General features: G+C 46.4%; 6 protein-coding genes and 3 long non-coding RNA genes across 16 annotated transcripts; 3 read left to right on the forward strand and 6 right to left on the reverse strand.

The window, feature by feature from the left end:
• Positions 1-561: 561 nt before the first annotated feature.
• On the reverse strand, positions 562-65,332 carry PLXND1 (plexin D1; the record flags this gene model as incomplete). Its single annotated transcript, XM_083869164.1, has 36 exons — positions 562-3,165; positions 3,767-3,841; positions 4,657-4,797; positions 7,776-7,923; positions 9,299-9,462; positions 10,199-10,303; positions 11,365-11,399; positions 12,226-12,289; positions 13,284-13,387; positions 13,551-13,707; positions 14,202-14,348; positions 19,861-20,059; positions 20,429-20,559; positions 21,096-21,203; positions 22,367-22,479; positions 23,118-23,225; positions 24,208-24,322; positions 26,261-26,410; positions 27,294-27,569; positions 27,708-27,798; positions 29,692-29,859; positions 30,179-30,318; positions 33,379-33,478; positions 33,579-33,730; positions 34,232-34,395; positions 36,786-36,879; positions 37,728-37,817; positions 39,574-39,681; positions 42,420-42,522; positions 42,920-43,028; positions 44,489-44,663; positions 45,138-45,267; positions 45,941-46,041; positions 47,758-47,889; positions 50,812-50,988; positions 64,013-65,332. 36 exons carry the CDS (start codon positions 65,330-65,332, stop codon positions 3,049-3,051), a joined length of 5,811 nt encoding a protein of 1,936 aa, XP_083725290.1. The 3' UTR covers positions 562-3,048.
• Positions 65,333-77,096: 11,764 nt separating this feature from the next.
• LOC310913653 lies at positions 77,097-82,898 on the forward strand. The gene is made up of 3 exons (XR_014590863.1): positions 77,097-77,185; positions 77,509-77,720; positions 82,671-82,898. It is a non-coding gene; the product is annotated as an uncharacterized lncRNA (long non-coding RNA).
• A 150-nt stretch (positions 82,899-83,048) lies between these two features.
• Positions 83,049-139,841, reverse strand: TMCC1 (transmembrane and coiled-coil domain family 1). Of its 4 annotated transcripts, none has more exons than XM_083869262.1 (7): positions 139,781-139,841; positions 137,139-137,382; positions 131,636-131,692; positions 128,243-128,951; positions 93,067-94,001; positions 86,571-86,706; positions 83,049-84,239 (listed from the first exon to the last, which is right to left on the reverse strand). In XM_083869262.1, exons 4-7 carry the CDS (start codon positions 128,783-128,785, stop codon positions 83,925-83,927), a joined length of 1,929 nt encoding a protein of 642 aa, XP_083725388.1. In that variant the 5' UTR covers positions 128,786-128,951; positions 131,636-131,692; positions 137,139-137,382; positions 139,781-139,841; the 3' UTR covers positions 83,049-83,924. The 4 variants fall into 4 exon arrangements, with proteins under 4 accessions (XP_083725388.1, XP_083725389.1, XP_083725390.1 ...); XM_083869264.1 differs by having other exon boundaries at positions 83,055-84,239; positions 128,243-128,484; XM_083869265.1 differs by lacking the exon at positions 128,243-128,951 and having other exon boundaries at positions 83,057-84,239.
• A 6,340-nt stretch (positions 139,842-146,181) lies between these two features.
• On the reverse strand, positions 146,182-147,783 carry TRH (thyrotropin releasing hormone; the record flags this gene model as incomplete). Its single annotated transcript, XM_083869843.1, has 2 exons — positions 146,182-146,756; positions 147,588-147,783. 2 exons carry the CDS (start codon positions 147,781-147,783, stop codon positions 146,182-146,184), a joined length of 771 nt encoding a protein of 256 aa, XP_083725969.1.
• An 8,674-nt stretch (positions 147,784-156,457) lies between these two features.
• LOC310913579 lies at positions 156,458-157,579 on the reverse strand. The gene is made up of 2 exons (XR_014590840.1): positions 157,440-157,579; positions 156,458-156,932 (listed from the first exon to the last, which is right to left on the reverse strand). It is a non-coding gene; the product is annotated as an uncharacterized lncRNA (long non-coding RNA).
• A 583-nt stretch (positions 157,580-158,162) lies between these two features.
• Positions 158,163-170,918, forward strand: RBSN (rabenosyn, RAB effector; the record flags this gene model as incomplete). The annotated part of the gene is made up of 11 exons (XM_083869130.1): positions 158,163-158,325; positions 159,585-159,728; positions 161,494-161,594; positions 162,222-162,267; positions 162,362-162,523; positions 163,444-163,685; positions 164,094-164,164; positions 164,903-164,989; positions 165,420-165,522; positions 165,937-166,011; positions 166,916-170,918. The coding sequence occupies 11 exons, from the start codon at positions 158,163-158,165 to the stop codon at positions 167,996-167,998; spliced, it is 2,277 nt and encodes a 758-aa protein (XP_083725256.1). The 3' UTR covers positions 167,999-170,918.
• Positions 170,919-171,001: 83 nt separating this feature from the next.
• On the reverse strand, positions 171,002-172,388 carry MRPS25 (mitochondrial ribosomal protein S25). Its single transcript, XM_083869677.1, has 4 exons — positions 172,214-172,388; positions 171,995-172,101; positions 171,630-171,717; positions 171,002-171,409 (listed from the first exon to the last, which is right to left on the reverse strand). Exons 1-4 carry the CDS (start codon positions 172,345-172,347, stop codon positions 171,223-171,225), a joined length of 516 nt encoding a protein of 171 aa, XP_083725803.1. The 5' UTR covers positions 172,348-172,388; the 3' UTR covers positions 171,002-171,222.
• A 1,664-nt stretch (positions 172,389-174,052) lies between these two features.
• On the reverse strand, positions 174,053-204,552 carry NR2C2 (nuclear receptor subfamily 2 group C member 2). 5 transcript variants are annotated; one of them, XM_083869398.1, is made up of 16 exons: positions 204,479-204,509; positions 201,303-201,368; positions 199,943-200,038; positions 196,646-196,756; positions 195,632-195,832; positions 194,353-194,455; positions 193,130-193,309; positions 191,282-191,429; positions 189,594-189,687; positions 189,047-189,180; positions 186,328-186,505; positions 185,942-186,063; positions 185,277-185,416; positions 184,531-184,668; positions 182,919-183,024; positions 174,053-180,807 (listed from the first exon to the last, which is right to left on the reverse strand). In XM_083869398.1, exons 4-16 carry the CDS (start codon positions 196,715-196,717, stop codon positions 180,633-180,635), a joined length of 1,791 nt encoding a protein of 596 aa, XP_083725524.1. In that variant the 5' UTR covers positions 196,718-196,756; positions 199,943-200,038; positions 201,303-201,368; positions 204,479-204,509; the 3' UTR covers positions 174,053-180,632. The 5 variants fall into 5 exon arrangements, with proteins under 5 accessions (XP_083725524.1, XP_083725523.1, XP_083725522.1 ...); XM_083869397.1 differs by lacking the exon at positions 199,943-200,038 and having other exon boundaries at positions 191,282-191,426; positions 204,479-204,551; XM_083869396.1 differs by lacking the exon at positions 199,943-200,038 and having other exon boundaries at positions 204,479-204,550.
• On the forward strand, positions 180,733-191,871 carry LOC310913739. Its single transcript, XR_014590899.1, has 5 exons — positions 180,733-180,840; positions 182,073-182,178; positions 183,226-183,322; positions 187,449-187,545; positions 191,767-191,871. It is a non-coding gene; the product is annotated as an uncharacterized lncRNA (long non-coding RNA).
• Positions 204,553-208,845: the final 4,293 nt, after the last annotated feature.

Below are 208,845 nucleotides of genomic sequence, written 5' to 3' on the forward strand. Positions count from 1 at the left end.
TCCCGGGGTTCTCAGATGGGGGGTGGCTCCACAGAGTGTGACAATGTCCCCAACAGCGCCAGGCAGGGGCTGTGTCCTCCCTCTCACCAACCACCAGGTGTGAAATGCAAAGCTCTCCTGCTTTGAGAGAGGCCAAATAATTTAATGGGTGGATTTAGCTTTGCAGAGACTTCCTAGTGGAAGGAGAAAATCCCTCTGGTGTCGGGAAAGCACAGCTTTTATTGGGGAGGGGGAAGATTTAGCAATGCCATGGTTACTGAGGGCCCTGGGCCCAGCTGGTGTCGGGGTGCTGAGGCTGCAGCCTCCAGTCTGGCAGTGCAGGGAGGCACCTGGCAGGTGAGGGCACCTGCCCCTGGCTGCCCCTGTGGGGTTTCTGCTCCTCCTGTGTTGGTCAGCTCAGCTGCCGCTGTCCTCACACCAACTGTCCCCTCCCGGGCCTGGGTGGGGCAGGAACTGCACTGGCTGTGGGAGGTGTGGGGGAGCCCCCAGGGGTGCAAACCTGTTCTCCCCCAGGGGTGCAAACCTGCTCTCCCCATCTGCTGGCCCCACACATGGTGTGTCCTGATGTGCCACACTTGTCTGTGCAGTGTCCTCCCCGTGTGCTCAGCAGGAACTGCACTCGGTAAGTTCAGCACCTTGTTTTATTACAAAGATAGGCTTTGCCAGGAGTCTGCCACTTCCACTACACAGCAGGTAAGGGCACTACACCCACAACACGTGCCAAAGTTTAAAAACATCTTACAAAGGGCTCAGAGGTTCAAGGAAACACTACAAACCCTCTGCTAAAGTTGTTCCTTTAAATGGTTGTAGCAACTACATTTTCTTTTTCTTTTTCTTTTTTTTATGTTTTCTCTTTTTCTTTTTTTCTTTTTTTTTGGCTTTGGAAAAAAAATTAAATAATAAAACAATAGCCCCAATACATGGCCCAGCCACAGCACCTGGAGGCAAACTCTACTTACTCTTGGCTCACCTGAATCCTTTCCATAACAAATAACATGGGGCTATAGCTCCATGGCCCTGTCCCTGCCACCAGCCAAGCTCAACATTCTCTGCTACCTTGGTCCTTCTCACCCTGGCCTTTCCTTTCCCAGGCTGGGCCTGCCTACCTCTGGCAGCTATTCACAGTTTCTAAAAGACAAAAACATCAAGAATTTTTTGTGAAATCACTTTCAAAATAAAATGTAGCCCAGCTACATTCTTAGAGTTTCTATTCTGAAGCCACATCCTCAGCAAAGACATTGAGACCTCCACAGTGTAAGTACTTTTTCTGTAGTTCTCTTTAAAAAAAACTCTTTTCTTCCCCTTTCCCTCCCCTCCCTCCCCACCTTGTAGCATACTGGATAAAGTCTACTGTTTGTTTTAAAATAGATATCTATGTACACATACACAACTCTGATGTTCCGGTTTCTGACAAATGTAGCATTACTGGAAATGGAGACAACCTGTCCATGGCAGTGAATCACCCGGGAATTCTGGTGGACAAAGTCATCCAATGCCAGGCTGCATCCCAGCCAGCTGGATGACTCACAAAGGCTTACCTTACACCCTCCTGCAGTGAGGTAGTAACTGTTTCTTCCCTATGTGGCAGTTGGAGCCGTGGTGGGTCAGCCCTGTGGGCAGGAATGCTGGCCTTGGCTGTGTCCAGCCCTTTCGGGGGCCTGTGTGACACTGGACAGCAGAGCAGCCACAGCTCCCCAGGCTGCAGGAGGGACGGCAGATCACCGAGATGGGCTGGCAGGGTGGCCCTGGGGTGGGTGGGCTTGGGCAAGCTCCATTTGTCTGCCACTAGAACCCTCTCAGTGACCACCCCAGCCTGAGCTGGGGCACTCTCTCACCTTAGTTTGCAGCTGTGGGTGCTGGAGATGCTCTGCTGGCCTGTGTCACTGCTGGGCTGACACACTTGGGTCCAGGCCCTCTGCCTTTAAGGGCTGAAAACAGGCTGGCCCTGCAGCCAAGCCCCACTCTCTGGGCTGCTCTCAGGTACCAGCCACAGGGCTGGGCCCAGTGCAAGCAGAATGAGCTGCTTTAGGACACACCCCTGCAGGGCTGGCCTGGTGTGTGGTGATGGTCACAGGGAGAGGCAGAGACAATGCTCTGGTGTCTGCCCTGTGTGTGGCTTGAGGCCACCGTCAGAGGGCTGACAGCTGTCCCTGCTGGGGCTGGGGTGGTGCAGTGCCATGGACACGGGGGGAGCCAGCCTGGCGGGGCAGGAGGGAGGGCCACACTCCTTCCCCCACCCCTGCACCGTGTCTGGGACTGTGCCTGTGCCTGCCCAGCTGGGTGGGGGAATGTTCACCTCCCCACTGTGCTCCAGCTCACCCTGCACCAGACACAAGGACCCAGGAAGGGCAGAACAGCCCTTCTGGTGCTAACACAGCCTGTGCTCCCTGCAGCTCCCAAACAGTGTCTCCATTAGGGATAAAGTGCTTTCACCATGCCTTAGCTGCTTGGGAAGCAACTGCTTTGTCTCAGCCCCGAGTTCCCTGCGTTGCCCAAGTCTCAGATGGAGGAGTGGTTATGTTTACACATACAGTACAAAAATTAAAAGGCACAAATATACACAGAATGCAGCAGATAGTGAACAGCTGATAAGAGTCCCTGGTGTTGGAAAAACAAGGATGTTGGAGGGATGGAGTGGGAGCTCGGGCTGCGATGCTCTTTGCTGTCTGTGGTCATTACTCCCTGAGGTGACCCTTCTGCTCTGTGTCTGTTGCTCCAGCCCCGTCCCAAGGAACCACGCAGAGGGATGCACGGAGTGCTGACTGCTTGGGTGCTGACCAAGGGGAAAGTGGTGAACTGAGCTTGCCTTCATTTCTGGCTGGCCACAGCAAATAAATTATGGGTGCCACAGTGCAGACCAGAGGAGTTTTAGCTGCTCGGAAAGGTGTCTTGTGGCTTCTTGTGAAGTGAGGAAAACTTTCAGCCATGGCCAGGCCCGCCCCCTCCACAAGGCTGGTTTGAGTATGACCAAGGTATGCCTGCGGCTGAAGGCAGGTTCCCTTGTGGCACTGTGCTGCAAGAAAGGTCACTTCCAGGGCTGCAGCCAGCCTAGGCTTCACTGCAGGACTCATAGATGTTGTCCTCCATAAGTGCAATCACTTGTTCAAATTTGTGCTGGAGCTGAGTGCGCTTTGTCGTGGGGTTTGCGTCCAGGGCGGCCACGATCTGTGGGAGACACAAGCAGGCAGTGCTGAGGCAGTGAGGGGTGCCCACCTGCCAGCCCAGCTCCCCACACCAGACCTACGGACCCCAAATCCCAGCCAGAGTTCCAAAGGGGAGAGCCCACCCTGTCCCAGAGCCCCTGTGCTCACACCCCTTGCACCCCTGCTCTCCTATGGTCCCTGGTCAGGGCTAGGAGTGCAGTGGTATGTGACAAAAATGCACTGCTATAATAGAGCTGAGGGCACAGCACCAGCCCACAGGGCCACTGCCTGGATGGGGCAGGGACAACAGGTGAAAGTTATTTTGGGGATAGACCTTATCTGCATGTTCTGCTCTCCTGAAAAGGTCTACACACCTGGCAGCCCTTCTTCAGCCCAATCAAATGCCATTAGGATCAGCTGTGAATAGCCAGCCTTCTCTTCCAAGAAGTCACCAGCCAAGGGACAGAGAGCAGGTGCATCTATTACATACATACTGCAATAATGCACACCCCAATAATCCCTGTTCTGTGGGACTGGATGCAGGTGTCACTGTGGGGTTACTGCAGAGACAGCTCCTCCCTCCCCAGGCAGGCCAGAGCCCCTGTGATGTAAAACCCACTCACCTGGGAACGGTATCTCTTGGCATATTTGTATATCTCAGCCATGGCAACGTTGGTGTTGAATTCATTTCGGTATTTCTTTATAAAGATAGAAAAGAGAGGAGAGAATATTAGCAGGATGGAGCACGTGAGTTCCAGCCCAGCCAGTAGGCACTGACTACAGTAAAAGCAGATTGTGCCTGACTTTACTGCCATATTGGTACAGCTGGATTTTTAAGGAAAGTGCATTTGCTTGCATCAGGGTGGGTCTTGGTCTTTTCAAAGCCAGCTGTAGATACCCATGCTGGGCATGGATATATTCCTCTGTGCCCAAAGCCATTTCACTGGAGGGGACAGCACATCAGCTGTGCTGCAGAATATCAACAGAAAAATCCTGCTTGGTGCCCAAAGCTAAAACACCCTGGGGAGAAGGTTTGATTTTGAAGAACCTGCAGTGCATCACTGGCAGGACCCTGATCTGGAGTGGCTGCCAACTCTTGTGGCTGGCACCAGGGCTGGCTGCCAGTGGCTGCCTGGGACTCAGGGCTGTCCCTGGCAGTGGTGCCTGGGAGCCAGCTGGCTGGGTGGCTGCAGGACTGCAGAAATCCATGTCCAAACTTCCTGGTTTTTGGCACTGAATTTTGCTCCCAACTCCCAGTGGTGCCAGAGCTAGTTAGGCTCAAGCAAACTCATGGGTGTTTACTGCAGCTCTGGCAGTAATTGAAGTTGCTTGGAATTAGGTCAGATGAAGTTTGTGCGTGGAAGTTTCAGGCAAAATATCCTTTCCTGTGTGCTCCTTTCAGCATCGAAGCAGTAGCTGATTGCAGCCTACACATATTCCCTGGCCCAGGGAATGCCAGGCTCCAGCAGGACACTGAGCCTGCAGACCCAACCCCATCCCCTCCAGCCCTTACCCGAGACTCCTCGGCGAGGTGGGCGTTCATCTCCTGCTCACTCAGAGGGGGCATGTCGTGGATTTGCTTGTAATATCTCTGCACTATCTTCCTGTACTCAGGGATCTCCTTGGCATACAGCAACTTGTTGGTCGGGGAATCCTAGAGCAAGGGCAGGACACCAAGGTCAGGCACGGGGTTGTTCCTGGCTGAAAACATTATCCTGTTTGCCTGAGCAAAGCACTGACACCAGACAGGGCCTCAGCTACAGCTGGGTGCAGGGAACAGCCTTGCCTTTGTCCCAGCTGTCACCAGAGAGGGGTGGACAGCACCAAGCCATGAAGCAGCTCATGGCAAAAGGGCTAAGACACATCAAGGATCTGTGGATGGGCATTGTGTGCCTGTGGAGACACAGCACCATCCTGCTGCCCTTGCATGAGCTGAACATCCATCAGCTCAGTGCTGGAGAAGGAGGTGGTGAGGTGGCAAGCAGAGGCCAAAAGCACACCCAGGGTCAGGTGGGGTGGCTTGCTGCCAGGGAATGCTCTGCAGGTGAGGCAGCACACCTGTGCCAGATCAAACACTTGGGCTCTGTACCACTGTGTGTGGAAACTGGCAACAAGGGAAGGGCTTCTGCATGTATTTGCTGGGGTTTCTTGAGCAGCCACATCGATTTAAGCTAAAGAACAAAGCTATCTTACAAGTTGAACTTTGTCAGCTGAAATGTTGCTTTTGGATTTTTCATGTAGCTTTGATTTATTTGGCACTGGCTAATCCAGCCTGCCTGGCCTAAATTGAGTGCACGTAAAGTAATTAACAGAGAATACTGAATTCTCTTGATTAATGTCAGCTTGGACACAGCAGCCTTAACCTCCCAGCCACACAACTGGTTTGTACCAGTGGAGGCACAAGTCTGCTGCCCTCCTTGCAAACACAGCATGAATAATTTTAACCTCAAGGCAATCCTGCCCTCCTGATATCATTACCCCAGGAATGAACTTGGCTGACTAGCCTCGTGTTGCATCCCCAAGGGGAACAGCCCCAGGCTTGGGGACACCAAAGGGAGTGAGATCACCGTGTCCTGCCACCCCTGCACGGTGTGGGGGACTGCTCCCCTGTGCTCTGACACGTGGAGAGGGGAGGGAGTGGCAGGTTCTGCCCACAGGCAGCTTTCTTGGCTCTGTCAGGCAGGAATAGGGGAGCCCGGGGTGACTCCAATCTGCTGCTGCAATCTGTAGCTTGGCTAATGCTGCAGGGGAAACAGGAAACGGGCACCAGATCCCACAGCAGTTTATTTTCAAATCGAGTGACAAGCATTATGAGAATATGGCCAACTTACAGAGAGCCTGCTCATGGCATTATTTTTTTTCCCTTGGAAACACAAAGGAAAACCATGCTGCCTCTTTTCTAAGTTATTTTTTAATTTGTGTCTGATGTGCCTCTATTATGAAGAGATGGGCACTGGTTTATTAACTGCTTGTGCACTGTAGATGTATGGACTGAGTCTGCTCTCACATTTGCAGTATCGAGAGCAACGTGCTGAAACTAAGGGAAGAATCCAGTCTGGAAAATGCTCAGTGATACACTTCGTGTACATGCAAGCTGATTTTTATGCTGAGGATTTATTCTTCCCACATTACTCAACAATTCATTCACTTATACTATTGTATTCCAGAAAAGTGTTTCCATCTGCTGTCTGACTCCAGCTGACCCCTCTTCCCCTCATCTGCCGCTTGACAAGGACAAATTGTAGGTGTTTCGTAACACACGCAAAAAAAAGACCAAAACCCAAACAAACAAAAAAATCAAGCACTCATTAGATCTTCCTCCAGCATTAACCTCTCCCAACAAAGGCTTCCTGCAGCTCTGGGGCCGGGGGTGCAGCGCCCACCCCCTCACTGCAGGGTGTCCCCCAAGTCACACACTGTCACCACCAGCCTCTGCTGGGGGGAACGGGGGGGTGATTTACAGCACTTCTTAATAAAACTTATTTATGTCAGGAAGTTCCAAATGTCAGCACTGTGCTCGGCCAAGGCGGTGGGAGAAAAGAGAATGTGCACATGGGATGTCTTCCTGCCGGCCAGCCCTGCGGGGCTGTGTGTGGGGTGGGAGATGGGACCTGGCCCACACAGCCTTGTGTTTGTCTGGAGCAGCCTCAGCTCCCCCAGTGCTGTGCTCAGCCCACCAGCCTCCCACCCCACGCTGGACACGGCCCCTGTGGGAGGGACACGCTGCAGGGGAGGAGATCACCAACTGTGGCAGTGTTTGCCATGTCCCTTCCACAAGCTGATGGATGGTGTCACTGGGATGGCCCTGGACAGCCTCACACCTCTAGCTGAGCCAGGCCGGCCTGTGATCCCTGGACAGGCACAGCTTGTGTTCTCAGACGACTGGCTCACCTCCTGGGCTTCTCTCCAAGGTGAGAGGCAGAAATCACCAAGAGCAATGACTGAGGCTTTGCCTGGAGCTACATCATTTTCCATCCTGTCACTAGGAGTTTATGTTGTCCCTCAGCTACTTTATGGGATCATGATGCCAATGGTGCCCCCTAAACCAGCCCTGACTGGAGGAGCTGGGCTCCCCTGTGGGGTCTGCCCATGCCCCATATTGGTGCCCTGAGCAGAAGTGGCCCCACTGTGCTCAGTGTTCCCTGTTATGCCCCTGCCTAAGACAACAGCAGAAAATATTTGTCTGCTTCAGCAGCAGCTCAGCTGGGTCAGGAAACATTTCAGACACGGTGCTGAGTCAGCAGGTGCTCTCCCATGGCTTCAGAACAGCTCATGGAGCTGATGGGTAACCCTGAGCACACAGCCCAGGGGTTGATCTCCCCCAGCCTCAGAGCCCTCCAGGCTGGGGTCCTTGCCTCGTGTCCATCCTGCCTGTGACTGCGTGTCCCCACTCCCTGGCTACTGTTTGTGACAGAGGAGGTGCAAATTTCAAGCTCAAGCCTGAACAAAGGGGTGGGGAAGAGAGGGGAAAATGCATCCCTGGAGACAACCAAAACTCAGCTGCACGAGCCCAAGCAGTGGCTCCAGGGGGCCATGGGAGGAAGGCTGGGCTGGTGGCCTCTGCCAGGTGCTGCCACCAGCCTGGCCATGCCTGTGAGTGCCTGGGCAGCAGCCCTGCCCTGGCTGAGGTACCTTGCCCAGCTGCAGGTCGGAGAGCGAGCAGGCGTCGATGAAGGCCTGGGCGATCACGGACAGACAGGCGTCGATGTGGTCGGTCTTGTCGATGTCGAACACAAACTGGGGGTTCTTCAGGATGTTCACCCAAAACCTCAGTGGTAGGCTGCAAAGGGAAGGATCCAGGGACACACACGAGATGAATTTTTGTGCACCAGAGGAAGGGGTGTGGAAATGCAGGAAAGAGGATGATACAAAGGGAGCAGTAGAGAGGAAAGCTGAGGAGGTGGGTTCTGCTACTTAATCATCCCTGGTACAAACCTCTGCCTTGAGAGAGGGGCAGGGACACACCTTCACCCTCAAGACATTTGTCCAGGCTGAAGGACGTGGCACATACAGCCTTCTCTAGGCACACACATGCCCCTGCTTCTTCAGCAGCTCCCAGCAGCTGCAGGCCCAGAGAGGCACCAACAGCTTTGCCTGTGTGGGTCTGTTGAGTCAGGCTTCTCCACTTGCTGCTGTCACCTCCTTTTCCCTCTTTCCTGACACTAACCATCATCTGGTTCTGATAGTGAGCCTGGCCCCACAAAACACATTTCATCTGTCTTCTTTTCTCTTCTCTCATCATTTTTCCCTTCAGTTATTTCACTGCTGATTTGGCTACAGCACAGCTTCAGTCTATTCCTCACCCTTCCTACCCTCCACAGCAGCCAAGAGGTGAAAGCCACTGTAAGTCTTTGCTCTACAGGTCAGTGATGCAGTAAAGGGAAGGCAAATCTGTTGCCCAGTGGTTGTATCTGCATGCCTACTCTCAGAGTAAAATTTGATTTTCACACATTGGGGTGGAAACAGTTCCTGTCTCCACAGTCTCCAAAATGCTGAGCCTGTCCTTGACACTTTCTCCAAGCTCCCTACTCTCTCCATTTAAATCCTCTGGTTTATTTCCTGCACTATTTCCCCCTTCCTGCTGCTCATGTCCCTCAGCATCACTCCATCTGGTCCCACTGCTGTGGTGCTCACCAGCAGGCCACTGTCACAGCACCTGCTCCCAGAGTCCCCTGAATACCCTGGAGACTCAGCTTGGTTACAGACGTAAGTCAGGAAAAATGCTACTAAAGGGCTGAAAAGGCAGAAAGCAAATGAAAAGGATCCAAAAATGCTGGATTTAAAATTTCCATGACGTTTTAAGACCTGACATGGTCTTGGACTCTGTCTCAGATCTCCAGTGCTTGCAGCTAACACCATTGCTGTCTCCCATCATCCTATTTCTCCTTTCATTATTTGTGTATGCCAGTTCTTTCTGCCCTTTGTCTGCCCATGGCTCCTCTTTCAGCTCACTGTTCCCCTGGGCTTCATATTTGTTCAAAGCTCTCTAATCCTGTGTTTGGCTTCATCTTTCACAGCCCTCTCTGCCACCCTCCCTGTTTCCCAAGTCCCTCTTCTACTTTTAGCAACCTAATGATTAGTCCAGAACACCAGGGTTTTGCAGCTGCTGCTCCCACGAGATGGAAGGAAGAAAAGAAGGATTTCCTTTTCCAAACCTGTTGGTCTTCCAGATGTGCAGCGTGTCAGGGTCTGTGATCCCTCTCTTCTCTGCCTGCTCCTCTAGGAAGTCAAAGAAATACTTCACAGCCACGGGTGGTTTATCGTCTCGGATGCTGAGAATGGCTTTGAACAGGTCATCCAGGAACTTCTGGAGTGTGCCCTGCAGGACAAGGACACAGTGGGCCCTGGGGAGAGCAGCAGCACCCAAGCCCAGGAGTCACAGCAGAGGGGCTGTGAGTGCTGCACACCGGGGGAAACCCTTTGCTGGCAGGTGGGTAAGTCAGAAGAGAGAGGGGATGCTGAAGCAGGGAGGGAACAGTTTGTGGATAGTGATATAATAAACTTGCATTTGGGGTTAATTTCTTTTGGCATCAAGATTTTCTTTCTTACTGCTGGGATCTCACATCTGTGCTTGCTCTGTACAAAGACGACCAGAGACTGCTGGCCATCCCTGTGATCTTTGCTTCAGTGAGGCACCATGCTGGGATTAAAGATGGGCCAGATCTGACCTCAGATCACACAGACATTTTTCTTGCTTCCACAGCTGAGCATCTCCATCTCCTGTCCCAGCAGCATCTCTTTCTGGGGAGATGGGTTCAGGTCTCAGCTATGCATCCCAAGCCCTGAGGCAGCCAGAATCCCTTTTGTCTGCACAGACCCCAGTCCATCCCAGGGAGACCATGTGGAGCATCACACAGCAACAAGGATGAGCTGGGAAGCTGGAGGGACCCCGAGGAGCCTGACAGCCTCACTAAACTGCTCCAGCCATCCAGGAGAGGAGTCCCACTGCCTTTGGGGAGCAACCAGCCCTGCAGTGCTCCTTCCCTGGAGCAGGCTCCTCCCTGCAGACCACAAACAATCCCACCTGCCAAGAATGGCGGCAGCCCAGCTCCTACCTTGGTGGAGAGTAGCCGGGTCAGGTAGATCTCTGGAAGGACCTTCTTCCTGTGGCTCTGTCTGTGGGACTTCTTATGTTCCACTGATTCGTCAGTTGGGAGAACCTGGTCCCAGATAAAGCACTTGGTCAGAGCACTCTTCCCTGGAAGTGTCACACTAAATTTTCCTTTCAGCATAGAATTTCAACCGCATATAAAATTCAATTAAAAAGCAGTTACTGTTGCTTTATAAGCACACCCTTATATGGCTTTAAAAAAGTGATCTATAATACTGAGTTTTTCTGACATTTGTTTCTCCTGTGCTCTGTATTGCCTCTCTCACTCCAGATGAAGGAAATGAACCATCCATCTCCCTTTGCATGCTGGCCTGCTTGTCCCCCTGGGCTCTCACACCCCTGTCTGGGCTGCACCTCGGGCTCCCTGCAGCAGTGCACATGGCTTCTGCAGAAACCAGCTTTGCTTGGATTTGGAAAAAGCACACTATACAGGAATGCTGGCTTTTTCAAAACAAAAATGAATATTCCACTGGTCAGGTCGGTGAGTTACTCTCTAAAATGACAAAGCAACTGACGTCCATCTTGGCATTGTTTCACATGTGAACAGTTAGTTTCCCATCCCTTCTCCCTCCTTGCTCTGCCTGTGTGTGTGTGCATGCATGCTTCTAATTGAGCATGGAAATGCTTGCAGAGAAAAAAAACCCACTCAAACCAGGCTACAAAATATAGCTGTTGTCCATAACACCTTTTTTCATGACAGCTTTTAGCAGCATTTAGCACTTGGCGCTTCCAGCACGGAGCAGCAGCAGGAACCCACGGACCTGCTCCGGGAAACGGGCAGGATGCCAGGAGCTCCCAGCAGGTGACTGAGCCGAGGTGTCACCGCAGGCTGCACTGACACTGTGCCATGCCACGCCCTCACCACGCCCCTGAGCCCTCTGTGGCTGCCAGCAATTTCTCTGCCACCCCGGTAATTCTTTATTATGTCCCTCAGCTTATCTACAGATCACCTTTCTGCACCTCTTTGAACCCTGCTGAAGAGAACTAATGAGCCTTGATGCAGCTTGTCCATCACATCTGACACTACAGCCCACAGACTTAATTTAAGGTAATATCAGCAGCCACCACATGCAGCCATCATCCCCCTGCAGCCAGGAGAGGGATACTTACCAAGTGGAAGTACTTTTCAGTGTCCAAATCCTTCACTGTGAAAAAGAGAGACACAGTAGTTCAGTCAGGGGGTCCAAACCAAAATCCACCTCCACTGGTGACTTCCGTGTCAAGAGGCATCTGAACCCCAAGAACCCCAACACCAACCACGAGTGATCTTAGTGTTTCTCCTTGTTTTGGGGTTGTTTTTTGCTTTATGGGGCTCGTGGAAAGCACCCTAGGAGGTACTTTAAGGGAGACCTGAGGTCTCCCAAGGGATGTTTTAAGAGAGACTCAAAAGGGCACAAGAGCAGGATGAGCACAGGGACACTCCTGCACTGTGACACCCTGCTGTGCCCTGCTGTGCTCCCAGGATTATTCTGAGCCTCATCATCAGCCAGCTCAGATCCAAGCAGCTCCTTGCCACAGCAGGCAAAGGACTCCTGGAAAGCCTGGAAACAGGGTTTGAAATTCCTTGTTTAATGTGGATTTTTGTCTCACTTGGTCTGTTTTCACTCTGCACAGCCTGAAACCTAGAAATGCACTGGCAAGGGACTGAATATGTGTAACTGGGAGGGAGAGGACTTTTAAAACCAAGTGGCTTCAGATTCTTCCTTTCTCTCACTCTCACAGCACAGATTGGATGCCACCCCCCAACAAGGGAGTGAGATGGAAGGTGCAAACACCTTGAGGGCTGGGAGGGCACCCTGTGCCCCATGAGGCAGAGGGAGGAGACTGGATAGCACATGTTCAGAGCCATCACTTCCACAGTGCCAGGAACGAGGGCTGGCAGCATCTTCCAGCATCCTCAGCCAGAGAGAACCCTCTGACAGTGCAAGCATTCCTGCCTGGCCATCAGCAGCAGGGAAAAGGAGCTGTTACCTCTGCTCAGCGTGGTGTCCTTCTTGTCCGTCAAACTCATGGCCAGGGATGCCCCTTCAGGGATCTGTGGAGGAAGGGAAGAACATGCATTGATGAAAGGAGCCTTATCAGTGCCTCCCTGGTGCTGGGGGATGCTGGTGCAGTCATGGTTCTGCCATAAACACCCCCTGAACCTGCCCTGCCTTGTCCTGCCCTGTCCCCCATTATGTGGAAAAGGACTTTTTTAATACAATTACAATATAGTGAGGTTCTCAAACCCAGTGAGAATTGGGCAAATACAGGTATCTAAGATCCATTTTTGGATGTGGACACCAGGTAATCTGGAAAGGAAGGAGAGTTTGGCTGTGCTGGTTTGCCATTCCCCAGATGGGAGAGGGGAGCGGTGGCAGCCGGAGCAGCAGGGCCAGTGCAGCCGCTGTGCCACGGGGACAGAGGGGACAGCAGGGACAGGGGACAGTGCCAGCACGGCTCTGGCACAGCCCTTACCCTGATAACCATGCTAATGAGTGCTCAGCTCCACTTTTGTTTTCCAGGCACGGCTACAGACCAGTGAGGATTAAGCTTCCAGGCATACCAGGGAATATGAAAATCGTTAAATAATTCTGGTTTCATTTAATTTTAAACAGAGAAACAGGCAAGAAAACAATCTGATTCACTATGTTTCCCCATATTTTTGGCCTCACTTCCTCGATGGTATCCCCAGCCCCTGCTCTCAGAGCAGGGACTGACAGTTGTAGCTGCGATTTCAGCAGGAACACGGATCAAGAGCACAGTGATACTAATCAGCCAGGCTGGTGGCCCTTGGGAATGAGAGCTTTTTCCCCTCCTCTTTCTGTTGTCAGTAATAACTTGTTTTGCATGAAGAGTGTTAATTAGTTTCTGTGTGTTGCAATATTAACGAGATTCTCGCCAGGGCAGATGTCTATTCCCTGGAAGCTCTCACGGAGCTATGGCAACCTCTCTGCTTGTTCCCGATGATCCCGTTTTTGGAGGGGAACCACAGCTCACCCTGGGGGCCAGGCAGGAGGAGGAGGGGCTCCCCTGAGGTGTAGCTTTACCTTGTAATGTGCTAATGTGTTGAGTTTCTTCCTGCCGTCCTCCACCACCGAGGTGTCATCGAGGTCCCGCAAGATGTAGCTGTCAGTGCTGGTGGCGAACCACTCTGAACACAGAGAGGGGACAAGTGAGAAGGTCTGGGACTGAATGGCTGCCCTGATGTCTGCACTGCTTCACCCACTGCTCTGACAGGCACCCACAGCTGCAGCACAACTTTAGTGCTTCACCTGTTTTTACAGACTGGCTGGTCCCATGCACCTGGTCCTTACCGAGGTCGACGTCTTCCACCCTTGGCCACTGGGAGTAGGGGACGTTCTTGCAGAAGGCCTCCAGAATTTTCTCCTTCACTTGACTGAGAGTGTCTGTGTCCATGGCTCTGACACTCAGCGAGTCCATCCCACAGCCTTGGAAGGAGACGTTGAGGTTCTGCAGGCAGAGGCTGTGTTAGGGATGACCTGCCTGGTTCTGCTGGCTCTCAAGAATTTTTGGAAGCTACAGTGTCTGCACAGCTCTGCTGGTGTGCCCTGGGCCCTGTGCTGATGGAAATCAGGCTGAACTAATGGGGCCATCGATGCTTTACAGCATGAGAAGCACTTATTTACAGCCCCAGGGGCTGAGGGCTCTGTTGACCAGGCTGGGAGAACATGGGGAGCAACACAGCAGCCTCCCCTCATGCTGTCTTGCTAATGGGGCTTGACCACCACCAGGCAGGAGGAAGGGTCAGCCCCCATTACCAGCCGTGTCCTCAGTTGCTTGGCTCTGACTGGTGACTAATGGGACCACCAAAGCTCATTGCTCAGCCTCTGCTTGATGCAACAGACCAAGCTCCACTGCCTAAACCAGCTCCTCCTCTCATCAGCTGCGCAGACCTACATACTGAGCATGGCATCTCCCTCTCACCCCAGCTCATGTGTACTCACCCTGGGCTTTGCCTCTATGTTCTCCCTCAGCAGCCACTCCTCGTTGAGGGTGTACCTGGCCTTCCCTGTAATGGCGTCGATGGAACCCTTGTTAATCTGCTGTTTGATGGCACAGATCAGCAGGAAGAAAGGCTCTCCAACTGTCTCCTGGGGAAAGGAAAGAAGACTAAGTCAGCAAACTGGACCTGGTGGTGACAGGTCCATCAGCAGTGCGGCAGGGACAGGCTCTGTGTGGACAGTGAAGGTGCCTCTCCCCCCCAGGTGCTGCAAACACCTGGCGGGGGCTGTCACCTCCCAGCTCCCACTTGCTTCTCTCTGAGGCTGCTCAGAACTTTTCAGACTTGTGGAAACATGACAGCACAGATGGGGAAGGGGACACAACAGCCAACAACAGCCGCAGGCCGTTTTTGGGGATGCTGTAACTGTCAGCATCAACACACCCCATCCAAGTTCTGCAGCAAGCACTGGAGCTGTGGAATGCCACCAGTGGGCCGTGCCAGCCTGTGCTGTCTCGGGGCAGAGCTGGGGGGCTGCTCAGAAGGAAGGGACATATGCATAGCTGTGCCAAGCGGGACATGCACACGTCAGAGTCGGCAAAATGCAAATGTGCATTAATTTCCATGTGAATTACACAGGAACAGAGAGAATCTAGCATACTGTGCTACAGAGATGCTCCCTGCAATCTGACAGGGTGCAGACTGTACAACATGCTGCACTCAGCAGGACGAGATAGGGCTGATGTGCACAAAAATCCAAAAACAGAAATATTTGGGCACCCAGCTTTCTCGTGAACGTGTCAGCTGAGCCCCTCATTGCACTGCTTGGTTTGCCACTGAACTCCATGGGAGTGAGCCCACAGCCTGGGCCTGTGGCTCTGGGAACCAGCGTTCATACTTCTCATACCACAGCAGAGCCCTCATCACAGCGAAACAGAGGATCAGGGTCAACAAGCTGTTCCCATGTGACAGCAAGCAAACACACCATTTAACTCCTTACATTCATCAAACCTAAGTTCATGGGAGAGAGGTGAACTGTGGCTCTCCTGTAGCAAGAACAAAAAAATATAACGGGGAGCATCTATTTGTGATGTGATTCAGCTACGCAGTTTAATGCCAAATTTCTGATTCACTTCTGCCTACTGCACTGATGTGCAAGGGAAACATAAACTATTTTCTTAAGGAACTCTCCAGTGTTAGAGTAGATCCCATTCTCCCTAATGTTCACGTTCAATTTCCTTCCAATGAGGCAAGTGCAAATTCTGCACATTTCTGTGTTCTGAGCCTCCCCCCGCACACAGGGCTGCCATCTGAGAGCCTGCCCAAGACAACAGATACCCAATGGTTTTGATATTTCTCAGCTAGGAGCTGCTAAATCCTGTTCAATCTGCTTCTTAATTAAAACTTGGTGATTCTTTTATTCTAATTGCCCTATAATTGCTGAAGCAATTAGTTCTGTGTCAATTTGGATGCGCTGCATTTGGTGCGGCTGATGATGGGGTGATACAGCAGGGCTGTCACTGGGCACACGCCGTCTGTGCCAGCAGGGCTCTCACTTCCTTTTCAGGGGTAACTTCATCAATACTGGGAAGCTCCCTGGGCCTGCTGCAGGGGTCTAATGGATGATTCCTGCAATGCTCCTGTGAGCAGGCAGCACAAAACGGGCTCAGAGCAGGGCTGTGGGTGCTGGAATGCAGGAAGGCATGGCTTCCAGAATGCAGAGAAAGGTGTGGAGGCAGGAAGTGGAGAAGCTGAGGATTGAGTGAAGAGTGAAGAATGTGCAGAAGACACAAAGAGTTCATTTTGGAGACAAAGGCAGAAGCAAGATATGACAAGGGGACAGTGCTGACATGGAGACCCTCCTCGGGCTGCAGTACCACTGCCCTCATACTGCAGAGCACAGGACACCACTGGCTGGCCCTGCACACGGGGTCACCAGCCTCTGACATGGGCCATGCTACCAACAGGAACCCTGTTTGTGTCAGATGTGAGCAGGGACAAACTCGAAGGTAAACTCAGGGCTGAGCTCTGGAGTCTGCCCATCCCCTCCAAGGGCAGCTCCAGCCACAGGGAGACTGCAGTGCCTCCAAAAACATGAACAAAGGGCCAGTCCTGCTGGCCTGGGAGCCTCTATGGGCTGAAATGAGCCTGGGCTGCAGGGGTCAGGGCTGGCTCTGCAGCACCTGCCTGCTCACACAGGGCTGCCCTGGCAGCAGTGGGGTGGGCACTGTGGGGTCACTGCAGGGCAGGATCTGTCCCGGGCCAGCCCACAGGGGACACAGCCACAGAGCTCCACTGAGGAGATGCTATTTCTGCTTGGCTTTTTGGCTTTCAGGCTCAGGAACTGTGGGATGTTATGGAAATCTGAAAAAGTGCTAATCAGACAGCGAATTTCAAAGCAGGGAAAGAAGGGCTGGCAGGCAGGGACTAGAGATAAAATGGCAAACTTGTGAAACCTCCAGCATTGTTCGGGAAACTCGTCTGGAAAGGAATCAAAATTGTCTTTGGACTTGGCTAGTTAGGAGAAAGGAAGTTTAACCAGAAGAGATCAGTGCTGATTCAGGACAAAAAAAAAATACTTTAAAAAAACACAGTCTGGGGCCTTTTTTTCCTCCTATTGTGAATGTATTTTAATGAGACTTCATTTTCATTTTTGACTGAACTGTTATGGGCCCTTAAAGCTACCCAGGGCACTGAAATAACTGCAGTAATGGGAAGCACAGTTCAGGCTGGCAGGACTTGAGCTGTTCCACGCACAAGGAGCGTGGGAGGGCTTCGTTTTTATATGCTTGGGAAAACAAAAAGGTTTAGAGCACAGACTGGATTCACATGTTGCTGCCCTATTAACACAACTCTCACAAGTTATTATAGATGTGCTCCCAGGATCAAACTACAGCCATTTCCAAAATGTTTTTGTGAGCCCAGGGTGGGAACATCACAGAAAACAGCTGCTTATCCCAAGTGCCCGCTAATTTTGGGACTATTATCTGATTGCATTCTGTGAAGAACCAAACCTCCATCCCAAATGCAAAACTTGGGCAAGATGGACCCAGACATAAAAGCTGAATTGCAGACCCTACATTTCTTTTAACTCTCCAAAACCCTGTTAGGAGCCAGGCTCAATGGTACCATGGTAGCTCATGGAGAAGGCTTTGTTTTAAAGCTTTTATCACCAAAACTGTAGCATAAAGTAGAGACCTGGACCATTTCATCTACGATTCTCACTCAGTTCTGCAGAAACAGAGTTCTGCATTGACTGTGCAAATGCTGCAAGTTCCCTCTGAGCCCCCGTGCCTCGCAGCAAGTCCTGCACACCCTGAGCCAGCCCCCAGCAGTGGACTCCACTGCTTCAGGTGCCCTCCACATGTGCAGGCCACGAATGCCTGTGGCCAGCAGCTCCTTCCCAGCTGAAGACAGCTCCTTCAAATCATTTTCCCCCAAAACACAAATGGACGGGCTGTTAGGCAGAGCATTAATGCGAAACAAATGTTTTGAGCATGTAGCGTTGACTTACAAGGGAAAATACAAGCACTTGGAATTTTTCCACTGCACAACGGCAGGGACTTTCACAGCAGCTGTTTCAAATAGACATTGTGATTAATGGGGATAATTCAGGAATGAAAACCAGGCCCATCATCACATGTCTGACAGAGCAGGGCTACAGGCAGGCAGGCAAGCCTTCTTTTTAACCAAGAAATGCCTCTCTGAAGGCAGCAGAGTTTGATCCTTAGGAACTCTGAGCACATGGGAGGCCTTTGGCTATCACTACTATTTAAATCACAGCCCTGAGCTGACACCAGCCGTGTGGAAGGAGGTGCTGTCTGTTCCACCACAGGAGCTCCATCCTCATTTGTGTGGCGGGGAAGACGCCAGCTCTGCTGATCTGGATCAGGCTCCTGTCCCTTTGCACAGCCAGGTTTGTGTCACCTGGGACAAATTTCCTCTCCAGACACTCCCATCTAACTAATTTTTTTCCCTTTTCATATTTCAGGAGCAGCTCAGTGTCTCCTCTGATCCCACCCTCACTGTGGGGCATGTGAGATATCAGAGTCTCCTGGAAATCAACTTCACTGCGCCTCTAGTTTGAAACCATTTGTTTTCAGAGATGGGAGAGAGGCTGCAGCAATGCTCTGCACTGCCATGGCTTCAGGCTGGACATGGCCTGCAAACCCAGTGTGCAGCCTTAGCCCCTGCCAAGAACCTGCTGCAGGTGGGAGGAAATGCACAAGAGCTCTGCAAAGGGCCCAGTCACCTCACAGTCCTGCTCCCACCACACCCCATTGTCATCCTCCTCTGTGGCCATGAGCAGGGGAAGCCAGTTCACAGCTCACAGCACTGCCTGGCCCTGGGGATGGCCACAGCCCCCAGGGATGGCCATAGCCCCCCCCAGCCCCAGAGCAGCCTGCAGGAGTGAGCAGCTCCCACCCAGTGCTGCATGTGGAGCTCCTTGCCTTTAGTGAGCCGTGTAATGTGCTCATGGCCCACGTGATAAGGCTCCACTTTCCTCTTTCTCTTTTTTCCCTGAGAAAGCCTTCTTGCACAATGTCCATTTTTAGCACAAGCTGGAGCTGGATCAGACGCCTCACATGTGGTCTCCCCTCCTCAAAAGGGAAAATCAGCACTTTTTTTTCCTCCAATGGTTAAACTACAGGAACGAAATCTGAAGATTAAAAAAATTTTACTGATTTCCTCTTTTCTGTACTTGCAGGCTGGATAGCTGGGCTACATTGGCACAGCCATCCTCATCCACTCCTGTAACTCTTATTAGACTGGCTGTGTTGGCTAAAACATAAGATTAGGAACTACAAAATGACTGGCTTTAGGACAAAAAGTGATCATCTGGGATCAGAAGACATCACAATATGTACGAAGACAATATAGAATCACGTCTGTGGATGTAGAAAACACTTTGGGAAAAGAGATTTTTTCAAAGGCTTTTTCAAGGCTCTTCCCGTGGGTATAATGGGGTATCCTCCAATTAACTGCTGTGGAATCAATTAAGTTATTGCTCAATTCTTCTGGGGAATTCCAAACAGAACTGGCAAACGTTGGAGATAAAGCACTGAGCAGATGGACTGCTGATGGCTCTGAGATGCCAAACATATTCCTGCTCATTACCAAGAGAAGACCATCAGCCTTCTGGGACAGACACTCCACCTCTCCTGCTCAGATTTGTGCAGAACCACGAGGATGCCTCTGCAGAAGAGGCCCCACACACCAAAGGGCACTGATACAGATCAGCCCTGCCCTGGTGCCCCCAGCCCTTCTGAGCATTGTGGCTCCCCAGACAGACACACTGACTGCTCAGCAGGGCTGTGCCAGCTGCTCACAGAAATAACACATAACCAGGTGGTTCCCAAAGCCTCCAGCCATTCTGGTTATTTCTCAGCTCCCCTATGGCTCTTCTCAGGCATATTGAAAACACTGATCCGTGCTCTGGCCATGAAGACTGAGCTCACCCAAGCCCTGAGCAGAAGTGGAGAAGCAACTGAACTTCAGGTTGCCCTCCTACACCTGAATCATTCAATACATCAGTTTGCCAAGTGTTAGTGACCATTTGAGGGGCACTGCTAGCAAGTGTCAGGCCCTAGGCTGTCCCTGCACCCCTCATCCCTGCTGCACACAGACCCTGCACCCACTGCAGCAGGGGCTGTTTCTCTTACTCTAAGATAGCTGTACATGCAGATGGACATCCAGTTGGTGAGCATCTTCTCCACCACAGATTCTGTTCTCCTCAGCATAAGCTTGGGGTTTTTGGAAGCTGAAGCATCTATTAGATCCACCAAGAGGTCCTTCATGATGCTGGTGTAATACTCCAGTTTCCCATGCAATGCAATAGTAAGCAGGGAGGCCAAGTTACACCTGAAACACAGAATGGTACAGGACTCAAACCCAAATCCAACGAGACTGAACAGCTGACTGGCACTAAAAGACCCAACACACAAAGGCAGACTTTCAGACAATTATCATGACCCTTCTTAATGGTTTTAGAAGCTCCAACCCTCATTCAGTGCTGCAGGATCTCAGGTCAGCTTGCACATTCTTACTGGTAAGCCAAATGAGTGAGTGCTTTTCAGGGTTTATGGTCATCCATTTCTAGCAGAAATATGTAGGCAAGTGTGACTCAACTGTCCACTGAAACACACAGCCCCAGACACTGGCTGGATTGCTTTGGGTTAGGAATGAATTGGCCTCCTCCAGCTGCCAAGTCTTTGGTTCTGAAGCTCATACCTGTCTCTGACAGCAAAGTCCTTCTGTTGCTCGAGAGCGTGGACAAACACAATGAGGAAGTGCTTGTTGTTGAGTAAGGTGGAGAACAGAGAAATTCCTTCTTCCATGTTGGGTCTGCAGTTCTCAGGGATCTGAAGAAAAATTTAGAAAGCAGACTAAGAAAACCCTGCTTGTTGTTTTCCTTCACATTTTATCCCTCTTTATGGCAGGGATGCCCCTCCTGAGCACAGAGATACTAAGCAGAAGAGATCCTCCTCCCTCTGCCTGACACAGCCAGCAGCTTTGCTGGCAAGGAACACACAGCTGGGTGACAGTGGCCACTCCACTCTGTTCAGCATTCCTGAGGATACCTGGAGCACTGTGGCTGGTTTGGGGACCCACTACGAAACAGATGGAGCAAGTGCAGCTGAGGGCTGACAAAACAATTAGTGGGTGTACAAGGAGAGGTGAAGAGGGCTGGGTTTGGTCAGCTTTCAGAAATTCTAGAGGGAGACCTTACTGTAGCCTCAGGGTTACAGAGCCCAGAAGGATCCCAGGCCAAAGCTTCTTCATGCAAGAGCAGATTCACAGATCTGCCTTCTTCACCCAGCCAAAGCTGACCTAGTGCTGGTCTGTGTTAATGGTTAGCAACACCCAAAAGCATTTGTTCTGTTAGTGGGTTACTCACCTTCCACTCCCCCACCAGGAGTGGATGTGTTTCCTGGACCTGGGAGCCCCCCTGTGAGCTGAGCTGCTGGGATGGCAGGATGTAGCACTCCTCGTAGAGAGAGGAACACTGGAACCAAGCACAGTGTTAGGGGAGGGTCCCTGTGTGCTGTCACCAGGGAAATAAGATGGGGAGGCATGTCATTGGGACTAAAGCCACCCATTCCAAAGACATGCACGGGGCTGGCTCGTGGAGCCTTGGAACACTTTGCAAGAGCCTCCTGAATGAGAAAACACCACAAGGATGGGGGGAGGCAGACGTCTGCACAGACACAAGGCTGTTAGGGCAGGGAGACTGCAAATAGAGTAATGTGACAGCTAGAAAACTCCCAGAAGAGAAAGCTTTACAGAAGACTATATCAAAATAGAGGAGTTCTGGGTGTTTCAACATATGTAACTTTTAAAACAGATGGGGAAAAAATGTTTAAATTCCAACATTCATACACCAGCCTGAATCTTAAAGCCTCTAGTGTGCAGAGATATGGAGACTGCATAGCTGAAAAACCTGAGTAATAGCTACTAATGAAACACTCTGCAGTCATAAATCATCATCTCAGTCCTCAGCAGTGACACACCAGTGCCTCGGGGGTGAAATACAGCCGGAGTGAAGGGCGCACAGCCACAGCGCGGAGCAGCCGGTGACAGCAGTGACGGCACCAGCACGTCTGCTGCAGCTCTGGGGAAGGGCTCCAGGCAGACAGATTGGGACTGGCTGCCCAAGGGACATCTCACTGGGAGCAACACACACCCAGCCTTGGGCAGGGAGGAGGGACAGAGACATCCAAAGAACTCCTGAGGACTGGCTAAGCTGCTGGGAATTCTTGGGGGCACCTGCATGGGACAAAAAGCCCTTCTCCCTCACTGCCAATTCACCCTTCGGCCTCTGCTGAATGGAGTGAGGTGACACTGGAGCCCTTGAGGAGGAGACCCCAGCACTCTGCTTTTGTGAGAGCTCTTTCAGAGGAGGTGTGCAATGGCCCCAAACAGGCAAGCCAGAGCGACTCCTGGGACAGCTGCCCCCAGCTTCTGTCATGTGTGAGCAAGCCAGATCTTGTATGACACCCCAGGAGGTGTAGCTCCACTTTTGATGATAATTAAGGCTGAAATATGTGACAAGTAAATATATAACAGTGGAATGATTTTGTGATACTGTAAAAGCCCTTTAGTAGAGCCCTAAACTGGTTGGGACATATCTGGGAGCAATGAGATGCCCGTGACACGCTGTTTCCTTACTTTGGGGAAGAATGTCCTGGTGACAAAGTGCTTGTACTCCAGGAAGGGGATCCCCTGGCTGCGGTTTAGCTCCTTGGTCAGGTCTGTCATGTCTGTCTGCAGCTCTGCAAAACCTTACACAAAGAGACCCACAGATGGTGAGAGCCCAGTCCTCCACCAGCCGAGACAGGCTGGCACTGGAAGCACAGCACGTCCCATCTCTGCCTCCTCATGCTGTGCCCTTGTAGGGGCTGAAACTGTGTTTTCTCTGAGCAGCACATTCCCATCGGGGTTTAACCACCAGACTACACCTTGCCCCAAGCACTGACAGAACATTCTCTGCCCCAGGAGCCCCAGCCCCCCAGGAAAGGACATCAGCTGATGTGAAGGGACCATGGACTGCGGGATGGTGGATCCAACACCTGGAACAGTTCTCCCATTGCTCTATGAGGAGTGTGCTGCAGTTTCTGTTGCACCCAAGAATCAAGCACACTGAAGGTTAGTGTGACCTTCAAGTAACCCTCTGACACAGCCAAGGGCCATTAACCCCAGGGCAGAGAGGCTGGTGGCACTGGAGATCAGTGGCTTGCCCAAGCCAGGCAGCAGGACTCCCAGTGACTGAGCCTCATTCTCAAACCCAGTCAAAGCTCACAGGAAATCACAGAAATTCTCCTACAAACACTTCTATACAGCACAAGGTGAATTGCTTCAAGCCTGCCAACCTGACATCCTGCTCCCAGCCGTGGTTCCTGAGGACCAGGCAGTGACTTACCTTTGCGGATCTCCTCCCGGATCTGTGACTCCATCTCCTCCATCTGGAGCAGGGTTTTCTGCCAGTAGCGCTCAGCTCTGCGGCTCTTTGTGCAGAACACAAAGAGAGCTGGAAAAGAGGAAGAGCATAAGCCCTTTGGACCTGGGCTCAGGAGCAGCTGCAGCTGGGATCAGAGCAGTTCTCTCTGACATGAGTGCAGAAAGCTAAACCCAGGGCTGGTTTCACACCTACCACCAGACCGGTATCTGCTCAGGCAGTTGTCGATTATCTGTAAATAAGTAAAACCAGCTGGAATTTAATGATCATGCTGTAACTGTCATCTTCAATTTAGGTCTGGGCTGTCTGTATTCAGCTTAACTGGATATTAATGTGTTCCAGCTGATTAATGAATACACGATTGAGGATGTTTACCACCTGCATTACAGTGTTCATATGTGACAGTCTTCCTATGCCTCCAGAAATATGTTTCTAATGATGGGTGGTGCATCTAGTAAATAGGGTGCACTAGAGCCTTTATTAAAAATAAATTAAATCCTTACTATAACACCCTTATTTGCTGTGAACTGGCAGGTTTCTTGCTGCACAGTCATTCTGGGCACGTGATGAGCAGGTACCCTAGTCTGAGAACAAAGGTGTGCAGCACGGCTTCCAGCCAGGTACACACACCAATGTGCCTGCTTCATATTTGCAGCTAAAGATGCTGCTCTGCTCTTCCTACTCAGCCAGGCACCTGCCACTGGCTTGTTTCTGATGACAGGATCTTGGCCTAAGAGCAAGACCTTGCCTGTGATCAAGATCAGTTTCTCACATCCTTCTTTATTTTGTATTATAGTAACTAATAAGTATTTGGGGGAAAAGATAAGTTTATAAATATCACAGGTTGAAGTAACAGAGTTGAGCTGTGGATTCAGCCAGGAAAAGCTCTGTGCTGCAGGGAGCTGGGGTCCTGTACTAGCTGTGTGCCACACCTGCTGCACTCAGAATAGCTTCAGGTACTGCACAACTGCAGCACTCAGAGTCACCTTCACACCTCCACACGCAGAGAAAAAAAACCTTGGACAGCCTGGAAACACATCATTCTTTCCCTTACCCACGACAGAGAGGACCAGCAGGATACTGCAGATAACGATGGAGACAATGATGGCTGTTTCTCCTCCCCCAAGGTGCAGCATGGCAATGGTGTAGTTGAACTTTCCAACCTGGATCTGAGGAAGGAGAAGGAGGGAGGAAAAGCAGGAGCTGAGCAGGGCTGGGACTCAGGGCAGCACTCAGCAGACCTTCACCCCAGGACTCACTGAGTGTGCTGGCACAAGTTCCCAGGCTCCGTGGGAGAGAGGCCGGGCTGTGCCTTTCCCTGCTGGAGCCCGGGCACTCTGTGTGTCTCCAGGGAGCCCAATTCCCTTCCTGTGCTCTGGGGGATGCCAAGGCCACACCCAGCAGGCTGTGATGCTGCAGTGGTGCCCATCCAAGGGGCCACCACAGGGCTTTGGTTGCAGAACTGCAGACCCCATGGCCCACTGTACCTGCTGCAGAAGAGACAGCCCTTGGCTCCTGTGCTGCTCTGACTAGAAAATCACTTCCACTAATCATCAGCTTCTTTATGGCTCTGAACAGCCTTTGGAGCCCTGCTGCACTCGCCTTTCTCAAAATCAGAACAGCTGCCACCCAGAAGAAGTAGGGTTAAGAAACTTTAAAGTCCTTGAAATACAAATAAACTAAGGGAATAAAAATAAATGAGACCATAGACGAGTAATGGTCTTGTGGCTAAAGCAGTGAAAGGGGTGTCAGAAGGTGCTGGCTCTGATCCCAGCCCATACTTCTTGTGACAACAAGCACAAACCACTAGAGCCCAGTCCTTGGGTCTCCTGATCTCCAGAAGGAAAGAGGCCAGCACACATCACAGGCTGTAAAGTTACTGGATGCCGATTACAAACAGCTCTTTGGGCCTTGAGATGAAAGAATTCCACAGCATCATCTGATGGGGAAAACTCATGACCACACAAGGCTTTCGCTTCTGGAAATGTGAGTTTCACTTCTCCCAAGGAACGAGAAGTGAGAGAAATTTGATTTAAAAACTTTAAATGAGATAGGGAAGAGCTCCGGCAATCTTATGGTTTTGATTAATCTTTTGATTAATCAAAATTAATCTTTGATTTCCTGCGTCATGGAACACCTCTGGGAAAGGTGCCCACTGGAGTAAAATTCCAGCAGCTCTCAGCCACTGGACCAAAGCAGGATGTTCTCACCACCTCCACCACCAGATACAGAGCTCCATCCTGAGGGAAATACAGCCCCACTCTGGGAGCAGTGGTGAGGGCATGGCTGCTGCCAGTGGAAGGCTCCAGACACTGAGAGCTCTGGTCTCTACCCTGGCACACTGTCCAAGAGCCATTGTGCTGGGCAGAGACAGGAGCCACAGCACTGCAAGAGCACCTGGGCAGGTTCACTCAGCAGCCTCACAACCACATGCCCAGCCTCAGGATCTCCACCTTTTCCCTCTGAAATGCTGCAGTGAGGCAGCTCCTCAATGTGTTCTGAGTCTTTTTTACCCCCATCAGCCTTTTGCAGAGAAAAAAAATCCCACGGCTGCTGTTTAATTCAATGTTTAAACTGTTTGGTCATGAATAAAGATGGCCCTGAAGGTCTTGTCAAGTCTCTCTTGTTTAGCTGGACATCTCTACTCAACACTCAGTGTGACCTAGGCAAGGCCCCTGCCCTGTGTCACCAAAGCCATTTCTCATGTGTGATAAGGCAGTGGCCACTCGTGGAATGGCCAGCAGGTGAGGGCCCCAACCACATCTGTAGGTTTAGTAAGGGTGCACAGGTATGAATATAAGCAGATTAATTAGCTGCACTTTCATTGCTGGTGCACTCTGAACTGCCTTTTGATATTTAGGGCTGGGTGTCACTCTCCTGCTTCCTGGGGACTTGCCCTGATTTGTTACTGTCACACCAAGACCAGCCAACTCAAAAATTCCATTTTTTCCCCACAAAGGGATTCCCCTGTTTCTCAGTTCTTACAAAAAATTTTTTTTAAAAAAATTACCCTGTTTAAAATTCATGTTAAAATGACTCAAGAAATTCCATTACTTCTGCATTTCCATATTTCCAGTTTGCAACAGAATTTCATACACCACACTCACCGTCACCGGCAGCTGCCTCTCCGAGGAGCTCAGGGACTCGTTGATGGAGCAGTGGATGACTTTGTCTGAAACAATCTGGATCTCACACGAGATCAGGCCGATTTTCACCTGGTACTCATTGCTCTCCAAGCCCAGGCTGTCAGGCTCTTTCTAAAGACAGAAATAAAATCAGGATGTCAGGCTGCAGCACAGGAGTTGGAATTGCAATCGATCTTCCTGCTTTACTTTCCATATTCCCTGCTGTTTTGCAGACCTGGGAAGACTCTTCCTCACCAAGGACTTTTTTCCAGCACTCCACAGGAAAGCCAAAACTGGGCCATTCCCCATTTTCCTGTTTCCCATTCTGCACTCAGCATGGGGCATTAGGATGAACAAGCCCCTCATGGAACCTGGAAAAATCTGCTTTTGATCGGGCCTGCTGTGCATGGAAGATAAGGATGTAAGCGCCCATCTGGGAGCGGGGAAGGATGTACAACGGAGGGGACAGCCAGGGGATGCGCCTGCAAAGCCTGAGAAAGGGGGAGCACATTTCTGGAGCACGTTGCTAACAATTAGGATATCCTGCAGCAAACAATGGCCTTTGAATTACTATTCCTCCAGGCCACTCAGCTTCTGCACCTCAACTTCCTTGTGAGCTGAGCTGAATCCAGCAGCCAAAAGAGAAAAATGAATGGTCTGTTTCTACAGGAATAAACACCTATTGTCAGGTTCTTCTGCAGCACCTGCCTGGTTTCGGGCCAGGGCATTGTAATTATTTTCCACATGTCCAGTATTTAATTTAGACCCCTCCTACAACCCCCTCCCCAGGCAGCTCTCTGGCATTATGCCTCAGAAGGCATCCCCAGATCAGGCTGCATCTCCTGGGGCGGAGAGATGCAGAAGCTGCAAGCCAAAATCACCTGCTCCTGCCTCTCCATTTCCCATCCATCCCCTTCTCTCTCCTGTGTCTGTGGACAGCCCCTGTGCTGGTATTGAGGACTGTGGAGGTGGCAGCACCCAGAGCAAAGCAGAGCTGTAACGAACACGCTCTTACGTGTATGACCAGAGTCAAGGGCTCGCCAGGATGGTGCTTGATCCACTTCTCCTTCTTGGCTGTGGAGAACTGGGGGTCGGCGTAGTATCCCAGGCTGAATTTGCTGATGTGCAGGGCCTCCTCGGGGTACATCTCCTCGTCCAGGGCCGAGCGCTCGTCGGTGTAGAGGTGCCCGTTGAGGTAGAAATCCACAGGGGCAGGTTTGCTCCCCACAGTGACGTTGGAGGCGGCTGGGGAGGGGCAGGTGATGGCGGTGTCAGTGTGAACCCTACAGCGCTGAAAGCAGGAGGGTGAGCACGTCAGAGCCCAGCACCATGAGTGCTCCCAGCCCACCCGTGGCCCAAGGCCCCAGCTCCACCCCTTTGGCTGCAGGCACACAGCCCTGCTCCATCACCAGCCCTACCAGACACCCACCGTGTGCTCTCTGCCGATGCCACGGACAGCCATGGACACGTTCTGCACCAGCCCAAAACCTCGTCCCTCCAGGGTGATGATCCTGCCCCCGCTGTCAGAAGGGAAGAAAGAGAGGGTGACTGCAGTGGACAGTGCAGCAGTGGGATGTGATGGCTGCATCTTCCTCCTGCCATTTTCTCAGAGACGTTTCCAAGCTGCCTGAGCAGAAAATGTGACCCAGCAGCCAAAGTCTTTTTCCTACTTAGAGCAGAGATCCACACAGCTACCACAATATCAGGGAAGAAAGGAAGGAGGAGTAGATGCTCTGATGGAGAGGGGGGAGCCTCTTCCAGCATCAGTGAGCTGTCCCCCTTACTCCCACTGCCCAGAAGAGCAGCCTCTGCCTGCCAGGGTGTGCAGCAGGCATTCTGGCCACTGGCCATGGCAGTGACCTGTAATGGCCAGGAGACACCCCCTGCCCCTGCCCCTGTACCCGTCCCAGACACTGCCCCTGCCCTGCAGCAACCCACAGAGAACTGTGAGACTTGGAGAGGGAAACGTCCCTCATCCTGCATCTTCCAGGAACTTCCAAGTTAGATCAAAATGTGAAAGTTGCTGTGTTCTAGATCTGCCTAAGGGGGAATGAAACACATGGGACTCTCACTGTGCAGTCAGCTAACAAGCAGCCCCAATGTGCACAAGGCAGAGCAATGGCTGGAGAACCATCACCACTCATCTGCACCCTGGGTCAACCTTCCCCCATATCACATTTGACTTGTTTGGAGTATTTCCAGGGAACAGGCAAGACTCACAAGTCCTGTTATCTGCAGAGCACTCCAGGCACAGTGACACTGGGCACGAGGCCCCAGGGCTCTCTAAAGCCTGGGGATATCATGAAGTTATGATGCAAGTTTCTAACTAGGAGCTTGTCACATCTGCAGACTAGTGTACAGCTTTTGCATTGGTTTAGATTTTGGTTATATGGATTATTTTATCAATATGGTAAGAAATCAGATCCAGCTAAATTTTTACACAAGTTACTGGTACCTCATGGTCAACAGCTCAGCAATGTGCTGAAGCACTCAGACTGCACGAGCCATGCCAGAGGCTGGAGACAGCCTGCAGTTACCATCCCTGCTCTCTGAAATTTGGGAACTGCTCTAAGTACCAAGCAAGCAGACTAAGGTGACGACTGAGAAATAGCCCAGTGGTTTCCTTTGTGACCACGGGCAGGACATTCTTCCCTTGTCTCTTTTTGGACACTGTTCTTGCCACTCAGCCGTTGGAAGCCTGCAAGGGGCTGTGCCTAGCTGAGTCACGGCTCTGCCTTCCCCCTAACATTCCCACAGCCTGCAGCCTTGGCATTGTGCTTGGGAACAGAGAGGCAGCTTTGTTCCAAGTGGATCAGACCACCAGAGCCTGCTCATGCTTGCCCCTGGGCATGCTGCTTTCAGTGATGTCCTGCCGGCACAGCCACTGGCCTTCCAGATTTCCTAGTCAGCCCTGGGTTTTTCAGACTCCAGAGGTGAGGAGGGTGGTATTTTCACCACAGTATCCAAGGAATCCACAGAGATGTGAAACTAAAAGCAACACACTTTAAAAATTAAATACTGTGACCTCAGGGAATGTTAAAATCCAAAATTACAAATCTCATCTTATCCTCCAGCAGTTTTACTGCCAAGAAAAATCCTCAGGGTCTCACAGAGCCCCCACCTGGGCCTCCCCAAAGCACTCACCAGGTGTGCACAGTATAGTTACCAAAGCTGACATTTTTCCACTCCTAAATGCATCATAACAAGCTGTTGACAGTCCTGGTGTGTGAGACTTCTTCTACTCCTGTGCTGGGGTTACCCTGTAGCACCCCAAGAGCAAGCTCAGCACCCTCTACACCCACCCAGCTCAGGGCTGGGAAGCCCCTTCTCCTGGCAGGACCCTCTCCCAACCCTCTCCCACCTGGGACTGACCCTCCCCTCCAGGGGCTGTCTCAGCTAGGGCAGGATCTTACCTGATCTGGCTCTTTTTGGGGTTGATGTCTGATATAACCGGGTTCTTCTCGTACTTGAAGGTGATGTTGTGGCTGGCACAGGACTTGTTCTCAAACTGCACACAGATGGGCACAGCGGCGGTGAGCTCCGCGGCGGGCATGGTGCAGGTGATGCTGCTGTCGCTGCGGCTGCAGGGGGGGGACACCAGGATGAGCTGTACAGAGCCACAGGCTGGGTCTGGCCTGAACACCCACTGACAGAGGACAAGGAGCTTCCAGGCACACGCCAACTACCTGTTCCTCCAGGCCTGCTAACAGGCAGTTCTCAGCTCACACCATCCCAGCTCCCGGGCCGATTCCCCGTGCAGACAGAGGATGCCAGGCCAGCATGCAGTGGTGCCCCCATCAAAACCCTCGCTCTGTCTGACTTCTTGGAAAACAATACCAACCTTCCTAATGCTTTGGCTCTCATCACTACCCCAGGGCCAGCCCCCAGCCCTGTCCCCACCTGAGGTCCGTGCACTGCTTGGAGGAGTTGATGAGGACACGGATCTCTGAGCCGACATCCAGCCTGCTGCCTCTGATGGTCACTCTTGTTCCTCCTGCCTTCGGGCCATTTGGAGGAGCTATGGACTGCACCACGGGAAGCTAAAAACAAAGGGGAAATCTGTTTTCTAGCCTGGTAAATCTGCAGCTGGATATTCCACACTGTACATGGGAATTGATTCAGAATTTTGAGGTAAGTGTCCAGCACTGTGAGGCTTGAACAGCAGCACAGTAAAAGCTTTTGCTGGCAAGGTTTCAGAACAAGAGAAGTGGTACAAACACTAAGGAGTAAGATCATGTAAAACCTCTGTGACTCTCAGTGGTCCCTAAGTACTGGCTGTAAATTAAACATGGGGCCAAATGGGAGCCCAGGATCCCACCGTTCCCTTCAGATTTCCAGCAGGAGGTCCAGAGCCAGCGACAGCACAAGGTCCTTCAATAAAAGAAAATTTTTCACTCATTCTGTCCCTCACCATCTCAGCCCTTCCAGATCCATGTCCTCCTAAATGCAAGGATAATGTTAAAGCCTTACTGGATGATGGCCTTGAGATTGGTAAAATGGCTACCTGGGTTTAGATAATTGAATATCAGACCCCTGCTAAGGAAGCTTCAAATATGCATCTCTTGAGGCAACAGGAACTGAGGGGGAAGTTACTTTGCCTCTTGCCATTTGCAGCAGAAATTAGCGTGTATGTTATCTGTGTTTGCAGCCCCTGGAAATCTTCCTGAGATTCATGAGCTGGAGGCTTTGATAACTCACGTGGCGCTGAGCCCTCTTGTCTGCTCACAGACACCCCAGGAGAGGCTGCTGGCAACATCCCTGCTCCATTTCAGCAGGACAACCAGGGCAGAGCAAACCGTGTTCTCGACACCCTTTGACAGGGCACTGGTGACTCCCTCTCAGTCCCACAGGGGCTGGCCCTGCTCACCCCCAGCCCAGCTCATCCCTCGCTCATGCAGAGCAGACCCTTGAGCAGACCCAGAGCTTGGGCTGTGGAGTGCAGGCTGAGTTCATGCCTTGCCTGGCAGCCTCTGGATTAACATCTACCCTTGCCCTTGTCCTACACTGAGATGGATTCACTCCTCTACAGCCATTTTTCCTCTGTCTGTTCTGACCATCACCCATTTCCACCGTATCTGTTTTGCTAATTTTTATTTCTCTGGGTGTCTGCAGGCAGCTGTCTCCTGCCCTTGGCCCCCAACCCACATATTCATAAGTGCAGCTACAGCATCAGCAGAGAGGATTATTCCTGTTCCCCAAAGCCCTTCCCCTCAGCCAGAGCCAGGGGCTGCTGCTCTTGGTGCACTGCCAGCACCAATCACCTCCATCCCAGCTCTGGCAAATCCAGCTCATCCACAGCCTGCTATAATGTCCTGAAGAAGCCTCTCCCTCCTCCTCAAGACAATTACAGCTGAATTCTATCTCTTCTAGGCATGTATAATGGGGACTTTGAAAGATGTAGCACACAAACAATATCTGGTATTTCATGAAGTACCTTCTTTGGAAGGGCAGTTCTAAAGTCCTTTAAACTTTTCCAGGCAAATTCTACAGTGCCCAAGCTCAGGTCTCACCAAGACCAGCCTTGCATGGTGCAGGCTACTCCATTTACATGCCATCAGATGTGAGAGGACAACCAAGAAAACCAAGTGTTGCTTGGTCTGCAAATGGTGTGAAAGCTACTTTTAGTGTGGCACACCTCCATCATGCAGTGTCCCTCCCCAGCACACGTGCACAAGGCAAGGCACTCCCTCATATCTGCTGCAAGCTTTGCTAAGACAAACAAGACAGACAAACAGAGATGGACAGAGAGACAGCAGCTTTCCACTGTGCCACCCAAGCAGGAACAGCTCCTCTCCCATCCCAGGGAGGAACCTGCTCCCTAAGCTTGCCCAGGAGCTGCCATGGACCCAGGCTGAGGTCAGGGACTGGCTTTGTTCAGCATTAGTACTTCCACAGGTGTTTCCTGAGAGGCTTTTCCTTGCATGCTAAGAGCTGGTGAAGGAGCTGCCCAGCCCTGTTCCGTTCTCGGGCCCCTCTCCCAGCACTGGGGGATGTGTCAGCTCAGCACACACATCCTGAGGATCCCCCAACCAAGGGACCAGTGACAGTCCACTGGCACCTTAATCCACTCCCAACTGCTGGATATGGGGCCCTTGGGATGTGAACCTGGACACCTGGAAACTGTGGAAATAGGATACAAAAACTGCTGCTGAGCCTGGCCTGGCAGTGCCATCACCTCACCAGCCTCTCCAGTGTCAGGCCTGGTTCTGCTGGGGTGTGTCAAGCCTGTGCTGGCTGCATGCTGTGAACTCCCTGAACTAAACACCAATCTGTCATTGGCTACAGCTGGGGCAATCATACTCCATGATCTGCCCCAAATTTCTCACAATGGCCACCAGGAATCAAAGTGTTTTCTGGGGCTCCAAGTCTCCTCCCAGGCCAGCAACTTGCAGCACAGGCTGTCCTGCCCCAGCTGAAGCTGCAGTGGAGGCAGAAAGGCTCCAAGGGCTCCACGTGCCCTCAGCACCCACCCAGCATGGCTGTCCATGAATACTGTCCAAGAACAAGGTTCATGTAGGGAAGAGAAAAAGTGCATGGATTTCTCTCAGGTTTATAGAGATGAAAGCTATCTTTGTGAGACAGCACAGCACAAAGTTAAAAAGGACTTTTCATTGCACAATGACATGAGGTTAGTTTCAGTCTAATCCCTACACATTATTTCATGCAAAAACTAACACAATCTCTGCAGCAAAAATGTCAGTTCTAAATAATGTGAGTTAATGGAATGTAACTTACACAGCTCAAAGGGGCTTCACAAGTCTCAAAAAATCCTCACAGGTTGTAACAGCACTTCAGCAAAAGAGGTAGATGAAAACTGAGCTCCTTTTTATAGCAGGAGAGTAGTCAGTAGGGCTGGGATGAGACAGACCCCTGCAGGAGCTGGGTCTGGGAGCGTGGCTGTGCTGCCAGGATCCTGCTGCAGTCCTGCCACACCCCACACAGGTAACCACAGGTGAGGGGACACTCAGCACCTCCTCAAGGACCCCAACATGTAGTTGTAGATCCTGTTTCTCAACCAGCTGGGAAGGCATGGGGAGCTGCACACTTACTCTAAGGGGCACAGGAATCACCAAAGGAACACTGAGGAGACAGGCACTCACCACGTAGGAGAACCGTTCCCTGGACCTCCCTTCCCGGCTCACGTTCACCGTCACCACATCCGAAAATTCCTCCGGAGCCTCCCCGGTCTGGCACACGACCCTGTGGGCAGATGGGGCAGGTGGCAGCAGGGCCGGGGGCAGCAGGGACAGGGAGGGACATGGTGGGGTGACAGTCCCTCCTCCCCAGGTCCCCCACTCACGTCTCAGAGACGACGTATCTGTGGGGCAGCGGGGCGCAGGGCACGGTCCCCACGCGCACGGCGCCCACCACGTCGCTGAAGCGGCGGCCCAGGTTCCTCCCGCGGATGGTCAGCAGTGTGCCCCCCTCCAGGGGCCCTCGCAGAGGCTCGATCTGCAGCACCAAGGGGCAGGTCATAAACTCAGAGCAGCACAGGATCCCAGAACGGTTTGGGTTGGAAGAGACCTCAAAGATCAATGCCCATGCCATTGGCACAGACACCTTCCACTAGACCAGGTCTGGGGAGAACCAGGAGCTTCTGGCCTTCACCCCTGAGCCAGTCCTGGTGCCTGTGAGAGGACAGGGTACTGGCCATGATTGTGCTGCTGTTGTTTTTCCCACTAACATGATGAAGACTAGATCCTGTCACTAGCAAGATGTCCTTGGCACCAGGTGACTCGACAGCATAGGAAGTCAGTGAATAATCCAGTGTGGGTCTTGATCCCATCCTGTGCCAGGGACAAGGTGCAGATCCTCCTCTGCTCCAGGCAGGACAGTGCAGCCAGTCCCAGCCCTTGGCACCACCCACCACACCACTCCACACCACCCTACATGACACCACACCAATCTACACCACGCTGTGAGCACCCCCCCCATGCTGCCTTTGGGTCTTACCTTCCGAATCTCAGGAGGTGGGCAGGCCTCAGAGACCTGTGGAGGCTCGGTCTGCAGCCTGCAGCTGGAGCTGCTCTCGCTCCAGAGGCAGCGGTGCCCCAGGTCCTCCCTCCCCAGGCACTGGGAGCAGTCGGCGCTGCCGGTCGCACAGTTGTACACCTCCACTGCACCACCAGAGACAACAGACAACATGAGCTACAGGCCCGAGGCTCTCACAGCTTTGCTTAGCCTGAGGCACTCAAACACACATGGCCCACTGCTCCCACCACCTGCCAGCTACGTCAATCCCAGAAATCCAGTGGATGAGCAGAGCAGTCTGCACGTACAGTGAGATGAGGCAGCACTTGGCTGCCATCCTGCAGTTTTCCCAGAGGGGCTGGGCACTTCTTTGCACTACAGTATAGTTTAGCACTTTCTTTTCCTTTTTCTCCCCCTTGAAAAACAAGCAACACCCAAACTTGGAATCTTTTGTCAATGTATACTAAATGTTTCCGAGTCTCAGCATCCACATAGGAAGCTGCTTGGCAAAGTTGGCTGCATCCTGCCAGGAAACCAATCACATTGCTTCCACCTTGACAAAAATGGGGTGTTTTATACAGTGCTTACAGTTCTTTCCTTCCCCCTGTGACCACAGACCCCTTTCAATGACTTCTCCCTTCAGATCTGCTCAGCTTTCATACATTTTTCTTATACTGCCTTCACATCTCCGTTAGCTGGTGCCCTGGGTTACATTTCCTCTCCAGCCTCAAGACTTCTGCCACTGGAGTGTGGATATCCACAGAGCTAGCAGTCAGAAATGCTCAGGAAACACGGCTTTCACACCCTTTTTCCCCACAGGAGACTTTGCAGGAGAACATAAAATACAGAAACTAACACATTTGGTGCTTCTGCTCACAGGAGCATCCTAAGGCACTTCATGAGCAACTAATGAGTCCCTCAGCCTCAATGCTCTGCTGTGCTAATGAAACTTCATCAGCACCAACACTCTGCCTGTACTGTGCTGACAAAACATCACTGGTATTGAGGGTCTCGCCTATTCTCCACAAAAAAAAAAAAAAACAAACCAAAAAAAAAAACCCAACAACTTATTCCATGTCCTCTGCAGTCCTCCCCAGGGAGTTACACTGGGTGGTTTTCCAACCAATAGCAGAGTATTCCTGTATTCCTTCAATGGACTGTCAAAACAGCGTGTACAATAAAAAGCTAATAAATATTGAAATTATAAACACTAACATCAGTGATTTCATTGAAGACATTATAAAAGATGCCCATGTTTGTCTGGCAGATCTCTGATGCAAGGCAGTCTCTCTGATGTGACTCACACCAGTCTGGGCGAGGAGAGGAGGAGCCAGAGCAGCCGAACAGTCCCGTGGGAACTCCAAATATTCTGGCCAGTTCCGATGGATGCAAACATGGCCTATGTAAACGAGCTCCTTCTCCATGCAGGAGGAGGGGAATTCCACCACGCTTTTTCTGCTGTGGTTCCTGCTCCCAGCACCACCCACACAGAGAACTGAGTCTTGTACACAGCCAAAACCCAATGTCCCACCCCCCTCCTCAGGGTTACCACTGTATTGCAAAATTACACCCTCTTCTTCCTGCAGAGAAACCACATCTCATGCTTGCCCATGCTGGTATTTCCAAGTATTTTCACTCTGCAAGATAATCCTCCTCCATTCATGGGGATTTGTCATGGGGAAACCTTTCTATCCTGGTCACTGGTTGCTGGTGCTCGTGTCTTTCTCCCTGTCACAGCTACTCTCCAAAGGAAAGTTCTCTTTGGGCTCTCCCTTCTCCTCTGCACCTCAGACAAATCAGCCCCTTCCACCACAGCAGCTGAGAGACAAAGGACTTGGGAATGCTCTCCAGGCAGAGCCCTTGGCAAGGGGCACCACCAAACCCCGGGCACACAGAGTGTGGCAGCTGCTGTGCCAGCCCCGCTCTGTGGCTGATCCTGCCCGGGTACCTTGTCTGAGACTGACTCATTTCCAGTCTGACTGCCTGCCTTCCTCACTTTGCTGATGTAGCAAGGGCTTTTTTGGGAATCCAGCCACTCTTTGCAGAGACAGAGAACAGGCCAGGGGTGAAATGTGCTTACACATTTTATTCCTTCTCAGCAGAGGAAGGAAAAAGAAGGACTCAATTTTCACAGCATGTGGAACCTTGATGCCATGCTCCTGTGAGAGCTGAGGGAAGAGCCCTGTCCCATCCCTTCTCTCCCTGGAGGAACTCCTCTCCAGCCCACATCCCTGCTGTGACTGAGAGCACCAGGTACCCTGTGCCATGCACCACTGGCAGGTGAGACCTGCCTGCACTTCTGGGCAGGGCTTGACTTTGGCTGGCTATAGCAGGGATGTCCTGAGTGCCACTCTGGGCTCACTTTCAGGGGGGCTGACTCTGGGTAAATATGCTTTCTGCATGTGCCTGAGAGAAGGAACTGCACTGTGCCCACTGGAGCCATGGCCTCTCTCCTGCAGCCATCAACTCTGCCCAGGTTTGAAAGCCATTGAAGCCAGCCAGATGAGAGGAGCATAAAAATATTTTCAACTCAGACCTGTCATCATCTCCGGACTGTCGATAAATCTGTCTGGTTTGTCCTTCAGCTGGAGGTTCACTGGGAAGTGATGGCTTTTTTCTGACGTGTGGAGCTGCACACAAAAAACAAACAAAAACTTACAAAATTTAGTAAAATAGGAGGTTACACACACACACACACACTACATGGAGTGACCTTTTTTATGAGGCTTTTTTGACCACTGCTCCTCCAGACAGAAGGGTCTTATCTTTAGCAGAAAAAGTGGGACAGCTGTTTTGTTTTAATCATTTTGCTGAAGTCCCAGTAAAGGGCACCAGGACACAGTGCATATCATGGTGAGCACAGAGCCCTGGGTTGCTGCTATTTTTAGCAGAAATGGACAGGAAAACGAGCAGCCTGGCCTGCCTGCACATTCTCAGTGCAGGGCTGTGATACAGGTGACGTGATGGGAAAGTGCTCTTCTCCACCCTCCACTTGAAATATTCCTACTGGTGAGAGCCCAAATGTTTGCTGCATTTTGCAGGTGATGTTTGCTCTCCAATAACCACACACTGCTTTCCAGTGACCATCACAGCATTTTCTCAGGTCAATTTATTGTTCAAAATGAAAGTTACAGAAACAGCAACCGTGAAATTTTTTACCTGAGCTGAACTCTTCCCATTGAGAAATGTAAACAAGCAGCTCTTTCCCAAGACCCAGGGGAGCAGGGGCCAAAGGCACTGCAGATCCCCACGGAGCTGGGAGCACAGAATGGTGACATGTGTGTGCCCATCCAGCATCAGCACACACAGAGAGCCCAGAGGGGCAAATGCAGGAGTGAGGGAGGGAGGGAAGACAGCAAGTGGTGTCCCACTGCCAGGTGGGAGGTTGGGGGTGAGATCCTGCCTGCCCTGGAACCTGATCCTCAGCCGGGGGAAAGCCTGGGGGAAGCAGGGCTGGCAGCCTCACCCCTCGACTCACCAGCACATGTACACACTCCACGGCAGAGGAGTTCACCCACCGGGCTTCAAATGTCCTGTCTGTCCCAAAATGGCACTCCAGAGCTGTCTCCTAGGAGAGGGAAGACAAGGGCAGAATGGCTGCAACAATCCTTTGTGCAGTTCTCTGTCTTCCAGTCAGGGTCCATGTCCCACCCTGATTCTGCCACTGGCACCTGAACTCTGTCCAAGTCAAACAGGAGATCAGTACCTGACACTAAAGGTGCAGACCAGGAGCTGTGCCTGGCCCACAGCACACACAGACCAGGAGATGTGCCTGGCTGGGCTCTTGTAACCCCAACAGCCCCTCTGGGCTCCTCTGGGGTGTGCAGAACTCGTGCTGCAGTGCAGACTGAGAGCCAATGCTGTCCCAGGCCACCCTGTCCAAACCAGCCCAAACCAGTCTGTGATTTGGGCTCAAAGTCACCTTCCTCCTCCTCCTCCTCCCAACAACTACAGAGAGCAAATCTCTAATTCAAACAAGGACCCAGCAGAGAACATGTTCAAAGACAGATTTCTGTGCTGTTTTCCTGATAACACAAGGATGATATCCTGCACCAAATTATTGCTGTGCCGGCATCCGGCAGGAAAATATCCAATCTCCAAGCAGTTGATGCTCCACCACTACTGAGGTCTAGCTACCCTTTGAAAACTGGCAGATCTGATAAAAGACATGGGAGGAAGCACCAGGCTGCTGGCAGGCAGCTGCTGGCTCAGCAAGCACACAGGCAGAATCTTGCCCTGTGCATTGCCTGTGCCCAGGCAGCTCTGGCTGTGCAGGTTACCCACAGCCCTGCCCATGCAGTGCCCCTGCTGCAGCAAAGGGGTCAGGGCACATGTCCCTGAGGCTCCCAGCACTCATCAGTTCCTCCGGAGAGGGAAGGAGAAGAAATCCTACCCAGCACCCTGGGGCAGCGAGCAGAAGGTGGTGGAAGGAAGCCAGACTGCCAGGGCCTCTCCTGCTGCCCCTTTCCTGCTGACTCCATTTCCTGTGGGTTCCATGCACTATTGCTTCCTCCTCAGCCACCTCCAGCATCCAGACAGGAAGAAGGATTTCTCACCCTGTTTTGCTGATTGCAGAGGTCACAGGCTCCTTCCTGGAGGCTGGAGCTGTGCAGGAAAAGGCCACCCTATCCAGGCACGAGGGTCTGCTCTGCCCCTGTGCCAAGGGCAAGGAGGTGTGGTGGGAGTGGTGCCTCCACAGCCTCCAGCAGCACCCTCCAGCATGCCAGAACAGCTCCACCAGCACTTCCAAAACTCTCCTCTCCTGAAGAACAAGGAGCCACATGGCTGCCCAGGATGCTGGAATCATCAGCAGGGGCAAGGCAGACCTGGCCCCATGAGCCCTGTTGATCTGAGCCAAAATTACTCTGGGCAGCTTTCTACAAACACCAGAGCTAACTCAAGCACTTTCCCAGTGCTCAGCCTCTTTGCCCCAAATTCCTCTGGTTCTTTCTGGCATGCAGCACATCTCCAAAGGCACCATTTGATGTCCCTTTTTGCTTTTCACTGTTAGAATTAGCATATCAGAAAATTTCACAAAAAAGGCTTTTTCACACCAAACAAGCCCTGCAGTAACAATTCAAAATTAAACAACGCTTCCATGCTGTACTCAAACACTATGGCTCATACAGGGCTCCCTGCCTGCCACTCAGAGCGGTGTCCTTCACTCCCCAGTGTGGGCACTGGGGCCAGGCTGGCAAGTGGGATTGGGAGAACATGACACCAGCATGCGCCGTGGTAGAGCAAACACCCACAAGGGAACAGGGAGTTTTATTTCCCCCAAACACCTGTCCTAACCTTCCCAAGGCCTTTAGGAATCCATTTACCTTAGAGAAAGTTGCATTGGCCAGTGAGATCATGATGTTCTGAGATACACCCGTGGGCATCGGCTCCAGAGGGGCGGGTACTATTCGAGGACAGTCAATTTTCTTCTGCTAGGTACAAAAATAAGGAAAAAAAGAGGTTAGCTGGGTGCATGCTGAGCATCCTCAGCAATAAGGGAAGAGGGACCGTCAAGATCCTTGATAAGATTAATTTCACTGGGAGATGGGCACTGCCACCTGCACAGTGACCGTGTACCTGCACCTCAGCTGCCACTCCGGCCGTGACAGGGCCAGAATGACTGAAAGGAGGCACTGCCACTCCAATGGCAGATCACCAGTGTGACCCTCTCCCACCCTCTGTAAGCCATGCCCCATCCATTGCACTGCTCACTCCTGCCAGCACCTGCAGAGTCTCTGTTCCAGAGTCTCCATCCTGCAGAGTGCACAGGCTGTGTGGGCATGGAGAGAGGGCAGGAGGAACTACAGGGGCTTCAGTGAAGGGGCTGCAGTAGTAGGGCAGCTGCAGTGAAAGGCTCAAATGAAGCTGAAAAATTATTTTAAAAGGTCATCTGTCTCCCTACTTTTGTTCTCGTTTTAAATTGATGCCTCAGACACTGGAGCTGACTCAGAGTTCCAGTCTATGTGACAAACCCGTCCTGTTCTCTCATGAGACGTAAATCACACTGCGAAACTACAGCAAAAATGAAGCCAGATTGTGTGTGGCCCCAGGGTACATCCAGAGTAATGCCTGTGACAGTGGAGCCATTGGGGTAAAAGACGACAAAATACTTGGTCCATTATGCAAAATCAAGATTTCCTCTCACTTGCACTAAAGGTTATCCTGGTGTGGCTCCACTGATGCCAGTGCTGCTGCTGCTCCACAGAGAGGCTGAGCCTGCCCTCCCAGTGCTGGGATGTCTGTTCAGACACATCCGTGCTGCCACACACATCCCTGGGACCAGACATGCAGCAAGGAAAGGTTTCTCTCCTGCTCTCCCCCAGACCTAGATAGGGGTCAGGGAGCTACCTGGAATGCCTGTTTGACTGTGGAAAAAATGTTTCATTTCTGTCAGGACACTCATCTAACCAAGAACAATTGGTGCTGCCTAAACAAGGAGATTAAATAACAGAGATGAACGTGATAAGGGAAGCAAAATAGCAAAGCAAACAACTGGGGAGAGATTTCAGCCCCAAGCCTCTTCCAAGGGAATAAAAAGAGTTAAAACAAAACCAGCACAGCTACAATTTCCAGCAAAACCTCCCCTGGCCTGGTGAGTCCTTGCATGTCGCCAGAGCTGGCACAGCTTCCCAGAGAAATACACTTTAGAGGACTGATTAACTTGTCATCTTGCAGCCCCTTCTCCTGCTGTTCCCCAGCCACCAGAAATAGAGCTTCCAGCTGACTATATCCTTCACATCTGGACCAGAGGAAAGGGGCAGGATGTCCAAAATGCTGGAGGTGGAGCTTTCCCTGCAGAGCCATGCTCAGGTGCAGCCGTGCCAGCCACGGTTTGTTTACCAAAAGCTCCAAAGGCACAAAGAAAGCACCGTGTTTCCAGGGCTACAGAGCACCTCTCCTGCAGCTGCTCACAAGATCAGCAGGAGGCACAGAGAGAAAACAAACATGCCCAAGCAGGTCAGCATCCAGCCCAACTGTACCTCCGGAGCAGGAGATCCAAGGAGATAAAGTTAGTCCTTTGCTAATCAAGCAGTAACCCAGGGCAGTCCCCAGGTGACCACAGCCCTGATGTCACCCAGTGTCACTGCTGAGACTGACACCCCAAGTCCCTGGCACGAGCAGCACACACAGCACAAGCACCCACTGCCCCAACAGCCAGAGTGTGCCCGACCCACTGTGGGTTTCCCCAGGCCCTGGCACAGGACAGACACCCAACAGGAGCAACCATCAGGATGGTTTTCAGCTTCCCAGCACCTATCCAGACAGCCAGAGAAAATGCCAGACACTGAAACCTGTGAAGTGGACAAAGAAGAGATGCTTCCCCAAAACACCTGGGTATGCAGAGGCAGGCACAGCTGAACCCAACACTCTGCCCTGTGCTGCTGGGAGCCGCCACCTGGCAGGGACTTTTTCATCCCCATTTCCCAAGGATTTACAAAATCTGGAGCTGTACGTGGTGGCTTTGTCCCCACCCCCATGTCCTGCACTCAGAGTCGTCCACCTCCTTCCCCTGGAGAAGAGTGGATGCCAGGGCTGGCCCTGGGCTCAGCCTGAGAGTGAGAGTGGGACATGGGGCCAAACTCCTCTCGATGATGAGCATGGGGAACACTGGAGACCTGAGTTAAGAGCAGAGCACCGCTGCAAAAGGGATATTCAATTTACAGTGTGAAAGCTTGGCTTGGATCTAGAGCAGATTGATTGCTAAAAGGCCCATTTTATTTAAATTAACTTCAATTTAAATTTCAGTAGTAGGAACACTCTGATCCCCTGGGTATTAAAGCTGTAATTTGAAAAAGGGAGATTTTCTCCTCTGGATGAGCACCCCAGTGGTGCTCATTAACATACAGCAACCTTGAGTCAAAGCTAAGGCAATGCTGGAGAATGGCTGTGTCTTCTTGTACTCAAACCCAGGTATGAGAAGTCATGGAAAGCCAGGAGATGGAGCCCACAGGAGGCACCACAACAGCTGAACCCTTGATCCAGCTGCAGCCTCCTCACAAACACCTCAGCACAGCCCAGCATGGTGGGCACAGTGCAGTCACAGCTCACCCACACATCCCCTCCTCACCAGCAGCTGAGGAGGGAGCCCCAACCCCAGCCGGGCACAAGCCATGGCCAGGGAGTGCCAGGCACTGCTGGGGGAGGCTGGGAGCAGTTTAAGGAGCCTCACCTCCATCTGCAGCACATCCTCACACTGGGAGTGGTTGGACACGCAGCTGTAGGTGGAGGGGCACCAGTGACACTTCCACCTGGCTGAGAGGCAGCTGGTGCACCTGAAACGGCAATGGCAAGGTGAAGAAAGCAGAATATAGGATGCCTCAGGCCTGCAACCCATCTTCCCACTGTTCAGCCTGTAATAGTGCCTAGAAAATCCCACAGCAGGTGCTGGATTTCCCTCTCCTCTCCCTGGGAGAGGCAGGGGATGTGGCCAGAGCCCAGCACCCCCAGGCATCCCTGCCTGGCTTCAGGCCACAGCAGACTGAGAGCCACCTCCCCCTGCTTAGCAAAAAACATTTTTCCCCAAAAAAATGCTCTTTCCTCTCATCTGTCCCTCTGAGGAGCATGGCATGCTAGACCTGACTAAGACCTCCAGCTTCAAACTGCCCCACGTTTGTCACCCAGTGCCACCCAGGCCCTGGCACCACCTGCCTGCACACTGGGGTCACTTACGCTCTCTTCGGGTAGATGTTTCCAATCCTTTTGCAATCATAGATGGTGAAATTGGCCCGGATAATGTTTTTGTTGTTGACCCGGAGAGAAGTTTCAACAACCACGTGGTCTAAGAAAATCAAGCCAAAGAACATTGGGTTGCAACAGTCCCTTGCTCACACCCACACTCAGTAGACAAGAGAGACCCTTGGGGAAAAAAGGGCTAAATCTGATTTGTTTTCTCTAGGGCTTCCTCCAAGCTGCATTTCAGAACTTGGACCAGTCATCCTTTCTCCTCTGACCTTCAGCTCTTCCCTCTTAAATCAGCACTTTACATTACTCTCACAGAAAATAACATGGTGACTTTCAGCACAAAATTCCAGCATGTTATGCAAGTGTTAATTAACAGATTTAATTATTGTCTTCGCATGCAGTTGGTGCTAAATTATAATTTTTAAAATGTGGTAATTAAAACATGTTAGTTATCACGTTTTAAAATCCCGCTCACTTTCCCTCTGCAGGTGCCAACAAACCTGCAGAGAGTGGAAATCCCTTTTTTGGGAGCTCAACACACCATACCACCTTCCCTCCCCCCAAAATTGCCTAATTTTTTTTTCCTTTGCAATTTTGCCATATAAGCACCAGGGAGAAGAAACAATGCCTCTTTCAGAATACAGACAATAAATCAGCGCACTGGATTCCAGAAATTCATTTGGACATTGCTGTAACCAACAATACAGAGTAGTTAATGATCTCCCATTCTTCGGATAGCTTTGGAGAAAAGCAATGCAGCTTTACAAATGGGCCTTGGAAAAGTGGAATTTTCAAAAGGACTAGCTACTTCTCCCCTTACTGAAGTCAGCCATCCTCAACAGCACATCCACTCCAGGCTTGAAGGATGAAAATCCAACAAGCACTCAAGTCTGGACTGAAGCACCAAACTTCTCCAAAGGCACAGAGAGGGGCTGACTCCATGGCTAAGCAGCCAGTCCAGACCTGGTGAGCTCAGCTGACTTCAGCCTCGTCTCCTCTGGAGGCAGCTCCATGGAGCCTGGAGACAGGCACCCCCTGTGGCACCCTCGGAAAACAGGGGACACTGGACACCTCTGTCTGGCTTTGGATTGCAAAATGGGGACTAAGAGTTCCTGAGCTCCTTTAGGTACCCACTCCCTCTTCTTCCAGAACTTCTCCTGAAAGGCAGCTTGTGTTTGGGAGGGAAATCAAACAAAGCAACTGAAAATACCAATATAAAATAAACTACATTATTTGCCCAGGGCTAAAACGTTTTGGGCTTAGTACATACTAAATCTAAAGCAGAAGCTCAAACCAGATAAAAATAAGTACATAAACTGGCATTTAAATTCTGAAGCTTAAAACAAAAATTGATAGATTCGAAATACTATCAATTCATGTAAAGATGGTGGAACTCCTACACTTTGGAATCACAAGCCCTGTAAAACAGAAGCAGATTTGGGCTTTTTTTCCCTGTACACATTAATTGCACATACAATTGAAAAAAAAAAAAAAGCCTATTAAAAACTATGTCCACAAAAATGGTTAGAAGGAACAAGCTTGTTTGTCTCTATATACCTTGGTCATCAGGAAACGCTGGGTATTTCTCACGTGGAAGCAAACTGCAATAAATAAATTGGTTTACGTAATCCCCAGCGACTCTGGCTACCGTGTGGATGTTGTTTCCATAGTCACATGAAATATTTGTTCCGTTCAGGTTCGGGATAGTTCCATTTATTTGTATTATCAGGACCTACATTAGACAAAAAAGTCAGCTATTATCACAGAAAATTATATTTAGAAATCGTCAACATTTTAGAATCTTTTCAAATGTAGGCGACTCCAAAACAAGCCCACATACAAGGTCTGTCTTGAAACAAACAGCATTTTGATGAAAACCTTTAAAATATAATTAAAATACTTTAATATAGCAACAACACAAAACCAGGAAATGAGCTGACTCAGCTGTCTGCAGCTGATTGTGTTTGAAATTTTGTGCCCCTCCCGTGTATGTTTGGTGCAGCAGCCCTGGTGTTTTCTGCCTGCAGGCTCAGCCCTCGGTGCTGTTTGCCTACAGACCTGGCACCCAGCTGGCTCAGGGTCCCCGAGAGCCTTGGCCTGATGCAGCAGAGCTCAGCATCCCCCTGAGCCACACCCAAGGCAGCAGGAGCCCTGGGAGCAGGCAGGGCTCTGTGGGGAATGGATTTGGAATTGGCACCAAACGCACCGGGTTCTCTTTGTCAATGTTGATCTCGGGCTCCAGGATGGTCATGGATGGGCACTGCTCCACTCCTTCGCTCACACTGGCCCAGAAGTTGGCCCCTGTGGAGTTGGTGCACTCGTGCTGCAGAGAACACCTGCAACAAACAGAGGAACAGCTCATGGTTGATGAGTTTTAAAACAGGTGATAAAAAAATGTCCAATTCCTTGTGAGGGAAGCTCCTGAGAAAATCTTGTGTCTGTATCTTTTTCCTCCATCCATGCAGGTAAGCCTTAACATTTGCTGCTATGTTTAAAGTGTCTGTTACCATGATAAAAACATGTACTCCCACAGCACCAGGGGAGCAGCAGGATTGAGGAAGGCAAGAAAAGGCCAGGCTGAACCCAAACTCTGGAGGAGAGGATGACATTTTGTCTGACATCTTCAGTTTGCAAATGCGTAATCTAATTTTGAAAATCCCCTTTTGCATGTGATTGTCTTCTACTGATAGATGAGAGCTGCAGGGGCAAAGGATGGACTTCCACAGGGTGTGGGTTCTCCCACTCCTGTGGTTTGACACCTACAAGAGATTCTTTGCACTGGCAGCTGCCTGTGGCATGACAATGCAGCTATGGTGAAATCTTGGCTCTGAAGAACATCCCAACCCTTTGTGCCCGATGCAATTGTTTCCAACAGCACGCATTTTGTAAGGAATGGGAAAAGACTGTTGGTAGTGTGACTGTGGGGAAACACAGAAGGCACCAGAATTGTTGCCCAGGCTTGAGGGCCAAAGGAGAGGCTGCAGCAGCCCCGGACACGGCGGGCCCTACCTGGTCTCCATGGTGCACCACCCGCAGTAGGCATCCGCGGCGGCCAGGCACTCCGAGCACGTCGAGTACTGGCTGCAGGCAGCCACCTTCACCCGAGTCATCTGCACAACAACAGCACAGCTGCTTCCAAATGTGTCACAGGAGCCCCACAGGAGCACCCGCCCCGCCAGGACACACCAGCACGGCCACGTTCAGCTGGAGACAAGGCACCAGCACCTCGGGCTGTGACACCCTCACCCTGAGCAAACTCACCCCACACACGACAGGAGCAGACCCTGGCATGGCTTGGGAGCTGGAGCTGTGCCATGGCCACCTGGCACGGGGATGGGCCCTAGAAGCTGCCCCACTGGGGGCCCCTGGAGCCTGTCCCAGCCAGAGGCTGTGAGCTTCAAGACAGGAAGGATGCCCCAGGGCACGGGAAACCACAGGGTTTGCAGCCAGCTGAGCCAGGCTGGGCTGAGCTGCTCCTTTTCAGCCAGAGCCAGAGCAGGAGCCATGTGATGACCAGAGTGTGACACTGCACCTTTCAGAGGTGTCAGATGGACATAGCTTCATTGCTTGTCCCTCTCTGTGAAAAGCTCTCACCCAGACCTGCAGAAAGCTCTTCTCAAGATAGAGCCCAGCACTCTCTGGCTGTTTACACAAAGATCAGAAAGCAGCACCACTATAGAAACCTTGATTTGTAAAAAAATCAAAGTACCTCTGGGGACTCACTTGGCAGGAGCAGTTGGAAGGGAAAGCATGTGTTGGTTTCTGCTCTCTCCTCCTTTGATCTCTAAACATTTGGGAAGGAAACCTGAGTGGTTTGGAACAGTGGGGACTGAAAATGTGAGGTGCCAAGAGCCCTGAGCTCCCACCAGGCAAGCACACCCCAGGCTGTGGGCTCCTTGGCCAGAGCCCCACTTCACTCACAGCACCTCACTGTTCCCCAGCCCTGTGGGGCTCAGCAACCTCACCCCAGCCCTGTCAAACTCCTGGGGAGCTTCCCAGGATGCTAACTCCATCAAAGAAAAATTAACTCATCAGATTTATTGGAGAAGAAGCAGTCAGAGGAGGCACCACAAGCACCACAGCAGTTGTTTGATCAGCCTGAGCAGAGGGCACAGCCCAGGCAGGGACTGAGAGGAGACAGCCAGAGCCAACAGCTAAAGAGGCGTCCTGGGAGGGCTCTGTGAAATGATAATGACCAATCTGCAGGGAATTAGAGCTTGAAAAACACAAATGCAACATGTAACATTTGTGGTTATGCATCTGTTTTGACAGATTAAAACGTAATTCAGGACAAACCATCAGTGCCTGAAGCACTCAGCTCTCATCTTCCTACTCTGTTAACTTGATGGAGATGGGACCGCCTGTCTGTACCTGCTGTGGCTCTCCAGGGCTCTGCAGAGCCCTCCTGCCAAGCACTGAGCAGAAACCTCCCCAGGGACCACTTCTGACAGGCAGGCTTTTTGTCTGTAGGACCTCCTGAAAGCCTTCCTAAAGACCATGTACTGTCATTTTGGGGTTTCTGTACAGGAATAACCTTTGCTTATTTCTGCATTCCCATAAGTGCAATTGGTTTCAGTATCTTACACTCTTCTTTTTACCTGACCACCACAAAGACCTGCATGGTGCTGCATGGTGTTATCACCCAGCACAGGAGAATGGACAGGCACCTCCCCAGAAAGCCCAGAGACAGCCAAAGCTCTGAACAGCTTGGCTCTCACTATTAATCTTAAAGAAAATCTTATTGCCCCTTTCTGCTCCCAGCTCTGAGCTAAATCAAATGCATGCTGTGCTCCAAGAACTGTTTTGCTGAGGACTGAAGATCTCACCTGGTAAGAGGTCATCAGGTAGAGGTAGGTGGAATCAGAAGGGTCAAATTGCATGATGGGATGGACAGGCTCCCCATAAGCCACTGAAATGGATCTCCTGCTAATAACCTCCATTGCACTGTCCAAGTTAATCTGTGGAGAGAAGAGGCCACTCACTGAGACCATTTTCAAACACTAAGGGGAGAAGATTATTTCTCCTTGGTTATAAATAAAAACCAAAGTGATATACAGTGGTGCCCCAAGTTGTCATGCACTGTGAATCTCTGCACACACAGAGCTTTCCTGGAAAGTCATCTCTGTGTCACTGGGCAGGCATGGCACAGCCCAGAAAGCCCCAGCCTTGCTCAGTGACACAGGACCCTCATCATCCCTGGTCCCTCTGAGGGGCTGCCTCTGGAAAGTGTCTGACTGGAGGCTCTGCCCCTGCACAGCTGCATCCAGCAGGCACAGCAGTGTTTGTGTTATTACCCTCATGCAAGCAGCACCAGCCTTCAGGCCTCATCACATACCCAGGCACATTCTGTACAGAGAACATTGAGTTTCCAAAACTTAATGAAAAACAGTGAAAATCAGCAACAGGGCTGTACAGCATGGCACCTCCTGCTCCCTGCATATTTGAGAAATAAGTGTTGTCACTCCCAGACAGAAGAAGCTTCTATCCCTGCTGACTCCAGGAGACCATGGCAGCTGCCATGAGAGTGCCAAGTCCTACCTTGCCTCATGAATCACCAGCCGAAGCGCCGGCAGTGATGGAGGAGGCTGCACAGCATCACCCTGCCTTTCAGTTCCATGAATGTCTTGGCATTTGACTTGAAAATTCAGTAAATTAAATGTGGCATTGCTGAGAGGAAATAACAATGGGGCTACACAATTTCTCATGACAGTCACTTTTCAGCTTAAAACAGAAAGGGAATGAGGAAAATTCTTGCCTCCTTACTAGCAAGGGAAGGCAAAAAATTTAACAACCAAGTGTGCCTCTGTTTTCTAAATGTGGATTAATTAATTAACATAGGTTAATTAATTCTTACACTAGAGCAGCACTGACACACCCCAGTATGAAAGCACAGGCTCAGGCTTCTCTCTGCTAAGAAATGTATGCAAGCACTGAGAGCTATGCAGAAAATGTAGGGAACTATCACTGTGTCCCTTTGAAAGCTGGCTAGCCAGAAGCTAAATTATTTCCCTGGGATCACCCAAGATGCCCATGAACTGAGCCCTGACATTCTCCACTGCATCCTCTCTCCCTCGCTGCTGAGATGTGCTCCCTGCATGGCTGTTTACAGACACCTGTGCCTCCTGGGCATGTTCACCCTGCACCCTCTTCACACAGGTAATTTCCTTGGATCCCAGGGGGCTGCAGGCTCTGGTGAGAGCCCCCACAGCAGCACAGAGGGGCAGTGACCACCAGCCCTGGTGCAGCAGGCTGGGGTGGGCTGGAGGACACGCACTGCCCGGGGTGCTGGGGGGAGCAGAGTGAGTGAAGTCCTGGGTAAGCCCACCATGGCACATCTGTGGCCTTCCAGATCTGGACACATTAGGGCAGCCTCCTCCCACCCTCTCTCCCACCATTACCCTTGGGGCCACTGCACCCTGGCACATCTTGCCCTGGCCATGCTGCCCAAGCACTGCTGACCCTCTCATGACTGCTACACGTGGCATTGGCCCTCACCAAATGCCCATCTGCAACCACAGAATTGCATTAATTTGCCTTACATGCCCCTGGTAGCTCTAATTGCTGCTGGCAGGAGCTGGGCAAGCACAATTTCTACCCCTCTGCTGTCCTTTCAGGCAACAAATCTGAATGATTTGCTCACGCAAAGTATCTTGCATCCCGTGCCAAAGAGCAAGGAGCCCCAAAGGTAGAAAGGCTTCTGGTTATGCAGCTGTGTTGTGGAATTAGATTACAGCTATCTGAGCAAATTATCCCAGCACTGGGTAGCCAGGAGCCTCTCCCTAATGGAGGCACTGCAGATAAGGCTGGTCTCTCGGAGATGATAATGGAGCAGAGCTGTTAATGCCGTGTGAACAGGCTGCGCTGCGTGTGGCATGTGCCCCCCAGCCTGCTGTGCCTGGCCCAGGGCCAGCTCCCTCCCACCCTCCCAAGTTACCTGCCCCTCTGGGCAAAAATCAAAGCAGGGAGCTCCTTTGTGATTGTTCCCACATTTCTGCCAGGAGCACTTAGACGCAAGGGAAGAGCCTGGGTAAGTTTTCTTCTATCTAAGTATTTTGATCCAGTATCCCGCATTATGCACCAGTCCCCCCAGGCAGAGATAAAGCAGGTATCAGCTGTCTCTGCTCCAGGCCTTTTCCCCCTCTTCTCTATGGACTTTTGATACTGGCAGGTTACCAGAGTGCTGTGGCTGCCTGGACTCAAAACTTTCTCTGGCAAACTTCAAGCACTGAGGTTACTGAGAGCTTGGCCTTGTGCCCTGGCTGCAGAGCTGGGGCACTGCATCACCCTGCATCACCTCTGGCATGTCATTTGGAACAGACTCCACCATGGGTTCACACCTGCTTTGGATTCAGCTGTGAAGAAGAATCTCTTTGTGATTCCCCTATCTACATGGAGTGTTCAAAAGCCATCACCTCAGAGGGAGAATTTAATAGAAGAGCTTTCAATAACTGTAATACCTTCAACAGTTAAAATAATAACAAAACATTGTAGTTAAAATTACATTATATTGTGTATATAATAGTATTGTTTTAAAATTATATTAATATAATTAAGAAAATAGTTTAATAAAATTAATTAATAATTCAACACTGCACAATAGCATTTTCAGCTTAGGGTTATCAAAAGCGTCCTGCTCACGTGGCAGCCCTGAGCAGTGATTAACAGCCACCAGCCATCAGGCAGCGTGTGTCTCTCTCCAGGTTATGGCAGTAGGCAATGACTCCTTCGTTGCCTGAAAGAAGCAGGTGCTCAAACCAAGCAGACAAGAGGTGTCCTCCTCTGGGCAGACCAGAGGGGCTGGAAGGGGCAGCCCCAACACCCAGCCCGTCCCCAACCCTGCTGCTCCATGCTGCCCCATGCTGCTGCTGGGCCCCACTTGCCTTCAGGAGTCCCCCGCTGGCTGTGCCCAGGAACACAACCGTGTAGTTGTTGACACTGGCCACTGCCACCGCAGTCAGGCCGCTGTAGGTGAAGATGGGGGTGGCAGTGACGGGGTTCACGATGGCCAGTGGGTGCTGCAGGTGGGCGGCTCCACAGTCCAGCTGCTCCGGCTGCAGCTGGGGAGAGACACAAACATCAACAGGCTGCACAAACATCAGGATGTTCCCTTGCCATGCCCCCTCAGGAGCAGTGGGGACAGACTTCCCAGAGCCCTGCTCTGCCTTCCTAGAGCCCCTCACTGCTGAGTCACAGAACAGGAAAATGCAACTGGACCTGGCCGATGAGGTGACCCACAAGGGCTGGCACCTGGGCACAAGGTGAGACCAGGGCTTCCAGTTGATTCACTGTCAGGTACCAAGGGGCAAAGGCTTAAGGACTTGTCACTGACCTGTATCTATGAGCAGGCATTTGATTGTTTGGCCGAAAGCAAGACAACAGACCTGCCTCTCCTGTGCTAAATTAATTAGTGCATTTGCTGCATGACAGCAGCATTTGCAAGTGGAACTGATGCCTCATATTCCTACTACCCTGCCAAGACGCCCCCAAGATTTATGACCCCTTCACTAAAAATCCTCTGAGATTCTCATGTAATTTCTGATCAGACAGCTTGGATGGATTCGACAATGCCTGAACACCACAACAGTCTCCCTGCCAACAATTCACCTGCAGTAACTCCTGCAGCAGCTTTTCTGAGCTGCAGCGGCTGCAGCCGGAGCCGTTCAAATGATGGGCACGTTTCAAGGGCCATTACCACATCATCCACAGTGCCACCCCAGGTTTAGCCTAGGGGAGGCTGTGACCACACTCTTTGGCAGGGCTGGCATTCCAGCAGCAGCAGGTATCCATAGGTTATCTGCCACAACCCAAGCCCAAATTGTGGGAAGTGCCCGTACAAAACTCCAGCAAGAGGTGTCTGGAGGGCTGCAGCCCACACCCCAAGGACAAGGCACATTTCTGCCTTTCTGAATCAGTCATAAAGCAGATAGCCTTGCCACAGAAGCTGACAGAAGTCTGAATTTAAGCAGAGTAAGTGCAGGGATTTGAGGCTGTATCTGTCAGGGATTGGGAATGCAGTTTCCACCAGGCAAAAGGCGACGGCCAGCCTGTCCAGCACAGCCCTCCCTCCTGCACCAGACACGGAGTAACAAAGCTTGATGTGAAAAACTTCCTCTGATCACAGGAGTGCCAAACGGGGCAGCACATCCAAAGCTGCAGCTCTGTTCTTACGGGATCAAGACAAAAGGATCACTTGTGGATGCAATGCTAAATGAATTTTGCAGATTTACTGCATCTCATTCTAGTAAAAAGTAAAATCACAAATTCTTAGGTGTGTTTGGCCTGTAACTGGGCCACACAACTTTTTTTATACTATACAGAGGACATGGCAAGCCATTCATGTTTCTGACTTAATGACTCCTTCCCTTCACAAAGAGATATTTAGAAATTCACTCGGGTTTATTTACTTGCATTAGAGATGATTATCTCTAGCTCCTCTTCATTACTCTTTAAGAATATCACCCCCTGAAGCTTACAAGGCTCCTTCCTGCAGAGAAACTGAGGCACAGAGGCACCTCCGGCCACCTGGGACCCCAAGGGATGCTCAGCACCTCCTCTCTCCGGCAGCTGTGCAGGAGCTGGGACCAGCATCCCTGCCTGCCAGCCTGAAAGACGTGGCCCTTTCTTCTCACAGGTGGCCAAAATGACGGGAAGTCCCTTATCTGCAGCGCCTGCCTGCTTATAAATCGTGCACTTCAGAGCTCATAGCAGTGCAAAGTGTTTTCCATAGTAAACAGGATGTAACTATTCTAGCCCAGGCCGAGCTTTATTTTGGCGGCACACATCCTTCCTCTGAAACACCTTTCTTCAAATGACATCAGATTTTCCAACAAACGGATGGACAGGAGACATAAGCTATTTCCCTCTCCCGGGTCCAAAGAAGGGATGACATGCTGTGCTGCTGCCTGCACCCCACAGCACCAAGAGGACAGCTACTTCCATCACGTTACAGTAAACAGGATACAGCTAAGCCATATCCTTCTGCAGGCAGTCACCACAGCTGGGGAATTGCACTGGATAAATGGAATAGAAGGCCATCTCCAAGAGGAAGGGGTTAAATCTCACTCCTTAAATCAAGCTGCACTATCCTGAAGTGGGAAAAGAACAAAAGTTATGTTTTCTTCCAAAACCAATCTCTTTCTATAATCTGCATTTTAAAACACCCCATGGGCATTTACTGTATTGCTTCTATTTTTCTTTGACATGCTCTGGCTACTCAGTAACTCACAGAACTGTGGGCTGATTCTAGATCCCAAACCTCCTGCCCACGAAAGGTTTGACTCTGCCACTCTGTGGCTGATGAGGAGCCTCTTGGGCACAAGCTGGGGACAGCCACAGGCAGCACCAGCTCTGCCAGCCCCTGTGCCCTGCCAGGATGAGGGGAACACGCTGCTGTGTCCCTGCACACTGCAATATGTGCTATTGCTGCAAAAATTCACAAGTGATGCAAATGAATTTAAATCAAGGGGCCACAGCTAAGAGGATGGTTACTCAGATTAACCCCTGAGTGCGATTGCAGAAACAAAGTGGGACAGAGATAAAAGATTTCCAGCCACATCAGAGCTCAAGAGTTCAGCTGTCTTCACAGTGTGAGTTCAGTTCTTTATCCCAGGCCTATAAGGAGCATAAAAAGCGATTTCCCAGAATTTCCATTACAGCTCCCCAGCCCTGGGCATGCAGGATGTCCCTTCGGGAAGGAAGTCTGTTGGAAACAGAAGGAGGAAGAGGAGTGGTGAGGCAGCTCTCAGGAAAACCATGAAATGCGCTGATTTCTGCATCCTGTGTTTGTGACCTTAAAAATAGTTCCCAAGCAAAGCTGGAGCTAATTTGTGACTCAGAAGCTGTGGAGTAGAGGAAAGCCCTGAGCCCCTGCCCTCCACCAGGCCGGGCTGGCTGTGCTGCAGCAGCTCCAGAGCTCCGCAGTGAGAAGGGGAGCCCGGCCCCTTTCAGACTTCATATCAGAGAGGATTAAAGTGTTGGCTTCCAGCATGCCTGGAGTCCTGGGAAAATGACACAGCCAGCATCGGATAATCCGCTCCAAACTTGTTGATTTGTGGGACTTAGCCATCATCTTCATAGGCTCAAAATTTGGCAGCTGCTCCCACACAACTGACATTTTCAGGCCATTAAAGGCTGTGATAAAAGGGCTCTAGTTTTATCTCTTGCCTTCCTTAACATAAACCATTAGGCTTTTATTAACATTTAGGTATGACTCAGGGAAATTTCTGACTGCAGAGAGAATATTCAGAATAATTAGGATACTGTCTCAAGAGAATAGCAGGACACAGATTCATGCTGAACAGTAGGGACAGGGTAAAAACCAGTGGTGAAATATTGCCTAGGAGAATGGACACAGGCAGTGATGCCAAGCCAGCCTGGCTGCACTATGCTGTCAGGGAGAGCACAAGCCCTGCTCTGTGTCGGGCAGAGCCCAGACCAAGCACACACCCCCAGCATTCCCCCCAGAGCTCCCCCGTCCCCCAGCAGTTTGTACACACAATCACTCGTTTATCTGCTGCAGTGCCACAACCAGACCTGTCAAAACCAGGCTTTTTGGGATGCCTGGAGGAAAATGTCATCCTCAGAAGAGGACTCCACTGTTGAGGCACTTGAGATGTAAGCAGTCTCCAGCTGCAGTGCTGCTCAAGGGCAGGCATTAGCAGAGAGCTCCTCAGACTTCCCAGCATATTTTTTAGGCAACAGGAGGCAAATCAATGTGCACTTGTGGCCAGCCAAGGCACTCAGGCTGAGAATCTCTGGCAAAGCAAATCTGGACAATTTTTTCTCAAGGATAACCAATAGCACAGGATCCACACAGCACAGCAGATATTCTTAAAAAAAAAAACAACTCAAAAAAAAACCTCAAAAAAAAAAAAACCTCAAAAAAAAAAAACCTCAAAAAAAAAAAAAAAAAAAAAAAAAAAAAGGCTTAAAGTGAAACTTGCACTCTGGCTTGCTTAGAATTCACGTTCCTCAGGTGAGGAGGCAGCAGTTTTGCTGTTTTGCCCGTTTGCACAATGCCAGCCCTGGGCTAGGGTATTTTGGGAGCCACAAATGTGACACCAGGCATGGTCTATCCCAACACCCCTCTGCCCCCTGCAGCACCTGGACCTTGTGCCTGCAGGGAGCTATCACTCTTAGAAAACTCAGTCTTCCCTCTCTCTACTCTTGACTCCAACCTTCTCTTTCCTGCCAGCTCCTAAATTTCACTCTTGGCAGTCTCCCATGGGACTGGTGGTTGGGCTAAGGAAGGGGACAGAGCAGAGAGGACTATTAAAAGGCAGGGCACAGCAAGCACAGGACGGATGGCTGGAGATAGGCACAGCTGGGGTGGGCCAAACCACAGCAGCTCAGCAGCAGCAGCAGCATGCTCACCTCCACCACAGCCACAGCCCTCAAACCACCAGAGGTGTGAGAAGTGTGAATGCTGGAACAGGCTCTCAGTGTCCCACATCATCTCAAGAGGGCAAAACCCAAGCTCCATCTGCTGCTCTGGCAGTGGCAGCCCTGGGCAGACAGCACGTGTGCCTGCTCTGTTGCTGCCTGCCAGAACCCACCTCAGCAGGAGGACACAGGGGCTGGGACAGGACCGGGGCACTGCTGAGCTGCAGGCACAGCCAGTCTGCTGCAGTGAGGCCAAAGCCTGACAACAGCTTGAACAACCACAGGTTCCTATTGCCATCCAACCATCTGCTGCTGTGAGTCCTCAGAGGCTCCAGCCTCAGCTCCAGCAGTGGCACCAAAGTCGGATGCCTGCAGCTGACAGTGTGATTCCCCTCTAAGTCTCCTCTGCTCCCTCCTCCAGCCACAACTGGCCCAGCTCGTGGCCACCATGACTCCATCAGCCCCAGTCCTTTCATGCTGACCCCAACTGGAAAAGAAAGCTGAAGACAATGCAGATGGGTGACTGGGAGGACCTGCCCAGCCCTCCCCCAGAACACCCTTCCCAGCACTGGCAGCCCCAGCATGGGCCCCCTTCCTTTCTCCACACAAGTCGGGGGTCTGGCACCCACCAGTGCTTCCCCCAGCAGGGCACTGGAACAGCAAGTGCAACAGCATGAGGACTGCTTAAAGCAGAGAAACATGAAAAAGAAGCACTTTTTAAACTAAAATTGCACATCCTTCATGCCACCAGGAAGACTGGTCAAGCTTATTATGTTAGCCTTCATCCTGCATTAAATACAATACTTCAGATTATACAATCAAATCCACTAGGAATGAGCAAGCAGAGGGATTAACAAACAGGCTCCAGAGGGGTTGTCACAGTCAGAACAGCACGTGTTTGAGCAGCAAGAGCTTGTATGTCCTTTAAATTCACCCCTCTCAGAAACTCGGCTCCTCTCCCCACTCTCTGGGGACAAGGGGCTGAGCAGATCAGCCAAGTGTGCCTCATCTCAAGGACACCCACTCCTGCTCAGAAGCCCAAGAGACACCTCCCCCATTGAAACTGCTCAGAGTAAGACACTTGGTTTATTTAGGCTGTACTTTCTTAGCTGCTCTTTCCCTGTTACCCCTCCACCACTCAACCTGTTCTCTCATTTACATTAAGCTTTGGCCTCAGTAGCCAACCTCGGGCATTCAAACCCTCTTCCACAGGGAAGAGTCCCTGATGAACCGTGAGTTCAGCTCCTCGATCTTTGGTCGTTACTATTTTATTATTGCTAGTACTAACACTTAGCACTTCACATGCTCAAAGTGCTCTGAAGGCATATCTGTGCAAGTCAGGGCTGAAAAAAGCATCCATTAAAGGAACAGCTCCTTACCTAGCACAACTGGTCTTTTGCATGTGTCAGTTCAAATCTATTTCATTTAGCAACAGTTTATAGTAAATGTTTTCCTGTATTTTCCTCATTAGTTCTGCTGAATCAATTAAGCCCCGAGATAATGAGCAGAACTCTACCCTTCTTTTATGCATCCTAAGTAAAAACTGCCTCTGAGAAGCAACGCTGAGCTGCAGTGCTGTTCCCCTCTGGGCACCCCCCATGCATCACCTGCTCCACAGCCTCAGCACCAAAAAACAAACAACCACTACTTGGTGGAGATGGCAGTGGCCACAAGCAGTTCACAGCCTGCTGTATGTTGGCAGCACACAGCAGACAGTGGATGAAAACCAAATAACCAAAGGGCTCCTGCTCCAGAAGGGAGCTGTACACAGCACCAAATACCTTAAACAGAGATGAGACAGAGATTGAAAGGCAAGTTCCAGATTTCCTTCAAATAACAGAGGTATATGTTTTCAAGATCCAGACTTTCAGGCAATTTTTTTTCTGGGTTAGAATTGAAAGATTTGTATTCCATTTCTGCTTACAATATATAACCTGCAGACGTCTTGTAATGGCAACAACCCTCCAGTGGTTCAGGCCCCAAAATAGGCAGCCTTGTTCCAGTAGCTGGCATAGCATTGGCTACGTTCCATGGCTGCAGATGCAAACACGAGCCTGCAGCTTCACTGGACACTGGGGTTTGTGCCTGGGCTCAACCACCCCACCAGAGCTCCACAGCTCCCACAGCAGCACTCTTGGGAGCACAGCAGCAAACCCAGATTGTGGCTCTGGCCACGCTGCCTTCAGAGGAAGGACACAGCCAAACAAGCCCCCTAACACAGAAAAGAGCTTGACTATATCCAAGTTAACCCCTATCATGTTGCCTGGAGAAAAAGCCCATGCTGAGGAGCCTCTTGACCCACCTTGCAAGGCTGTGCTTATCCACAGGTCTGATAAACGGGAGAGGAAGGCACAGGGATCAGCAAGAGCAGATCAGACCATGGGCCACCCCTGTTCCAGCAGGATGCCCCAGCCAGCACACCCTCACTCCCTGGAGACAGCCAAGCCCCAACTCCCACAGCCCTGTGAAGGAGCCAGCACACACACTCTGTGTTAGACAAGCCCTGCTGACCCTCAGGAGGCATCAAGGCAAGATCACTGTGGGCTTTGCCATCCACCCTGCTCCCAGCACATCCCATTTGACAAGGGCTCGGTTCAGTCTGGGCTTTCCCAGGCACAAGCCCTCCCACACCCCTGCAGACTCGCTCTGGCAGAACAGCAGAGCTGCTCTCCAGATGTTGGCAGTAAGTACTGCTCCCTCTGTTTAAAAATGTCAATAAATTCTACTGGCCTCTTCAAGTGAGAGATGCTGTAGACAGTCTGACACCTACTCCACCTGCTGCAGCCCAATTTGAAAACAACAACTTCAAATCATTTCTTTACCAACCCTGCAGGAATCAAAACAAAACAAAACAAAACAAACAAACAAACAAAAAAAAAAACCAAAACCAAACAAAAAAACCCAAAACACCATCAAAAACACCTGACCAAACCAAAAAAAGAAATAGCAAAGTGGATCCCTGCTGCAGGCACAGCCCACCCTCATTGGGAGAGGACATCAGTGTCCCAACAGTGCAACTGAACTGACACCTATTGGGATTTACAAAGCATGGTGAAGTGTTTCTACAGCATCCCTGGGCATCCATACACATCTTACTATGCCTTATTCACTTCTCCAGGTGCCCTCAGCCCCAACAATCTTGTCACTCAACCACTGTAAATGAAACTTTGAAACATCAGAAAAGAGATGGCAAATCTTCCTTTCCATCCACAGAGACCCTGTAGCTGACCCTGCATCCACTGCAGCTCCTGGGGCCTGGGTTCACATTCACACGTGGGAGGTCAAACACCTGCCCTGGAAAAACCTTGGCTTAAGCCAAAATTACCCTTTTCCTGTTTTTCACTTAAACTGTTATTTAGTTACAGGGGATTTGATGAGCTCAATGAATCAAACCCAGTCTGAGCACCCAGGCACCAGGAATGCCCAGGTCTGTACAGCCAGCTGTTGGCTGAGCTCTCCAGAAACCAGCAGCATGCCTGTGACCCCCTGCCATGCCGAGGGACTGGCAGACACTTCACCTGCCCAGCCAGCAGCACTGGGCTCCCAGAGCAGGCAGGCACCATGCCACAGTCAGGAGCCAGTTTCTGTTCCCTAAAGCAGCACAACTTCCTGTTTCCAGGCACAGAAAAATTTGCCCCTCTGACCAAATTTCCCTTTGCAATTTGGGACCTGTTTAAGCTTGAGTTGCAAAGCAGGGATGAGCCCTGGGGCCCCAGGAAAACATTCCCACCACCCACCTTCAGCTCAGGGCACCGACCTGCTCCTCAGGAGACTCCCCTGCCTGGCACAGAGCAGGAGAGCCCTGCGAGCCCTGGCAGTGGGAGAGCCCCAGGCACTGGCAGCCCACAGAGCTGAGCCTGCCTTCCCAGCAAGGATGGTGTTCACACAGCCTGCGTGCACCTTGACCGAGCAGCAGGTTGTATTTTCACATAAATTCCCAAGGAAACCTAACCAACAGTTGACCACAACTTACTAGTACCAGGTGAGACACAGAACAGGTAGACAGTGCTCTGGGCTGGCTCTAAAGCCAGGCAAAGCTCACACTGTGGCTTAAACCTCTCACTGGGCCACCCTGGCTCCTCACCCCCCAGCCCTTGCAGGGCAGCTGGAGAGTCTCTGTAGTGTCACATCCCACAGCAAAACAGATGATGGTGACAACCACGGTGTGTCTCTATAGTACCTGGGCAGTGACACCTGGGGGTGGTGCCAGCAACTCCAAACAGCCCACACTGCCAAACACAGAAACTAGCCTTGCTACAAGAACTACTGCCTCGTTTTTAATGAAGAAATTAAGTGTAAATTCCCAGTTTCCTTTCTGTGGCTAATCCTCTGGATTTGTTTGAGTAGATGTAGGGTTAGAGCACATTTAGTTTCATGTTTGGAATTTCTAAATTAGTATAAAGCAGCACTTCAAAGTAACTCAGCTCCTATAAAACCCAATCCCATGGAGCTGCCACAGTATATTTGGACAGTAAGTAGATGCTTTGTCATATTCCCACGTGTATGTGAGATTTTTTTTCTTTGGGAACATTTTCTGACTGGTTTTAAACCACATTTCCATGCCCAGGCAGAGTGTTATATACAGAGACTGTTTATATAGTCTACCCAAGGAGTTCATTTTATTTAACAATCCATTATAGTACAGCTCACTGGTGGGTATCTCATCATTACACCCCCAAACACAGTGTCCAGTGACCATGCAGGATCTGACACAAAGCCACAAGAGCCAGAAATGTGAGAATTAATGCTGAAACATTTTGTTATCCCATGCCACTGCCTACGGTTTTCAGCACAGGAAACAAACTGGATTTTCAGCCTTTTTTGAGTTGCAGACCCCAAAATATTTCCCAAGAGAGATGCAGTAGCTTTGCCAGCAAATCTAGGCCTAATGGATATGTCTGCTTTCTGTATCTCTGCAGGAGTTTTTAGGAGACCGTGGGGCTCATGTAGAAACCACAGAAGACACTGAGTTTGGCACAGCTGTGAGCATGGGATGGGGTTTCCAGTCCAGCTTTTCCTCAAATGAGCTTGCTCATCACAGCAAAGTGTGCACACAGAGGCGCCTGCCCGTGTCCCCTGCCAAAACACCCACTGAGAGGTGGTGCAGTGGCAAGAGGACACTGTGGGGGCTTTGCTGGGACGTGGCTGTGGTACAGAGTGACCAAAGGAACAGCCAGGCACACCTCTGTTCTCAGTGGGACTGAGGGGGACACTCCTGGGCTGCCCCACACGGCCACTGCTCTGGAGCCAGCTGGAAGCTGGGGATGGGCTGCTTTGATTTCATAACGGCTTCACCTCCCACAGCTGTGTCACACTCCAGCCGTGCAGCCAGCACAACCTTCAAACCCACTGGGCCATGATCCTCCCGGGGTAGAACAGCTCAAATATGAGCTACAAACCCACACAGAGTCCCAAGAATTTGATAAGCTTTGTCAGTGCACTGCTGCAAATACTGTAACAGGCAGTTTGCTCCAAAGAGCTCCTACTCCTCTTCCCTTCTGGGGGCTCGAGTCCAAATTCCGCACGGGCTTTGAGTGGGCAAAACACCGCAGTGATTCCGTGCAAGTATTCCAATTTAGCTGCATTTGACACAAAACTCATTATAAAAAACTATTTCTGTTGAGGGGAAGCAATCCTAGAGCTCACCCACTCACTGTCGGTGCAAGAAGCCAACCAGCCTAAATCCTTCCCTCACACATCCTCCTTCCCCTGAGCTGCCACTGTGAATTCATCTCCTCAGTATGTGACTTCTCAGCAACCCTCATTGAGCAGAACCAACAGCCCCCACTCCTGACCTAGACCATCCTCCTCTGCACATTTTCTCCTCGTCTCACACAAAGCTGTTAAGCACGTGCTTAATCGCAAATAAGCATTTCAATCAAAGAGGTGCCGTTTGCAGGCCCAGCTGGTGTCTCCCCTTGCCCAGCCCGGGGAATGCAGAGCACCTGGCACATCCACCTGCCTCATCCGCCCTCCACAGCCCCAGGTGTGGCCAATCCCAACGGTCACAGCGGGAACCAAACAAGTGGCTGCCACCACATCCACCTGTAGAGGGACAAAGCCCCTCGTTCTGTGCCAGCCTCGCTCAAACCTCACAGCTCTGAGTGATGAGGAGCCCTGCCCCACACCGGTCAGCTCTGAGCAGAAATGCCCTGGGGACTGACAGGGATGGCTGGTGTGAGTGCCCAAAGCCCCTCACTGATGGGCTGTGCTGGAGCTCCCTGGCTGAGTCGAAGCAAGAGCTGCTGGAGAGGAGCATTCAATTAGACTGGAGAGCACACAAGGGGTCAGTGATTTTCCTTTCACACTGCATTACACCTAACAGCCCACGGTCCAGACTTGTAACAACTGACTACTCCAGCTGAACACACACATGGAATCAATCAGGCCAATATCAGGGGGTTTTCTTCCAAAAGGAGATTAAACCCCAAGTACTTGGTCCTCAGGCAGAACTAAGGAGCCACACTTACTACTAACACCTGAACCCCTATCAGTGATGCACTTATTACTAACACCTGAACCCCTATCAGTGATGCACAGGCAATGGGAAAACTGGAAACCCACTAACAGGAGGAGAAGTGGAGCTCACGATGGGAAGACAGATACTGATCTGCTCTGCCAGACCAGCTGCTGCTTTAATACATTTTCCTGCTGCATTTCCAGGTCTGGGACACAAAACCTATTGGAGTATTTCAGTGTCTTGAAAGTGGAAATTGATGTTAGGTTTTTGCAACATAAAGAAACACACTATTACAACTCTTTTCTTGACACTGCCACTCTGGGATTTGAAAATAAAAACATCTTGTTAACTTGTTGGCAATTCTAATGATTAAGGAGAAGGAAAAAAAAAAAAAAAAAAAAAAAAAGGCTCTCCTGACTAGCAGGATGGCTTCCCAGCAGGCTCGGTCAGCAGTTTTAGAGGAATATTCTTCAAATAAGTGGGAAGTGTAGAAATATTAGGCATGAACGAATATTAATGTTATGCTTCATTTATATCCTGCTGTACTTGACATGAAAGGATCTCAAAGCAGCTTTACAAATGCAATCTGACACTACACGAGTTGGATTTCTGAATAACAATAAATATGGGAGTATGTGGGAAACTGAGGTACCTTGGGTTCAATGACTGGTTCAAAGCCAGTGACAGTGGCAGTAATGCCAGCTGATACTGGAACCCAATCTCCTCATCCATCTCATATCACCCAGTCTTACTGCTCTCTCCACATGAACAAATTTCCTTGCAGCCTGATCTCGCCACGGTTACAAACACAGAGGGTTCCCACTGATTCCCAATGGCTTGGCAGTGCTCAGGTATTTTAGCTCATTCCCCTGACCCTCACATCCCCTGCTGACCATCCCTTGGAGAACACAGCCCCCTCCTCAGCCTTTATGGCACCAGTGACAACATCAGTGACAACGGGCTCCTGGTCGCCCCTCCTGCCTGCCCAGGTGGCACTTGGAGAGGAAGGTGCCACCAGGAACACACATTGCATGGAACAGTGACAGGCCAGGGCCAAAGAGGGAGTGAAACCTCACCTGTGCCCAGTCTCCTTAAATGAATTAGCAGTCTAAATACCTTACTGGATCCAGGACTTGGTACTTTCAGCATCAGCAGACTGTGTGTTAGTCATGATTATTTTCTTTACTGAGCTAAAGTTATAAAAAACTGTATCTCCACAGCAGCCCTGGCTAAGCCTAAGGGTGATGGGGGCTCCTGCCACTGGCTTTCAGCCATGACCAGGCTGTGTGTTCAGTTCCCAAGTGCCCCCAGCAGCCCCAGCCCTGGCAGACAGTCCAGTCTGATCCCCCCGGGGCCCTGCAGGGATCCCGAGCATCAGCCACAGCCAGAGCTGCGGGTGCCTTCACAGCCTGTAAAGAGGAGCCCTGACTCCCAGCGAGCCCTCTGAGAGCCGTGACCACGCCAAGCTGCCAGGACTGAGCTCCCAGTGTTTAACACACCCAGTCTTTGTGGAATTACTCCGACTACTCGATGTGCTGGCTGTCAGGCAGCCTGTGCTTTGCCACCAGGGAAAAACTGCTCAACTTTGCTGGAGCAGGTCTATGAACCGAGTGCATTAAGACTACATATTTTACCACAGAGTGGAGATGCCACACTAAACACTCCAGTTACCATGGGAAACCTTTCTCTCCTTGCCACTGGCACTGCACAGGGAAGCCCAAACGCTCTATCTCGCCTCTGAAATCAAACAGATGTTTTCATAATCTTTGACGGAGCCGAGCTGTGCACTCGTCCCAGAGGAAGGGAAAAATGCAGCGTTAAAGCCGCCCTTTTCTCTCTCTTTTTTTCCCAAGCACCGTGTATTTTCGGTGAGCAGGGAAACAGGCGGCTCTCGCGCTGACACTTACGGCCACTCAGTAACAAATTGTGACAACGCAAACTTCTGCCTCAGCGGCGGGCAGGCCGTGTCTGTGCGCCCTCCTGGGCAGGGCTGTGCCCCGGGGACGGGACAGGGGCGGGGGATGCCCGGGACACCCGGCCGGGCAGGGCCCCCCCGGGAACCGGGCACCGCCGGGTGCGGGGAGCGGCGCTGGCCCCGGACGGGCGGGAGGGTCCCCGGGGAGAGCAGGGAGGGCGGCGGGGTCCGGGGCTGAGCCGCCCGCCCGGGGGAAGCGGGGACACCCCTCGGGAGCCGGGACACGCCGGGATGGGAACTGCCCCCGCCCCGCAGGGCTCCGTACCTGGATGTTCCTCTTCTCGCAGGCCGGGCCGGTGCCCTGCACCACGCTGTCCAGCACGGTGACCATGCCCGCGCCCGGGCTGACGAAGCAGGAGTTGCGGGCGGCCCGGATGGTCTCCTCGATCTCGGCGAAGCGGAACACGCAGAGCGCGGACTGCGGCCGCCCCCGGCCGGCCCCGGCCCGCTCGAAGACGCCGAAGAGCAGCTCCTCGGGGGGCGGCGGGCCCGGGCCCGGGCTGGCGGGGCTGCGCCAGGCCGCCCGAGCCGGGAACACGGAGACCAGGCGGGTGAAGGCGTCGGCGGCGCCGCCGCAGCGCAGCCCCAGCTGGATGTAGGACTCGGTCAGCTTCTTGGTCTCGCCGCTGCCGTTCAGGGTGGTGGCCTCGGCCGGCTCGCCCAGGCAGATGCGGGCCAGCAGGCTGTGCGCCGGGCTCTCCTTGTCGCCCGCGTTGGCCTCGCTGTTGAGCGCCAGGTAGGCGTAGGGGCGGCGGGCGGGCGGCGCGGCCCCGAGCTGCAGGAACGCGCGCACGAAGCTCAGCTTGTGCCGCGCCTTGTCGCCCTGCTTGATCTTGAGGATGTTGTCGTCGGAGGGGTTGATGTCGAAGGTGAAGAGCTTGGCCAGGTCGCCGCGGGCGTTGAGGGCGCGGATGGCGATCTCGGGCGTGTTCTCGAAGCGGTGGTCCTCCAGGCTGCGGTTGCGGGGGAAGAAGGGGCTGCCGAAGCCGGTGTAGGTGGCGGCCACCAGCAGCCGCGCCCCGCCGCCGCCGCGGCGCAGCACCAGCCCCACGGTGGAGGCGTTGGGGTGGTTGGCAGCCACGTTCAGCATGCTGGGGAACACGGCCACCGAGTCGCTGCCGCCCGGCGGGAAGCGCACGGCCACGGCAGAGATGTTGGCCATGCTGCGCAGCTGGCACAGCCCCTGGTAGATGGAGCCGCACACCACCAGGACGCCCTGCTCGGGGTCGGGCTGCAGGATCTTGTTGTAGTTGTTGGTGAGCACCCTGGGGTGCTCGCAGGAGGCCTGCGGCAGCTGCGGCGCGTGGCAGAGCGGGCTGTCCAGCACCGGCCCCACCGCCGCCTCCGCCTGCAGCGCCAGCTCGCCCCCCGACAGCTGGAACAGCCGGTTCACGGCCGCCAGGTACACGCGGGAGCCGGGCCCGTCCAGCGCGAAGTTGTTGGTGAGGGTGGGCGAGAGGAACTTGCGCTGCACCTCCAGGCCGGCGGCGCGGCCGGGCAGCAGCAGCGGCAGCAGCGGCAGCAGCAGCGGCAGCAGCGCGGGGCAGCGCGGCTCAGGGAGCGGGGCCGGGGCCGCCGGAGCCATCCCGCCGCTGCTCCGCTCGGTGCATGTGCCCGTCCCCGGGCGCGGGGCCGTTTCCTGCGCAGGCAGCGCCCGCCGCCGAGCGACGCCCGCGGGAAGTGGCGGCCGCGGCGGGGGGCGGCGGGGGCGGTGGGGCGGCGGGCCGCGCCCCCTCCCCTCCCTCCCCTCCTGCCCCCGCCCTCCGCCCGCCCCCCGCCCGCCCCCGCCCCGCTCCGCACCAGCCCCCACAGCCCCGGGCCCGGCAAGTGACCGGCGTGTCCCGCGGCCCCGGCTGGGCGGCCCCGGGGGGCTCCGGACAGGGCGGGCCCCCCGCCTGAGGGGCTCTGAGGGGCTGTCCCCCTCCTCTCCTCTGCCCCCTTCCAGCAGGACAGGCCGGGAGGGAAGGGGCGGGGGAAGAAGCGCTTTCCCAGCTGTGGAGCAGCGCGGGAGCCGGAACGGAGCCCCCCGGAGCCCACACAGCCCCCACAGCCCCCTCTGAACCCCCGGAGCCCCCCCACAGCCCCCGCAATACCCGCAGCCCCCCACACAGCCCCTCTCTCCCTCCCCGGGACCGGGCAGGGATGACGCCTCACCCCCGGAGCGGCCCGTCCAACGCGGAGCACAGACCGCCCTGCTCGTCCCCTCCGCCCTCCACCGGGTGCCGCTTTAACGAGACAGACCCCAATTAGCGCTCTGCCCAATTAGGCGCAGCAGTGATGGAGGGGCCAGCCCCTGGTGCCGTGGGATCGCTCCAGCTGCTCCCTCCCCGCCCGCGGGCGTGTCAGCCGAGTCCGGGCCTGAGGGGACTCCCCGAGGCTGGGGAGCCCCCGAGCGGGGCTGTGCCCGGAGTCAGGGCCCCATCCCGCAGCGGGTACCTGTTTGCCCGTGTGTCTCCCGTCCCTGCGGGCGTCATGAAACAGCCCTGAGCGATCACCCAGCCCGTCACCCAGCCGGGCCCCGGCACACTGTGTGACACAGGGCACGGCCATCGGTCCTCCAGGGGTTTGACTCCCTGGGGACACAGGGAGGGGACAGGGCTGTGCTGCAGCGCGTGGCGAACACCAAGGTCAGGACACGCTCGGCGCTGTGTGCACGCTGCGAGCTGAGGTATTGGCAGAGATAACAGGCGAGAGGAGCGCCGTGGGATGCGGGCACAGCATCCTCGCCCCCAGCCTGGGCTCCCACCGAGGGCACAGACCCGGCTGGAGCGCCGGGGGAAGGTCAGTGCTCGGTGTCGGGTGCGGCTGGAGCAGCACAGCGGGCAGGGCTGGGCACGGGGGCCCCTCACCAGACACTGATAGCCAGCAGCCTTCAAAACAAGGGTGGGAAATGGAGGCGGGTGTCTGGTCACAGCTGCCTGGAAATGCTGCACAGGTGGGCCCTGGGGAGCTGTTCTCCCTCTCCCCAGGCTGTGCCTTAGTCCCCCGCCAATTCCTGTAGCATGAGGCTTTAGTTACACAAAACATGTTAGAGGGGCTGATGGGGATTCTGCACAACTTCTGTTCTGGAGAGAAAAATCCTCTGTTGTTGTCTAATCTCATTTCTACACCTGCCAATTTTCCTTTTCCCTTCCTGTCTCCTCACACTCCTCAGAGCACTAATTAATACACAACTGCCTTGGCCATGCCATGTCCACTGAAAATCTGCATTGGATTAAATGCTGTGCTTTCTTGCTATCTAACTCATTGTCTCTGCTAATCATATCCCTAATTAAGAATTATTAGCTGTTTTTGAATATGGGACTCTCAGTTGTTAGTGGCTTTTTTTTTCCCTGTTAAACTACAAGTTAGCAATTTTCAAATGTGATCATGTCTTTAATTGCATAGAAATAAACCCCCATGATCCCAAACCCTTAATCTGCCTATTTTAGGATTTCTTATGGCTGCTTACCCTGATAGCAGAGCATCTTCCATGTGAAATCAGCCTTTTAAGGCATATCAAATTAGGTTCCAGATTACAGTGAATTAAAAAAAAAAAAAAATAGGCCAAAGAACGTTGAGAAATGTGTGACTTACCCAAAGGTATCCAGTACTGGCTCTGTCAGAAAAAATTCCCCAGGAACTCTGACTCCTATTGCCTATGCCAGGCATTTGTCTACACTGATACAATTAAAGACAAAATATTTGTGGTATTGAAGGATTATTTGACAAAGATTTTATTGCTATTGTTGTTGTTAGGAAACAATTTTCTGGTAAGATGCTTTGAGGGGAATATTTTCCAGAAATGATTTCCCACCCCTATTATCTGAGCTGTTATAAGCTTCAGTGAGTATTTCAGGATAATGCTCCTAATGGAGTAGTAGAGGTTTTTAAATCTCTCATACACAGATCTCACCATTATTTTTTGTTCAGAAAGAGAAAAAGGTCAAAATTAAACCACAAGCCTCTTGCCATAGAGCATCACCCCACAACAAAATCCCTTCCTCTTTGTCTCCTGTGCAGGTTTGAGGATACCAACCTCTCAGCTGGGGCAGGGGAAGAGGGACTGTGCACACAAGAACTCAAAACTGCTTTAATTATTGATAAATATATTTACACAAGAACGCTCTCCCTTTAGGGGAAACATGAGTTACTCATGCAATTACTCAGGTTATATTGACTCAACACTGTCAAACCCCTGGATTTCATCACTTTAATACAGAGAGTATAAGCATCTATTTATTTAGCAGGGTTTATCTGTGAGGTGCCCACAGGGTGCCCTGTGGATTTGGGAAGGACATCCACCCTTGCAGCCAGAATTAGCCAGGTTTGCCTGGGCAGCTCTTGGAGCACCAGCAGCCCAGGGCAGGGCAGGGCAGAGGGGCTGCTCCCCTGTCAGGCAGGCAGGAGCACTGGTACCCCCACGCCTGGTGCAGGGACCCCCACTCCCCCTTCTTCTCATTCCCTTCACTCCCTGCCCCTCAGTGTGCAATGTGGGGCATTTCTACGGGATTGCAGAGCAGGTTGGCAGCTGACAACAGGGTGAATTCACAAACACTTACAGTCACATTTTTTATCTCTTTAGCTGCTCGCTTTCCATCTCAGAAGCCTGTACTGATGGAAAATAGCCACTGGACAGCTGTATTGCATCAGAGAAAGGCTCCAGTCCCTGTCTTTTCCCCATCGTGTCAGAGGCCACGGGTGGTTATCCAACAGGAGAAGGTAAAAGGTAGGAGAAAGTGGAGTGTTCCTCTTGGTCTCACTGTCCCAGCCCAGAGATGGCCAGAACAAGGCTGTCCCCAAAGCAGCATTTCTGAACAAAGAGCCATTCACCAGGGAAACACAAGGCAGATGAGGAACTGAGAAACGCTTGGACACAGAGAAATCGTTGGCTGAACTAGAGCGGTTCCCTGATCACCACACTTAGCAGATTCTCTCCAGCCATGCCTGTTACCCTGCCCTGATGCTGTCAGTTGTTAATCTCCCGAATCATTAGGCTGGATTCATCGGCAAGTGCTCGCTCAGGCACTTCAGGGCACTCAGGAATAACAGTGGGCTTGGAAATGGACTGATGAGCAATCCTCGGTGTGTTTTTGGGTGAGCATGGACCGAGACCCCATTTAATTGTTATTAATCTATATCGCAGGCACTGCTCATGGCTGAGACCACAGTGTCATTACTGTTTTTACTAATGATTTAGCACACTGGGAGTCTGCTAGGTGCTTAGCAGAAGGACTAAGGCAAGGTCACTTTACTCTCAACACATGCTCCGGTGTGGTCCAGGCTCTGCTGCAGATAGCTGTAACAGGAACTGCAGGGGCACAGCACGCTCTGCTGCCACCATGCTGCTGGCCTCCAGCCCTGTCTGAGCAAGGGTGAGAGGGATTTATGGGCACCTCAGACACTTTCTGAGTAAAAACAGCCTTTTTTTTTTTTCCTTGAGCCTCTTTGTTTTCAAAGATGAGCCTTTCCCAGTGTAATATAGAGCCTTGCTCTCCTCAGAATGTGTAATGCAGTCATAACCTTGTCTGCAGCATGCAGCCAGCTGACGTGTTCACCATGAGGGATTTGCCTCCTGAGAGGAGCTGTGCAGACAGAGATTGTGAGCACAGAGAGGTTTATTTCTGGGTTAATGACAGATTCAGTGACGGTGAAAGTTCACACACACAATAATGCCAGGACTTTCTGGACTGGGAGGTTTATCACAAGGCAATAAAGATGTGTCTTTGGTAGCCTGTGCTGGGTTTGACCTGGGCCCTGTGGGTGGGCAAAAGCTCTTTCACCATGTGGGCTCTCACTGGATGCAAGAGCAGCAGGTTTCCCAGTTTTCCCCAGACCTCCTCGGTGACCTGTTGCTTTTATTTTCCTCGGAGGCTTAGGGAGGACTCAGCACTCACCCCAGCTTCACACTGGTCAGGGCTGGAGATGTGGCTCACGAGTTCAAATGCAGCTCCAGTTCTGATCTCTGGGAAGCTCAGCCTGTGCTGAGGGGGTGGCCAGGTGAAGCACAGGCCCTTCCACCCCAGTTACCCTGGTGGTCTCTTGTCAACATGGGCATCACAGGCAGGCACGGGTGCAGGGAAGGGCCCTGGGTCCAGCCAGCACCAGCCTTAGAGGGTTTCTCTGGGTAGCAATGGTTTTCACACCCTTTGGCCTGGCCGAGCAGGGGCTGGTTAATTCCCCCAGAGCTGTGGGGCACTGCCCACAGCATTATGGCACGACAGGGACGTCCATGTCCCATCCCTGCCAGGCCCTGCGTGTCCTGACTGCCTGCCAGCCACGTAGGATGGTGAACTTGGCTCCCAGCAAAGGAAGCTAATTCAACATAAAGCAGAGCATCCCCTCATGGGATTCCCAGCAGGGGCCATGCTGATTGCTCAAAACAAAGCTTGGCTGCCTTGGAAGGAAGCCTGACTCCTACCCCAGGGTTCAAACATGGAAGCCCCAGCTGACCCACACAGCAAAGCTCTGCAACAACAACCAGCAAGGCTGAGCCTACCAGCTCTGTTCAAACATCCTCCACCAAAGCCTGGAGGAAGTTTTCCTTATGAAGTCAGGCAGGATCGTGCTGCATACTCTGCACTGTGCTCACTTCCCCATGAGCAGTTGCCCAATACGTGTTTAAGTAGACAGGCCACCACTACTCGTTAACCAAAACAAATGGGAAAAGGGGAAAGCTTACAACACAATTGCTTTCAATTAGAGGATATATCTATTGCCAAAATATGTCAGTGGGATTTGACAGACTACATTTTTAACTGTGTACTACTGAAGAACAGGCTGCACTAAAATGCAGCCTAAACTAAACAGGAATTTAATCCCCTTCTCTTCCTTCCCACAGCATAATCATTAGGCTGTAAATATATTATTACAGCCCATAGTACCCTTGTTAATTCCAACCAATTTGACTTCCCTCTATGGCTTCAATGTTATTCTCTCCCATGTTCCCTGAGCTTATCGAGCCTTCAGTGTTGATGCTAGTTTTGTGCTTTGAAGTGAAAGGGTTAAATGTGGTTAATTATAAATGCATTGTTTGTTTTGTATGGCTTAATACAATCCTAAATATTTTGGTTAATGTTTCGCGTTGCTTTAAAAGATAAACTGTTTTGCACTGAGCTGGCTTGCATGTTTTTGGATATGTTTTATGCAGATAGTGGGATCTCCTTCTCAACATTTCCCTGGTGACTCCAACAGTTTTAAAGGCTTCTACATTGCTCAGGTACAGGAAACATGTCCATTAATCTTCGAGGTAAGTCAAAAGTCACACACAAACATATATGTGTATAAAAACCTGTGCACATGGACACATTTAAAATGTCGACAAGCCCTGCACTGGACTTGGTTGCATTTTGAATTTTGTAGCATAGAAGGAGAGTTCTCACACAGTTCCAGTTCAGCTTGCAAAGATACTGTCCCTGCACAATCCACATGTTTCTGTGCACAGATATGTATTTGTGTTTGAACTCATCACAAATTAAGAATGTAAAATTCTGCAATCTTACTGAGCTCCACACAAGTGACACTAGTTACCCAGGGTGCAGAGTGATATCTCCAGTGAATTAAATCACCCATTAGCCCTGCAAAGGCTGGACAACAGCAGCAACCCTCTGCTTCATGATGTAGGTCTGGGGAGTAATAATGAGTTCTAGTAAGCAACAAGGACTGACGAGCTGCAGGTGCTGCACTGCAGGTGCAGAATGACCGTTAAGAAGTTGATAGCCAACACTTCTGTTACGGTGCTGGGTCTTACACTCAATTGGCTTCAAATCTACAGCTCTGATCCCATGCAAGAGATGGGGAACAACAGCGTGGAAAACTGTATCAGTGTGCCACTTTACCTTCCACATGAAACTGTGCATCTGTTTCACCCTAAGATCAGATCTAATCAGACCAGCTCCTGGCTGGAGCTTTTTTTTGTTCCAGAATTGGACCAAAAAAAAAAAAAAACAAAAAAAACCACCAATGTCTACTTCCTCCCTAAGGGGCTAACTCTTCCTTCCTTTCATGTGTGCATCCTCCACACCGTCTTTGGAGGAAGGGGGGAGGAAAGCACCAGAGAAACCAACAGAAGAGGGAATGGATTCAGGAGATAACAAAGTAACGGAGGAAGTTGGTGCCAGCGCAGCTTCGGGCAGCGGTGCATCTGCACGGTGTGTGGTGAAGGTGCTGCACGGGGGCAGGTGAGCACAGCAGCCTGCAGAGCACAGCTGCAGCGCCGTGTGTGCAGTGTATGTGTGTGCGGTGTGTGCAGTGTCTGCGGTGTTTGCTGTGTTTGCTGTGTGTGCTGCAGCAGCAGCGGCCCCTCCGGGGGCCACCACACGCTGGAATTCAGCTGGATTTCAGCCTCCCATTCCCCCTGCCAGGAGGTGGGCTCCGCTTGCTCAAACAGCAGGTCTGTGTGCGGTGGGGGAGCCAGAATCTGGGGGAAGCAAAAAGTCTTTGTGGCAGCTCCACTAGCTCACTCTCACATATGTTGTTTACCAGGATTGCAGCTTGCTGCTGTGAGGAGCTGCTTGTTGCTGGGCCAGATTAACAGTTTGGTGGGCAGAGCTGAGGGACTGGCTGGCTGGATGGATGACCGGGAGGAGATGGATTTGGTTTCTCAGCCCTGGTGTTGCCAGGTGCCCCCAGAGCCACAGACCAGGGGTCACACAGTCCCTGGGCACACCCCGAGAGCAGAAGCAGCTGGGGAGGGGGGCACTGGAAAAAGGTGTTTGGATTGTACCTTTGCACCCACTGCCTCTCTCTGGGGAGCACCTGTCTCTCAAGATGTCTAATGATATTGCTCTGTTGAAGAAAACAAGTAATTCTTTAATTTCAGGAGATCTTATTTTGAGCCTTAGAACAGACAACCAAACACTTCTGATTTGAGAAGCGAAGACACCAGGGCATTCATTTTCCAGCTCCACAATGTGGGACCCTTTCCGCTCAGGGAAAACAAATCTCTGTCTCCTTATCTTTTCCTTTTCTACAGATTCATTGACTAATGATTTCTTACCAGCTGTAACATTCATCTGCACGCTTAAAAATCAACCTTGTAAAAGTCTACTTGCCCGCAGTGAGTAATTATTTTGGTGGGTGAATAATTTGTCTCCATGGAGGGGATTATGCTTGGTTTATGCTTTTACTGCTTAGGATAACACACAGTGGGAATCTACATGATAACATACAGTGGGAATCTACATGTTTTGTATAATTCTGTATTTTACCTAAGTGTTGAGGAAACTCAGTCAGGAGTGGGTAATTTCGTTTTTATTGTCCTTAGCAGCAACTGGATAAGTAAATACAAAATAAAAGAAAAATCAAATTATGATCTGAATCTTTTATTTTTCTCAGGATTACCCCAATAAAGGATGCAGGAAACAATGGGATGGCCAGGATGAGAAATTTCCATGGCAGATTTTCAGGTGCTTCCTAAAATGTTTTCCATTAACTGTCCCTAGAGGTCCAGTATTTGTGTAATTATCTGAAGAATTACATCTTGACTTCTCTTTCCTTCTTTGGTTTCCTTCATCTAATGGCTCCTTAAGGCTCTGCAACACACATTTTTCTTCACAGAACACAAGAAACAGCATCCCTTGTTTTCACACTTCAGAGAAGAGACAAAAGAGACCTTTTGGCAAAATGTCAGATTGTGTGACTGATAACACCCCCCATCATTACAGACTATGACTTGTGGCCACCTTAGACTCAGACGTGAAAACAAAACATACATTTTATATTGGCCACTTTGCTCCATCCTATTAAATCAGGACTAGTCATTAGCTGGTGGAGAGGGAAAATAATTTCCATCAAGAATCCGGGGTGGGGGGAGAAGAGGGGGGTGGCATCTGACATTCCCTCTCCTCCCTCCCCCAGTTTTCCAGCATTTTCCCTCCAGAGATGCTGGTGTGAAACCAGCTCACATGACAAATTAAAGTGATTCATAACCCAGCTGCAGTCCCCGCTGACAAGCCCCATTGCAGAGCAATCATGCAGATTTTATGCACCCAGAGCCCAGGGAAGGGCCTGGGTCATGGCACACACTACACTTCAGAGCAGTCTGACACAACTTGGCTGAATTCATCCACAGCACGTGAAGGCCAAATGGCTGTCACTTGACAGCAGTTAATAATGTGGTTTTAGAAGGGATATTTTCTCTCTAAATTAAATTTTCAAGACACCACCCTACATATTCAGCCCTTATCTTTTTTTTTTTTTTTTTTTTTTTTTTTTTTTTTTTTTTTTTTTTGGCTCTCCTGTCAGTCTTTAAACACACAAACAGAGATTACCCAGATAAGCCTGCAGTGTGGATCATTCTGGCAGCAGCTTATCAATCACAGTTAATTAACTTGAGGATCCATAAACTGGGCAATTCAGCTGTGATTCTCTTGTCACCACAATAAAGTTAGAAGCAGCTCAGGGCCCATTTCAGAGGTGCAACTACAGCCCCAGGTGGGCACCGTGGCAAGTGGAGGATGGCAGTGGAGGAAATGCCTCCCCAAACTGAGCACGGGGGAGCAGCACTGGTGGTCCTCACATGGGCAGAGCCCTCACCAGCTGCTCCAGGGCCCATCCAGGGGATGCTCTCAGGAGCAAAAGCAGCCAGGTCCATTAACCTCACGCTGCAGAGTAACAGAGACCTGGCTGTCCCACGTGGTGACCAGCAGCCAGGAGAACCACAGGGCAGAAAGTGCTGTGTCCCCTCAGGGAATGATGGTGGGAAGATTGAGGCCTGGCCCAGAGCTCCTAGTTCAAGTTTTATCCAACATGGGATACTGGGGCTTCTGCTCAGACCACAGGAAGGTCTGAAATGTGGGGAACACCGTGTGGCCCTCAATCATCCATGTCACGCTGACTGTGTGATGGTTGCTCTGGGAAGACCCCCCAGAAAGAGATATTTAGAGGTGTTTCCACTGATGCCTCTGATGAGGGAGAAAAGCTGCAGCAAAAATGCAGAGCAGGAAAATGAGGGATTTCAAAATAATGACGTAGGCTGATTTCAACGCTGAAGTAGAGGGAAGGAATGGAGTTGGGATCCGCTCCCATCAGATGGAAATAAATTGGACTGTTTCCCGGACAGATTGGCCCCAGCTGGGAAAGAGAAAGAAGGCAAAGAGGGAAGATGGTTCAAGTAGGAAAACAGAAGCTCTGATATACTGGGCATTTTCAAGAAAGTCAGATGAGATATATTATCAAATCAACAGCATTAGATTCAGCTGGCAGCATCCTGGGAGCCAAGGCACAAAGCTTGTCAAAGCTGATAGTAATTCAAGGTGGAAAAGCAACCAGACTTTGTGATTTTTTTTCTTTTTCTGACCATGAGAAAAACTGATCTGCCCCTCACAGGACAGAGAGGACACACTGGAGGATGGCAGGTGCTCCTTCTCTCTCACCTCTCCAGGAGACCTTAGGCAATGCCATTGAGACCTTGTCATTTCACCTCCCCATGCCTGGCTGGAGGAGGGCTGGCAATCCATCTACTCCACTGTCCTTATCACTCCTGCTCACTGATACCTCCGTGTGTAAAGCACGTTTAGGCAAGCCTAGCAAGGGCGATTATCTTGACCTATAAACTGTGCCTTCCGTGTGTTTCTGTATCAGGCAGGGGGAGCAGGCAGGGCTGGATTCACTGCTCCTTTGCACCACTGGCAGAGGGGAAAGCCGGGGCTGTCCCCGTGTATCAGCTCATCTCTGCTCTGCGGGCAACCCCCTGTGGGGCTGAGCTTTCCCCACAGAGGGACCTGACTCGTTTGGGGTCAGATGGGACGCACCGCCTCAGTCACCTTTTACATTCCTAGAATTCCTGCACGGGGTTCCATGAGCAGCTCCCACAACCCCATACACCAGAGGGAAACAAATTATTATCTTCGACAGCAGAACCCCCAATTTATTTCTATTGATGGGGAGAGGGGGAAGGATTTCAGCAGCTCAATTAAAACCCCTTTTCTCAGCCAGCTCTGTGCGTTTCCCAGCTCACAGTTGTGCCCTGTCCCCACTGCTCTTGCTCTGCAACATCCCCAGTTTCGGATGGGGCCACTCCTTGCCCCCGGTAATTAACGGTGCAGGTGACACCTGGAAAAAGGTGCAGCTGTTGGCAGTTCCTCGGAGGGGGATGTGGCACAGGGATGATGGGCATTTTGTTAATAGGAGAGAACATCTTCAGGCTGAACCTATGAAGGTTTATCTTGCCCGAGGGGCACAGGCAGCTCGTCCTTGCCAGCTCTGTTTGCACTACCATGTGCCTGCTGAGCTGGCCTGTCTGCACTTCCAGCCCCTATCACTGTGCAGTGCTGCCACTGCAGGGGTCCCTCCTTCCCAGCCTGTGCCAGGAAATGGGGAATTTATCAGCGTAGCCACTGTTCCTATGCGCTCTCTGTCCTGTTCTCAAAGAACCTCAGAATCTCATATGATTTTTCAATTTCTTTCTCTCTCAGGGTAGCTACCCTGAACCCAAGAAAAAGTTCCTTTGTGAGCTCTGTGGGTGGGGACAAAACTCCAATAGAGCAGGGCTGAGGCTGGTCCTTGGGGGGCCTCGATCAGAGTGGTTTCCCCTTTGTTTCTGGGACAAGCCAGAGGAGACACCAAGGCTCTGGGGGCAGAACTGCCAGCAAAGACCACAATGGGAATGGGAACAGCAGCAGGAGATGAAGCCTGAGTGCCCAGCAGAGCTGCAGTGGATGAAACAGGGAGGAGCTTATCAGAAAATCCTTGTAGACTCCAGCCCCACTTTGAGGAGAGGAGAGGGAAGGTCCAGATCAGACAAATGACTGATTTTCATTCTAATCACAGACCCAGCCATGCTGAACAACAGAAACAGAGAGTTCAGCCTTATGTGGCTGCTGGTTTGAGAGCCATCAAGCATGTCCCATGAGCAATTACCCCGTGGAATGACTCTCTCAGGGGCAGTGGGGCATTGCAGAGCTGCAGCCCGTGTCTGTGTTTTCCCTTTCCACACAGACAGAGGATCTGAGTGCAGGCCTGGCTGCTCTGCAGGCTCAGAGAGGATCTGCAAAGCCTGGGCAGGGACAGGCTCTTCCTCATCTGAGCCCACACAGCACAGGGCTGGATCCGAGCAGGAATAACCACCGAGTTACTGCTGCGGTGATGCTGAACCGTGGGGGAGACAGACGGCGGGACGGACAGCGGGACAGACGGGGGGACGGACAGACGGACAGAGGACACACAGCAGGACACACAGCAGGACGGACAGAGGACACACAGAGGACAGACGGCAGGATGGACAGAGGACACACAGCAGGACAGACACCGCGCGGGGGCGCTGCCCCGCCTGGCCGCCAGGGGTCGCCCCAGACCGCGGGCGGCGCGCATGTGCAGTGCCGGGACGGCCGGCAGGGGGCGCCAGAGCCGGGGGTCGCGCGCCCCCTCAGGGTGACCCGCGCGGAGCCGCCGCAGCCGGGAGGGGCCCTCGGTACCCCCGGGACGAAAAGGGATCCCTCAGCCCTCCAGAGCCATCCCTGTAAGTTCGCAGCAGTGCCGTGCAGGCCGTACCGCTCCCTGTCCCGGTCCCGGGTGTTCCCCGCAGCTCAGAGGGGCCGGTTCTGTCCGCACCCCCCGCGGGCCCGGGCACCCCTGGCCCGGCCTGGGCACTCGGGGTAGCGAACACTCGGCCCCGCCTGGGCCGCTCTGGCCGCTCCCGGCAACAATCGGCCTTTGCCAGCTGGGAAAGCAATGGACGGGACAGATGGAATGCCGGCTGATAGCTGTCTGTCTCCAAAGGTGAAGGGAAATGTGCCCAATGGAGATGGAGGGCTGGTCTGAAATAAGCCAACTATCTTTCAGAGAAAGAGGAGGAACATACCCCGGGTTCCCGAGTGGTGTGGGACAGGGCTGTTCTACCTGTGCCAAGGAACGTAACTGCTTCAAGATGTGTGAGACAACTATCAGGAGAGTCGAGGGGTGTTCCTTCCTTGAAGATGTTTTCTGCTGAGGAGTGCTCCGTCTGTGAAACATCACCTGCTCCTCCTGTTCTCTTCTCAGGATCCTTTGCCCAGGTAAGCAGGGTGTCAGTTTGTACAATATCCCGTGTAGTTCTCAGGGTGTGCCTGAGACCAGGATGAGCTTTCTGGTCACAGCTCCTGCCCAGGGCAAACCAAGCAGCTGCCTCCCCTCACCCTGTGTCACCATCCCCTTCAGGGACCCCAGAACTGAGGAGGAAGGGGAGCTGGCTTGGCCCAGAGCTCCTGTTCACCCTCAGGGCCGAGAGAGGCACATCAGGGATGTGTGGATGTGTCAGCAGTGCCAGAGTCAGGGGGAATTGAAGAGTGACTGACCAGATACAGCAATGTGGTGTCACACTCCTCTGCTTCCCTATCCTGGTCAGACAGGCTCTCAGGGGTCCTCCTCCCTCCAGATCACAGCTAGGATTAGGTGTAAAGGTGTTCTTCAAACAGTGAATTGGAGCCAGAGGTGTCCTCAGGCTGTCACAACAGAGGTCTGATAGGTGATGCCAATCTGAGAATGCTGTTTTGTGTGTAGTGGGGGAACTTTTGAATGCCTTCTGACCTCTTGGTTGCAAGGCAAGGAGAGTATCAGCTGAAAGCAGGCAGGGCTACAGGAACAGCTGCACTGAGGAGGAGGGCTGAAAACACACTGCATCTCCCCCTCCTGCTCTGGCTTTTCTCCTCAGGCAATATTACTTATTTTTTCCCCCTTGGCCAGGGTTGGCACAAGGCTGGTACCAAGGCAGAGAACACATATGAGGTGACTCTTATTCCTAATTTCAGAGGGGATCTGGCTGGAGTATGAGCCACTGAGCAGAGCTGGTTTGCCCTGGGATATTCTATTGCATGCTAACTCAGGCAGCAAAGAATCCTCTTCCCATTTTTAACTCCAGCCAGTGAGGGAGGATTCACCAAGGCTGATGAACCACTTACCAACACTTAAACACCAGTGGATTTGGTATTTAAGGGACAACTTGAAGATGGGTATTTTGTGGTAGGGAGCTGGCCGTTTGCAAAAATTTCCACTATTAGCACTGCAAGGTGGTGTTACTTGGCCAGGGAGAACGACTGCTCCAGTGTGGAATATCAGCCAATTCCTCCCCTTCGCTGCTGCAACCAGCATTGCCATATCCCTGTTTGCTCCCCAGACCTGGGTGGAGTTATCAAACCACTTCTCACAGACTAACCAAAAAGCTGAGTAACACCACCTAATCCCCTAAATTATCAGATTAAATCTGTTGACATGGGAGCAGAAGGGCAGTGCTCTCACCTTTGGCCACGGTGCCCCCCGCTGGTCCTGAGCCAGCAGCTCTCAGTGTTTGCCCCAGGAGAACACAGAACCCTTTACCCTCACAGCCTGTCCTATCCTCACCCTGACAGCTCTAGCAAAAGCAGCACCGTGCACTTGCTTCATCCATAAACTGCTGGAATTTGCATTCTGGTTGTGAGGAGATTACAGAGGGAAAAATCCTGCAAACAGCTGCTTTTGTTTTTTGATCTGCTTGCTGGTTTTACAGTACTTGCACCTCTGTGAAAACTGAGAGAAGGACTTGGTGCCTTTCTCCTTAAAATGTTGTTTCCATTTCCTTCTTGGTTCTTTGCTCCTGATACCACATGGGCAAAAACCAAGAGGAACAAGTATCTTCTCTACACCAGTGAGGAATCTGCTCACTTCCAGTTTGTACAAATAATAAAGGATTCCAAAATTCTTCTATGAAACACAGTAGCCAAAATACCTCTGTTTAGAGAGGTGGCTCAACCAACATTCTGCAGCCTCTTGCCCCTGCTCAGGGAGAGGGAGCTTTCTGGTAGGGAGGGCTGTCCTGCCAACTGCAGCCTTCCTCATCCACGCTGAGCCGGGCCTGGAACTGCTCCATCACAAGCTGCCTGAGACAACGGGTGATGCTGCAATTGCACTTGCCTCTAACTCTGCAGCTCACACAGAGTGGGCCCTGAAGTCCCTCAGGACAGAACAAGGGCCCTTCTCACATGGGACGGGGCAGGCCACAGACAAGTGGTGGGAGAACACAGGACCAGCTTCTGGTCCTTCCAGGACAGACACGTCCAGGTAAGTCGCCTCACCTGAGTGCAGCCACCAAGTCAGAGTGTGGCAGGCAGAGACACTGTGAGGCACAGACCCTTGTGTGCCTGCAGGGACCCTGCCACAGGCTGTCCCAGGCACAGGAGGGCTGGAAGGGCTCAGTGAGGAGGAATGAAATGCTGCTGCTCCCTTCCTCTACCTGCAGAGACCAGACTCTGACACCAGCTTATTCTCATTGTGCCCCAGTGGTGTGTGGCTGAGTGTAGGATGAGGTCTGACAATCAGAGTCTTAGGGCTCAGCAGTTTTGACACACCCCTCTTCCCCATGACAGCACCTTCCTCCCCCTGCCTCCATCCCTTTGGAAAGATCCAAACTAGACTGGTGTTAATAGCTGAGGTCTTTATTTAAAGTTTTTTTATATACAGTAAAAGTGCCACAGATAAATCTGTGACAATCAGACAAGACAAATGTAAATCTCTCTCAACAATTAGCAGCTTAAGATCTATAAACTACAGTGTTACGTTCACAAGTGTCATTTCTGTACTTTTCAACCCGTGCAAGTGAGTTTTTCTGTTTATTTTTTTACACTTTTAAAACACACTTACAGCTAAGTCAATTGCCTACGACTATACCACCTGGCATACACAACACAGACACACAGGGTTTGTAACTCTTTAGCCACTTTCAGAATTCGCTTAAAAGCTGGCAAAACTACCCAATCTTGAACCCTTTGTAGCTTGGCTTCTTTTGTTATAATGCCTTTTCTTTTCTTTCATTTAAAAAATGCCTATTTTCAAAGCTGGCAGACAGTGCTTTCCTGTCCCAGTGTAACACACACATAAGTCAACAGTTCATCTGATCCCATCTAAGCACACACGGGATTGGAATAAACCAATAGAGTAACTTGCTGGGAGCATGCTGAGTATCATTGAACTAAACTAATGAGGCTGAGAAAAAAAAAAAGAACTTTATAAAATTTTTAGAAGTAATTTTTTTGCATCAATATTTTCTTCTTCATATTGAAGGAAATGGGGGAAACAGATGAACTTCACTTGTACCCTCGAATGTTAACGAGGAGGTGCTGCTCTTGGAACTTACACAGTCCATTATATTTTTCCCTTTTTATGTGCCAAGGCAGTACGTGCTAAACACATCTAAGCAATTTCTGAATCACTGCAACTCCGAATATGAAATGTTTTGGGAAACATTCTGCAACTCAGAGATGGTCACTAGAAAGATTTTATCTACAAAGGAGGCTATTAAAGGTACTCACACGCACTCACATCCACAGCGGAAACTGTCCCCTACACGTCATCCAGAAACACTCCATCAGGAAAGCAAACACAACCATGTACAAGGAAAAGGAGCTTTAAAGCTAGAATCACATTTTCAACAACATCATTAAGCTATCAGAAATCATCACAGACTTTCAAATTGAAGAGGGAGGAAAACCCCAAAACGTTCTGCTAGTGCAAAAGGCAAAACACATGGCAGTTGTGTTAGGATATGAGAAGTGATGCAGCATCATACATGACGTTACTGCAGACAACTTTCTGGAATGGAAGAAACTGTTGAGAGAGAAAGCGACAGACACTTTGTCCAGACCCATATGTATTACAGCCTTCACCAAAGAGTTCTGAGATGTTGGTTTATATTAAGCCTGCACCTTCTGGCAAGCTAGCAAATGGTATTTACTGAATGTGGCAGAGTTGAGACAATGGATGAAACTAGGATATAAAGAAGAGGGACAAACACTTCCTTAAATATTACAGACACTGAGTGTCCAGAGCAACTGGCTTTTAACTCCTTCCTGATTTGACCACACAAAAACCTACCTTAAGCAATTCTAGTGTGAAAAAGACTGAGAAAAAGAGGTTCAAAGGCCAGGTTTCAGAAAAAAAGGCAACAAAGTATTTCAGTTATGTACCAAATCAGTTCTTTCTGTTATTCACACATTTGTTTCTGACAAAACCTACATAATGGGAAGCTGATAGCTAGCCAAGGAATGTGAGTCACTAGAGAAAAGCCTCACTGGAGCCAGGAGCAAGGGAGGGAATGGCCTCGCACCTCTGCCCTGGCTGTGGCACAAACAGTTTTGGCCTGAGTCAGCTGCAAATGGCAATCTGTCTGAATCAGGAGAGGAGCAGATTAGTGCACGTGGGGAGAGAGGTGTACGGGATCCCTGGGGAAGGGCACCTGAGTTTCCTGTGACTATGGAAGAAAAGAACCCTTGGAACAAGAAAGATGGTTGGACAGTGGAGGCCTTGCCTTTGCTGGCAATCAGAAAACACTCAAACCTTGTTTGAGGGAATTTCTCAGAACCTGGAATCTGCATCATAGCACAGTGCCCATGTATGTGTGTATATATACATTGTACAAGCCTCATACAGGCCTGTGTATGATTTTAACTGGTTTAGGTCACTTGGGCAACATCTGATTCCTAGAGGGAAGTTGATCCTGGAAGGAAAGAAAACAGTAACTAAACTAAACACCATAAATAGTTTTGACAGAATCCTGGAACTTTTTTTAGGTTTCATGAAGACAAAAGATGAATCTTGGCACTGTTATGGTGAAAGGGACAGCAGTTAAAAACCACCACAGAATCAATGCAGATTCCTTGGACTTGAGGGCTGCCTGCCTGTACCAACAGGTCATCAGCAATGGCACATTGTGAGGATTTGGGGTTACATTTGAAGCTGACATTTCCTTCAGAGATATGCAAAGGTGTCTGCACCAAGTGCTGGCCCCCGTGGCTGAAAAAGAGGATGGCACACCACGGACACAGACACACAAATAATCTTACCAGAGCCTGACAGGAGGAAAGCTTTAGTTTCACTTTTCAGGGTTGGGTTTTTTGTTGTTTTTTTTTTTAATTAGAACTATTTTTGAGATAATCATTCTGTTAGGTGGACTGTTGAATCAGTATTTCTTTCCTCAAAAGAACCTGTCTTTTCTCTAGGAAGAGATGAACAGAAATTCCTTGCTCTTATCCTGAGGCCAGGAATGAAAAATTACATGCAAACAAAAAATACAAACATACTGTCCTTCACATGTGGAGAAAGAAAAAACAGCCCTGCATGACAAAAAAGTGTGGAAAAGCTGGATGTTTTCCATGATGCTGCATCTTTATGCTCAGGAGGACAGACAAATGGCAAATGGACAGTGCTGCATTTGACAGGCTGACACTAGAAACTATTCTCTGCCCTCCTCAGAACTGCTTCAGGACAAGACGGCTCACAATTATTCACGCATTTCTTCATTTAAAAACATCACTTCTTTATTTGAAAGAAAAAAAAGTAACGACCCTCCCAAACCCTTCCAAAAAAACCCCCAATAATAATAATAATTATAATTATAATAATAATAAAAAATCCTATTAGAAACAATAAGGAAGCACTGAGAGTTTGAGTATTACACTCTTCAAGTATGCTGTTCGGATTTTTTTTAAATCTGTGAATATACATATATTAAAAAAAACCTTAAAAGTGCGACCAAGGGCTTCTGCTTAAAGATAAGTATTTCAACGACTACTTCAAAATACTGTAGCACGACTGTGCAGTTACTGTGTATGGCATGAGGCTTCCACTCCATACACTCAGCCAAGTTAGCCAGCCTTACAGAAAGTTACTGAAGTCAGGTTAGCACAAAGGGCAAACCCAGATGCTGAGCTGGGAGAGGGATCCACACGTTGTTGTTTTTCTCTTGTTAAGGAAAGAAACCACTCAACGCATACACTCGGACATGGAATGTGAGCAGACTTCACAGTAAAAGTTTAGTGTTACAGGTTTGCTGTGGTACCATCATTCAAGGCTGTGCACTAGATTGAGCTTTGCTCATCTTAAGCTAACCACGTTCTCTTCTTCCTGACAGGTTTAGTACAGTAGTTCAAGCCACAATTTAAATTGCCCATTGGTATGCTCCAAATTTCTGTATTTTATTCATTTCTTTTGTACACTTTAAAGAATCTTAAGTTTTGCATCCAAAGAGAACCATGCTACATAAAAATTATCCAGGATTCTCGCCAAAAGAGTTCTTGAATAAAATCTAAAAAATACTATTGCAATGCATCTTGCAGAGAAAAAACGTTATTCTAAATGTAAACAAATTCACTCGGACACTTTAAAACTTCAGCGGAGTAGTTGCTGACTAATCTTTGCCACACTTGCTCACCAAGAGCGCCAGGAGGAAGCGGCGCAGCCCATTCCTGCCACCATCATCTGGGGGGAGACAAGAATCGTTCCAAGTAGCCGGTGATGGCATCCCAGTGCTTCCACAAAAAGGCAATGAAAACCACTATAAATAAAGTGCTGAACGTCCTATTGCGAGTCTTCATCAGGGGCACGACGCAGTTGGCCACAGTGGAGACGAAGACGAGGAGGACAGCCATGACAGCCAGCAAGATGTTGATGAACTTCCCCAGCAGGTTCCTGGCCGTGGCATTCTCCAGCCCCTCCAACTGCACAACCTGCTGCTGCTGCTGCTGCAGCTCCATCTTGGAGATGCGCGTCTGGCAGGCTTCCAGTGCCTCCTGTGGGCAAGAGCACACACTGGTCACTCCAGGTCACAGCTGTTACCTCAGCAACCAGCCCAAGCCAGGACCACCATCCCCACACCTCACACTGCTCGTGCACCGAGCTCCTGCCCTGTGGGGGGAACAGAGGAAGCAGTGCCATTTCCCATATCCAAGGTGAGAAGCTGACTGGGCACTGCAGCCTGCAATACACCATGGCGTCTCATCCACACCCACAAGGCTTGACATGGAGATGCCAGGCTGGGAAACCCCACTGCTTCTGCCCAGAAGAGGGGATACCCAGCACCTGGTCACTTCAGCTTTGGTTCCAGGAGGCCACTCAGAGGACAAGGGTGCTGTGCCTAGCCAGAAATCTTCATCCTTTTATGGGATGTGCATTCCCTGAACCTCAACTTCCATCACCTTCCTTGCAGTCAGTTGTGCTTATCTGACCCCTTTGCAGAAAACTAGGCAACCTCACAGAAAACTATGTCAACAAAAATAACTATCAAAGGCTCAGCTGCGTTCTGCTTGCTTAGTGAGCTGTGAGCTCAGGGAAAGGTCTGAGGGGCACTAGGGCTGGGACTGCACAGCTGCCATTGCAGGAAGAAGCTCTTCTCCAGACTGCAGCCAGCAGTGGCACTGGCACAGCTCCAGCTGACTCTGTGAGGGCTGGGGAAAGACATCTAGAAGGGTAAGAAATTTATGGAATTTATGGAATTGCCTACAGGAAGAGGCAAAACAAAAGGAGGTGGAAGGAGAAGACTACCCTGCACAAATCCACCTTTCTAAAGCCCCACTGACTCAGGGGGGATTTGTCAGACCTTTTCACTGGGCTAAACCCCAACTGAACCAACCCAACCTGCACTAAAACACTGGTGACATCCAACACAGGGGGCTAGGGAGCAGGAAAGAGGTTTTCAGGCAAGTAACACCAAGAGAGACTTCTGCTCTTTAAGATACCAAATTACACTATTTCCACTAATCTTCCCTCAGAGTCAGCTTTTTCCAGACACATAGGCTAACTGCAAATATAATATACAAGTCTGCAGCAGTCCTTCCCAGACTGATCACCAAAAAAGGAACCAGGACAGTTTTTCTGCAACATCAGCTCATGCTCTTAAATAGTTTTTCATCCAACAAAACTTAACACTTCCCTTTTCCCCAGCAGTGCTGAGAAATAGGCTGTCCCAACTTTTAAGTTTACACTAAAAGCACTGAATCATAAAATGAAGATTAAAAAAAGCTGTTGAGAAATCCCCACTTCAATTAGATCTTCCTGCCATCTGAATTTAGTGAGGAGAACAAAACCTGACTGTTTTAACACTCCCCCAAGGGAGAGCCTCCTGTTTACACTGCCAGGGACCACTGAACCACTGTCCACAGACACAGATTAAATTTAACCTCAAGGTCATTGTCACCTGTTACATTTCTCATTGCATCATGTCTGTGGGGGTCAATGAAACATGAGGCTTTCTCCTTGGTTAACACCCCTGAAAGCACAGGGCAGAATTGCTCAGCTGCCCCAAACAGCAGTGACCAGGAAGAATGTTTCACAACAGGAGTTGCACTGGTGTGTGAACAGCACAGCCTGCTTAGTCTCCAGAGGAAATCACCTGGCTGAAGTACCTTAGCAGGAAAAAGGGAGAACTCTTAACCTACAATTCTCTGCTCACACTCCAAATATCTCCTATCAGCAATCAGAACTGAGATACCTGTTAAAACTACCACAGTAAGTACTTAAAATGGTCAAGAGACTCGTTTCTGAATAGGCCTTTCTCTGCAAGGGTCAGCATCAGCTTTGCTTTGTAGAAGGGCCTCCAACTTCAAAACCTCTATTTCATAGCCCTTTTTACATACTAAAAGAAGCTTTTCTTTTAGAAACATCTCCTTATTTCTTCAAAGCCAACACGAAGAATTCTTCCCTGACTCAATGCAGTGCACATACAAAGTCATTTTTCCTTAGATGTATGTGACCATTGCTGTAAAATTAGTGACACAGAACCACACCCCAGGGCCCGTGTACTGGAACATTACTGTAAAAGAAGTGTTTGGGTCATGGCCCATTGAGTGTCTAAGACAAAGGCCTGCACAAAGAGGCTCCTGCTCCACTCCAGCTGAGCAGCAGGTTCCCTGTGTGGGGCACAGCCCTGCTTTACAGAGGAGGTTACCTGGAGAGATACCCATGGGTCAGAGAGGGAATTAGGACACCTTTTGGAATGCAGCAAGTTAGCAATAAAGCTACAAGGATTAAAATCAAATACTGAAGCACAAGTGTACTTCAAAAGTGAATGAGTTTCTGAAAGAGCAGTTAGAGGGCAGGACTTGGGTCCTTGTTCTGTCACCCACCTGGATGTCCCGGGCTCGCTCGTAAGACTGATAGGCAATCTTTTCCTCCATGCTGGCCAGCTCCTGTTTTAAATTGAGGATCTCGTTCTGGTGGAGCTCAGTCAGGTCATTTAACTGCTCTTCAAGTCTTTCACATCTAGAAATGACAACAGATGGTACAATGGCTTTGATGAGAAGAGGATGGCAAAATGACACCAGTGACAACCAAGCAATGAACACCGTGGCCTGTGTACTGAAACCAGCATGGCTCCCTCAGCCAGCACACAGCACACTCCAGCACTAATGCCCTCTTGTTGGGAAATAGTTCTTTCTACCAGGTAAACCTGTGATACTGCTCCTAACCTGCAGAAAACACACAGTTACATGGTAACTGTTGAGTGATGCCAGAAATCGAGGACAGAATGAGAATAGAATGAGATATTCACCAAACTGCTGTGTAAACCAAACAGTTCCCTTCTAATACCATAAACTCTTAAGCATTTTCATCTACACTTGGAACAGTAATGGGCATAAAAATGACATGAAAATGACATGTAACTGATGCCTCAGGGAACATGCTGTTACTCTCTGATCTCTGCATGAGGTCACTTGCATCTTTGAGTTGTTTTTCCTTTATCTCCCATGAATGATGCAACTTAACAAGCAAATACCATCACATTATTTGTAAGAAGGACACATGAATCACTAACCTGCAGGCTTATTTTTCAGTTTGCTCCTGGTGAATGGACCAGGAGCAATCCTGAGCAAGAGGGTTGCTCAAAAAAACCGAGATACAACAATTCTAAGATAAAGTTTTGCTTCTCCTTAAGAGAGTTTTAAATTAACTGAAATGGTAGCTCTGATGGTAACAAAGGTATGGGCATAGCTGTGGTGGCCACTGGGCTTTTTCCACTCTGCTTTCCACTGTCTATTTATTGTAACAGATAGAAAAAGCTTACCACACAGCCCTTATCATCTGAATCTCGATACTAATAACCAAGACATTTCTAAGGAATGAAACCACAGAGATAAATTCCTTCTTAAATTCTGGTTTTCTTCTGACTCATCCTGAATTTATTTCCTAAAAAAACCCCAAACAACAACAACAACAACAACAACAACAACAACAACAACAAACCTAAACAAAAACAAAAAATCAAAACAAAACCACAAAAAACCAAACCAAAACAAAACACCACCACAAGATGAATAAGAAATATTTATCTGGAATGAAAAACTTAATTGCAAGTTCTGAAACTACAACACGAATTCTGCTTCTCATTTATTTCAAAAATTTTTTTTAATGTTTCTCAATCTGTAGTCAAAAGCTAGCCTTTAAAAACAGGGGGGTTGTTTTTAATAGACAAGTATGAAAATAATTTATGTTCCCAATGCAGTATTACTTTAAAGTAAGGAGGAGTCAGACACAGCATGACTATGACGTGCTCAACCAGCAGTGAGACCAAGACCACTGCCAGCTGACATGGCTAGCCCAGAGAGGTGCCAGAGGAGCTGTGCAATTGTGCCAGGACACACCAGAGAACTGGTTTCCCAGGACTGACAAGGGAATGGCCATGTGAAGACTGGCTAATGAAGAAGGAGCCCAGATAATTAATATTGCCCTTTGTTCCCACACAACTTAAAACCGACAACAACTTGCTAACAACCAAAAAATCACAACTAAGCCCACTCCAAGCCCCAAAGCCACCATCAATTCTTGAAATATATCCAGTTTGTTACCATATTACAAATATCACCAGTGTGTTTATTACACAAAAAGAAACTTAAGCATTTCTGAAAATAGCATGATTGTGTTTTTCAACCTCCTCTCACATAAATGCCTTTCATAAAGCAGCTGTTGCCAAGCAGCTTAAATCCTGTTCTCTAACAAGAAACAATTGAATTTTAATAACTTCAAAACTACCTCAATCTACAGGAAACATAAGGAAACCCTGCTAATCTGTATGGTTTAAGAGTTTAAACAGAACATGATTAGCAGAAGGGTTGGCTCCAGTCTTCCTGCCCTGAAGACTGCAGAACAACCAGTTCATTCCCAACCCACACTTCACTTCCTGCTCAACCCCAGAACTGCTGTAGTTTGTATCCAAGAATCACCTGCACTTCCAGAATTCACTGTGTCAGGCAACTGCTAGAACTGGGTTATTTAAAAAAACACACTCCTGTCCCCACTAACCTACCCTGGCTTATTTTTGAAATTACACATGCTCCTTTCAGCTTCTTTTCAATTCTTGTACCAGTATCTAAAATTTAGAAATTTTTTTTCCAGCTGCTTTTTATTGGTGTTTAAATTTAAAAAGCAAGGAGGGGTTTATATGACTTACAGGGCGCAGAACAAGGGTTTTCCTCTTGAAAGCTCATCTGCATTTAAGTGAGAGTATTACAGAAATAAAAGGGATAGGCTACCTATCAAGAGGGTTAGGATGAAATACATCCCTCTAACTTATGAGGTCTACTGAACAAACTAAACTTGCCTGTCAATATAGCAGTGCCCTGAATAATCAAATCCCACTTCATGTATAGAAAATGCCTCTTTGGAGTTCAAGAACTATTTTGTTACTTGTTAAAAATGTGAAATTTCTCTTTGAAAAAACAAACTCCAGCCCAGAGACTTCTCTGTGCAGCAGACCAATGCTGCCTGTCACAAGTATCACAGGGATCATCAGAGCTGTTCCCAGGGACACAGTAAATAGCTGGGCTGCTTGGCTCAAGTGTGGGATATGGGAACACTTCATTTCAAATAGCTATGTTGGATTTCCACATGTTTTCTGAGGCTTGCTGTGTGGGAATCAGGAAAGTGGTCTGGAAAAGGTTCAGAAACACAGTTATGGCTGTTGCAGTTTTTTTTTTTTAATCTTTAAGGCATTTAAAGTAATAGCTGCAAAATACACAGCTAACACAGCATATGGAAGGGAGGGATGTGATAAAAAAAGACATTGATCCTGCACTCAGTGCTATGGTGAGTAAAGAAACTCTGATCAAACTAATGCTACAAAGATGTCTGCAGTCGACTGTGAATGAAGTTTAGTACCTGTCTTCAGATGTCTCTCAAGAAGGACCTTTTAACAGCTGTGTCATACAAACCTTCATGTAATCTTTATTTGTCACTAAACTCATCTTTATGCTACTGAACACACTGCTTCCAATAGTGGAGGAAACAGCTAAACCAGTATTTATATGTAGTATGCTCCAACTCTTCTACCTAGAGGATACACAAAGGACAGAGCTTGCTCCTGACAGGGAGCATGAGCTGCTCGTGACACCTGCACACATTCCTGCACTTCCAGCTCTGAGCCTCCCTGGAAGGAGGATGGACAACTCTGCAGGGATGTTTTGGTGCTGTCCTGGCTGGGTGAGCACCAACTTGGCCCAACACTCCAACTGCCTCCACTGCCCGGCTGCACTCCAGAGGAGCCTTCCCAACCTTCCCAGATCTCAGAGGTTTAGCTCCTTTGATCTGTTTTAAAATATGTCATGAGGACAGACTGAAGTGTGGCAATTAGACTACATCAAACCCCAGACAAATGGAAGCACCAGTGACTAGCCTTTTGGCTGAAGGATTTCCTCTGACAGGAGCATGAGAGACTTAAATGCCCTTTCCAAGGCTGTCAGGCATGGGAAGAAACCCAAAACCTTAGCCTGGCCACACTCCAAATATGTGAGCTTATGATTTTGCCATGTACAAACAGGATCCTAAAGGGGCAAGCAAGATGAAAATACTCAGCAGGAACTTTATTTCAGTCTCATTAGCACAGAAAGTCCCTGCTCGTATCAGTAAACAACTGCCACCTTCCAATACTGAGATAAACCATTCCAGCGTCCGCTCCCAGCACAGAAGAAAACGATGATGGCCAAGGACCGTCAGCCCCTCGTTCCTCAGCAGAGCAGCCCCCGAGGGCAGCACGGGCTGGGCAGCACAGCCCACCCTGCCCTTGCCACGGTGCTGCCAGGCTGCACTGGGACAGCAGAACTGGAGCAACTGGACAGGTGAGGCCCTGCCTCAGAGACTAAGGTTAGCAAACCGGCAGCAACACTGAGTGATAGACAAGATTTGGGAACAGGGATAGGGGAGGGAGGAGATGAAGGAGGTCACGGAAAACCTGTGAGGCAAGCCATGGCTGATAAACAGAAAGTGCAGAAACACAAAGGGAAAAAAAAAATCAGAACCTGCAAAACAGTAAGTGATCTAAGAAAGAGGAAATGGTCAAAGACCAGGTGAGAAAATGTCATGGCATGTTCTTTGTTCCAGCTTCCAGGTACAATGCAAACACTCAGTGTCACCTGACAAAGGCTTCTCCAAAAGCTTTTTTTTTTTAAGCTCCAACTCAACTCTGTGTTTGCTTTTGAAAGCTTCTCATAAAAAGTGCAGAGTTAGGAAGTATTTACAACTTTTAACACCAGTTATGATTAATCTGAATCCCTAGCCTGCCAGCATCAAACCACAATCTCCTTTTCATTATTTTTTTTCCAAAGAGAGCTGAGGAGCAAGAGGGGTTCCACTTGGAGGAACAGGTGCCACCCCTCCCTGCCAAGGCTGCAGCACCTTCTGCTCCTGGACATTTCACGTCATTTTCCACTTCTAAGGTGACGTTGGCTTTTATCATTGTGACGGTTCAAAATACAAAAGCTATAAAAATAAGAGTCTACATTTGAACAGTCACGTCATCATCTAACCATGATTAATCCATGAGCTCTTGCTGATCATGCAGTTACCCACAGAGACAAGGGCACTGAGTGCAGTTTAACTGGTCGTCTTTAAAGGTCACACCTTTAATTAATTTGCATCAACATTCCAAATGACAGGTCTAAATTACTGTCTTATGCCTTTATAAGCCAAATGCAGATTCTCCCTGCTTTTCACTCCAGGCTGCCTTGGTTAGTGCTTGGGGTCTGGGCTGACCTCAGGGGGGTGCTACTATGGGACCTACATGTTTGCCCTTGTAAATACCCTCATTCAAATACAACTTGCTCAGAGGTGTTGGGCAGTAACCAGCTCGTTTAGCTACAGCACACATCAGTCCCCAAGGTCTGCTACTGTACTTTCAGGCCACTCCTTCAGCTGTGCATGCTTGCATTTAGCACTCCACCATGAATGGCTGCTGCTGTATGTGTGAAACAACAACCTACACAGCAACAGACAACAGCACATCTCTGCTGCAGAGCAGAAGATCCAGCTCCACGTCGCTTTGGGATGACTTGATGACACTGAGGCACCAGGAACCAAAGCTGCTGCGCTGGTTGCTGGTTTCAGTCTAACTGCTGATTGTTGCAAAGTGGGATTATAAAGTAGTGTTGGTCTGGTTTTGTTTGTCCAGGCTCTGCAAAGCACACTGAGAACCTGCTGTCTCTACCAGATCCTAGCAGGCTAGCCTTTCCCAGAGTTTTTCCAATGATTTGGCATCAGCATGTCTAAAGAGCTGTAGGGCAACTCCATGTTACACTGCACAAACCAGTGCAGCAAGTGGCACAGGGCACTTCAGCAAGCCTGTACACACCCCCAGCAGCTCTGCTGTGCCTTTCAGGTTGTGTTTCACATCCTGGCAAAGTCATGAAGGCCATAAAGAACCTCATGACAACAGCCTACTGTCCTTCACCAGAACGAGGGCTAGGGCCTTGCATTTGTTATTTAAAGTTTAGGAATCTATCTTGGATGCCTGCAGAAGGGCAGCTAGTAACTCTTCCCTTCAGAGCCTGGAGTCAAGTCCTTGCTCTCAGCATATGAGGGGGAGGATGTCAGGAATTCTGCTGGACAGCACAGGGCAGTCTGCAAAGAGCCTCTCCCACCCAGCAAGGAAAGGGAAGTATTCCCTCAGCACCTGTTCATGGGCAGTTTTCCTCGGCAGGGAGGTGGGAGAAGCCACTGTCACCTCTCCCCTGTGACTTCATCAAGGATCAGCAGTACTGCAGCAACTGCTCCACCTTTCCATTCCTTCCAGTGAGGGGAAGGCTGATGGAAACATGGGTTACCTGCTTCCAGGGCCCTATAATCATGGCAAGAGCACTGTCAGTATCTGACATTTAATTCAACTTCATTTCCCTGAGTGCTGCCACCATGGGCTGAGCAGAGAAGGGAAGGGATATCTTAGTTTTGGCACATGGGCAAGATCATGTCCACATTAGTTCCCTGTCATTTGCTTTGATCCAAACATTTTCAGGATTTTTTTCAGGGCAAAGCACTGTCTGATAACAGTAATTGCATCAATGTACTCCTGGGTTTGGGACACCTTATTAGACCTCTTCAGCTTCATTTTTTATCTTGAAAACACTTTGAAATAACCTTTTTCCTTACAATCTCTCTTTCTTGTACAGAGAGAGAGGTGAGCAGCAAGATAGCAATATTTACAAAAGGCAGAACTGGGAGGGAAAAGTCCTGAGAAGACCACAGAACTACCCATTTGAATCAGGCTGCTGGGAACAGCCTGCTGAGCACTACCATCCCCAACTCTGGTGCTTTGCAATCACAGCATTGGTTTGGCCAAAGAAGTACCACAGCACGTACCTGTACCGCTCCTCCTGCAGGGTCTGCATTATTAATGTGTAATCCCTCTGGTAGCGAACCTTAAGGTCCTCAAACGATTCTTCCAGTCTTGCCTGTGTCTCTCGAATTTCTTGAATCTCATGCAGTATTGCATCAAACCCTGAGCTCTGCATATCCAGAGTGTTTGTTTTGGAGCTGGAAGCTCCCACAGGGCCCCCTGTTGTGCTGTTGGCTCCCACTGAGCCTGACGTGGCACTGGAGCAATCCTCTTCACTGCCATATTTTGGGCTTGACTGAAAGTTCTGAATAACACCTAGAGCCTTGCCTCCTGTCCCATCTTCCTGGCCTTCTTCTAAGGAGTCCTTCAGGTTAGCAATGTTGTCTGCACTCCCAAACTTGTTCCTTATGAGGGAGGCAATCTCCCGGGGTTTGGAAACCACAGCTCCAGCTGCTGAATGCGTGGCCTGGGAGAAACTGGAAAGCCCACCTTTAACACTGTCTACCACTCCCTCACTGAAGCCAGTGACTTTTGCTCCAACGTCTTTCAAACCCTGATGCATATCCCTGAAGACATCCTTTGGCTGTCGAGGGATCCCATTCTGTTCAATCTCTCGCAGCTTTCGATGGTAATGTTCCAGTTTCTTCTGTAGCTGCAAGATGGTCTGGGCTGACTTTTGATTTTTCTTCTCAAACACTTGCTTAATGCGGGCACTCTGCTGCTTGTCTGCGTTGTTGGCCAATTTCAGGTACTCTGCCACGTTGTCATCACGGGCTGTTTGCTCAATTTTGATCTGCTCTGTCAGCTTCAGTATCTTCTGCTGCAGGTGTGTGATGGCCACTTTTGTCCGCTGCGGATCTGGGGTCCCGTCTACAGAGTCTGCATTGATGCTGCCATCAGTGCTGGAGGCCACAGCACTGGATGTCTGCGCCAAGCTGCTGACTTCCAATCGCTCAATCTAAGCACAGAGAGAGAAACATGAGTGCTAATCAGCAGCTTCACCAACAGAAAAGTTTTCCTTCTTTATGCCAATCAACTTGGCAAATGGATGTAATAATGAAAAAATGTACCTTTTTTCAGCTGCCCAGAGGACAGCATCAATCAAGAGAGCTTCACATATTTTACAGACATCCAGCAAAAGTTAAAAAAAAAAAAGCAAAACCTCTCATACTTGACTCCAAGTAATTGTCTCAAGCAATTCAAAACTCAATCACAAATGTGCATCAGGGCACCCTAGCTTGGCACACCAAGCACTCCAAGATATCAGTACAAGGGCAAGGGCTTAACTAGCTAAAGAGTGAAGAGATGGAGAAGGTAACTGAGAGCAGAAGCCACACGGTTTAACTCTACAGTACAGCACACCCGAGTCCTTCCGAGTCCTGCTTCACCTGTTTGAACAGCAGCAACAGTGAAACCTACAACCCATCTACGACAGTCAGTGCTTTTAACAGAAAAACGGAGCCTGAGAGGCACTTGGATGCCTCGCCGCAGCAAACCCCGCCAGCAGGTGTTTCCGAGTGGGAGGAAAATAGCCAGTTTCAAAGGACAGACCCCACTCATGGCCAAAGAGAAAAAAGAAAAAAGAAAAGAAAAGAAAAAAAGGAATTTAACGCTGTTTCAGTGCAAACCAACCCGCCGCGAACCCGGGAAGGACCGGGCAAGCACCCGGCCACTCCTGACCCGGGCATTCCGCCCCGGAGCCGACCAGCTCCGATCCCGGGCAGCCCCAGGCCGGGGCCACGGCGGGTCCTCCGGTGGAGGATCCCCCGCGGGGCCCCTCGCCTTGTTCGGTACCTTGTCCCGGCGGGGCAGCAGCGCCCGCTCCCCGTGCATGGCTCCGCCGCCCGCCCGCTGCCCGGCACGGCCCCGCCCGGCCCGGCCCCGCCGCCCCCTCGCGGCACGGAGGCCTCGCCGGCCCGGGAGCCGCCCGCCTTCCGCCGGGAACCTCCCTCCGTTAACGAGTTTTACACCGAACGCGCCGTTTGGGTCCCGCGGCCCCTGTCCCGGCGCGGGGCGGGTGAGCAGCCGCGAGTCCTGCCCGCACCTCCGGGGACCAGCCGGCATTCCCCGGTTGTTCCACTGAACAGCTGCCAGTGACCCATATCCGTGTTTGTGAATATGCGCTTTACGAAACAAAAACATGCCTGTTACGGTTAACTGTACCCTCTCTCTCCATTCATCATTCCATTTAATGTAAAAAACCCTGGCCGGTGCCAGAGGTCAGCCAGGCTCCTTCCCAGAACCCTGAGGTTCTCTGTTCACTATCCCATCAACGGGAAAACCAGACACCTGGAAAAGGAATTGATTCATTATCTAGAGGAGTTCAGCTGCTGGAAACCACAGAATATAATTTCTCAGTCTGTTGTGACTCGTGAAGTATCAACTGCTCACTTAAGAGGGTTTAGTTGTAGACACCCTGGAGCTCTGGATAGACCGATGGAAAATTGGTGCTAAGAATTAATATTAACCAGCAGGACCAACACTATGCATGATATCAGTACTGCAAGGAGAACATGCTGTCTCAGATGTAGGGACATGCATTTGGAAATAATACACATTTGTAAAGATACCTCTTATTGGAATTGCAAATTTCATTAATATTTTTCCAGGGCTGTCAGTGATCAGATTCCTCCCTATGGCCTGGACGAACACAAAGCCCCTGCCTGTGCAGGGCATGCCTGGCCCGGGAGCATCACCCAGCACCCAAGGCACAGCTGGTCTGTGCCTCACCCACAGAGCAGCTCTGCCAACCAGCTGCCCCTCCAAGAGCAGCACAGCACAGGGTGTCTGTGGAGCACACCAAGACAATCTTATCACTGTTAACTGCCTGTGAACCAAAGGCTTCTCAATCCATTCATAATAATCTCTATCTCCTCCAGAGCAAGGCCATTTTAGTATTTAATGGCAGATGAAGAAAATCAAAAGATCCACAGTTCTGATGCAAAACTTACAAATTAACTTATTTTTTTCCTTTTTTTTTTTGGATTTTTTTTTTGGATTTTTTTTTTCTGGGCAGCAGTAAGGGTAAGGGAGCGTGGGACTAACCAGGTATCCCAGAACCAAACAACTGCTCATCACCAGTTTTTATGCAGCCCAGAGGCTCTGAGCTGAAATCTGCACAGATCAGTGTCATAGAACTACTGGGGCTTTGACATTACTTTGCAGTAAAGAGTTTCCATCAGCTTAATTTACTCCAGGTTTGGTCTAACTAGTGTATGTGTATGGATAATTACCATAAATTATACTAATAGTACACTCTTCCTCTCATGACACAAGTTTTGCGAGAGAAAAATTTGGTATAAACCTTCTCTTCCTGCCCCCCACCTTTTAAAGTCAGTTGACTTCAGGAAATCTGCCCAGGTCATCTCCCTACACCTGTGGTAGAAAATGATCTAGAACAGCAGTAATAGAATAAATCATGTTGGGATAATTGCTTTATATTTGCCAGCTGTGTGGATATTATTCTGAAATATCAAAAAGGAAACTCAAAAGGAAAAGGCTGTGCAAAGTGCAGTTCTGGAACAGAACTAAGATAATTTAAGTACTTTGTCCATATTGACAAGGCTTTGTAAAGGGAACACTCAGCACAAACTGGGTCCCTGGGAAATGCTGATGACATATTATTGAATTTGAGATGGTCAATCTGACCAGAAAAGATGCTGGTAAATTAAATACTATAATGATCAATGCTTGTATCAGAATAGGGGTTACAATTCAATAGTCAATCTTTCTTGCAGTAAAATTTTCCATTATATTGACAGTCCAGTTAAGGGGAGCTGTGTGACCACCCACCAGGAGGAACACTGAGAACTGCTTTGGCATTATGCTACAAACCAGATGAAATCATGTGAGGGCCTTATGCTTTCTCCCTCTCAAGATCTTACCAAATTCTCAACTGTTAAAAGCTCCCAGGCTTTCCCTCCTGTACAAGCCATGTCTCTATTCTGCAGCACACAGCCCAAAAGAACACCTCATGATTCTGCATTTTGGTGCTGCTGAAGATTAAATACAGCAGTTCCTTTAAAGGTATTTTCCCCTCCTAAAACTCCTCCAGTAAAAGTATGTACTGGTCATTCACCACGAAGATGGACTGTTGCTTTTAAACATTCAGGGCAGCTGGCCTAAGCAAACAGCAGCTTTCAGAGCAAGCCTGCTGCAAGGGGGCAACTCCTGCTTCCTCCTTCCTCCCCTTGTGAAGCCTGGAGCTTCACAAGTGTTACTGAAAATTGTTGTGCTACTTAAAATAAACACACACAGGACAAAGTGAGAAAGGGGAGCTCAGAGTGAGACTGCACAGTCCTGAAAAGGAGCTAACAGCTCCTGAGGTGCCTGAGTTAATCACCTTCCCAGTGACTGCACATTAGCTAAGACTAATCATGAAAACATTCAGAAGTTGTTTTGCTTCCTTTTCCCATTGTGCTGAAGGCAATACAGTCATACAGGTAGAAAATCTGTGAGACTCATAGGAAGTCATAGGTTTTAAACTTCCTGTTTGGAAACACCACTGAACAGCACCATTAGCACGTGGCAGGTGCAGGGACGGGCACAGGGACTCGGCCAATCCCCCCACACTAGGTGGACAGATGGTCGCCAGCCTCAGGCAAGCACAGGAGCAGAGACTCAAAATCTCTCATGACAGTCACAAGAGATCTGGTTCGTTAGTAAGTAAGAGCTCTAATTAATGCCTCACGGGAAATAAAAATCACAGGGGGGAAAACCCCCACTGGTTCTTTGTGCCTGACCACATCTGCAGAGTAACAGCCCCCCCAGGCCCCACTTTGTTGGATCAGCATTAAAACACCTAAGTGCACATTTGAATAAAGACACAGAATCTCCAGCAGGTACAATGAAGAGATACCTAAACATCCCAAATTACTATGACATACCCTTAACATATTAGATTAAACACTATCAACAGCCACAAGTCCCCTTCCTGCATGCCACCTGCAGCACATGACTCCTGAAACACATGGGTCAAGGTGGCACCAGCCCCACTGCCTCACGAGCACTCAGTTCCCCTGGATCCAACGCAGTCATTGTGTATGGCACAACTTGCCACAGGTCCCAAAGGAAACAAAAAAGTGTCACAAACTCCCCTGCCTCACCCACTTGGGTGATGCAATAAGCTCTTTATTACCTACAGCTGATTGAGAACTAAGAGTCTGTTTTTCCAATGCTTTGCTTTTTAAAGGTTGTTACTGAATCACAGATCAGCTGGGGTTGGAAGGGACCTCTGGAGTTCACCTGGCTCAACCCCCTGCTCAGGCAGGGCCACCAGGAGCCTGTTGCCCAGGACCAGGTCCAGAAAGCTTTTGAGTATCTCCCAGGTATTACTTCCACATCCTACATTTGTGGTTCTGTCTGTAACAGAAAGTTGGATCTGTCTGTCTGCTGCAGCATGGCCACGCACCTGATATGACCAACTCTATGGGTCACTATTTCTAGTTGCATATTTCTATGATTGCAAATCCTGTGCAACAGTAAGGGAGAGTATTTCTGTTCATTCATCTCTCAGGTAAATACAGACAGAAGATCTAAACACTGCTGCACTGAACCATCCCTAGAGACAACTGCTCACTCACATGTGGATTCATTTACAAATCCACCTCCCACCTTCCCTCAGCAAGTGCTCAGGGTGCATACATGCTTCCACTCTACAAACCATCTACCTTGGCTTTACTGTCAAAAAAAAAAAAAAAAAAAGAACAGGTCCAAGTGTGATTCCTTGTGATACACTGCAGTTACCCTGCAAAACTGTATTGACCAATTGAATCTTCAGAACCTGCAGCAGCTTTGCTTTTTAACAGCTCCAGCTACTCACCCACAGAAACCTATGGTCATCCTTGCCAGCAACTGTTCTGAGCTGTCTCTAGCACACTCCTAAATCCAAATGAAACCTGGCTAAGGAAAGCACACAAACAGATGGACAGTTCAAGGAAGTCTTGCTGTGTGTTTTTCACAGCACAGCTCATTGTTTAGATTATAAAATGGGGTTTTCTGAAAGTTGTACAGCCTTTGCTTATGGACAATTAATTAACCCTCAAAATGGTGGGAAGATCACCACGGTTATGGGTAAAAGAAAAAACTGTGAGAAAACAAAAAATGAAAAATTACTCTGAAAAATACCCAAGAAAAAATTCCTTTGAAATGTCTTTGCCTGCCTCAGACAACAGCTTGAGCAGGGAACCAACACTGTAACATCAAGAGGAAATGGCTTTACACCTTACTCACAGTATTTAAATAGTCATGAGTGATGACTGCTGCAACAGGAATGCACTAATGGTACATCTGCCAACCCTGAGCCCCACAGACCTTGATTTGCAGAGAGGGGAGAGGGCAGGTCCCTGCCCCGGACAGAAGGGCTGTGTTGCCCACAGAGGGGCAACATCTCACACACGCTGGAGCACCGTGCATGAAATTGGGCATTCCCTTCCTTTAGGGGTGTCCAAGCCCAGCAGCTCCCTGCCTAACCGCTACTGGCACAGCCTGGGGACAGACAGGACAGCAGCTCCCTCTAGAGCCAAGGTCGGAGCTCACTGGGAACCAAGTGATAAGGTGCTTGGGGATGTTCTTACTACTTTCCCAAATGTGGTTCACCATCAGGCCCAAGACAGGGAGCAGAAACACCACGGGAGGGAAAGACGACCTGGGACTGCTTCACTTGGCACTGGTGCCAAGAGCAGCATCCCCCAAGCAATGGCCCGAGGCACACAAACAAACCCTCAGCCACAACTTGGGATTTGGTAAAGCCAGCTGCAGGGCGACTTGCCCGTGGCCTTGTACCTAATTCAATATGAAATGGAGATGTGACTTCATGTGCAACATCAAGTGCCAGAAATAGTTTAGCTGTAAAGCAGCCAGCTGTCTTTTCCTCAGAGCTGTCAGCAGCAGAAATTCTTCCCAAAGCAGACCAGTATTCAGCTGCAGCCCCCATCGGTGTTGGGAGCAACGATGAAAGATGCTGCTGTCACACGGGATCATACTCGCTGTACCAGAGGCAGCTTCTGTCACAACTAACACGACACATTCCACAGGGGAGCTCCAGTGAAGCCTTGTCAGTGCGGGCAATTGCTGGTCACAGATGCTTCCCCCACAGCACCTTGCTGTCAGCACAGGGGAGTTCAGTGGGCACCACTGTTCCCCTTGTTTGACTCCACCTGCCTCTCTGGAAGCAAATGTTTCACTTACCAACTGGCTAAGAGGTAGCTGAAGCTACAAGGCTGAGCTCCACCTTTCCCAACTGTGGTTCACGCACATGCATCCCTGACACCTACCAGCCCAGTGTGGTGGGCTGAGGCAAGGAACACTGCACAAGCTGTTCCCTCAAGCAGGACTGGAACATGTGGGACCAGGCACCAGCTTGGCCCACAAGTACTTATTGATATCCCAGAGACAGAAGGGACTGACACAATGCAGTGTAACATCCCTCCCTAAGAGGCTGTCTACGGCCCCTTTAATTCCTTTTAAAAATAGCATTGCTGACAAAGACATCACCTTCTTGACCTCAAATTTCTGAAATCTTGAGAAAAGATATTTTTGAGCACAAAAGAAGTAAGGCTTGATGGCCCAATTCAGTAATGGTTTCCTAAAGCTAGACTAGTCAAGCAGAAAATCATTGGTGTTGACTGAATAAACAGGGTAATATTGAGGGTGAGGGAAATCCAAGGGAATGGATACAACAATCTGAATAGAAAAATAGCAAAGAACTGAACTATACACAAGAGCTCCTAGGAGATGATAAAGGATGACACAGCAAAAGATACAGCCAAAATAACATCCATGGATGTTTATTCTAGCAGCTCTTGACTTCTAATCAAGGGAGGGGTGCCAATCAGGCCAGAAGTTAAAACAATAAGGATAGGAAATGAGGTAAAGCTGAACAAAAGTTAAGTACAGAAATGAGCAGGAGAGGGTGGATTAAGAAACAAGTTGATACAAGCGTTTATGACTATGTAAAATGATTTGTGTTTTTTTGTTTGGTTCTGATTTTTTTTAATCTCATCCTATTTTTCTCAGTGTTTGAGTCACATATCATTACTTGAGAGACAAAATTTTTGTTAACATTTCCCAGAGAGTAAAGCGGTTTTGGTTTTTTATGCTTCAAGCTGCTATCTGATGAATAGAGATTATTATTGTATGTTATATATTAATTTGTAAAGAACAGAGTTTAATTTTATGGTTGGAAGTTAACTTTGACTTGCAAAGCATTGGAGCAAACTGGGTCTGAAGTGTAGAAGGACAAATGCCCCTGCATGATCCTTCTGCACAGAAGAGCCCTGCAAAAGAGCAAAGATTCTCCCTTTTCTGGGGGATGCGTCTGCTGAGGTTTAACATGAAGATTTCCTCCAAGTGTTTAACCTAAAGGGCTCCAGCAACTGTACTTCTACACTTCCTTCATTTCTTTATTTTTAACTGTAGGATTTTCTGCAGGTACAACACAGAGTGTGGCCATAACCAAAACTCCTCCCTGAAGTTTATAGAATCAAGAGTTCATACAGTATTAAGTACTCCAAAGCGACAGGATTCACACCTCCTGTGAATATATTGCTTTCCAATTCCCATAGAGCATTTCTTTAAATTTCCATTTAAACCTTTGTAGTACAACATACACATAGGATCATCTCAGATCACACTTGTCACAGCTATGCAGTATAACTGCTCAAACTCCTGCTTTGTTCAAAAGCAGCTTGTTTGCTCCAAGTGCAGGTGCTCCTGCATTAGCACCAGCTAAATCTTTAAGGCCAAGTGGCAAACTCAGCTTGTCAAGGACAAGACACTGTGAGCACGGTCTGTCCCTTCAGCCCATGAACATGCCCTTCTCAGGGCCACTGGCATGTGGAACAAAAGCCTTTGGAAACCTGGAAGAGAACAGCAAGCAATGAGACATCAGAGAGGAAGACACATTCAAGGGATGACCAGCAACCAGCAGGGTGAGGCCATAGGGCACCTGTCCAGAAATCCACAGGGAACACTGAATTAGGTAAATACTGAAATCACTATGCTGCTTTCAGTATTCTTGAAAAAGCTAAGAATCCTCACTGAGAACTCCATTTAGAGACAGCCCTCAGTGCAGCATCTCCTCAACACACGGTGGAAAGCTGTTCAGGCTACCCTGATCTGGCCTAGAGAGAACAGAACACGGCATCCTGTGCTCACTACTCCTCTCTTCAGCTCTCAAGAGCTGATGCAGTAGCCAGATTTGCAAAGATGCAAACCACACAGATCCATCAACCTGGGATGTGGAACACCTGTAACCCCCTTGGCTTTCCTGCTGCCCTACCACTGCAGTCTGCACCTCTGCACATCAGTAACAGGCATTTTCCTGAGAGTCACCTGGGTGTCACTTGTATTATGAAGACTAATGAATGCAGTGAGACAAAGTACACATACAGAAGATACTATTTTCCTTTGGGAAAATCTCTGAGTTAATGGAATAAATGCATTAGACACATATGTTTCAAACACAACAGGAATACTATTCATCCTCTGAACCATGACTTCTGCAGACTGTAACAGACCCCAGGTAAACCATCAGCTATGGCAAAAACACAGTTTGGATCTCAGATTTCTTTTTTCCTCAATCACTGGACCACAGAGCATGGGAGAGCTAACTGCAACAATTCAAAGAGAAATAGCTTCTGTTTTGCGTTGCAGATCAGAGCATCAAAGACCTTACTGTCTCTTTTCAGTATTTAATAAATGAGGGAGGAGGGGAAGATACAGTTTACTGTTAACTCAGACTGCAAAAGGGTAATGCTGAGCTACGCAGCTCAATGAAACCAAAGAAAAATACTTAATCATTTCTGAAGGTCACCGGGTCTATGGGAGGCAGCACACTTACTCTTTTTTTACCTGGAGAAGATTATGGTTCTGCAGTTTGTTTACTACTTCCTGGAAATACATTTGGCACAGCTAAAAACAGCAAAACAAGAGGTCACCTTAAAAAGCTACCAGTGCAAATACTTCTCTCTGACACTGGGCTGCATCTGCAGCATCTGCATCTCCCACCTCTTTCATTATTCACTGTATCATACAAACCAAATTTCAAAACAACAAAACCAGAAAATCCCAAAAAGCAGCACCATATTCGATCTTGTTTATGGATTCCAACACTCAGACAGGAGCCTTTTTGCACTTCTCAGCTTCAAAAGCAAAGAAAAGCTATATTAAAAAAAACAACCACTGAAAATTCAACAGCAGCGCCCAGAGGAAAAATGCAGCGCTCCCAAGGCTGATGCACAAAATGAGGTCAAGTTCTACTGGAGATTTAAATAAAACAGCCAAACACGACAGCTACAACTGTTCCCACACCACCCCCTCACCTTTGTGGGCTCGCACAAGTCCCCCTCGCAGCACAGGCAGGTACAGCAGCACCACATGAACATCCCGGTGCGGCCATGGGCGGCCCCGGCGCGGGGCAGGGCCCGGGAGCTGCAGCCGGGCCCGCATGGCTCAGGGCTCAGGGCTCAGGGCTCCTGCTCCTGGCCGGGAGCTCTGCCCGCTCCGCGCTCCAGCACCGCCGGGACGCGCTGTTTAAAGCTACAGCGCTGCCCAGCCCATGTGCAGTGCCTGATGCTGTTTTTACAGCTATACCTTTGAGCCAGAAAAATAGCTCAGGACAACAGACAACCAAATCAGGAGAAGATCAATACAGTGAAAGTGACACCGTTGTTCCTCTGCAACACAACATAACAGACCTGGGAGCAAAGGCCAAGCAGAATTGACACTGGAGATTCAAAGATGCACAGATAGACATAATTCCACCAATAAACTATAAGCTGTAATTACAGCAATTCTGTGAGTAGGTCACCTGCAGTCCCCATGCCCCCACTGCTGACAGGTGTCCCCGGGCCCTGCAGTGGGGCACTGAGGGAGCAGGACCAGCACCTCTGACAGCAGTGCCCTCCCGCCCTGCTCTGTCGTGCTGAGCTGCCCCTGCCAGCGGCTCTGTGCCTCGGGAAGAGCCCAGGAGGCAGCACTGCTGTAACCGAGGCCAAAATGTGCAAAGAACACCAATGAAAACCAAACTACCACAACTGATCATAGTATCATGGATTCCAAGCTCAACATACTGCTGTGAAAATGACTGCAAACCCCAGAAACTACAGGAAATATAATTCAACTGATATTTGCATTACTATTTCTCTGTGGCTATTTTCAGGGTTAAATGGTTAAAAAGGTCTCTGAAAATATATCAACTTATGGGAGTATTAGATATTGATATTCTCTGACTATGGCTGCACTAACAAACACATTCAAGCTGTAAAAAAGGCTCTTAAACAGAAACAGTGGTATTAGTCGCTGACCTGTACCAAACGAGGATCCCAGCCCACATCTGCCCATCTCTGTAATCACCCACTCGTCCAGGCCATGCAGCAGAGTCTCACCACAAATGCATTGACCTCACTGCACAACACTGAGAGAGCCTCTGCCTTCATCCACTGCGCCCCAGAGCAACAGGGAGCAAGAACCAGGTCAGGAGGCATCCACCTGCTGCAAGAGTCTAGTGAGAAATCTCTACTGAAAAACCACTGTCCAGGCTAAATGCAGAAACTGAACCATTTCTATTCTTGTACAAGTTCAGAGCACACATTGGATTTGGAATCACAGTCTAACACAACAGCAAGAAATTTAGTGAAAAAAAAAAGTCTGTGTCTTTTTCAAGGAGCTGTTTCAAATTCATATGGCAGATTTCCCTCTCAGAAAGCAGTATTTATATCCAGAAACCTCCAGACGCTCAAGACATTTTTACTGTTAACAACAGCAGATCTGACTTACTGGAGGTGAGAGTGAAGGATAGTGAAATTGCTTGTATGGAAAGAATGCCATTAGACTTATTTAGGAAGCAGTTCATGTTGGGTCCAACCCAGTCTGATTCACATAAATTTTACCACTATTCAGACAGATCATTTCACCACATAAAGCAATAAACAAATCCACGAAAATCCATGAAAATATGCTCATTAGTCTACTTAATGTAATCAGAAAACTTTCGCAAGTTTTATTGCTACAGAGAAATAAAACCAAACCCAACCTACCAGGCTGAATTTCACCACCATTAAGAGGACCCTGTCTCACTCATCCAAAAAGAATCACCCATTTTCCTCCGTGAGTTCATGTGACAATAGAGCACCCATGTCCCATGCTGTTAAAAGGAGACTTCTGTACCCACCAAGAAATAAAAACGTCATAAAACCAACATCCACAGACACTCTTCCATGCAAACAAAACTGAAGCAGCTCTGGCACATTGCAGTCCAGGAGCAAGTCTGAGCAGGTCTCTCTGCTGCAGGAACTCCAGCAGCACTGCCACCCTCACGTCCCTTCTGTGACAGCCTGACACAGCAGGGACAGTGGCCACTGCGGCTGGAGCCGGGCGATGACACTGAGCCTCAGCTACGTGGGGGAGTACAGACATTCCAGGTGCCTCAGCCAAGAACCAAGGCTCCTAACTTGAGCCAGCACTGAAAAGGGCAGGGAAGGGATGGGACACAAAGCACCTTCCCTGCTACAAGTATTCTCAGTATGGAGATGCAGCCAGATTGTAGCTTGTTTACATTCTAGAATATTGCTTTCCTGAAGTTGCTCAGTAAAACTGGAAAGAAGACTAATTGCAGGGCTGGGGGCAAATGAGCTTTGATGGAGCTTAAAAATTTATGGAGATTAGATGCTCACATGACCCCTGTAATGTAAAATAAGGGGTCTTTCCGGGACCCCTTAAAACCAAAAGGTTTTGGGAAAAAAATATGGTAGGGGCTAAATCCACTTATAAGGAAAAATCTGAATGCTGCCAAATATTAAGTAATGCAAAACATGAAGTGAGAGAGTGAAAAACTAGCAGAAAATTCAAGTTTCAAGTTGCCTTTATTGACTAGAACATAGTAGAGACAGTGAAGACTTAATAGGCCAATGGCACTCCTGGATCAATAACCTCAGTGACACAAGGCCTCTTGCACAAGGCTTCCTGCTTAATTCTGTGGTGATCAGTAAGTTCCCGCACAGTTGTAAGACCCCAGTCACAGATCCCAGGTCTTGATCCATACTAATCCCCAAACTGAAACCCACCAGACTGATCCCACACTTAATGTGCAGGACAAGGGCTGAAGCCACCTGAACCTTCTGCTGATATATAGAAATTATGAACCTGTGTGTGATTATAAATGCTGCAATAGCCTAATCGTATGAGGTACCATTTGGGCCAGAAGCACTTTAAGCTAATACATTATTTAACATTTATCTTCTAATTTAAGATCCTAGACTTCAAAGTCACCGCACAGAGATGGAGTTTCCCTCCTCTGTACACACCCATTGGAATAAAGCCAGTTTTGACTATATTTGTCTTTTGCAGATTTCCCTCAGAGGATGCTTTGCACAGGACTTGCTTTCTTTTTACTAGTCACAGATCCTTGCCCCAGTTTTAATCACCAGCAGAAAAACCAGCCTTCCCTTTCTCTGCACCTATTTCCAGAAATACTCAAAATGTTTCCATTAGCACTTAAGAGGGATGGGGAGAGGTGTGGAAATGAGAGAGAGAAAGGTGAATTCATAAATCCCACATCTCACAGCACTGATGTGAAGTGTGGTCACACTGATAGAACTTTTTATGACCAGTTCAGCAGAAAACCACCACTGTGAGTCTGAAGGAAAGACCATGACAGGCTGAGACGATGCAGCCAAGGACTGGGAACCAACAAGGGCAGGTCACAGCCAGAGCAGGGATCACTCAGCAGATGCCCCCAGGGACCATGGAGAGAGGGAATGGCTGCATGGATGGGCAGGTCACCCTTAAGGAGGTATCAACACCAAAGACATTTTCCAAGGTCATTCTTGTGTTCACTGCTGCATCAAGTCAACTCACCCACAGTAATAATCAAAGAAATCCAGCTGCTGCCTGCCAGATTGCTGCTAGACCAGATTTGCATACATGGTTAAATGATATCTAGTTAGAAACAGATCTCTCAATATTTCTAACCTAGTCTTGCTCTAGGAGAGACTTAACAGTTTGTCTATTCCAGGTACTCATGCAATGATCCAAACCCTCGCTTTAATCTGTTAGTACTGATCAAGCTCCACTTCCAAATACAGAATGGAACTTTAAAGAATTACATCCAAAGGACATGCAAAACTGCACTGAATTCTGGTCCTGTCTCCTTTCCTTTCCATTTCTCCAGGTACAGGAAAAACTGACAACCCTAAGATAATTGCATACACCTCGGTCTGGCATAAAATATTAAGTTTATCAATAAAGCAACCTAAAAACTGCAGAGTGATGAAATGGAACATTTCCAAGAAGACTTGTCATTTCTCCATATTGCTGGCATGAACATCATCACAGTGTTTGATATGTAAGTCTAACTGATACACAATAGACACACTCCCCAAAATCACATTTTGTTTACTCTTAATGCTCTGTTTTCTCCAATGACAACTTGGGAAGGTACACAGCTGTGGTTGAAATTGCTTTAATTTTCTTCAAACGTTATTTAACTTTAAGTTTTGCTGCACATCTGCAAATCAAACTGATTACTTCTGGTTATCATGTAAGGGTCTTTGAGCTATCAAATTTACTTTCCCACATTTTCATCTTATTAAAATATTAGAAAAAAAATCACAAAAAAACAACTGAAGTTCAAACCCACAAAAAAATCTTCTCACTCTTCAGTAGCCGTCATGGTGGTTGAGTTTTGCCATTCAGTGACTAAATTTCATTGAAGTGTCAACACAAACCCACAGTGACACACAGAGCTGGCTGTGCATCAATCACTGTACCTGCAAACGTGAGTCACCCCGGGCACCACATGTGTGAGGCAGGATCTGAGACTTAAGGTTTTATTTCTACCTTGCAATGAGCCCAAAGTGTGCAGCAAGTACAAAACGTGAAGTGTTAACTGCAGCTTGGCTGACACAGGCTTGTTTGTTAATTCAATAATATACCTGAGGCCTTATGCTCACTAATGTGGCTTGGATACATTGAATTTGACAGGTCCCCTCTCAGCATAAATGAGAAACCTCTTCCCTTTAACCTGTATTTCCTTCAACTGCTGGAATATGAAGAGCAGAAAATCTGATCCTTTCTGGCTTTGATGGAGAGGTATTGAAGATCCAGATACTTACAGCTAAGACAACACAAGAAAGCTGGATTCTTAAAACCGAAGTATTGGTCATTGAAATAGAGTATGTACCATAAACCACCTGAAATCAGATTGACTAAATTTTTTTTTCCTTTTAAATAGATCTGTCAACACATATCCAGGCATCTTATCCTGACGCTGATCATGTCCCCTGTAAAAATATAAGAACCCTTCCTTGTAAGCAGTGAAAAATGCAAAAAGCTTATGGCTTTCCTTCTACTCCCAGCTCACCTTTGAATTCTTGCAGTGGCTCTACACATTGGGCTGGCTGCTTTGCAGAGCTACCAAAAGAGCACAAAAGGCTCCCAAATAAAAAGAAAATAGTTTGAATGCTTTTAGTATTTTCACATTTCTTTGTCCCAACAATGCAGCTCTGTCCTCCGGGAAGGAGTGTGCTCAGGCCGAACACAGAGTGTTATTTTCCCATCCCGTCCCCACAGAGCGGCCCTGATGACAGCCCTGCCCCGGCTCTGCAGACACCCACAGCCCACACCCTGCCCAGCCAGGACAGGGCCCAGCCCACCCTGCCAGACCCCCACAGGAGGCACAACCTGCACCCAGCAGAGCCACATGCACAGGCAACGGCAGGGGAAAAACAGGGAGTCAAACCAGCGCTGATGACAGCAGCAATCCCAGCAGGGGCTGGATTTCCTCTGCACCAAGGAGAGGGAGCTCCTGGAGGGTTCACCAGGAACTGACAAATTCTCCACATTCTGTGCTCTTTGGGACAAATTCCAGAAGACTTTGCAGAGGACTCCCATGAGGAAGCCAGACCTTAAAGCTCCCTGGAAGAAATCACCATAACTGGAGAAGTGTTAACTCTACTCCTGAAAGACATGGACCTCTGGTATCACAAACCTTTTCTAATCACTAAACAATTCAAACCACAGATTCTTTGCATTCATGGGGAGTTCTCCCAGTATGCAATTTTTACTGCCACGTCCAGAATAGATCAAGCATTTAAAACAAAACCAGCATCTCAGCTGCACAAGTGAGTTTCCTTATTTTAATGTTGAGCACAAACTGGGCCACAAACATTGCTTGCTGTGGAGCAACAGCAGCAGAAAAAACCTAAATTACTCTGATGAGAGGACAGACAGGAGACACTTGATTTCATTCCCTCGGTGTCACAACACACAGCAGCTTGCTGACTGATTTTTTAAAAGCAAACTCCAGCAGCAACAGCACAGACATGCAGAGCCTGGGTGTTCACTGGTGACCCAGGGCTCTGCCCAGCAAAGGAGACACACCCACAACCCCAGTACAGCTGACATCCAAGAAAGGAGAAAGCCCCAGGACGTACGGTTCCAGAGGCAGGCAGCGAGCTCTCCATGCTGAGTGTGCAGCGAGGGCAGCACGCCGTGTGAACCCCAGCACCCCTCCACTGGCCAAACACGCTGCACCACAGCACTGGCAGAGCCCAGACCCAGCCCTGCCGGGCTGAGCTCTGCCTGTACAAAGCAGGACCCTGTAACACGACGCTGTAGTGCCCTGGGTGTCTTGGCAGGAGCCCCAAATGCGTGTTTGAGAAAGCAACTGCAACCCTGAACAAGCGAGGCATGAATGTGCTGCAAGCAGAACCACCGAGGCTGCTAAAAATACTTCATCCCTGACCCTGTCAGGAACACATCTCGAGTGAGAGTAGTTTTCTGAAGCATAATAAAACCAAAAAGCAAAACAGTTCTGCTGGCAACTGTCTTGGAAGTTTATTTTAAAAAGCAAGCAAAACCTCAACATACTCTCAAACAGGAAAACACTTCACGTTTTATTTCAAGGGGAATACTGCTGAGTTGAAGGACATGCTTTACACCTCTTCTAGAGCTTTGGGCCAAGGTGCAACTTCAAGATCTTTTCTTCTGCAACCTGCCAGAGGAGATTGTTGAGGGTCCTGTTACAGGTTAAGGAGTCAACTGCAGACAAACCCAATCCAACCCGTGCCCTGCTGAAAGCAGCACAGACACCTTGTGCATTGAGCAGTCCCATGTGAGATAGATGAACAGTCACCTGGCTTGTATCTGGCAGTAGGTGCCCTCAACCAGTCAGGAACCAGAGAAAAACAGAATGAGCTGTCAGACTGGAAAGGCTAAAAAACACACTGCACCTGCTCCATCCCTCCAGCAAGACAGACAAAAGGCTCTCCCAGGGAGAAGGAGGAAACCACATGCAGAGCCACAAAGCACAAGGTGCTGAACAGATACCAAGCAAGATCCAGGGAAAACACTTTAAGACGAGGCTTGTATTTCATGCCTGGAGTAAGCACAACAAACAGTTGGAGTTACATAGCAAATCCCACCAAAAGCCCCATCTCTCTTTTCCAGCTGTGCAATCCTTGGCATTGTTCTCACAGAGGGAATCAGGCACAAACACAGCGGGGATGTACTGACAGGCAGCACTCACTGTCCTGACTGCCTCATGACTCTCCCCATCCCAAAACCTGGCCTCAAAGTAGGCAAAAAACTTTTCCAAAAGTACCTAGTTGTTTTCTGCTTCCTGACTGGAGTATTCCCACACATTTTTAATGACAACTGTCATTGGTTAGCTGAAAACAGCTGTTGTAAAACAACAAAAAGTACCCACAGAGGACAACACATAACCCAGAAGACAGTCCAGAGCAGTGCATGAAAATACTCCCTCATAAGCAAATCAGTCAAATAATTGCTGAAAAGTGTCTCAAGTTGTTAAAAATAGAACCAATTTCTGCACTGGCAGATGGAGTATCAGTCAAAATATCCACCGAGCCACTTGAATAATTAAGTGTTCTTTCTCTATAGCATAACAAAGTAGCTAAAGTAATTTACTGCCCTTTCTAAAAATGGGATAGAAATACTGTTTGATAATTTTTCAGCAAAGAAATGAACAACAGTAAGGTTGACAGCACTGAGCAGGAAGCCTCTAGCTGAAATGCTGCCAAGTCATCAACACCATTCTGCACATACAGAGAATTTAACCTCTCAGGTAATTACCTCCTGCAACAGAAAAGTCATTTAATCTAGAAATCAGGTTTACTCAGGAGGAAGCAGAAAGAACTCTAGACTGGGGATCTTCAGTGACCAGAAAGACAGAATTAGACAGAGGGACAGAGGGCAGCTGATGCACAGTGAGGTTTATAAAAAGTATATGTACGGTTTTTGAGCAGCCACATGTAAAATGCAGCCTTCATGATAATACGAATGCTGTATTATTGCCTAACCTGCTTGTATTTCACAGAATCAAGTTTTTCTTCTCTACTCTTCTTAGCATTTCATAGAATCACAGAATGGTTTGGGTTGAATTGGATCTTAAAGACCATCTAGTCCAAGCCCCCTGCCAGGGGCAGTTTCTTTGGGCAACGTGTGCCACATCCTCACAGTCAAGAGTTTTTTCCCTATCTCCCATCTAACCTTGTCCTCTTGTCAGTGTGTAGTCATTCCCCCTTGCCCTCACTTCATGCCCTTATCCAAAGTCCCTCTCCAGCCTGAGGCACTGGAAGGTTGCCCTTCAACAAATTTTAAGACCCTTAAACACTTTTTCTCTCTAAATCTGTAAGTTAAATAATGTCAAATTTCCCTTTACCTTGATAAAACTATTAATTGTGTAAGTTTAGAAAAATACAAGGTCATATTCCAGATGGATGAATTAACAAAAACATGGTGTAACAAACATGGTGTAAATGGAAACCTGGCCATGCTGGGCCAGGACATGAGCAGGTAAGAGGAGGATGACCATTGAGCCATGTCCAAGTGTAGTAAAAATTTTCCATGAGATGAACTGTGACAAAAATCCAGGCATGACATGTAGCAACTGCAGAACAGGCTGAGTGCACTGCAGCACGTGTGTGTTTGCTGATACTATAAAGCCACGGCACTGCAAAGCTGCACCAACTCCAAGTGCTCATTCCGTGCCACATCAGTCAGATTCCCAGGTTCTGCACAGAGCAGCAGACAAGCAGCTGAGCTGGCACTCGGGTCTCTCTCCTCCCCAGTGTCCCCCAGGCTCACTGAGCAGCCCCACCAGCAGGAGAGACAAAATCCAAGCAGTCAGGGCCCATAGGAACGAGCCTGGCAGGGAAGGCCAAGCTCCTCGGCCTCTGCTGGCACAGTCAGTCCCTGGTAACCCAACCCCATCCAGCTGTCAGCACGAATCTGACACAGCCCTGTGAGCACTCCTGCAGCACAGCCAGGTAATGGCACCCCAAAACCCCACACAGACAGACAACAGCAGCAAAGCAGCACACACAGACTGCACAGTACCTAGTGCAGGCACTTAGTAAAAAGCACAGCAGCATTAAAGTTTATCCCCTCCATTACCCTGTTTCCACCAATACAGACATTTAACTCGGATTCTGAAAGGATACAATTTCGATATCTACCAATGGTTAAACAATAAATATTTGGCTGACTGAATTCCAGCAGCTCTCCAGTGACACCTGCAGCAAGGTCCACTCTCTGCATTTCTGAGCAGTAGTAACAAGTTCCATATTTCCTAAATATTTTATCAATATTAAGCTAACATGAAACCTAGCACAGTCCTGACTTTTAAATATCTAACAAAATAATTAAGTCTAGGCTCATGTAAAAGGATCCTCTTTGAATCTTCACAGTTCTCCTGCCTCCATCAATACAGAGGGGTGATAAACCCACTGGCACAGGCTGTCAGTGAAATGCTAAAGCTGACCTACTGTCCCCCACAGCTGTCCACAGTTTTTCCCACACAATGAATGAAGGCATTCTTATGGTATTTTACATTAGAAAACTCTCAAAGACTGTGTAGAAATTAAGTAGTTAGTAAAGAACTAGAAAAGATCAACATATCTCAATGGTATTGAGAATGTTTGTAACGGAAGAACATGTGCTCCTCCAAACCAGACATCACCAACAACCACACTCTCTACATGGGAAGGATTTTCTTTTAAAGCAGATGTTAATAATTTGTTCAGTGTGAAAAACAGCTGAACAACAGCTGATGAGTTCTGAAACCAAAAACTTGCAGCAACTAGCTTTCTGGTTTCCTAACCAGCCACACTGCAGGCATTTGCTTGGAGAAACCTGTAGCACTGAGGCCACAAAGCTCTGTGGTGCCCAAATTCTGCTAGTATTCCATGGGGTGTTGTAGAAGAACACCTACCCAGGGACTCCTCATCTGGGTCTGGAAAAACAGGAGATTCAGCCACACTACGTGCACTGTGACTGAACTGCAGTGGCCAAGGAAAACTCCTTGCCCAGCAGTTTGCAACCCAGTTATTTAAATCTACAACAGCACAATGCCTTCTTTGCAGTCTGTAGCTTTTTTGCTCTCTTCTGGCATGAAAAGCAGTATTTTCTTCCTCTTTACTTTTCATCCAAACTACTAAAATCCTATATTCTTTTTGGTGGGCAGAAAAGAACCTTCAGTCCCACTCCAATACAGCAGTTCCACACACTGATTACCTTTGGGCACCAGTTCCACACCCACCAGGGCCAGACAATTGTTTTAAGTAGGTTTGACACAATCAGAGCTAATGCAGTGCGAGACACAATTGTGTCAGACAACACAAAAAACTGAGAGAGCCAGAAAAACAAATTGAAAACAGTTCTCCCATAGTAAAAAATCAGTGCAAACATTTTTTCCAAATCATCCTGCCCACAAAGATAAACAAAGATTAAAATGGAGTTATCCAAATTAGTTCATTTTAAACTATTTTGGCTGCCCTACATAAATAAAGCTTAGATACAAAGTTCATTGCTAACTAGATCAAGTCTCTTTTGAGGGGAAGATTAAACTCCAGAGTGTCTGTGGAGACTTCTACTGCTTGCAGACACAGCCTGACACAGAACAAGACAAACCCTTCAAAGATGCAAGTTTCACTTTTCCCTGAAATGGCCACATCAGTTTATTTAAGATGAGGAAATACAACAACAACAATAACAAAAAAAAAAATTACAAATTAAGTAGAAAGATACCACATTATTGAAAAGCTGTAGCGTTTTCCAAGACAGTTTACAGGATGTGAATTCTGACCTATTTTAAATGCTGATGACAGCATTTTAGAATTCTGATGACTGCATTTTAAAACCTTTACAAATACACACACTGGGGTGGGAGGGGCAGAGAAGAGGAGCTTAAATGTAAAGTGAAAATTCAGCTTGCCTTTTAAGAGTCCAATACTGTAACCCCTGCATCGAGAGTCAAGTCTGATCACTGGGAATGGTGTACAAAAGATGCACCAACAGGGCTGTGCTGGCAGCTCCAGGACTGCTCATACCTGCAGTGTCCTACACAAACTCACTTTTATTCACAGATGGATTTTTCCAAATCTTTTTCCAACTACATACACTGGATTGATTCAGTGACAAACTGCAAGGCTACATGGATTAACTATTTTCTCTCTTAAGGCACCTTCTTGAAACAAATTCGAACACTTCCAATGATTAAACCGCAAAACCCGTACACGGCCACTCCTTTGTTCTGCAGCCGGTGCCGCCGGTGCGGGCAGAGGATGCTGCCGGTGCCCGCAGGGCTGTGCCTGGGATGGCTCACAGCGATAAGGACAAAGCCCAGGTGTGAGCGCTCCCGCAGCCCCTCCCGGGCACGCCCCGGCCCCGCGCTGACCCCGCCAGCGGCACCGCCGCCCCCCGGCCGAGCCTTTGTGTCCGCGCCGAACAAAGGCGGAGGAGCGGAGGAGCCCCGGCCCGGGCGGGACCCGCGGCTCGCACCCACCTTGGAGAGCTGCCTGCGCAGGCTGAAGCGCTGCACCATCGTCCGTGCGGGCCGGGCGGGGCTCAGCGGGGGCCGCGCATCCTCGGGGCCGGCACCGGGGCCGGCACCGCCTCCTGGCCCAGCGCTGCCCCGGGGAGCCCCGGGGGGCCGGGCAGGGCCGTGCGGGAACCGATAGCACGGGACAGGCCGGGGTGGGGTAGGGCAGAGCACGGCACGGCAGGGCACGGCAGAGCGGGGCACAGCGCTCCCGCCGCCCGCCGCTGGGGGAGGGAACGGGCACACCCGGCACTGCCCGGCACCGCCCCGGCCCCGCCCCAGCACCGGCACCGGCACCGACACCGCCCCGGCACCGGCACCGCCCCGGCACCGGCACCGCCCCGGCACCGACACCGCCCCGGCCCCGCCCCAGCACCGGCACCGCCCCGGTCACCGGCACCGCCCCGGCCCCGCCCCGGCACCGGCACCGGCACCGCCCCGGCACCGCCCCGGCACCGGCACCGGCACCGCCCCGGCACCGCCCCGGCACCGGCACCGGCACCGCCCCGGCACCGGCACCGCCCCGGCCCCGCCCCGGCACCGCCCCGGCACCGGCACCGCCCCGGCACCGGCACCGCCCCGGCCCCGCCCCGGCCCCGCCCCGGCACCGACACCGCCCCGGCACCGGCACCGCCCCGGCCCCGCCCCAGCACCGACACCGCCCCGGCACCGCCCCGGTCACCGGCACCGCCCCGGCACCGACACCGCCCCGGTCACCGGCACCGCCCCGGCACCGCCCCGGCACCGCCCCGGTACCGGCACCGACACCGCCCCGGCACCGCCCCGGCACCGCCCCGGCACCGCCCCGGTACCGGCACCGACACCGCCCCGGCACCGGCACCGCCCCGGCACCGACACCGCCCCGGTCACCGGCACCGCCCCAGCACCGGCACCGCCCCGGCACCGACACCGCCCCGGTCACCGGCACCGCCCCAGCACCGGCACCGACACCGCCCCGGCACCGACACCGCCCCGACCCCGCCCCGGTACCGGCCCCGCCGCCTTCCCACACCGTGGCACGGGAATGTCCACTCTGCCCCGGAAATCAGCACACAAGACCCTGTTGCAATCACTAGAAAATAATTCAAGAAAGTATTTCTCTCTCCCTGCCGTAAATATGCAATAAAGATGTGGGGTAAAACAGGTACACTTGCAGCTCTTCAAATGCCAGGACAAGAGTGGCTTTGGGACCCTGACAGCGTTCCTCCTCTGCTCACAGCCCTGGGGGCTGAGGGACACAGGATAATCCTGCAGAACCGGGGATTGCAGGGCTCTGACCCGCTCTGCAGCAGTGCTCGGGGGCTGCACGAGTCCAGCAGCAGGACACACACGGTGCCAGCCTGGGCTGTGCAGGGGGGGCTCTCAACGCACCTGCCAGGATGTTCATACACGGAGGAGGCAAACCCAAAACCCCAAACACAGTGAGGAGCTCAAAATCTCTGGAAACAAGTCTGTTTCCAAGTAGTCCTGTCTCAGCATTTTAGGTTTGGGCTTCTTAGAATTTTATTTTCAACTCATTTTGTAATTGCCTCCTGCATGCAGTAGGAAGGCCTTCCCTTTGCACTACACTGAAATGGCCATGGCATTGATCACTCCAGTGCATGGCCTTACCTAAACAAAAAAGGAAAAGAGTTTTTCAGTAACTATCAGCAAAGCCACTGGATAAGGAACAGCCCCCATGCCAGAGCATGTCCCTGATGAGTCTGGATGCAGCAGCAGTGCTGGACTGTCCAGGACTGTGCAGCTCACTCTCCTCAGGCCTCAGCTTCACTGGGTAGCAAGTACTGGCACTTGCTGAAAGGGTCATTACCCCATTGCAACTCCAGCTATGACAAATCTGGGGCCTCAGATAGCATGCTATGTATGGTTATGGTGTGTACCTGCCTTTTAGAAGTCACTTGTGCATTAATTCCATACAAAATCCCCCCCAATGGCAGGTACTAGGTAAGTACAGGTTACTGCCATGCATGATTGCACAGTCTTGCAGAAAAAGAAAGGTGCCTTAGGCCAGAATATTTGCCTTGTTAAGGAAAATAAGTTTCTAGCCTATTTTTAAAGTTATCAGGTGATGTGGACACTAGAGATAGAGAAGACATTTGCAGTTGGGCCATGGAAGGTTTTGAGAAGGGTCAGTGTGGTTCTTTAAATAGACCTTGAAGGGAAAGTTACAGGAAGATTAAACAGAGGTGTTTATTTTATAACTGTCATCCAAAAGTAACATCATAGATGCATTTTTCAGCACTGAAATCCCAGCTGTGAAATGAGAGCAGGATTCAGGAGCATTCAGCCCAGTCAGGGGTAACTCAGGGGTATTGAACACAGACATGTTCTGTACAAGGGAAGTATTCTCTACCAGAACCTCTGACTCCTTTTCAAAATGCTCCCGATTTTTGAAATATATAGAAAGCACATTACCCAGTTTTGTGATGACCACGGAGAACTGACAGCACAGAAAACTAAAAGGACTGAGACACCAGAAACACCTCCTTGTACTGACAGAGGAGACACCAGATGCTCAGGGGATTCTGCCTCTAGCAGCTGCATCCTCCTCCTCCCTGAACTGGGTCAGTACTTCTTGTTCTGCAGTTTGGCTATATTCAGAAGCCTCATGCACACGGTTTAACTCCTACTGCAGAAAATCCATACCAGCACCTTGAGCAGCCTGTGTGCCAGGAAAGCTCATGTGCCTATTGCTGCAGAGACCAACAGGGCAAGTGTGTTGTGAGAGTGTAAGAGTGTGTGAGACTGAGAGAGAGCAAGAGTGTGAGTGTGTGCACACATGCCTCAGTCAGTCAGTGATGCAGTGTGGGAGTCCACCACAGCCCTGGAGTAAAATGCTGGAGCCTGGGCAGGCAGGACAGACAGCTGGTCCTGCCACCTCATCTGCTGCCCCCAAACCTCCCTGTTTCCTGCTGCCTGACAGCAGGTGCCAATGGCTCTGGGTAATCAGCCTCTCACTTGCTGGCCCAGGGTCCTGAGGACTGCCTGGTACAGCCCCTGTCCTGCACCTGGGACACAGAGTGCCTCATTTTCTCCACAGACACTCAGCTCTCCCTTCCCCACCAGGTTTCTGCAGCTCAGAGTCTGGGTCAGAGAGATACAGATAAGGAATGGAGCCAGCTTGGCTGGGATATAATCCACATCAGACTGAGATGGGACTGCCAGATTAGCAAAATTGATGATAGCAACATACTCCTTTGTCTCTGGAGCCAAGGCCCCACATTCAGCATTTCCAAACTGATGCTTATAATCTCCACAGTTAATTAATGGCTCCTGTTCTGAACACATGCAGCTCTTTGCCTTAGTCCAGTCTCTGTGCTATTGTAATTTTTTTCTCCCTAATATTACCTTCCTACAGCAATTAATTCCTGTGTAGTAGCTTAATTGGTGAATTCTTCCATTTTTATTCAGGAACATGATAGAGAAAATCAAGATTTCAGTAAAAGGCATCAAATTTTATTTTCAAATTTAAAATGAACTTGACATAATGAACTAGTGCCTCTGCCTGATATACTTTCATGAGTACCCAAAACACAATTAGAATTAATCTTTGGTACAAAATACCTTGTAACAAATTTTGTTTTTAAAAATGCTCAGTAAGAATAGAATTATTTAATATCCCTCTCATTAAGATCTCCTGCAGCTTTTTACTTATAAATCAAATACACAGCTTTCAGCAATTTTTAAAAAATTATCTTTTAGCACCGTGTAAAGCTAGAAGAAATATTACATCAATGGTTGACACATGTAAATGAACAGGAAGGCATCTTCCTGATAACCTCTTACAGAGGGACCTTTTGAGATAACCAACAGGAGAGACATTTTCTTACTGCAGAAGGTTTGGAAGATTAAAATTTCATGTCTTGAAACCTACCCGGTCTCAGGATCAACCCTTTCATCTTGTTTTATATATATATTTCAAAATAAAACACTCAAAGACGCCTCGGTGTTGTGGATTCATTACAGTGAGCCCCAGGTCTCTGCATCCAGCAGGGTATGGGCTGTGAGGGACACAGAGCTGGGGTTCTCTTTGAGTTCCCTTATTCCCGGTTATCGAATTCCCCCCGGTTATCAGAGTCCCCCCGGGGTTATCAGACTCCCCCCCCCCCCCGGTTCCCGGGCTGTCCCGGCGCTCTCACTCGCGGCCCCGTGGCGCCCCCTGCGGGCCGGAGCGGCGCAGTGCGGGCCGGGCCCGGGAGCTGCAGGGCAGAACCAGAACCCGCCCCGGTGCCGAACACCCAACACCGCCCCACCTGCACCTCTCCAAAAGGCCCCAGCACCCCTCCTGTCACTGACTGCCATGGCATTTCACAGACCATCTCGCTGCTGTGAGCAGGGACACCTCCCACTTGCACCACGTTGCTCCAAACAAACCTCTTGTAACCTGACCATGAACTCTTCCAGGTTTGGGGTACATCAAAGCCCCTCACATTTAAGGATCACCAGAAACTCACATAGTTAAAAGATGCCATGTCCTCTTAAGCAAATTCTCATGAAGTTCGCAAATGAAATTGAGAGGAAAAGAGAAGCCTGTGGTCCCTACTGCAGCACCTTGGCTGCTGCGGGGGCTGCACCACCACCAGCACAGCTTTGCTCCTCTCAGTCCTGAACACTGCAAACCCAGGCCCCCGTGTCTGCTTTAGTTTAGGCAGCCTTATTTTGGGAAAGACTCACCTGTCCTGCCCACATTCAGTGCTGGCAGAAAGTGGGACATGGGCATAGCACTGCTTAGAATAAAAACTACTTCCATTTTTTCAGGGACTGTATTTCTGTTCCTGGCCAGCACCAGTTTGCTGCTCAAGTACAGATTTCCATTCCTCATCAGGAAAGTCAAAGCATTTCCATAGCTGCAAAATATTTGAACATGCCCCAGTAAAATATCCTTCCTTCCTGCACACTATTTGGAACTGGGAGATTAGATAAGGTCTTTTATTCAGGACTTCCACCTGCAAACTGCACAAGGCAGATAAACACCCAGCGGTGCCACAACCTGATCTGATCCCAGAACCCTGGCAGAGTTTCAAGGTAGCACCCAATGTCTCTCCTCTCTGCCACCCACTTCCTATAAAGGCTACTGCAAAAGAAAAGCACAAGCTTTAATATTTTAACATTAATTTCCAACTAAATTACACTTAGAATTTCTACATAACTGCTTCAGAAAGCACTCATGGCAACTTTGCAAAAAGGATGACAAATAAGATATATATCACAGTCAAATCTACAATTAGAAATGACTTAAAATGTTTTTGAGTTGCCATGGGATTTGATATTAGCACAGTAACTATCACAGACAGTGTTGGTACAGTGAACAACAGGCAAACAAAGCATTATCTTTAACTGTGGCAACATCCCCACAGCTAAAGACAATGGGGATAAAGATGGTTCAGCCCCTTTCCCAATGGCTCAAAATCCTGATTTTATTGAAACTGACCCCAGTCCTAAGAGAGATCTGGCAATGATCTTGGATGGTATTCTACTGTGGAAGATGTGGACCAGTCAAAAGCATCAGTGACACACCTGCAGTGGCTCTGCAATCTGCTGCTGCACACACCTGTCTCCAGAACTTGCTCTATCACAGCTGAGCCACGTCAACAGAAGATGTAGCATGGAATTTTAATAGCAGTGCCTACAGAAGTTGCATTTTTAGCCTTATAATTGAGCACCCAAGTAACCTCCCAGTGAAGGACTCCAGTTTTTGACAACTTGAGGTGGTGACACCTCCACCCAGCCCAGAACATCACCAGCTGTAGGCCCTGAAGAATACTGGAAGGGTGAGTGTAACCTGAGGGAAGGGATTATAAAATAAGAAATGTGTGTATAACATTTTAACACCAATAATACTTTTCCTTCTGTAAAAAATTAGATCTGGATTAATAATGATGAGATCCTTCAGATTTCAATTATACTACAATTAAATTCTTGTCTCTCCTCATATAGAATGTGTTTGTGTATCCTTTAGCCACAAACAAGACTTTGAGCCTAATGCCCCTGTCTGCACAAAGGTCACTGCTCCCAGAGAGAGAAAACAGTCCCAGGTGCAGAATGGGCTTCTGGGGCAATTAAGCAACTGAAGACTAATTTCCGAGCTTGTGAAATAACCCTCACCCTGACCTATCTCAACTTGCAATTAGGCCACCCCAGTGATCTGCCAGTATCTCATATTGCTGCAAGACACAAACAGCCCAACCCTATGACCCTGCAGAGCACGAATGCTGGGCTGACTTCTCCCCTGGGAGCAGACTGGCACATTCTAAAATGTGGGCATCAACAGAATATAGATTTAAGTTGATAACCAAAATCCAAAGATATTTGAAATATTTATGAAAACTTATTGTCAAAACTGACAAGTGGATGAGGACATGAAGTTCTGTCAGGACACTGTAGGACTGAAGTGAGTGGAGCCTGGAGAAGCTGCTCTATGAGAATCTCACCACAGGACAGTAAATCCTTTCTCTCATCATTCCCGTAGCCATAAGACAAGCAAATGGGAACCTGAAAGTATCTGGGCCTACAGAGGCAAAAAGCTGCAAATCCACCAAATGGCTTCATATTAAATTAATACAAGTTGGTCTGTCTTCTCAGTGATGCCAGAGGGTGTCAGCCAAGGGCTTCCACCAAACATTCCAAACCAATTCCCAGTCCAGAACCCAGACTGAATAACCTGAGCCACTACAGCTCCAACACCAACCCTGGTGTCATGCCCAGGTGACAGGAAACTGTACAGGGACCTCAGCAGTAAAAATCACAATTAATGAGGTTCACAAGGCCAGGTGCTGGGTCCTGCATGTGGGTCACAGGCACGGATGAAAGTTCATGTGGACACAACTGCTCACCAAAGTACCAGTAATTTTGTGTCTCTCAAACATCAATATTGTTCTGGTCTTGACACATAATTAATTACCCCACAAAAAGCTCTGTAAGTATGTGAGACCCAAATGAGATCCATGCAGGCTCAATCATTTTCAAACAACCATAATCCTGATTTTCTCAGCTCAGTGGGTTGCCTCTACAAGAAAAGATCTATACAAAAATATTTAGACTACTTGAAATAAAGGCACAACTGAAGTATCTCAGTAAGATTTTAATTATTACACTTTCAGTGCTATGACAATCTCATTTCTTCGCTTCTGTACAAAGCCTAACAATACATGGCAGGATTATTACACATGCAAATATATGTAAATGAGGTATTCAGAAAAATCCGATCTGTTGTTTAGGGATAACTTTTTGCCCTTCTATTTCAACAACAAATTGAGAAAATAGAGAATGGAACAATACTGTGAGCTAAAAACATTTTGTGTGCAGAGGATTATTAAGAATTTATTCTCCTTTATGCCACAAAGTACTCAATGTCCTTCATTCCCACTGAGAGTGAAGGACCCCAGCACCACAGAATCAGGCTCATCCAAAACTCATTATTCTGCAGAATCATACAAATATGAGTTAACACAATGCCAACCTATTTACAGACAAAGTTACAACAGCACCAGTTTTCCACCTTTACCTGAAAGAGACTATCACAGCTCTTGCTAAACTCTGACAGCTGCTCCAGGCTTAACCCTGCTCTTCACATAAACCAGTGCTTAATTTAAAGCAGAGTCTTTTGTTGTCTGGTAAGAGAACCTCTAAATTCTCTGAACAGCCTGAGCAGGCAGCTCTGTTGCCTCTGCGAGCCCCAGTGCCAATGCAGTCAGTAACACTCCAGCCTGGCCCCAGCACCCAGGGTCCAGCCCTGGCCCAGGGGTTTTGAAGAGCAAACAAGAAATAAAGACTCCTGTCTACAAAACTTTCCAGCATCCACACATAAAACACGGGCAGGGGAAAAAAATACCAACACCTAACCAAACAACCCCTCACTTCAGTTAACAATACAACATTTTGAGAAGATCACCTTCCTAAGCTTTCTGGCACTGTGTTTAGTGAGGGAGGTTGTGTCTGTGTGTAAAGGGGTTATAGACATAAAAAGGAAAGTGTAGGTGTATCTGATCAGGAGACAGCTGGAAACTGACCCTGCCATATGAAATAAGCTGGCTGGGGAAAGAGGAAGCTCCTGAAATAGGAAGAGTGAGACCTAAGAAGACATCTGACATGCCGGAAACTCCGGAGCAGGAGTGAAAGACAGACATTGGCCACAGCTATTTTTAAAAATGCAACATAAATGACAAAACGCTGCCCAGTACATGAAGAAAGATGACTTCCATCTAGTTCATATAGTTGGAACAAAGACATTAGGGAAAAAAAGGGTGAAAAAACACTGATGGGATAGGAGCTTTCAGAAGTTTAAACAGTTCAATACAGAACAGAAGCAAGACAAACTAATATCAATACCGTATCTGTTTAGCAACTTTTCCTTGCACACAGCACTCTGATGTGACACAGGTAGAAGGGGACTCTGAGGAGCAGGCTGGAGAACCCAGCTCCTAGAACTTCCCTGCTCTGAGCCCTGCCCTTCCACAGTTGCCCCATGGGGCGACTGAGTTTCTTAATATATCAGGGAATGTAATTACAACATTTCCTTTTGTGCTTTTGCAATTTACCTCGTGGACATGGCCTGGCTGATAAGGGTTTTTTTTTCCTTTTCCAAACTGTTCAGATACAGCACCTACTGTTAAAAAGAAAATGTAACAGCATTGAGCAGGACCAACCCAACAAGCAAATACATCACAAGCGTTAGCCAAGCTCAACACAGCATTTATGTAGGCAGTGTAAACTCCAATCACTGTGCAGCCCCGCACAGAAGGATGAAGCTCAGGGCTTGACTCCACAAAACACGGAAGATATGGAAATAGTCTGGATGTGTTTAACAGGTCTTAAGCTTTAGTAGTAAGCACGTGGGCTCCTGCTCATCCATGCCTGACAAAACAGTTCTGCAACAGGTAATGCTCCTGCCATTCCAACAAGAAGCACTGACAACTTCACAGCAGCCCACAACAGCGTATAGAATAATGCTCTGATAAAATAAGCCTCTGATAAAACATAACTGAAGGCTAATTTCTCAGCAATCCAAGTCTGCTGACTTCCTACATCCACTCATAGCAAAACCTTCTGCAGTCACAGTCAAATCTTACAAGCAGTAAGAGTGCATGGCACACAGGGGTGTGCAGTGCCTGCAGCTCCCTGGCCGAGCCCATCGCTCCCACTCCAACATCCTGGTGAGCAGGCACAGAGCACGTGAAGCAAACAAAATGTTCACTACTCTTCCTACGTGTCACAAATCTGAATACTAGGAAAAAAAGTAAGAAAGAAAAGCAGAGCAGGAATTTCTGCCACAAGAGCAGTGCCAGCACAGCGACACTGGTGGCATCAAGGTGACATCAAGGCAAGGGCACAGCCCTGTGCAGTTCTACACCTGTTACCTGACAGGGCAGAGGAGCCCCAGAACCGCTGGCACACACCCAGCACCAAGAGGAACAAGCTGTGTCACAACAGGGGGAAGTACCAGCAAAGCAAACAATGAAGCAAGACAGGAATCAGAAAACAGTTATATTGCTTGACTACAAATCCTGTCATGTAGTTCTTATCATTATTAAATCACAACCTTTCCATTCTATGCGTTGTTTCTCTGTTCCTTGTAACTTGTATAGCCCATATGTTCACAACAGATGGATCAATGCTGTAGCTCAGTGACATTTTTCTAATTATAGATGGATTTATGAAATTCTTAAATAATTTCGAAGGAAATACTCTCTGCTGAGAGAAGGTGAGTCAGTGTAGCTTCACTGTCAGCAGCAAACACCAAAACCAAGGAAGTGAAATTGGTGTGGTTTTATCAAAAGGAAGAGGTCGAAAATTTACTTAAAAGATAATACCACAAAAAGCTGAGGGAGCCAAAGAGGCAAAGTGTTGAGAAAGTAAGCACAAAACAACAACAAAAAATTTAGTGAAAGTTAGATGTAGAGACAACCCACACAGGCTTGGTATAACTGGGGGTCTGGAGGGCTCTCAACACTGATGAGTGAGCGTTACCTGCCAGACACCTTAAAAAAAGATTTCTATTTCTTAAGCTTCATTATGTAATTTAATATCAGTGAGGTTAAATAAGATAGGAGAATTTAGGGTTAAAGTAACTGTGTGAAACAGCTTCAGATATCTCATAACTTAAAGACAGTGTTTAAAGTTTGAATTTACATCAAACTTTAAGTTTGCTCTAATGATGTCAGATTTTTCCTGGCTCTTTACTGATTTTCATTTTAAGTGTGTTATAACTAATTTTCCAATACAAATTGTTGAATGAAGAGTTAGTTTTTGCAACTTAAAAAACTCATTAATTTATAGTCATAAATTCCGGCAGTGTGGCAGCCTGAATGCTAAGCTGGCTTCTTCAGTGGAAACAACACTGACATCTGTTATAAGGGTGATTTACCAAACCACTGCATTATGCTTTATCAATTTCACCAAATCACAAACCAAGAAGCTCTGCTAACAATCATATCAGTGATTCAAAATTTACATGGAGCTGATTTACAAACGCATGACATCTCTATACTGAAAATTCAGTAAAAGCTCCTATATATTATTTAAAGCTGTACAATCATCTGCATTTAACCTGCAAGTTGTCTCCCATTAATTTGTAACTTTGAGTGGCATCAACATACTTTAATCCTAGTATGCACAGACACATGCCATGGCTAAGACAGTACATCTCAGACTGAAATAACAGCAAGATATTATTCTAATATTATGCTAATATTAAAGACACACAGCACATTTCATGGAATATCAGACAGCATTCTGAGGCTCTCTGTGAAAAAACACCAACATTTGTATTTTCCAATTTTTACTTTGTGTTTCCTGTGCAAATTAAGTCAAGAGTAGTTCATATGATTTTACAGCTCCTAACATTATGCATATTGCATAGTAATATTGCAGTAGTTTTAACCTTTCTGGCTCTTGGAGGCGTGAGGGGACAGGAATCCCCATTTCTGGAAGGTGGCATTAAACTACTGAATAACTCTTCCAATCTTGTGCCACACTGTGAGGTAGTGCTGTTACCTGCTCTTGGGAGAGAAAATGCAGTACACCACACAGACCTGCCAAAATTTTCCAGGAAAAGAAAGAATCCAACTCTTCTGCCCATCTTTCTCGCCTCTGCTACAGACTACCCACTGAAAGACAAAAGCCAATAACAGAAAACAGGCACACACAACCTGATTTCTGTACAAGGGATTGGAACTCACATCGCTCTCTCATTTCAGGTCTCCTTCTCCAAAGCAGTATCTCCTTGGCCAGGTCACTTTAGACCTACAGTGTACACTGTTATTGTTTGTCACATGATGGTGCAAATATTAAAAAGCAGCTGGAAATTCACTAAGCTCTACCAAGGGTCGACTGGTCACAGAAGTCTCTGATGGTTTAGTCCCCAAAGGTGGCCTTTTCCTTCCTCATTTTGTTTTCTTCTTTCAGACTCCAGTCCTCCTCTCTTCTCTCCAACACGGAGGGGAGAAAGCCCGTGCACCCCTCTCCCTCAGGGCTCCGAGGGCACAGCCAGCAGCCCCGAGGATGGTTCCCCCCTGGGGTGACAGCCTGACCAGGCCAGGGACCCCCATTCCCGGGCCGCACGCTGCTCCAGAGGAGGAACGGCAGCTGCAGGGTCAAAGTGGCTGCTTCACCTAATCACAGGCCCTTATAGGCCAAAAACTAGCTCCTAAATTTGTTCTCACAGCTGCAAGATGCTGTAGCAGAATGCTATCAAATTAACAGTCCTCGTTTTTCCTGTCACTCCTGCCAAGTGATCCCAGTGGCTTCCAAACTTTGCACACTGAAGCAGTACAAAATTCTTGAGCATGGACTCCCAATATATGTATGTTTATTTATAAACTATATATATGTACTACTCAACTAACACAATATGGTTATTTTAAAACATACACAGAAACACAAGCTATAAAGGAAAAGAAAGATAAAACAAGCCAAAAAGTATTTCCTTCCTACATTCCAGTGGACTGTCCTACTCACACTCCACTCTGGAAACCACCAATCTGTAAAACCATTTCATCAGACAAGCTGCATATTTGGGAGAAAAGACACATCACTCCAGGCCTTTCCCCATATTCCTGTATCATTTACCTAATATGCTGAGGCCTGTTCAATCTCCCTGCTCATACATAAAGGGACTACTGTTTTAAACCAACAAACCAGACTTTGCTTTATAAACTTCTGTTGTTGTATTTGGGTACAAACTCAAAAAAACTAACAATTTTCCCTAAAATTCTCCTGAAACAAAGATTGTGAGTTCAGTCACAATTAGGAGAGACACAGTACACAAATGCACCTGAAGCTATTATGAGTTCTCTTTCTGAGGACTCTCAATGGCTTGACCAACTGCAAAGTCAACCAGCCCAGGGGAGTGCATGTTTTCACAACTACTTTATTACTGTCTCTGCTGTTTCAAGAGTTGGCAAGAAGCAAAAGCTTCAGATACCCCTCCAGGCAGACTCCATCAATGTTTCTTGCAAGAGGAAACAACTTTTTAAAGTATATCCAACCTCCATAGACACCTTTGTTATTAAGGGCTGTTTTTCAGAAGACTCTCTGTACCAGTGTCCTGAACAAGCTAAAATTAGCCAATCAGAAAGCTAGTCTTTCAAAAAGCAAACAAAAAAAAACATCAGACTCCAAGAATGCTTCAATTAAATTTATCTGGGAAAGGGGAAAAATGGTAAGACAAACGCTGCTTCTTGATATCATCAATGAGCTGATATGCACAACTTTGCAAGAACGTCTCACAGAATGGAGACTATTCATTTCACTGAATGTTTTTCCCACACAGGCAGGACAAACTGCGGGAGACAGCAGCGATCCCTCATCAGCAGAGCAGCCAGGCTGATCTAAATCACACACAGGCAACCCAGCACTGAGGGGCTGGACAGCTGCACAGGCTGCAGCCCGTGTTCCCAGAGTCTCCACAGCCTAAAAGACCAACAGCACCATCCACCTAAACTGGAATCCTTTGCTTTTATAAAGTACAGAAGAAAATGAGAGAGGAATTAAAAAAACCATCTAGGTAAATGGGAGGTTTTGTTGCAGGAACTAGCTAACAGTTGCTAAGGAGGGCTACTCTGGCCGCTGCTCGGCCCATCACTCGTTTGATTGTGGTGTGCCATCAAAAACAACCTAATGTGCTTCAAAAGTAGCTCTCATTTCACTGATCAAATACATATAAAATCAGCCACCTGCCATGTGAGAAAATGACTAATGCTTGCATCTTTTAAGCTCTTTGCTTCACCACTGAAGAAGCTTTTGAACACAGCACCATTTGAATTTGCCGAAAGAAACCTGTTTTTCAAAACAAGATTTCAAAGGGCTTAAGAAAACATAAAGGAGATGATAAAGATCAAAGGTAAATCTGAGTAACTTACTGCTGCTGCGGCCTCCTCTCCACCTACATAGATAGAAGAAGCAATCTCCATCACAGACAAGTTTGTGGGAGCATCTGTAGTGGATGATGATCTGGGCCGACCCGACTGAATATCCTGAGCAGACCTTCTGTTGATCTGCGGGCTTCCTTTTGGGGCATCTCCCTTGCCCCACCTGCTGTGCAGGCTGGTCCCTCTCTTCATTTTGGGTGGCACTCTGATCTGCTGAAGCACCCGGTTCAGAGCTGTGGGGTGGGTGGAGACACCATCAATTTCAGCACAGACGGTTTGGCTTTCCAAATCCAGGTCAGGCTCCAGCTCAGCCTGAGCTTGCTGGACATCGTGTGGAGAGACAGACGACCTCCTGCGCTGGTGCTGGAACAGGTGCTTCAAGCCTTGACCAATGACATTAATGTTCTCCAAGGCATTATGCGTTATTTTGGATAATTTTTGCTCTGATTCATGCTGTTTTTTGGTCTCTTGATCTTGGGATTTGCCTCCAGGATCAGGGTCATCAGACAACTGTTCAGTGCCAGACGGCTCCATTGATGAGACCCAACAAGTTTATTTGACTATTCATACATAAATAAGTCCCCTTTCTTTAAAAGGCTTGTGTTTATTTTGAAAATGCCAAGATTGCCAGCCAATTAGGTGTGTAATTGCTTCAAGAGTGACTGCACATGCAGCTGTGCCTCGGTGATCTCATGCTTATCTAATGTTAAACAAAAGAGTAGTCATTATTATACATCCATGCAGCAGGTGTGGGTTAAAAATCCAATGCGCAAAACATGCTGTTAACAAAATAAAATGTATCAGTCCTTGGAGCACCCCTCCACATGGTATTAGTTGCAATTAGGCCGTATGCAGAAGGCGAAGCTTTGTGTGAGACAAGTCACTCATTGCCTGAGGGGAGAAGCCCAGCACAGGGGGCACAGGAAAGCAAGAAAAGTAAAAAAGCTGTTCAAAAGGGGGAGAAGCAAGAAGAAACCAGTAGAGTTTTGTTTATTAAGAACAAGCCCATAATAACATCTAAAGAACATGAGGTTAAACTTCTGAAGAGTATGTTAGTCACTTTGGCAGAATTAATTTTGCTCTTTGACAAAGATCTGATACTAAGACCCTAACTTAACAGTATCTAATACATGCAAAAACCCAGAACATTTCCAAATGTTCACTCAATTCATTTCCAAATAGTGAGAAATGGCTTATTACAGCCAGCATCCACTGATGGCACCGGAAACTTCATGTGAAAATGTGTCTTCAAGCAGGAACAGGCAAGTGAAATGCTTTCAATTGGCATACTCTTGTCCACAGCTCCCAGAGCAAACAAGAATGCCTTTTGAAAAGTAGATTAAGCAACCAATCTGCAAGGGATCAGCACCAGGTATGTGCAGTTCAGCCTCTGGCACAGGAACTGCACAGCTGTTCTTGGAGAGCTCAACCCGAGTCATTCCCTGGACTCAGGCAGGACTGGATTATACAACAGTGCAGATCAGCACTTGTATAGCAACAACTACGGGAGAAGGTCAGCAAAGATATGGGGAAGGAAGGGAGGAAGGAAGGAAGGAAGGAAGGACAGCAACTGAAAGAGTTTTACATCACCACCATGAGATCACATGCTTAGAAGCTGACCACTGTTTTTTGCAGAAGAAAACTTTGCTTAGGCTTCTATAAATACAGAAACAAGCTCACAGAGGTCTACCTCAATCTTGGCAGAAAGCACTTTGTGCTTTAGAAAAGAATTATTTGAAACTCAGCATATTTGGGATTTGAGAGTGTTCACCTCTATGCTAAAACAGCTGCAGAAACATAATGCATTGAGTTTACAATTGGAGTGCTCCCAATCTTGTGCATTTGAAGCCTAACACAATGGGTTAAACAGATATTCCAAAATGCTCTCCAAACTGCCATCCAAAAATATCAGAAGACCTGCGTCTCTCTCTCTCCTTTTTTCAAGTGTCACTGCTATCAGTTGGAGGCAAGAAGAAACTCAGTACTTACAGAAAGCAGAACACAGGATTTTATCTCAGTACTTTGAAGATGCTATAAGCATTGGGTCTAAATATACTGGCCAGTTTAATCAGTAACACATTAAATGCAAAGGAATAAATTACATCCAAAAAAAATATATTTACCTACATTCATGCAGCAATTGTGTGGCAGAAGAAAATAAGACGTGCCAACGACATACTTATATACTTAACACTTTCTTAAATGAATTCAAATGCCTTTATGTCTAGTGGTATGTTTTCACTTTTGAGCTTGCTTTTTCCTAATCTTTTTTTTCCCCCTGAGGTAACAAGTTTTGCAGAAAGTTAGATTACAGATCTCCACTCAATTTATGTTTTGGGACAAAAAAAAATTGCAAAACTAGATGCTCATTTTTAACCAACAGATCAAATGGTTCAGTGAACAAAACTCGCCATCTAAAAAAGCAAGAGTCCCAAAATTATTTGGCGTATAAAATACAAACCTGACAGCTGACCCATAACTGCCTTTTTCATTTTAGCTAATTCACTCAACATTGATTTTTCAGTCAGGAAAGTCAGATAAGAACTGCAGTTCTTAAATAAGATGACCAGTATGCTCTCCAGCCAGGATCTCTTTGATCTCCTGCATACTCTCCATCCACATTATCACCGGTAATGCTGTTGATCCTAAAGAACACCACTTGAGTCTAACTGGAGTTCCATGCATTATCTGCTAGAAAAAATTACCCTGCTTAAATTAACCCTATGGCAATTTACAAACCAACCTGAAACAAACCAGCCCACAGTGAGCTTACAAAAAAGGCATGGCCACCCTGTGTATTCTGGGACAGATTTCTGAAATTATATGGCCTCTGAGAGGCTCCTAATGGGAGCTTTTAGTAATCTCCTATTTCTATTTTCATTGGATGAGTCTGTTGTGAGTCTGAAATGAGTTTTGCAAATTACACATCTGGTATGAAGATCCTTACAACTACTTACTTGTTCTATTATCTACTTTTTTGGGAAAAAAAATAAAAATACTCCTAAGTGTGAAGAACGGTGAATCTTCACAATTAATCAGCACACTTATTTGCATTAAGATTCAACTTTTGTGCTCACCTTTGTTTTCTCTACTAATGACCACCTTTATATTCTGTTAGTGGGAGGAAACAATACTTTATAGCATAAAGTTCAAAAACATACATTTCTTATTTGTACAAGAATATACTACATCACAAACAAAACTCACAATTCCATATACAGCCACCTGAGCAGATATTATAACATTATTACATCCCAGAACATTCTAATACAGTCCTTCATTGGTGCAATTATTTCCCAAGAGCTCTGGGAAACAAAACAGTTCAAAAGGAAAAACTGGCAAAACCAACATTAGATAACAGTGAAAAGATAAACTTGTACTTGCCTCCATCATTTGCCCTTTAGCATGGCTGACGCACAGCAGTCCCTCCACTGAACAAAACTGCAAAAGAAATTGGGTATGAGATACAATTCTGGAAATGGGAGAAAAGATATATACATATATAAACAACAGGGAGAGCATGATTCCAACTGGGGTTTTTTTAGTAATTTTTTTTTCCATTGAAATGCAAGTGCCCCTCGAAGCTGTCCTATTTTAAACTCTTTCAAATAACTGAAGGGATACAAATATGACTGAAGTTAAAACTGAATCTTATAGAGTTAATCAAGAAGTTCTTGTGAAGGAGTATTTTCTCTTGGAGTTTATGGCCACCACCACAAGCTGAAAGCAAAGGAAGATGCCAGGGCTCCAGCCTGCACCATACAGATTTTATTTTCTTCTCCTTTTTAGCCATTCAAGGCTCCCAGCACAGGCCAAACAGCTGGCTCTTGTTTACCTGGTGTCACCTCGCAGGAGGCAAGAGCTGTGAGCACTCAGACACAGCTGTCCCCAGCAGCTCCTGCCTGTGCACTCTGCAGAGTGTGTGCCCAAACCCAAAGGGCAGGTGCCTGCTGGACAGCTGGGAGCAGACACAGGGACTGTCTTGCTCCGGGCAGCCTCACAGACTATTCTGAAACACAGCCAGATCACCCACACTTTCCAAAGACAATAATTAATTCAACCAGTTCTTGAAAACAGGGAGGACACTATGCTCCAGAGGAACACTACAATAACTCTGCAAAACTGGAGTATTTTGACTGTTTTATTCCACATCAGATTCTCACCTCCAAGACAGCAAGAGATGAAGAAAGGGTTACTCAGATCCACTGAAGTGGGATGCTAGAATATGAAGAAAATGATGGCAGCAAATATTAAGAAACTTAGAAAAAATGAGTGAAGATGTTTTTGAAAAAGATCTTCATATAGAAGATATTCCATTTCTATACTAGCATGAGTGGAGAACTAAGCATAATGTGTGAAGTATTGGTCACACGAGGTGTCACTAACAGAAATTTCAGTCACTCCACGTGTCATTTTTTAAAAAAATATTTTAATGTTATTTTTATTTATAGTAACTGTAAGAGCTTTTGTCAGCAAGGTCTTCAGAGATATGAAGGATGACCTACAGATCAGCAGCTGCTTTTGGCTCAAATTTTTTCACAGCTGCCATAGTTCAGAGCCTGTGTCCCAGAGTGCCCACAGGTGGGCACTGAGAGACATTATTTTGTTACTGGTGTAACACTTTGGGATAAGGTTTAATGGAGGAAGTGGACAGAAAAGATACACAATTACACCAATACGGTGTTACCAAAAACCTCCTGTGTGATGCTATGACAGCAACAGCTGCAAAAACAGGAACTCAGTGAGCTTCAGCAAGGATTCATCAGAATACAAAGTGATTTCACTTCCACAATTCAAATACTGCATTTTGCAAACAGAGAAACTACCTCCCCTAAAGCAAAAGACTGAAGAAGTGTTAAGCGAATATTCAAAACAATGGGTCTTCCACCAAGAAAATAATGGATTTCATTTCTTGGAGCAACTCAAATATTTTTGTAGTCAGTTGCACTCCTACTATTGACTTTTCCTATTAACATTCATATTATCTGGATCTGATTCTTTAGCCTCTGGAAAGAGACTGGGCCATGGTGAGAATTTCAGCAGGATCTTTTCAGGAAAGGAAGGGGTGAAGGATAGAGATCAAAGCTGCTCTTATTTCCCCATTGCCTGTCTGCCAAGAGACACTGCCACTTTCTGTGTGTCAAAGCTGACTCAAATGTCAGGAACAAGAGAACCACAAAGTGGAAATACAGGTATTTTCGTGCCACTTCCAAGGGAAGACAAAAGGTTATACTACAGCTATTTCTGGCATTAAAGAGAGACTTCTAAGCATGTTAGTAATTCAAAGAAAAGAAGAGATGGCCTCTCATTTTAACTCCTAGCAGAATTATCTGTGATAATGCCAGCAGAGAAGCTGGCAAGATTTAGCAACTCTGGTTCTAAAAGAAAGGTTTATTCCAGGCTTGCAGTTGTAAGGAGGTTAAAACAAGTTAAATTAGCAGGCTTGTAAAGAAAGATATCATCTACCACCAACCCACACCCCACACTATGTGTGATTTTAACATGTGCTTTTAGCCCTGAATTTTGGAAAGTATCGTATTTAAATGACTCGTCAAAGAAGAAAGTAGAACTAACCTTGCACAGTGGTAAAATACTCCCCCTGATGACTCAAAAACAGCTCTTTCTACCAGTATTGTTTAAAACGTGACACAACTCTGGCAAGACAGAAATTCCAACCAGAAGTCGACAGTCATTGCTAATGCTGCGGCCGTTTATGCTCAACCACCGACAGCTTCATCTTGCCTTTCAGAAGAAAAGTTTCCCTCCTGACCCTTCTTCAAAACTGCCAGTCTAGGGAGCTTTTACTTAAGTGCAACTCTTAAAAACTTGTATTAGTATAAGAACAGACGCTTTAATCTGGGCCTGGTTTGTTTACATGGCCTTTTCTAAGCAAGCATTAGCACATTCCTCCCTGCAGGACTACAAACAAGCCGTTCAGGCTGCTCATCAAACACTGCTTGAAGTCCTGCACTCAGCACTTGCTGGGGGCTGAGAGGACCTACCAGTAAAAGACTTCACCCATCCACACCTCCTTACCTGCTCTCAGCGTTAAACACCTGCCATCAGCTACCAAAAGAAATAGGAGACATGCATAAGGTGCTCTGCTCAGTTTTTGGACTTCTGCAATAAAAATACTGGTGCACATCTCCTTTTATTTTTTTTTTTTAATTTCCTTTTCTTCTGTTAGATCTTTTTATGCATTTTAGAGACACACACACAAACTGCACAAACACAGCACAGCAAAGCAGCCACTCTCAAATGTGCTGCTCTTCAATATCCACCTCCACATCCAGCTGCACAGAGACAGTAATTTGGTATTAAGAAATTTGGCTTGACTACTTTGTTGCCAATGGGAATCAAGTAGTCATGCATTTAAAACCTCAGCCAAAATCAGAATGTTTCCTCCCACATCCACGGCAGAGTCCACATTAAAAAAAATCCACAAATCTTTACCCAAAGCAGCACAAAAAGGGAGCAGTCTTATTTGAAATAAGGCTGAATTTCAGCTACCACTCAGAAGGTGCAGCAGTTCCAGTGATCCCAGAAAGACCACAGTCCTTTTGCTAAAACTAGTATAACTGGGAAACATGAAAAAGACATTTATTTGCCCTCAGGATAATTGCCATGGCAACTGGCTTCCAGGAAAATAATAGTCAACAGCTTTAGTACAAAGGCCGCTATGGGAATTGATAAGGACACCATCAGCTCTCACAAACCCAAAATACACTGAAATTTGCCAAATTTATGCCTGAAGAAACTCTAAGTAGGTATCTGCAAACTTCCTCTCATAACCCATCCCACCAGCTGAATCAAAGGCAGTACCATTCATCTCAACATGCAGGGTCTTTTAATGTTCTTTGAACTTTTTAGACTCTGTATAACAGTTTAATGCAATGTTCTCTAATGTACACAATTTCACCTTTCAGACCACTTCTTTATATCAAAAGAAAACTTTATCTTATACTCAATCTCCTTGTCACTCTACACTCTAGTATTCACTTTTAGCTACATGAGTTTGAATAATTAATATTAATATTATTGAATAATTAATAATTAATTACTAATATCTAGTAATTATTAATTATATTCATATTATTAATTATTCATTTTTCATGAAACTGAATGTTCTACAAAGGTAGGTCAACATCATCTTACAGTTAAGGAAATTAATACTCTGTTTAGGGATACACACTAAGGGAGACATGCAATCTATGTATTCTTACAGGTATTCAGAGATACTGTGGAAATTGTTCTATTTTCACAAAACAGCAGCTTTTTTGGGAAATGTGCACCATTAGGTGATAGAATTACAGCGATCAAAACTTATTTATATACAACAAAAAAAATGCACCAAGTCGGGTTACAGAATCCCTGGTACACTGCAGAAAGCACCACTGAGATGGCAATGGGCAGCTCAGCAGCCCACTTCACTCCTGGTGTGCTCCTACAGTTTCCATGAAGGCAGCTTACAGGAAACCATCTCCTCCTTTCTGCCCAATGCTACTTCTGCACACTGCCACAGCCAAACAACACTGCCCAGGCAGACTGAGAAACACATTTACAGTGTGCTGCACCAACTCCTGCCTGCTCCTAACAGAGAATCTCACCAAGATGCCAATCCCCGGCCCCAGGAATTCCCTCAGTGTATATAAGGGGTCCCCCTCCCAACCCCAGCACTTTGCATCACGTTTCACACCAGCACTGCAACACGGCCCTCTCTGCCCTCCTGGGACAGGAACACCACCAGGCTGCTTTAAGTTGGACAGAGAGGTAGGTCAGATCTGTGTCCCTCCAGTATCATCTCAGCCTGAATCTCTGGAGCTTATCAACAAAAGGGTGTGTGCTGCCTGCCAAATACATCCTGTACAGCAATGTGGCCTGATGAATGATTCAGTCAGGTAGCTACTTTCAGCACAATTAGATCTCCTTTTCAAACAAAACCTACTAATGAATGTCTCTTCTCAAAGCCAGAGAGGTGTGTGTTTGGCTGCCTTTCACTATAACCCACCATTAGCTGACAGGACCACCACTGCCCCGGAACGTTGGCATCTTCATCACAGAAGAGATAACCGTGTCCAAGTAGTTTACAGAAGGAACAGATGTTATCAGTGCACACTGGCCTCCTCTAAGCCCATAGAGGCAGTTTGTCAGCTTCCTCATTCCAGGTTTGGAATATGTACAGACCGTGTATAGCTAAAAGCCTCCAGGAAAATAGAACTGTGCATGCTGGTGACTTTCTATACTGCAGAAACAGCCAAGGTTCTCCATCTCTTGTTACCTGGGTGGAACTAAGCTGCACAGCAACAAGGCAAATCCCACCCAGCTCTGCTACTCTTGTACATCACAGGCATTTGTCTAATGAGACTGCACCTTTCTGGGGGCAGAGACACTGTGCCAGCACCTTTGCACAGGAAGGAAAGAAAATTATCTTTCTTCCCTAACCTTCATTCCAGATGCCTCCCAATTCAAGGCAAGTACTCTGTAACTTTATGTGAGTGCTTTATCTAAGCAAATAGAGCAACCACCATGGCCTCCCAGGCACATTTCAATTACTGCTGCATGTCTGTCACACACTTTGAAGAAGAAAATTTCTGCAGACCAGGGTGGTATTTAGGAACTGAATGGGTGAGCAGTGAGTACAGCTTTTCTCAGGACAGTCTTTTGAGTCCTCCCACAGCAGGGTCAGCCAAGGTCGCCCTCCATACAATGCCAGCTGGGCATTCTGGTGTTCCTACAGCCTCACTGCATACATGTATATCCTACTGCTAAAACCAGGCAAAATGGTGCACATCAGCCTAAATCTAGAATATGTACATTAGAGCTCTCTTTGCCCGTATCAGATAGCCTTTCTTTTCCATATGTTCTAAGTCATGGCAGGCATACATACCTCAAAAGTGCTCAGGGTAGCACGTCTCTTTGCATAGATACGCTCACAGTTGTAATCCAAATGTCATCAACAGACATATAATTTGAAAAAAATTTAGAAATATAAATTCCACATGAAATGGGAAAGTCAGGAGAAGGAAGAAGATATGATTTATCCGCTTCTACATTTGCAGACATCTGCAGTCAGTATTGTAGGTCATTTTCAGAGATCTTGGCAACAAAGCTTCTTTGTAGAGGAGAAAGACCTGCCAAAATTAAGAAGCATAATAAGAAACACCATTAATATGTGATAAACATTAAAACAGCACACATATTCAGACTCCCCTTCAGAGAGAAGAATTAACTCATTTGAAATACTAGATTTCTGCTAGCTTTGACGTATTTAAAATCAGAAGCAGCCTTGAAGTTACCTCATATTCTGACTACTTAAACCTAATAAATTATTTCAAGGAGGGAAATCCTCTAAGCATTCAAATAATGCTCAATCACATCAGAGCATGCAACACTATACCACATCACAGATTGCCCTGATTCAGATAAACCCTCCCAGCTCACCAAATGCCTTGATGTTCACTGGGTATTTTCCCACAGGAGTGCCTGTGTGACCAGTGTCAGACTAAAGAATTAAGCCACTGTCCAAAATGACAACCAACACAGTGCATGATGGAAGCCCAACACAGTATGCACATAAAGTATATATTTGGGGGGTACCTGCATGGCAAAAATGTTCAGGAGTGTTGGTAAACTTCTGAACTTCTCAGGTCTGGATTTATAAATGAAATTATTTGGATAATAAAACAAACTTTTTTGGGGCAGAGGCCTTCTGTTCTGTGTTTGCATTTCACATGGTATGTCAGATCTAGCTTCCAAATCAAAGTTTTCAATCTTACTTTGACAGAAGTGGTTTGTATTTTTGGTACACGAGTAGGATTCTTCTCTATAATTAAAAAGGGTCAACTAGATCTGCATTACCAAAAAATGCATCTGAAAGTATAAGGACATTACATTTTGGAAAAACATATTTAACTCCACACAATTGCTTGTTGCCTTCTTTCCTTTTTCCTTGGCACACTTGGCTGGAAGAACAGTTTTGAGAATTTGGAGCTTAAATTCAGGCCCAAAGAATCAGCTCATTGTGCTGTGACAATATCCAGGGTCTCAACTGCCATGGGGAGTTAAGTATTTAATCACAGCAGAACGCTGAGTTTCTAGAAGTGCACACAACGCACGTCCAGCCTGCCACCTTCACGTTCCATTTCATTCCGCCACCTTCACTCTTCCCAGAGACACCAGTTTATCCTCTAGAAACCTTCATCCTCTTTGTTTATCCTCTGGAAACACTGTGCCAAGTTCACAGATTTGCTGACCTCGGAAGGGACCTGTGGACGTCACCTGGGCCACCAGGGCTCACTGCCCACAAACCACTTTGACCAAGTCTCACTATTGAGACACCACCGTGTTCCTGGCCCCAGAGGGGTAACACAGGTCCCCGTGAGCTCCAGCCCTCACAGAGCTGTGCTGAGCAGCTTCAGCCTGCCACAGCAACCAGCCTTCCCCAGACCTCAGGGGACAGGCACAGCGAACATCCCTCCTGTATTTCAGGGGTGAGGAGACTCCAGGCCTATCCAGAAGCAGCCAACCAGCCAGATCACCTGAGAAACACCTTGTGCTTGGTGAATCCAGGTGCCAAAGCCCAGCTCTCAGGGCAGACAGCCACAGAACCACCTGAGAACGTGCCACACCAGTTCGTGTGCCACACCAGTACATGTGCCACACCAGTAAACGTGCCACACCAGTTCGTGTGCCACACCAGTAAACGTGCCACACCAGTTCGTGTGCTGGGGAAGCCAGCAGAGAGGGAAGACTCCTCCCCCAGAGCTCTAAACAAAAATTCCTAGAAACCAAGCCCAAGATATTATCACACCGAGTCTTTTTGAATGGTTCAAAAATAATTCTCAGAAAGACCAGAGGAAACACTAACTCTTTACATTAAAGTTCTTTTACATTAAAGGCCGTCACTGACAACCTGCTTTTAAGGCGACAAATTCTGAGCTCGCCATGGAATAATTCTTGTCTCAATGATCTCATCACGGACAGTGAAGGCGAGCTGGGATCGGTGAAGCGAACACGCGCCTCGGCCACCCCTGAACGGGCGTGAGGGCCGCGGCGGGGCTGGGGAACGCGCATCGCCGGCCACACGGGCCCGGGCCGCCACGGAGGGGCCGGAGGGTGCGGGGACAGAGGCGATCCCGGGGCACGGCAGGGCCGGGAGGGGCAGGGGCCGGGGGACAGGGGCGATCCCGGGGCACATCAGGGGCCGCGGGCGCCGCTCGCAGCGCCGGGCCGGACACAGCCCCGCGCGGCCCGGGCCCCGCGGCCCGCACACCGGCCCGGATCGCGGCGAACAGGCCGGCGGGGCCGCAGCCGGGCCAGAGGGTCCAAACCGGCCCGGGCGCGGGGGCGGCGGGAGAGCGCGGCCGAGCGGCGGCTCCGGGGGCGGGTGAGGCGCTCGCGATGGGCGCCCCCGAGGCCGGGCCGGGCCGGCGGGGTCCCGGGGCCCCGTTCCGCGGTTCCAGGCGCTCCCCCGGCTCATTCACGCCCCGTTCCCGCCCCGATCCCGGTCCCGATCCCCGGGTCACCCACCGGCCGAGCGGCGGCCGCTCCATCCCCGCGCGCCGCCACCGCCCGGCACGGCCTCCTGACGTCACGCGAGGGGCGGGGCCGGGCGCGCGCCGCTGCGTCACCGCCGGGGGCGGAGCCTGATGGAGGCCACGCCCTGCGTACCGAGACCCCGCCTCCATCGCGTGCGGGTGAGCGGGGCGGTGCGCCCCCGGCCCGGTCCGGTTTCCCCCCGGGGCCGCGCGGATGGTTCCCGGTCTGTGCGTTCCGGTGTGGGGGTTCCCCTCATTTCCTCCAGATATGGCTTTTCTCTACTCCCCTATTCCCTCTGCCCTCCCCGCGGGGCTCGGCCCCTTCGGCAGCCACGAGTGGGGCCCTTTGGTGGCTCCTCGCCCTGAGACCCCGCACAGTGGGACCCCCACGGTGAGTCATGGCCCTGCCTAAAGCACGGCCTTCCCAAGAGAGGGAAAACCTCCTCCCACTGCCAAACATCCCTGGCCCTGACCTCTGTGCCAAAGGAGCGGGAAAGGACAGGCCTGCCGGGGTTGGCTCTGAATAATTACTGTGGTTGAAATGTCCTTAAAAGGTAAAATCCGTGCATTTCCACTCCAGCCTGAGATATCTCGGAACAATAGCGTTTTCCCAGCTGGGTATTAAAGGTACTGTCATTTGATTTTCTGTGATTAAATTGCCGTTGCTTTGCTCTCATGGTCCAGAAATCCTAGAGAGCCTTCAATGAAATTACAGCTCATTATAACTGGGAGGATGCATTTTACTCTCCAGATGATGGTGTAATGCAATACTATAACGAAAAATTCACTTCCATTTGCAAGATGCTCTCTCTCTGGTAACTGCTCCAATGCAGCCAAAGAAGGTAATAAACGAAAAGCAATTAATGCAAATAGTAATAAAAAAATTAGTCTTTTTCATGTGGCATTTCAAATAAAGTCAACCTCATATCATTGCTCTTGAGCTAGGTAAATATAATAGGTGTAAAATATAAATTCGTGTATAAAATTGTTGTATTGAAAAGTATGGACTATTAAAAAAACTACCAGGGACGTCCCCAAAGTTCCCAGACCGATTTGGCAACTGTAAAATACCTCATTTGCAACAGAAACAGCAGGGCCTGGCTGGAGATGGCCCAGACATCCAGAAGGAATGTCCACTTTACATCTACTTAAGAGCCTGATGTCAATCTCGAAGGACACCTGCACCCTGAGAAAGAACTCAGGGAGACCCTCTGCACTCACAGGAAACCAAAATTCAGAACCACAGGAATAATTCGGATTTTCATCTACCCCCCAAAAGAAGGAGTCCGGGAAACTTTTAGGACTTACAGAAAATCCTTTCAAACCAAGCCCAGGAATAGAAGAAATACATGAATATTCGGACTTTCTCAATAATCATAACCTCCGGACAAAAAAAAAACTGTATAAAACTGTCCATGAGAATCCCAGCATTGGTGGGCACGGTCAGATTAGCACCGTTGTTGCTCTCAGCCTGTCCACCCGACATTCGATCGATGTTGTTTTTTATTGTGGCTTTGCAATCCAGTCTTAAATAAATATTTTTTAAAGATTTAATCTTTTTAAGATTTTGATTATTTTTCTGTTAAATAAATTCTTTTATTTTGAATTGGCTCTTAATAATTTACAACACTCCCAGTCAAATGGAAACAAGAGGAGTGTGTAACCACACTTGGGCTTCTTGTGTTAAGGTTACAGGCTCTTGGAAGCAGAGGTTTTCTTACGTGGCAGTGATATTTACACTTGTGCTGTCCATTAAAGGTGGGCTTTCTCTCATCATGCCCTGCTCTTCTGCCTTCCAGCTTAAGTCCTTTAAAACCTTTTCAGCTCGTGGTGGGATGGGGAGGAGGAGAACCAGCCTGGGGTTCAGTGTCTCAGAGGGTTCACCTGCTGAGGTGTCACCCTGCCGGGCTTTGCTGGCGGTTCCTGGCGGTGAGCCGTGCCCGTGCCACCAGCCTTTGCTGTTCTTGCCCCTTTTGTCCCGTTATAACTCACTGCACAGTGAAATAACGCTACAGCCACACACGTGTCTCTGAAAGAGCTGCAGGGTCCCTGTAGGTGCAGAGCTCCTGGGGAGGTTTCTGTTGGTGTTTCAGTTTCCAGGGTCCTCTTTCATGTGTGTGATTTGTCACAAGTGCAGGGACCGGGCAGAAGAAGGAGTGGATGAGGTTTGGGAGCGGTGGCGGTCACTAGATGGCACAGCAGGCACGTCTGAGAGCAGCCGAGGGCTGTGGGTTTCACAGGCATTTGCTGTGAAGGTTTTTCTCCTCCCTGTGAGCTGTGAGCCCTTGACCCGGGCAGTCCATCCCCTCTTGCCGTTCCCAGGTAGAAGAATCAGGTGTGTGAGGACAAGCGGGACTGTACAGAACAGCAGGCTCCTTCCTCAGCCCTGTCTCTCCACAGCTTCACTGGCTGCTCGTTTTCTAAAAATAAAGTCTTAAAAACTAATTATAGTGGTAAATACAACAGTTGAAGTCTGGTAGCCTCCTGTTGGGATACAAACCATGCAGTGAGGGCTGCCTGCAGTGAGTTGTGAGAAGGATGTGTATATATATATAGATGTATATATAGATGTATATATAGATGTATATACACTCTGTAAACACAGTGTAAGCAGAGTGAAAAATCAGACTGTTCTTGGAAAAAGCAGAATGTTCTTTGTAAATATTCCCTAAACAAAATGGGCACTTAATTTAACTTAATACTGTTTTTAAAATTTGCCTAAATTCAATTTTATAATTTAATGATAGATTTTTTTTAAAATTAATTTAAAAATTCCTAACATTGAAATGGGTAGCACAAAACTCATCTTACAACATTAATGATCTTTGATTTTAATTTAGCAGAGAAGATGGTTGGTTTGTTTAGGTGGATCTTACTCAAAATTTCCTGTATTTTTCATTTTGTTCAGAGAACTAAAATATTTTCATGTTGCTGATAATTTTACCAAAGCTCATTTATTCGATGTACTCAAGTTGCTTATACTAAACATTTTTGATACATAACAAATCTGTTTAATTAGTCTGTGTAGACAGGATAGAAGCTACATTTCCATGCCAAACCCATGATTTTTACTGTGTTTGCAGTCTTGTCAATCCAAACTGACAGCCTCATGGTTTGTAAGAGCGGCAGCTGACTACTTGTTGAGCCCCTTTTATCTGATTTGTTGGTTAACTGCTTTGGTACCTGCAAGCCAGCCATCATCTCAAGTTTGTTTGGTCCCTTGACACGCTGAATAATCTGTCATAATAGTCCTGAGTGCCAGGGAGTGGCAGCGCTTGTATAAAGTAGGTGAATTATAAAGAGGAGAGATGGGAAGATTCAGAATTCCTTTGCATTACAATGAGCCTTTATAAGTAGTAATAAAGGTGTTTGTTGGGGCCACACGTCCCTTGGAAACACTCAGCCCATGCTAATTACAGTGGGTCAGCAAAGAGGTCAAGGCTCATAAGTGTGTGGGAGGGGGCACAGAACAGTAATGGTGAGAGGTGTTGAAAATAGTTGCAGGAAATGTTAATTATACGGCTGGTTCACATGAACTTTCTCCTCCCATTAAAAACAAAGCTCATTTTGAAGCTTTGTAAAATCTGTGCTTTAGGAATCGAGCTCCCTTATGTCTCAGTAACTGGTAATACTCAGATATATGAAACTGCAATGGAATCAACAAAGAACTCATCTGTGCGAGGTTGTTTTAGTCTCAGTTGAGGCTGGAAATAAGATTTTGCATGACTGTGCTGCCACATTAGGGCCATTGCAAAACTTTGTTCTGTGGATTTAATTCAGATTCTGCAGAGGAGATTTTTCCACTGACTTCCATGACCTTTGGACCAAGTCTGCTGCTGGTTTGTTCTCATTCCTGAAGAGCCCCATCCTGTCTGTCAGTTCTCTGCACTTCCTCAGAGAACTGTGCTGCTGCAAGGGCTGGTTCTGCAGTTGTCATAGTGTGAGTGACAGAGCAAAGCTAGTTAATTGTGGATGTTTGCTTGACTATTAAATTCTCTTCCAAGTTCTAATAAAAAGTGACACTGAAAGGAAGGTATACAATAAAAACAATATGATAAGAGAGATGTGCAATTAACTAATTCTTGCCTTATAACTAAACAGTATATATATATATCTGTGTTTTTCATATTGCTAAGAGATTGCACTATATTTACTATTCAAAGAAGCATAGCATTAAAGGATAAAAGCTAGCTCTTTTCTGCTTAGTTCCTTAGCCAAACTCCAGAGCCAAAAAGCTTTTAAGGTGTAGATAAATCTGAAAAATACTTAACTTTGAACTTGTGCTCGTGTGTTCTTCATAGTCACGAGAGTGTGAAATCCCCAGTGGCAGTCAGTGCTCTGAGAATAGTGTCTGCAGGAGAAAGAGTGTACTTGCCTGTTAGTGTGTCTGCAACACTGCAGATACCAGGAAGAAATTAATAAATAGAGATTAAACTTTCTTGCAGATATGGGGAGAAAATGTCCTTTTGATTCAAACAAGAATCTGGACAATTTGAAATACTGGAGCGAGTTAAAAAAAGAAAAAAAAAAGAACTTTTAAAATATGTAATCCTCGCTGTCACCCATGTTTACCCAATTGGTAATCTTTCTTTTGTGTTTTTCACTTATTTTGAAGATTTCACAGCAAGTAGTGTTCCCCAAGGTTTAAGAAGCATTCCTTCACTGCCAAAAATGGTATTCTTCAGAGAAATCAGTTTTTCCCTGATAAAATGCGAATTAAACATTTTAAAAAGCATCATATATAGTAAGTGTGCTGAAGTTGAAGTATATGAAATGTCCCCACCCATATTCTCTCAGGATTTCTCCAGCACTTGTTTATTGGAAACCCCCTGTTAATAGAAGATGTCTGTCCATTGTCCCATACTGAACAGCATTTTACCTCCAAAGTTAGAAATTGTTTGATAGACCATGTTAAGTGTTGATCGGCCTGTGGGCATCTAACTTCAGTGAAACTTGAGATGATTAATGATTTTTCTTCAGGGTAACTAAACTGACTTCTGCAAAGCTGACTTCTATAACTGAGGAGGAGTTCCAAGTCAGCTAATGTGTCTCAATGGTATTGAGGATGAATGTTAATGGAAAATATACTAATTTGTTTATTAAAATAGCATTCTAGAAAAATATTGATGTGCTGCAACCTCTCTGAATGTACAAGAAGTGATATGAGTAACCCAGTGTGCTCAGTAACTGCGTATCAGTTGCAAAAATCAGTAAATCTATTGTTTAGACCCATAAACAGGAAATCAGCTTCTCATCAAGTTCCCTGTGAAGTGGGTGGCACGACTGATGTGAGTTTAGCCCAGATGCAAAATTCTGTGGGTCATAGAGGTGGAAGATTTTTAGAGGGAGTCTGTCATCCCTCCACTTTGGTAGTTAAACAGTTTTTAAGTACAAGCAGATGCTGACAACCAGCATGCAAGGAGATTGTCCATAGAAAAATACCCTTTGATGTTATTTTATTTAGCTTGAGTTGGTTGTATGTTTTTCATGCTATTGCAGTGTGTTTGCACAACGAATAAGGACACCAGAGTTGACTATTCATGTTTATTGAATTATTCATATCAAATAAACACTTTTGGAAGTCTGACCACAGAAAGTAAAAGCATTCCTTTGAGAGGAGAGAAATCAGAAATCCTCACTGGAAGGAAAGGATCTCTTCTTGCTTTATTATTAAATGTCTGAGGAGAAGGCATGATTTCAAGTGGCATGACCGAAGTGTGGACACACCAGGGTGGGCTGTACACAGTCAGGGAGGTGACAATGTGTGCTTGAGATGCTCAGGGATGCATTAACCGTTTGTGCTCTGTAGCCTCCCAGGTGAAAAGGGTTTTCCTGGGCCAGTTCCAAGTCAAACTATGAAGTCACTCATTTATTTTGTTCCAGTTGAAACTGTTCTTGTCTCTCTATAGCGCTTACTGTCTGGATAGATTGTAGGGTACAAGGACTCAGGTGTCCAGAATGTTGTCATTTAGGACTGAAAACCTGCTGTATTTAATTTTGAAACGATTGGCATATGTTCTTTTTTCTCCCTCACTATTTACTGATTTCAGTGATGCGAGAGGAAACCACATAATTATTTTACGGTCAGAACAGAAATTTAAGAGCCTGTTTTAGTCATTTAGGAACACACGATTGGATTATTCTGGGGTCCGGGCTCCTAAGAAAATAAGCATTCTTCCCAAAGTGGGGGAATTGAAGATTCTCAGTACTTGCCTGTTCCATTCAGATGGGTCCTTCAGTTCCTTTGCTAAGTGTGTGACAAAGCCATTAACTTGGATGGGAACATTAACACACTGAAAGGTAGGCGCAGAGGTCAGCAACAGGAAGCCAAAAAGGAGTGAAGGGAATGTTCTGGTGATGTGGCAGTTTACTTCATCAAATTCAATTATTCTCTCATTCCTCTGCTTCACTCTCCCGTGCTGATCTCTTTCCTGGGTGCTGACGCTTTTCTTCCACCCTGTCTCTGCCAACATCTACTAAATCAAGCAACAAGCTGCCTTTGTGGCAGGTGAATGACTCCTGAATCTTGCAGGGGCCTGTGTCATCTGAGCTGTCAGAACTCCAGTGTCTTTTTCCAGGATGCTGGCGTTTCTCACCGTACAGCTTTACCTCATAATTCCAGCCTCTTTTGCTAGGACGCTGGTGCTTGTACATCAGATATCTTCTGCCTGGCTGTTCTCTTTTGGATAACTCATTCACGTAGGTTGGCTGTGCCCTAGGGCTGTTAGCAAACTGATCCAACAGTGACTTTCTGCCGGGAGGCTGTTGCCTTTTCAGCTCCAGATAGACGTCAAGGTCATCTTCCATCTCTCTTTTTCCTGGATGCTGCCTCTTCTGAATGTCTCCATAAGATGTCTCTTCCTGAACATCTCTTTTTCCAGGATGCTGTCTCTTCTCCAGGTTACTCAGGTACTTTTTCCCAGGGTGTTGTCTTTTGGAAAGCCATTGTAGCAGAGGGGCATTTGATTCTGACCAAGGAAAAGAGTAACATTAGTAAGACCCCATAATCCTCCCTAAGGAAGTTGTAATACGAATTTGTGGAGCAGGATCATAATCTGTTGCTCTTTGAAAGCCAACTCAGTATTTCCAGCTACCAGTCATAACACTATCAGTATCCCTTATGCATTCTAAAGCTTTTAATGTTTCAGGTGTTGGATCAACACAACCAATTCTCAGCATTTGATGTGAAGAGGGAGGATGGCTTTTCCTGTGGGCACTCGGGGTCAGCTTGTCTTCCATCTGGAAGGGCCCTGTGCCCCTGTTTGCTGGCAGGCACCTCTGTGCTGTTTCTTGCAGCCCCTGAGTCTGCTCTTCCTCTGCCGTGTCTACTGGTAGCAGAGCATCTGCAAGGTGAGAGGTGCAGACACTGGAGCAGCCTCTGGCATTCACAGCCATGGAAACAGCCTGTCTCTCTTGGGGGTAGGAACCAGTGGATTAAGGCAGTAGGAGAATGCCAGCACCCCCACCTCAAACTTACATGAGGTACAGGGCCCATAACTATGGAATGTCCTTCGTGGGTCCTCTTAGAGCTTCCCTAGGGAAGGACAAGCAGGTTTTCTGTGACAGGCTTATACCTTTTTATTATGCAGCAGCTGCTAAGTGATACAGCCCTTCCTGAGCAAAGAGATCTTAGAGAAGAAAGCATCTATGAAGAGCTGTCTGCCAGTGTATTGCAGCAGCCCTCTCATCCTTCCAGTGCTAAGAATGAACATTATGATCTGGAAATCATACCTTGGATCTAATGATCTCAGCCAAGTGCTATCCCATCACCACATGGGTGTCCCCAGTGACAGATATACCTTTATGAATCTCGTCTTCCTTTTCAGCTTTCTTGAGGGCAGACTGAAGAATGAGGCTTTCAGATCTCTGAAGGATGTCATTCAGAGGACTTTTTCCCATGTTCTCACTCTCCTCTGGAAGGAGATGTCCACCGTTGAAGCAAACAGCACATGAGGTCAAACAGAGGAGCAGCAGTGGCAGCTGGATCAATGACATTGTGGGACAGGGGTTCCTGCAGCTGCCATTGGACACAGAACAACAGGGGAAGAGGATGGAGCAAGCAAACCCAGCAATAACAGCAATATTTCCAGACAATGAAGGGCAAATACGGCACTGCTGCAGAGATTGAAGTCTCTTGGGGTCTTCCCTTATTTCTATTACTAACCTCTCAGTTTGTTTTTTGTCCTCCAAAGCATCTAAATTCTTCATAATTAAAACCAGGTAGTTGTTAATTTTTCTGACAGAATAAATAAGATGTGAACTTCCTGAGGCACAGGTGATTCTGAAAAACAGTGATTTTACTCTGCCTTCTGCCAAGAGGCAAACATAGTCTCCCCCTTGAACTCTGTACACACAAGGTGCAGGCATCTATACCTTTCCTAAGGTTCATTATAATTTTAAAATGATACTGAAATTAGCAGGACTTCCATTCTACCTTTAGTTAAAGCCAAATTTAAATAATCCACTAGCGTTTTGCTATCTTTTTCTATGCATTTAAAGTAGCCATGTGCCTGGATATTTCTCAGGCTAAGAAGACAGCTATGCTCTGTGAGGCAAGGAGATTTCTTGCATGGAAAGAAATTAAGGAAGTACTTTATATTTTTTTCAGAGATAATTATAATTGTATCCTCTATTACCTCTTGCCCAGATACCAAGTATTTTTCTGTCTTCTAGCTAGCACTGAATTCCTAACACATTTAGGGATTTATTTTACAGTAAACAGAGTTCCTTCAGTAGAATGGAATACATCTTTAATACTACTATAGCTGTCATTTAGCTTAATTATATCATCAGAATGTAAAAGAAATGCACAGTTTTATGAAGTCACACAAATTTTCCAGATAGAAGATGGGTTCATTACCTTTGTTATTAGCAGGTTTTTTTTCACTTCTGACAAAATCCTTGAGTAACAGCCCTAAGAACATCACACAGGCAATTTGACTCAGAGCAATCTTTAGACAGAAAGGTAGAATCTGCTAAAAAGGAAATTATTTGATAAATTACCTGATCTGTAGTTTCAGATTTTTGCTTGATGCATCTGCCAAGTCCTTTAAAGCTGTTTGTGCCTCTGAGCTTCAGAGTTGCCCTTTTGCTGCTGCAGGCACACAGAGTGTCCAACAGAAGCGTTGCCGTGTGCTCTCTGCAGAGCTCACATCTCTGTACTTATACTGTACTGCCTCTGGACCCCTTATGCAAACAGCCCTGAGGTAATTTAGGGGATATGATGTCTTTTTTTTTTTTTTTTTTTTTTTCTGCTCTCAGAGAACTGCATTTTAAATGCATTTAAGATCCACAGTTATCTGCTGGCCTCCATATATCCATGCTTGACTCCCAGAAACTGTTATTTTCCCAGTTTCCAAATAGATTATGTTGAATTTTATGTAACTCGGTATAAAGAAAAGGAGATTTTCTTTGCTTAACAAAACTAAGCTTGTTTGTCTTCTACTAAGCAAGTGTTTTGGAGTAAAAGCAGAGAAGTAGGTAATTAATTAGGTTAGGGAAGAAAGACAATGGCAAAAATGTAATGGATTGTATTTAAATAAGTGTATATCATGGATTCTTATTCTAAATGACACTATGCTGCTTCTGGCTCACATTTCCATATTTTTTGGCATAGGCTTCCACAAAAAGTATTTTAGAATATGGGGTGCATAGCATTAAATATTAAAACATATTTATGTTGCTAATATGTGCTTCAAAGACTTCCAGTCTGGCCAGCTTTGCCTCTTTGCTCAGACTTACTTTATCTTATTTTGGACTCATTTAGTAGAGTTTTAATGCTTTGTTTAAAGGAAGAAAGTTAAAATTAAGCACCTCAAAGAGTCGGGCATTTTTCATGAAAAATGTCCTTTTTCTATTTCACAGCTGGAAAACTGTCTGGTTTTAATAAGATATCTTTCCTTTTAAAGTTCTATTTTTTTTCCAGCTACATTCTTTACAGTTTCATTTTAGCCACAGGTGATTTTTCTATTTAAAAGATTTCTGGAGATTTATTTTATAAATGTCAGTGTTCTTTTCTCCCCCTCACTGCACAATTACTCATGGCACTGAGATGAATTCATGGGTACGAGGGAGAGTTTGTTTTCTTGTCACAAATGCACTGACATCCCAGACTTGCCCAGAGCTTGTGTCAGCACAGGGTTTGGCTCCCAATCCACATCTAAGTCTGTGGTAGGTTCTAGAACTGCACAGAGATGTTGAACTACCACATTTCACACCAAGATACAGCATGTCAGCACCACTGTGATCCTCAGCCCCTTTGCCCAACTGCTGTATTTTATCACAGGTGCATCAAGCCCCTCAATCTTTTGTATCAGCTCAGTTGAGGAAGTTCTTGATTTTTCTTATAAACATTCTCAAGGGCACCCCAGCTCCTCAAGGGGCTTCTAAATGAAGAAACCGTGAGGCAGACAAGTCCTCCAAAAGCAGAGTCAACCCTGTAGATGTGATCTGTGGGGACTGAGCTCTGTGTTGCTCCCCACTCCAGCCCGCATGTCACTTGTGTTGGTGACTGCAGTCACTGACCACACGTCCCCAGGAGCCTGGTGTCCCTCCACTGGTGCCGAGCACTTGTCCAGCTCAGTGTTGATGTTCACAGCAATGGGGCCATAGCACTGGGGCTGTCACTGGGCATGAAGTTGGTCCCTAAAAAGAGCTCAGAGGTGAAAAATGAGAAAGTCTCCTGCTAACCCTAGTCTCATCTCTGTTTTAAAGAATATAGACACTCATGATTTGTGCAGTTAGTCAGCTATGGCATCATGAAGTGAGGCAGAAAGTTCTCCTTGGCAGATTTTTGAATTTTTACATCTTACTTTGCCTTGTTCTTGTCACTGTTGGAGATAAGTAACTGAAGTACATCACTCATTTTTAGTATGTCCATCCCTCCAGGAATCCTAAAATATAGATGTTGTTATGGGAACTGCTTTTCTTTACCTATAGGAATAAAAAAAGTACCCTTTTTGGAATTAATGGCTCATTGCATTTGTTACCAGTTTCACTAGGAATTTTAAGTGGTTTGCCTTTTGTCACCGATCTGTAGTTTTAGAGTTAGGAAGTGAGACCACAATCTGTTCACTTAGCATTCCTTTATTGAAAACAGGTTTGGTTTCTGGTAGAACCTCACAAGACACACATCTTTCTCAGTTAAAAGGTTACCTACATGACATTATTTCTGTGTGCAAGAATGAGAGAAATACCTCCACTGACTACTTAAGGCATCCCATTAATTTTTATTAACAGTACACTGTCATTAGGACTGTAGTTTCAATATTCTCATCTCTTTAAAAAACTTTATCCTCTTGGATATTTCCTGAATTGTATTTCTTGCAATGACTGCAAATCTAAGCTGTTCTGTCTGAACTTCCTCTTGTTAACAGTGCTGTGGATTAGGAATGACTTGTTTGCTATGAGAAATGAGAGGCAAATCAGCTCTTTTGTTTTCTCTGGAAAATGTAAAAGCACAGTTTGCTTATATCATTCCTCCTAGTTTTTTCCTTGATTGAACTACTCAGGCAGAAAATTAGGGAGATGGATATCAGTAATAGGTGGACAACTCTCTCTTTCCATGTGATCTTAACATGATCCTTCTTGCATAAGAACAAGTAAACAGTTTGCCCTGGAGGAGGATGTATTGTGTTTTTGTGAGAGATATAATTCCAGCTTTTCTTCATTTTGATTTTAATGACAGCAGAGTGCCAGAGTCTGTACAGCCACAATGATCTTTAGATGGTTTATTATTAGGCCCATAGTACAGTTTTACAGGGGAGGCAAGCCTTCAGTAGTACAAACCTTTCCGAGGCCTGAGGAAATGCATTCATATCTGAAAGTTTGTCTCACTTCTTAGCACTAAAAAAGGACTTATGTTCCCCCAGAACTGTCAGCTTTTCATGGCAATAGATGTCACTACAAAAGAAGATATTATACCCAATCTACAAACCTTGTATTAAATATTAATCATTACTGGAGGCAGGGTTCCAAGCAACTTCTATCTGCTGGTCCCCAAAATTCATTTGCTAAGTAAATGGACCTAGACAGTACTGACTGGATGTAATGACATGTGAAGAAGGTTTTTGAAATGCAGCCTACTGTGGTCACCACCAGTGTTAGCAAAAGTGATTCCTTTGTGTAGACACACCCAGCCAGGGGGGCTTCACTGTGGGCAGCAGAACAGCTTATCACAGCCCAGCTGGTTTTGCTACAAGTCATCACAAAATCAAAACCCTTGAGGAATAATAAGGACATCTTTCCCATTCATTTTCGTTAGCTGTGAATATAAAATCTAGGAAGGGAAATAAAGGTAACTCATCTACCACGTTCCGTTTCTTGCAGTCCTGAGCCCACACCATGATACTTCTCTTGTTGCTTAGTGCAGGAGTCTGTAGTGGTAAATAAACACTTGTTTGTGATGTGAGCTCTGGGGCCTTTTGGGGGAAAGCTTTAGTTCGAGCAGGTGAGGGAATTGACCTGGAGAATCTGGTGACATTATTAGCTCTGCTGGGTGATGCTGAATGGCACTTGAAGCATGACCTAAACATGGTAAGGACATGTAAAGGATCCCTTTTTAAAGCTGTGTAACTTTCAATTGACATCTCTTTCTCAAAAATTCCAGAAATGGCAAAACCCTCTGCTCTAACTGTAAGCCCCAGAGTTTCATAGTTTTGCAAACATAAAAGTGTTGAAGCTTAATTTTCTTGAATTCATTGAAACTAATAGAAAACCCTTTGAGGAAACTTAATATATGGAGAGATTAGGTCTTCTGTTTTAAATAATGAGTAGGATGAGTATTGAAGGAGATTGAGAACATTTATTTCTTTGTGAGGAAGCCCTTAATAGAATTACTGAGTAAATTCCACATGGAACACATACACAGCTCCCCTCATCAATTTCAATCCAAAAAGGGAACTATTATATTGGAAGGAAAGGGCAATATCCCACATAGCATTAAAACTGTTGCCAAAAGGTGTATAAATAACATGTTACTTGTCTTGGCTAAATAGTTTTATTGTTCCATGAGGAAGCAAACCCAAAGCATTTTGACATTAATGCCACATACTGGTTTACTGACAGATTTTTCAATATTAAACAGCATATTATGGAGCCAAAACTTGACAGGCTTAATTGTATACTTAAGAGTCAGACTAACTCACAGTTTGTTCCTTCTGGGATGGTGGCAGTTTGGAATTAAGGATCTCAATAGATTCATTGTAGTGGTTCTTTATTTTGTAATTATCTCCACAATGTTTATGCAGGGTCATTTCTATAGTTTTCTAGTCATGAGAACCCTGTGATTTGGGAAGAAATTTGCCATCGTCAGAAAAAAATATTTCTGTGCCCTTGTTTCAGGCACTGTCCAGGATCTTTCAAACCAAATAATGTCACTTAATGAAACAAGCATGACTCTATGCCTCCAAGCACCAAAAAACCTCCAGCTGCCCAGCCTGGGTTTTTTTCACAGCTGCTAATTACAGGACTCAAGATCTTGTTCTTTTCCAACAGGGATTTAGTCATCGGATGAAGCAAATTCACCTTCCCAAAATACTATGTTTGAAGTGGGGCGTTTCATCATGTGGCAAGAATAGGTTTGGGGAAGTTTGATTTGGGATGATAGAAAACATTCAGCTTACTTTTCAGAAGCTTGTCTGATTCACACTGTCAGGTAAATTGCAAAGTCAGTTGGATGGTTGTAGATAGAAGATCACTACTTCCATAGAAATTAAAGAAGTGACACCGTTATATGCTGGTTCTGTGTCTGTCCCTTACACTCACTGCTAACACAAACTAATTATGATGGAGAAGCCCCAATTGGGTGTGAAGAGGCAGAAATCTGTGAGGTCGAGTTGCACAGCTACAGTAAAGATCAGAATCTTGTTGTGGTAAGTCCTGTTGTGGAAGTAAAATGTGAAACTGTCTCCATAAGAGAGTTAGAATGAAATCTAGGTATGTATGCATACACCTACATGTGCACCCACACCTATCATACATCTACACGTGTACCTGAAGGTGTATGAAATGATGGAGGGTGAAATAATCCTGTCAGTTGTGTTGGCCATAAATATGGTATTTCAAGAGTTTGGGTAACTGTAAATTTAATGTTTATCTATTTCACAAAATATATTAATGCCCAAGCCAGGTAAGGAGACCTGGTGTGACTGTGTGAGAGGAGGGGTAGCAGCTGTGAAGGGGTCTTGGTCCCAGCTCAGGTGGTGCAAGTGTGAATGCCAGAGTGGCTCCTGGATGGTCAGACAGGAGAGTTTTGTCAACACTGCTCCGAGGGTTGTACCTGCAGGTGCTGCTGTGCTGTTCAGAGCCCAGTGAACCAAAGGGGAGCTATAGCCATCCCGTTATCGTTAACTGGCATAAAGTAATATTGTCCTTGTGTTATTGAATTTTCACCATCCAAATGATGATGGAAATTTTCCAACCAGATGTGCTTTCTCCAGGGTCCTTGCAGATGTTTCTAATTAACGTGACTGTGCCTGAACAACTTTGTCTCAATTCCATGTCAATTCTCCTGGTGCTCAAAAGTGTAACAGTTTAGGCTTGACTTGTTCAAACTTGTATTTTTCTTATTCCAGTAATGTTAACACAAACCCTGTAGTTTAGAAATGTCTAGCAATGGGAACAGAGCACAAATAACAAACAGTTTGTGTTTTTAAAGAGACATATCCAACTAAGGAAAAACAATCAATGACCGTTTAGGTGCTTCTGACTGAACAAAATGTCTTTAAATTAAGTCTCACATCTCATATGAGACTTGAAAACAAGAACACTGGCTTCCTAATTTAGCCACTGAAGAGCAAAGAAAGAAGTTTGAGTTGTTGGCCAGGTGACATGTATTCTTCCACCGGGGGTCTTCAGCAGGGGAGGATTTTTCCTTTGGGCATCTGTCACAAGGAACAAACTGCCTTTAGGGGAGCAGAAAGACTGGGGAGAAAACTAAAATACTCAATTGGTGATCCTGAAATTAAGCAGCAGTTGGTGATGATTTTCTGATTTTTTGCTTCATTTAAAGAACTCTCTAGTTTTAGAATGAATTGGTGGTGCAAGGGTTGGAGCACAGTCACACAGCTGGAGGTACTGAGAGTAGAAGTGGGGCAGCTGGTGTTAGAACTGTATTATCCGTGTCATTGTTAACCATAATCAGATCTAATTGCACATAATCACTGAAAAGACACTCTCATTCCTCTTTCTTCCTATCCACACTGCTCAAAATTCTTGCTTATATAAATTGTAGGGACTGCTCAGCCCCAGTTGATATAATTTAGCATATTGATCAGATGGATCAAGAAGGGTCAGAATTTAGCACAGAGCTAGACATCCCCATGACAAAGACTGAAATGATACTCTACTTTCATCCTGATGTAATAAGACCTGCTTCTCAGTGCAAGTAATTCTAGGATGGCAACAAATTGTGTTGTTGATCTTTGCTTATTTTTTCAAGGGTGGGTGTGGTGTTATCTGCCTTTTTAGAAATAATTGAATAAAATATATGTATTAGTATTAGGAATTAAAAACCTCTTGGACCTGCTACTTATCCGAGCCATGAAAGTGGAGCTGCCAAATTGCTCTCATAATTATCAAGAAGTTAGATCTTGTATGGAAATAAGAGCCAAAATGATTAAGAATTAATTTGCAAAGCAAGCAAAGATTACAAACTTATTTTCTCACACCTGCTCTCCACTTCAGCAGTACAATAAAGCAAGGCATAGCTAATACACTTTTCCCCAAAATGGATAATGCACTCAAGGGAATATGATCAGCTGAGGCTTTGGAGATCACAACACCATTTGCCCAATTATACCTAATGACAACACATTGTTTCAGCAAAATGTGTCTGTTCTTTGGTAGGTTAAATTTCCTTTTAGCCTTTTATCTATTCTATTTTAACCTATTTACCTATTTACCTATTACTATTACATGAAGTACAGTAGTACTTCATGTAGAACAAACTTCTTTGTTGGCAAGCCCTATCCCAGCCCCGTCCCAGCCCTATCCCATCCCTATCCCAGCCCTGTCCCAGCCCTATCCCATCCCTGTCCCAGCCCTGTCCCAGCCCTATCCCATCCCTATCCCAGCCCTATCCCATCCCGGGGCTCTGCTGCCCCCTGCCGGCCGCGGGTGGCTCTGCCCGCCGTGTCCCCCCCGTGTCCCCCCCCGCTGTGTTCGGGCTGTCCCAGCGCAGGCGACACGCGTGTGACACGTTATCCCCCGGGTGTGGCTGCTGGCGCCTCCTGGGGTGACGCGGTGCCGTGGGGTGCCCGTGGGCAGCCGGGGGGTGCAGGGGCCGCTGGGGTGGGACCAGGAGCTGTTTGGTGCCCGCAGTGATGGGGAGAAGAAGGAGATTGCACACAGCCGGTTCACACCCACACTCCGTGCAGCAGCTGTGCCTTACCAGGGGGAAAAGCTGCCCAGGGTTTCATCCCAGCGCTCTGCACAGCGCTGGGAACCCACGGCAATGCAGGCACAGAACAGGGACACGCCGGTGTGCACAGAGGAGTTGTGCAGACCCAGGTGTTCCTCGATAACCTCGAGCTTTATCCTGGGCTGGACCTGTGCCCCCTGAGCCTCGGCTGCCCTGGATCTGGACACCTGAGAAAGGTGGTTTTAATACAGCACTTCCATCTGCAGTGGGAATTGATCATATTTACTGTTATAAATGATTAAGAGCCAATTCAAAATAAAAGAATTTATTTAACAATTGACCAAGGTTGGATTGCAAAAACCACAATAACAAACAACACCGATGTCGGGTGGACAGGCCGGCAGCAACAACGGTGCTAATCTGACCCTGCCCACCAATGCTGGGATTCTCATGGACAGTTTTATACAGTTTTTTTTTTTGTCCGGAGGTTATGATTATTGAGAAAGTCCGAATATTCATGTATTTCTTCTATTCCTGGGCTTGGTTTGAAAGGATTTTCTGTAAGTCCTAAAAGTTTCCCGGACTCCTTCCTTTGGGGGGGTAGATGAAAATCCGAATTATTCCTGTGGTTCTGAATTTTGGTTTCCTGTGAGTGCAGAGGGTCTCCCTGAGTTCTTTCTCAGGGTGCAGGTGTCCTTCGAGATTGACATCAGGCTCTTAAGTAGATGTAAAGTGGACATTCCTTCTGGATGTCTGGGCCATCTCCAGCCAGGCCCTGCTGTTTCTGTTGCAAATGAGGTATTTTACAGTTGCCAAATCGGTCTGGGAACTTTGGGGACGTCCCTGGTAGTTTTTTTTTAATAGTCCATACTTTTCAATACAACAATTTTATACACGAATTTATATATTACGGCTATTACAGGAGTGTGCGGGGGCAGTGACCGCTGCCTGCTGGGACTGAACAAAAGCCGGGATCAGGACGGGGATACTGGAAAGGCCCCGCCGTTCATTTGCACAGCTCTTTGCCAGAAGGCAACTCCTGCCATTCCCGGGCTCCTCTGTGGCTGCTCTGGTTTGGTTTTGGGACATTTCCTTTAGGGAGACTCGGCAGGGAGAGGGAACGTGGGCCGTGTTTATTCTGGCAGGGCGCTCCCCTGGAGCGCGCACAGGGTCAGGACACAGAGCACGGACTAGCGCTGTGCGGACAAAGACAAGGACAGTGCTGTACAAAGGGCTGTACACAGACAGTGCTACGGGCCCGGGGCAGCGGGGCGGGAACGGGGTCCCTCACCGGACAGCACGGTCCCGTCCCGGGGAGGACTCTGTCACCGCACCGCTGCGGGCCCGGTGCGGGGCCTAGGCCAGGCGGGGGGACACAGCGAGCAGCGCCGGCCCCGGAGGGGACAAGGCCCCGCTCCCGGTGCTCCGGTCCCCTCCCGATCCCTATCGATGGCTCTGCGCTCGGCAGCCGCTTCCCGGTATCGCACGAGCGCTCCTCGTCCCGCCCTTTCCTCTCATCGATGGCTCGGCGCTCGCCCCGCCCTGTGCCGCGTTCCGCCGCTCCCGGCAGCCGGGACGGGCCGGGGCCGCGCTGCTTTGGGGACAGTCACTGCCTGCCGGGGCGCTGCGGTGAGGCGGGCACGGCCCCGGGCTTTTCCCGGGCCGTCCCGGGGCTGTCGCTGGGCCGGGGCCCCTCAGGCGGGCGGGGCAGCCCCGGGCCGCTTCCCCTGGCGGGCGGTGCGCCCTGACCCCGCCCCCAGCGAGGCGCGCGGCCGCTCCCCTGCCTGGGCCGGGCCTCGCGGGGGCGCGCGGCGGGCCGGGATCGGGGCTGGGATCGGGGCTGGGATCGGGACCGGGACCGGGACCAGGAGGGGCTCGCAGCCAGTCCGGGCCCTTCCCGCCCCCGCGTTCCGCCGCCAGTGCCCGGCGCTGTCCCGGTTCCTTTCAGGCGGCGCCTCAGGACGATGCGGCCCCCGCGGCCCGGCCGGCGGTGAGGGCGGGACCCGCGGCCGCGATGGCGTCGGGCTGCCCGGCCGCCTTCGGGGACCCCAGCGAGGTGCGCGAGGGCTTCCTGTGCCCGCTGTGCCTGAAGGACCTGCAGGCGTTCCGGCAGCTCCAGGCGCACTACGAGGAGCAGCACCCGGGCGAGGACCGCGACGTCAGGGCGCAGCTCCGCAGTAAGGGCGGCGCGGGAACCCCTGACCCTGCTCCCAGTGCTCCCAATGTCTGACAATAATATATTAATTGAAGGGACTTACAGGCGAGGCATGCAGTTCCATTCTTTCCTAAATCTCCTCGGGCCGAGTACAGTATTTACCTTCTCTCGATACTTCTCATAAATTGATTCTAAAGTAGGTGCTGAAGGATATTGCTCTTCAAATGTCTGATATGATGCACGATTTTCACTATTGGCCTTTTTGGGTTTTTCTGTTTGTTTTTCTCTGAAAACTCAGAATTACACTGTAATGCAGTGAATACCCAAGAATTACTTGAAGACTGTGGAGAATTTGGGGAATCTCTGGTACTTGCCAGGCTCCAGTTCATTAATTTCTTGTTTTGACGGTAGATAAAACTGTAGTTGTAGTTAAAGTGTGAAGTTAAGAAAGGTTGTTATTGGGAAAACATGGAAAAAGCATGTGGGTGGTGGAGCTGGCAGGAGATGCTGGGAGTGTTCCCTGTCTGTCATGGATTTCCACCTTTGAGCAGTGTCTGGAAAATTTCTTTGAATTTTGTTTTACTAAGGTATTTCCCTTTTTTACCCCCTTGTGTACGCAATGTCATTTTATATTGAGAGAAAAATGTTTAAAAACTGGTGATAATTCTGTGGGTTTCCTGCAAAAATATTTGGTTTTGTTTTAGTATGCTAGTGGCCTGGCAGTCTTGATTTTTTGTTGTTGTTGTTGTTGTTGTTGTTGTTGTTGTTGTTGTTGTTTGTTTTTCTCTTGAGATAGACTTTTGAAGTATTAATCAATTTTCTTGGCAAAACTCTAACTATAGCAGTGGGCTATTTAGTACTTTAAAAATTATTTATGTGTACAAGCACACTGAAATTTGTGCAATAAGATAAGCAATGTGTTGAGCATCCTTGAATCTGAAGGAAATAATTGGGCATTATGAGAATTAAGATAAAACTACATGATGCCCCGTGCTGTGAGACGGGTCACACAGTTTAAGACATGCTGCTGTTTTACAGTAAAGTCCCACAATGGAAAGTTCTTGTCCTTAAGACCTCATGCTGCTTTATGACAGACAACAGAGAGCATTTTGTGTCATCTGTGGTGCTCTGAACTGTCTTTTGGTTCTAAGAATATTTTGGGGATAACTTATCCAGGAAACAGATTCCCGCTAAAAGAAGAGGAATATTCTATACTGTGTTCACATGATAAATACTTGGTGACTGCCTGACATGTTAAATAACTTGAGTTTGTCTTTTCAGATCTAGTCCAAAAGGCCAAAAGAGCAAAGAAGAAATTGCTGAAACAAGAAGATGATGACAGAACTGGTTCTGGATCTCAGGAGCAGTATGAGTCATTCAGCTATGGTGGAGTAGATCCATACATGTGGGAGCCCCAGGAAGTAGGTAGGAGAGCTAGAACGCAATTCACAGTGGGGATAACTTATGATCTGAATTGGGAAAGTGCTACAGTATTGCTGAAATGGCTTGGAATTGTGTCTGTGCTGCACAGCAGGGAGTCATGGTTTGCACTTTGACTTTGAGCAGCTGGTCTGCGTTGGGTGGGGTGTGGGGAAAACACACTGGGGAGAGGAAGAGACATGTATAGACTCAGTACCCAAACTGCCCTTCAGGTAGCTGTTTGTCATGTCATTGTGCCTGTGCTGCTGAGATCTCCTTAATCTGTGTTTACCTCTGTGCAACTAGCTTCATCTTGTGACTTTACAAAACAGATAATCCACTAATTAATAGATAAGTTATAAAATCCCCAGCTTTTGGCCTACACTTAAAGTAGCTGTTACTTTGCATATTTGATAAAAAGATTATCCATTGATTTAAACTTTCAGCTTCTTCCTTGGATCTGAGGTAGTGATCACCCTTATTAAAAGGGGGCTTACTTTAAAAAACCAAACTAAAAAATCCAAACCAACCCCACTCCTCTGAATATAAATCTGCATTTCTAGAATTTCAAGGATAAGCTGACTGAGCCCATAATTATAAATACTGCTACTGGCAATTGCCTTTACTATACCTGAAATACTGTGGTTGTTTTTGGAGAAGAAAGCAACACTATCTCTTGTGGATCCTGGGAAAGTTTCCACTATGGTGCTGACTGACTAGGACTGAGTCCTCTGGGTGTGCAGGGTCTGAGTTCTGTATATTACTTTACTTTTGACTTTGTAACTATTTGAGCAACAATCATAGTGTAAATATTAGCTAAGAATAAATTTAGGGAGAAGGTTTATGAACATTAGAGAGGTGAGAACTGCTTTCTGATGGGAGTTGAGAAGATGAACCTCAGGGATTTTGGCATGGAATTTAATGGATCAGTGAAATGGATTGTGTCTCCAAAGCAGTGGCTTAAGTCAGTGACCCAGAGGGACTCTTTCACTACTGTGAATACATCTTTGGAGATTTTTTTGGTTCATTAGCGTGAGAAAGTGAGATTCTTAGATTTACATAGGTAGCATCAAAAAGCAGCATCTGATTTTGAGTTCTACCAGCTGGAAGATTTGGTTGGTTGGTTGGTTTAGGGTGTTTAGTTTTTTGTCTATAACTTTGATTTTTAATACCTCACCCATCTTACTTGGAAGAGGAGTAATCTTAAACCAACATTATCAACTGTGAATTGTACATGTCTTAAAGAGATGCTGTATTGTTCTTTTCAATACTTGGTGATCAGTTTTCTAGAAATCTAAACTGTCATCAAGGATTTGATTCAGACCCCTAAAGGTGTAGAGATGATCAGAAATCTGAAACAAAATTGCTGCTGCATAGATCTCCAGTAGTCCTTGGGCTTGCCTCTTCCCTTTGTTCAACATGTAGCCAGGAAACTAAAGAGAGTTGGTTTTTAGAACACTACTAGTAGGTAACAGCTTACCAAATGTAACTGACAAATGAAGACAGAGAAAGAAAATTGTTGCAGCTGTTCTCTCTAACATAGTGCTGCTTATTTTCTGCAGTAAAAGTGTTTATTGCTAACCTGAAGATTAGTCTTTAACCTGCATGTTTTATTTACAGCAACACTGTGAAAATGTAGGATTCCATTGTGTCTTTAAAATTGAATTTGAACATGGGAAATGAATGGTGAAGAGACACCTGCCTTTCAAGTGTCATTTAAATCCATAGAGAGTACTTGGGTGACCAAGACAGCTTTCTGTTATCCTTGCAGGTGCTATGAGAAGCCATCTTTCTGAATTCAAGAAACACCGAGCAGCCAGGATTGATCACTATGTTGTTGAAGTCAATAAGTTAATAATCAGGTTAGAGAAGGTAAATTTGGTGCTTTTTAATATTCCAGTCTTGTAAATGTTTCCTAGATTTTAAAAATTCTTTTTCAGTATGAAAGGTGCCCGTTTATCTAGGAATACACTTTTTAAAGGATACTAAACTACAACTCTCTTCACACATTACCTTAGTACTGTGCATGGTCTGACCCTGGGCCGTGGGTATGATTTCTGGTTCTATGCAGCATTTTCAGGCTGAGTTGCTACTTCCACATGCTTCATGAACCATCTGTTCTCCTGTTTTATTTTCTCCATCTTTTCCTTTACTAAATTGCTCCCCAATTTTTGTCATGATTCTTCCAGCTTCTCATTGTTCAAAATCTGTCAATGGTACACCTGCATTTTGGCTCAGATGGAGTAATGTTGGCTGCAGTAAGGATTATGTGCAAAATGTGCTAATTTGTACATGTTTGACAAGTCATTATTTAGTGCTGGTATTAATATGGAATTAGAAAAAATATGAAAGCTGCATAAGTCTGGTGTAAAACCAGCTGAAACTCCTCTCTCTTAAAAATGCCAGGTTTCTTTTACTTGTTGGGTTGGGCTGAATTGTGTTGGGTTTTTTCCTTGCAAAAGTAAAATTTTCTTAAATATATTGTTTGTTTTCTACCAGCTTACATCATTTGACAGAGCAAGCACTGAGTCAGCTAAAATAAGAGGTTAGTGTGAGCTTACCTGAGACTATTTGCCCCTATAGTTTAACCAGGTAGGGAATTAATTGAATACCTACATGGTGTGTGTTCCTGCTCACAGCTATAGAGAAGTCTGTTGTGCCTTGGGTCAGTGATCAGGATGTTCCATTTTGCCCAGACTGTGGCACCAAGTTCAGTATCCGAAACCGACGTCATCACTGCCGCCTTTGCGGGTCTATCATGTGCAAGAAGTGCATGGAATTTGTCAGTCTTCCATTGGCAAGTAAGTACTGTGGAGTTAATTCTTCATTTTCTTAGAAGCTCACTTTGGGTACATCTTGGCTTTTTGCCATTAGAAAAATACATGCTGGTAATAGTCTGGTTCTGCAGAAAACTTCCATTCAGTTTCATGTAGACACTTGTCTGTGAAACAGAATACAAGGAATGATTTCTCCATTCTTTGTCTCTGATCCTTCTTCAGATTTGAAAGTGTTGCATAACACTGAAAAATTTACTAGAAGTAATAGTTGTAATAATAAATAGTAAATAAATAAACAGTAAGTAGTAAAAAAGTAGTAATTCCTGGTAAATATAGCTATTATTTATTCTACTGAGTACTATAACTATGGAGCTATTAACTTTAGGAGCTGCCAAGGTTCTTGACATTTAAGAATATTGTGGATATTTCCAGTTTTGTCTGCATTGTACTAATGTCGGACCTTGGGACAACAACTTAGGGAAATTCATGTATAGGCCTTTAAGAACCACTTGAAACTTTTATTTTTCTCATCTGGTGCACTGAAGAAGAGACTATTTTCTGTGAACATGAATGACATTAACTGTGCCTTTCAGAGTGTTCAAGCACAATGCCTGGATGCCATTATCATGCCTGTTCTACACATTGTTTTGTGACTGTGCAGGCTCAAACATGAGAATACTTCTAGGCATAAGCAAAATAGGTGATGCTCAGCAGTTCTGCTTTCTAGCTGGTTTTAAATGCAGCAAGATTTGCGGGGAAGACCCAAATTCTGACTTGCAGTCATGGTTGTCGTGCAATCCTTGAGTGTCTTTCAGCAAACTCTTTCAAACTGGTTTTCTAGTACCACCTGAATGTAAAGTTTCTGTTAAAGGGCAGTTTGTTAGTGTTAGTAAAATCTGTTGGCTTCTCCAGTTACTGTAAAATGACCTGTGTACAATTTTCAGGCAAACTCACTAGTGCCAGCAAAGAGGCCTTGGGCTCTCGTACGAGCCCCAACTCCTCACCCAGCAGCGTCCACGGCTCCCGCCGCGGCAGCATCAGCAGCCTGAGCAGCGTCAGCTCTGTCCTGGAGGAGAAGGATGATGAACGAATCCGTTGTTGTCAGCACTGCAAAGACACCTTATTGAAAAGAGAGCAACAGATTGATGAGAAAGAATACACACCAGAGATTGTGAAACTCTATGAGGTAAGTCAAGCTCTGTGCTACAGTGTATATGTCTGCAGTGATCACCAGATACCTTTTCAGGAGAGTCTACAAACTCCCTGGATTAGTATTAATGAGAGTTTTTGTTGGTCCTCTTGTTGGTGAAGAGATATAAGGCTAGAAGTTGTCCAAGTCATCCATTCAAACAGCTTCTCCATTCAAAGTCCACCTTGCAGGGGTACAGCGGGTCTCTCTCTGTTCCTGACAATGCCATATTGTTCTGGAGATAACTGGAGGGTCTTGTAATTCCTGAGTAGTTAAAGTCCCTTTCATCATGGTTAACTTTAAATCTGCACAAGCAGCATGAGAAGATTCATGCCAGCATGTTCTCGCATTAGTGTTTTAATGTCAGTTCTTTTTTTATACATTTTGTTTTAATATTGTAACAAGAAACTCCGACTCTGCATGGAGAAGGTTGACCAGAAGGCACCAGAATACATTAGGATGGCAGAATCACTAAAGTAAGTCCCATTGCTGGTTATGTTTATGAATACATGTATTTTTCTTCTAAATGGGTGGGAAGTGTAAGGAAGTGGTGTACTAAGGCTGCAAGAGTGTGTAAATGAAAAGAAAAATCAGTGTTTCATTATCTGTTGTCTTCTGGATGCTCTTCAAATAAAGCAGTATTGAATTAATTATTAATGGTAGCATACAGAGAAGTTGTTTGATTTGTTAATTTTTTTAAAGCCGCTTTGCGGTGAGGCACTACTGTCATGCTTTGACACATCATCTTCACAAAAAAAGGAAATACAAGGCTACGGTTCTTGTGTAAATGAGCCTCTTCAAAACAGCTGCAGTAAACTGTTGCTGTCCTCAGCTGGGGGTGCTCTGGCTTCCAAGGAGTGCCAGCAGCAGATCATTTTTGTGTTGTAATACAGTTCCTCCTAGAGCAGTAAGTAATAATATATAAAAGTAATAATCATAATCTATATAGGATTAAAAAATTGTATTTAATAATAAATACAGTTATCTTCTATGAAGTGTTCATGTTCACAAAATGATTTTAATTTTCCAGTCCTGTCACAACAAAAGGTTTTTTAAACATGAGCTTGAAATAAAATCATTCAGGCCCTTTAATGTTAGCAGTTCTTACCATTGTTGAATCTTGGTCATCTTGGGATAACTAGTAGTATTGTATGTGTTGTTATGTGTTGTTAACTGGATGCATGACTTACAGTAAAATTCTGTTTATTCCTTAGTGCTGGGGAAACAGCCTACAGCCTTGATCATGCTAATGACTTGAGGGTGGAGATTCAAAAAATGTATGAATTTATAGATGCCTTAAGGTAAAAGATTGTCTCTCTCCCTTTTCCCCCCAGCATGTATGTATCTCTGTTACAACTTTCCTGTTTATATGGATGATCAATTTTTCTGCTCAGTTGTAAAGGGCATTTGAAAATGTAGATGCTGTTCCTGTACACGACCAATTTCTACTTTCTTCTCCAGCCTTAAAATTCATGCATTCCTCTGCAGCAGGAATAACTAAGCATAGAGGAAACAAGTAGCAGCATCAATTAGGGGAAAGGAGTTGTTTGTTTGGGGTTTCTTTGTTTTTCTAAGGCTGGGAGTGGAAAGCATTATAAATTGTAATATCCAAAACTGTTTATCTAAAAGAGCATCAGAAGTTTTTGATCCAATATTGTCTCTCAGCTTTTGCGGCATTTTTCCTGATTTTGTTTTTGAACTGATGAGGCTGTATGTTTTTTTCTGATTCAGTAAGAAGATTTTGAGTCTAGGCTTGCATGAAGATCCTCAACCTCATCCTAAAATACTACAACTTCAGAGAATGATAAGATATTCAGCTACACTTTTTGTTCAGGTAAATAGAGCATATGCTGTGAGATGAGTGTACATTTTAGATAGCATTCTCTTCTTTGCCAGGCATCCCTGTGGTTTGAAACTATTTTGACAGGAGCCTTAGTTCTATATGTTTTCTGCATTTTCTGTAGTTCCCCTAATGACTTATGATAGCCTTAAATAAGCTGTCTTGAACACAGGTCTTGCCCTCAGAGCAACATTGGGCCAGGGGAACCCAAGAGGTTTGTGAGCCTTGGCTCTTCCTCTTGCTGAGGTGTGAGCCCACCCAGCAGTGCAGCTATGGCAGCAAAGGTGTAGAAGGGACTGCAGTGTAGAAGCATCTTTGGTTTCTGCTGGTAGTATCTCTCTTTTCAATGACTTGAAAAATAGGCTGAATACCTGCGAGCAATACTGTAAATGTTTCCATTTTTGCCAGGAAAAACTGCTTGGCCTAATGTCCCTGCCAACCAAGGATCAGTATGAAGAACTGAAGAAGAAAAGACTGCATATGGTAAGACAGGTTGGGATCTGTTATGTCTTGGATCAGGCCTTTTCATAGATGTAAGCCTGGGAGCTCTGTGGGTATGAGTAGTTGCCTTCAACACTGGATTTCAGTTTGTTATTTTTTCATCTGTATCATCCCATCCCCTTTTCCAGGCATTTGCCTAGCTGCTGCTTTGTTCTGCCCAGAACAGAAGTAGGTGGGCACAGAGCTGGACACTTCTAGAAAGCAGCAGGGACTTGGGTGCATGGGCTGTTTCTCCTGCAGTGCATGCAGAGCAAGCCCTGAAGTGAGTGTGTTACACTGACTTCGAAATTGTGTTCAGGAATTCACTCATATAAGTAGAATTTGGAAAGTTCTTTCATTGGTGGGAAAGGACATACTAGAATAAGGATGCTTCTGCAGGGAGAAGGGCTTTTTTTTCCTTTAGGAGGGAGGACATCATTAATTATAAACTAAAGCCAACTTCATCTTGAGGTATAAGTTGAGAAATAAGAATCATCCCACTCCAAACGCCAGTGATATCAGTGACCTTAAACACTGAAGTCCTATTACAGCTCTCTGCTGTAATCATATGTGATACAATTAATGTCCAAATCAATCTAGGCCACTCTTTGCACAGTTGTATTAGGCATTTTTTTCCTCTATAAAGAGAATTGTTAGTCCTATTTTCCCTCAAGTTTGTAGAGACAGATGTCATGGGTTTTTCATCAGTATCATCACAAATTCATGAGAAGCATGTAAGGAAGGGTGTGAGAGTAAGAATCTTCTTTGGCAAATAGCCAAAATGGCAGCTGATCCCTTTTAGCATCAGCCAGCAATGTCTTAAGATCAGTGAACTTGTACCTATGGATACTTAAAATGAAAATTTTCAAGCTCATGGTGTTTTCTTACTACATGTTTTTTGGTTTAGATTGCTCTTGAAACACAGGGAAAACAAGAGGAAAAGCAGAAGGAGTTTGTATCTGCATCTGCAGTTAATGGTGATGAAACTCACATAAAAAAAGGAACAGTCAGAAAATCTGAAGGCTGGTTACCCACATCTAGCATTTCAAGAGAGAGTGAGAGAGCAGACCCACTTCTTCAGCAGATTGACAATATCACATCCTTTATTAAGCAAGCAAAGGCAGCTAACAGGATAGATGAGGTCCACACGTTGCAAGAGAACCTGAGGCAGCTTCAGGATGAATATGACCAACAACAAACTCTGAAAGCTATTGAGCTTTCTAAAAAACAGGCAGAAGAGGAAGAGATACAGAGGGAAGAACTTCAGGTCCTCCGTGAAAAAGAGTGGGAAAGAGAGCACCATAAATTCTTGTCTCAGCATTCAAGGACACGTTCCTTAGACTTCAGAGAAGTCAAACAGCATTTGGATGTTACTTGGATCAGAGGGGACACAAGTTTTGAAACTCCTGCTGTTGAGCAGCTGCAAGCTAAAGGGCATGAGACCTTCACACTCAAACCCCAGAATGCCCCACAGTGTGACAAAGACCAGGATCAGCCAGCCTCTCTAAACCCCTTTGAGGATGAAGCAGATACACCACAGGTAGAGGAAGATCCCACTAACCCATTTGCCAAAGACACCTCTCCAGTGGTTTCTTTCTCTAACACAGCTCAGCAAAGTGATAAAAAAGAATATAATCCATTTGAAAGTGAGGAGGACGAGGAGGAACAAAGTAATGGAGCACCTGGCAGTACTTTAAACCCCTTTGAAGAGGATGAAAATCCATTTGAAAAGCCTGGGAGCAGTTGGAATTCAGGGAATCCATTTGAAGAGGGATCCTCTATCAATCCCTTTGAAGTGGAGGATGGCAGTGAGATCTCTGGAGAGGAGGCTATAGAGGAAGAGCTGCTTCTCCAACAGATAGATAATATTAAAGCTTATATATTTGATGCCAAACACAGTGGACGACTGGATGAGGTGGAGGTACTGACAGAGAACTTAAAGGAACTGAAGCACACATTAGCAAAGCAGAAGGAGAAATCTAACTGCTGAAGCAGCAATAGGGCTGTGTAATAATTCAGTCTGCTGTTAAGTATGGGAAGGTAAAGCAGATACTGTGGACAGGAATACAGATCATCACAAGAGGGAATTGGGAGAATCCTGACTTTAAAGCACTTTCATTTAGACATTGCCACTACTACAGAGTCGTGATGAAAGAATTACTGAGGAATGCTGCTGGTCTCAAAAGCTTAGGGTAAGAAATTTTAAAATAACTTTTTGCAGCACTTTTAATGCTAACTGGTCTTACTGAATGCTTATTTTGGTCCAGGGGTTAAGTGCTAATAGGGAACTATGATGTGGAAGTGGTTGGAATGTTGTTTGCCCTCTTTCCCACTTTCTGCTGTACTGTTGGCCTTTCAAGTGTGGCTTTGACTAAAAAGAGATGAAAACTTTTCTGAAACTTCTTCATCCCCTCCTGACCCAAGGTAGTTGAACTGGTAATGGTGTTCTGGCAACATGCTGTTAAAGAGCTGCTGTAATTCTCCGGGGTGCTGGATCTACAGGCTTGCAGATCAAGTTTGTGCAATGCTGATAAATACATAAAAGGGATCTTAAGACTGAGAACTTTCTAACTGATCTTAGTATGAGTAACTTTTTAGTGTCTGTATAAAGCTTCTCAAGTAAAATTTGGATGCTTCTTTTCATCACTTCTGGTTTTCCATTTGCTCTGAGCGCAAACAATGGTGTCATAGCATCATGCTGGCTTCAGACCTGCTCCTCAGGGAGCAAGGATTTCCTCATTTCCAGGGAAAGGAGCATCAGGCCAGGGCCACTTCTAACTGTAATATAAAGGGTGAGCCTCCAGTTATTGCTAATTACATTACAGAATCTACACATTCCTTTAAATCCTCTGGGTTACAGAATGATTATGAGACTGGAACACTTTTTTGTAGCACCCAAGCAACAAAAAATTTTGTTTATAATGGAAAGTTGAGATGCCACTGGAAGTTTGTGAAAGCTGGAAGACAAAGTCTGTGCCTGCAATAGTGCCAAATGGCAACTCTATCTCCTGTTAGATTCCCCTCAGTTTTTATGAGAATCAGGCATATCTGTTTTAAATAAGGAACTTCGGATTGAAGACCTCTTGTGATCCTGTGGCCTGGTGGATGACCAGGTGACAGCAAGTAGCTGTGATGCAGGAGGGCCTATGGCTGGGCAAATGCAGGGGGTTTGAGAAGGATTAAATGTGAACTGCTTTAATTTTTATCTTTGAGAGGCACAGGCCCATCCATCAGCAAGAATGACTGCAGCACTGGTGGTGGTGAGTTAATCTGAAAGGGTTTCTTTATTTAAAGCTGAAATAGAGGAAAATCAGGCAGATCACACTGTATAGCACTAACAGTAGTGGGCTTACACAAAAAGTGTGAAGTTCTATGGAATGGGACATATATTCTAATTATGTCTCTGATATTGGTGTAGCTGTAACTCCAGCACTGCTTAAGATTTCAGAAACAAATAACTCTTACCTAGAGAGCAGGAACTCTTGTTCCTGGCTGTGAGTAAGTGAAGGTAGGGACTTGCAGAACTGTTGCTTAAAAATACTAAACCACCTGTATCCTCACTTCATACCATATTTTGGGATTGAACTAACTCAGACCAGCTTGACTTTTTCAAGTCAAGGATACCTGATGGTCTGTCTGGTGTAGCCTGAAACTGGATTTGAAAGGTGTGTAGAAGAGGTTGGCTTAAGACCATGAAGTTCTTATACTGATGTTTTATTGGAGCTGATTTGAGTCCCCAAGTGTTATTTTGCACCAAGTAGAAGAGAGAACCGAGGATTCTGAAAGGTCTTGACCAGAACACAGGTACTTAGCACCAGATTCATGAAGGCAGCAAAAACTGTTGACAGCTAAACAGAATCCCTGGAATTATTTAAGAGAGATAATATAAGGCAGTTACTTAGGACAGAATTGGTTGACAGTCAGGAGGATTGATTCCTGTGCTCTAACCTAATGCTTTTTTAGGTATCAACATGAAAAAAATGTTTCAGTGGCTTCAGTTTTCACATTAAGAAGTTGTTCCTTCTTGCAATTATCCTGCCTTGTTTATATTTTCTGGTAATACACTAATAACTGAAGTATTCTTATTGTATATGTAATACATTACTTTTACAAGCAGGAACAGACTAGTATACCTCATGATCTTTGTCAGTGTTAAATGTGATAGACTAGACAGCTAATACTAAAATCATCTCCAAAGTGAAGACCTTTGCTGGTATACAGACTGCTGTGAGGCTTGCAAGGCACAAGGGAATGAAAATGTCTTAAGCATAAAGCTCAATAACTAATTAGCATTGACTTTTGTTACAACTGCATGCACTACTCTGTATGAAAACTTTGTAAAAAGAGATGAAATAAAACAAGATGTTTATTTTGTGCTGTGTTTGTCCTTGACAATTTGTACAGGATGCTTGAATCAATGTGAAATGTTGTATTCAACTGTGAGTTCAGAAATGCTGCAGTACAGTTCTATAGTGATTGTACATATAAGCCTGATGTCTGTACCATCTGTCATGTTTATACCTATTACAGGTATGGTGTAATTGTTTGGTGAAGCAGAAGCTTTGACGACTTAGAAGGGGCTTTTTTGATAATTGTAAAACTTACCTTTCATATAGCAATTTGCCCAATTATTCTTTCCTGCTGATGTTCCTGACTTGATCAGTGCTTCTCAGAGCTGCAGTATCAATGGCCAAAGCTGTATATTGATGGAAATGAGACTCTGAACTGTTTCTGATATGTAACCGCATAAATTAGGAAAAATCAGTTGAGACTGGAGTTATGTCATCATTTGTCTGTCTTTGATTAGTATAATATGGACTTTGGCACCACTTTCTACAAATTACTGAATTCTGCGCTGTTTCTAAGATTTAAATTTTTAGTCTAGCTTCTCTATGCCAAAGAAAACATGATCTTGGTTTTGCCATAATTGGTTACCTGCAGGCATGAATAAGACTAGTAATTTTTGACTAGTGTCGACTGCAATACTTTGTAGAACCACAGGGTTTTTTTGTCTAGTTTTAACTTTTATTTATTTTTCACTTATTACTGTAGTTGTAGCTGTAAGAAGGCTTATGAGACAGAGTTGTCTGTATCGAATGAACTGGTTTGTTCCTGTTCCCAGGAACTGTTGGCTCTTGTCTCTCACTGAAGCACCTTCATTGTCCAGTCCTGAGGAAAAACAGCTGCATGACTTGAGATCTTGAAATGTCAGGCTCATGCCTCTTTTTTCATAGCAGCTTTGTATTTTCCCCTCATCTCTTTGGGCAGTGGTACAAAAGCAGGGCAGGGAACTTGGCCTTCAATCTCACACATGCATTCTCGCAGATGATACTTCTTGGGCCCAAAGGTTGCTGGATGTGACAGTTTTTTCCTTTCTCTTTCTTCTTTTTCAAGCGTTTCTCTAGAAAAGAGATCTGTTTGTTACTATCAGAAGTCTGAATTGCAATACCTCCTCTCCCTTCCCTGGACCCAGATTATCAGAAAGATGTACAGTTCCCGCCTTGTGAACTTTACCTTGCCTGTGTCAGTTTTGTCTGGAAAAAGTGGTATTTCCTTCTGCATTCCACAGAAGTTTGTGTTATGTATGCTAGATATATGTTAGCTTACTGCATGCTACTTACTTGCTTTTCCCCAGGATTTTTTTAACGTGCTCTGTTATTTCCTTGTTGGTTTTATCTTCCACGTCAACCAAAACTTGTTCTCCATTGTCTGTCAAGAAAAATTTGCAATAGTGTATCAAATGACACCACGCTGTTCAGAGAGGATTTAACCGCACACGAATGAATGATCTGCTTTGCTTCTGCAGTTAATGTGCAACGCAGTATTTTAAGTGGAAAAGCAAAATCTCCGTGCGGGCGAGTCTAGGGGAGCTGCAAACGGCTCAAGCTCTTTTCCATGGAGCAGCTCTTTCCCCGGTGCCGCCGGGGCGGGTCCGAGCGACAAGGACACACCGAGGGCCCCGACCCGCGCGCGGCCCGCCACTCACCCAGGTAGAACCGGAGGAACGGCGAGGGCGTCATGTTCCTGAACAGCATGATCTGCACCCAGGGGTTCTTGTACTGGATCTGGGGGATGTTGAAGAACACGAACTTTCTGGAAAGAAGGAGAGAAGCACACAAGAGTCGTCTCTGCGGAGGGCGCGGCCCGCGCCAGCCCCGCTGTCTCTGCAGGGGCAGCCCGCGCTCCCGCCGCGCCCCGCGCTCACCTCGCGCCCTCGCTCAGCTCTCCCGCCGTGTTGTAGTTGACGGTCATCACCTTCACCGAGCTCTTGAACACGACATCGCCCTGGCTGAGGTACTGCAGCGTCCGGCGCACGGGGAAGCGGCCCTTCATCGGCATCGCGGCGGCGCGCCCGGAAGGGGCGGGGAGGCGCTTTCCCGAGCGCCCCCCGGCGGAGCTCCGCCCCCGCCGTGCCCGGCCCTGCCCGGCCCTGCCCGGCCGTGCCCGCGCTGTGCGCGTTCCCGGCGGCGCGCGGGGTCCTGAGGAGAGCGGCGGGAGGAGCCTGAGGGGAGCGGCGGGAAAAGCCCCGAGGGAGCGGCGGGAAAGGCCTGAGGGGAGCGGCGGGAGGAGCCCCGAGGGGAGCGGCGGGAAAAGCCCCGAGGGAGTGGCGGGAAAGGCCTGAGGGGAGCGGCGGGAGGAGCCCCGAGGGGAGCGGCGGGAGGAGCCTGAGGGGAGCGGCGGGAGGAGCCTGAGGGGAGCGGCGGGAGGAGCCTGAGGGGAGCGGCGGGAAGGGCCCTGAGGGGAGCGGCGGGAAGGGCCCCGAGGGAGTGGCGGGAAAGGCCTGAGGGGAGCGGCGGGAGGAGCCTGAGGGGAGCGGCGGGAAAGGCCTGAGGGGAGCGGCGGGAAAGGCCTGAGCGGAGCGGCGGGAAAGGCCTGAGAGGAGCGGCGGGAAAGGCCTGAGGGGAGCGGCGGGAGGAGCCTGAGGGGAGCGGCGGGAAAGGCCTGAGGGGAGCGGCGGGAAAGGCCTGAGGGGAGCGGCGGGAGGAGCCTGAGGGGAGCGGCGGGAGCTCCGGGGCCGCTCAAAGCGCGTCTGTTCAGGATGAATTTAAACCTTAGGAAAAGCCCTCTCCTCCTACAGAAGCTCCTTGGAGTCAGTGAGGTAACGGGATTTCTTTTCTGTTCCAGACCCGGTTAAGTCTCTCGTAAGATAATCACTGTGGGGAAGGCAAAATGTTTTAATCTCCCTGTAAGATTGTAAATAAGGTATTTGGCTTAGACAGCTCCTGTTCAAGAGGAAATTAAATTAACTTCAAAATAAAACTCGAGAAGGCGCTTATATTTGTAATTCACTTTAATGGTAGAAACCTCAGCTACTAGTATTAACTGCACCAATATAATGACACAAGAGCATTTAATAAAATGCATAAGCTAAATCATGCACTGCAATACTCTATATACAAACACAACAATGCAAATTCCTTTGTAACTGAAGACAGTGTTTGGATATAAAATTTAGTTTAAAAAAAGAACATGCTATTATTTTTTAAATGTTATCACACACAACAATACTGATTTCACTAAAGAAGCTGTGAGAAATTAACAACTTTTGCAAAGTTTTTAAAATAAACATAAACGATAGTTTTCTAAATTATAAGGAACAGAGACTTCCAGAATATATCCCAAGGAATTGAAAGTGGATGCTTCCTTTTATAAAAACTTGCTGGTTTTACAGGAGCTCAGCACTCCCTGCATGCCAATACAGATACAACAGTGTGCAGTTTTCAGGTAAGAAATTATGAACATTGGCTTCCAGTGTATTTCAGAATACAGATTAATTATTAAAAATATCTCAACATTTGATCTAGATTCCATATATGAAAAATTTAACATATACAGTCTGTAAGTAAAATGTTTTCTTCTTAAAGACTGTGCTTTTTCTTTGAAATTTATTCAGTCCTATTTTAACTCACAATCATGAAAATACCGTAAAATGGACCTGTGTTGTATTATTGCAGAGCCTTTATTGCCACTAAATTTGAGCATATTTTGTCCTTCAGCATACAAAAAATTCAAATGTGGATATAACACATTCAGTTTTGCTGAATTTTGCCTTTTTTTTTCTGGATTCACAGTTGAAATTTTAAACAGATTGAATCTTGATTAATGCCCCAACTGGCTTCCTAAAGTTTAAAACTGTTCCCTCAGTACAATGACTTTAACAGATCTTCAAGGTTTCTGTTCACTTTTAAAGAGGAAAGCAAGGATTCAAACAGCACCAATTGTCCTGACATCAATGAAGGACCATCTGTCACAGAAATTCCTGACATTAATTTAATTTTTTTTGCTGCTGAAAATCACAGAAATAAGGTTTTGAAATGCTACAGGTTTATTCCAGTATTTGAAATAAAAGCTTACAAATGCTCACAAATCAATACACCAAGAAAGAGAACATTCTCAGCATTTTCCCTAGCAAACTTTCCTCAGGCTTGTGGTCCACTTTAAGCATTTACAAAGTTTGTATTATTTTGATCAGTGTCTTATTATCTGATTAAATATACACAGGTCTTTGCCACAGTGAGCACAAAAGGTGGAAATAAATGCTCAGAAAATTTTACTTCACCTTTTTAATGACAGAAACAAGACTTGCTGAACTACTGCCCTGCATGGTCTGTGAAATGCTTTTTTAAAAACCCACAGTTAACAGATTTACTTTATGGAAGGCTTCCTTTCTAACTTCATCAAAAGGGAAAAAGAACAAGATCTGTTTACTCTTTCATAATGTAAATGAATAAGAAATTGTCTTACTTCAGATCTCATTTCCCAGCTGTGTGCCCAGGTCCCACATGGACAGTGAGACTGTCACAGGCAGTGCAGGAGGTGCACACATTCCAGACCCAGGAAAGGACAGAGTGTGGAAAGGGACATTAGTCTGACACCTAAATCAACTAGTTGTGTTCAGTTTAGGTTGGAGGATAAAAACTTTGGAAGGTGAATATACAATTGAAATGCATTGTGAAAATCCTGGAGATATCTTGATGCTTGCTAAGAAATAAACTACCTGCGATGTTCCTATTTAATTACTGTTGTACCAGAGCTGCTGTTTCACTGAACAGAGCACAGTCTCTAACTTACAGGTTGATTTCATGTGATCACTATGGCAATTTGAATATTGATTTATTAAACAGCTCAGCATCTATGACCTCCTGTTCTGTGTGCTGCAGTTCAGTCATAAAGGGAAACTTGGGTTGCTTTGGTTTACTTTCAATTTGCCACAGATGAAGACTTAAAACCAAAAAATCAGTCTCTTACCAAGCTTCACAAAAAATACATTACAAAAGTATCTCAGGAGGCTGGAAGAGAATAAGTATATAATGAACAGGGAAGTATTTTCTACAACTATAGTTATTTATTCATTATTTTTAACAGGCATTATATGCTCAATTAACTATTGACTGGCAGACCTCTATAGGTCAAATGAGAAAAGGTAAAAGAAAATAGTGTAAAAGCCAGAAAATTCATGGAATATATTTGTCATTTCTGAACAGCAAATAGTGAATTCAGACTGGTTTAGAAAAAAGGTGCAAAGCTCTGGAAATTGTGAGGGCTGACCAAATTAGGAAGCTCTGGATTAGCAAATGAATAAAAAACTTTAGCACATAGAATGGACAAATAACGGCTCCATATCTGTACATATATATACATACACTACACATTTTCTATACACTGTACAGAATATATTTAGACAGAAAGGTATAAACATATACATTCATACACACATACATACAGCTATGTACATATGCATCAGCTGCTCGAGTGAGTTCTAGAACTGAACATGCAGAAATGCACAATGGTGGGAGGCACAAAATAGACGTGTACAACTCTATCAAACCCTTCAAAAAGAAAGAAGACAGGAATTTAACAATAAGTAATTTTCAAAGCATTCATGTAACTCAGAGGATTGAACAGGTTGTGGGAATTATGGAACATTACAACAGTATTACCTGTGATGAATTTAGCATGACTTCACAATAAAAACCATCTAAACTTTAGATGCTTAAACTTGGAGCATCTAAACTTTACAAAGAATTTAACTTGTAACTGCAGTAAAAATAATAATCTAATTTTTTTTTTCAGAAATAATTTCCCATATGTTGATAACACTTATCGTAGTGGAAGTAGGGTTGTAGCATTATCTAACAAGAAGGGTTAATGGCATCAAACAATAAGCCTGAACTTAATTCAGGAGTATTTACTCTTAAAATAACTCAGCAACTTTATAATTAAAAGGTGCGAAAAGTAAATGTTTTCATTGTCTCTCTTTTGCTACCCCCTCTTGGTAATTTTTCATATAAAGCTGTTTCTAAACTAATTTCCTGTCATTCAAGATCCAGTATATGCTGGCAATTTGTCCTTCCTCTGCCTCTCACTCTCCTCTCTAGGGTGACCATGCCCTCCTTTGGCTGATCCCTTCTGGATGTTTGGAGGAGTTGGGACTGTAGCTGTTGTGTGCTGCTGCCACAGCTGGCCACGCTTATCACCAGAGCCAACTACTGCAAAAGCTCTTCTGTTGCTGTATGGCCAGAGTGGCAAACCCTGGCAACAGGTGGGAATATGCCTGTTTGCTGGCATTTCTGCCCCTTAGGGGCAAGAGTAGGTGAAAAAAACCCAGCCTCCCCTGCTTTTGCACTATTAAGAGTAACTGGAGAGGAAGAGAGGGATCTTCAACAGAAAATCAACATTTTTGTTCTTTTCAGGATGGTATCATCCAGTAGATACGTGGTGGTACATCTGTGTCTGACTGACCTGCCAGTTCTACGGCTCACTCCACCTGATTCAGACAGGGCCCCAGCTGGTGCTGTAAGTGCAGGAAGCTGCTTTGTCACTGCTTGGGCAGTACCTCAGCCCATTCATTTCCACTTCTGTCTTCCTGTTAAACTGTATTCCTGAAACCCCTTGTTAGTCATGCTATTTGGTGCTATTTTTTTTTTTTTAATTGCGTTTTACTAATTAAATAGCAGGTAATCAGGAAAGATTCCTAACTACTGTCTGAACTTTAATGGGCAGGAAAATCTACTGACAGCTGCAGTATCCTGAATGAAATAATTCAGGAATCTGTGTACACTACAGAACAATAAAAAAACCACATAAGTGTTTTACAGTCTCTGCCAAAGGAGAAACAAGAGTAAAGAAACTGATTTCACCTGGAGGCTTCAGCCCTGACTTGGTTTCTCTGGGGCAGCCTCAGAATGTGCCCTTTGCCAAAGGGAACTGGAGTGGCCGTGCAGAGCCGCTGGATCCTGCAGACAGACCTTGCAGCCAAAGCTCCTCACCAGAGCCATCCTGGCTGTCTGGAGGCCAAGGGCTGCACAAGATGGTGAAAGGAGACTTGGCAAATGACACCAACTAATCAGTGGAGAGCAACAATAGTTTCCTGCCCCAGAGTGCTCTGAAAACTAAGCCTTCTTAATAATGAAACATTTTAAGGCAGCTAAAAGAAAGCCTTGTATGACTTAGAAGGATCTCTCCTTGGAGATAATTTTTCCTCTTCTACCAGTTTCATGCAAGAGTAACTCCACAGACACCAAAAGCATTACAGCTAATTAATAAGCAATGTAAATAGGCAGGAAAGATTACTTTTGCTTGTGGTCTTAGTTCTGACTCTATAGTCCAATGCAAGTAAATAAAGGGAAGAAAAGGGGAGAAAAGAGGATACCATCCTACATTTGTCAGAAATGCAATTAAAATCATTATAACAAAGCTAGTCCCAAATGCTTTTTATCTACAAGATTTGAATCAAAAAGTTCCTTTGTAAAAGAGTTGGAAAACAAATGAAGCACAGTGCACATTACTGCCTCATTATCATTCCCTGCATTGCCTCATTATCATGCCCCAGTCTCAGCACAGAATTCTACCATTTGTCTGAATGAATTGTGACTAGTATACACATTTGCTCAGGTTCAGATAAATCTAATCAGATAATTTATTACTGTATTTCTGCCAAGTTAAAATATTTTTGTTTCAAGAGCAGCAGAAATAGTACCTCAAAAACTCTAAAGAGAATAAATTTTGGCACTCAGTAGAGCTTCAGTGAGATGAACTTTTCTTAGAATCACTTTGTGACTGTGATACTTTGACTCCAAGTTCTGTGAAAATGAGTTTGGCATTTAAATTTCACCTTTATGAAAACAAGCTATTTCAATATTTAATACTCAAGAAATAGTTCTTCAGTAATTGTTACAATAATAAAAAACTCTACTGTCCCATATTCATAAGGAAAACTTTGCACTTTCAAAGGAGAAAAAAACCAAAACTAATTTAACAGTAAAGCTACTAAGATTAGCCTGTTACCATCTTCCAGTCACTGCAGGAGGGATGGAACAAACCTCAGAAGTTCTAAGAACTATGTCAATGTTGCACTGTTCTCTGCCAAGATAGTGCAAAGCTTGCCTGATGGTGGAGCTGCACTGTGTGCATCACAGGGCCCTACTGCCACTGAGAGGGACTGTGACAGGCTGGAGAAACAGGCCAGGTTCAGAGAGGGGAAGCATAAAGTCCTCTCCCTGGGGAGGAAATAGCCCAGGCACCCATACGTTCAAATTTCTACAATCCAAAATGTTAGTCTTGGGATCAAAATAATGTATAGTTAAAGTAACTTTTGTTCATGGCATCAGAACTAGGTAGCTTGGTTCTGAGCTCTGCAAGCCAGCAAATTATGGTATTAACATAAGAACTGTGCAGCAGAAGTGCTGACACAATCCTGCAGCAGTTACACTACAATCAAATGGTTGGTACTAAAAGCTGAGTCCATCTGACTTCACATGTAGAGAGCAGACTTTCCATCACGTGAACAGTGTGAGAATTTCATTTGCTATAGCAAAAGCTGAGAGAGATGAAAGTGCAGTATTACAAATCTCTGCATGGATACTGAACTCTGTAATAACCTTGTAATAACCTTCTGAGAAAAGAAGATTCTGAATGTGCTAAAAACAGTAACTGTAGAAGACTTTAATGCATCCAGAAGCTAAACTTAAATAGTCTTTTGTGTCACAGTAAGTGCTACAAATATCAGCTTCCTAACAAGCATGAAGTATACAAGGTCTTTTTGTTACTTTAGAAGCCTCATCCAAAGTTGCGTAAGGTCTTTTGGCTACAATTCAGATTCTGAGGAGTCACAAACACCAACCCAGTTGATGTTTCTAAATAAATATCAGTAACAGAAGAAAAACCAAAGTGCTGAACTTATCATTAGAAAAGTTTTGTCACATAAAACTACGAAAGTAAGAATGCCTCTAACACAGAAAAAATCATTAATGCAGCTAATGAGTCAGGATCAGATTAAGGTATTAATTGCTATGACTTTTTTAAAAATCCTTGATTTTAAAATACTGAACAGCCATAATAATAAATTATACTAAAATAAAACCTATGCTAGCTAATGGCCAGTACTACCAGCAAACATGTTGATGGCTCATCACTTGATACAATTAAAAAGTAGTTAATTTTATATCTCCATGGTGTATCAGTCATCAACTGCAATTGTACATGAGTGAGAGTAAATCCTAACTATATTCTGGTTTCAAACTGAGTGACAGCAAGGTTGAGAACCCTGCAGAACTGGGAGTGCTCAGGGAGGGAGGGAGAAATAAAGTGAGAGAGCACTGTAATAAACTCTTGCTGACAAACCTATACATTTCAGGTCTTACATTGTTCCCTGTGGCTACATCACAAGGGTGTTCAGAGTACAGAGAGAAGGAGTAAATTTGGAGCATACAAAGAGCATACTCAAAGAGCATCACACAACTCTATTTGAAAATTACTGCTCTTCCAGTTAATGACTGATTTTCCCCAAAGTCAAAAGGCTGCTTCTTAGAATAACATTTCTCATGATTGTGTTTGTCTGAATAGACACTTTAGGGAACCTGCATATTTAATCATAATTGTGACAAACACTTTTTTTCCTCTAGTGTGGGGAATTGCTGCAGTACTTAATAGTCACTATGACTGCACTGTACTGTGTATTACACCTACACTAATTTAACAGATATAGTTTCATATAACGTGAATATCTGATTTAAGAATCCACATTATATTTCATGCATAACATAACAGCAAGTGACTTTTTGTAGATTAAATGATTGTCTCCTTTAGCATTCTACATTTTTACAAATCACTAGCATTTTGACTAAGGACATATGCATTCTTTTCATTTTCCATACTCATAAGCAGGATGTTGATGATGCTGTTGCTCTGACAAGAAATGATTACAAAGTGCTAGTATTATACCCTGGCATTTGCTAGACATTCATTCCAAGGATATTTTTAAATATATACATAGTGTTCATTTTTACTTTTAAAGTAATTTTATTACTATTCTGATATTATAAAACTCTTTTTAACCACTGATAGTTTCTAAATACAAAGCATGTGAAAAGTATGTTCAGTAATCTATGGCCTTTTAAATGAAAGGCATCAAAAATATTCCTTGTGGTAGGAAAGGTCCTATAGCAGGTCTTTTAATAGCTGCTTTAAATTTTGTCAACATCAGAAAAAGACAAGGAGTAATCTGTCAGGAAACTGGTAACAAGTTGGAATTATCTGCGCATACTGAAACATTACTCTTTTAACTTCTTAATTATGTGAGTTTTGTGAAAATTACTTCAATCCCTCAAATCACGTTGCTCCCTCTATGCAGACGTGCCAGTTATTTGACCATTGTACTCTGCTGTTTCCATTTTGAGAATGTAGGGGATTATGCTGTCAATGGGAACATTTCCAATGAGACCTGTGAAAAACAGTTCCTCGGTGATGCTGGAGCTCATCAGCCTGAGCGCTGGCAGGCGAACGAGGATCCGGGCCAGCCTGAAAAACAAGTGCAGTGGATTATAAATACATGTAAGACCAGTTTAAGATACTCTGTGGTTAAAGGGCTGGATCTGTCTTTATTATTACCATAAATCACAAATATGTCTAAAGAGGCAATTAAAGCTAATTGATTACTGTTCTATCCTTCAAGCAAACTGAAAGCCAAGTAGCTTTGTAGTTTTCCAATGAAAGGGACACGTTAATGCCCTTTGTAGAGAGAACATGGATGTACAACACACAATTTTCTTGGCCTGCTTTTGAATTCCCAGCTCTTGACAAACAATGCTGAGACTAATAATATTCATACTGATTAGTGTGAACATTTGCACCATTTTAAGAGTATAATGCTTAATTAAAATTTCAGCCACAAACAACATAGTCCTCAGTTGCCTAGCAATTTCATGCCAAATAAGATAGCTGGGGGGCTGGATGTATATAAACAGAAAAAAGAGAATCTGCTTCTAATGAGAGAAGGAATTCAGGAAAATGTACTGTTAAGCATAAATATTGCCAAATTGCCCTGGTGTTTTCTTTACCAGGATGGTAACAGATATTCAATATAAAGAGGCGATTGTATTGAAATGCTAGACTTCCCATGCATATGAAATTTAGGACAGTGATGAAAGCATTTTGCTGTCATTCATATGGCAAATGTTCATCACAAATGCCAAATCAAATCTATTTGCTGAAGCAGAACCTTGTAATAGCAAACCTTAGGTAGCACAGACCACAAGTGCTCTGAAAAATGCTTGAATATTTATGGAGAAAATATCTAAGGTCCATTCTGCTAATATATTATATCTTGTAAACTTCAGGGCAAAAAGATTCCAACTATGCTGTTGTTTTTGTGATAATTGTAACACTTGTCTCCTATCTCAATTTGTACTAGCACTCAGTTGCTCAGAAATAATCAGATTTGTTCTCTAAACTTGTCTATGGGTAAGCATGGAGAAACAGACACTATTAGTTAAAATACAGGTCACTGCTTGGGGAATGTAATTCTGATTTTCTTCCCTGAGACACTATTATGAAAAATAAGTATATGGAACAAATTTTATATTTAGCATTATGATAGATATTCAGCTCTCACTAATCAAACCAGAAGGACTCAATTGTACGTGGAAGAAAGTGGGATTTGAGGATATTTCTGAGGCAGAGAATCCTATTTTCATTGTACCACAGTGTTAATTCTGTAAGATCAGTGCAGAAAACAGAGATAGTAGAAGCTCTCTTTTTCAGACAGGTTTTTTTCTTCTTTTTAGTTACCCCATCCTCAGACAGTGCTCAAGTGTATGGGATTCCTTCTCTACATGAGGATACCTTTCACAATAAAAAAGAACATGTTCTAGTATATCTTGCTAAACAGAGGTGAGAATTTCCCTGATGGTGCAGATAATCATAGTGTTGATGAATTCTGAGTTTTGATGGAGTTTGTTAGAAAATAGGGTAATTATTTCTAACACACACATAACAAACAGAATAGTTGAGAGGTGAAAAAAAGCTCTCAACTAGATAATTTCAGAGAAGTTATATAACTAACATATAACATAAAAAAAAAAAAAAAAAAAAAGGAGAAAATAAAGATGTGATAACTTCTTATAAACAGAAGTGAGATGGTTATTGTTCCCTGTTATATGTAATCCTTGTTTTCCCAAGGGCTATAATTGACAGTTTTAACATTTTTCTGCATATGCAACTTGAGAAACATTTCAAGGATGATAATCACCTTTTAGTTGTCAAAGAGACCTTAAAATAATAACTTGAAAAAAGAAGCAGTGTGAATTAGTCAATTGAAGCAGTTATCCCTTAAACTTCTAAAAAAGTCTGTTTACTTTTCTAAACATGACTATGAGAGTCTCAAAAAAACCCTCAAAAACCCAGATAGTACTAATAAATTTAATTTACATGGAGGAAGCTAGACAGCTGTTCTTGTTTCTATGCATCTTTAGACAAACCTGTTTGCTTTTTTGAATTAGGTTTTAGTTCTTTCTCATCAACAGTCAGAAAAAAACCCAAACCCCAGATGTCAAAAACATCAATAATATTATTTTTTACTTTTGTTAGCTACAGCCCACAACATTATTTTGGGTACTTTAGACAATAAATACCTATAAGTATCTTCTGGATAGGTTTTTTGTACATAGTCCTGCAATTCCATCTGTGCCTTCTCCTGGAATTTTTCTATTTGAGTTGAACTGGTCAGACCAGGGTGATCTAAAGAAACAAAACATTTCTATATGTCGATTGTTTCCCTATACATTGTGAAATAAATGTATTTATAAGACTCTCACATTTAATTTCAATGAAATATTTCTATCATACTGTGATGTTTAACATGCTGGCTGTATAAAGGAAACCACTCAGGTGAACATTTACTTCCTGGCTTCGGAATCACTTGTTCACTTTTCTCTCTAGAGCTGTGTCTATCCATAAGGAAGTGGACAAAGATTAAGCCTCTGTGTGTGTACCAGGAAATGAGACAGAATTTGGTTTTAACTTTGCTTGTTTAAATGTAAGTATGTTTGCCTCTGTGATTTGCTCTAATTAGGCTGGCTAAGCAGTTTCTAGGGTTATCTTCCCAAGTCTTTCTCATGTTTTAATTCCAGCTGGCTCAGCTCTGCAGACAGCCTTGTGATCAGAGCAAAAAAAGTGCAAACCCACGAAATATCACCTATCTTACTATGCCAAAAAATTAAGTTTGGACACACTCTTGTGTCCAAACCGCTTGTCCCTTCAACCACGACAGAGCTACCTTCTGTTTGGATAGTTTCTTGCTTTTCCAACTTGGAAAAAAACCCTAATAAACTTAACTCTAATGGGACAATCTCCCCAAAAATATTCAAAAGAACAGTTCAAGACACCAGGATCAGTTTTATTAACAGAGAAAAAAATTGTTATCAATGCAAAAAACCCCCAAGCAAACACACCAATAACTATATCCTTTTACTTTGTATTCTGTTAAATACAAAGTGGTAAATACCTTTGATTTAAAATAAATAATATGCATTTCTGAGCAAAACTTTCCTTTTTACTCAGCCTGTCAGCAGTTTTAAATTAACCTTTGTGTGCCCTAGAAACATCTGCCATCTTTGCTGAAAAGACTGCCACTTCCAATTCCTTTAATGTCCTTACCTAATTATTCCAGAAAATCTCAAGTGTCTTCTTCTCATATTTCAGTAACACTTGACTGTGCTTTAGTTGTCTGCTGTCATTTTTTTGGTAACAAATGGAAGACAGCCTGTTTACATTCAGTTTTTGAGATTTTGTGGATGTTTCATATAAAGTAGGTATTTCTGCTCATATTTCAGCTATTCCTCTTACAAGTATATTAAAAATACTAAAACTGAAGCAAATTTATTTTTGTCACTCAGAGAATGCATTTTTTCTATTCCTCATCACCATCTGCCTCATTAATATTGCTAGTACACATTCCAGATAATTTATTACTTAAAGATTCTCAGCTGAAGGTAACTCGAGAATCTGATCTTCTAGGGTGTATGTACAGGAAACACCTGATAGATTGGAACTGTAAACAACATGGATATGTTGCTCTGAAGTTACTTTAAAACACATATTGCTATCATCATTATGTAACAATCATTTTATCTACACCTTAACAGATGAGTCTCATCTCAAGACATTACTCTAATTTTAAAAATGCTAAAGCATTGACATATTAAGGTTTATTATTTAAAAAGATATGGTTACTAAATTCCTTACCAGGGCTAAAAAGGACTATAGCTTTAAGGTATGCATATTCATATCCATCAATATCAAGCTTGGCCATGCTGTTACAGAACTCCTGAAGTTTCCAGATGTGTTCCATGACTTGCTTTATTCTGTCTCCAGAAAGTTTATCTACAAAAAGATATTGCTTACTATTTCATCTGAGCTCAAGCATTTCTAATATAAAGTTTTATAAACCAAGTCAAGTGATATTTACAAGTCTTTTGCTGTCTTAAAACCACTTAACATGTAAGGATGGCCTGAATTAATCATTACTGCATTACAGTAGTATCCAAAACCATTATACTTGTGAGAATATGCTTGTCATGATAATTGGCAAATGCTGTGTTTTTACACTGCAAAGAGAAGGAAAGTTCTGGAAGGAAAAAGCTTGGTGTGGTTTGGAAGCGGGTATCATTATTCTAAGATGAAAAAACATACATCTGGATGGAAAGAAAACTCTCTGAGCACATCCAAGGAGTATTCTAGGATGTACTGTCATTCTCTGTAATGTCAGTCAGGCATGGAAGACCCCCTTGCCTCTATGGACACTTCTATCCCACCGATATCTCTGTGAGGTCAGTGCAACAAAGTTATAGATCACCAGGGGAAAGATAATTATGCAAGAGAAAGCCTCACCTTCCCCTGGTTCCTGGTGTAATTCTGCCTCTGATGGGGAAACACCTTGTGAGCAATGTTATCCAAACGACCCCGTGCTGTCAGCAGCAGAGGTAACATACCTTCCTGTATGCTGTTCTGGAGGTGGTTCACAATGGCTCCCAGAATAGTGGACAGACTCATCACCTGCGCACACTGTGCCAGGCCCAAGGTAAACAGCTCATTCCAGCAGGCACGCACGAGGCTGGTATTACAGTCCTGCCTACAAACACCAGAAAATCAAACAATGCTAGGTAGTTTGCATATCAGCTTGGTATTGCCCTATGTACAATTATGTTATGTACAACAATTCATAAGGATGAATGTATTGCAAAAATGTTTTGGTAATAGGCATATATTGGCATATTACAAGTATTTCAAGAAGCAAAAAGAAATTATAGACTATGGGAAACCATTTTGGGTTATCTGTGACATGGCGCTCATCAATTCTTTAGTAAGGTATCAAAAGCAAGGATTTAAGTTTTACAAATTCACGCTTGCTTTTGATTTGGCTTTAGTTTCTGTAACCACAGTAACATCAGATATTGTAGCTACCCTCCTCCCTGCCATCTTCTATTTTATTCTTCAAAACAGGGAGTATTGCATAGTCTTCATGCATTTTAAAGTATTCATTAAAAATTAAACAATATCATAACTAAAAAGTTCAAAATAGCTGGAAAGTGTTCAGATTAGTTCAGTGCTTAAATTCATTCAAAGCAAACCATTCAAACAGAGTATGTCCATTTACCCAAGAGCTTGAAATGCAGGTATGGACCTAGCCCAGTGCATAGAGAGGAAAAGGAGTCGTGATGCTGACTCACAGATGTAGTGTACATTAAGGTACTCTGGCATCGGACTGGGCATTGTCAGCTGCAAAAAATAAAAGCACAGTACAATACATATAGTTCAGACATAAACCAGTTGTCATCATCGATGAAATAACCAGCAGAAACATTCAAACTACTCTCAAAGTCCATCACAATCAACAGTGTGACAACAAGTTATCAAAGGAAAACTGCACTAAATAAATCATTACTACTGGGAAGGAATGCAAATATGAGACAAGAAATTATGCAGAAGATCATACATCTTAAGCATTAGTTTGTTTGGTAAGACATTTAAAGGAGCACATACCTTAAATGTGACATGTGTATCTGTAAGTAGGGGTCCTTCCACTTCAATAATTGGTGTTGACTGATCTCTACTAATTACATGAATATTTCCTCCTCCTGTAGGATCCATCCCATCTGCCAAGTTATGAGGTGTTGTACCATCTGTGGTATTAAGTGCTTTAGCCAAAGTATCAAATGCCCTAAAAAATAATAAATAAGTAAACAATGAAAGAGTGCTTCCTTAGATCTTAAAAAAAATCACAGTGCTCAAATTAAATGCTATAAAACATTTCCACTTAGAGGCAACGTACTAAAGAACTCTTTAGGCTGACACAAGGTCAGACTTTTCATCACAATTTGGTCCCTCTGTATTCTTTGAGCATTAATAAAACAAATAGATGTGCCCACATATTGCTGGTAAAAGATCTCTGCTGTAAGGGAAGGATTTTGAGCTGTAAATCCTGCTCTGATGGTTTTATCCTATTATTTGTGCTAGTAAAGCGGCCTTGTGCTGTGCTGGTTGTGGCTGGGATAGAGTTAATTTTCTTTGCTGCAGCTAATATGGGGCTGTGTTTTGGATTTTTACTGAAAACAATGCTGATAATATAGAGATGGTTTTGTTATGCACAGCAGTGCTTGCACAGTGTAAAGGCCTTTCTCGGCTTCTTGTCCTCCCTGCAGTGAGGAAGCTGGGGATGCACAGGAAGTTTGGAGGTGACACATCCAGGACAGTTGACCCCAACTGATGCAAGGGTTATTCCATACTTTGTGATGTCACACTCAGTACATGAAGAAGGGGGAAGAAAGAGGAAGTGGGAGGATGTTTAGAGTAATGGTGTTGGTCTTCAGAAGTAACTGTTACACGTGCTGGAGCCCTGCTGCCCTGGAGGTGGCTGAACACCTGACTGCCTATGGAAAGTAGTGAATGAATTCCTTTACTTTGCTTGTGTGTGTGGCTTTTGCTTCATCTATTTAACTGTCTTTATCTCAACACACAAGTTTTCTCACTTTTACCCTTCTGATTCTATTGCCAGTCCCAGTGGTGGGGGAGTGAGGGAGCAGCTGTGCAAGCTTAGTTGTCTGCTGGGCTTAAACCACAACAGTCCTCTTGTACTTACCATTCACTGTTCCCCCTTCTCACAGATTCAGTGAGGATAACAGACCAGACGTACTCTGAAGAACAAAGTCCCTGTTCTTGTCCCCATCCTTGATCTCCAGCTTTTTGGAACAGTGGAGAACGGTATGGTTTTCTTCTAGACAATATGCCTGGATTTCCTTTCCCTTAAGATGAAATATGGCCAGGCACTCCTTATCTCCCAGTATAGACAGAGCCTTAAAAGCCTTATGACAGTAACACTGGTCTCCTTTATGCTCAAGCTGTTGCTGGATTATTACCCAAATAAATCAGAGTAAATTCTCTTAGGATTAACGGAGCTTAGATGTAAAGAAGAATTTTGTGTTACAATTTCCTACCAGTGGACAGTATTATGGTATAGTGATCCTTTGCCACTTCTTTCGTCAAATGTTTTTTTGGGAGAGGGATTTTTATAATTTTTTTTTTCTGCTTTAAAGAAACAGTAAGATGTTAACATAAGCTGACATTGCAGTGTCAAGTATTTTAAAATATTAATTCATTTCATTTGAAGAGTTCAAATGAAAGACTTAAAAGCCTTAATTAATATCCTTCTCTCTCGTGTACTCTCTCTCTCCACCCACAGGTGTCTTCCAGTTAGTGTAGTGGGCAGACTGGTCTGCTTTTTGTTTATTGTCAGAGGCTTTTCTGTGTAAATTGTTTTTTTTTTATCTTTTGTTATTAATATTGTTGCTATTACTATTTCATTTTGCTGTTACTGTTTGTTAGTCTCATTGCTGTTTCCAGTAAATTGTTCCTATTTCAACCTGTGATCTCTGCCTTTTGTGCCTCTTACTGGAGACAGAAGGGGAGCAAGTGGCAGCATATTTTAAGTATGAACATTAAACTGGAGAATACCATTCCTAAACCATGATAGTTAGGCTCCTCCTAAAAAAATCTTTCTTTTGAGAAACCGTGGACAGTTTTGAGTCCAAGTGTTTTATCTTATAAACCTATGCTGCTAAATTCAACCAACCTGCCTCCACCCACAAAAAAAAAAAATCTCAAAAAAACTAAAAAAACTAAAAAAACTAAAAAAACAAAAAAAAAAACAAAAAAAAAAACAAAAAAAAAAAAAATAGCCTTGCAAACCTCAAGCTGTGCTTGAAATTTTAATATTCCATGCTCCTTTTTCATATATTTTTTATTAATAAAGAAAAGAAAGACTTCAAACTCTTTCTAAATCTGCATTACCAAGTGATTTTATGGCAGCACAATCTCAAAAATAAATCTGAAGTAATGCAGACCCCTAAAGAGCAGGGATAAGGGCACAAGCATTGCACAGGAGAAGCTTACATAAAACACATCCGTGAAATAAAATGGCAGTGAAGTGTTGCTATTCTCACAGTCTTTCAAGGTCACAAACTAACATTTACTGAGAACCAAATCTGGTATAGCTTCAGAACACTACATTTGTAACAGAGGAAACACTACTTCACAAGAGCCAAAGCTGATTTCTAAAGAACTGGTTTTGTGTTTCCAATTAGGGGCAATCTGGCAATCTGTACTTTGTCTGGTGTAACAATGCCAAATTTCTTTAATGAATGAGTGTAAGGATACACCACAAAGAACACAAATTGCTAAATAAGATGTAAATATAAATGCATACCGTGTAATTTCACTTGCAGATTGCTCTTCTTGTTGAACTTCAGAAGTATCTCCATTATTTAGTGACTCACTGAGATTAGCAAGAGATGTTACAACATTTGCTAGTGTTCCTAAGGCACCCTGGCTTGTTTCAGCCTAAAAAGGAAACATTAAATTATTAAATCAAAATTATAATCAATATATAATATATAATTTCTCCCTCCCATTTTTAGTATTTTTGCTCTTTTTCGCCTGCACACCTTTTCTTTCCTTCTGAATGCCAGGAAGAACAATGGCTCTCAATTATCTTGAAATCATATTCTAATTATCAATCCTAGTCCCAGATGAGACATCATATGGAGAACTACCTGTGGCTGACCTTTTGCAGAAATTTGCTTGCCGAAAGAAACCACAATCCTGTTGATCAGTTTATTACATCCATTAATATGGTTCTTCACACTTACCACAACGTTATCTTCTCAAGAGCAACAATTACTTGAGACTATGTACAATAAAGTAATCTGAACAAATTAATAGATATGCTCAGAACTGAAGCGAGACAGTAATACCTTGGAATCAGCAGCTAGGAGGACTGTACCATCATCCCTGATCAAAGGCTGCTGAATATTCACGAGCATTCCTGGATCAAGAAGACCAGCTGACCTGTTTAAAAGCATAAGGCATCTGAGGGTCAACAGTATTTTCCAGTAATCAGAAGAATGTGTAACAACTTATGACAGCATAAAAAGAATTACCAATTTTAAAATGAACAATTTAATGAAGCTTACAGTTTATCAGGATTTAAGTCTTTCTGAAACAGTTCCCAAAAAGTAGCTTGGAAGACAGATAGAAAGACTGAAATATCTTTTAATTTCCAGTGCAAAACAATGACAACTTCCCAAATGCATATCTTCTCATTTGCTTTTTGTTCTGGTTTAGTCTGCTTCAAGGAAAGTTGTTGTCTTCTTATGCTCTCAAGAAGTCACCTAGTAGCTCTAGTTTTATATTAGACTTTTGAGGAAGGCATAACTGTATTCCAAGCAAGACAATGGCCAGCACTGAATAAAAGTCATAAAAATATTTTTTACATTCCAAAATATAGTCAGAAACAGTCATGTAATCAAAGCCTGCATAAAATCTCTGCTGCCTTTACTTCTGCTGCTTTTTGACCCAATATCCTTCCCCTCTGTTGTATCTAGTTTAGGGAGACAGTGGAAAGTCTTTGCAGTTTATTTGCTACTTATGTGATGCTCCAAGTGTCCACAACATGATACCAACGCACACAACACAGGTGCGGGATGCAGGACGTTACAGTACAAGGGGTCTGAGTCTAACAGCTATCATTGTGAACAAGCACAGGCAGCAAATTATCTTAAAATATGCAAATCTGAACAACAGAGTGGTTCAGAGTGGTTTATTGTTTATAGGTAATAGATCTGTAGCTCAAGGAAATTTCTAAGAGGCAAATGTGTCTCTGGAGACTTCTTTCAAACAAGAACACTGAAAAACAGTTCTCTAAGAAACCTGCAGCCCAGACTTCCTAACTGCAGTGTCATTTGTTCAACAAGGAACACATATTTAAAAAATTAAACGCATACACTTACACTTCCCCCCATAATAATAAAAACCATTTTTTTACATGGTTCTTAACCATTCATAAATTACAGTTTTAAAAATATCGTATTTAACCTAGACCTTTAAAATTCTATTCAGAAAAAAAGAAATCTTGCCTTTGTTTGTAATGATGTGCATTTTCACACCCACTGCCTAAGGACACATCTGAGAGTGCAGGAACCATCTTAGAGTATCTTCGATATAGTAAAAGGAAGCTGCTGTTTTGCTGTTGTTGAAACCAGTCTCTTGGGATCTGAATCAGCAGTCACTGAGTCTCCCAAACTACTCTCTTTAGGAGAAGAAAGGCATTTGCAGACCTGATTTCAGATAAGTGCTAACCCAAATGCATCACCCCATTAGCCTACATGCTTTCTCCCTGGATATCATTCACTTGCTCTGCATTGCTCTGACCTGGCTGGACAAGAGCCAGCTCTGAACTGAAAACCAGATTCCTGTATGCAGTCATAAAAACTTTCATGAGAAGCAGAACCTACGCTGGCCTTGGTGATGGAAACAGATGATGTGTGCATTAGAGATCTTTTCTGTACTCTCTGAGATCAGAGGGGAGAAAGAATATGGGTGTGACTGCAAAGTAACATGCACAAATAATGTGAATGAAGATGTGTGGAACTGGGGTACTCACCGTGTCCCATCTTTATCTGCCACAAATGTTGGAGTTGCTATTAGAGGGCTTCGAAGATCTTTTCTTATATAGATTTTTTCAGTAGAAGCTGCACAGTTGGTTGGCTTTTCACGCTGTACATCAAAAGGCTTTCTTTCACTTTGAACTGCTGCATAAAGATAGAAACATACAGATTTGAAAGGAAATAATTCAAACTAAAAATACAAAAAGTAAGTAAAATTCCTGCAGTTATGATAGTGTACCAGCTCAGCACAAAACTGGAAATTTAATACCAAGAGTGAAGAAATGCAGGCTTGAATGTTACTATATCTGTGAGTATGTGTATTTTTATATATACTTTTAACCAAGAAAGTCACAGATTGATCTTTTGCTTCAAGTTTTGCTCATCTTGAATAAAATATTGCTCTTTTTTTGGCATTTGATAAATTGCAAGATTCTACAGATTGTGTTTTCAATTTGTTTATATATATATTTTTTTTTTACAGGCACAGCTATATCTAAATGTTAAGCACATTCCTATTCTGGATGACACAAAACAATGCAAATCCAGAAGGAACTCAGAAAAAGTCAAGAGGCAAGTTACCTGAGAGATGCAGGTTAATTCCTTGAGAGAATACTCTCTGCATGACATACGCTTCACTCATAGACATTAATTCCACCCAGTTAGAGAAGAGTGTTTCAAAACTAACCCTTTCATAATCTAAATATATATACTTGCGAATTGAAACAAACTAAATTGAGTCTCTGAAGTGCCTAACAAGTGTAGCAAAATTTTTAATAAAAATATTAAGAAACAGTTACTTTATAAGTTTTAAAGAAAGTAAAAAGTGCATCTTTATTATATTAAAATACTATTATTAAACATAATATAGAAAATTATCCTTATAACCAGCAAGCGTTACTTAGTTTCAGATTTTATTTTTGCTAATATTGTTACTATTAGCAAAATTTAAGGGCTTAAAAGTTGTCACATCAAATTTATTGGCTTGGTGAATACATATTAATTAATCAGAAGCCCGACCCAAAGCCAGTGAAGTCAGTAAACATATACCCTAATCATACCCTAATCACTTCCAGTTAAGAAAGGTTTTCTTTCTGGAATTGCAGCCGTTTTTCTTGCACGAACATCTCATCTTATATCCAACATGTTGTGTGCAAAGGACCAAAACCATTACAACAGGTCTGGAGTTTCAAATTGCAAATACAACAATTATGTCCCTATTTACAGCTTAAAGTTCTGCCTCCCTTGAACTCAGTGGCTGGAACTTACCCTGCTTAGATCAGATCACAAAACAACCTTTTGTGTTGTTTTGTGATCTTTAGCAACATAGTGCTAAATTGAAGAACAGGTGACATAAACTGAAAACAAAAATATATTGAAGCAAGCGTTTGCCTGCTAGCATTGGAAATGTAAGAAGTACTGCATACAAACATGAAAGCATATTTTAAAACATATGACAATGCCTCATAAAACACTGCTCAGAGAATATCAAATTAACATAAAATTTAAGAAGAGGGGGAAAAAAAAAAGGCTAACTACTTTCTATAGATTCATGTCAATCCATGTAAAACTATATTCTATTATAAACTATGTGTTTGGAACGTGCATTCTTAGTGAGGCAGTAACTGGGCTCCTCAAAGACAACAGTACTTGGAGACATGGTTCAAAACAAACCACTACTGCACCTCAGACATAAAATGGTGATGAAAGAAAGGTGCACTGGATGCTGCCAAAAGTTGTTTCCTTCAAGCAACATATACCAAAACAGAGAAAACACACTAACAAGTGGTAGTCCACATAATTGTTGTTTGGTAGGCACAATATCACATTGAGTACTTAACACTCACATTCCATTTTCATGCCCATCTCTAGACATTTCTTAAGCCTACAAAACTGGCATCGATTCCGATGGTGTTTATTGATGATACAGTCCTGGTTGCTACGACAACTGTAGGTCAAATTCTTCCTTACACTCCTTTTAAAGAAACCTTTGCATCCCTCACAACTGACAGCACCATAGTGACGACCTAGGAAACACATATATTGTTATCAGTTGGAAATTACTAATATTTTAGTACAGAAATATTCGTTTTAAGCAAGTAGAACACTGTAAGTCACTCTTTAAATTTGTTTTGTATTTGTGCTGACATTTTGGACCATAAAAGCATTACTACAGTCTCACAATATTTCTGGTTTACCTATTGTCAGCTGTTTTGGTGACATAGTGGAGAGAAGAGGGGAAGGCTCAGCCTATTTCTGAATGTGCAGTTGATGAAGGTGTAGTTCCCATTCTGCATAAGTACAGATACAATTCTATCTGCTGTTACAGACTATAGGATACATTTAGAGAACATACCAGCTAAGAGCTCAAGTAATTTCAGAAAACAAGTAATTTTGCACCAAAATTTAAAATGCAATCTTCATTTAAATTTCCTGTCCATATTAATTCTGGTATTGTTTTAATTACATAAACACTTAAAGAAATAAAAGAAAGTGAGAAAAAGAGACAGAAGGGTGTCTTCTCTCTAGGATGAAAGCACAGAACACCCCCTTGAATAATATAAAAATTTTATTTTAAGACTCCTTGTTACTGCATGGATCTGAAACAATGAGGATTCACATGATCTCTGCTTGACTTGTTTTGTGATAGTGGAAGAATAAAATCTACTAGGAAGTGTTAAGTTTGTTAGATAGCACTAAGAAGCATTTTCTTGGAGTAGTTAGACATTTTTAGGTGACACGTTCATTTCATGGTTGCACATTACTATGGGGAACTTGACTAGATGCTTCAAGTAGTCTTTTTCAATTACCAGGAGCCATTTAACCATTATTTTATCTTTCAGCCAATTTATCATACGCTTCAGTTCAAGGAAAAAAACTATTATTCTTCCAAGTAGTTTAGCTATTTTTGTGTATAGATACAGAGTATGTTATATTTTTCCATTTAAAACCTCAATTGCTTTTGCCATGAGCATAACTAAAATCAGTTAAAGCGCATGAAAAATCATCTCTTCATCCTAGTCATCCTTTCAAGCAAATTTCCTCAATACCACTTTATAGGTTTCCTTACCTGATGCTTTATCACCACAGACTACACAATATTCTACTACCTGGGGCCGCTGAACGTCAGTTTTTCCTAGCAGACGTTCCACTGAAGCAGAGTCTGTCACTATCTAAAGCAAAATTCCAGAACAAAAATGTAATTAGTCAGATAACAAGGTAAGGAGCTTTGCCTATAGAACAAGATTGGTGTATGAGCTAAGAAGAGGGGACTGAATTTATGAATAAGTATGACATATGGAATGAAATTAGTAGTATAAAATGCAATTTAATGAGAGTTCTTACTGACAATAGTGAGACTTTTGAAACAGTTATATCAAAACAAATTACAAATAAAACTGCTATCTTTGTTTAGTGCGAATGTTTCCTCACTTGTGCAATCAACAGTACCTTTCACTTATTGCAAATATTCTCAAACAGCTGCTCTATTTTAGCCAAAAACAGTTGCCTTTCAGATGCTGTTCCCATCCATCTCTTCTCTGGCTATTAGGGATGTATGGTTCAGAAGGGATAGCCTGGAGCTCAGATCTACCATAGAAACAGTTTAGCCTCCAAGGCCTTGGATTTTAAACTTCTGTTCTGAGCATTCCATTTAACCAAGAAAAAATTAAAAACTCAACCCCTCTGTAATTTCAGATATCCTATTTAGCATGGAAAAATGAATTTTAGAAGACTGTTAATACCATTTTTTAAATATTTCTGTAAAAATTACTCTTCTTCCTGTAAAATATTCTCCATTGTAACAGTAACAAGAAGGACCACGCACTTTTTCTTTTGTTTTATTCTTTAAGACTGCTAGGAAAAATTCTGAAATTTCATGACAGGTAGATTGTTGCTTGCATCATTGGCTTTGCAAAGCTCCTGTTCATGTAGATTATGCTCAAGACCCACAAAAAACCAAAATGGAGTTTTATTGCAATGTCTTGATACTGAATGTAAAGTACAAACTCATGTAAATTCGCTCAGGTGAGTTGTATTGCTGTATATCTGTGAATCTTGGGCAGACTGAAAAATCCTGGTACTTTGCACAAGCACTGTCTGAAGTATTCACTTACATCTTTGGAACTTGAATGAGAACACGTGACAAGGGATGATGAGTGTATGGAATACGTGAGGTAGATGAAGACTGAAGGATTTATCATTGAACTATGAAGCCTAAAATTAGTATGTCTGATCCATGTCATGAGAAAACTAGTGCAATTGGTCTTAAATCAATTTAGACTTAATTTAGAAACAAAACAAAAAATTAAAACAAAAATTCCATGTTTTATCTAACTTACAGTATTTACCTGAATTCTGCCTGGCACAATGTTGTCTGTGGTGGTAAAGATAAGCTGCTTGGCATTAGATGTCTCAGGTGCTGCCAAGATCACCTTTCCTCCACCAGTTCCATCTGGACTAGCTAAAATGAACTGTTGCTTTGGAGACACAGCTGAATCCACTGCTGTCACTATTTGAATTTTCTGACCTGTTTGCTGATCTGTCACAATCTGTAAAACATTGAAGAAATTCTTGACCACAGTAAATTTTATGTTTTAAAACCTTTCATTCCATCTCAGAATTATATCAGTGAAAAATTACCAAGAAGCTCTCTCCAATTTTTCTTTATAAATGGCACTAAGGAGATGTTCTCTAGGTGACATTTACCTATGCATTTTTTTACCTACATGTTTTATGTAAGATGTCACTCCCTAAAGTTAACAGCAAAAGATGGGATCAGGCAGCCTTACTGTCTCACATGCCAATTCTCAGGATTCTCTTATGATGGCAGGTTTCTGTTTCTGATACAGTTCTCTGGTAGCATGATCTCTATTTTTTTTGCCTGGTAACCATATCAATATGCACTAGTATTTCATTAAAATTTAATAACTCCTATATAATTTGCCATTGAATACATTCTGATACATTAATGACTTCTTTTTATTATCTACCAGTAACAAAGATCCACTGTGTAGCATTAATCTCATACTGGCTCCTAAATAAGTAGGAAGAGGAATGCATGGAGATGATCTCAGATTTCTGTTGACAATATCTCCCCTTTTGCTGTGGCCAGAGCTCAGGAGATTTGCTTATGTAGGTGAGGTTTAACCTGCGTAAAAACTCCTCACTGGCTAACTATTATATACAGCCATCTGGTCAACACCAAATAAATACTGAGGAGAGAAAGAATTTTAGTTTTCACTAAAAATTATCTGTTCTCACAAGACTTAAAGGAAGTATTCCATTGTCTTTTGTATAAAGCTAAGTGGGAGGAGGAGAAAAAAAGAAAATATGTGATTGTTGGTTAATTAATGGATTTTTACCTGAATGCGTTGTGGTGAAGCTACAGAGGAGTCTGTGGAAATTATCTGGATACGCTGGGAAGGGCTGGTCATCACTGGAGATTCAGATAGCGAAGTCTGAACAGTCGGGCCCTGTAAATAACATACAGAATATTAATTCACTGTTAAGATACTGATCACTTTTAAACATACCTATATTTATAGAAAATCAGCTAGCCCTATAGTTTAGAATGTAAATTTACTGGAAAGGTTACAGTCATTTAATCAACTTGGAATTGCTTTCAATGAATTATCAGAATATTTTCTTCTTCTGGAAATGGAGTGAACCTGACAAAACCAAACCACCACTACTACCACCGCTCCACTCACTGGGTAAGCACTGTATGATCTTTAGCTTACTGAAATGCAGAAATACTTTTTTCAATTTTCAGTTATACACTTGTAAAAATAAAATACATCATATATAAATAATGTAAAATGATAAGTAGTTCCTTTTTAATAATTTCAAAGTACTTTTGAACGACAGAGATTAACTTTGGCACTACTTCTGAATACTGTTGTTTCTTGTCCTATTGCATACCTTTCTAGACTATCAAACTATAACGCAAATTTAGTTTGGAATACTTAGCCTGAAAAACACCCCTTGCAAAGCTGTTTTCAAAGCAAAAATGTTAAATGTTGAATTAAACATGCAAGATAACAGCTAGATTGGATATTGGGAAGAATTTTTTCCCTGAGAGGGTGAGCAGGCCCTGGCCCAGGGTGTTCAGAGCAGCTGTGGCTGCCCCTGGATCCCTGGCAGTGTCCAAGGCCAGGCTGGACAGGGCTTGGGCCAGCTGGGCTAGTGGAAGCTGTCCCTGCCTGTGGTAGGGAGTTGGACTAGACAATCTTGAAGGTCTCATCCAACCCAAACCACACTACGAACCTGTTATCTGCAGTAACATGTCCAAAAACAGGATGGTCACAAGTTGTTTTTAATCAAATCCTCTTTTAAACAATCTTGGAATTATATCAAATTTTGTAGAGCTGGACAACAGGTCAGTTTCAATTTTAGCTTGCTTTGAAAAATGTTTGTTTAATATACAGAAAAGTTAATTTATGACATAAAGAAAGAAAAAAGAGTTTGGATAGCAAGGCACATAGACTAAAGTATCTTTGGGGAAGCAGAGGTATCATAATACACAAGACTTAATGAAACCATGCCATTCTACTCCCCTATTGCCTGTAGCATAAGTAGTCCCACATACTGTAAAAGTATAATCTAAACATACAATCTCCAATTATCATTAATACACAGTTCACAAATGTTGCATGTTAAATGATGAAAATAGGAGAGATGTAGAAATAAGAGGCATCTTCTAATTTTTGGACAATCCGAAGCTTTCAATTGCAGAAAACAAGATACCTAGGTGAGAAAAAAGACTCTCAAAAATCCAGACTCTTAGAGGACACATTTAATTGATGATCTTCGTGTCTTCCATGCCAGATTATTAACGAAGTTATGCACCCTTCAAAAGATCTAGACTAGAGCAAGAAGGTCTCTTAAAACTGTTCTACAGTTTTTCAGTTGTAGAATCCTTAGCCTTTCATTGATGCATCTTCAAACCTTACAACACAATGTACTGCAGGCAGCTTGGAAATAAAGAATAATCTATTCTTCCATGTTGTTCAAGGAGAAAGACAGACAGCTATTAGGTGCCTGCATGGAAATTCTTTAAACATTTTGGAACTAAACAGCCATGCCTTTTTCTGGGTTTGCAAAGTATGTTCAACCTGAACCCCCTGTGGCACAATTTGAGGCCATTTCCTTCTGTCCCCCACCTGGCTCCACCCTCTTGTCAAGGTGTTGTAGAGATTGAGAAGGTCCCCCCCCCGAGCCTTTTCTGCAGGCCAAACAAACCCAGCTCCCTCAGCCACTCCTCAATGACCGACTCTCCAGACCCTTTTCCATCTCCTTTGCTCTTTTCTAAGCACGCTTCAGCCCCTCAGTGTCTTTCTTGCAGTGCAGGGCCCAGAACTGACCCCAAGATTTGAGGTGTGGCATCACCAGTGGCCAGTACTGAGTGACAGTCACTACCCTGGTCCTGCTGGCTCTGGTGTTCTTGATCCAAGCCAGGATGCCATTGGCTTTCTTGTGTACCCTGGACACACCCAGCTCACATTCAGCCACTGTTGACCAGCATCTGCAGGCTCTTTCCTGTTGAAGGGCTTTCCAGCCACCCTGCCCAAAGTCTGAAGTACTGTATGGGGTTGTGGTGACCCAACAGCAGGACCCATGGCCTTGCTGAACCTCACACTGTTCGCCTTGGCCTCAATTCCCTAATCCAGGTCATCCATAAAGATATTAAACCAAAATGGGCCCAAAACTGAGCCCTGAGTAATAACCCCACTAGTGACTGAATAGTGGATGTGGCACCACTCCCCACCACTCTCTGGCCCCAGTCACCCAGCCAGTTCTTAACCCAATGAAGATGCACCTGTCCAAGTCATGGGCTGCAGCCTCTCTGGGACAATGCTGGGAGACAGTGTCAAAGGCTGTGCTGAAACACAGGTAGGCACATCCACAGCCTTGCCTTCATCCACTAGGGGGGGCTACCTCACCATAAAATGAGATCAGGTTGGTCAGGCAGGACCTGCCTTTCCTAAACCCACTCTGGCTGGGCCTGATCCCCTTGGTCCTGTGTGTGCCATGTGATCTCACTCGAGATAATTAATTTCAAATTAGCAAAGTTGAAAGGAAATGTTGCATGACAGTCTGATTTGGTGCTTGGCATCACAGTTCTCAATAAACCCATGCACTACGTATGTGGCAATTACATTGAGAATGTGATGCTGATATAGGTAAAGCTGCTAATATTTGCATTAGGCTATCCAGTTGCAACTTGTCTCTCAGTTCATAACCTGAAATTCAATGCGTGGTCAATGACCCTCTTTTGCCATTTAATTTTCATCAATAAAAACTATGATATTCTGAAAATTTCTAATTTTTTAAAGCCAGTGCCAAGTTTGATTCTACATTTTTCTCTAAGATGTGGTGAGTACAAATACAGAATTTTAGCATATTTAAAGAAAACTGGTTATGTATTTACCTGTATTAAAAACTATCTGACAGAAGACACAAATAGCAGGCAGCCAGCCATTCATTCAAAAATGATTCAATATTAACATGGTCATAGTATTAATGAATTCCTAATGAGATAATGCTGCTTACAACTGTTTTTCCATGAACAAAGTTTTCATGGTGTTACACAGTGGACAAGCATATCATTTAAGCAGCAGCTAAATACTATAAAGAGATGAAGCCCTCCATTTACCCACCAGGCCAGGAAGAAATCACAGAGCTTCATACACTCTTGAGATGGAGCGATCTCTCCAGTGATACAACCATCACACTATGTTACCACGGTGCATTTCCTGCACGAGGAATTACAAATGTCACATATTTTATGTGCTTTAGATGTTATTACAGCACCCAACTTCTACCAAAATAGTATAAAATTTGTCAATATTTCCATTACAGGTTTCTCTTTCTAAGTATATTTGGAAGTATTTTTTAAAAATGCAGCTTGCCAAATTCATACCTGGTACAGAAAACTAGACTGAAAAATCTCTTGTTGGTTTTCACTGTGAAACTTAGGACATTTTTTGAAACTATTCCATAGGTGTTACTTCCAGGACACTCACCAGGTCATTTTCCATGCTAAAAAGAATGAATTTTCTTTTTTTTAAATGTACTTCTAAGTAGGAAATCTCAAATCCACTTCAAAAAACAGAATTAATCATATATTTTCTTTTTATATAGGGCTCCTTCTTGAACTAAAAATATTTTCTAATATACAGGTGTAATCTTAGCTCAAGAGGTGAAAGAAAACTCCAAACTAATGTCTGAAAAGTGGCCTTATCTATGGCCTTATGGTCTCAGCCCATTTGCCTTTTCTTATTCATTAAATCCTTAATTATGTAACCATACCAAAAATCACAGTAAACTTAAAGGATATTAAACCAAGTAGTTTAAATCAAACAGAAAGATCTACTTTATTTTTGACTGAAGTTTGCATAATGAAGAAGATAAATTATTTTTTGTGGCCATGAACACTTGCAGTTTGTGTTTATGAGTTGATTTAAACTTTTCAGCTATTAAGCATCCAAGCTTCAGTGAATATGCATCAAGACATCACTTAATATCACTTTAAGTAGTTTTTGTGCTTTTCTTCTGTTAAGGGTACACACAAAATACAAAAACTGATCTAAATTAACCACCTTACTGTAAATTCAGTATAGTACATAAGTAAAACAGATAACTTCAAACATTGGTTGATCTAGATTACAATTCAAATTAGCTGCAGAAGCCTTCCATATCCCAAATTCAGTGATCAAATGACAAGAATTTTTTTTATTAATTTTTGAAACAATTAATAATATATCCAAGTTTCTCTATAGCTCATGTTAAACTTCCTACTTGCATTCTTAATATGGGGGCCATCAGAACAAAGTAGGGTGAACAAAACATGTCTCAGTTGCACTGGTTTCATGCTTGTCTCCAAGTGTAAAGCAACACTTTTCTATAAAGCTGTTCTGTTCTGTTTATGCTTAATTGTAAACAGCAGGGACTCCCTAAAATGTTTTTAATTTCAAAATCTCATGTACCAACTGTTGTGATATATCATCTGTCACTCACCTCAGCCACCTGCTGAGCCAGCACCTCCACATTGGTTGCCATGGTGAAACAAGACCATTAGAGAACCTGTTCAGAAAGATGCCAGCAACTTCCATCAGGCACAAAAGTTCGGGTTTTTTGTTAGTATTAAAGAAAGCTCTGCTGTGACTTTTTGAAAATTTACAATTCTGCTTGATATATCTGGCAAATAAGAGAAGATGTCATCGGGGGGTGCGTGTGTGCACATACATACACAGATAGACATAGATGGGACATACTGTTTACATACACATACTTGAACCATGCTGTTCAAACTGCTGAGGTACAGTTATTCTTTCACTTTATTAAGCCTCTGATATACTATTTCCACTCCGTTATTTAAACTATTAAATATATAAGGCTATTAAGTTATTAAAAAGAAATGTTAATTTCTTAAATGAGAAAGGACTAATTTCAAAGTCAAGTACTAATGCAGTTTGTGGAATTCACAGATGTCAAAGGTGCTTTCCTCAGCTCAGGCAAGGGAAACCTTGCAGTTAAACTGTTTCTACACCACATGCTGAACCAGGGACCAGCAAGCTAAGAATGCTGTTTGGCACAAAATTTAATCAAATCATTCCATCAAACCACCTTGTTCATCCATAGTCTTAAGAGTAATCTTACACAAGGGAAATAAACAGTTACATCTAAAATGTATCTTCCATCATTTAAACTATTTTTTTTTATTTTCAAGTGATACTATTATCACAATGAGAAGAAAATACTGCAGAATCATTTTATGCTACTCCAAGTAACTCCAACTTTAGGGGTTAAAAAAAAAGACAAAGAAATCAAAGACGAAGAAGAAAGAAAAAAAAACACTTCCAAAGTATTTTTAATTATCATTATTAGGGCTGTGTTTCTTCCAAGGTAAATTTAATTAATTTTTCCAATTAATGCATTCAGTTTTTAATTGTGACTTGCTAATTAGAGGGCTAGACTGCAGATTCTGATCCAGGTGTAGGTAATAAAAAGATATTCCTGAATGCTGGCCCATTTGATGTTTCATTGGAAACCTCTGCTTGTAATTGCAAAGGAATCATTTAATATAAAATTAAAAAATACAGCAAACAATATCAACACATTTAAAAGAAAAATATATGCACGTCTCTAGCACCCATTCAAATGTAACTTGTACAAAGCTAACATTTTTAAATATGTCAAAATTCGTTATGGTATAAGGATTCCCTTATATTGTAACAAATGTGAAAGTATTTTTGTATATGTCAAGTAAAGATTATTTGTAACAATGCATAATCAAAGTTGAGACATCCCCATGGAAATGGTATTTATGCTAGTTTCTCCTACAGCTTGTCATTATTTTATTGAAGTATTGTACTTCATTAAAACTATGAACCATTTGCACCAAACCCAGCTTATAGATGGTTTCTCAGTTGTTCAGGGGTTCTTTTTCAGTGTTTCCTCTTATTTTTTTTCATATTCAGCAAGAAGCACAAGAAGCATAACCATATGCTCATAACATGCTGTTTCCTCAGCGCTTTATGATGGCAGAATCTCTGCAAATGAGATCCTTTGTTCATAACACTACCTTTCCGGGATGCAAAACAAGTGTTTGCTGTAGAATTACTCGTTGTTGGTGTTATCAGCAAGGCTTTTTGTATTTTCAACCTTCACAAAAGAACCTTAAGCTGAGGCGACACACAGCCATGCGATGCTTCTCAATGCTGTCAGCTCCCAGAAGGCAAAACCAGCCTCCCAGCAAAAGCTCCGAGCAACAGTTTGTAAGGCAACCACAACATCCCCCCCAAACAAACCAACACAAGAGGTGAAACTTAAAAACTAGGCAGACGCCCCTGGAGAACCAGGAAAATATTTTCAGTATAACAGGGTAGGAAGCCAGCTCAGCATACGCTATCCAAAACACAGTATAAAATCATTAACCTTTCCCTAAGCTGCAGGAAACCTCAAAAGCAAATAATAAATTCCATTTGGGAGGTTCTAAAGGCATGGTCCTACTGACAAGACATGACAAAAGGCCGAATTCACACTTATTGAATTTTGTTCCTTTGTCTTAATGAAACGAGGTTCTTAACGCTGTGAGCTCGACTCGGCCGCACCGAGCGGCCTCCAGCAGGCTGCCATGGGCGGGGGGCGGGCCCGGCCCCGCCGGCAGTCCCGGCACATTGTCCCGGCGGCGGGACCGGGCCCACGGCCGGGCACGGAGCGAGCGGGAGCCCCGCGGGCGGCGGCGGCAGCGCCTCGAGCCCGGCCAGGCCGCGCCGGACCTGCCGCGCCCCCATTGGCTGCGCCGCCCGCGCCGCCCGCCCCCATTGGCTGCTGAAGGTTCCTCGGAAGCTCCCACCCCGCGCGCGGCCGAGCCACGCCCCCGGGCCGCCCCCAGGCGCGAGCAATGACCTCATGGCAGGCGCGGGGGGCCCGCAAAGCTCCCATTGGCCGAGCCGCCCGCCCGTAATGGTGGCGGTGCCGCCCCCCCGGCGGGGGAAGAGGCCCCCGGGAGTCGCTGAGCACAAGATGGCGGCGCTGGCCGCCCGCCAGAGCCCAGGCGGGGCTGCTGCCGCCGCCATTAGGCCCCTTCCCCTCCCCTCCGGTACACGCTTGTGTCCGCCTAGAGGAGGCCCAGGCATGGCAGTGAGGAAGCGGACGGTAAGATGGCGGCGGTCTCAGCCCCGTATGCAAAGTACCCGCCGCCCCCTCCCCTCCGCCCTCCCGGTGGCAAAGGTAAAAGGGTCGGGTTCAAGCCGCCGCCTCCGCCCGCTCAGACTCCATCTTCTGTCTCTCTGTGTGTCCCGCGCTTGTCATCGCCGCGACCATCGATCGCCCTACACCCCTTGGCCAGCAGACTTTGCTCACCGCGACCGGACCAGCTCCGACCTCAGCCGGCCCTCGCTGCAACCCGCGGCTCCGGCACGGGACTGCCCCGCCGAGCGACCCAGCACGCCACAATGGTCCTTTCCTCTCTCTGCAGGAGCTGTAGGCCAGGCCAGAGCACGGCCGGTGCTCGCTTACCAGCCAAACCCCGGAGCCGTGCAATCCCCCTCCCCTCAAGCCACCCACCCCTCCCCTCGCGGGGGTGTCCAGAGTGAGACCCGCTGCCGCCTCCCCGCGCCCCCTCCCCCGTCCTGGCCCCCGCGAAACAAACCCACCGGGCCGCTCCAATTTTAAAAAATGTTTTTTACCTCAGGAATGGGCGCCAGAGGTGCGGTGGCGGTGACCCGAGCGGGCCCGGGCAGGCCGGTGCCCAGCGGCGGCCCTCCCTCCCCCCGCGGGGGCGGCGAGGGGCTGTGGGACCCGCGGAGGGGAGGGGGCCGGGGCTGTGTTGGGGCCGGGGGTGTTTTGTTGTGTTTGCCGTGCCCTGTGACAGGTCAGAGTTCGTGACCCCGCCGCCGCCGCCCGGGAGCGCGTCCCCGCTTCCTCTTCCAGCGCCCGCCCGGCCGCGGCCCCTCCATCCCCCGCGGGGCGGGGCCGGCGGCGGGGAGGGGCTACCGGTACCTGGGCCTGCCGGGCCCGCTCCGCTCCGCTCCGGCCGGGGAGCGCCGGGGGAGCCCGGCCCCTGGGGCACGGAGGGGAAGGTGCGCCCACCGCCTTTGTCCCGCTCGCCCGGGAGGCTCCTCAGGAACCGGAAGCCCGCGGCGGTGGGTTGGCGGTGGCCGTGCGCTGCGCCGGTGGCGTTCATGTTCCAGGTGTGCCTTGGTTCTCGCTGGAGATGCAGTCAAAGGTGGGCTTACAGCTGAGCAGGCTCTCGCAAACACCACCGCCACACTGTCGAGTTCTTATTTAATTTTGTAAAGTCTCTGTCATTCATTCGGGGTCTGTAAGTGAGGCACGTTGTGCCTCCAAACACACTGTGGTAGGCACTAAATAGGTTTGGGTGCAGCTGAGGTAGTTTAAGAGTTCACCACCTTTCAGCTTGTCTTCTCACAGGCTGTCAGATGTTCAGCCCCTGTCATAACTAGCTATTTCTTAACATACTCTTATCAAAATGTTCTTAATGCTTCTAGTAGGTTTCCCTTGAGTCTAGTAATTTTTAAGAAGCTAATTTAAGGATCAGTTAGATGAAAAGTTAAACTAAACGAGGTGGTAACACCTGAAAGAAAATGTATGGATGAAATAGCAGTTGAATGCAACAGTCACATAAACAAGAGGCGCTGTTGGCTGAATAGTTACATGGTCAGTATACTGATTTTGAAATTTTCATGGAGGGTTTGTAGTGTTTTTTTTTTGTTGTTTGTTTGGTTTTTTTTGTTTTGTTTTGTTTTTTTTGTTGTTTTTTTTTTTCTTAGAACTGGCTCTTTGGGGTAAGAGTATGGGAATTGTACTAGACTTATGAATTACAGCCTTACTTTCACAGAAACAGGAATTAGTAAAGCATGGGATGTGCAGATGTGTTTGCAATACATCAATAAAGGAAAATGTTTAAAAAACGTCTTGCGTGTTCACTACTGTACTGTTAAATACATGAAGAATTTTCAAATTCTCAAAATATGGACGTGTGCATACCTGTAGACACAGATTTTTCTTTAAACTTCATAAAATATACTATAAAAGTGTGACTGAATGAAAGGAAAAATGGAAGATGCTAAAGCCAAATATGAATAGCTGCTTTCCCCCCCTCGATGTTTCCTGACGGGTAAGGTGAGGAAAGGTTTAGAAGGCAGGAGGGTTTGTCTGCTCCTTCCTTGTTTCTGCCAAGAGGAGAAAGCTCACAGTAAAACTGGGCAAAGCTTTGGTGGAAAGCAATCATGCTTGCTGTACAGCTCCACCAGGCACGCTGAAGTTGAGGAAAGCCACATTAACATTGTGACAAATTTCACTGTGGTTTTTGCAACAATTTTAGTAAAGTGTAGAACTACATTGTATGCCCTGAACTTATGTAGTAAGCAAGATTGTATTAGATAATGCTGAAATTTGCTAAATGTGTACATATACACAGATATAAAGGAGCATTAGTAAAAACTGGGTTTTGGCCTTAGCTATGACTGGTGAGTAATGAATAGAAGATTGCAGAGGTGAAAAATATCAAAGAGAACTGAGATTACTCTACAAGTAAAGGTTAATAACTAGACTGGCAGCAAAGAAAATAATTATATCTATCTGCCACACTGTGGTGAGCTGACCATGGATTGCAGCCACATGATAACCCAGTCACTCACTTTCCCCTCCTCCTCCATAGCAGGAGGGGGAGAAAATGATGTAAAAAAGCTCATAAGTCAAAATAAAGTCAGAGAGATCACTTAAAAATTACTGTCGTGGACAAAGTGGACTTGGGGAAAATTTATCTAACTGCCACTTAAAATGGGCGTGGATAGTGAGAAAGCCAAAAATTAAAATTCCACCTTCCCTAGGCACCGCTTTCTGCCAAGTGTAGTTTCGCGCTCTCTCCCACCCGGCCCTCGGGGGACTGTGCCCGGCACACATCAGCTCCTGCCCGCCCTTCTGCTCCTCCCGGGGGCTCCTGTCCTCATCCCGCGGATCCTGCCGGGAGCCGAGCTGCACCGAGGGCCGCTCTCCTTCAGGGCTGCTCTCCTCAGGGTCGCTCTCCTCAGGAGACAATGGGCCGCTCTCCTCAGGGCGGCTCTCCTGAGGGGAAGAGATGTTCCTCTCCTCAGGGCTGCTCTCCTGAGGGCAGCTCTCCTTCAGGGCCACTCTCCTCAGGGGAGGAGATGCTTCTCTCCTCAGGGCCGCTCTCCTCCCGGGACAACGGGCTGCTCTCCTGAGGGCCGCTCTCCTCCGGGCTCCTCTCCTCCCGGGAAGAGATGCTCCTCTCCTCAGGGCTGCTCTCCTGAGGGGAAGAGATGCTCGTCTCCTCAGGGCTGCTCTCCTCCCGGGACAATGGGTTCCTCTCCTCAGGGCCGCTCTCCTGAGGGGACAATGGGCTCATCTCCTCAGGGCCGCTCTGCTCAGGGGACAATGGGTTCCTCTCCTCAGGGCCGCTCTGCTCAGGGGACAATGGCCCGGTCTCCTCAGGGCCGCTCTGCTCAGGGGACAATGGCCCGGTCTCCTCAGGGCCGCTCTGCTCAGGGGACAATGGCCCGCTCTCCTCAGGGCCGCTCTCCTGAGGGGACAATGGGCTCATCTCCTCAGGGCCGCTCTGCTCAGGGGACAATGGCCCGGTCTCCTCAGGGCCGCTCTGCTCAGGGGACAATGGCCCGGTCTCCTCAGGGCCGCTCTGCTCAGGGGACAATGGCCCGCTCTCCTCAGGGCCGCTCTCCTCACGGAGCCCGGGCTGGCCCGAGGGCGCCTCTCCCTGGGCCACAGTTCTTGCCCGGAAAGGGTTAACTGCTCCCAGCCTTAGCTGATAAAGGATTTTCGTGGTGGTCGCCTTCAAACGCACCTGCTGATAATAAGTACGTTTTAGCTCCTCCCATTAAGTAGGATAGTTGCCTCAGGAGAAGAAGAGTGCTACGAGGCTGCCACGCACAAGAGAAGGGAAGAGACTCTCTGGAGATTATTCCCTGCCCAGGAGAACAGGTTAAATTCCCTACGGAAAAGAGGTAAGATGTGCCTACTTGCAGGGATGGAAGGAGGCCCTAGGTGTGGAAGGAGAGAACCTCTACAATCGACGCGTGGGCTGCAGAGGCCAAAGCGCTCCCGGGCCGTGGTGGTGATGGCGGTAAAAGTGCGTAACGAACTAAGAGGCGCCAAAATGCGGCCATTGCTACGTAGTATGAAATACAAACAGGCTTTGAGGTTGTTCATGCGTTTTGAATGTTTGGGGTAGATGGAATTGTAGAGCTCGGTTGTTTGGGGGTTTTTAAGTTCTCATTTCAGTTGCTTAAAATTTTCTGGGAACTATCAAGGTAAGTTGTCAGAGCAGAGCCAATACCTAGTATGGAAGAAATCAATGATTACAAGTGACTGACAAAGTTTTAACAGAACTGTTTGGTCTTGTTAATGCCACATTCAATTTAAATTTTTTTTTAAAGTGTTAGTAGATAATTTTTAAAATATGAGTCCTCATGCCTTTCATTTTGGTTTGTGCATGGCTGGGCAGTGCCGAGGGAAGCTGGTGACCTCCATCGAGCGGGGGGTTTGCCCTCATTTCTCCATGTTTGTCTCTTAGCAAAAGTGAGTTTGCTGTCTGCTATAGGTTTTGTTGATTGCAGAAAAATGTCACTACATAAAATCCTTAAGGTTGGAAAAGGCCTCCAAGATCATCATATTCTACCTTTGACCTCATACTAGAATGCTCTGGGAAGTCTAGAAACATTTTTTGTCGAAACTTGATGAAAAGTGGTGTCACAGTGTTACCCAGGCTGAAGAATCACACTGCTTTTAATATACAGAAGTTTGTATGTTATTGTTGGAGGTTAGATTTGTCTCTTTTTCACTTACAGATTTTTTTTTCCTAAGTTGCTAGGAGACTAACTACTGGGTACTTATGTGTGCTTGACTAAAATAAAGAAGTGGCCAAAAGTCGGGAGGGGGAAGATTACCAGAGGTTTTAGGGCAGGTAAAGGGACGAGAGGCAGTTATCTCTTGCTTTTGGCTTTGGAGGAAGGACGGTCAGGCTGTTTGATTGCTGCGAGAGCAGCTCATTGTCACC

Source organism: Zosterops lateralis (assembly GCF_965231275.1).
Source record: "Zosterops lateralis genome assembly, chromosome: 11".
NCBI lineage: Eukaryota > Metazoa > Chordata > Aves > Passeriformes > Zosteropidae > Zosterops > Zosterops lateralis.

Bases quoted from the DNA above. Each gene is read 5' to 3' on its own strand.
- TMCC1 (XM_083869262.1), bottom strand. From the start codon at position 128,785: ATGGAGCCGTCTGGCACTGAACAGTTGTCTGATGACCCTGATCCTGGA. The intron at 86,707-93,066 runs GTACGTGCTGTG...TGTCATTTCTAG, and splicing joins CTGCAGGAGGAGCGGTACAG to ATGTGAAAGACTTGAAGAGC. The intron at 84,240-86,570 runs GTGGGTGACAGA...TCTTGCCCACAG, and splicing joins AGCGAGCCCGGGACATCCAG to GAGGCACTGGAAGCCTGCCA.
- MRPS25 (XM_083869677.1), bottom strand. From the start codon at position 172,347: ATGCCGATGAAGGGCCGCTTCCCCGTGCGCCGGACGCTGCAGTACCTC. The intron at 172,102-172,213 runs GTGAGCGCGGGG...CCTTCTTTCCAG, and splicing joins GAGCTGAGCGAGGGCGCGAG to AAAGTTCGTGTTCTTCAACA. The intron at 171,718-171,994 runs GTGAGTGGCGGG...TTTTCTTGACAG, and splicing joins GTTCCTCCGGTTCTACCTGG to ACAATGGAGAACAAGTTTTG.
- NR2C2 (XM_083869396.1), bottom strand. From the start codon at position 201,344: ATGGCAACCAATGTGGAGGTGCTGGCTCAGCAGGTGGCTGAG. The intron at 184,669-185,276 runs GTATGTTACCTC...ATCTTTTTGTAG, and splicing joins CCAGAACAGCATACAGGAAG to ATAAACTTTCTGGAGACAGA. The intron at 183,025-184,530 runs GTAAGGAATTTA...TTGTTTCTTTAG, and splicing joins TATAGTCCTTTTTAGCCCTG to ATCACCCTGGTCTGACCAGT.